Source organism: Rhipicephalus sanguineus, chromosome 3 (genome assembly GCF_013339695.2).
Source record: "Rhipicephalus sanguineus isolate Rsan-2018 chromosome 3, BIME_Rsan_1.4, whole genome shotgun sequence".
NCBI classification, from domain to species: Eukaryota; Metazoa; Arthropoda; class Arachnida; order Ixodida; family Ixodidae; genus Rhipicephalus; species Rhipicephalus sanguineus.
The window spans coordinates 72,609,046-72,897,403 of record NC_051178.1 but is presented as its reverse complement, the minus strand read 5'-3'; the positions used below and the strand labels follow the sequence as shown (position 1 = coordinate 72,897,403).

General features: G+C 45.8%; 3 protein-coding genes across 3 annotated transcripts; 1 reads left to right on the top strand and 2 right to left on the bottom strand.

The window, feature by feature from the left end:
• Nucleotides 1–74,736: 74,736 nt before the first annotated feature.
• Nucleotides 74,737–136,085, bottom strand: LOC119386734 (cullin-2). The gene is made up of 17 exons (XM_049413231.1): nucleotides 135,929–136,085; nucleotides 132,850–132,979; nucleotides 130,850–130,953; nucleotides 126,577–126,668; nucleotides 125,173–125,419; nucleotides 118,407–118,619; nucleotides 117,148–117,504; nucleotides 98,139–98,195; nucleotides 97,567–97,629; nucleotides 94,853–94,981; nucleotides 92,446–92,532; nucleotides 88,215–88,361; nucleotides 87,365–87,442; nucleotides 86,029–86,292; nucleotides 82,146–82,250; nucleotides 78,646–78,765; nucleotides 74,737–74,955 (listed from the first exon to the last, which is right to left on the bottom strand). The coding sequence occupies exons 2-17, from the start codon at nucleotides 132,965–132,967 to the stop codon at nucleotides 74,824–74,826; spliced, it is 2,313 nt and encodes a 770-aa protein (XP_049269188.1). The 5' UTR covers nucleotides 132,968–132,979; nucleotides 135,929–136,085; the 3' UTR covers nucleotides 74,737–74,823.
• A 28-nt stretch (nucleotides 136,086–136,113) lies between these two features.
• Nucleotides 136,114–207,675, top strand: LOC119386733 (ATP-binding cassette sub-family B member 6-like). The gene is given in 22 exon segments (XM_049413230.1): nucleotides 136,114–136,283; nucleotides 139,785–140,028; nucleotides 146,584–146,743; nucleotides 146,746–146,872; nucleotides 152,178–152,322; nucleotides 153,235–153,424; nucleotides 155,511–155,597; nucleotides 157,999–158,101; nucleotides 165,104–165,193; nucleotides 167,288–167,409; nucleotides 169,177–169,286; nucleotides 172,373–172,438; nucleotides 174,769–174,977; nucleotides 177,669–177,732; nucleotides 178,441–178,526; nucleotides 182,445–182,502; nucleotides 187,217–187,321; nucleotides 189,336–189,409; nucleotides 189,866–190,079; nucleotides 191,926–192,020; nucleotides 197,440–197,508; nucleotides 202,176–207,675. Coding segments are annotated over 21 exon segments (2,496 nt in total). The 5' UTR covers nucleotides 136,114–136,283; nucleotides 139,785–139,824; the 3' UTR covers nucleotides 202,294–207,675.
• Nucleotides 207,676–226,040: 18,365 nt separating this feature from the next.
• LOC119386732 (uncharacterized) lies at nucleotides 226,041–270,732 on the bottom strand. The gene is made up of 4 exons (XM_037654016.2): nucleotides 270,669–270,732; nucleotides 265,743–265,980; nucleotides 234,005–234,178; nucleotides 226,041–226,942 (listed from the first exon to the last, which is right to left on the bottom strand). The coding sequence occupies exons 1-4, from the start codon at nucleotides 270,721–270,723 to the stop codon at nucleotides 226,702–226,704; spliced, it is 708 nt and encodes a 235-aa protein (XP_037509944.1). The 5' UTR covers nucleotides 270,724–270,732; the 3' UTR covers nucleotides 226,041–226,701.
• Nucleotides 270,733–288,358: the final 17,626 nt, after the last annotated feature.

The window sequence follows — 288,358 nt, the reverse complement described above, 5'->3', positions numbered from 1 at the left end:
ATTTAATACACCGTATTCAATACACCGTTATTTAATACATCGTATGACACTAGCTCCCGCTACGCACTTTTTCATTGTAGCAGCCTGCTATACCGGATGTTTCAAGAAATGTGTCCGAAATCCTCAAAAATCAGGAAAATGCGATATTTGCTCACTGCCTTCACGAATGCTTTTTCTGTAGCGGCAGGCATCCCAAGACGGTTAAAGACATCATTTAGAACAGTAATTGAGAAAGTTAAATTAATTTATTTTTATTAATGGAGTTAGGTGGTTATGTCAAATGGTAGAACTGAAGTTTTTCATGCGAATAACACATCGCGGCTACAGAAGCAACTGTGTAGGCGTTGAACAAGTATCACTTCTCCCTGATTTTTGAGGATTTTGGACACATTTCTTGAAGCACCCTGTATACAAACCATAGGGGAAAAAAGTATCTGTTGATGAATTAGCGTCTCGAATTGGGCTGCTTGGTACATACTGAACTTGAACGATTAAACAGAGCTAGAAATAAGACGAAGTGAAGTGTTTGTGTCATCTCGTCCTCGTCTTGTTCCAACGCTGTTTCATCGTTCAGATTCAGTGTCTGATAATATTGTCGTCGAGTCCTGGTTTGCCACGTCAACTCTCTTTCCAGTGCTACGACTCTCGGACGAGAGAATAATGACCTCCAAAAAGAGTTCACGCGTCTCTCTAAAGAGATTCATATACGTGGCAATTCAGGGCTCACAAAAAGGAGTACTTTTTTTTTTCGAGAGGGCACAACGACAAGCATCGTGCCTTCGTCACCATGCGGTGTCGCTTCCCATTATAACACAATTGCTGTGGACATAATGATAATCATAATTGTTGGGGTTTAACGCCCCAAAACCACGACATGATTATGAGGGACGCCGTAGTGGAGGGCTCCGAAAATTTCGACCACCTGGGGTTCTTTATCGTGCACCTAAAACCAAGTATACGGGCTTCAAGCACTTTCGCCTCCATCGAAAATGCGGCCGCCGCGACCGGGATTCGATTCCACGACCTGCGGGTTAGCAGTCGAGCACCGTAAGCACTAGATCACCCTTCCGGCTAGTAGACATAATGAAACGCGCACACGAATCCGTCATATGTCATTACTCGAATGTAATCATGCGCCCTCTGCTAATATTACCAAGCATCATCTGCTCTAAACTCTTATCAATGACCAAACAATGACTTCTTTGAATGACGCTACTGGTACTAGAAAAAAGAGGGGCGTACGGCAGGGAGACACGATCTCTCCAATGCTATTCACCGCGTGTTTACAGGTGGTTTTCAGGGCCCTAGATTGGGAAGAATTAGGGATAAGAGTTAATCGAGAGTATCTCAGTAACCTGCTATTCGCTGATGACATTGCATTGATGAGTAACGCGGGAGACCAATTACAGCTCATGATTACTGAACTGGATACGGAAAGTAGAAGAGTAGGTCTGAAAATTAATATGCATAAAACTAAAGTAATGTGGAACAATCATGGCAGAGAACAGCGCTTTGCGATAGGTGGCGAGACGCTGAAAGTTGTAAAGGAGTACGTCTACTTAGGACAGGTAGTAACCGCGGAGCCAAACCATGAGAGTGAAATAACTAGAAAAATAAGGATGGGATGGGGCTCATTCGGCAAGCATTATCAAATCATGAATGGTAATCTACCACTATCCCTCAAGAGGAAGGTATATAACAGCTGCATCTTACTGGTACTTACCTACGGAGCAGAAACCTGGAGACTTACAAAGAGGGTTCAACTTAAATTGAGGACGACGCAGCGAGCGATGGAAAGGAAAATGATAGGTGTAACCTTAAGAGACAGGAAGAGAGCAGAGTGGGTCAGGGAACAAACGGGGGTTAAGGACATCATAGTTGAAATCAAGAAGAAGAAATGGATATGGGCCGGGCACGTAGCACGTCGGCAGGATAACCGGCGGTCATTAAGAGTAACTGACTGGACTCCAAGAGATGGCAAACGCGTGAGGGGGAGACAGAAAATTAGGTGGGTAGATGAGATTAAGAAGTTTGTAGGTATAACGCGGCAGCAGAAAGCACAGGACCGGGTTGATTGGCGGAACATGCGAGAGGCCGTTGCTCTAGTGGGCGTAGACAGGCTGATGATGATGACTGGTACGAGGTACCAGTAGCGTAGCTAGAAAGGTATACTATAATTTATTTATTTTTATTTATTTGTTTGTTTATTTTAGCCTCAGGAATTTACAGCATTGTAGAGGGGAGGGGCAAAAAAATACAGTAGAAGATAACATCATTCCAATTAAAGCACTTGCAATACAATCAATACGGCAAACCAGGAAAATAAAAAATACAAGGCATATTTAACAGAAAAGCGCAGTACATACACAAAAACCAAAACCATACAAATGAAAAGTCGCTGCATCACGTAAGCATGAAACGAAACCAAGGTGACGTGTTAATACATTGCGGAATGAGTAAGGTTTAGTAATGTAGTGACGACTGATGTAGACCGGCGATTCCAGTAACGGCATGTTTTCGGAAGGAACAATTGATGCGAGTGGCATATGTTCTGAAGACTTGTGAACGAATACACGATGGGCAAGAAAGGTGATGGACGTCTGTCGTGTCAGCGATGTAGTTATTTTTAAGTTTCAGTGTAGCGTAAAATGCTTGCGTCAAATGTGGGCCACTTAAAGGTAGCGCTATCGCATGCTGCAGAGCATTTTGCCATCTGAACGGCGTCGCACGGGGACCAGTTAAACCAGCGGTCTGAAAAAGGCGGCCCGCAAACCTTTCGCTAGCGGCCCGGCCCGCTCATGACTGATTCGTACGATATATATATATATATATATATATATATATATATATATATATATATATATATATATATATATATATATATATATATATATATATATATATATATATATATACACACACTGTTCAAAAAGCTAGAAAACTGAAGCGTGATGGCCTTCTTATGAAGCAGCCACCACAACACAATCTGCAACAGACAAACCTGTGTTTAACTTGCAGCACGACCTTCCCCAATGTAAACAGAATCCTTAAACGACATTACAACATACTGGAACAGAGTGTACGTCTGAAACGCGCATTTCCATCCACCCCTGGCGTCGTTTATCGACGATCGCGCAACCTCGAAGACACGCTTGTAAACTCCCAAATCAATACATCAACTCCCAATAATCCATGCCGACCCTGCCTAAAGCCTCGATGTCTTGTATGTAAGGCGATGCGAGAGACAAGCAAGGTAACCAGCACACAATCCAAGTTTTCAATTAACATAGGAGGAAATCTAACATGCGGCTCATCTAATGTGGTATATCTACTCGAATGCAACGTGTGCAGCATGCAATACATCGGACAAACAGAAACACCATTTAGGAGTCGTTTTAATAATCACAGAGCCCACGCAAAATCAGCCCCAAATCTACCTCTATCGAAACATCTTAACCTTCCCGGCCATTCATTCGACAAATTAGCAGTTGCACTCTTAGAAACAGGATTTAAATCAAACCGGGAACGTGAACAACGCGAGTCATACCTCATACACCGGTTTAACAGCCTCGAAAGAGGCATAACTGAGAATCCGGGTACACTTGCAGCAATTAAAGCACTGCAAAATAATAATAAACATAACAATTGAAGATTTCGCGGCACTGTAACTGCGACGGTGACTGGATAGTGTGAAGTATCTTTTAATATCTTTTATTGTCACTATTTTCTCTGAAGCACTATACTGTCGTCTATTTCCATCTCTGTCTTACTAACCGACCAATGGTTTTAAACTTGACATGTCTAACAGCCACCGCGTACACAACCAAGAGCCCCCGAACGCAGAATTCCTGAACAAACTAGTATTTACATTAAACGCCCGTTTGCTTCTCCTCGCGGCAATGCGCGGTGGCCCCCTCGAAGGGAGACGTCGCTGTAGTAATGAGTTAAAGGGGTCATGAAACGTCCTCCAAAAATTTTCAACTACGTGTGTATTCAGAATCCTGGCCGTCCATTTAGTACTAACATCGACTCGTTTGATGTCTGGGTTCTCTGAATTACTAAAAAAGCGCAATTTCGATTTCCCCGCTCACGTTCCAGTCAACTGTGTAGCTGACGTCATTTTAAGACAGCCAATGAAAAGTCTCTGTCGTTGACAAAACATGGCGACGCAGCGATGTTTTTGAGTTTTAGTTGACCGTGGTTCGTAGCACCATACTGTTTAGATTGTGGTGCCGGCCAACGTTTGCGGTGAACAAGCCTGCGCCGTGGAGGCACCTGTATCGAGACCACGTGGAAAAACCTGCGCTAGCGGAAGCCCCGACCATCACCCTCCTGAACCCGATCGGCTCGGAAATACGCGCTGGTACGGTCAAGTCTTGAAACCTATATTGAGCAGTATGCCAGTGTGTGCGATCGCTTATCTAACTATTCTAATAGGTGTACCACTCTCTGAGCCCAGACCATCGGGGTCATCGCGGTTGATAGCTCGAAGCCACACTGCTCTGCGCTGTGGCTCGCTGGGCAGCTTGTGAAAGCGAACGTTGTTTGCACTTTCATAAGTTGTGCGGCACTGTCTGACGACGCACACAGTTGGCATAGCGAGGACTAAGCCACCGAGAACACACAGTAGAACACAACTTGCGACGCTGCACTGACTGCACCGACCGAGCCCAGCAAACCGACGGGAAGGCATGGACAACGTTTATAGATACTTTTTCAGTTCCGTAACTCTTCCGCCGAAGGCGGCCGCCGCTTTTACCCAGGCAGTGAGAGGGCGCCACAGTCGTGAATAGCGCTGTCGCGCGCGCGGGCGCACGTGTTCTTTTCCGTAGTTGCTTCGCCGCGTGTGGGGATGTCTTGGAATGTTTTTCCTGGGTGTGTTGGCCGTGCGTGCGCGAGGTTATTCTCGATGACTCCGGTGAATTCAGACAACCGAGCATTCCTTGCCACAAGAAGTCAAGCAGTTTTCAAGCTTTGCGATGCCAGCTTGTTTCGTGCCCGGCTGTGCCAGAGGGTAGAAAAGCATAACCCAGAAAAGCGGCACTTTTTTGCGCCGCCGCCTGATCTGCAGCATCTTGAAAGCTGGGTGCGAGCTATTTCTCGCGCCGATAAACCGCTGAGCGCTACATGCAAGACCATATACCATAGCGACCAAGTTTAGCCACTACACGCCTAGTGCATTTGAAGGCCGCTGTGCAAAAAAAAAAAAAAAAAAGCGTCGTGAGGCCCTTGTCCAAAGAATGCGATGAAAGAGAAAGTGTGCCAACAGCTTATGTCCATGCCATTCCGTGACCTCTCAGGTGCTTCTGACGACCATGGGTACTGTGCACCATCACCAGAAGTAACAGCCTTTTGTTACCTGGCAGGCTACGTGGCTTTCAAATTGAAGAAAACAACGCGCTGTGAAGTCTGCAAATAAGATGCCCTTGGTAGGCGGGATTCCCTGCCGCATGAGTCTATGCTGGTCACTGTGCGCGAATGTGACAGTGGTAGCCTTCCAGAGAAAATGCTTGCACGTAAGCACGTATGGTAGAGCGTGCTATAAAGCATGCTACCAAGGGCACATTTCTTGGTGACCAGTTTTGGGGTGTGCTGAATGCTCTTATAACGAGAGGCATCAACACTGTTGGCTTCACGTTTATTTATCCCATGCACTTCTTTGCACAAGCCAAATGCTTGGAAAACAGCTTAGTTGGCAGCAAACCTGCCAACACAAGCGTAGCCAGGAAGGGGGTTGTGTCAAACTTCCTCGTCCGATATTTTTCAATTTTACATGTGTATATATCCGCGCACTGATACAAACACATAGAAAATGAGATTACACCCCCCCCCAGGCCCGTAGCCTGGAATTTTTGTCGGGGCGGGCACTTGCTGAAAACCTTGACTATTTGAGAAAATCACCTATTTTCATTATTGATTCTTGGTAAACACATACTTCACCAAAATTTCGGGGGGGGGAGTCCGGGCCCCTAGCCCCCCTCAGCTCCTGGCCTCCCCCCCCTCCCCGAATATAATACCCGGTCATGCTACTGCCTGCCAACAATGCTGTGCAGTATGTACGCGTGTAAAAAAGTTTTCTCGTTCATTTTGCGTACCAAGGATCTCGGTTTGCTTTCACAATGTAATATTTTTTGCGATGCCACCATGTTCGATTTCATTGACCAAATTGCACGTTGCTTGGCGTTTTGAAACAATACAAATGCGCATTATCATTTCGTACAATGCAAGGTTTTCGAAAACGTCACATAACGCGAAGTTGCAAAATTATTACGCACGGAATATGCTGTGCTCTTGGCTAGACCACATTTTTTCGTGTTAATGAACGTGCTAGAATTACTGAAATGATATGTGTGCGTCAGTTTTCACGAAATCTGTGATACGCTTGCCAACCGCGAAAGATTATTGGCGAATAATTCGAGTATATTGATACAGAAATGTTTGAATAGTACAACAAAATATTGGACCCGTAAATTTCTCCGCGTTTGAGAGAGGTTATGTAACTCCGAGTTTTCTACGTTTGAAATTCGCATTTTTGGAGCATTCTCAATAGCCAAACTAGTGTGGTCTTAATGAAACGGACATGGAAAGGCGCAGGGCGAAGCGAGCGCGTTGTCATTGCCCAAAACTGACGCCTGCGAAGCGTGTCTGTACAGGTCTTTCCAAGTTCGTGAGCAATATAACGCGCACAAATAAAAGTAATTGTCCAATTAACGTTAAGTAACTGGAGTAAAGACCAAGTACAGTGTTCGCGCAATTCTCATTCGGCCGTATGCAAAGGCTCATGCGAAGCCCTTCGCGCTAGCAGACGACCCTCGTCTCCTAGCGCAAAGCGCGACTGCAGCGCTGTGGTGGCGGGTGCGGCGACAGGCCGCCTCCTCCCTACGCGCGCTGCAAGGAGATACGGAACTGAAAAAGTATCTATAAACGTAGGCCATGGATACACACGTGAAAGAGCCCGGATGTACTTGAAAGCGGAACCGAGCAGATCACTCACTGTGATTGTACAGCTTAGAACTCAGAGCGCCAAAATAGCTCTGCTGCTTTTTCTTTTTTTAGTATCCTATAATTATATTACTTCAGAGCAAAATAAAGCGAACGCTCTCTTTGTAACTTCTCTTAACATGACGTATCACTGACGTCACATTTTAGTGCTTTTAGCGGCCGACGGTCGCGCATGGTCGCTAGCGATCTCCAAAGAACTGTGATTTCAAATGGGTGTCATTAATTACAGAATGGGTATTGTGCCGAAATATTTCGGAATTGGTATGTCTAATCCGTATTAAATCAGGGAAAATTGCAACCGGGAAGTTTCATTTTCGTTTCATGACCCCTTTAATATCCCAACTCCTTAAAGAACCTCTTCTGCCCGCGCCGCTCCGCCGGAGCCGCGGGGCACCGCCCTGTTGAGGAACAATATGCGAAGGGAGGGAAGGATAGACGAAAGTCCCCAACCGATTGCCGCACCACTGCCGTCCAGTCAAGGCCGCCGACACCTGAATGGTAACTGTCGGTAAAAAAAGGAGGGGGCGAGACGAACACTCGGTAAGCGAGTAAGTCGTTAGACGTGCACCAACCCTTCCCGTTGCCGGCCACTCGTACACGTCGTCTACATAAAAGGTACCGCCACCCGACGACGCCACTTGCACAGCGCAGTGACCCCTGGAAATTTCTCCGCCTCATGTTTTTTTTTTTCTTTTTCCTGTTTCTTCCTCTCTCGTTTTTTGTACAAGACTGTATAAATGTGAACGCAAGCAACATGTACCCTTATTCCTGATGAAGGCCAGACTCTGGCCGAAACTGTCGAAATAAACACTTCCGTTGTCCGTTGTTACTGTTCTCACGGAGGATCCACCTCACTGTGTGCAACGCTACGGCCACTTTCGCCACCATGCCTGACGGCACTCGGCGACAATGCACTATGGCGACAGTCAAGGCAAGAGCACGGGCTCCGAGAGCGCGAGCGGCGTTTAGAAGAGGACGACCCACTAGGAGCCGCTGGAGAGCGCAACCGTTAAGCAGTACTAATTGCTTCGCCACAATTACCCCGGGTACGAAAAGGGAGCCGTCCGGCGACCTAACAGCTCGTTACTATGAGTGGGTCATAGTAGGCCTTGAGGCGCTCCACGTTGACTATGTCGCGCCCTCGACGGCGCATGTCCGAAGCTGGTTCGATGGGTTCGATCAGGTAGTTGACCGGGGACGTGCGCTCGACGACCCGGTAAGGGCCTTCGTATTTCGGCAGTAGTTTTGAAGAGAGGCCGGTTGCAGTGGTAGGGACCGAGAGCCATACGAGCGCTCCGGGGAGGAACGTGGACTCAGAAGTGGTGGTGCCACCGCGAAGGCTCTTCTGCCGCTCTTGTTCGTGCGTTGTAAAGGCCTTTGCAAGCTCGCGACACTCTTCAGCAAGCCTGGCTGTGTCAGAAATAGGCGCACAATCAGATGGATCCGGCTTGTAGGGTAGTATCGTGTCAATGGTGTGCAACGGGTGCCTTCCGTACAACAGGAAGAAGGGTGAAAAACCAGTAGTGCTCTGAGGGGCGGTATTATAGGCGTAGGTGACAAAGGGCAGAATGGCATCCCAATTTGTGTGATCGGCGGCGACGTACATTGAGAGCATGTCGCCGAGCGTGCGGTTGAAGCGTTCGGTTAGGCCATTCGTCTGCGGGTGGTAAGCAGTAGTTTTGCGATGAACAGCATGGCACTCTTTGAGAATGGCTTCGACGACTTCCGACAAGAAGACACGGCCTCGATCGCTGAGAAGCTCCTGGGGTGGACCGTGACGCAGCATGAATCGGTGTAGCAGGAAGGAGGCAACATCACGCGCTGTAGCCGCTGGGAGGGCAGCGGTTTCGGCGTATCGCGTAAGATGGTCAACGGCGACGATGGCCCAACGGTTACCAGCCGACGTCAGAGGAAGTGGTCCATACAAATCGATGCCCACGCGCCCGAACGGACGGTTAGGGCAAGGTAATGGTTGTAGACCGACTGGTGACACGTGCGTTGAAGGTTTTCGGCGTTGGCAATCGAGGCAGGAGCGGACGAACTTCTGCACGTAGCGGTACATCCCTCGCCAGAAGTATCGTTGTCGAATGCGGTGGTAAGTTTTGGATACCCCAGAGTGCGCGCATTGCGGATCAGAGTGGAAGGACTCGCATATTTCAGCACGCAGACTTCGGGGTATCACAAGTAGCCACTGGCGGCCGTCGGCGTTGTAATTGCGCCGGTGCAGTAGGTCGTCACGAATGGCGAAATGGTGGACTTGACGACGCAACGCGCGAGTGGTTGGTGTTGTCGACGGATCAGTGAGCAAGTCTATTAGCGAAGCGATCCATTTATCCTTGCGCTGCTCGGTAGCGATGGTGTGAACATCGATAGAAGAAACAGCAGTGTGAGACACTGAGCAGGAGGCATTGTCGTCAGGCAAGGGGGAGCGCGAGAGGGCGTCGGCGTCAGCATGCTGACGTCCGTTGCGGTACAGCACGCGGATGTCGTAGTCTTGCAGGCGAAGTGCCCAACGGGCGAGACGGCCCGAGGGATCCTTCAATGACGACAGCCAGCATAGTGCGTGGTGATCGGTGACGACATCAAATGGGCGACCATACAAATAAGGTCGAAATTTTGTAAGGGCCCAGATGATCGCCAGGCACTCTTTTTCCGTGACAGTGTAATTGGTCTCGGCTCTAGTAAGCGTACGACTTGCGTAGGCGACGACATATTCGGGGAACCCTGGTTTGCGTTGCGCAAGAACAGCACCGAGGCCTACACCGCTGGCGTCCGTGTGTACCTCCGTCGGGGCCGTAGGGTCGTAGTGGCGTAGTATGGGAGGAGACGTCAACAAACGACGGAGCTTTGCGAACGCGTCTTCGCATTCGGACGACCACGAATGTAGGGGCCCGTTACTTCCAAGGAGCTTCGTCAGCGGCGGTATGATGGTGGCAAAGTTGCGTATGAAACGTCGAAAATAGGAGCACAGTCCTACGAAACTGCGCAGTTCTTTGACGGACGTAGGTTTGGGAAATTCGGCCACGGCCCGAAGCTTGGCCGGATCGGGAAGGATTCCGTCCTTGGACACGACGTAGCCTAGGATTGTCAGCTGCCGTGCTGCAAATCGGCACTTCTTCAGGTTCAGTTGGAGGCCGGCGTTGGTCAAACGCGTCAAAACATGCCGCAGACGTTGAAGATGCGTGGAGAAGTCCGGAGCGAAAACGACGACGTCGTCCAGGTAACACAAGCACGTGTGCCATTTCAAGTTGCGCAGAACGGTGTCCATCATGCGCTCGAAGGTCGCGGGCGCATTGCACAGACCAAACGGCATGACGTTGAACTCGTACAAGCCGTCGGGCGTGACAAAGGCTGTCTTCGGTCGAGCGTCATCAGCCATGGGTACTTGCCAGTACCCCGAGCGCAAATCGAGAGATGAAAAGTATTCTGCTCCTTGGAGGCTGTCACTCGCGTCGTCGATTCGCGGCAGTGGATAAACATCCTTCCGAGTGATCTTGTTGAGCCTTCGGTAGTCCACACAGAAGCGCACAGAACCGTCCTTCTTGGCAACGAGAACAACAGGAGACGCCCACGGGCTGTCCGAGGGTCGAATAACGTCGCGTCGAAGCATATCGTCCACTTGCTCATTAATTACCCGACGTTCTGTGGGAGACACGCGATATGGACGTTGCCGCAGTGGTGGTTGGGCGCCAGTGTCGATGCGATGCGTAACAGCGGACGTGCGGCCGAGAGAAGTTTGCCCGACATCGAAAGAAGAACGAAATTCTTCCAACAGGCACAGAAGCTGGGAACGCTGGACCGACGTAAGGTTGTCAGCAATGGAGGGACCAAATACATCCGCGGGTGAGGAATCAGACGTGGAAACGGCACTGATGGTACGGGAACTGGTGCAGTGCGAGTCATCGGGTGCGTCCAGAACTTGTGCGGCTTCGAGGGGCTCCACTCTGCCGAGACATTCCCCTCGCACCAACGTAACAATGTGCGGGGATGGGTTGGTAACAAAAATAGCGGTGCTACCCTGAGTGACTTGCACGGTCGCGAAAGGTACCAGCAACCCTTTCCTAGTGCAAACGCGGTCAGATGGCGAAAGGAGTGCAACTGTGTCGCAGAGACCGGCGCAATAAACTGGCACAGCCGTCGACGAGTGTGGAGGAACTTTGGTATCGTCTTTGACGAGGGTCTTGGTGAATGCCGATGGACTGTCTGCTGGCGTCAAATGTGAGAACGGTGAGAGTTCGAGGGCGGCTGGTGCGCAGTGAATTATGGCGTCGTGGCGGGAGAGAAAATCCCATCCCAGGATGACGTCGTGGGAGCATGCAGCAATTATGATGAACTCGACGTCGTACAGAACGTCCTGAATGACGACGCGAGAAGTGCATACTGCTGTAGGCCTAATACTCTGGGAGCTGGCGGTACGGAGGGACATCCCAGAAAATGGCGTCGTCACTTTTCGAAGTAAGCGGCTAAGTTTTGCGTCCATAACGTATACGGCGGCTCCAGTGTCGACAAGGGCAGATGCGCGAACACCGTCCACAAACACGTCTATGACATTCGATGGACTTCGCTGAGGGCTTTTACAGTTCGATAGCGTCGCAGTCCTTGCCTCGTGGACTGCGACGACTAGTTTTCCTGCTCTCGTGCGACAGAACGTGGCCACATTGGTGACAGGGAGCGACGGCGTGGAGACGGAGAGCGGCGGGTGGATGGAGCTGGGCGTGACGTCGGCGACATAGGCGGGTCGTAGAATGCACGGCTGGACTGGCTGGTGGTGGTTGACGCGACTCGAGGCGGCTGCACGCGATGGCAGTAACGGGCCACGTGACCGGCATAACCGCATGCAAAGCAGATGGGCCGATTGTCGGGTGTGCGCCATCGGTTCGCCGGGGCAGGTCCCGCCCACGTCGCAGGATGCGATTGACGGGGCGGCTGCTGAAATGACTGCAAGGTGGGTTGCAGTCGGGGCCTAGGGATGACGGCAGCATACGTAGCCGGCACGCCCGCTTCGAAGGACGGAGGTCTAGCGGCGGCTTCGGCGTAACTCAACGGTGCAGCCGCAGGGATTGCCTGGTGCGTCCTGGCGACAACCTGAGAGTAACTCTGTGGCGCAGGAGCCGGAGGTTGCTGGTGGTACGCAGGCATCACCTCCGCGATTTCCTGCTCAATCGCTCGGCGGATGGGAGGAAGAAGGGTCGTCGACGACTGTTGAACGTGCGGCGGGTGGGCGAAGGCCAGGAGAGAGAACTGGCGTGCGATTTCCTCGCGCACGAATGCCTTCATTTCTGCCAGCAGCGTGGCCTGGTCAGGTATGGCCGCCAAGCCAGCAAGCTCTTCGTCGCGTGATGGAGAGCGACGGGTCATCGAACGTTGCCGGCGGAGCTCCTCGTAGCTCTGGCACAGTGTTATGACCTCGGCCACGGTGGAAGGGTTTTTAGCGAGCAACATGGTGAAGGCATCGTCGTCAATGCCCTTCATAATGTTCCGGATCTTGTCAGACTCGGACATGGTGCCATTGGCTTTCTTACACAAGTCCAGGACGTCTTCGATATAACTGGTGAAAGATTCACCGGCCTGCTGAGCTCGTTCGCGTAAGCGCTGTTCTGCTTGCAGCTTACGAACTGCAGGGCGGCCAAAAACGTTGATGACGGCGGTCTTGAAATCCGACCAAGTAGCAAAATCGGACGCGTGGTTGTTGTACCACAAGCTTGCTACACCCGCGAGGTAGAAGACCAAGTTGCTCAACTTGCCTGCTTCGTCCCATTTGTTGGGTACGCTCACGCGCTCGTAAATTGCGAGCCAGTCCTCCACGTCGGTGCCATCGGCGCCAGTGAAGATAGGTGGATCGCGGATGCGTGGGACACCGGGACATGTGGTCGGTGTGGGAGGCGGCGTTTGCTGAGCGGCGTCTTGAGGCATGGCAGATGGCAGAGTACGGGAACGAAGCTCCAGGGGCATTGAATGGGAGCACAGCACTCTCCACCAATTTGTTAAGCTGTTTATTGGACGGCACTCGGCGACAATGCACTATGGCGACAGTCAAGGCAAGAGCACGGGCTCCGAGAGCGCGAGCGGCGTTTAGAAGAGGACGACCCACTAGGAGCCGCTGGAGAGCGCAACCGTTAAGCAGTACTAATTGCTTCGCCACAATATATATATATTGTCACTGTTGTTACTTATTTCTGTTTGAGCAGCGCGCTCCTTTCGCAAACGCGGCCGCTCGAGCGAGCGAAGTGACCTTCGTACCCCCCGCTCCACCTCACCGGCCGCGCCTTCTTTCCTCGAGATAATATATATATATATATATATATATATATATATATATATATATATATATATATATATATATATATATAAGCATTTTTTTGTGAGGCACCCCATGCGGTTATGTGTTGAAACATAACCGTGGACAAAGAACTCTACATTTAAGAATCGGAGGCTATATTTCAGTCACTCAGTATCGATATCTTTCTCGAATCATGACGTCAAATCCCCTTCAGAAATGACCCATATATGAGGTATGGAAAAAGCCTTCTTCGAAACGGCAACGTTACCTGACATTTTGTGACGAAAGCTAACAAACGCAGACAATGCGTCTGTCTGCGTTTCTACGCGTTTGTCTGCAGCTGGCCTGCTACAGGCGTAAACGGAAAAATTACGAATGACTGACCTTCATTCCGGTTTCCAGCTCTTGCGTTATGCCGGATACTCGGCGCAGAAACGCGATGCTGAAGACCATCACCGTGATGACAGACACGCCTTGTCGAAAAGTTCCTTGCTCTACGAATGGCGGTGAATCGGGCAGTCGCCGAAGAAACACCTTCGGAACCTGAAATAAGTGACTGTGTAACCGGGCTGTGCAATCTCTTCCATCGTGCGTTTGGCAGTACCTACGTCGAAATATAGGCGTGCGCAGGGTGCCCCTTCAGGGGGGGGGGGTCATCGTAGCGCGCCCCACGCTATTAAGTCAAAGTATGGGGCAGACTTCGATCATGTGGAAAACTGTCACATTCCAAATCACGTGCTCAGACTGGTTGTGCACACTTCGGTGACGCAGTGTAAAACAATACCATTCTACGCACAATTTTAGGGTTGGGTTTCGGTGCCACCACAGTGGGCTGCTCACCTTGCCGTTTTGTTTCTTTAACCCTGTAAAACCCAGTGTATCATATATGATACATTAAAAATAATGCCTAAAAAGAGGTAATAAGCCCGTCAAAGCTTCACGGAAAAGCCATTATTGCATATTTAACATGTTATAATGAAGTTACACTGAGTTATTCATTTAATCAAATTAATTAATTAATTTTAATTAAGAGTAATTAAGTTATGATCGAAATAAAATTTCACCCTTTTTTTCTTAAAATGAACTCTACAAGAAGAGTATTTATGGTGAATGTTTTTTCACAATTTTTCTGAAGGCAGAACACCTTTTGGGCATTACAGGGTTAACAACAAACGGAACAGTGCTACGGCTAAGGTTGACGAATATACGCATGAAAACTGTTGGCTTGGTGCATTGGACGTTTCGTGACCTTGTTAATTCAATGTCACGACATAGAAAAATAATAAAACGTTCGTTTAACTGCCCAACATGGCGGCGCTTATGCGTTGAAAGTAAAATAGTCTATCAGGACGTATTGAGGGGCTAGTTGGTTCATTCTATGCAGGAAAAAAAATTCGCGCGAAACTTTAAAGGGACACCCCAAAGAAGGCACACGAACAGATCGAGTGCAAACAACCAACTGTTTTATTGACCGCAGAACGTCACTCAAATAGGACATTCAAACAGAACTGCGCAGGCGCGCGCAAACATATGTGCTAACGCACCTCATCCACCAAAAAAATACATTTCTGCACCGAAAAACGTTATCGGGGCATCACTTACACAGCTATTACCCTTCATCTCGATGATGAAAGCTTCCAAAACTTCCCCAGCACAAGTGTTCTTGATACAGCCCAGTATCTTAACCCTCATGATGAAATCGTACCTCACATCCACAGGCTGCACAGTGAGCAGGAAGATTAGCCATTTCATTAGTTTTGATAGACAGCTGGTGTTCACGTGCGCGGTCGTTTACACGGCAGCCTGTCTGTCCCACATAAGATTTCCCGCAGGAAAGCGGAATCACGTAAACCACTCCCACATCGCATGGCACCACCGGCTTGGAACGTTTCTTGCCACAAAGGCTAGCGCGCTCCGCGCCGCACGAAAATTCGTGAGCACAACCGCGACAGCTTCTGGGGTGCATAAAACACCATGCCGACTCCGTGGCGGTTTGCAACCTTCTTCAGATTGTGTGTCACCCGGTGTAAATAGTGTAACACTAGCGGCTTCTTCCTCTCACACCCAACGGATGGGTATTCCTGCCGCAGCTTCCGCGAGCGCACTTTAAGCGTTTTAGATGTGAAGCATCTTATAGCGGAGTTCAATCCGGTGGTGGTGGTGTGCGGCGTGACCACCCTTACTGCGCAGGCGCAAACCCTCTCCACTTCCCCTCTCCCTCTCCACTTCCCCTCTCTCTCATCCTATCCCCTCCTCATTACTCCTCCCCCTCTCCACTTCCCCCCTCCCCTTTCCCCTCCCTCCTCCCCTCCCACTACCCTTTCCCGCCCCCTTTCCCCTCCCTTCTTATCCTCCCCCTCTCCCCTCCACCTCTCCACTTCCCCTCTGCCCTTTCCCCCCACACCACTCCCCCTCTGAAACGCCTGCTCTACATGCCGAAACACTGCTTCGCATCGCCTCATGGTCCCCTTTAGCGGGAGATGGTGCGATTTTTCCAGGATGGTTTCAGACACAGCCGCAAGCACAGACTGCGCGAACCCAGCTGCCTTTAGTCTTCCAATTTGAGCAAGGAAAGTGGCCTGCCTCTCACGCGAGCACGATTTCACAAGCGCCGACTCCAAACAGCGACGCGATTGCCCTCTTTACTACTATGGAGCGTGAGGACGCGTACCCAGGTTGAGCGTCAAGAAAGTGAGACTAAACAACGGCGGGAATGCATGTTACGCGCTTCTCATGCTGACGTGACATCGTGCGCGCCTCTCACGTAACTTCGAGGTCTCATGCATCTTGCTCGGTTAAATAAAATAATTTCGTGGATTTTCTATGTTCACTTCCTACACTGAACGCTTCCTCGTTACGACAGCCGACTATATAGCAGCACACGCGAAACATCGAGGCACCCTGAATATAATCAGCAAAGCCGCATGTCTCAAACATTTCGCATTTAAAATGAAAAATAACCCTTTCAAATACTGCCTATACAGTGTAGACGCCCGCACAAATTGCTACGTATTGTTCTCTACGGCAGTGAATGATGACGATGACCGATGACAGAAGAAAAAGTGCTGTCGCCTTACTTCTTGCGAACCCTTGGCCTTCTCCAGGAAGTTAGAGTCGATCCTCGCCTGCTCCGCCAGCATAAAGTCTGCGGACAGAAGTTTAAAGGTTAAATATCATCCCGAGCGACTAAGAATTCATTGAATCACGACACAGCGAATGAAATGTATCTTGGTTCGTTTGCCATGCAAGTTCTGGTAAAGCGCTAAATGTCACTTAGTCTTTCATTAACGAAATAAAAGTGTTATAAAGTTTGATTATATGTACGAACATTGTTTGGTACTAGCTCTTCTAAGTGAAAATTACCAAAATAAATGACCAACTTATAAGGAACGCCTACAGCGTACTGCCTAAAGTCTCGATCCGCTGGTCACACCGAGTACTTTCCCCAGTGCCGAGTAAACGATGGCTTCCAACTGTTACATTGGAAAATTGATTTTACATAAGGGTGGCGGCCCTTTTTTCTCGCGAACTAACATGCTTCGTCTGTTCTATCACTATTATACTTCCATGCGCGTTTCTTTTCCAGTACCAACTCGCCCAACTTTCAAGGCTAGTTACGCTTTTTCTATTGTCATGTAACCGGCCCGTTACACGTGTAACCACTGGGGCTCTTCGATTTTCCACTTCTGGCTACCCGCGGGCTGCCAGAGCCAGCCAGAGCGCGCTCGTTTTTCTCGGGTTGCTCCGACCCCCTCGCGGCGCACTTCCGGTTGGCGTTCGTTTTTCTCGGGTTGGACGGTTCTGGCGACCCGCGGGGAGCCCGAGGGTCGCCAGAAGCTTCCAGGACAATTTAGTCGTGGAAGCTCTATGGAAGGTTTCGGGCTAGCAGACGCCGAGACGATACGCGCTCGCCGCCATCTTTGTGAGGACTCGACAGATTGCAATGCGGGCGCGCCATCTCGCACGGCGGAACGGGCGGAACGGGCGCTTGCGGCGCCGTTCCGCCCGTTCCGCCCGTTCGGCCGTGCGAGATGGCGCGATTACGAGTGGCGGCGAGCATTTGGAGCTAATGTTTATTGCTTTTCTTATGTGTCCCGTGAAGTTTCCTTCCGTGAACAACGCGGCGAACTTTCGCGTTCTAACCATTCTAACTGCGTCGTGCACATGTCCCAAAAGTTATGTACACGTTCGTACGAACGCATGGAGACCCCTTTCGAGTTTATTTTTTCGTAGTAGTATTCGATTGTGGTGTCATGTGTGCTTTATGTGCATTTAGCTGAGACGATTGTGATCGAACTAGCTATTTCGCTCCGTCGTATGTTTGCGTGCGTGAACCCTGTCAGAACTTAACTATTTCAACTAGGTCTTCGATGTTGATAAAATGCACTGATCGAATAAATGCGATCGCGACATTGTTTTTTGTGTGATCCTCGTTGGTCGCGAACGGCGTGCGAGCGTACTTCGATCTACGGGCCAGTATATGAGGTATGGTATTATGTTATGCTACGACGCATCGATGTGAAAAAACGAAGATGAATTCAGAAATGTATACATCCTTTTGTTGCTTATTTCATCGTCGGCTTTGTCTTTTTCCACTTCTTAGTAATAATTCCATGCAGTATGTACGCGGTTATCACCTAGTAGCTCAAATAAAAGCTGAGCTAGTACATGAGATTTTTGGAGTACCACTTAGGACTGGAAAAGAGGCTCAGGCAACATCTGCCAAAACGAGTCGAAGACGCGTCACATGGTCGTTTATTTTAGATATAACGCGCACTCGTGGTACCCATACCGCCGCATGTCTCAAGTTATGACAAAACGCAAGCTGGTCAACGCTGTGTGCGACGTAGTACGCGATAGATCCTCGAGCTCTTTTGGGGACACGATCACTTTCGTGAGATTTTCGCATCGTGTTGTGCAGCGACTGTTACACGTACTAAGCAGACGTGAGCTGGTTAAGCCGTTAGCGGCGCGGCAGCTCACCTTGCATCGCTTTCGTGGCGCCGTGCGCCAGCTGGCTGTTTTGTTCGCGGACGGGGCGAGTTGCGCACTATTTTGCGAACGTACGTGATCGTATCCCAAATCCGTATGCTCGAGAATATCACTTCAGCTCTTCAGCAAAGCTAGCCACATATTTTCAAGCGGGCAATGCAGAAAAACCAACGCGCACGCGGAAGTTTCGTTTGCTGCCACGGCGGTAGCGTTTGTTTACGTTTACGCTGGCTGTCCCAGCGTTTGATTTTGTAATCTTGAGGCAGCTTCGGGTTGTCTCGGGCTTCCCACACACGTGACCAAGACGCTGTTTCCTGTGCAGGCCGGAACTAGCTGGCTGACCCTCTGGCTATCTCGGGCTGCCAGAGAACTGCCAGAAGTCCGAAAATCGAAGAGCCCCACTGCCTTACGCGCGCTATGCCGGTATGTCGAACATCCCCGATTATATTTGACTGTTCTGATAAGCTCGAGCGCGCAACGCGAACAGTACAGTTTATTATGGCACTGATGCGACTACCAACTTTAAGACTGGAATCTTCGATGCCGCATGTATAAATGCCGACGCGCATTACCGCAGGTCAGATTACCGACGTCTGTGCTTGCCGCTTTTGATGCACTCTGAGTGCTACTTTTTCTAGTCGGCACAATTTCGCCCGATAAAAAATTTCATCTTTACTGGCTGCGTTTGGTTTCTCCACAGTTACCACCACGTGAGAGTATATACACTTCCCGTATCGGTATCTATACCAGCTAAATGCTGAAAAAGCGTACTTTTGAATTTCCGGTACCTTTTTTTTAACTTGTCTTCAAAATTAATATGGTAAGATTTCATTGGATGGAGAAAAATGAAATACTTCTAGAGTCGAAGATGTGACTATAAAGCCACGCCAATGTATTCAGAATATTTGCTGAAATATGTGCGTAATTCTATACCATATTGTTACCGGTTAGAGATGACGTTTCTAGATTTAAAGAACTTACGACAACGTACACAAAACTGTTATTATTTTCTTTTGAATTTATACGTTTGTCTGGACAAATTCGTGACTTATTGAATCCTGGCACTTTTCTGTCTTGTTATGCTGAGACATGAGGTCGGCCAAGCTGCGTTTATAACGCGCTTTTTTTTTTTTTTCAGTGCCACATTGTTTCTTCTTTTAGGTAAGTGTATCTGCAGAGTGCAAACAACTACGATGAAAAACTCAAGCACCGCGTTTCGACGTCATGCGAAGAATTGTTTCGGCATTGTTCAAATTGTCAGCAGAATGGCCAACGTGCTCGTAAAAGCAAGTAACTGTGTATGTAAATCAAGCGTCTGCATTTTTTGTATGACGACAGCAGAGTGGCTATGACTAAAGTATGATGTGACGGCGCGAGTGTCTCTTCCATATTATAAATAAGGAAGAAAACTCAAAGCGCCATAATAACATTAATAATAGCTGTGGATTTACGTGCCAAATTAACGATATGATTATGACGCACGCCGTTGTGAAGGGCTCCGGAAATTTCAAGCACCTGAGGTTCTTTAACGTGCATCTAAATCTAAGTACACGAGCCTCTAGCATTTTCGCCTCCATCGAAAATGTGACCGCCGCGGCCGGGATCGATCACCGTAACCACTGTACTACCGTGGCGGCTAGCTCACAGCACAAAACGATCTTTCGATGTTTGTCAACGTCAGGGATGTTTTAAAAATTACATCTTATTAAAAAAACTAAACTTCATCGTGATAGTACATAGTTATATAGCGTTTAAGCACACTAAAAGTATAGTAATTGACACGAATGAGGGTTAATGACCTGACACCCCAAGATCGTCGTTGATGAAGTGCTTCTTCTGGTACACACCTGTATTCCTCGTTTGATTGAACCAGGACGCGATTAGATGTCGTTAGAGTTGTGAAGACGCGCTAAGTATCTTAACGCACTGCTTGAAATTCTTATCATTACACATTCATACAAGCGTGTAGTATGTGTTGCCAATGTATCAGCCAAATGCCGTTCGCATTGACAATGATTACTGGCGGCATTGGATTTCTGTCTTAAGTTTTGTTTATGATTAACGTTATTACGCTGATATCACTTGCGCGCACGCGCAAGTGATAAGTGATATCGGCGTGATGGCTGTTCTGATATGCCTTCCATCGCGTCGCGACAAGCATGGCAGAACCGCCACAATGACAGTCACTGATCATTTACATACAGTTGAAATTCGATCTAACGAAACCCGATTTTACTAATTTCCCGATCTAGCGAAGAAATTTCCATTCTCCAGCAGTACACACTTTAAAAGAAACGTTAGTAAACCGTTAGTAAACACATGTATCTCTATTTCGAGCGTATTTTACTGCCTTCGCAGTATCCCTTTACTAGCCAGCAGCTAGCAAAGCTAGTTAATTTTGCCGTTACTAACCAGGCAGGCTTTCTTAGTGATTTTAACTAGGCAACTACTAAGCCATTTATGTTGTCAGATAGCTCATATAGGTGCGGCAGTATATCATGCCGTACTCGTGACAGTCTTTTGCAAAATTTAGACAAACTTTAATTTTATTGATCACGTTGGAATAACAGTTTCGTGCTCCCGATTTAACGAAATAATTCGATCGATCACCTCGCTAGATCAAGTTTCAGCTTATATCACTCTGTATAGTTATTCGGTTATGTTGCAATTCAGGTATCATTATTACTCAATTCTTCCTGTTACACTGACAAGTTCATTATTTGCTTCCTTTTTGAAAGACCGCAGTTTCCGCTTGCAACTTGAGATCGAGAATGTTCATTTCTACAATGTATACGCATCCGCCATTGGTCTGCAAATACCCTGCATCGCACACAAGTTGATCGACGTGATTACAAGGACAGAAACCTACTGTTGCGCAGCCGGGAAGAAATAGCTTTCTATTTTCATATCCCATTTTCATTCGTTAACGGATAGCGTAAATTGCAAAAAAGCTAGAGTACTCTTGAAAGGTAAATTCGTATGCGCAGATTTCACTCAAGAACACGGTAAAAAAAAAGCATGGACAAACACAATAGAGGACACACTCAGTGATTTCCTAGCATCTTTGTGTTCCTTTGCACTAGTCATTCCACCCTGTTGCCACAATGTTTACCCTAAGAAGCTCTACGAAATACTCCTGCCTCATGTGCACCTGCTCGAGAATAACGTTTACCAAGTCCCTGCGTAGGTCGTCGCTAAGTTCCGTAAGTATCTAACTGCGCCGCCATCAGTTGTCAACACTGGCTACAATATTAAGCATGCACTTATTTCAGCAAACAGTCTCTCGAATACATGGGCCCGACTTTAGAGTCAGCTGAAACCTGCTACTCCAGCAGCATATTAATTTTTTCACCATCCCATAAAAAGTCATTACAAAAGCCCAATCAGCGAAGCTTTCCGAAGTATTTGCCTCAAAAAGGGGAACTTGCAATGCAAGTGTTTCTTTTTTTAAGGCGAAAGCCTTAGATTCCTCATCATAATGCGTAAATTGACCGCCGTCCCACGTTGGCGACGTCAACACGAGTGATACAAAAAAATTATCACGTGATGACGTCACAATATGTCGTCATCATGACGTCAGAGATTGCCAAAATCTGTGACGCTACATGATGACATCATCCCATGAAGTCGCTCGGTCAAAGGGGGGCCGATCAAGGAGGCAGTGCGAAACCAGGTGAGGTGCAAAAAGCTTGCAATGTCTCCGATCCTAGACGTATTGGCCGCGAGATCGAGCAGAGTCGGCACCTAGCGGCGAGCGGACGAAACCCATTGGTGTGGATGGCTCCTTGCGCAGTCTGCTAGCCACACCGGGTTCGCATGTGGGCGTACGTCATGCACGTCCTCAGATTACAGCTTATTCCGTTGCGCTAGCAAAGTATCAAATGCTTGTACTCATGCCTACAATATATACTACAAGCATTCCGCCTTACGAGACTTGTGCACTCTGATAAGTGAGTACACGCCCGTGTCGGTATGGCGCTAGGTCTAACCATCGTACCGTCCATTCGCCAAAATCATTTCAGTTTGGGTACCACTTTGTCGTTCAAGCGCATCACATAGCACATTTGGCGTCGTCCTAAACGAAACAAAAAGTACTAAATGTCGAGGTGTGAATGCAGAATTTTAGCGACACCATCTCGTGAAGTGTTGGCGATTTGTAAATGCTTGTGATACCGCAAAGCATGAACTAGCGTCTGCAGAGGCCGGTTAGCGGTAAAAAAGACCTGAAGCCGCGCATTTCTATAGCAGTACGCGTGTTCATGCAGAAAGAAAAGCAGAGTGCACAAAGTTCTACTTCTTCTAATTATGCAGAATCTTTTTTTTTTATATAGCCGCTAGAGCAAGAAGTAAATACCTAATTGGCTCAGTCGCGCAACACCATATTTTGGTATAGGCAAAATACAATTTAAACACGTGTAAATAAAGCAGAAAAAAACAACGAGCACAGTGCAAAACACGAATGTGACCGAAGGTCACTACCCCATTGATTGGCAGATTGCGCTTCTTTCAGACGCAATAGGAATGTTAGGCCGGTTTCTTGCATTAATGTGGCAATGGAGGGCGTATACGTCGCCATTAGGCTGCAGTCAACGCGCTTTATTCGCCGACAATCGACTCAAACCGCCCACGGCGAAGCGCCGCTGCGTATGCATTTCTATACGCGCCGCCGACCGCCTATCCACACAAACGAGGAGACGGTGCTTCCACCTATAGACGCGATCTCTCGGCGAATAGCGTAAAACCACGTTATAGGTGCAGACGGATTTCGAAAGAGGGCGGGGGAGGATCAATACATCGATTGAAAAAAAAAGGAAGATGGCTTTCGCCTTCGAGTCGTCTTAGGTGAATGCATAAGGGACCCTGTGAGCTTTTGTTGCGACAGAACCGAGCCGCTTACCGAAGTAATCCTGGAAGAGGTCACCTGACTCCAGCGTGAAGCTTTTCGGACCGGTCAACGGGAGCCTCTCGGGCACTTCAAGTCGGGACGCTTGCAGCAACTGGTACTCGAGGCTGCCGCCACCGGTGGCGCCGAACACCTCCGAGAACTCGACGCACGCGACCTTGCCGTGCGTGCCGTACTTGGTCCACTCCGCTCGGCACTTGGACTCCACCTCGGGCCCCTTCATCAAGGCCGTCACCTTTGGTTCCCATCCACGATTATCTGCATGATCCAATGGCATGCGCTACAGCGAGGAATATTGCTGCCGAAATTATTCGCTATCTTGTTGCTTGAAGCACGCGTATCCTAATAATATTATTGATAATTGTTGGGGTTTTACGTCCCAAAACCACGTTATAATCATAAGGGACGCCGTCTGGTCCCTCGTAATCATAATTTGACCATGTGGTTTTCTTTATTGTGCACTTAATTCTAGGTACACGAGCCTCTAGCATTTGCCCTCCTTCGAAATGCGGCTTGGATTCGATGCCGCGACCTTCGGGTCAGCAGTCGAGCACCGTAACCACTAGACCACTATGGCGGGTCACGTACCCCTTGCTCCTTCCTGAAAGGTCTCCTCTTTGTGCTTTCACGCCTACGCATGATTGCTCCCTCACACCTGTCCCAAAAGCACGAACAAAAGGAGACCACGTGATACGGGAGGTAGCAGCCCCCCCCCCCCTACTGTGTTTAACCAACACCCTCTAGAAGGCCGAAGCGCTCTCCGCATTCGAAGTGCTGACGTCACCAAGTGGAGGCGGCTACGACAGCGGGAATCCGGTTTCCCCCGTTCCCGGTGGCCCGCTCAAACGCGGATGGATACAACTCGAAACACGTGTCACTGGTCGTCATTAAAAATGTCGCAACATTTTTCTGAATAAAGAAATACAATCGGTGGAAGAAACCTGCAATAACCCTATGAAAGTTATCTTTAAATGGCATATTAGCACCTAGCGAGATAACTTTCTACTCAAAAGCGCGCTATATTTAATGACGGAGGGCAAGTAGTGCGGCGGCACACCGGCACGTCAGTTTGTTTCTTGCTGCCACACGCGGTACGTCGGTCCTGTCAGTGCAGTGTGCCGTTTTTTCGAAATTGTGAGAACGTGCGTGCTGCAGCGTGTGTGGGGCATTGAATTCGTCCTACCGAACAAGTGCTGTGTCCTTCAGTGCAGTAGCAATTATGGCTTGAAGTGCAAGGTGTGCGTTTTTCGATTTTCCTAGACGCGGAGCTGCGCTGAAAATGGCTGCGCGTGATTTCGTGTGACAACTTCACTCCTTCACAGAACCTTAGGGTGAGTTTTCCTGCAGAATATTGTACGTATACTTCCGAGCGTGATTAGAAGTACGACAGTCGCCACTTCTAGAAACGCCAGTGACGAGGATGAGGAATGGCATAACCTTCAGAGTGAAGCAAACCATTCAGGGCCTGGCCGCAACGTAGTTGTCACTGAGGAAACGCTATAAAAGATGACGGACATTATCCCGGTGTTGGTGTATATGGCAGGGTATGCTGTCTACGCCGCCTTGAAGAAACTCAAGAGTGAGAAATGTAGAGAAGCAATGACAGTAAATAAAGAAATTTCAGTTTGTGTTGCAGAGAAGCACCGACCTCGTCAGAGCAATGGACCGAGGAAGTCTCCTGCTTTTAGCGCTGTTTGTCGTAAATGCTGTCGCATATAATTATGCAGTCCTGCAGCAATCGTCAAAACAAGAAGTGCTTTAAAGTTCTCGAACCAGCACCAAGTGGTTACGGACCTCACCGTGGAGCTCCTAACAAACGACGAGTCGTCAGATTTTTATACCTGCGACGATGGACATGCTTGACAGCTGGTTCTGAAGCAAGTGTTGCAGTGCAGCACGGATCCTCTGATAGAAGTCTTTAGCCGCAAGAAATGGTTTTAGAAGCTAAATCGAAATCAAAGAAGGGAAAGCTGGAAACGCTCAGCTAGAAATAGCTCTCGAAGTGTCTTTGGCTCCGCTGTAAATAAAGTTGTTCAGACAAAATGCCATCAGTCTCCCGTTCTCGCTTACAAAGCACGCTTGCGACTTGGTGTCATTTCCTCTGTTTCATTTATTGCCTGCCCATAAGTTTCCCTATCACTGGCAAGCGCAACTCGAGAAGGCAAGTGTATGGAGCCTACGTCTTTTCGCACGAACAGTTAACCTTGCAGTTTTACTTAAGGTCGAAGGGTAGCTTGTTCCTATGAATCTTTTTGTTTCATTCGAACTTCCCTGAATGCTTTACGCGAAGATAATTTTCTTCGAGGTGTGACTACGTGTTTGGACTTTTTTGTGGTCGATGTATCAATCAGTCGCAAATTTGTGCTACCTGCCGGATGTATACACCTATTCCACCGGACATACGTCACGAAAGTGCGGTGGCGCTGTCGTCGGGCGTTTAGTTTCGCGCGGTAGGCAAAAGCCGCTGTGCCTACCGCAGTTGCTGCCGTGTTTTCGCTGGTGCGTGTGCTATGTGCCGTCGTGCAACGAAGAAAAAACGGTCTACCGACGAGATACGTTGCAGTTACTTACGCAGAAAAGCACAAAAGAGGCGGAATAAGCTTCTGACCGCTTTTTTTTTTACGAACACCGTCGCAAGAAATTGGCCGCAGCTGCTAAACGTGAGAACTCGTCTGCGACGCCGGCTCATCGGTTATGTGATAAAAATTGAGCGGTTTGCGCGGCTCGTTTTACCTAACGAAAATGATTAGCTCAAAAGTGTGTCATTATTACGTCCCGCACCACATTTTTTGGCATTTAGCCTTGTGTGGAGCCATTGGAAGCATGTCTACCCACATAAGCGGTGGTAGCTTTGTAATATGCGGAGAATTCATCACGATTGAAAAATGTCGAAATCAGAAGGGTCAAAAGGATTTTGTAGTATTCGCGTGAACTAAAGTCGTGGCTCGGTTCATTAACGCAGCAGCGATCGAAAGCACGACTTCGGCTACACTTTTCCAAATTCTATGCGGCTGCGATGACACACGCAACACAAGTGCATTGGACACGGCTGTTCTGGCTGCGATTCACATTAACACATTTCCAAGTCTGTCACACTCCACAGGCGAACTGCAAGCGTGAAATGTTCCGAGTCTGTTTACGGGCTGTAGGCCTTCGCGGTCTCGACTTCAGCGTACGGGCAGAGCCGCGACCCGCGATTGGTGAACCTGACAGATGTGTAGCAGCCTTGTCCATGACATGCAGTAATTGTTTAATACGTTATCGCAGCTGTATCGCCGATTAAAGTGTCACCGAGATCGCCTTTCACTTTTGAATGAGTAACTTACCCGGCAAATTTGTTTATGTGCGAGGATTTACCGTAACGATTATGGACCTGTTCGTAATGTTACTCCGCGCATTTTCATACGGTAGCAAAGAGCGTCTTGCGGGGCTAAGAGGCCCGTTCTTGCATCAGTTACCAAATTAACACGCACGTACAAGTGTACTACAGCAGTGTCGATGGCATTTCGCGAATCAGTCACATTCGTGGCGTCAAGATACCTGATGTTATCGTGAGGTCATCATAGGGAGAGTTGCATGTCAACATAGTTTTTATATATTTATTTCAGAGTCCTTGTTGGGGCCACGAAAACTTCCTCTGTCGCGGCCGCCCTGCCGTCCCTTGTAAACACGCCGGAGGCGCCCCGACGCGCGGTGCTCGGAGGCAGCTTTGCAGCTGCTGTGCCAGTTGTCACGTGATCATAGAGGGCGGTGGCGAGCTTTGGGCTGGGCGGAACCTACGCGCCGCGACGACGCTATAAGCGCCTCACTATGTCGACGGCGCCTACCGCTGTTTACAAACATGGAGCAGGTCTATAGACCAGAACACAGAGAATTCCATGCGCATCGCCATATTTGCGTCGCGCGTCGCGCCATCTATCGCACACGCGACGAAAAACATGCGCGGGCTGCCACGCCAGCAGACGCTACGCAGAGCAAACGTGAAACTCCCGAAACTCAGCCCGTCGGAGAGCGTGTTTCGCGTCTTTTCTAGCCTGGACATTTTCGCTGATTTTATTGGAACATCAAGAACATCTTGCTCATGCAAGTCCAGAATGTATACAGTACCTGCTGAGTGAGCTGCGGAAGCAACCTCGTCAGATACGTACGCTGTTACATTTGTAAAAAAACGTTCTCGTTGTGGTACGCGTGAATCGTAATTGCAGTGCAGCTCGCGAAAGAGTGAAACGATGTTTTGTTGCGCCATATTACAAGTTGTGCACAAAGTTTTGTGGAATGTGATCATTTCAGCGTGCATCGCGTAATAATTAGAGTACGCTTTACGGGTAGTTTCGCGGAACGTAATTTTTGTTTCACGAGCGCTCTTACAATAATGCGTCTTGCTCACAAAAGCGTGCTATCAGAGAGTATAACCTGCAGTATCGTTCAGCGATCCCATTTGGAAGCTACCTGCGCGATTTTATTCTTGTAACGATGATGCTTTACAAGCGAAACTGTGCTACTCTTAGTTAAGCCGGTTAGCTACGCCTGCGACGTAAATGACACTGGCGCGAGTACTGTTTACTTACGTGCCAATATATGTATTATGTGCAGCTGGATGCCTCGTGTCCAAATAAATTTGGGGACATCAAACACTGCAATGAAAGCACGAAATTCTGACCAGCTGTTGAGGAGCACCGTGCCATTTATTACATTTTGAAGACGAAATCTCGAAGGCGTGGATGCCATCAAATCACTAAAGCTTAATACTACGTTGAAAGTGGCAAAGCATGCTGATTGCTTGGGCTTGAAAGCACTACCTTGCACGAGATTTTCGTCAAAGGAAACGCTCAAAGGTATGAAGTGCAGCCCACACAAAGCTCGCGCCTGCCTTCAACCCAGCTGCGTGTCACGCAAATTAGGTTCGCAAAATGAAATAGGTGGGCATCACACTGCAGAATATACGCAATTAGTGTACTTACTCGCGCATTTTCACTCGGCTCCTAGTTTTTTTGCTTGAATCACAGTTATCCACTCGCGGCGAAGCTGAAAACACCGCACCGGCACTATTTCCGTGGCGCGTCGTAATCGTCGCAGACAACGCTAATATCATCTTGTTGCGCTGCTTGTTTTCGCATCCAAAGACGACGCAGTAGTGCCCAGACGAGCTCTTATACGCTGAAGCGGCGTGAACGGGTACTTTTTCGCACTTTAAAGCCTCAGAACTGCAGCTTGCCCTGTTTACTTGGTGCAGCCCGCGCGCGCCTCGGCAGCCCGGTCAGCCCGGCGTCTGGGTGCGAGAGTATCCGCTCGGCTCGCCAGCAGCCTGGGTGCGAGACAGGCGTGCTCTGGTGTATAGGGAGCTTGCACGAACGGCGGCGACGCTATGCACTCTGGGTAGGCAGCCATTTTTTTGTCAGAGCCGACCGCGGAGTGCGTGGCGCAGTCGTGTTTGCGAGCGTTGGCGTAGCTTGCAGGTGTGATCAAGAGCGAGCGCGACGCTAATTCAACTCCAAGGAGCGTCGTGCACGATGCCAGCTACACTGGAAGACTACACCGCAACGTTGTGCCAAAAAGACCGCGAGCGGTAGGAAGAAAAGACGAGACTCTGCGGGCTGCACTCTACACGCTCCGTCGGACGACTGTGTAAGCGATGTGAACTTGTGGCCGCGCGTCGACATCTCCGATGTTCACGAATTTCTCGTTTTGAGGACGAGGTTTATTACTGGGGAACAGCTGAAGTCGAGAAAGGCCCTCGAGGGCCACTTTACGAGTCGCTGGGAGCCGTGGGCGAAGAAAGTCGCCGCCGACACCGTGATCGTCGTCACTCAAGTAAGACGTGTTAATTATTTGACTTTTTCGTAGGTGCTAATGCTGTGATTCGACCAGTTCAATAAGCGTATTTTACACACATGTTTTGCTTCCTTGTTCTTGCCTCGATGCTCCTCTGAGCTTTCTCATTTACGCCAAGTGTAGCGTAAATTTTACGGCACCTTCCCGTAAGCTCTTGGTGAGTAGGGGTTAATGCGGATCTGTCGTAAAGCCGACGCAAGTCAGCGCAGAGAAATAAACATCAGCACCTACGAAAAAGTCAAATAATTAACACGTCTTACTTGAGTGACGACGATCATGGTGTCGGCGGCGACTTTCTTCGCCCACGGCTCCCAGCCACTCGTAACTGCATGTGGCCCTCGAGGGCCTTTCCCGACTTCAGCTGTTCCCCGGTAATAAAACTCGTCCTCAAAACGAGAAATTCGTGAATATCGGCGATGTCGACGCGCGGCCACAAGTCCACATCGCTTACACAGTCGTCCGACGGAGCGTGAATGGGTGCAACCCGTAGGGTCTCGTCTTTTCTTCGTAACGGTCGCGGTCTTTTCGGCACAGCGTTGGGGTGTAGTCTTCCAGTGTAGCTGACATCGTGCACGACGCTTCTTGGAGTTGAATTTGCGTCGCGCTCGCTCTTGATCACACCTGCTAGCTACGCCAACGCTCGCAAACACGACTGCGCCACTGCACTCCGCGGTCGGCTCTGACAAAAAAATGGCTGCCTACCCAGAGTGCATAGCGTCGCCGCCGTTCGTAACCGATGAACAAAATTATGCGAAGTTCCTGCACATTTGATATATCTATTCCTGTTTACTACCGAGGTGAAATACAGGGCATAAGCTCAGCAAAACTCTGTTTAAGTACTTGATATTCCTCAGAGCAAACACACGTCTTTTACTTATTCACAAAAGAAAAAAAATATGTCAAAATTTGTGAGGCTTATTTGACCGTAAATATTTGCACGCAATTTCTTTACTCCTGAGGAGGGAATTCCTAAGCGCCAAACAGGAACACTGACGAAAGAAAAGGCACAGACAATGGCACAGCAGACGTTACTACGCAAGCCTTCACTGCTCGGTGGCGAGCAACCGCCGCCGCCGCTTCGTGACGTCACGGTGGCAGCCTTCAGGCCTTAAAGTCTAGAGGGTGTTGGTTTAACACACCAGGTGCGACGCTGTGGATGGAAACAACTTTGGAGGCTCGCGAGACTTCTTGCAGTAAATGCATCGTTCGCATTAAAAAATAGTTCAATGTTTTTGCCATCCAGAATAGATTCTTGTTTTCTTTCTCAGGCTTAGTATTAAATAAAGATATTTTGTGCCTTAAAAATAAACAAACCATGCTATACGGCTGATATCATACGGCTGGGTCGCTTAGCGTCTTGTTGTTTTCGTTATTTTCGTGCTTCATTTGCCTGGAGTCGCGACGCTAGTCACCATGGCGACGCGTCGCGCGGAGCAGCGTTTCTCGAAAAACGTTGTTCCCTCGTGGGGCAGGTTCAATCATTTCTCGCCCAACATCGAACCGCATTGTCCGGACTGCGGAGAGGCGTATTGCTCATTACCTCATAATGCTCTGGCAATGTCCTGCGTTATGTGGCGCAGAGTTCAAGAAAGAAGAGGACTGGGAGGAAGCCTTTAACAGCGGCGACCTCTTGGTTCAACTTGGGCTGTCCAGAGGGCCTGCGAGAGGGCGGAGGACCACGGTCTTCCGGTCGTTACGTGGGAGCGGCCAGCGACTGCTACAGATTCCCCCTAAAAGGGGGCGTTACAACGCAATTCCTCAGGACCTGAATAATGTTCCCTCCCTCCCTGCCTGCCTGCCTGCCTGCCTGCCTGCCTGCCTGCCTGCCTGCCTGCCTGCCTGCCTGTCTGTCTGTCTGTCTGTCTGTCTGTCTGTCTGTCTGTCTGGCGCGGAGGCACGTGCGAGCGTTTACAACGACGCAAACCGACCACGAGACGCACGGAGTTATACATTCTGCTGACCGAACTTTTTGCACAGCTTCCACGGCGTTGCATCCAGTGGCGTAGCCGGGCACGGACCCGGTGTGCCCCCCCTCCCCGAAAATTTTTTTCCCATGGGATACAAAGCACGAAATGACACTCGACCTCACTTATCCGCCCAGACCCAATGTCGGATCAAGGAGGTGCACTCTAAGCCAAAAGAGAGCAACGGGGGTATAGGGGTTCCTCCTTTGAGGGAGCAAGTGCTTTGCCACTCCCATTACTCTCCTAAAAGGAGCAACGGCAAGGGGACGAACCGTTGCTCTCCTTGAGGACCAACTGTTACTCCTTTCTGATGCTCCTCAAGGGAGCAACGGATGCTCCTTCCCGTTACTCCTTAGTTCCTTCTTGGGCCGAAAAAAAATTCGTTTTTGATTGACTTCTAGAGCACATTGAGGTTTATACACATATTTGTTTGGATGTACAAATGATACACAGACATCTCGTTCAGAAAGAAATTTCAGAAAATTTGCAACAAACACACAGGATTCGAACTCGCGAGCACTTAATCACCATGCGCGCACGCTAACCACTGCGCCACCAAACGCTACGGCGCCCTTTGAAAGGAAACGGGGTTATGTAGGTACCGACGGATCGTTGCGCGTTCTGACATGTTAGTGAAATGAGTATAGGCGTGCAGAACCAGTGGTGATGTTCGAAAGAGAATAGAAGGTGACAATGTATACATCTGAAAACGTCAAGGCAATGAGTCTCTCGCGAAAACACAGGCTTTGCCGTGCTCCCTTTGCGCTAGCTAAAAGGCCAGTTTTTTTTCTTTTTTGCCCGGAGGTGTGTTTTCTTCTTCTTTATTATCATTGTTATTATTAATATCAATATTAATAATATTAATTTTTGCGGAATAGTCGCCTCTTCTTTGAAAAGACAACACCGCCCGAGCTGATAACGTCCGTTTGCTCTGAGATTAAACACAAATTCAAACTACCGGACCCGATTGCGATAACTGTCCTCCCGCCAAAATCACCCAGTGACAAGGTAGAGATGAGGGGGTAGGGGAAGCAGCGGCGTTAGCTCGCTGTCAGTCTCGTTGTCAGCATAAAACCGCAAATGTAAAGTCTATCAACTGTGTACTTCTCTCAACCGCTCGTTTGTCGCGAAGTATACACGGAGTCTCGCGAAGCTTCGCATTTTATTGCCACACTCTCAGGCTACATATTTATGCCAAATGTTATACGCAAACACGCCATTTGACTTGCGACGACAACAGCTTCAGGTGCTGGCGTTCTAGTGCAACCATGCCTTTTATTAGGCGCTTTCAGCTTGTATTAGGGGCTTTTAGCTTTACGTTACCGTGTTACGAGTTGCCGGAACGAATCTGCGCATACGCGGGCCTTTACGGAACGTGAACTACTCTCCGGATTGGCTTTACGTTTACGGACCTATCTTGAAAATCCACATTCGTTCGCGGCTACTCGCGATACCCGCTTTGCCGAGGCTCCAGCCGCCGAGTAAAAATAAGCCGAAGTGCGAGTGGTAATTGCGATCACTTTGTTTCAGCGGCTAGAGTCACTAGAGTGACCTAGAATTAGAATACCGAAGCGGTAAAAACGTGAGAGACTTTGACATAAATACCCCGACAGGCTGGATAGGTGACGCCATCTAGCGGGAACAAGATGAAGCAGGCAAGCAAAAAATTGTTATTTCAGAAACGTCGTGCGTTCCACTTCTGGTATAAATGCCTTGCCGCGGCATTATTACGAATGAGTTACCTTTTCAATCATTTTTTCCTCTAAAACACTAGGTGAAAACAAACGTGTCCACGGCTATGGTTGCACGAAGCGTCACAAGATGGCGACACCATCGTCGCATAACCCGGTATTCTTCGCTAGAAACCCCTCGAGATATTTCTGCAGCGGTTATACAATCTTATATAAATTAAATATAATTTAAATGCCGTTATCATCAACGTTTCATGGTTTATTCAAACGTAAAGGTATCCGTTTACGTACGGGGAGGTAAAACCTTTCTAAAACATGTGTTGCGGTAACACGGTAACATTAAAAAGTTTACGTACAAGCCAAATGTCCCTATTAGCGTGCGTATCTCTTTGTTCAGTTTACAAAAACTAGTTTCCTTATGCCAGCCCGCAAGAAAATGGGGCCCATGCCTCGACCGATACAGGGTGCGTCCTGCAGGAGAGCAGCGGTTGCGCGCCGAGAGAAACTGTTGCCCAGGGGCGTAGCCAAGGGGGGGGGGGTTGGGGGGGTTCAAACCCCCCCCGAAATTTTTCAGTTTCGCTTACGTATATAGGCACGCACACATACAAACGCACGCACGAACATACATAAAGTATGGTTGAACCCCCCCCGAAAAAAATTTCTGGCTACGCCCCTGCTGTTGCCGTTCGTCCTTCTGTTGCTCCCTTCCAACCTAACCCTAAACGCTTACTCCCCCAACTTGAGCCATGTCAGCCATCTTGTTCCAGTTGGTCTTTTTGGGGAGTAACAGTTGGTCTTTAGGACTAAAACCGGCAGTTACTCTCGCTTTTTCCATTTTTGGCTTAGAGTGTGCCCCCCCATCCCCCCCCCCCAAAAAAAAAATATATATATATATATATAAATATATATATATATATATATATATATATATATATATATATATATATATATATATATATATATATATATATATATATATATATATATATATATATATATATATATATATATATTTCTGCCTACGCCACTGGTTGCACCTGATGTATCAAACAGAGTACATAGGCTGGCTGCAGTGGACCGCTTTTATCTGAGACACAACTGACGCAGGCATCAAGTGACAAACCCATAAGTTCATCGCGAACTACTTGCGCTTTTGTGTGAAAAGGTTCTGCAAGTGATGTAACCTGGCACTCTAGCAAAGACATGTCCATGTGCAAAGGTACATTGAACTATAGTAAAGGTAGGTTTCGTACGTTGTGTCGACTTCGATTTCATATTCCACCGGCCAGGATCATTCCTGCATCGCGGCATCGTGCAGCGCTTCACGCTTTTTGACGGTCGCGACATGAAAACTCGACGCTGACGCATTGATAAGCGTGGCGAAGTCATTGGACAGTGAAAGGGTGGCGGAGGTTGTGATTTATGAGCAGTAAAAGCGAGCGCGCTTGCGACCATCATTTCGCGCGCCCCTCTCATTTTGGGGTCATTCCAAGTGAAATGTCCCAGCCCGAAATTCGACCACCAGCTATTCTATTGAAGAAAATAGAGCTAGAATGTAACTGTGTGAGAGTGATTTTAGTAAAGTATTTTCGTTCAGAAAAAATATCTGGTCACGTGACGGCCCTTTGAATATTCCGGCGAGAAGGGAAAAGCTGGGTGGGAATATATTATGCGTGTTCACCCTTGAAACTGGGTACATTGGCAAATTGTGTTTTCAGCCATTCTATTGTCATTGTTCTTTCACGTGACGTCGCAAGTAAAACCATATATTAATTTTCCGGCTTAAATAGGCTGAGCAAACAAGCAAGAAAACGTGCAAATTCAGACAATTTTCGTAAGACCGGCGGCAATGTTTCAGCCGCAAAAGTTTTTGAGCTATTTTACCAGTCAACGTAGTATCTGCTAAAAATATTTTTAACCTTTGTAAGCAAGCGTTTATTGAGAAAAATGCTCGCAAAATTGACAAAAGATGACTTTTTGGGGAGATTCACTCGTAAATTAAGCATTGAGGCCCTCGCGATAAAAATATGTGAGAGGGTTCTTTATATGCTCCAACGTCTTTTCTTGTGATGTGGAAATTTTTATTCCACATAGAAGGAGGGGAGGGGGCAGGATGTCCCCCCCCCCCCCCCCCGTCCCATAAACTCTTTCACAGGAAGTTCTTGATAAAAATATCCCGTATGAGTCACCACTTTCAATAAAAATTTGCTTACTGGATCGCATCCACTGATAACTCATATTTGAAGGTTCGTGATCAAGAGGCGCCAAGTAGAGCACCAAGAATACAAGATATTGTTGTTAAAGAGCATTGACACCAGGGCCAAAAAAGCCAATTTTACGCTAACGGACTCGCGAGTCTACTCACAGTCTGAGTGAGTGCGAGCGAGTAATATTTTGGTGAGTCTGAGTCCGAGCGAGTCCAGCTGAAAAAAAATTTCAGTTAGTCTGAGTCCGAGCGAGTCCAGTTGAGGAAATATTTGGTGAGTCCGAGTCCGAGTGAGCTTAAGGGCAAACTATATTTCATGAGTGAGTCTGAGTGAGCTCCATATTATTTGCCGACCTATGGTTGTAAGTGCACGCGACTACCGCTAATACTTAGTTGGTTCAATTTTTCAACAGCAATAGTTTTTTTATTCTTTGTCCAAGTTAGCCGTCCCGCAGCCCCGCGACCTATGTATATGTTCACCCTGTATATGTTCCTCAGCATGGGGAACCGAAAAGGCAGGCAGCGAAAAGAGCAAAATTGTTGCACCTCATTAATTGATTCCGCGAATATAAACTGGCCTGACATTTGTTTTTTTTTTAATTTCTGCTGCCTTACGCTTTTATTTTCTTGAAGTTGGCATACGGGTTATGACATTAGATGCATGCTGCATAACTTTTGTATTAATTGCGATCCTGGGCAAAGTAGTTCGTGCGCCCGTCATCCTCACAGATATCTTTTTTTTGTCATTTCTTCATGAACACTTTTCCATGTGACCACTCCTTTCACCTATAGTCTGTTTCATACATCAGGTGCAACGCTGTGTGGAAGCTAGCGAGACTTCTTGCACTAGACGCGTTCGTACCTAGAAATAGTTCAGCGATTTAGCACCTCCCCCACCCCGTAATGTGATTTTTTTTCAGTTTTAAAGCTGAGTAATAAATGAAGATTTATGCGTTGGCAATAAACGAACTCCGTTATTTATACGGTCGCCAATAGGTTTTTCTGGATCGCTTATCGTCTCTATTTTCGTATCGTGGCCTCCGCGATCGGTTCTGGCAGCACGCAGCCGGAGCCAGTCACGGAGGCCACGTTTACAACGACGAAATTCAAGCGCGATACGCGCGGACTTATACGTTTTGCTGACCGAACTTCGTGCATAGCTTCCGCAGCGTTGCACGTAATGTATGAAGCGCAGTATAATTATTTTTCATGACCCTTTCTGCGCCGCGAAGCTCCAATAATTGACGCGCATGCGTACTCCGAACTACGCGAGTAAATCACAGTTGAGGAAAACTGCGAACTATCGACAGCTTACGTACCTTGGGCGAAGGATTTCTTAATAAGGTCGTCCGCCTCAGAATTCTGAGGCTTGTACACCACAGCGCGAACGTCCACAATCTGCTTCTTGGTTTCGAAGGCGCCGTAAACTATGGCTTCTGGCCGCGCACTCAGTGCTTGCCCGTTCGTGTCAGGTTTGTAAGGGGGAAGTAACAACCTGGACATTGCGGCCACGCACAGAAACTCGAGTACTATGGCAACGTAGTGGCGCCGCACCGTCTGCAGCCACAGCCGACGCTTGACCACGTGAAGCGCTCTCATCAAACTCATGTCCGGTGCAGAGACCAGGACCGTTCTCGATGCTCGAAGCTCTTCAAGTATCGCCGGGCGGGTAGAGCGCCGATCACTGCCAACAGCGTTCGGCAAAGAAGCGAGGGATCATGCGTTGATCTGCAAAGGCAACGCAATGAAGTGCATCAGCACTGAAAAGAGTACAAGTTGGAAGCTACTCACGTTAAGGTGAAGGCCTTAGATACATCATCAAACGCGAAATTTGACCATCGGCGTCAACGCGAGTGATGCAAAAAATCACCACGTTCGGACGTCACCATACGACGTCATCATGACGTCACAGGTCCCCAGAATTTGCGACGTCATCGTGACGTCACTTAACGTGGCGTCGCGTGATCACGCCATGACATGACGCCGTCTTTCGGTCAAAGGCGTGACAATCACGGAGGCAGTGCAAAACCGGGTGACGTGCACAAAACCACTTTAAGGGGTATTCACACGAGGGAGAAATAGGCGGGGGACACGGGGGGATTGCGGATCACGTGACCACGTCGTCACGGATTAGTGAGTAGGCGCGACCCCCCCCCCCCCCCCCCCCCATCACGACTCCTCGGAGGAGACGGGGACCTTTTCCCCGACAGGACAAACGATCCCCCAGCGGTGGGGGATATGGCGGAATTTCTGGCTCTTGTTTGGCCACATTGTTGCACTTGCTCCTGCAGAGAGCGGCAGTGGGCGTCCAGTCTGCAGCTCGTCGTAAGCAGCTCGTCAAACGGGTGGTACAAGCCACCAGAGCAGTCTAGTAACACTGGTCTCCCCCTCCGTTCGCCTCGTCCGTGTGAGTGGGGGACATTTGTGGAGACTTCTCCTCGCGAGCTGACGTCACTACGCTCCGCCTTTATCCCCTGAGCATTTGTCCCCCGTCTGAATACCCCATAAGGTGCAGAAAGCTTTCGGAGAGGGGCGGGGTAGCATCAATATATCGACTGAGAAGAAACGCCAGGCCTGCGCGGAAAGCGCAGCACAGTCACAGCGAAAGCTGGAGGAGCGGCATTTCTAGATCCCGTTATAAACTCTCTTAGGGCTATTAATACAAGTACACTAGCAACGTAGCCGCTACGCCATAAATCATAATTTTGTGAACTTGGGAAGCACCCACTACGCCATTATTCGTGATTCTGCGGAGAAGCGAGGTACCAACTACCAGGCTCGTAGCCAGGAATTTTTTTCGGGGGGGGGGGGGGGGGGGGGGGGGGCACTTGCTGAAAACCTTGACTTTTTGAAAAAAACACCTATTATTATTATTTATTTTTGGTAAAAACACATACTTCACCAAAATTTCTGGGTGGCCCGGGCCCCTTAGCCTCCCCCCCCCCCTGGCTACAGGCCTGGCCCCTGGCTACGGGTTACGGGCTTTCCGCCAAACCAACTCCCACCAGACATCATCATGAGTTGAACATGTCACTTTTCAATCACCAAGCAAACTCGTATAAATACAGTTCTTTTGTCCGCACTAATGAAATATGGAATGCGTTGCACGGCCATGTTAAATCTTTATCACGTGATGAATTTATTTTGTACATTAATAACCACTGATCTTCATGCTCTGTACATTTTGCGTTGTATTGTTGTATTGCAATTTTTCTTGTATTCTGTACCCACTCCTGCAATAGCCTATCAAGGCCGCAGTATGTTAAAATAAATAAATAAATAAATAAATCTGTAAGGCATTATGTGCACTTTGTTGTTGCGACGGCTGATGACGATCAATAATTATGGCTCAGCCCTTTGTAATGGGTTGGAAGCTTCAAACGGCCCACTAGTTACGTAATTCGCATTGTGTGATGCCCGGTCGAAGTTCACTCTTCCACCACGCTTTATAACATGCGCTAACGTGAGAAAGAGAGAGAAAGAGAAAGAACTTTATGGATACCCTGAGAAAATGTATCATGGGGGCCTTATGGGCTTTCTTGGCAACCAACAGAAGTGCACTAGCGAGGAACCCATTACGCTGTAAATCAATTTTTGTGAAGTAGGGAAGCAGCCACTGTGCCATTTTTCATAATTCTGCGGAGAACCGTGGTACCCGCTGAACACCTGTAAGGCATTATGTGCACTTTGTTGATGCCGATGAAGAATTATGGCAGAGCCCTTTGTAATGGGTTGGAAGCATTCAACAACCCACTCGTTGCGCAAATCGCATTGTGTGACGCCTGGCTACAGAAGTCGCGTTCTGTGACGCCTGGTTGTTATTTTACTCTTCTACCACGCTATATTACATATGTTAATATGGTTCCTTCCCGACATGAAGCCTGTATAGGGTCTTTTTGCAACGCAGTTTTAAGCACCGGCATGGCTCTGAGGTAGAATACTGGGCCTCTCACGCAGAGGGCCCAAGTTCGAACCTCGTTCCATCATGGATCTTTTCATTTTGCACGATTGTGGTTACGGACACCACCGGCAGCGGCGGCGGCGGCGGACAACTACGGCGCCAAAAATGGCCGTTGTTGTGATCTCATAGCAGCTTTCGCTGTAAAAGAAGAACATGGCTTTAGCCTTCGAGTCGTCTTATACGAATGTATATGGGACCCTGTTAAGTTTTTTTTTTTTTAACACGAAAGTGTTTTATGCCGGGGTACAACAAGACTTCAGAGACGTATTTCCGTCACGAATATGACGTTGATAAAATGGACGCTAACGGATCAGAATTAAGAAAACTATAAGAAATAGAAGTTCCGGCGCCGGGAATCAAACCTACGACCTCTCGGTACGCGATGATGAGCGCCCGGCGATTTACCGACTAGGCCACCGTGGCATTTTTTTTTCTTTATTTAACTAAGCCACCGAGGCATATGCACAACACTTTACAAACGCGCCTTATATCCATGGTGTAAGAATATTGAGGTGTTGACACTGCGCGCGCCTAAGCGGCCAAAGTATGTTCGCCTTCTCCCGAGCGCACCTAATAGCTCTTCTGCGAGCCAACAGATGGCCCTGCGTTCAGCGGGCCCAGCAATGCGGGGCTGGCGAGTTGAAATTTCTCTGCTTCGATCCCAACGTTTTCGTTCGTAATGGTGTGAGTAATACTCAAAGCGCGAAGGAAATTCATTATTTCAGATTAAAAGGACAAGTGTACCAGGTAAGGACAAGTGTACCAGGTTTAAGTACCAGGACAAGTGTACGCTAACATGAAAAGACCTCGTGCCGGGTGTGAATGTCCTGAAAACGGATCGACCAGTCTGCACTCAAAAGCACACGCAAGTTCCGCTCGCGCGCACGAGTAGTTTCGTCTGTTCACGGCATTCATCCATGCAAAGAAAAATATAAATAGAAATACGTTAACCAGCGTGCTATTCCTCCATCAAAATGTTTCCTGGCCACGGCGGCAGCATTTCTATGGGGGCGAAACGCAAAGAATACCCGTGTACTTATATGTTAAAGAACCCCGGGTGGCGGAAATTAGTCAGGAGCCTTCCACTAAGGCGTCCCTAACAATCATATTGTGGCTTTGGCATTTAAAACCCCAACAATCATTATTTCCATCCAATAAAGGAAAATAGTGACTGCACCAGAAATGTATTTTACGTGTATCGCTCCTTCTATACACACAGGAAACCGTTGAAGCATAGTCGCGCGAATTCAGTGTGACCGCCATATAAATAAACATTTGAACTGCGCACGTATTCCATATATAGCGAACTACAGCAATGCGGTTATTCATGGTTAGATATTACGACGGTTTTTATGGCTAGATGGGTACGATGGGTTGCATATGTTTATGTAAAAAGTATTTCATGTGAAAATTTATGAGGTGGTTTGAAGGCCGGCCTCCTATCTTGGATCGCAGCACCACTAACAGTTCACTGATGAAAACCTGGGCAAATAGATTTTTTTATTTTACTTCCGATTATACTACACATTATACAAAAATTTCAGTGCGCTTTTATTTTACAAAGACACAAGAGGGGGGAAGTGTACTTGAAGCAGTTTGAAAAGTTTTAATAGGACGTAACCATCCCAGAGACTTGTGCTCTCGTACACTTCCACGATGCAAAAACGTAGAATGAGAACATGCAAGACTGTAATAAACCCCATACTTGTGGCTTACAAAAATGCAGGAACTAACGGCAGTGTTATGTCTTATCCGTGTAGCAAAACTTGCACGAACTACTGTGGCACACAGGCATATATTCTCCGTAGAACCTGCGGCTAAGATGAGCAAAACTTAGCCATTTCCTTTTTTTTTTTTTTTTTTCGTGCCTCCTCTTTCATGCTCCTGTTCTTACATTTCAACTGCAGTTCGGTATAGGAAGCACTTCCCAGCCATTTCAAACACCTCTCTGCTGCCACCTTCGTCGAGACAACGCGATGAAACGCACGCGAATAAACATAACATGGTTGGTCCCTCCGTCATAGGAATCGGTAAAACACGAAAGTGAAACGCGTCTTCGCAGAGGTAGTTGAGCGTTTATTGTGCATTGTTTCGCAGCAAGGGCGAAGCAATGAATGCGATAGAAACAAATTCGAATGTCACGCGAAGAACGGCAAGCAGCTCGTAACTTGCAGCGTGATGCTCGAGCCCAAGGGACGCACTAAAACACACACAGGACGAACGCGAACTAACAACTGTCACAGTTGTTACTTCTTTGTGTCTCAGCAGCGCGCTCCTTAGTAAACGCGGCCGCTGAAGCGAGCGAAGTGATCTTCGTGCACTCCGTAACTCCAACGTAAATTTGCGGTGAAAGCTCAAGACTTACAAACCGCCCCCATCACGGGATAAGCGCGCGTGCACGGGCGACCGCGCCCGGTAGGGCAAAGTACAGGTGGGGGCGCGCGCACATCGCAACGAGCGGGGGCGCGCCCCTTCGCGGCCTTCGCGCCATCTCAATAATGATAACTAAAACAAATACCTCCAAGCTCTGCGTACCGCAAGTGGTAAATGGTGTATATAAACAGCTCGCCGTTGGTATGCTGGAGAACGTAGGCTTTGTGGCCTAGTCGTTTCGCGCTGCGGAGCGGCGCGTCGTGGTTTCGATTCCCGGCGACGGAACTTTTCCTTCTGGTTTTTTCTTTGTCATCTGTTAGTGTATATTTTACAACGTCGTATCTGTGACGGAAATACGTCGGTGAAGTGTTGGTGGACCACGGCAGAATACACTGCCTTCAAAACAGCGCGGCCGCACAGGCTTTCAGAAAGACGCGGAATCAGCAGCGCGCGCGTTGCTCTCGAGACTACTGGCCCCGCTTTTCGCAGCGCCCTCGCCGACAGAGCTGCATGCCCCCTGAAAAGGCTACGAACATAATCTGGCCGCGCGGAAACTGGGCGTTCCCATGCATTGGGGGGCGGGAGAGTGTCAGCACCTGTGTATATATTTTACAGCGAAAGCTGTTATGAGATCACAACAAGGGCCGTTTTTGGCGCCGTAGTTGTCCGCCGCCGCCGGTGTCCGTAACCACTATCGCTCGAAATAAGAAAAAAAAAACGAAATGAAAAAAATGATGGCTGATCTCTCCGTCATAGAAATCGGTATAACACGAAAGTGAAACATGTCGTCACAGAAGTAGTTTATTGTTTATAGTGCATTGGTATATTAGAGCTTCTACAATGTCGACTGTTGTTTGGCAGATATAGCACCGCTTGATGTGGACACATCTCACTCACGTTGACGCCTAGTGGCAAATCTCCGTACCGACGACTAGCGCCCGTGATCATCATTTAACCCTTTCGGTAGCTGAATAAGTTCTTAACATATACATATGGGCACCGCATATGGTGAATCCCGCGCCAAGATGGCATCAACAAGCGCATAATAAACACTGATTATAGTGTACTAGAATAATTATTCTAGTACACTATAACACTGATACTCGATATGCACTCTTTCAAAGCGTCGTGAAATGCGAAAAGAAACGCTACGCGCGTCGTGTATTTCCTCTAGCCTGGCCGTTACTTCTCACAGGGCGAGCGGGGAACGCGGTGCGACAGCCAGGCGAGCGTCGGAGAGCTATTGTTCGATATGGATGGATGCTATGAGCGAGGCCTGGGTTAAAGCTGCCACCTCACGGTGTGTTAAAGCGTTGACGAAATTAAACTTGTATCGGAAACGCGCCGAATGGGACAGTCGTAGCAACGGCGCGTTTTTTAAATTTTCTTCGAGCCTGGTGGCACAGATGTCTCCACCCCGTTATAAAGGGGACGCTCATAGCATCCATCCATCATCCAAGAGCACTGTGAGAGGAAAGCGTGAAATATAAAAGGCGCGTTCATGTAGCCTCCATAACGTGTTTGGCGGTAGCTCAGTGGGCTAAACGCCCGCCAGCCATTGCCGCGGACCGAGAGGCCATGGGTTCGACTCCCGTCAACGGAACTATTTCTTATAGTTCTTTTTTCTTTGCCATCTGATGGCGTTCATTTTGCTGACGTACTTCCGTGACGGAATCTCCGTCACGGAAATACGTGACGGAAATACGTCATGAAAGTCTTGGTGGACCCCGGCATAAAACACTTTCTTGTTAAATTGCCAGGATGGAACGAGGTTCGAACCTGGGTCCTCTGCGTGGGAGACCAGTATTCTACCTCAGAGCCATGCCAGTGCTTGAAACTGCGTTGCAAAAAGACCCTATACGGGCTTCATGTCGGGGAGGAACCACATTAACATATGTAATGTAGCGTGGTAGAAGAGTAAACGAACAACCAAGCGTCTCACAACGCGAATTTTGTAACCAGGCGTCACACAATGCGAATTGCGCAACGAGTGGGTTGTTGAATGCTTCCAACCCATTTCAAAGGGCTCTGCCATAATTCTTCATCTTCATCAGCCACAGCATCAACAAATTGCACATAATGCCTTACAGGTGTTAAGCAGGTACCACGGTTCTCCGCAGAATGACGAAAAATTGCATAGTGGCTGCTTCCCTACTTCACAAAAATTATGATGATTTATAGCGTAGTGGGTTCCTCGCAAGTGCACTTCTATTGGTTACCAAGGAAGCCCATAAGGCTCCCATGATGTATTTCCTCAGGGTCTCAATAAAGTTGTTTCCCTCTCTCTCTGTCTTTCTCACGTTAGCGTATGCTTAAAGCGTGGTGGGAGAGTGAAATAACGACCGGGCGTCACACAATTCGAATTACGTAACTAGTGAGTCCTTTAAAGCTTCCAGCCCATAACAAAAGGCTCAGCCCTAATTCTTCATCGTCATCAGCTGTCGCATAAAGAAATTGCACATAATGCCGTACAGATGGTACCTCGCTTCTCCGCAGAATGACGAGTAATACCGTGGTGGGTGCTTCCCAACTTCACAAAAATTATGATTTGTGGCGTAGTGGGTACTTTGCTGTGTACTTTTATTAGTAGACATAAAAGAGTTTTAACGGGCTCTAGAAATGCCGCTTTTCGAGCTTTCGCTGTGTCTGTGCTGCGCTTTCCGCGCAGGCCTGGCGTTTTTTTTTTACACCGTGCCTAAATCTCTGCACATTCCCTCTCGCACGTACGGTGCTCTCAGTTCGCGGGGGCTAGGTGGGGGCACCGTCTGAGGGCGAAGTGAAGTATAACGCGTCATGACACTTACTCAGTGCCGATAGGGAACGATTCGTTGACGACGCAGCTAAAGCATGGCCTCTGATATTGTGCGCAATCTTGGAGGTCATGGTTAAAGCGCCTCGATACCAGCGAAGAGCACTGGCCGGGCTGGCATCGGGAGGTCACCCTAGACGCAGTTACGTTATTTGCCTTTCGCTTCGTGTTAGCGTGTGACGGCTCGTTGTCGCAGTAGTGCAGCTTCCACATGCACCAACGGTGTTTATCCGCCGCAAACTGCTCCGAGTGCGATAGCACCGACTAATTACTGCTGCAATAAGAGCTGCAGAAAGGCAACGATGTCGACAAGTGAATGTCGCGCCTTAGTGGAGAGAGAAAGAGGCCAACCGGACGTGGAACGTCTGCGCGCGTTCGTGGCTCAAGCTACGAACCTCTACATCTTGTGTTGCTGAAGCGTAGTGTGGTAGTGTATCCATGAGTACGTTACCCTATTACTCGGGAGCGCACACCATGCCGTTTCACTCTTTAATTGACGACGCTTTGAAGAAGTGCATATAGAGTACCAGTGTTTATTATGTGCTTGTTGATGCCATTTTTGTACAGGATTCACGGTGCCCTGTGTCCAGGTATACGTTAACAACTTGTATACGTTAACGACTTAAGCTACCACAATGGTTAAATCATAATCATGGGCGTTAGTCGTCGCAATGAAGATGTGCCACTAAGTGTCAACGTGGGTGCATCGACGTCAAATGGTGCTATAGCTGCCAAACACCAACAGACATTTTACAAGCCCTCATATATGACTACACAATAGGCGCTACTTCTGTAAAGACACGTTTCACTTTCGTGTTATACCGAATCCTATGACGAAGGGATCAGCCATGTCGTTTTAAGCAGCACACGGAGAAACAAAAGAAAGAAACAAATCAACAGAAATAGACGGAACATTCCCTGTCTACTTTCTCCCTACTTCCTTCTGGCAAATGTTTGCACCTCAGAAGAATACTCATTACATGCGAAAAGTTTCGAGACCTCTGAACCAATGTTTTTCAATGAGTCTACAGCTTTTTCTAAGCAATAACTGGCTATGAAAGTTATACAAATACAGGTATTTCATTTATTAGCAAGACAGCTTGGAGGACCATACGCACACTGAGGCATCAGCTTGTAGGTGAAGGCGCCGAACGTATAGAAAACGTGCCCTCCTAGAGTTTCGATATTTTCAACAACAAAGAATTCATTCAGCTGAGCAAAGCTCCCTCAATTACGGCAGACTTGATTCCCGTAACCACACGAGCGAAGAGACATGCGGACGAGGTTAATTCATTTCTGGCGCACCGTGTAATATGGTACTCATTAACTTTGACCACCTGGGGCACCAAACGTTAAGTACACGGATTTTCCTGTATTTCGCTTCAATCGGAATGTGCCTGCCATGGCAGGGAATCGTAAGTCCCTCCTCGAATTCAGCTGCGCGACACTTAACCTTCTAAGCTTCCACGGCGCAAGATTATAGTGCGGACAACATGGTGGCATAATTACAGAATCCGGCGTATTTTGTCATTAACATGTTCATTCAGCCGACCCACAAGTTTTCTATGATTAGAGAGTGCTCTAAACTCTAAAAGGGGATAACCGTGGCTTCTAATACTTGTTTATGCGACTAAACATACAAGTAACAAGTACAGGCGTGTGCTGCTCACCCATCTTCTTTAAAGGGGTCATGAACCACTTTTCCAAGTAATGATCTAATGGCCTCAGTATCGGAGTGTACTGCCTCCCGAATCGATTGCCGCAAAAATTTCTCGAATCCGTCAAGAATCAGTGGAGTTACGGGGGTTTGGCGCACGCTCCCAGCGCTTTCTCTCTTTTCTCGTGCCGGCGAGCGCACTGGAAGCTAGACAGGGAGGGATGGCATGGGGGAAAGAAGTTACGCCAGCGCGCGTCATGAAACGCGATCGCTCTCCCGCTGTGATTCGCTTGCGCGAGTGCGGCTACCGTGTACTGAGGAGTGCGGCGCCGGCAAGTGGTGGCACCCCGCGGCAAGAAGCGCATCTGATCCGAACGCCGCTCTCGATTTACGTCGGCTATCGGCCAATAAGCATGCTATGTCTCTTGCTACGTACAGCGGACAGACGCCCCGCCCACCGACGAGAGTGAGAACCGGCCTCTGTTTGAAAAGAGGGTGCCTGGGGAAACGGCAACTTCGCGCTCCGCTTGTGGCCATTACGCGGCGCGCACGACTGTAATATTTGGCAGAGCAGTTCATAGCCGTGTCAGCTTTCCGCGGGATGTGTTTTTTCAATCAGCCCAAGGGGTGCTTCATGACCCCTTTAAAGGGGCTATGACGCGGCCACCCAGCAATTTGCGCTTTTCAGCGAAGGTCTATTATAGTAGAGGATCTATTGTGCCTATATATATATATATATATATATATATATATATATATATATATATATATAGGCACAAGTGGGCACAATCGGCAGTGGGCACGGCGGCGTCGTAAAGATGCAGCCTTCAAACCCGTTCCTGTTTATCCCGCAGGTGAGCAGACGCTATGACAAGTCATTTCGCAGTAACGATGTCTGCCTAATTCTGCTGCCGTGCCCACGGTCGCTTCGTGAAGCCTTTTGTAAACTGATTGTTTCCTTGCGCTTGTTGCTACTGTTGAGCGGAGATGTTGAGTTGAACCCAGGCCCTGCACTAGACGCCATAGCCGAACAGCTAAAGCAAATTGCAGGAGACATTCAAGATATTAAGAAAGAAAAATCCGTAACAAACACCAGACTTGACGCGATCGACAAAAAACTTGAAAAGATAACTGGCCTTGAAAAACAGGTCACTGAGTGCAATAAACGAATATCTAACTTAGAAAAAAACCTAAAGGCTATGCAAATGAAAGTGGAAGATCTAGAAAACCGGAGCCGTCGGTCCAACCTTGTCATTTACGGTGCTGAAGAACAACAAAATGAATCGCCAGACATGCTTGTCGAGTTGGTCGAAAAGAAGATTTTAGATGGTGTGCTACAGATAAAAACCAAGGGAATCGAAATAATCCACCGTCTAGGAAAAAAGAAGCCAGCTGATATATCTAGACCCAGACCCATTATTCTAAGACTACTCGATCATCGAGACAAAGTTTCAATCCTCAGACAGTGTTCGAAGCTGAAGGGCTCAGGTTTCTCTATCAGTGAAGACTTTTCTCGTAATACTCGGGACATTAGAAAGAAACTGTGGGATCGAACGAAAGAACACCGAGACAGGCAAGAAAGGGTGTCACTGGTGCACGATAAAGTGCGAATCAACGGTCAACTTTTTGTTTGGGATAGTGAACGAGAAGATATAATTGCAGTGAAAAAAAACGAAGTTGGCATAGAAAAAAGAGTCACTCGAAGTCGACAGAAGTAACCCTGTTGAATGTGAACGCACGTAGTCTTGTAAATAAAGTAGATCAATTCGAAGCTCTCCTTCTAGAAATTAAACCTGACATAGTTGCTGTCACGGAAACATGGCTGTACTCGGACATCCTAGACCATGAGGTCACGCCGCCAGGTTATGTGATTGTGCGCAAAGATAGAGAGACTAGAGGAGGGGGCGTGGCACTTTTTTTCAAGAAGGAATTGCGCTACTCTGTCTTACCGGGCAACCCTAGCATTGAAGCGGTGTGGTGCAAAGTGCAGCTGCAAAAGGGCTGTGTATTTGTTGGAGTTATTTACCGCCCACCTAATGCTGAGGCAAGTTATCTGGAACTTCTTCTGGATTATATGCACGATCACGTGACGGGTGGTATGATCATCATGGCTGGAGATCTCAATCTGCCTGAAATAGAATGGTCATCAAAAAAAGTGCGAAGTGCTGCAAATGACGTCATATTAGATATGTTGTTCAATTTTAACCTCGAACAGCTGGTGCGCGTCCCCACACGTGTACAGGGCGTATCCAGCTCTATTCTAGATGTTGTGCTCGTTAGTGACCATTTTCCAGAAGACCAGGCGCGCATCGAAATCTTAGACGGAATATCTGATCACAGCTCAGTCCTATGCACACTGCCTTTATCTGGTCTTTCTAGAATCCATAGCCCCGATAGACACGTTCTTGCCTTCAACAGAGCAGACGACGCAGCAATAATAACATATCTTAATCACGAATTTCTTGCCTTCTATGATCTTTGCATGGACAAAAATTTATCAATGGATCACATATGGTTACAATTCAAGGCACGTGTCATTCATTGCATTGAGAACTTTGTCCCCACACAGCGAAAAATTACAAGAAAGCATAATGCCTGGATCACACGCGACATAATTCATATAAAACGTAAAATCAGTAGGCTGAGGAAAGCTAGGAGGTCTAGCTCACGAGCTGGCTACACCGCTCAGATCGCCACTTTATCAAGAACACTGAAAAGCAAAGTACGCTCTTCAAAAATTCACTATTTTGGTACCACGCTAGCAAAATTCATCAAAACCTCGCCAGAAAAATTTTGGCGCTATGTATGTGGCAAACACAGTGGCCAAAACGCCTCCCCCTCGATAGACACAAAAGATAAGACAGACAATTTCAACCGCTACTTTCAGTCCGTCTTTACGATCGATAATGGGCTAGTGCATCATCCCGAGATTAGGCCACCCACCGACAAGAAGTTAACTGAAACTCCGGAAATAACTGAAAGCGGTATACTGAATCTGCTGTTAAACCTCGATGATAAAAAGAGTTGTGGTCCAGATGGGATACCGAACGCTTTTCTCAAACGGTATGCGGAACCGGTTAGTATGTACCTGCGCTTACTATTTACAAAATCTATTCAAGATTCGCAGATTCCCTCTGAATGGAAACTTGCAAAAATAATCCCAGTGCATAAATCTGGGGACAAATCGACTCCATCAAACTACAGGCCCATTTCCTTAACTTGCACTAGCTGTAAGCTACTCGAGCACATTATCCTTAAATTCATTACAAAGTTTGTCGAAGAAAATAACCTATTACACCCCAACCAGCACGGTTTTCGGAGAGGCCTATCGACCGTAACGCAACTAGCTGAAACAATTCACGATCTGGCCGAAGCCATCAATCAACACTCCCAAATTGATATAATCTTCATGGATTTCTCAAAAGCGTTCGACCGGGTTTCCCATGAAAAGCTAGTTTTCCAGCTGGTTTGCAAACTCGGGGATGGGCCAGTGACCCGTTGGATATCCAACTATTTGTCCGGTCGCCAACAATTTGTACACTGCAGTGATCACGTCTCTGACACATTAAACGTTACGTCCGGTGTTCCTCAGGGATCCGTCTTGGCACCGATATTATTTCTTCTATTCATAAACGATCTAACAGTCAACATTAACGCAAACATTAGGCTTTTTGCAGATGACTGCATATTGTACAAACAGGTTAAAAGCTCCAGTGACCAAACTGAACTGAACGATGCCCTGAATGACGTTGTGCGATGGTGTTCTAACTGGCAAATGGTGATTAATTCTGACAAAACAGTCGCCATGCAAGTAACAAAAAAGAAATCACGCCTACCCTTCCATTACGGTTACAACAACATCGTGCTACGAAATGTAAGCCAGTATAAATATCTTGGTGTGACTATAACTTCCGATCTCAGTTGGACAGTGCACCTAGAAAACATAGCCGAGAAAGCCTTAAAAAAATTATTCTTCCTTAAGCGGACGCTGCGCCACGCTGACCGCGACACTAAGCTTCTAGCATACGTCACACTTGTCAGACCAATCTTGGAGTATGCGAGCATAATCTGGTTTCCATTCACGGATAGTGGTATCAGCACGCTTGAAAGAGTGCAGCGCAAAGCGATTAGATTTATTTTTAACCGGTATCGTCGCCTCGACTCCCCAACACAATTACTACGCCACGCAGATTTGCCGACACTCGAAAGTCGAGCAAAAATTCATCGCCTAAAGTTCTTATACCTGTTATTGCACAACTGTTTTAAAATAGACCACGCTAAATACGTGAAAACCAAGACAACAAGGCAAACACGTCACACACATGATCACACACTCCAAGAGTACTCTTGCAACAATAACACATTCTATTATTCTTTTTTTCCTAGATGCATTCGAGAATGGAATGCTCTTGACCGACTTATAGCCGAACAGCGTACAGTTGATGACTTTCTAGCAATGTTGCAAAATACACATAGCACTTAATCATAACGCTGATAACATAGTATGTACTGTATTTTCATTTCCTTGTTTACTTCCTTGAATTGACTTGCTTGCCAACATTTGTATTTGCACCAACTTTTACAGCTGTGATTTATTATCCTTCTTTTCTTTTCTACGGGTGTAAAATATGTATAATGCGCCCACTACCACTTTATTTCGTGCATGTAGCCTCCTTAAATTGAACTTGTTGAGAAAGGCTGCTCGGTCCAAAATTGATTGTTACTATTGATGTGAATGTTTTCTGTTTTTCTTTTTGTTCCCCTTCGCTCCCACTCCTGTAAAAACCCTGCAAAGGGTTAACAGTATGTGAAAATAAATAAAAAATATATATATATATATATATATATATATATATATATATATATATATATATATATATATATATATATATATATATATATATATATATATATATATATGTCATCACGGCATGAAATCGTTCGCCGGAACGCAGACGGTCGCACAGCAAGCAGCTCGTTACGTCACGGTTCGCGAGTGCGCCAGAGTTGCCCGACTCTCTCGCGTGCTTACAAAGTATGCGATTGTAAATTATCGTGCTCGACTAAATGCGCTAAAATTTCGCCAGCTTGTTTGTGAATGCATAAGAGTTAACCCACACAATACATATTGTGATCGAAAATTGGGTGTCATGGCCCCTTGAAGTGCGTGTGGTCTGTTTCATTTATTCTTATTTAAAAAGTACGAAGAAGGTCTCTGCACCAACTACGAACCGCAAAGTTAATTTTTCCTCTACTAACCTATTCATTCATTCATTCATTCATTCATTCATTCATTCATTCGTTCATACTGCAGCCCAGTCTGGGCAATTGCTAGAGTTAGAGTAATTGCGTAAGAACAAAATACCAAGACGCTGCACCACGGCAAACAGATCAGACATGTAAATAATCTTATATAAATAAAAAGATCTCTTAAACTGAATGGCTTGCGTAAAATAGAAATGAACTTTGGGGCTTTAAGTCCCAAACGCACAATATGATTATGAGGGATGACGTAGTGGAAGGATCCAGAAATTTTGACAATCTGGTGTTCTTTATCGTGCGCCCAAATATAAGAACACGGGCCTCTATAGCATTTCACCTCCATCGAAATGCAGCCGCCGCGGTCGGAATTCGATCCCGCGACCTTGACAGCAGCCGAGGATCACAACCACTAGACCACCGCGGCGGGAACAATGGCTTGTGTAGTTAAATGTACACAAAAACTGCTTAATCGGGCAGTATAGTACACAGCGAGTACTACATAGTAAATAGTTTGAAGGCTCCGTCGTCCGGGAACACGAAAAATGAATCGCTAGACCTGCATCAGAAGTAAAGCTAATGACCATCTTAGCCATAACCGCTGCTTCTAACCAAGCGATTCTGCAAGATGCTGTTTTAAGATATTACTGAGGGTACTCACCAAAACTCGAAGAAGATCAGCAGGAGGATGCTTTTCTGGCGACGCACGGTGTCCTGTTTTTAGGCTGATGGCAAGTTGCGTATACTGAAGAAAAAGAAACACCAAAATTACGCGATAATGTACTTATAAACTCGTTCAATAATCCACCCGTTACGCATCAACATTTGAGACCCCAGGAACTGTCGGCATTATTAGCGAATTGTATACATCAAATTCGGAAACATTAGGTTGCATTTTAGCCATCGAAGCCCCCTGCCTCATTTTAATGGTAATTGCCAGACAACGGTACAGCCGTGTAATTTAGGTTCGCTCTGCTACTGAGACTATACTCATATGGCAGGTAAGCTTGACGATAGGTATTGCGCCGTTGAAAGCTATCAATCATCATAGTGATGAAATAAGTTTTCCAGAGCTTTCTCTTTGAATAACCGGAATAATGAGAAACGCCTCATCGCTCTTATAATCCATTATTTCTACACACAACTCGTTTTTACTTGGACCGCTACATTGCGAAAATGAAGCCGGAATATGGGTCAAAATGCTATTTTTCGCAACTTCGTCACAACATTGTGGCAATGTTTCTCGTTCATCCGCTCCCGCAGTATTTTCATCACTTATTATAGGAACATACAGTTCCCACATTGTGAATATATTACTCGCGAAAAATTCTGTGCTTTTTCTAAAAAACGCTAAACATGCAGCTTTTTGCGATTTTACGTCAAGGCCGATAGTACTGAAGGTTAAAACAAAAATGAATAAACTATCATAGTCTTGAAAGATCAGCACCTTGAAATTAAGAGCACATATTTTCCTTGGCAGTTGCTAAATCCAGTAAATAAATAAATAAATAAATAAATATATATATATATATATATATATATATATATATATATATATATATATATATATATATATATATATATATATATATATATATATATATATAACCCGCAAAGGAAAATAAGAAAATGTTTTCGTAGCGCACGACAGGGGATCCGAGCTTGCGAACCCTCGCTGCGCGGTGCGAACGTTAAACCACTCCGCCACACATCATACGTTCTCCATCATACTAACGGCGAACCGCTTGCGGTAGACAAAGCTCTGAGGTGCTTCAGCGTGTTGTGTGCCAACACCCGCGGGATGGTGAAAGGGCACGCTTTAAAGTTATCGCCCCCTTCGTCTTTCGCCGGAGTTGGGCTGCGCGCCTCCGGCCCTGTACTTCAACCTACAGGGCATGGTAGGTTGAACAGATGGGTCATAGCTTCGTACGTGTTGCGCTTTCATCGCAATAATTGCGTAAAAACCATTGACCGCCCGAAGGTCACTTCGCTCGCTGCAGCGGTGTGAGCTGCTGGCATTTCTTCGTATGCCGTTCCAATTTGTTGCTATCGCATTCATTGCTTTGCCCTTGCGGCGAAACTGACTTTTTTTCAACATCCATATCACTTGACATTATGACAATGTCATAGTGACGTCTTTACGTCATCACTGGGTTATGTGATGACGTCAACATTACATCACATTGTATCATCATTTGGTCACGTGACGTTTCTTTTTTTTTTTGATCGAGTGGTAACTCCGCTGGTCGGACGGACGCCCTGGATTTCTCGCTTCACGGGGCATACACTGCTTCCCATTAATACATTCGTTCACGCACTGCGAACTGTCACTCATACCTAGGATATACCCGATACCGACAGCAAAATTTACTCACTTATACGACTGCTTTCGCTTCAGTATGGTTACATACCAAAAGCTAGCTTTCTGGAGCATATTTAAAGCTCCAGAAGTCTTTCTTCGTTAAATATAAGATACGTGAATGAATACAAAAAGAACTGATGTTTCACCCAATGATAAAGTTGCGTATACTGCCGTTGCAATTAATAATAGCCACTTGGCATGCAGAAAGTTTCTTCTGGAAATGAATGTCAACTTTAGCTATGCATGATAGGTCGGCAAGAGAAAAACGCCAGGCCTGCGCTGAAACCGCATCGCAGTCACAGCGAAAGCTGGAAGAGCGGCGTTTCTAAAGCACCGTTGTAAGCTCTCTTGGGGCTACTAATACAAGTACATAGCAAGGTACCCACTACGCCATAAATCACAATTTTTGTGAAGTTCGGAAGCACCTACTAAGCCATTATCCGTCATTCTGCGGAGAAGCGAGGCACCAGCTACACGTCTGTAAGCATTATGTGCACTTTGTCGACGCGACGACTGGTGACGATGAAGAATTATGGCTCAACACTTTGTAATGGGTTGGAAGCTTTAAACGGCCCACCAGTTATGTAATTTGCATTCGGTGACGCCCGGTCGCTATGTCCCTCTCTCGCCATGCTGTATAACATACGTTGACGTGGGAGAGAGAGGTGGGGGGGCGGGCGAAGAACTTTGTATTAGTTGCCAAGGAAGCCCATAAGCGCATGATGAGAAAATGAATCATGCGCTTATGGGCTTCCTTGGCAACTAATACAAGTGCACTTGCGAGGAACCCACTATGCTATAAATCATTGTAATTTTTGAGAAGTAGGAAAGCAGGCATTATGCCATTTTTCGTCATTCCACGGAGAGCCGTGGTACCTGCTAAACGCATGTAAGGCATTATGCGCACTTTGTTGATGCTGTGCCTGATGACGACGAAGAAGTATGGCAGAGCCCTTTGTAATGGGTTGGAAGCATTCAACAACCTACTCGTTGCGCAATTCGCATTGTGTGACGCCTGGTTACAGAATTCGCGTTGTGTGACGCTTGGTGCTTATTTTACTCTTCTACCACGCTATATTGCATATGCTAATGTGGTTCCTTCCTGACATGAAGCCTGTATAGGACCTTTTTGCAAAGCAGTTTCAAGCACCGGCATGGCTCGGAGGTTGAATACTGGGCTCCCACGCAGAGGGGCCCAGGTTCGAACCTCGTTCCATCCTGGAATTTTTTTCTTATTTCGTTTTTTTTTTTTATTTCGAGCGATAGTGGTTACGGAAACCGACGGCGGCGGCGGCGGACAACTACGGCGCCAAAAACGGCCGGTGAAATGATCTCATAACAGCTTTCTCTGTAAAACAAAACGTGCCAAGAAAGCCAACCCAAAAAGTTCAGTAATGTTGAAGCTTGCGTGAGTCGGTAGTGCTTGCCAGCGCATAGTGCTCAAACCACAAAACAAAACGCAAAGGCATAAAAACATGGCTCACTAACTTATAGTTAAAGATACGTTATCGGCCGTGGAAGGTACTCCAACTGTGGTAATCATTTTCCTTTGAGTGCTTTTTGCCTATATTTATTACTTATGATTTAGTAGTAAAATGAGCGTGAGCACTCGTGCTACACTTGCTATATCATCGACAGGACACACCTTTCTGCAATTAGAAGCGCTATGCGTCCACAAAGCAGCGCGAAAAGGAATCCTTGAGTTTAACGAGCCACGCTCACCGTTGCCTCATAGTATTCAATACGTTTGTGCGCATGGGCATAGGCAGGGGGGTGCAAAAGGGGCACTTGCCCCCCTCAAGCCACACCGGCACTTGCCCCCCACCCAAGCTATGGCAGCTCTCCCCCCGTGCCCCAGCCACGATTTAACGCGGGTTTGCACCCCCCAAGGCAAAATCCTGCCGACGCCCATGTTTGTGTGGTAAATAAGACGCTCCCGAAGACCATCGATAACCCATTGCAAGGGGATTACCTTGGTTTGACCTCGCTTTGACCAATCCCTTACCGGCTACAGCGATCCGCCTTTGACGCTTTATGTTAGTTTTAGGAATTTGAAAAAAAAAGCACATTGTGTCACAATGTGGGAGCTCACCAAAAGGACCAGGCATCAGCGTCCACAGAACGTTCTTCTTCCAGTGCGCGCGCAGAAAGGGGCTCGTGGGGAAAAGCGGCAAATCCTCTTCTTTCTTTGCTCATACTGTATGCGTTTATTTATATAGTCATGGACGACTAGGCGGCATCGTGCAACTGTGACAGTATTTGTAACGAAATCAGAACCCGAGAAGACACAAGTACTGATCATTCTCTATTTATTGAGGTGGTATACCCCGTGACTTCATCCACTAGGCACTCGATTTCTCATGTACATATCAGCACTACACAAAACGCACGGCTTCATCTAATCAGGCAGATGAAAATTAATGAACAAGCTCAAGCCTATGTTCTGTTATAAAAGAACCAATAAATAAGTCTAAATTCACCGCGCGAAAGCGGTGCGGGAAAAAAAATGAAGACTAGAAAGGAAAGATAAAGTCGTTGGCAGAGTATTATTGTAGTCTGCCTTTTCTTTTTTTTTTTTTTTTGGCACTGCCTTTGCGCTCTCTTTTGCAAGATGTCAAGCACAACAATATGGTATAATCATAATGTATTGCGCTATGGAAACACTGGGAACGTCCGCCATTTTTTGTTGGGCGCCTCAAAAGAGGCCACGGATAGGCTGAGCGATAGTCGTTGCCGGAGCTTTCGGGCCAAGAAAATGCAGCAGTTTCCTTCAGTTTCTGTCGAAGTCAAATTACAAGAGTACCACCGCTAATAAATGTCTTCCCATGATTTTATCCGTGTTTTATATGCGACAAATAAAACAAGAACAACATAAAATTACTTCATTTTCCGCAGGACGTTATGTGAAAAAGACGCAGCACACAAGTGAGATATTTACATTTGTTTAACTTCGTACGTTGTCAATTTGCGCTTTTGCAGGTGTAAGAATGTCGTAGTTTTTGCGTTTACATTGCGAAGACAAAATGGCGCTTTCATCTTCAGGTGAGCGTCGTCACCTTGTAGCTCTTCAGCCTACTCGCCTCAGAAACTTATTACGAACATCACCCACAACTAACTGTCCAAGCAGACAAAGGAAATGGTTTGCGATGTTCATGCTGTGGAACCGTCACTTTCCACGGCGGTACGAAACGCTCGCCAAGCCGGACAACATTGCATAGGAGTATATACAGCTGCAGACGCTCCGCCCCTGTAGCTTTCTTTTCATTGCCAAGAAAAGTTGTACGCGAGTATAGTCCGCGAGGTGAGAACGAGGAAAATACTATTGCTTAAATAAAATACTCGCACAGAGGCACGGATGATTATCCATTTAAAAAACCAATGCAAGAGACATAATTGAAGAAAAGCACATCGCAAAACAGTCTTCATCAAACCCCTTTGCAGTTCTGCTCAAATCGGAGTCACCTTCCTGATATCATTTACGGCATTTCGAAACCCATTTAGAGAAAACGCAATACATTTTCTATTTCATACAAGGCGTAATTCCATTATCCGAGAATACCTGTATAGCTGAAAGGGCCTCAAAAATTCGTAGGGGTCTCTTTATTCGGCTTCTTAAGGAGACGTAAAGGCGAAAGCCGTGGGCAGCTTGTACGCCGGTATTCGAATTAAGTTTATGCGCTACTGAGGCGTTCCCATGCAGCTTAGATTTGCTGCATGACTCGAAATCACTTCTAATATCCACTTGGAGAAGCACACGCACACATAGTCCACTTCCGCCTAGCGTAACACGGAATCGAGGCAGAGAGGTTGGTATCCTCTCTCAACGCACGCTAGCCGCCATCCATGCCATAGTCACGCGCTGGACGGCCCCTAAGGGAAATGGACGCCGCCCCCTATTATTATCTGCATGCAGCCTACCTTTGCGGTATACTCTGAATTTTTTCCAGGTATTCGACATAACGTACGTCACCTAACGTGCAAGCATGACTGTTCTGTGGCGGTTTTGCGAGTCCTGCTGTATCGGCGCTCCACACTTATGCATGCGCTGGCTTTTTATTATTATGACGATGACATGCCGAACATATGGTTAATGCACGTCACGTTAATCGCAAAACTTTCCGTGTATGAAAGATAGAGAGAGAGAGAGAGAGATAACTTTATTTAGCAAAATGAAATCTTTCAAGGAGAGGTAACATCGAGGCGGTGTCTTAAGAGGACACGCGTCTCCGGCTCTTTTCCACTGCTCGGTTGAGTCTCCAGTCAGGCGTTTGGAGGATCTCGCTTTCCCGGGCGCCTCGATCGTGATAAAGGGATCAGAACTTTTGGTGGGGGGTCGTGGTTACAGTCCCGGAGAATATGTACGAAGTCTGCGGTTGAGCTGAATCTCGTGCAGTGTTTGACGAAAACTTCGGAGTGCACGCGGCTATAGAGTAGTGGAATTGGGAAGGAATGTGTCTGGATACATAGGCGTGCGCGCGGGCGAGGCAGGGGGGTGCCCCACCCCCCTAGTCACCTAAGAGGTGGGGCCCAAAGTTTGCCCCGTACTTTGACCTAAAAGGGTGCCCCCCCCCCCTGAAGCGGAGCCCTGCGCACGCCTAGGTCTGTATAGGCGTCTCTACGTGATACGACAGCATTTGTTTATCTTCAGGTGTATGGAGCAAACATGCATGATTGCGCCGTACACTTCCCAGGCAGCACACAACGTCGGGCCAATATTGATTTTACGGCGGCTATGCGAGGCCCAATCTAGGCCCAATGTTGCCGGCAGTGAGCCATTATACGGCTGAGCCGTTGAATTTGGCCGGCAATACTGGGCCGGTTATGCCGCCCTTCATCTGATATTGGGTTTTCATCGGCAATATTGGGCCTGGTTTGCCGCCATCCAGTCGATATCGGCTGAGCCAATGGATTTCATCGGCAAATATTGGGCCGGTTTCCGTTCTTCAGCCTACATCGACTGAGCCGTTGGCTTTCACCGGCTAATACTGGGCCACCTTTGCCGTTCTTCAGTCGACGTTGGCTGAGCCGGTGGCTTTCAGCGGCTAATATTGGGCCCACTTTGCCGTCCCCAGGACAGCGTAGAGCTCAGTCACAGTCTTTTGTCGGGAATATTCGGCCCTTTCTGCCGCCCCGCTGCGTTCGACCTGATAATTGATCCGATCGAGATCAGTGTTACCGAAATTCCATTAATTTATTCTATGTATCAATCAGACGTCGAGCGTCCTACGTACGCGTTTCATTGCCGGAACATCACGCGTGCGTTCTTCTGAGTGTTTTTGTTCATGTGCTTTTTTTTCTGAAACACGGGGTACACTTGCAATGCAAGAGAGTATTAAGCGCTTGAATGTCTGTCGCCTAAGCAGCAGAAAGCCACTACATGGATTGGTGTACTAGCACAAACAAGAAAGTGCATGTATTGTATCATGCTAATGCCGCACGTACGATTCGGGGCGCGAAATATCGCCGACTGAATAGCTTCCATTCTCCTGTTAGTTTCTGCTGTGAAAATGACTTAACAGTTATCACTAGCACAATCACTTTTCTACCCACAAAGGTGGCCTTCAAAAGAACGACTGACTCACATCAGATGGCCACTTCGTTGACCACTTGTTCAATGCTATCAAAATGCTGAAACATTGTAACACATACCATTGACTTCATGGGCCAAATTCAAAGTACTTCTCTTTCGTAATTGTTTTGCCATTTGTCGGCTGGCTTCACTAATATATCCAGTATCAGTATTCGCCCAAACATTCCCGCGTGAATGCTTTTAGCGGAAGAAGTTTTGTGTGAGCACTACTTCTCTGCATAAACCGAACCCGAGATGATATTTATAGCGCTATATGCTCTGCACCCTTTCAGCCGCTGGTTGTGTGGCGCGAGTGCTCAAACTACAAGGACAGTTTCCTATCTGTGTGTGTACACGTATTTACACACGCGCCTGTTGTGGTCAAGCCTAACAAGTGCATTTGCTTCAGTGATGTAAGGTGGCAAATTGGGCTAGTTGGAACATACTCGCCATGTTCAGCGCAAAAAAAGGAACACGAGAACACAAGGAAGTGCACGACACAAGCGCTAACAACTGAAATTTTAATGGAAGAAACGTGTCATATATAAGCACAAAAAAAACAAACAAAGACAGAAAACAAAAAAACCACAAAAACCAACAGAAAATCTTATCCCCCACCAGGCATGTACTCACGTATGCTGTAGATAGGTAATCTCAGCCTCCGTGAGAGCGATTGAAGGCTGGCTCACGCATCTGTCTCTTGCTTTTATAATTTCAAACGCTTCAGCTATTTCACGCGTGCGCTGGTCCCTGTGCCTCATCATCACGGTGGTTTTGTTTAGCTCGGCTGCGCATCCGCACTGCCGGCAATGGAGGGAAAGATGCGTAAAGGCACACCATCTACGCATCTTTCCCTCCATTGCCGGCAGTGCGGATGCGCAGCCGAGCTAAACAAAACCACCGTGATGATGAGGCACAGGGACCAGCGCACGCGTGAAATAGCTGAAGCGTTTGAAATTATAAAAGCAAGAGACAGATGCGTGAGCCAGCCTTCAATCGCTCTCACGGAGGCTGAGATTACCTATCTACAGCATACGTGAGTACATGCCTGGTGGGGGATAAGATTTTCTGTTTGGTTTTTGTGTTTTTTTTTTGTTTTCTGTTTTTGTTTTTGTTTTGTGCTTATATATGACACGTTTCTTCCATTAAAATTTCTGTTGTTAGACAGCGCTTGTGTCGTGCACTTCCTTGTGTTTTCGTGTTTCTTTTTTTGCGCTGAACATGGCGAGTGCTTCAGTGATGTCACATAATTTTACCTTGTAAAAGTAGTAAAAAGCTCAACAGGGCGTGTTGCTGAGCTAGTTGGTTCATTACATGAGAAAAAATAGGTATGGCGCAAAAAAGACCAGGACGAAGTGAGCACAGGTTTTTTGGTTAGAATACTTCCAAACGAACTAGCCCACCAACAATTTTTAACGATCTGACAAACACGTGTTTGCCACGTGTTTGTCAGTTCGTGTTTTCACTTCGTCACCATCCTTTTTGTGCCATACCTATCTTTCTGAAGCAGGACCGTAACTAAGGGTGGGTTGAAGGGGTTCTGACACCACCCGAAATTTTTTCATTGTTTAACTTTTCGGGTGATAGTCAAATATTTGCATGCCTGCACACAGCGACCACGAGTTGCCAAAGTTGGCCGTCCTACACAAAAACACCCCCTGAAAAAAATTCCTCGGTACGGCCCTGTTCTGAAGTAAAACTCTGGTTCAACTATTGCTTCCGACGTGCCTTTAGAAGCAGTCGCATTAAAATTAATATTATTGCACGTGAAATACGATAAAAAATGCGGCTTCAACGTGGTGTACGCCAAGTTTTCATGTACCGCGTTGCAACAACCGATGCATTGAAAATTCGACGAACGCCTTTCTCAAACAGCATGCCGGGGGCAACGCCGTGCTGCGAAAAAGGGAGAAATAACAGCATTTATTCGTCTTCTTTAACCTCTGCTCCCCCCCCCTCCCCCTTTCTCCGTCGTTCAACGTCATTGTCGCGAGACTCGCTTGACCAGGCAGGGTAGGGTGGCCGTCTCGACAGAGGCATAATCGTTGTTGCGGGAGCAGGTTTTTTCGCTCCAAGTGTCAGTGTGGGGACATGTGTGGGGGAAAGTCAAAATCAATGGGGGGAGGGGGGGCTCCTCTCCTAGTAATTAGCCCACGCGTATACCTACTCTTCTAGTCTGCTTGCCAGTCTTGATCTCGCTTTTTCGCTCGCCGGGCCGCCTAACATTATCTTTGGTTTCTTCGGGTCCATTTTTAACCATACTTTAACGCTTATTTCGTTTACATCTCCAGTTTTTCGTGATTTGTCACCGCCACTGCTGAAAAGCGCGATATCGTCCGCAAAACGCAAGTACCTAAGATATGCTCTCTTAATCCTTATTCCTATTTTTCCCCAACCTAGTTCTTTAAATATTTATTGCGAATTTGCCGTGAATAACATTAAATAGATTGCAACTCAGCAGCTGACCCCATTCTCGATCACCATTTTTCTTACTTTCTTGAGGAATATGGAGGCTGTGGGATCGTTTTATTGCGATAGCAATTATATGGACAGTCTCGGCCGGTTTTTGTCCGTCCCCGTCGCCGTCATGCACCGTATATGTATAAGTATATATATATATATATATATATATATATATATATATATATATATATATATATATATATATATATATATAAAAGCCCCAAAGAAAAATAATTCAGAAAAATGCTTCCGAAGCGTGGAATCGAACCAGGGACCTCTCGCTCTGCAGCGCGTGCCGCTAACCATTACGACGAAACGCCGAACCTCCAGGTCACTAACGGCGAGCGTTATATACACACCCTTTATCGCTGGCCGGACTCAGAGACGGCAGGCGCTTATAAGTGTTTCTTCATTACCAGCAAGTTGGCGCGAGGAGCGCAACGGGCGCATTTAAAAGTCGTCGGCCAGCTCGCTCGCTTCTAATATTTGCGCAGGGAGAACCTTACCCTTCCGCTGTCTGCTCGCGCGGTAGTTGCTGCCGGGGGGCCGCTTTTCTTGCTATCGCATTCATTGCTTCGCCCTTGCGGCGAAACTGTCTTTTTTATGTTCGCTATGGTATCTACAGATGTTTAGGTATTCCTTTATGGTATAATTACTCCGGAACTGCTGGCGTATGTTCATATGTGTGAATATATTTGTATTTATCCCCTTGCCAATGTTTTGCTCCTTGATTACTCAGACGCATGCGTAGTTGGTGCAGCAGGCCATCTTTTTTTTTCATCTTTTTAGTTCTGTTGGAGACAATATTGACTTTCCTTCTCGGCCTTGCACGGTTCCTCAGAATTCTGGGTCTCAATGGCACACTAAAGCTGTCATTGTAATTACGAAGTATTTCGTAACTACAGTAATGCCGAAATAACGTGGTCGGCACGGAGCCGTTTTACTTGATAACACGTGTATCAGCCTTTCTAATCAAGTTACTATACGCATCGAGCAACTACCACCGATGTCCCCATCTAAACTAGCTACGTGCAGACCACGACGGTAGTGTCACCGTACTTACCGCGCGGTAAACCAACACTGCTAAAACACCATAATAACGCGCGCAAACGGTCACACTGGCGGCTTCCTGACACCACGCCAGCATCGGCTAGAATACCTTGCCGTCATCGGCTGAATAACGGCAGGCCCGTCTCGGACAGACGCTGGCTAGCCCAACGTTTATAGAACCAGGTTGGCTTTATAGAACCAGACGCTGGCTAGCCCAACGTTTATGGAACCAACTATAAACGTTGGGCTAGCCCACATCGCGCCGATGTGGGTGAAAGTAGCGCGAGCGTGATTTGCCGACGTGGGACCAATACTGCTGCCGACATTTGCCGACGTTGGGCCGAGATCGGTCCAATGCCGGCGTGCTGAGATTTTTACTTGAGAAAGATGGATATGGGCAAACAAAATCACATCATATCCACGCAGTGAATGATGACGAGTGGGCGAAGCTCCGGGGGATCATCAACCGTGAATCCCCCCGTACATTGCCCACTCGATCAAGCAATGACGTGACAACACGTGTATACAGTATATACAAAGTTGTTTATTAATCCCACTGCGTATATGGCGTTGAGATGTAGGCTGCGGTTTCCTTTCATTATGACCACCTTATGATCGGTGAAATGTAAAGCCAAAGGTTCTTGTGTGGAATCCAATCCGAAATTTGAGAAGACGAGGTCAATGCAAGTCCCTAGCTCTGATCGTGCCTGAAGAAAGCGGCAGAGCTGGGCAGCCTTCTTTGTTTCTCTTCCGTTTTCTCTTTCTTTCCTCCTCGCTTTTTCTCTTTTCGTTTTTTTCTCTTTATTTATCTTTATTTATATTTTTCTTCCTATTTTTTTCTTTCTTTCTCTCTTTCTCGCTTGCTTCCTCTTTTGCAATCCTTATATGTGGTTTTGCCTGCACCCACTCGTCATCATTCACTTCGTCGATATGCTGTGATTCTGAAATTCTCATCATTGGCATCATCATCAAGGCGCTCGAAGAACAAGAGGAAGAAGACTTCTCATTGGCGCGAGCGCGAGAGCGAGCGCTTCCGGTATTAGCGTGGCAACAACGGCGCGACAACGGACAAGCCTCGACCCTAAGGAGCTTCGCCCCTAAAAGGACGGCGACGAAGTGAAAAGACGAACTGACAAACACGTGGCAAACACGTGTTTGTCAGTTCGTTAAAGTGGTCATGAAGCACCCTTTGGGCTTATTGAAAAAAAAAAAACACATCCTGCGGAAAGCGCGGCTATGAACTGCTCAGCCAAATATTGCAGTCGTGCGCGCCGCGTAAAGGCTACAAGCGGAGCGCGAAGTTGCTGTTTTCTCAGGCGCCCTCTTTTCAAACAGACGCCCGTTCTCACTCTCGTCGGTGGGCGGGGCGTCTACCGGCTGATGTGGCGTATCTGCTTCGCCGCGTCGCAAAAGTCATGGCATCCTCATTGGCCGATAGCCGACATAAATCGAGAGCGGCGTTCGGATCAGATGCGCTTCTTGCCACGGGGTGCCGCCACTTACCCGCCCCGCACTCCTCAGTCTGCTAACGTTACACGGTAGCCGCACTCGTGCATGCGAATCACAGCGGGAGAGCGATCGCGTTTCATGACGCGCGCTGACGTAACTTCTTTCCCCCGTGCCACCCCTCCCTGTGTAGCTTCCAGTGCGCTCGTCGGCACGAGAAAAGAGAGAAAGCGCTGAGAGCGTGCGTCAAACCCCCGTAACTCCGCTCATTATTGACGGATTCGAGCAATTTTTGCGGCAGTCGATTCGAGAGGCAGTAAACTCCGATACTGCAGCTCATTAGATCATTACTTGAAAAAGTGGTTCGTTACCCCTTTAAAGATTGTCGGTGGGCTAATTGGTTTGAAAGCATTCTAACGAAAAAACGTGTAATCACTTAGTTCCGGTCTTTTTTGCGCCATACCTATTTTTTCTCAAGTAATGAACCAACTAGCTCAGCAACACGCCTTGTTGAGCTTTTCACTACTTCTATAAAGTAAAATTATGTGACATCACTGAAGCAAATGCGCTTGTTAGGCTTGACCACAACAGGCGCGTGTATAAATACGTGTACACACACAGATAGGAAACTATCCTTGTAGTTTATGAGCACTCGCGCCACACAACCAGCGGCTGAAAGGATGCAGGACATTTAGCGCTATAAATATGATGTCAGGTTCGGTTTATGCAGAGAAGTAGTGCTCACATAAAACTTCTTCCGCTAAAGCATTCGTGCGCGGATGTTTGGGCGAATCCTGATACTGGATATATTAGTGAAGTCAGCTGACCAATGGCAAAACAATTACGAAAGAGAAGTACTTTGAATTTGGCCCATGAAGTTAATGGTATGTGTTACAAAGTGTCAACATTTTGATAGCGTTGAACAACTGTCAACGAAGTGAGCCAGTCATTCTTTTGAAGGCCACCTTTGTGGGTAGAAAAGTGATTGTGCTAGCGATAACTGTTAGCCATTGTCACAGCAGAAACTAACAGGAGAATGCAAGCTATTCAGTCGGCGATACTTCGCGCCCCGAATCGTACGTGCGGCATTAGCACGATACAATCCATGCACTTTCTTATTTGTGCTAGTACACCAATCCATGTAGTGGCTTTCTGCAAGGGTTGACGCTTGGGCAAGTTGGTGTGGATTCATTTCAAAAAGGTTTACAGCGCAAGAACGATTAGGAAGGGACGAGACAACAGAGGTAAAGAGCGCTGACTTCCAACTAGTCTTTATTTCGATAAGAAGTGCATATATACATGGCAAGGGAGAGGGCGCTAGACAAGAAAAGAAAGAAAGGATGTACAGGTGCTGCCATCGTTGCCTCATCATCTCCAATACAGCGCGCATATCACCACGTGTGCCCTAAAACCCAGCCAGGTAATCAATTTCTTGATTTAGAAGCGCAATAGAGGGAGCACTAACGCACTTATCTCCTAGCTTATGTATGAAATCAGCTTCAATAACTTCGCGAGTTAGCTGATCCCTATGCCTCGCCATCACTTTGCTCTGATTGAAGCCGGGTGTACACCCGCAGTCACGGCAATGAATGCCGATGTGACCCTGGACCGTATTGAAGACGTTATTGTGGTGTTCGCGCAAGCGGTCATTTAGGCATCTGCCCGTTTGACCGATATAGCTTTTCCCACACGTCAGTGGGATTGAATAAACAACCCCTACTGCGCAGGAGACGAAACGTGTCCTGTGGTTCACAGAACACACAGGAACCCGTGAGGGCTGAGCGTTCACCATTTTGCACAACTTCTGAAGCTTCTTGGGAGCCGAGAAAGCCACCTGCAAGTTGGCACGCGCTCCAATCTTCTTCAGCCTATGTGACACATTGTGCACGTACGGCAACACAACGAGGCGCTTTTTGTTGGTGTTTTCACGCTCTTTGCGTTTGTCTCCTTGCCGAACCTGCTTCAGTAGCTTTTCAGCGACAGCAGTAAGCAAAACCTTAGGGTACCCGGCGTCTTCGAGCCGGCGTACTTGCGCTTGAAAACTACGTTGCAAGGCGTCAGGGCAAGACTTTTTCAGAGCACTGGCAAGGCATAGGTTTGCAATGCTGCGCTTGATTAGTTTCGAATGCGCTGAGCTGTAGGGCAAAAGTGGTTTACCATTTCTTGGCCGATACATCCAGCACATATGAGAAGACAAACATGAAAGTTCCAAATCAAGAAATCTCAATGAATTGTTTACAGGGAACTCGGAAGTCAACTGCAACGGTTGCAGAGAGCTCTGGAAAGTGGCTACAGTTTTTTGCCCTATTTCATGAAAATGTACATCTGCACAGTCAACAAGAATTAAGAAATCATCCACAAATCGGCACACTTTGACAACAACGGAATCATCTAGTTTGGATGCTATGACGCGGTCATGACGTGCAAGGTAAATATCGCTCAGGATCGGTGCCAAACATGACCCAATGCAAATCCCGCTCTTTTGGATGAATTTTTGATCATTCCAAGTGACGAAAGTTGATTTCATGTAAAAGTGCAAGAGTTCTAATAATCTGCTATTGTTGATCCCTGAGCAAGTTTGAAACGCCGACGACCCAAACATGTCGATGCATTCTTCAACGTATAAAAGCAGTTTGTCATGCGGGAGCGAGTAGTATAAGTGTCACATGTAAGAGGTGACAGCAAAGACGCGGGAAAAGAAGAGGAAGATCCCAAGGGTAGCGTGACGTAAAACCAATAGGATGGGAGAAGATGAAAACGAAGTAGGACATATAAAAACGAAGGTGACGTGGCCATAGGGGGCCTGGAGTGTTCGAACGGCAGCGCGTGAGCTTGGAAAGCTGGGGACGAGCGTCGCCGGCCTGTGTTCCGGGCGCTCCGGCTCTTCCTCGGGCTACGGCATCGCACCGTAGCCACTGCCTGTTCGAGGACACGTCCACGGACCTGGGACTACCAGCAACGCCCAGGACGCGCCATCGGCTCGTGCACCGAGCGCAACGACCTACGGCACCGCTCCGTAGGCTTAGACCGAGCCAGATTCTCCTCCCGGGAGACGCTGGCCATCTCAAGGACCTGCGACGCCCAGGTCACTGAACCCGGTGCTGCCCACCCTCGTCTACAACGCCAGTCCGCATTCGGCCACGGTTAAAGCCTGGGGCGTCGACTGGGACGCCTACTTCAACGCTTGTGCCCTTCGCAACGCCTCGACTCTTCCAACGGGACAGAGCGCCGTGAGTGGTATAAGCGATGAACGCCTCGTACTTTTAGCTGTTTGTTTCTCTCACTCAGTTGTTCTTTGAGCGATAACTGTGTTTAGCGTTAGTTTTATTTTTGTGTGTTCCTTTCTAATGTTTGCAGTGGTTTGAGTTAACAATGTGTTTTTCTTGTGTGTAATTAAAATAGGTTTGTGTAACGCTCTCGCCTCGTCCGTTCATTCTAGCCGACTGTTGTCCGGAGATCCGTGACAAAAATTCAATCACAGTCTGGGAGCTCTTCACCAAAAAAGGGTCGTCTACAATTAGCAAGTTTAGTTTTTCTTGTAAAAACAAGCCGACCGACTTCTGCCAGGTGCCGCGCTCGGTGACAATAACTCGTAAAGGACAATCAGTTTTATGGGTCTTGGCGGTGAAAAACATCTCTAAGCAGAGCTTATTGCTTTTGTCAATAGCTTTTGAAAGCTTGTTAAAACCTAGAGCACTGCATAACTTTTTTGCTTGTGATTTGACTTTGTCAACACGCGTAGCATCGTCACGATTAAAAACAGAATGCTCTGCCTCTAACGCCTTAGCATTAAACAACGAGTTAGGCATGACAGCAAAACCACCTTCTTTATCAGCTGGCAAAAGCGCAAGAGCATGACTTTTCAAGTAGGTTACAACCTTTTGTGCTGTTCGCACTGCTCGGTTTGAAGGCCTACATCGAGACAAAACTTTCACACCTTCTACGACACATCTGTCACACTCGGCCTCGGGGGCCTGACGGGCGACTTGCCTGACCATTGTGAGAAGTTCATGTGGCGTGTTCGAAGGCTCCACAGCAAACTTGGGTCCCAGGTTCAGAATACCAGTCGTTTTCTCGGAGAGGACGACGTCACCAAATGTGTGCACCTTGTTGCTCACAGTCGGACACTTCTTCATCCCGAAGGCACGCAAATTGGCCAGAGTTATCTGCCACAAGAACTCAGTAGACCTATCCACCAGGGTCGTCAGTTCACGCCATTTCCTGTTGGCTGAGGGTGCATTGGTATCGCTGTTCATCAGCTGTAGGTACATTGCTTCGCGGTAAAAGCGTGCTTGGCGCAGCCACTCCGACCGCAAGATTTTACACACCCTGATGCCATGTCCGATGGATGGTTTGAAGCCGCCGAACAAGCACTTCACTTCCACCGGTAGAACCTTGGTCCGGATGCAGTAGGCCAGAGAACGCGCACGGCAAACGGCGAGCACAACGTGAGGGAGTAAGAAAGAAGGATGTGAAGAGGAACAAATAAAAGGGCCCGATGTACTAGAAGAAATGTAGTTTGCAAGGTTTGACGCTTGGGCAAGTTGGTGTCGATTCATTCATTTCAAGGTTCTACCGGTGGAAGTGAAGTGCTTGTTCGGCGGCTTCACACCATCCATCGGACATGGCATCAGGGTGTGTAAAATCTTGCGGTCGGAGTGGCTGCGCCAAGCACGCTTTTACCGCGAAGCAATGTACCTACAGCTGATGAACAGCGATACCAATGCACCCTCAGCCAACAGGAAATGGCGTGAACTGACGACCCTGGTGGATAGGTCTACTGAGTTCTTGTGGCAGATAACTCTGGCCAATTTGCGTGCCTTCGGGATGAAGAAGTGTCCGACTGTGAGCAACAAGGTGCACACATTTGGTGACGTCGTCCTCTCCGAGAAAACGACTGGTATTCTGAACCTGGGACCCAAGTTTGCTGTGGAGCCTTCGAACACGCCACATGAACTTCTCACAATGGTCAGGCAAGTCGCCCGTCAGGCGCCCGAGGCCGAGTGTGACAGATGTGTCGTAGAAGGTGTGAAAGTTTTGTCTCGATGTAGGCCTTCAAACCGAGCAGTGCGAACAGCACAAAAGGTTGTAACCTACTTGAAAAGTCATGCTCTTGCGCTTTTGCCAGCTGATAAAGAAGGTGGTTTTGCTGTCATGCCTAACTCGTTGTTTAATGCTAAGGCCTTAGAGGCAGAGCATTCTGTTTTTAATCGTGACGATGCTACGCGTGTTGACAAAGTCAAATCACAAGCAAAAAAGTTATGCAGTGCTCTAGGTTTTAACAAGCTTTCAAAAGCTATTGACAAAAGCAATAAGCTCTGCTTAGAGATGTTTTTCACCGCCAAGACCCATAAAACTGATTGTCCTTTACGAGTTATTGTCACCGAACGCGGCACCTGGCAGAAGTCGGTCGGCTTGTTTTTACAAGAAAAACTAAACTTGCTAATTGTAGACGACCCTTTTTTGGTGAAGAGCTCCCAGACTGTGATTGAATCTTTAAAGACTAATGATAGACGGCTTCAAGCACTATCAATTGACATTAAAGACTTATACTACTCGCTCCCGCATGACAAACTACTTTTATACGTTGAAGAATGCATCGACATGTTTGGGTCGTCGGCGTTTCAAACTTGCTCAGGGATCAACAATAGCAGATTATTAGAACTCTTGCACTTTTACATGAAATCAACTTTCGTCACTTGGAATGATCAAAAATTCACCCAAAAGAGCGGGATTTGCATTGGGTCATGTTTGGCACCGATCCTGAGCGATATTTACCTTGCACGTCATGACCGCGTCATAGCATCCAAACTAGATGATTCCGTTGTTGTCAAAGTGTGCCGATTTGTGGATGATTTCTTAATTCTTGTTGACTGTGCAGATGTACATTTTCATGAAATAGGGCAAAAAACCGTAGCCACTTTCCAGAGCTCTCTGCAACCGTTGCAGTTGACTTCCGAGTTCCCTGTAAACAATTCATTGAGATTTCTTGATTTGGAACTTTCATGTTTGTCTTCTCATATGTGCTGGATGTATCGGCCAAGAAATGGTAAACCACTTTTGCCCTACAGCTCAGCGCATTCGAAACTAATCAAGCGCAGCATTGCAAACCTATGCCTTGCCAGTGCTCTGAAAAAGTCTTGCCCTGACGCCTTGCAACGTAGTTTTCAAGCGCAAGTACGCCGGCTCGAAGACGCCGGGTACCCTAAGGTTTTGCTTACTGCTGTCGCTGAAAAGCTACTGAAGCAGGTTCGGCAAGGAGACAAACGCAAAGAGCGTGAAAACACCAACAAAAAGCGCCTCGTTGTGTTGCCGTACGTGCACAATGTGTCACATAGGCTGAAGAAGATTGGAGCGCGTGCCAACTTGCAGGTGGCTTTCTCGGCTCCCGAAAAGCTTCAGAAGTTGTGCAAAATGGTGAACGCTCAGCCCTCACGGGTTCCTGTGTGTTCTGTGAACCACAGGACACGTTTCGTCTCCTGCGCAGTAGGGGTTGTTTATTCAATCCCACTGACGTGTGGGAAAAGCTATATCGGTCAAACGGGCAGATGCCTAAATGACCGCTTGCGCGAACACCACAATAACGTCTTCAATACGGTCCAGGGTCACATCGGCATTCATTGCCGTGACTGCGGGTGTACACCCGGCTTCAATCAGAGCAAAGTGATGGCGAGGCATAGGGATCAGCTAACTCGCGAAGTTATTGAAGCTGATTTCATACATAAGCTAGGAGATAAGTGCGTTAGTGCTCCCTCTATTGCGCTTCTAAATCAAGAAATTGATTACCTGGCTGGGTTTTAGGGCACACGTGGTGATATGCGCGCTGTATTGGAGATGATGAGGCAACGATGGCAGCACCTGTACATCCTTTCTTTCTTTTCTTGTCTAGCGCCCTCTCCCTTGCCATGTATATATGCACTTCTTATCGAAATAAAGACTAGTTGGAAGTCAGCGCTCTTTATCTCTGTTGTCTCGTCCCTTCCTAATCGTTCTTGCGCCGTTAACCTTTTTGAAATGGCTTTCTGCAGCTTAGGCGACAAGTATTCGAGGGCTTAATGCTCTGTTGCATTGCAAGTGTACGCCATCCCTAAGAAAAAAAAGCACACGAACAAAAATACTCAGAAGCGTGCACGCGTGATGTTCCGGCAATGAAACGCGTACGTAGGACGCTCGACGTCTGATTGATACATAGAATAAATTAACGGAATTTCGGTAACACTGATCTTGATCGGATCAATTATCAGGTCGAACGCAGCGGGGCGGCAGAAAGGGCCGAATATTCCCGACAAGACTGTGACTGAGCTCTACGCTGTCCTGGGGACAGCAAAGTGGGCCCAATATTAGCCGCTGAAAGCCAACGTCGGCTGAACAACGGCAAAAGTGCCCCAGTATTAGCCGCTGAAAGCCAACCTCGACTGAAGAACGGGAACCGGCCGATATTTGCCGAGGAAAACCATTGGCTCAGCCGATATCGGCGGGATGGCGGCAAACCAGGCCCAATATTGCGATGAAAACACAATATCAGATGAAGGGCGGCAAAACAGGCCCAGTATTGCCGTCCAAATTCAACGGCTCAGCCAGTAATGGGTCACTGCCAGCAACATTGGGCCGAGATTTGGACTCGCATAGCCGCCATAAAACTAATATCGGCCCGACGTTGTGTGCTGCCTGGGATTACTATGGTTTTGGCTTGTAGGGCTTAGGTAAATATTAACTTTAAAATGATGAAATTGTTCAAAATTAAAAAAATAAAATTGACAAAAATCAATGTGCCAAAATATGCATGTTGCGCCAATAGTCATAACTACAAAATGGTTGGTGCGGTTGAAGCGCGACTTGGCAGGTACTTACATAAAAAGTGATAAATCTGATATTTGGCAGGTTTGTTTTGCCATAAAACAAAAAAAGTTAGTGCTCGTTTTCAATCATTCTGCTTGAATGCACAGTTGTAGCTATTAAGAAATAGCACGCAATTTTTTATGTTGAAATATTTATTAGAAGGGAAGTTATCATTGTTATGTAACTGTTGGATGCAAAAAATCACGTCTTGAGAAAAAAATTCGGCAAATCCCACGTACCGTGGGAATCGATGTTATGCGAAACATGCACAAAAAGGCGACTGTGTCGCAATTTATGCAAAGCATGCGCAGGAAGGTGACTCTGTCACATGCACACGGGCTCGTGAAACGTGCGTTCGTTCTGTCATAACGGATAAGTGTAGGCATAACAACTGTAACACAACTCTAACAACTGCAAGTGCACGTGCAGTGCACATGCGCGTGCCACTCGGCTGTGTATGTCTAGCGAAACTTGCCTGAATTAAGCTTAGTTGCAAGCAGCGCCTGTCCTGCGCATCTGTGTTCCTTCATTGTCCTATTCCAATTCGCGCAAGCCAGTATTGAAGAATATAAGCACTACAATCAGCTTACTGCGTCTCGTGTTGGTAACACCTATGTTGCCGTTGGCATCGTTAAGCGACTGTAAAGAACTGGTTATATAACACATGTACGACTCTTCAAAATATGTGTGTGCGTATACCATTCACAGATTTCTCTAGCGTCATTCCGTAACGTGCCGTTTAACACATTTTACACAAAAACAAAATATACTTCTTTATTCTGGCGACCATTGCCTCCAATCCAACTGCTTTTTGCACAGCAGTTTCCTTGCCCTCCGTTTGTCTAATTCTTAAGGGAACAGTGATGCCACTTTAAACCGAACAAGTGCATTACTACTAATTTGAGGCAAAATCTGTTAGACCAGCAGAGTTAGTCTCAAAGGATGAATATATTTTGTCAATAGTATAAGAGGTACTGTGACATCCAATATTATTGATGAAAACCAACAGACAACGAAGCCTGACAATGAAGGTACTATAGGGGACGATTTTTGTAGTCTTTTAACTGTAGTGTAGTAATTATATGATGTAAATGTAAACAAATTAAGGTGGACGAAAAGACACCTTGCTGCCGGCAGGGACCGAACCTGCAACCTTTGGATAACGCATCCGATGCTCTACCGATTGAGCTATGGCGGCGGTCATCCTCTCGCACACATTATTGGGTATTTGTGCGCATGTAAACCTGGGAGTTTTAGTCACCACCACTCGTAGCCATGACGGCGAGTGTGGAACACTTTATTTTGCCAGCTGCCATCACGCAGCACGTGATATTTTTACAAGCTGGAAGCTGACAATACGCCCTCGCATGCTATGCTACCTGAAGGCATCAAGTCTGCTGGAACGAGACCCTCGATATGAGTGAATTAATGAAAGTAAGGGCATTTTAAGGGTTCATTATTCTTCGTTAGACACAACCTTAATGAAAACCGACAGAAAATGAAGCCAAGGAAAATATAGGGGGCATTATAACATCCCCTATGCCTTCTTGGCTTCACAGCCTGTTGGTTTTCATTAAGGTTTGCCTAACAAAGAAAACCGAGCCCTTCAAATTCCCCTTCTTTCGTTCATCCAATATGATCGGTAACACATGTTCCACAAGTAGAGCACTCTTCTGATCAGGCTGGTGAAATTAACATGCGACACGCTCAAGAAAAGAAGTCCAAGAGGCTATGGCTATGGTTGTGGTTACAACCATAGCTTAAAGGGACCCTGAAACGGTTTTGACGATTATGTACGAACACATTGAGCCGGTAGAACAAGTCCTAAGGATCATTTACAGACCGATTTAAGCTCTGTGCGAAAACTGTGTAATTTATTACAAGGCTTTAAAGCTGCGAATCGCCACCGATCACAGCGGCTCAGCCAAACGCATTTTCAAACCGCCCACTTCCAGTGCGCGTCGTATTGGAAGCGCGACGTCACGCAGGCGGCTGATCTGATTGGATATGTCCAGTACACGTCACTGAACCTCCTGTGGGCAGCGAGCGTCGTCTGCCTGTGTTACAACGTACTCCGTGTTGACGTGAGCTGAGCGAGAGCGTTTATCTTGAGGTTTCTTTTCTTGGACATAATTAATTGCCCCAGCCTTGTTGTGCACCACGTATCTAGCAATTTCTAGCAATTGGTGACTTGTAAAGCTGCGACATCGTGCAATGTTCGTGAGGCATCTGGCGAGCGGAATCCCTTCAGCTCGTCGCTGCAATGAGCGTCGCGCTCTCGCTATCCGTTCAACGCCACGATCCACGCTTTTGTGGCTGTAACTTCACCCCTGAAGACACAACCACATTGCCCGAGTTTACGCTTATCGATGACCGTTCTCGAATTATTTTTGTTTGTCCGCATGCTGTTGCAGATTGTCGCCGTACAGGAGAATAAAATAAGATCTGCTGGTAGTGTGGCGGCACCTGTCGGAGCAGATATCAACCACTCCGCGAGCTTCGTCTTTGTTGGGCCTCCGAGATTACGCGCAACCCGTCGCGAAGCTCAAACCGTCGAGTGCGCTCATGAGAGCGCTGCGATCGCCGGCGATGTCAGGGTGTCTGTGAGTTGAGGGTGCAAGGCAGTGGTGAGGAGGAGGGTATAGCTATAAATTCCGTAGCGGCCTTGGTACACAGTGCGGCGCTTAATTTCTGGTGCGAATGATTTGGGGATGCTCCTGCCTAAACGCTGACAAAACTTCAAAAAACCGTTTCAGGGTCCCTTTAACAACCCCTGCACTTCCCTCATTTGTTTTCTTTGAATGCGGAGTGGCTTTATGAAGAAGTGATAATACAATGGCCCATTAGGGAACAGAGGCAAGCTAAGCATGAGAAGCCATGCCCCTGTGCGGCGAAGCAGGTTTTCATACTGTTCTGTTCTTGAGCGTGGCAGACATTACAACTCTTGAATCAACTCGAATCAGTTCTCCAACTGCAGTTCACACACTGCAAGACACACTGAACAAGCATCCCAATGTTTCCATACACAGAAGACTCAAACCAAAATGCAGATCTTCTAGGCATAAAACAACAAAGAAATGTGGCTGAGAACACTTTTATTAAGCGGGGCGTGGTGGATTCTGTACAGGTTATCATCTTCAAAAACAATGATTGAGACTGTGTCCGTCAGGCGACATAGCAATACTCATCGGTGGAGTTTGGCGTCCTCTCAAGATACTGCTTGTCGATCAAAGCCTCGATGCACTTCTTGATCATGGCAATGCTGGGCACGAACCGGTTCTTAGCTTGACTGATCACCTGTGGTGAGCAAAGAGAGGAAGCAATGTTGTAGCAAAACGTCAATGCGAGATTGTTGTGCAGTCTCACAAATCTAAATTGAAAATTATTTTATAAGTAAATCCAAAGCAAATGAGGGCTTTTCTCTAAAAAATAGTGGCTTAATACAGGCACTGCAACCATGTTACTGTATCGCACATTCTCCTATTATAATTTCATTTTTAGTGGCAAAAATGTCCCTGGAATGTCCATATACTAGTTGCTATCACAAGAGAAGCTGTTTGCAAATAGTGTAAGCGTATATTTACTGCAAAAGGTAAGCTATCTCATGCGTTTTTATTGCATTACCGCATTTCTTGCTCACCCTTAAAAAGTTTGCATAAAATTTACCCAGCATAATAAACGCACTCCCAACTTCGGTTTTTCGGAAGGAAAAAAAAGTGCGTGCATTACGCGAGTTAATACAATAACAGCATGCTTACTCAGCAACGCCAAAATCCTCCTACCTACATTAAATCAAGACTGCAACTTCCCATATTATGGACTTCAGATAAAGCAAACTTTCTTTGTTAGATTATCATTCTCCATCATAAGGAGACCGGACTACCATGGGTCATATCTAAGTGCACTTGTTAAATGATGCACTTATCCATTATGCATAATGATTCTGCGCATGACTCTACAATATACCGTTGTTTGTCAACCAAGCTTACCCTATATTTGCCAAAATTACATCACTTAACTTAATTTCTCGCCATTCTAGGTCGTTTCTTTAGCATACCGCTGAGTTAGAACTACAGGCTACGTGCCCACATTCACTTGTTCCCTGAGACTCAAATGAACTACAGTCTAGGCCCGTTACAACGGACCCTCATAATCCGGGAAAAAACGTCTGCTGTATTCATAGTATGCAGTATCCAAACGGGGAGGAGAAATGTTACCGGAACGCAATTATTTTTTTTGAATCGCATTCTTGCCAGTAGAACAGCTGATACGAAATAATCATACGAATTACGGCTATGAATCAAAGATTAGACCAGTTTGACGCCGCACGCCAGCGGCAGTTTGTACACAAGGGTCTGGTACCATCACCCCGCTTGAGGCAATTCTTACCTTTTTCATCGTATGGGAAAAGTGCATGCGAGGAAATAAACTTCACTGAACATGACTTATTTTTATTTCACAAAATACTGAGTGATGAAGGCCTGCTTAGCTCCTACAAGAGAAGCCACTGTCACCTTGTGCTGCATTTCTGTGAGCTGCAGAACTTCAGCGGAGCAGTCACCTTGCTGCTGCTGCAGAAAATATCCTTTCAGGGCCTAAATATAATCCATGGCCTGGGACGAAGAAAGCTCAACAGGAGCTTCAGCCTCTTCGCTACTGTCGTCTTCTGATAGCGAGTCAGAAGAGTTCTTCAGAAGTGCCACAATCTCGTCGTCCGTCAGTTGTTCGCTGTCGACGACGCCATCATCAAAACTGACGAAGTCGGCCAAGTCTTTGGCCTCGAAAGCTTCTTGAATTTGGGGCCACACACTTGGCACACATGGATCTTATGGTGCAGTGCTGGGTTCGTTATTCACTCGGCAAAAGCCTGCCTTCCGGAAGCGGTTACGAATGACATCGCTTTTTAGCTGTGCCCAAACTGCCCGGAAGAACTTCCACAGGAAACTTCACGTCAATTTTAGTTTCCCGCTTCTCCTGCATATCAAAAAGCAGTCGCTCTGTAAGGCGGGTCCGGTATGCAACCTTAACGGAATGGACCACACCTTGGTCGATTGGTTGCAGTACCGACGTCGCATTAGGTGGAAAGTATGCCACGGGGGTTGCATGTGTGCCGAACAGTTATCTAGGAAGAGAAGTACTTTCCTTTTGTTTCGCCATTCTCTATCAAACTTGAGCAGCCAAGCGTTAAACAAAGCCTTCGTCATCCATGCTTTTTTGTTAGCCTCCCAGCCGATCGAGAGGCTTTGCATGTGACGTAAGGCACGAGGCCGTTTTGACTTTCCAATCAGCAGACGTCTCACCTTTTCTGACCCGTCCATATTACAGCAAAAAAGGACAGATAAGCGTTCTTTCGAGCACTTCCCACCGTGACACTTTTCGCCGGAGAAAGTGTACGCCTTGCTCGGCCTGGCTTTGTACACAAGTCCACTCTCGTCTGCATTAAAGATGTTTCTGTCCTCATATTTCACGAGAAGGGCAGGCAGCCGATATGTCTGCCAATCCGAGACAACACTCTCATTGACGCTATCACGCTCTCCACACATGGCACTGAAAACAACACCATGCCGTGCCTTAGAACGGCTAAGCCAGCCCTCGCTGAAGGTGACGTCGTCGTGTCCCAAAATCACAGCAAGTTGCTCAGCTCTGCTCGTGAGCAAAAGTCCATTAACTGGAATCCCACGAGCACGCGCGTCCCGTAGCCACATCAGGAAAGCAGACTCGACGTCCGGGTGCGCTGCTTTGCGCATTCGAAAGCGTTTTTCCTGGACCTCGCCGGAGTCGCGTTTTTCGGCGACGTCCTTGTTTTTCACGATAGAGTTAACTGTCTGCTTGGACAGGCCCATTCTTCTGGCGATGTCCGCCGGTTTTTCGCCTTTATCGACAGCGTTAATTATACTTAGTTTTTCTGACAGTGAAATCTGCTTCCTCTTGCGTCTAGCCATTTCACTCAAGCGCAGCCGCCGCACGAACACAAAGAAGAAAATAGACGTAGCGAGCCACTTCACCGGATTGGCTCGGCCGCACCAGCGACCCGTTCGATGCCAACAATGTTGCCAGACATACTAGTTGTTTCCCGGCTAAGTGGGGGAAAAAAACGCACATAGGGTGTCGGCCCCGCGTAACTCCACTATAGAGGCTCCGTCCAAACAATTTTCGCCTTAAATTTAGTCTGTTCTAGCCGATAGTCCGCTATAGCAGGGTCCGTTGTGAGCGGAGTGGGCACCATTTAAAATGCGTGGTGACCAAACAAACCTACGGATATGGTCCGTTGTAACCGGAAGTCCGTTGTTCCCGGATCCGTTATAACGAGCGTAGACTGTACCACCTATGTGGTAGCAGCAGTGTTACTACCTTATTCGCATTCCTGCCTGCCCAGCAGTGCTCATCCCATTTCCCTATTTCTTTAGACCACGAGGGTTGGCACTTGAAATTGTTTGTATGGCATGCTTTACTTGTGCGGCATTGGAAAGGAGGCACAGTGGATGATGCATAATGCTGTGTGTCAAAAAGTGTGCAGAGAAGGCGGTCACAAGAAGGTGATGAGATGAGAGGTGATTAACAGTAAGTGGCCAACCAAAACACTACGACAACGTGAGACTGACAAGTCCCCTTGTCAAAACTTGACTCCAGCATGAGACTTCTTTGTTTAATTAACCAGTGTAGAACACATTGTGCCACACACCAACTCTGACTCCTTACCTAGATCATGACCCTTGTTCACAGCACAGAGAAATGAGAGGAAATTATGTGCTGCCAGAGAGTGAAAGAGCCCACCCCTATTTTACTCTCTGCTTGTCTTATATTTTCTCAAGTCCGAATGCTATAAGCTTGCTCAATCTACCATTCCTCTCCTGAGCTTCCTGCAATTCATTTAATCTGTCTTCTGTAGCCCGCTACACTCTCAAAACACCCATTAAGTTCAGCCTAAGAACAGTCGGAGCTTAGGCATGAAGTGGGACATTCTGGAGCAAGAAAAGGGAGACGTACCTCCTGAATGAGTGTGTTATGCCTGAGCACCTTTCGGGCTTTCATGATGCGCACGACGGCAGCCTGCAGGTACAGCTTGCGGTCTTCATCCACAGAGCTGTGCGTCTGCTCCAGTTCTTGCTGTGGGTACAAGGCAAGCAGGATTATCGCTTTTTGCACAATGAGCAGCGCACATCTAAAGCTTTAAAAAAAATCACTCTAAAATTTATTTTAATCATTCACGGGCTATATGTCTTCAGGAAAAATGTGTGTGCAACGGCATAACAAAAAACAAGGAGACCCTAACACAGGTCCCACGAAGCATTTCATTCGGTTTAACTTAGTGAAGCATATAGGAAGCATACCGTATAAACGCGTGTAAGGGCCGCACCCCGTTTTTTTGAAGTGCATATTCTAAAAAAAAAATCCGCGTAAGGGCCTGCACCCACACTTTCCTCAACCAATACGTACAGTCAAACCTTGTTAATATGTACCCGCTTTAAGCGTACTAATGGTTAAAACGTAGTTGTGACGAATCCCCGACCGAGTCTCATAGCGCATAATGCATTCGCTGACCGCTTAAGCCGTAGTGGTTCGTCCTACGCCTACCGGTTAGTGCGTACTCTGCGTACCGCGGTAACTTTTTGTGGCATAAAATTTTGCTGCGCCGCTGAACTTCCGGACGCCATAATGTGCCGCCAAAGGTTTTCCCTCTTTTCGAGAAGTGCGTAGATTGGTCGATCACTGATTCCGACTTCCGCGCAATTGCGGCAACGCCTTTGCAGGTAACGCATCGGGAAAGAACGAAGGTGAGGTGGCGGCCATCGACGAACGCGCCAGCATGACTTATCGCCGGCAACCTTATCACAATAGGTATCTTCAGATATCTGCTCGGGCACGCGTGCGGCGCAGCACTTACTTTAAGCATACTGCACGCGTTTAATAGGCGACAACCTGCACGCGCTGGGCCGCCGATCCCTGCCGCATCGTTGTGCGGGGCCGTGTTCAAGCGCGCACCGCTTTGTAAAAACGAAAGCAGCTCGCTGTTGCGGAGTTGAGTGTTGCTGGTCGCGGGCGACGAGAAACCTCTTTGCATTGACGCTATCAAGCTAAACGCAAGCGTACGGCACAGCAAGCGTAGCGCTGTTGTAACCACACTGCACGCTTTTATTGGGCGACCACCCAAACGCGCTTCCGTCCACTGCCAGGACTGCTAGAGCGTCGTGAAGTGCGCATCGCTTGCAGGAAGTTCGTCATCACCGCGTTAACCGAACGAGCAACTCGCCGCATCTGTGCACGGTCTGGAGCGAAGTGGGTACGAAGAACACTCCCACGACAAATGCGCTCGTGCGGTACAGCAAGCGGCCCGGCAGTGACGGCGTGAGCCGAGAAGGCGACGCGCTGAACGCAACTAGCCAGCTGTACCGCGCAGCCGTACCGCGTTTCGCTGGAACTGCGTCAGTTTTCGTTTAGGAGCAGATCGCGGTATAGACGCACGCACATATATCGCGGAAAGCCGACACTGTCCGTACTGTCGCTACGTCGGTCACTGCGTATACCGGACCCTGTAATAGTTCCGAAATGCTCCTTGGCGTCGCCACCACGCGCTATCGGCACTACCGGACGGTTGTGCGAGAGTGCCAGAATCTTTTCTCCACTTTCGCAAAGAGAAAGAAAAGGCTTTGCAATGGGTACTTTAGGTAATATTTGCTGTGGCACTGTATTTATCTCTTTGCTGGCGACGATGGCGTGCGTGAGGAGATGCAAATTTACTTGTTGGTTAATGCGTACTACCGTTTAGCGCGTAGTTATGCGGCGTTCCCGGCAGGTACGCATTAACGAGGTTCCACTGTATTCACAATGCACGCGCACGTAAGCTTCTAGGCGTAGTCAATAAATGGCGCAAGGAAACGCAACCACATCATCGTCACCAGAGTATATATATATATATTTTTGGATTTTATTCGTGTTAAGATGTTCGTGAAGTGGGCTAAAAATTTTAAATTTTTTATTAGTATTCATAGACCCGCCAACTAAAGGTTAAAGCAGGATTTTATCTTTAGCTTCTCACATCTCTATACAAACGCGCTATCGGCGCTATCCATATCGGCATTAGCATCACCAAGTTTGGCATGGCGTTCGCGTTGTTCGGTTTGTGCAGTTCAGCCAGCCATTTGCTGTAGTTTTCTGCACTGTTCGATGACCTTCGTGCTAGCTTGTTTTCTACACAGCGTTCACGTTTTGGCAAGATGGGCAAGTACCTGAATAGCTACACTGCTGGCTATAAGTTGAAGGTGATCGAGTATGCTCTCGAGCATGGGAAACGTGCCGCCGGCAGAAAATTCTACGTTGACGAGAAGTGTGTTCGACGTTGGTGTGCTCAAAAAGAAGCCTTGCGAAACACCAACAGCACTAAGCGCGCTTTCCGAGGAGAGCAGTGCAAGTTTCCTGATTTGGAAGAAGACTTGCTCCGCTATGTGACTGACGTGCGGAATGATGGTCTTGCACTCACAGCGGACATGCTGCGTGTGAAGGGACTAGCCTTGGCGACTGTACTTGGGTGGATCCTATCTGCGTGGAGCTCGGTGTCGACGGACATTGTGTCCCGAAGTTTTAAAGTCGCCGGGATATCTAACAGCTTGGTTGGCACGGAAGATGACTGCTTGTGGGGTGACGGCGCTTCGCAGCACACCATCTCATCTCGGACTCCAAGTCTGAGGACTCGCCGAGTAACGACGATTGAGCACGTATGTCGCAAGAAATGTCGTATACTGCAATAAACGCTCTTCGTTCTCTAACTGGTGCGTTTTTACTTTAAAAAAAAAATGTCGCGTGTATGGGCCGCACCCTGAAAATTGGCCCTCATTTCTTGAAAAAAAAGTGCGGCCCTTACACGCGTTTATACGGTATATATATAAGCGGTTGCTGTGACAACTGGAACAAGAAAAAAAGGCAGAACACAGATACCACAGCAAATAACTCTACCGTGCATAAGAAGCGAAGGTTGCTACGCTTTTGCAAGTCACAATTCTAAATAATGCTTGCACACTATCTACAATTTGGCAGTAGGAAGTACAAGCCAATATTTTTTTATTATGTCAGTTGACTCTGTGTTACAAGAAGAAGAGGCTATTCAAGGATGATGTATTTCTGTTAAGGAAAATATCATGCTGAAGTTTTTATAAAACAGTAGGAATCATAGGTAGTGTGTGTAAATCTTTCCATGATTTGCACTGAGAAATCATACTGCTAGTGCTTTAAGTGAATTCTGTAGTAAACTTCAACTACATATTAGCCTGGCAACATTGTTTTAGAAAAAGCTAAAGCATTGTACATTTGTACCACACACCAAACTTGCCACGGCGTGCAACCATATCTTTTACCTGACGCATAAAGTTTCTCATAAAAGTTAATCGCACAGTACTCCAGCCTTAAGTGTTACCACGAAAAAAACTGCACACCATGAAACAAACTTCAGGGTCAAAGTGCATCTGATACTGTAAGTAGCCAATAGTTCTCACCTGAGCTGCTTCCTTCTGGATAACTGCGGAGATCTTAAACTTCGTCCGCTTGTTGGAGTAAGACTTGTTCAAGTGTAGTACTGTGGATGGCGTCAGGGGACCCTCCTGAAAATCACATTATGTCATAAGTGAATGCAAGGCTGCCACTGCAAATGCTTGCCTTTCTTTCATTTATACAGATTTCTCTTTCACTGCTCATTCCTGCAGTCCACATTCAAAGAATAAATAATATAAACAAAATGAAACCAAGAAGCAAGAACTCTTCCCTCAAACAAGCAACTTGATGGGCACTGCACCGAGAACCTATCATCAATTAAAATAAAAAAAATTTTGTACACAAAATAACCAATGTAGATGCGCATTTCGGCCAGGGGCCTGGCCAGTTGGGCCGTGCTTGGCAAGCCAACAGACTGATCCCACATGACAACAGCAAATGCACAGTTGTGTATTCCTCGTGATGCAGAGCATGCACATGTACCTGCACAGCTAATCTGCCTAGAATATTTTAAAAACTTAAAGGAGTGAAGATGCAAACTACAGTGAAACCTCGTTTATGTGACCCTTGTTAACTTGAAAATCGAATAATAAGGACTCATCAGCTAGTCTCAGTGAGCATAGGCATTGTTTACTGGCATCAAACTCTCCTTAGTTTGGGTGTACATATTTGGCCGCACCTCTATTCATTCAGATCACGCCAGGAGCGTGCCAGGTACTAAGTAGCCACAAATGTGCAATGCAAACCAGCCCTAGCACCTAACTGACATGGAGTGGCACATTTCTCATCACCTTAAGTCATCAACACAAATCATGCTGTAGTGACAGGAAAGGCAGAACTTTTCCTGCCTATGCGTTTTTACCAATACGTGTGAAATTTTGTGGGCCATACGACTTGAGAACAGCACGGTCACTATTCATACGATTGCTTTGTTAGCAATGCAAGTAACATCAGCATCACTTGCAGCAAAGAGTAGCTTCATTTTAGCGTCATGCATGCAGGTCCCATGTATGCCTTCCGAGACGCATGAGCACTACTTATGACCTTAGCGATGAGTGTCCATAGCAACCTAGTTATGAGCAGCAGACATTGAAATAGATTTTGAAGATGCTCTAGACTATACAGTAGAACCTCGTTGATACGTTCCCGCTTAGTACGATTTCCCGGCTCGTACGGTCGAAATTGCGAAAATTAAAAATAACCCAAAACAGCTGTGTGTAATACGTTCCGGTTAATACGTTCATGGAAAATATGATTATTCGGCAGCAACGTTCAGCACCGCAGAAAACTGCGGTCGTATGATACGTTTTGTACTCAGAAACTCCTATTCAGGCGCGCAAAAAGGGCCCTCTCATGTAGTAAAGCTCTCATTTGGGCTAGTTGGTGCACAGATGAACACATAGTGTAGGGTTGCGCGAAAGAACACGGACAAAGGGAAGTGGACAGGACGGGCGCAAAACTTCAACTGAATAAACGGAAGGCCAAAGCCGTTAAAAAGTTTGAATCAACATCTGCCTGACACGTGCCTAAAAAACCGAATAAATATAAGAACCAAGAAAAGCGGAAAACTAAGAGCAACAAAAATTTGAAACCTTATCTAAGGTCCACCGCGCAGACGCCAACCTGCAAACATGTGGTGATAGTGATATGTGGGTAGAGTATGATCAGTAACATGCGCTGAAGTATCAAACAAGAAAATAAAAAAAAAGGAACGTCTGATTACATAAAACCATCTAAAAATTGCTGCTCCTTCGGGAGCAATGTCAGTGAAGGCATGCTAACGCAATTGTCACTTCGCGCAATGAAGAAGGCCTCTATTAATTCCCTTTCCATCTTGTCCGTGTTTTTCCGCGCAACCCTACACTATGTGTTCACCCTCTCATGTACTTGTGAAGCGCGAAGTGGCTGCCGCGCGGCGACGACAGCTTCTCTGCAGTGCCTTTCCCCCCCTCCGCACTTTCTCTGCTTTGCACAGTTGTCCCCTCCGCGTCTCTTCCGAATTGCTCGATCGTCCCCTCCGTGTCTTCCCCGAATTGCTCGATCGCCGCTCTCTGTCAACCACACACCGACCCGAAGGCAGGCGGCGACGCTGTCCGCCAAAATCTTCAAACGGCTTGCCGCGGAAACGCACATGCCGCCGCCGCATCGCCACCGCTGCACAACACGCCGCGACCCGTAACCATAGCAACGCCGCCATTGTGCTCAGTGAATATGGCCGATAATTTCCCCCACACTTTTCTCCCGGAGCGCATTCGTTTTTGGGTTGCTGCTCCCGGCGCAATTCCAGTTGGCGTATTTCTCTGGCTGGGCAATTCTGCCTACCAGCGGGTCGTCAGAAGCTGCCAGAAAAGATTTGTTCTGGAAGATATCTGGAAAGTTTTAGATGCGAAGTATCTTAAGGCGGAGCTCAATCCGGTGGTGGTGGTGGTGGTGGTGTGCAGCGTGACCACCCTTACTGCGCATGCGCATACCCTCTCCACACACCTCCTCTCAACTCACCCTCTCCCATCCCCTCTCCACTTTCCCTCTCCCCTCCCCCTTTCCACTCTTCTTCTGAAACGGAGGCTAGACATGCCGAAATTCTCTCCTGCGCAACGCCGTGATGAGCTCAAGCGCATGCGCGTCCCCTCCGCTTCTCTCTCCTCTCCCACGCTGCCCCCCTCTCGCCCGCCTGTCGACCGCGTTCCCCGCTCGCCCTGCGAGAATTAACGGCCAGGCTAGATGGAAGATACGACGCGCGTAGCGTCTCTCTTCGCGTTCCACGACGCGAGGTCGGTAGCATGCCCAACGAACGCCAACGGAACGCGATCGTGCAAGTGCTCCAGCTTCGCATCGCCTCATGGTCCCCTTTAGCGGGAGATGGTGTAATTTTTGGTTATCACACGCCAAATCGAGACGGTGCGCGCTCGCCGCAATCTTTTTGAGGACTCGACAGATCAAAGTGCGGGTGCATGGGGACTTCACCTTCGGTTGCCATTACGCTGGGCGTTATCTTTTAAAGCCCGTTCCGCAGTGCGAGATGGTGCGATTACGAGTGGCGGAGAACATAGCACAGGTCTGAAGTTAAGACAGAACGCAAACTGATCAGCGCGAGGATGTGACGTAGTATGCGATTGCCGCGAACAGCTGTCGCTTTCGGGGACGCTTATCACTTTCGCGAGATTTCGCATATCGTGTTGTACCACGATTGTTACGTGTACTGCGAAGAGTTGAGCTTGTTAAGCGTTTAGTGGGGCGGACTTTTCTTCACGGATGGGGCAAGTCACGCGTGATCTTGCGAACGTACGTTATCGTATCTCAAATGCGTATGCTCGAGAATATCACTTCTGCTCTTCGGCAAACCTAGCCCCATATTTCCAAGCGGCAATGCAGAAAGAACCGACGCTCATGCGGCGCAAAGTTTCGTCTGCTGACACGGCGGTAGCGTTTCCTTACGTTTACGCTGGTTGTCACAGAGTTCGATTCTGCAATATTCGGGTTGTCTCGGGATTTCAATACACGTGACCACGACGTTATTTTCGGTCACGACCGGAACTAGCTGCCTGACCTCTGGCTGCCAACGAGATGCCAGGAGTTCGAAAATCGAAGAGTCCCTTCATGTCTTTTGAGAAATAAACGTTTTTTGCCCTTGCACCCCAATATGGCCTTGTCAGTCTCTATTTTTACTGGATTCGGATCGTACGTTTTCCCGGATCATACGTTTATTTTCCGCGTTTTTTCGGAAACGTATCAACGAGGTTCTACTGTATTCGCTACTGATCTTTTGTAGATAATGTGTGTGCACACAGAGTCATCTCACAAGTTATCTCACCTTCAGAATTTTGTGTCAGTACTCCTTTAAAGGGGTTTGGACAGAGCAGAGGCAGATGCCTGGAGGGGCACACCCACCTCGTTGCAGAGCAGGAGCCGTGCATCCAGCAGGCCCTGCAGCTGTCGCAGCAGCTGGTCCTGTGCTAGGCGGGTGGCCTCCTGCAGGTCACGCACGGCCAAGGAGTCGACGGACTCGAAGGGCAGCAGCAGTGCCATCTGGTAGGTGCCCAGGCTGACCAGGTACGAGCGGCGCAGGTAGCACAGCCGAACCTCAGCTTGACACAGGTGCTGCAGCCAGCTCAGCTTACGCCCAGAGAACTTGCTCTGGTAGAAGTGCTCAAACTGAACACGCCGTACCATAAGGGGAACAGAGAGAGGGAAAGGTTAGAAAGGGCTTGTTGCTGAGCTAGTTGGTTCATCACTTGAGAAAAAACTGGCGCCCACGTTTGTCAGTTCGTGTCTTTTCTTCGTCCTCGTCTTTTTTGCACACTACCAGTTTTTTTCTCAGATTAGAAAGGCTGTCAACAGGGAACAAACGTACAGCTGCATATATTTCACTTCTTAATAGAGGGATAAGATCAGAATGGCCTAATGTGCAAAGTCACTCAAAGTTCTAAATCTACATGAATGACAGAAGTTCAGCGGAAGACAGAGGCTTGAAGTGACGAGAAATCGCTGCACAGGGAATGTTGCTGGAGTCAATGTTTCAACAAGACAACTTGTCTTTGTCAGGGCAGCAAATGCCGTTCTTAGCAGCGTGTTTCAGTACACGTTGCTCACTCTTCCCCAACCTCAAAAGTGGAGGAGGAAAAGAAAGAGAGCAAAAAAGGAAGAGGGGGCTATTGCAGATAGAGGGGTTGGCATAAAAAACAGATGGAAGGCATGACAGTCACAGTGACCCCTCCATCAATCAAGCTTTTCCTTCGCCCCCCCCCCCTTTTCTTACAGCTTGCAGGTCTCAGCACAAGTTAACCCTTTTCCTACCGTGAAAAATGAAGAAAATTGTACCAAATTTACTAGAAATCTTTTTGCTCAATTTGTAAAGCTTTCTTTTTTCTGAATAAAACGGTACCATTATTTCAATTCAATGGGGTTCCTTTATTTCACTAATTTGAGTTAAAGAGATAACTCTAAGATGGTTTCACCGCATTGGAATACGATGAAAGATGGAAATAGAATGAAAGCCAAGACACAAATGGCACAACATGGACAAGTGTAGTGTCAAGAAACACAATTACAATGAGTATAGTTGTGATTGGTTCTACGTGGAACCAATTTTTGTTGATGACAAATATATTCATCACCGGTCATTTTGGTACAAAATCTCGTGACGACTATACTCATCAATGGGAGGGAAAGCGTTAAAACTCCAGTGACAGAAGAGAGGACGGCAAAATGAACACGCAGCACTCACCTTCTGAACACTTCGTTCTAATTCGAGGGGAATAGCGAAGGGAGACACTGCACTTTGGCCCAGAGGCCACGCTCCAGCCTGCAATCGTGAAAAAGCAGAACAAAGACAAATTATCCTGAACCAACAAAAAGAGAAAAACGCTCATAAATGGCAACCAAAGCAAATAATTAAGGTACTGTTGAACATCCCTGTTAAGTATTAGATCAGCCAAAGCTGGTATTCCCAAATCCCTGTTCAACAGCTTCACTTGGCAGAAAATAGCTGGGTTATTCACGACGAAAATGAAGTCAGAGTTACCAGCTGTTGAACTAAACATTGAAGTATTAATGCCAGTAAACCAGTATTGCATGATTTCAATATGCAGAGTGACACATTGTTGATACAATCCTTCTTACTACACTTAGCTGTTTATGTAATAAATTCAGCTATAGCTACATCTGTTTCATGCACAGCAACAAACATATGTAGCTACATTTGTTTTCGGTAGCTGTCTTATGCGACAAACATCACATAAACAAGAATCATAGACATGATCATTACATCTGATATATGAAAGCCAGGACACAACTCTTCCAGCTAAGCCACAGCTACTTTTACACACATATCATGGGCAGTAAGTGAGAATTTTCTATAGTACAGTACCATGCAGATGAGCAATATTCCCTCTTCTAACGACATAACTCACATGAAACTGTGGTGATGCCAAACTGAGAATTATTGAATGTTGTTAAGAAACTGTTGACAATGTTTGCTGCATAGACCACCTGGTCGTACCATTCTGCACATGACTGCATAAGCACTGACATGTAGCATGCATCATTTCTTTGTATTCTCAGCCCTTTTTTCTCACCTGTAGTACATAAATGGAGAAGTTGATGCCCAAATCGATGCTCTCGGCTTTCAGATAAGCGTTGAACTTGTTGTTCAGGTCCGCACTCACACTCATGTCTGTGAACATCCGGTGTAGCTTGCTCGTAAACTCGTAGCCACACGCTTGCTGCAGAAACAGAGAGAGAATGTATTTGAAGATTTGCGCCAACTTTACTGCCAACACTTTTATAGATTGGCTGACAGTGTCTTAATGTGGTCAGCAAAGATGTCTTCTGCATCAGACATTCGCGTGAAAATATTAGAGCCGCTCATCAGAAGATGCAAATTTGTACTTGGCTGTTGCTGTTAGGTAACTTAACTTAAGCATAACACTCCTCTGAATCTGCCATAGCTAGACATGAAGAGGAGCATGCCAGAGAGTTCTTCTATAACCTAACAAATAATGCACAGGAACAGCAGCACATGTAGCAGGGTGGTTCCTCCCTTGCAGATAGACCACAAGCGAAGATAGCCTTGCCATTCTTTCTGTTGCACATGAAGGCACAAATCCCAAGGTAATGGGTACCTTGGAATCATTTCTTTTGGACCCCAGTGCTTAGTTTGCATGGACATACTCGTGTAATGGCCGCACGTTTTTTTTTTTCAGAAATTTGGAGTGAAAATCACAGGTGTGGCCATTATATGAAAATCACGCGTGTGGCCATTACACAGAGAGAGAGCCACAACCATTTTTTTTTCTTAAATATTTTTGCCAGTAGTACTTGGTTTATTGGACAGCAGTACTCACTTGTACTTGAAGAAGCGAAAAAAAGGAAAAAAGAACAGTCGTTTTTGTTCTGTTTTTTTTTTCGCTTTGATGCAGACGTAGGGCACGTCGTTGTGTGATGGCAGAGAGCAAGGCTCTTTCGCTTCATGAAGTGCCATGTCCATCCACTGCTGGCTTTAAACGCTCAAACCAAAATGCCTTTGTCCCATGTGACGATGAGCACATTCACAGGCCAGCATCTCCTTCAATACAGCGTAACCATCACTCCGTGTCTTTGTTCCATATTGTAGAAGTGAGTCTTCTATCACCAGGAACATGCTGTGCTAGCTAGCTTCGGAAAGTGCACCTCTGTGCATTTCTTCTTCTAAGTGCACCTTCTTGGGAACACCATCAACGCACACATTTTTAATCGATTTCGAACCTCCAACCAGCCAATCAAGTGTTTCGGAAAAGAAAGGAAAAAACTCCGAGTTCTCGTGCCACTACAGATATCACTGCTAACCTTCTTAAGAATCAAGAGGAGGCAATTACACGGGTAATTTTTAAACATATTTTTTGGGGGACTTTATTCACAAAGTTCTGGGTGTGGCTTTTACATGAGTGTTGCCATTGCACGAGTATATACGATAATAGATTGTGACAGAAGCGTTTGATTAGCCACTTTGCTTTGTAGGCACAAAGCAACTCTAATGTGGCGACGACAGCATCAAACACGATAAAGTAGGGGTGTGCGAATAGTGAAATTTCATCTCGAATCGAATTCGAATCAAATAATGCCGAATAGTGGCCAAAAATATCGAATATCGAATAGTATAGAAGCGTGCGCCGGCAGTTACGACAAGACAAAAAAAAATTTTAAAAATCATGAAGCTACAGAAGCTACGCTTGTTCGGGAGTTTTTTTTTTCAGCTTATATGGGCGTGCATCCATGTTGATGGAAGAGCCGCCATTATAGTCAACAGTGCCACTTTTAACCTGCTATACGTGTAGCAGAGGGTGGTGCGGTAGATAGCTTTTTTTTTTCCTATGGCCGTGCAACAGCTCATCTGACAGCGGTCATGTTATTGTGCTCCATCGCCATGGGTGCTCTGGGCCTGAAAATCTTCGGGCACCCGATCACAGCAGCGTTTTGATTGCGCGCCGAAACGATGGGAGTTTCTGATAGCACGGAGTTTCTGAACGAGTGGTCAGTGCAGCAGTGGCAACTGCGCAGCGTGAACAAATTTTCACATCTGAAACCAATCATCAAGAGTTTCATGGGCCAGAGTCGGGACGTTTTACGGCCCTTGCGGCATATGGGACCGAACTATGCAAGAAGTCCGGAAGCGAAGTTAAGAAGGGCTTGCCACTTTTCTCGTGTTGCTTTAGTTTTTTTTTATGTGCTGAAATGACATAATCTCCTTTAAAGTAAACATGTGCTCGCTTTTGAACCAGGAAATCGGGGAAAGTTTTAACGAAAGGCCTAATGTAACGACGTTAACATTAGTTTTAGCCACCCCGGCTTCACCAAGTTGTACCATTGGCCTTTGTCGCGTTTTAGATATTCGTCCTATCGAATTATTCGAAAGTTCGAATACTAGCTATTCAAAAGTCGAATCGAATTATTCGATTAGGTAGTATTCGATTCGAATTCAAAACTCAAATATTCGCACACCCCTACGATAAAGTCAGAAGTGAAGTGGCACTTACACAGCTGCTACTTATGCGTGGTGCTAGAAAGTTCTAGATAAGCACTGCAATGTGGTAATGCAAGTCTGCAAATGAGTTGGAAACATGTTGAATGCACATGCAGGCAGCACAATAATATTAATATGGCAAAGTGCGCCAGTTGGGAATCATTGTAGAGCATAAAACAGTGCCAAAAAAGGAATAGCAGACACGGGCAAAAGGCAGAAACAACAAGGCACTGAGTACTGAAATATATTGAAGCAAGGCAGCAAATTGGCCAGCTGGTTATGGTTCATTGTCGGTTACAAAGTAAATAGTAGACTCTCAGTAAACAGAAATCTCTTAAATGGAACTACTGCTTGAATGAAACAACTGCCTCTAACATGATTGGTTTCAGAGTGGATTCTGCACCCCTCTTCATCTCTCAGTAAACAGAACTCCTATTAAACGGAACACACTTTCCTGGTCTTTTCCGGTTTAACGAGAGTCTGTTGTAGCTTTGTTGTCATGTTTGTTCCTATTGTCGGTGTTGGCTTTTTTAATGACTTATACTCTACAATGAAATTGAAGAGCAAGAAATTTGGAGGACACTTAAGCTTCACCTTCAAAAGTAGAATGTGATAGTGTAATCGGGCCCTGTGCAAATCGCCTTCTCAAATGCTAGCCTGACTTCGGTTTTCGGTGCATGCCTCAACCGTGTCGCAAGGAAATGAACACCTGTGCGCGTAACATTGGCCGTTTCAAACTATCCTAGATTGCCTTCTACAAGTACACTTGCGCAGTGCCCACTACGCCGTAATTCTTTCTTTTGCGAATCAGCGAAGGGCCCACTACGTGTCCGTAAGGCAACACGCGAACCTATGCAGCTGCTCACTTTGTTGATGCTTTTGCAGCTGATGATGATTAAATATGTCTGAAAGCTTTGTAATGGGTGGATCTTTAAAACACCCACTCGTTGCACAATTCACAGGTTTTGACGCCTGGCACAATTCTACAGTTCTGCCATGCAACATTACATGTGTTAAGGAGACTCCTCCTACTACATGGCATTCATATAGTGTTTTTTTTCCCCGAGGCAGTTTCAAGCAATAGCGTGGCTCTGTGGTAGAACACCTGCTTGCCGCGCAGAAAGCCTGGGTTCAATTCTCACTCGAACTGAAGATTTGTATTATTTATTTTATGTGTTTTTCTCGATTTTCTTGGTCACGGACAACGCTGATTTTATGCTCACAACCAATGACGCCGACACCGACGTCAACACCAGAATTTCTGCGAAACAAGCTCTTTTACGCTATCCTCTTAAACATTAAAAGCAAGTTCAGGAGCAGTCTCAAATGATTAGCACATGCAGGCAACAAGACAGCTTGCGCCTCGCCACATTAACGGACAAGGCTGCAGGCCTGTGATTGGCTGTCACCAAACTTTAGATGCTTGGAGTGAGCAGAAACAAGTGCAGCTGCACCCTTACGCAGATAACGGTGCAGCTGTACCAAATCTTCCACACACAGATGCACTCAGTGATTTGCAGCTGGTCACACAGTTTCCTTTTACAACAGAGTCTGAAGAGAACCTGAAGGGACTATGAAAATATCTTCCAATTAATCAGAGTTTCGTTTACCAAGAGATATAAGGGCACGAATCCAAACACAGAACCAGCCAAAGCAAAAGAATTTGTTTCGTTAAAGCAGCGACTTCTGTCTACAGAGATGCTATTGTATTTGAATACAACAGTATCTTCAATGATGTAACTATATGGCACGATAATTACAGCATTCACTGCAATCTGTTCTCTGCTAGAGACTGCATGCTCACCCACCTTGAGCTTGTTGATCATGGCCTCTTCGACATCCATGGACATAGACTGGCTGTGGATTAACCGTTTCGCAAGCATCTTTGCGTAAAACTGAAATGAAGCGAACAGAAAGCACCAACATTACAGGAGCATGCAGACAAAATTTTACCTCACAGCAGTCCCGTCATCTTGCAAAGATTATCACATTTACTAGAATGTGACACGATCACAATTGCAATGCAAGGGGCTACATTCTATTCATGCAATGTTCAACACTAAATCCACGAATGTAATGCGACATTAACCCTTTGCGGTCCAAAACCTTTACCCACTTTCCGGCTCTAGCGGTCCGAAACTATTTCGCCAGTTTCTGGCGCCGCGAATAAAAACACAAGCTGTGGAAGAGAAACGCACAGGATATTTATTTTTGCTCCTGCATTCTGCAGGCAACTCTTTTAGTGATATTTGGGCAACGTATGATACCGCTCAAAGCATTCCCCTGTGTGCAGGCCAGGGTTATTACTGCAGGTTTCCACCGCCGCCGTCGTCGTCTTCGTCACTCACTTCTGTCGAATCACTGTCATCACTGTCTGGTGGAGGCACGTAATTCTCTTCCTCACTAAAGTCATCCTCGCTTTCGCTAAAAGCACCGCCGTAAAACGCACGCGGTGAAAACGTGGCCATGCTTCTCAGCGAACCGCGCGCGCGAGTGGGTACGCTCTAGGCCCCGTGCTGATCATAGTGCTGCACCCTAGTGTCAAAAAAGTAAAACCTCAACAAACAAAGCTCACTTATTCCTCAAGAGATGGCCCTTCATGTATACAAAAAATGCGCGCGACTCGCGGTGAGAAAACAGCAAAATTTAAACCACGAACACCCTTGTCGGGCGGGGCCCAACAGCGGACCGCTACGGCCGTGTTGCGTTGTCGGGCGCTGCCCGACAACGGACCGCAAAGGGTTAATGAAAAAAAGAATGAAGTGGTACCTTCATTTACGAAATCACAATTCAGAATCAACTTCACAAATCATCATCTGAGGAGAAGTGTTCCTTGGATAGTATTGTTGGATATTCATTTGTGGAGGTGGTTCCACTACATGACTCCGCACCGAGCATGTTAACGACAATGTTTCTAGCACTGTGCCATGCTCGCCACCCTCGTGCAGTTCCAAGAGCGCTGTTGGACGTAAACTTTGAGGGATTCAATGTTGAGCAGACAACTGAAAATGCTCATCACGATCATCAGCGAAAGTGACTGGAGATGTGCAACCTGATCAACTCAAAGCAACTGGTGCCATCTTGCGGCATTCTACTCCAACTCATGATGCTCTTGCTCTCTGTGGCTTTTGTAAGTGGCATGCGCATGAAAAATGGTGGCAGGCATTATTACTGCATTATTATAAGGCATTATTACTGCATCTGTTATGTAGTCATTGACATATGACATGATTTTTTTATGACATTAACTTAACTTATGACATTAACTTATGACCTTTTTTTACTCATAGCTTCAATGCAATATTTGATAATCTTGTGGTTATCAGCTTATTGCTATAATCAATATATTGTTATATGTGGCACCATTCAAAGTGAACTGTACTGTAAGGCACCACTGCACTAGCACCGAACTAGGAATCTCTAGTTGATAGGTTCTACTCTTATTGAAAACACGGCAGATCACTCGTAACACAGTGGCATCAGCCACACACTAAGTTCAGAGGTGCAGTAACACGACAAAAAATGATTGCAAGATGCACTAACAAATAGGCTGATGACACGGTAAGCATATACATCCAACTCTATGGTGAGTAGGTCAGGAATTTGTCGCAACTACATTTAAAACATTTGCACATTTAAATTTGGTAGGTATTAATGATGTTTCACCAGCAGTGCTTTTGATCACAGACACAGATGTGCACCACGCCAAGTCACGCAAAATCTAGAGGACGTGATATGTACTATCCTGGAAGTGAATCAGGAACATCATTGCATGCAAGTGTCCTGATCCCAGACTGATGCATGAGGTGCATCTGGTGAATCTCGAGCAACGCTCACCAAAGCAAACAGAGTTTTCACGGTGCTAGTGTTTCATTTTTCGGTGCATTTCCTGTCTGTACCATTTCATTTCCCTACCACGAAGTTCTTGCAAATGTGATTTTTTTTTTCCCCAATTCCTCGTAGACTTCATTATTGAGAAGTTCAACTGTATTGAAGTTTAGAAGACACTGTGTCCTATTAGCTGGTGTACTTCCTTACATGGAGGTTTAAATGCACCCTCTAGCCTCTCCCCACACCTCACATAACTCATTCAGCACTCTGCACTGAAGAGCCATAGCTGTCTGCTGTACTTAAATTCTCAATGACTCAGGCATGGAAAAGAGCCAGGGAATAAAGCTTTGATTTGATAGATTGACTGACTGAAGTGCTACCAACCTTCTGGAAGACGTCCTTGTCATCAATGTACTTGAACACGGTGATGGACTGAGTGAGCTTGTCCTCCACTTCGGACTCTGAGATGCCCTTGGCACTCTTCTTCAGCAGGGCGTCGCAGTACTTCGCCAGCTGTTGTGAACGGAGGAACAAAAACAAGGGACGACACCATGGCCCACTTCATTTCTTAAGCCTGTGGCTGGTCATGTATTCTATGACGTAATCAATGGGATGTGTGCCATTGCTTTCAGTGAATAAAATATTGGGAGTTACTACTGTGTGTGTATGTGTGTGTCTGTTTTCTGTTCTTCCCATGTGTCCATGCACTAGACTATTTGTCTTGATATACAAACAAGCCAATATCACAAGCCTATTCAAAATCCATTGACTGGCTTTCACACATGACAAATTTCAAGTTTGGCAGGACATGCTGGGTGTTTAAAAATTGCCAATGTGTATGGCAATATGAATTCATGGAACGAACGTAAAGAATCACCTGCCATTGCACTAAAAAGCAGCTAGAAACTTAAAACTAGCAAGTAATGTAGAATCTCATTAAACAGAACCTGATAATGAAGATACTCTCCAACCTCATTGTAATGTAATCGCCTCTGACATGACGATAGCTTCGTTAAAGACAATTCTCTTTACTCTTTATAAAAGTACATTTTTAGCACTATTAGTGGCAAGACATGTTTCATTTTGTGGGTTATATTTGACATCTCTCACTGCAAAAACTCTTGACGTGTTATCGCTAGGCGCACTGCGTTCATGCCACATCTGATTGCAATGAAACCTCCTTGAATGTTTTCGAGTTGTTCGTTGCATGTCATGGAATTAATCCTAGGACTAACGCCAACAACAGCGATAACAGTGTAACGTATGATTGCACATGTACAAAAGCCGAAGCGTTTCCCTGATGATCAGACTATCAATGGCTGACGACTGTCCTTGCTGCTATCATTACACTGCGATTGCTACTTACTGTACTGCAACGAATGAAGGAAGGGAATTTTTCGAAGGCTGATTTCTTTGTTTGACACAACCTCAATGAAAACCAGCAGATAACGAAGTCAAGGAAGGTGTAGGGGACGTTAATTGTTGTTTTTAAGTGTAGTGCAATAATTGTGACATATAGATGTGAAGAAAGTAAAGTGGACAAAAAGACAACCTGCCACCAGCAAAGATCGGACCTGTGACTGTACTGCAAGTGTTATTTAGGCATGTGTGAATATTCAAGCACTCCGAATATTCGAATGAATATTACAGAATATGAAATTTCAAAGTATTCGAAATGATCGAATAGGCATATATTAGACTGCATGTAACCCCCCCCTGTAAAGGAGGTTTCACTGCAGCGTAGGAGTGCTATGCCAAGAAAACACCTGTCCAGAAAAATTCCACACTGCCGTTAACGCCCCACTTGAAGGTTAAACGAACATATTACCCCCACACCGATTAATTATATTTGAAGTTTAAAAGCTTGTTATACCAGGCTAATATGCGCTAAGTATAGTAAATTTTAAAACGTAATGTATTTTATCGTTTATCACTAGCATCCTACTGAAATTCAAGTTTTATTACTATTCAAAGTTTCTTCCACTTCACTATAAACCAAAGAAGTGACATTCGCACATGCCTTGTTCCAATCTTTAAAAATATTGTGCAGTTTAGTTGGGTCATGACAAATATGCTAATTTTCCTTTATAGTATGCGATATATACTATAAGAATTATTCTATTCGAAATTATTCAACCAAATGACTATTCGCTTCGAACCAAAAATTCGCTATTGACACACCCCTAGTGTTAATGCATTGCGACTGCTACTTGCTGTACTTCCCTGGGCCAAAATTCGCTCCAGTAAATAACGTGATCTCTGCCAGTTTGACTGCTTGCTTCTTCATAGTACCAATCATGTGACAATATGCACATTTCTCATATTGAGGTTTAATTACAAAAACAACAATAAGTGACTAACAAAGAAAACTAATTGCCAGACAACATAACACATAAGGCACTGTAGCTTACTATTAGCGTGTGTGGGTACAGAAAACATAACAGAATACAGAAACATAACATAGTACAGAAAACATAAATCATAACAAAAAAAAAAAAACCTCCAAGTCATAATACACGAACCCTTTGCAACAGTGACAGCTTACACTCTAAGAAAAAGTCGAGTATTTGGGGAGTATTTCTGCTACACAACAATAATCGTCATCCGGCTTGGTCGCGTTTCCTTTCTTGAAAACCCGGCTCTCGTCACTTTCCTATCAAGAAGCTATGTCACGCTGATAACGCGTGCGCCGTTCGTGACCGGGAAGTGCCGCGGTGATAACGCGAGGAAAGTACGCGCGGTGGATGACGATTATTGTTGTGTAGCAGAAATACTCCCCAAACACTCGACTTTTTCTCAGAGTGTAGAATCAGCTGAGCATAGCTTCAGAGGCAAACAGACGTGCAAAATTCAGCAGCAACAAATGCATGCGAGATGCGTACTTCCTACTCCGGTGTAATTCTAAGCTCACCAGTGCATTCTGCAACACACGGACCTTGCAGTCATCGTAAGCGATAACATTACATATTGTCACCACGTGGCAATGTCGGGCTGCACTGCGTGTCAATCAAGCACGGCAGCTTTTCCACTGTTTGAACCCTGGCCAAGGAAATTCCCAGCATCTTTCAAAATGAAAAGGAAATGAAGGTGTCACTAACCAACTCTGGAGACCGACAGGGCTGCTTTGTTGTTCCACGGTTGTTGATGATGGTGGCGCATGCCTGTGATTGAAAAAAAATTATAGATATAATATTCATTTACAAAATATCAGAAAGGTTGGGCTGAGTTTGAGCATCCTAACCTGCTGCTTTTAACTGAGAAAGATGAAAAGGAGAGTGAAACAGTAATGGAGAAGAACGATGATGAAATGAACAGTGATGCGCATAAGTTGCTGGTCAAGAGACCAGCATTATCTTAAAGCCCAAAGTCCATACCAATATCGTATCAAGTTGTGTTACGCTGTTTCCATCATCCGTCATCTCCTAATCATAATTATGTCAAGCATCATGTGTTATAGACGTTATAGATCAGCACATCAGAAGTAATGCCAAAGACTCATAACTCCCCGAGAATAATTCACTACCGATGCTAGCAAAGAAGAAAAGATCGAACATCTGACACTCCCCTGATGTACAAAACTTGGTGCACTAGCATTCTGTGGTGCATAAGAGACATAACACACTGACGCGATGAACAAGACAATGGCTGTTTTGCACACCATACAGCTCACCTTGTCAAGTGCCCCCACAAACTGCTGGTCCCCTTGAAATACTTCTTTGACCATGTCCTACAAGAACATAAAAGAACTTTAGTGCCACAATGGATATAGGACTTGACTCTTAACTGCTGAAATATGAAGTGCAGTGTGACGAAAGGGGCACGCATAGCATTGCACATTCTATCAATGTTGTGGCAGAGCCCCATGGAGCTTTTATTTTTTCTTTAGGCAGTGCAAATATTTGAGTGCTTTGAATATTCGAATGAGTATCGCAGTATATGAATTCGCTTAGACACGAATTTAAGATTTCCAAAATGTCATATTCGAAATGAATGAACAGACACATTTTACCACATGTAGCCTGCCTGAAAAGGTGGTTTCACAGCAGCTTAGGCCTGCTATACTGTGAAACTCCTTATTCAGGGGATATCCGCAAAGCCCCAAAACCACAGTTTATGGCTAAGCGTGCATCTTACCTGCACCCCGATTAATTTTGATTTAAATGTAAAAGTGTGTTAATATGGGCTAAGCATGGCACACTTTAGAGCGTAACATATTTAAACACCTGTAATTTGCACCCTGCTACTATTCGAATTCACTTCGAAACTTTTACCATTTGCTTCAGCATTGCTTCGAATAAAAAAAAAATGATATTCACACAAGCCTACATTTTTCTTTTTACAGCCCCAAAACATTTCGTGAAAGAAAATTTTTCCGCTTTGTGCTGGTGATTAAGATAACGAAGAAGCAAATGACAGCATTTGCAAGCAAGTTGTGAAGGCAGAGGAGCAAGCGAGCATGACAGCTCCTATTGGCTGTGTGAGCAAGTGCTTTAACTAGGCCTGCGCGGTGCCAGCGGCTCGTTTGGCTGCCGTGCTGCCATAGCTGCCAGGCTGAACCAGTTTTTTTTTTTTTTTTCAAGTGTGCTAACAGTTTGCCGCACTGCCATGAGAAAAAGGCCAACTTCTGGGGCACTTTGGCAATACAGTGAACTCCCGTTAAGACGAACTCGGTTAAGACGAATTCTCGCTTATGCCGAACAACAGAGAACCGTTTGTTTGGTTCCCATAGACTCGATGCAAAAAAACCGCCCAACTGTACTCTTCTGTTAAGACGAACTTTTGTGGTGATCGACAACGCTGGCGATTCTGCGAAACGAACACTGCAGTCTTGGTGGCACATTCAGGCGACCAAGAAAAAGCAAAAAAGAAAAAAAAAAGCGCTTCCCGGAGCAAAGACGCGAGGCAAATCACGACATGGAGGGCGCAAGATAAACGAAAAAGAACCTTCAGCGGATAAAGCTGGTATCCTCCTCACCCCCAGACTGTGGGTGGGGGAGGTGCGCACTTTGACAGCAAAGAAAGCAACAAAAAGAGTAGGGGGATTTACAAGTGGGACCCCCAAGCCGTTGTGTCTTTTTGCATTCCCCCTCCAGTCTTTGGTCTTCGGTTTCCCAGCTGCAGTACAAAGGGGAACAGAACACAAGAGCTTGGGGCCCCTCCACTGTGGTCAGAGGGACAAACGCAAGGGGAGTGAAGGAAAAAAAAATAAAGAAAAAGGAAACAAAAATTTTCTGTGCACTGAATATAGCTGCGTGGTGTCTTTATCGTGTGCACGAGGCTTGTGACCGTGAGTAGCGCAATGGGATATCTTCAGCTGCACATCGATCAAGAAAAGTTACTACGGGCCGAAAACGAGAAAATATCCGGACCTCAAAGAAAACCATGCAGACTTTCTTAAGCAACTCAGCGTATCATGACTTTGTCAAGGCAACATCACGTGACCGAGGCGTATCCAGAAGTGATCTTAGAGCTAGCAAAAGAGGCTCACAGAACAAAAGGAACTGCCAGGTCAATAAATATACATTATTTGAAGGAAAATTGCGCTTCTCTCCCTCTCTCTCTTTTTTTGTAATCGTCAACATAGGAGCGTGCTACAGTTTTATCATTAAAATGTGATAGCAGTATCTTAATGAAATTTTTTATTTCTGAACCCGCGAAATTAGGTGCTCGTATGATTCGTGTAAATACTCTGCTTGAAGGCATAGTTTTTATCTAGATGAGCCAAATAAATGCTTTTTCTTGTCTTTTTTCCCTCATTGTAAGTCTACTCCAGTCAGTGTTTTCGAAGTAACATATTTGGATGCACTTGGCATGTTAGCATGTCTCTTTTTGGGGGCACTTCTGATAAGCGGAACACCTGAAAAGACGATCAGATGACCGCGGTCCCTTCGAGTTCGTCCTTAACGGGAGTCTACTGTACTTAAACTTCAAGACATTGAAAATTGCTACTACAGTGGACTCCTCTTAAACGGAACTCGAAGGGGCAAGAAAATTTGTTCCATTTATGAGAAGTTACATTTAAGCAATGCCAACAAAATTAATGAAATATGACTTTATCTCAAAAGCTCCAACTGTACACAATATGGCTGACTAAACAAAAACATTTTGAAGTATACGATACTACTGTTCACTAGAAAGAAAAATGTTGCTAATATTACTGACCAGAAAACGCAATGATGCTTATTGCTGACTAGTAAAAAAAGGAGCTGACGACAGTTTGCTTGGCCTTGTTCGAGCACTTTTTCACAAAGTAGGAGTGCATTGCTGAAAGGCTTGGCGAGAACTCTGTGCCACCACCGTAATCAAAGTAGTGCTGCAACAGGAGGACGGCATCTCTTGCTGCACTGTCCGGCACTGAAATGGGCCCGGGATCACACACCATGTCATCACCACTTGAGCACGGGTCCTCATCTTGAACTTCAGCTATCAGTTCCTCAAGGCTGTCTGTGCGGCATGTGGCGACGTTTGCATCCAGTGTTTCGTAGTCCTCTCGCGTGAAAGAAGTAGGCTGTGTCACCTGACTAAAAATAATGTCAGCCTCCTCAGCCTCAGCAATGTTGTATTCCTCGTCCGGAAGGTCTTCTTGCCTTGAGAATCCTGCATGGTGGAAGCATCTTTGCACAGTTGACACTTTCACACATACCCAGGCATAGGTTAGAATGTGAAGAGCTGAGAGCAAGTCCAGGTTGTAGTTATTTTTGTTGTCTGCACATTGAAGTATTCACCGAAAGACTTGGCGGCGGTAGAGAACCTTAAAGTTTTGAATTACGCCCTGGTCCATCGGTTGAAAGATTGCGGTCGCATTTGCTGGCAGGAAATCTAAGCTGATCGATTTGAGTCGACCCACTTGAGAGCAGGGCAATGATCCACAATAAAAACAACCTTCCTGTTCTGCTAGGTAAATCTTCTATCCTCTTCGCACAGCCATGTCTCGGAGATAGCTTGTGTCATCCAAGCTTTCCCGCTCACGTGGTATGTGACAGGCAGCATACGCATGCCTTTGAAGCAGCATGGGTGCTGTGATTTTCCCACAACCACCATCTTCAACTTTTCACTACCGTCCATGTTGGCACCTACTACAGTCAAATCTCGTTGTAGCAAACCTCAGATTAAAGTGACTTTTCAGATTAACGACTATTTCAAAAATCCCCCTCCAAACGTCCATTGGTTTAATGTAAAAATATTTCACTACTACGAATGTCAGAATACCGAATTTTTCCGAACAACGTATCGAATTTTATCGCCCTTGTATCTCCACAACACTTCAAAATAACGAATAGTGAATTTAAAAAGTTACTTGCGTCAGTGGAAACAATGCCCAGCTCTGTACATGCCACTACCTTCATCATCAAAACGCCCGCGTATTCTTCTATGCGCCTGCCCTATTCAAATGTGTGACAGCCCTATCGGCATCACTATTGCCAGTATTTGTTTACCGCATCAAGCTTCAACTCACTGCCTTTGTTTCATCAGGCAGCTCTGGCTGCATGCTTGTTACACGGCTGATTTCTTGCCTTTAGCTTGGTGGTTGTATGCTCACAATGAGCTTTGGAAGCAGCACAAAAGGAACGTGGTGACAGTGAAAAATGCAACGCGAGTGACCTATGGGATGAGGTCGCTGAAGATTACCCGTGCATGCTTCACTAACATTTGAACACTACGCACAGTGCGACGACGAAGTATGCACATCGGCTGAACTGACGACCGATAAGATCCAAACCATTTGTCATGATAAGGAAACAGCGACGAGGACAACGAGAGTGAAGACGACCTTGAAAGAGCACATGCGAACCAACGCGAAGAATCGGTATCTAACGATGACGCTTCATAGCGCATAAGAAGGATACGCACTCTGAAGAGTTCGTGTTGCAGCAGTTTCAGCTGCAATATCAGGCAAACGCTCTTCCTCAAATAAACGTGCACGTGTACCGTAATATTTCGTGCTTGTTTTTTGGCGTTTATTAGAGAATAACGCGATCGCAGATCTGTACCCGGCACAGGAAGGCGACTCACTTGGTTGCATTTACAAATTTTACGTGAAGTTTTTATTTTTTCACAACTTTTCAAAATAACGAATTATTTTCAGCGGTCCCTTGACATTTCTATCGAGATCTGCAGCACTGTAAGACGATCTTGCTTCGCTTTCGCCCCGCACAGGTTTCCCCTTGTAAGCGAGAGTCTTAGTAGGGAGTACCTTGTAAAACAACCTAATTTCATCAATGTTAAACACGTCCCATTGTTCGTAGGCTTCCAAAATTTCTTGCAAGGTTGCCAGTGGCTACAGACATCTCTGTTTACAGCCGCACTTTCTCCGGAAACTGTCTTAAAGACAAGACGATGCCGCTTTTAAAAACGGCTCAGCAAGCCATCGCTCACCCGGAAGTCCTCGATCCGCATCCGAGAAACAATCTCTTTGACCTTCTCTTCCAAAATGGGCCGCTGATCGGGAAGTTCGCACTGTGCACACGCTTGAACCAGAGGAAAAGCACATCTTCAATTTCTTTGTACGTCGCCGTTCTCATCCGCATTCTGCCCGTGGGAAAGTTCCCAAGCTTGACAGCTTCATCAATCTTCCCTTTGCTTTTGAGTATCCTTGACAGCGTGGACTTAGGAATATAGAAATTCTGCGCAATTTCTGTCTTCGATAGGTTGTTGCGGTCAATTTCTTGGATGATCCTTACTTTCGCTGCGAGCGAAAGTGCATTGTGCTGCCGCTTTTTTTTTTTGTTTCCATCTCAAATATACGATGAGACGTATATAGATGAGAGCTGGGACAAAGGGTATGGCACGCGGTGCGGTGTGTAAATGTGTACTGCAGTGGCTGCGATGGCATGGCAAGTAGAGAACATTCCGGAAAAGCGAGCTGTATGTGTTGCAGCTGGACTCAACTCCCCTCAACCCCTTTAGGGGAGACGCTCCTCGAAACAAATTTTTTTTTTTATTTTTTGTAATAGAGACTTGAAAATTCTGTTATATGTATAGTTTTTCATGCAGATTTCAAATACGTCATTACTTTCCATGTAGCTGCTACAGTTGTTGAGTTATGTCATACACAATGGCAAAATGTTACACTTTTTGCGGGAACTCTTTTATGTACTAAACTTTCAGTAAAATCATTGTGTTGAATCTTATTCGACTCTTTGTAGACTGTAGAGTGCCAATATCTATCCAGATATTCCACAGAGATAATGGAACTAATAAAAAAAAATTGTACTCTGTAACTGATTATTTTCAGTCTCCTCTGAAACAGTAACCGAATATTTTCACAAGTAATGCTGACAGATAATGCAATTTCAAGTAGATATTTGCATTCTACATGTCTTGAAGAATACGTGTGCCAAGTTTTGTTACTATACAATAAATATAAGTTTATAAAGGGCTGCCCGCAAAACGTGAAATTGTCGAAAAAAATGAAAATGAGAAAAACGAGTTTGAAAGTTCGAAACGTTGGCATTTATCAAAAAAAGCACTATTTACATCAAATTGGGCCACAATCCGCCTCCACGTGTGCGTGGACGAAAGTGTAGACTTGGGGCAATCGAAATTTTCACAACACAGTTCGAGGAATGCCGAAAGTCCTTTGCACTTTCCAGCCGCCTCTTGGACGCCGAGCTTCCGTTCGCGGCAAGTTGGGCATGCCGAACCTGCCACAAGTGCCGTGAGCGCGCCGATTTCGCAAAGCATTGTGTTGACAGTAGGAGCACCTACCGGTCTAGGCTCACTCTCAAAGAATCCAATCTTCTTTTGGGATGCAGTGATAAATTCCACAGCAGCGTCAATTTCACAACCACTGTCGCGGGGTTCGGTGTCGGCGTTAGGCCTATCCGATATCGGAGCGTCGGGGGCATCGTCCATCGCTGTTGCTTTGGGAAGCGTCCGACGCCGTTTCCCTCGATACAGTGCAGACCACTTATAACATAACCGCATATAGTGCAGGACCGGTTATAATGCGGTCTTTTTCGACTCTCGTTTACCCTCCCATAGAACCGCATGTATACGCATACCGCTTATTCTGCAGTCCCCCAAGATGAGATACCGTTTATAATGCGGTTGCGGGAAAATATTTCTGACAAACGCGGTAGCGAGTGCGGTTCTCAAAGGAGGTACGCCGCTGGGGAGGGAGCGACGAGGTCGTTACAAAGGGCGAGGGTACGCACAGTGAATGAACGAGGGGCGGAGGGAGGGAAAAGACCGCGGCAGCGCTGTGCGGGCTTGCCGAGTGGGGAAGGATGGTGGTTGCCTAGGCGACGGAGTAGCCTTTGCACCGGCGGCGGCAACGCTCCGCGGCCGCTTGCCGGCAGCGCGTTCCGCGTGGAACGTACGATCGCGTCCTCATCAAGTGCGCTTTAAAGTAAGTTTCCTGCCGGGAAAAGCGTCGTCGTTATCACACTTGCTACAGATACAGTAAAAGCTCGTTAATTCGACTCTCGTTAATTCGGAAAATCGGTTAATTCGGACACGTCATCTGGTCCCTGTAAATATACGCATCACTCTATGAGACTGGGCGCTCGTTATTTCGGACAGATTTGACCGCAAATCGGATAATTCGGCGACTTTCGGGCCACTGGCGAGGCTCAAAAACGAAAAAAGAACAATTCGGAACAAAAGCGAAGCTCAAACGCAGCATCGCCATGGACATCAATTATTGACTTGGCTTGGATTGAGACTGGTTGAACGCCTTTTTTTCGCGTGTGGGTTTTGTTGCTTTGCTCCCGTTGGCGTGCTGCATCGTTGATCGCCGATTTATCGAGGAACGTTTCAGTACGGCTCCTTTAGCTTGATCGTTGCTGGTGCTTTTGTGCTGACTTCTCGTGCGACCGCACTCCGCCGATGGCAACGCCGGCGAAGCGGCCCAAGTACGAGGCCTAGGACTTCACCACCAAAGTAGAACTTTTGCGTACTCTGAATAACGGGCTCTCCCGACAAGAAGTGATGAAGAGTGATGAAAGAGGATCCTTCAATCGGCGGCAAGAAGCAAGGAACGAGTAACCGTACTTTTATCCCCCAACGTGACGGGAACAGAGCGCTTGCCGCTTCTCGTTATCGGAACGGTTCAAAAGCCACGCTGCTTTAAGAACATCAACAATCTTCCCGTGGATTACCGTGCCAACCGAAAAGCGTGGATGACGGGTGAAACTTTTGCGGTACTGCAGACATCATGCGAGCTGCTGAGCACCTTGAAGGGCTCAGAAAAATTGTGTCCGCGCGAATTTCTCCTCGAAAACAGACAAGCATCTGCGATTACCTTATAAAGTAAAAGTACGTTGAAAAAACTCTTGCATTTATTGTGTTTATTTCAGCCATTCGATAATTCGGACATTCGGTTAATTCGGACATTTTTTTCGTTCCCTAGAAATCCGAATTAATGAGCTTTTACTGTATCGCGTTTGCTACCGCGTCCGCAAAGTGAAAAGTTTTGCGGCTTCATGACGCGAGCTTTCGCCTTTTCTGCCAGTGCGCGAACTTAAACGAGCTTGGCGGGCTTTTGTCGCCGTTGATCTCCCGGCCGCGAACACAAACTTCGTATCACGCGCGCTGTTCTTGGGTTAGTGCTTGAGTGCGATCTTTTCGACGTCCGATCTGCATGTTGTCTTGGACAAACTTCCCGCGACAACGTGCTGAACCGCACGCTAGGCCTAATCAACGTTGGTTGCTTTTCGGTAGCGGTCGCGGGCGATAAAAGTTTCCGTTTGGTGCGGAATCAACGAAACTTTTTGCAATGGCTGCACTTGAAGGGAAGAGAATCATATCGTTAACGAAAACGAGGGCGTGGTTGGCACATGCAACTCTCGAATGGTGGTTCCCGATCCGATTGCAATGTCTTGGACATCGCATGCACGCCCGTGAAGTCGAACGATCACTACCGCTCAGCACGTGAAATTTCGGTCGCGATTCGACATGGTTTCTGTGTAATGCGCATACCTCGAGGAGTCGAGGTGGCCCGAAACGTAGTCCGCGAATTTCCGCGATGGCACTTTGTTTTGTTTGCTTTTTTCCCCCGTGTTCATTTCGTTAACAATGCGGGTCTTTCGCAGTTAATTTTTGAACATTCGGTTGTAAGCGCCCCAAATCGCATATGTCGATTATCGGACACGCGAGGCTACATGCTCAACACATTTTGCGCAAGTGCAGCCTTTGAAGAAGGTTGTTTTGGTTATAGTGCGGTACCGCTTATAGTGCGGATATTCGCGACTCCGGCGACTTACGTTATAAGCGGTCTATGCTGTACTTGTGGCGAGTCCTGAACTTTCGAACATCAGAACTGCGCTTTTTAGGGCTTGCCATGGCACGAAAATACAGAAGAAACGCGAAACAACTCGGTCACGGCGTTTGAGGCTTCGTTCTTTTGCCGGGGAGATGGGAGGGACGAGAGGGTGGAGCGCGCCACCGTCCAATGGCGGCCTCGCGCTGCGTGCCGCGATATTCAAAACGCTCGACGTACGCGTTGTTTTTCTAGTTTTTTCTTTATTCTGCGTGAAGATACGAGACTAACCCCTGGTGTATTGTGGAGAAGACAGCTTTACGCTGCATGCGGGCAGGATTGCAAATGGCGGGCACCGCGTCATTTTCGCAACAGAAGGACGCAAACTACACCATTTTTCGCGACTTTTGCGCATTTCTCGCGTCACCGCTTCTCACTTGGAAGCCTTTTTAGATAATTTCTCGTGCGAATTTGAGCTTGATATTTTCAGAAATAAAAGATTATAGTCCAAGGATGCCAATACAGCCGAAAAAAAAAAACCAAAATTTTTTCGGAAAACCGCGACTTTTCGACCCGCGTCTCCCCTTAAGTGCTTTGGACGAGCAGAGCTCGTCCTGCCCAAACTGTCCCCAGAGTGCTTTGGACGAGCACAGCTCGTCCTAGCGGAATAGGTACTCCCCTCTAGCGTTCAGGACGAGAAGCGCTCGCCTACAGCTTAGATTGCGTGTAATCCAGCAGATGGCAGCATTTACTTGACAATTCATTTTTCTTTTGCGGAAAGAGCGCGGCTTTTGTATGAAAAGATGGCTTGCCGTGGCGGCGACCCATGCATAGCTGGCTTGTCAATACGAAAAAGAGGCTTTTCATTTTCGTCACCTCCTTCGAGTGATGATTATTCGGATACAGAGGTTTATCTTGTGTCCGGAAGTGAAGACAGCGATGGCGGTGAATTGAGCAGCTCTTCCCGTGATGATGAAGACAGCTTGGAAGCGAACATCGCGAGTGCTCGCCAGTGGATCCTGCTTGATGCGGCAACAAGCCGCTTTGTGTTATTCCGTGTTTTGAAATTTTCCGCACAGTCCCGAAGCTTCCCATGTGAAATAGCCAAGGGTACTTAGCTTACACAAGTGAAGAAAGATGTGGCGTCTGCAACTGTTTTCTTTATAAGGTTTTTATTAGACCTGTGCGAATAGCAAAATTTTGGGTGCGAAGCGAATTCGAATATTGAAGTGTGAGTGCGAATCGAATCGAATATTTTTCGAATATTTCTCGAATATTTCTAGAATATTTCTCTAATACTTCGAAGCGAAATTGCAGAAAAAAAAAGTTAGAGAGGATTCCTAAGCATATTCTTATGACATAGCAACATGAAAGTGTTTCTTTTCGCTAGACTGATGAAGCACTGGCGGGGTGGTGTTTCATAGTTGTCTTATCAAGAATGAGGCAATGTAGAGGCCGAATTCTATTTATGTACATGATTTGGTGCAACCAAAGTGTTGCCCACAACACTTTACACGTGATAGGCAAAGATGCCATTTCCCCAGCCTCTCCTCCTCTTTCAACTTCTGTGGAAGCCCAACTCATATGGTGGACAAGGGTGTGCTCCCTTCAAGTCCGGAGTTTCAAATCCGCCTCATAGACGTCAATATATAAGAACATCTGAAGTTTTGGATGCTAAAATGCTTCGGCTTCCAATTTTTCGGACTTCCTGCCCAAATTTCAGGTCCAAAACAGAATTATTGAGCCCCCACCTCTGCCACATCTTTCATCTCCATGTTGGACCCAGCGTTTTCTTGAGTTAGTAAATTTGCGACCGTAGCAGAGCTTGAAAGGCAGCTTTGCCGCAATACCGGAATGTGATGAGGTGAAGCATATTGAAAATCTAGGCACCACTTCTACTTGGACGTTGACTGTCTCTTGGCAAAGTTCGACCGTAACGGAGCATGAAAGGCAGCTTTGCCGCAGTACGAGACTGTAATGAGGTGAAGCATATTGAAAATCTCAAGGGGTCACTTTCAATCGGACGTTGACTGTGTCTTGGCAAAGTTCGACCGTAACGCTTGAAAGTCAGCTTTGCCGCAATACCGGGATGTGATGAGGTGAAGCATATTAAAAATCTAGGGACCACTTCCAATCGGACTGTGTGTCTTGGCAAAGTTCGACCGTAACGGAGCTTGAAAGGCAGCTTTGCCGCAACACCGAGGTGTGATGAGGTGAAGCATATTAAAAATCTGAAGGGGTCACTTTCAATGGGATGTTGACTGTATTTGTTTTTGGGAAGTTTGAATAGTTCGAATAGTAAAATTCCAGTGCGAATCGAATCGAATAGCAAACACTATTCGAAAAATATTCGAAATTTCGAATATTCGCAAACCCCTAGTTTTTATTTTTATTAGCAGCAGGCAGCTGGTTTCCTATGTATTGTCCAGAAATAAACTTACTCCAACCTACTCCAACCGCTTGTCCCGGTGTCCCCCGTATCCGCGACCCTCCTGTCTTCACCGGCGCGGATGGCACCGACGTGGAGGACTGGCTCACGATATACGAACGGGTGAGCGTCCCCAATAAATGGGACGAAGCCGGCAAGCTGAGCAACTTGGTTTTCTACCTCGCGGGTGTGGCAGGCATGTGGTACAACAACCATGCATCCGATTTCCCGACGTGGTCCGCTTTCAAGACCGCCATCGTCGACGTGTTTGGCCGCCCTGCCGTTCGTAAGCTGCAGGCCGAACAGCGTTTGCGAGAACGAGCTCAGCAGGCCGGCGAAACCTTTACTAGCTACATTGAAGACGTCCTCGATTTGTGTAAGAAAGCCGAGGCCACCATGTCCGAATCTGACAAGATGAGGCACATTATGAAAGGCATCGACGACGATGCCTTCACGATGCTGCTCGCCAAAAACCCCAGCACAGTGGCCGAGGTCATCACGCTCTGCCAGAGCTACGAGGAGCTGCGCCGGCAGCGGTCGATGACCCGTCGCTCCCCATCCCGCGACGCCGAGCTCGCTGGCTTGTCGACCATATCCGACCACTCCGCCTTGCTCGCAGAGGTGAAGTCATTCGTGCGCGAGGAAATCGCGCGCCAGTTCTCACTGCTGGACTTTGCTCAACCTCAGTACGTTCACCAGCCGTCAACCACCCTTCCCCCTCCCCTCCGTCGAGCGATTGAGCAGGAAATCGCGGAGGTCATGCCTGAGTACCACCAGCACCGTCCGGCTCCTGCACCACTGAGTTACGCCCAAGTCGTCGCAAGGACGTCCCCAGTAATACCGACGGCAGCCCCACACAGTTACGCCGAAGCCGCCGCTAGCCATCAGTCCTTCGAAGCGGCTGTGCCGGCCACCTACGCCGACGTAATGCAGAGGCCACGACCGCAGCCCACGATGCAGTCATATCAGTCGCTGCCCCGTCAATCACGTCCTGCGCCATGGGCGGGCCTTGCTCCAGCAAACCGATGGCGCACACCTGACAACCGCCCCATATGCTTCGCATGCGGTTACGCCGGCCACGTGGCGCGTTACTGCAATCGCGTCCAGCCGCCTCAAGTCGTCTCGCCCGCCACCAGCCAGTCAAACCGCACATTTTACGCCCCACCTACGCCTCTGTCACCGACGTCACGCCAAGGTCCATCTACTCGGCGCTCTCCGTCTCCCCGACGTCGCTCACTGTCGCCGATGCGCCCACGTCCGGTCGCACGCGACCAGGAAAACTAGCCGTCGCAGTCCACGAGGCAAGGGCTGCGACGCTATCGAACTGCGAAAGCCCTCAGCGAAGCCCATCGAACGTGATAGACGTTTTTGTGGACGGGGTTCGCGCATCTGCCCTTATCGACACTGGAGCCGCCGTATCCGTTATGGACGCTAAACTAAGCCGCCTGCTACGAAAAGTGACGACGCCACTTTCCGGTCTTTCCCTCCGTACAGCCAGCGCCCAATGTATTCAACCGACGGCGGTATGCACAGCCCGTGTCATCATTCAGGACGCTCTGTACGCCGTCGAATTCATCATAATTCCCGCTTGCTCTCACGACGTCATCCTCGGATGGGATTTTCTCTCCCGCCACGACGCCGTAATTCATTGCGCACCCGCCGAAATAGAGCTCTCGCCACTCTCTAATTTGACGCCGGCAGACAGTCCATCGGCTGCGAGCAAGGTACTCGTCAAAGACGACGTCAAAGTGCCTGCAAACTCGTCAACGGCGGTGTCAGTCTACTGCGCCAGTCTATCCGACACCGTTGCACTCCTGTCGCCATATGACCGTGTTTGCACGAGGAAAGGCTTGCTGGTGCCTTTCGCGACCGTTCAAATCACTCAGGGCAGCACCTCTATTTTTGTAATAAACCCCTCTTCGTACAGTGTTACGTTGGTGCGAGGGGAATGTCTCGGCAGCGTGGAACCCCTCGAAGACGCACAAGTTATAGACGAGCCCGATGACTCGCACGGCCGAAGTTCCAGTATGCTCAGTGCTGTTTCGACGTCTGGGTCATCACCCGCTGACGTATTTGGTTCCTCCATAGCTGACAGTCTTACGCAGGTCCAGCGTTCTCAGCTTCTGGACCTGTTGGAAGAATTTCGCCCGTCTTTCGATGTCGCTCAAACTTCTCTCGGCCGCACGTCGGCCGTTACGCATGGCATCGACACTGGCGACCACCTGCCACTGCGGCAACGTCCATATCGCGTATCTCCCGCAGAACGCCGTGTAATCACCGAGCAAGTCGACGACATGCTTCGACGCGATGTCATTCGACCCTCTAACAGCCCCTGGGCGTCTCCTGTCGTTCTTGTTGCGAAGAAGGATGGTTCTGTGCGGTTCTGTGTGGACTACAGACGACTCAACAAGATCACTCGTAAGGACGTGTATCCACTGCCGCGAATAGACGACGCGATTGACAGCCTGCAAGGCGCCGAATTCTTTTCATCTCTCGATTTGCGCTCAGGGTACTGGCAAGTACCTATGGCTGATGACGCTCGACCGAAGACCGCCTTTGTCACGCCCGACGGCCTGTACGAATTCAACGTCATGCCGTTTGGGCTGTGTAATGCGCCCGCCACCTTTGAGCGCATGATGGATACCGTTCTGCGCAACCTGAAATGGCACACGTGCTTGTGCTACCTCGACGACGTCGTCGTGTTTGCTCCGGACTTCTCCACGCATCTTCAACGCCTCCGGCATGTTTTGACGCGTTTGAGCGACGCCGGTCTACAACTCAATCTAAAGAAGTGCCGATTCGCAGCACGACAGCTGACAATTCTCGGCTACGTCGTGTCGAAGGACGGAATTCTTCCCGATCCAGCCAAGCTTCGGGCCGTGACCGAGTTCCCCAAACCTACGTCCGTCAAAGAACTGCGCAGTTTCGTAGGACTGTGTTCCTACTTTCGGCGCTTCATTCGAAATTTCGCGACTATCATATCGCCACTGACGAAGCTCCTCGGAAGTAACGGGCCCCTCCATTCGTGGTCGTCAGAGTGCGACGACGCTTTCGCAAAGCTCCGTCGTTTGTTGACGTCGCCTCCCATACTACGCCACTACGATCCTACGGCCCCAACGGAGGTACACACGGACGCCAGTGGTGTAGGCCTCGGCGCTGTCCTTGCGCAGCGCAAACCAGGGTTCCCCGAATATGTCGTGGCATACGCAAGCCGTACGCTTACCAGAGCCGAGACCAATTACACAGTCACGGAAAAAGAGTGCCTGGCGATCATCTGGGCCCTTACAAAGTTTCGACCTTATTTGTATGGTCGCCCATTTGATGTCGTCACCGACCATCATGCACTATGCTGGCTGTCGTCATTGAAGGATCCCTCAGGGCGTCTCGCCCGCTGGGCACTTCGCCTGCAAGACTACGACATCCGCGTGCTGTACCGCAACGGACGCCAGCATGCTGACGCCGACGCCCTCTCGCGCTCCCCCTTGCCTGACGACAATGCGCCCTGCTCAGTATCTCACATAGCTGTTGCTTCAATCGACGTTCACACCATCGCTACCGAGCAGCGCAAGGATAAATGGATCACCTCGCTGATCGACTTGCTGGCGGATCCGTCGGCAACACCATCCACTCGCGCGTTGCGTCGTCAAGCCCACCATTTCGCCATTCGTGACGACCTACTCCACCGACGCAATTACAACGCCGACGGCCGCCAGTGGCTACTAGTGATACCCCGCAGTCTGCGTTCTGAAATATGCGAGGCCTTCCACTCTGACCCGCAATGCGCGCACTCAGGGGTAACCAAAACTTACCACCGCATTCGACAACGATACTTCTGGCGAGGGATGTACCGCTACGTGCAGAAGTTTGTTCGCTCCTGCCTCGATTGCCAACGCCGAAAACCTGGAACGCACGTGTCGCCAGCAGGTCTACAACCATTACCTTGCCCTAACCGTCCGTTTGGGCGCGTGGGCATCGATTTGTATGGACCACTTCCTCTGACTTCGGCTGGTAACCGCTGGGCCATCGTCGCTGTTGACCATCTAACACGATACGCCGAAACCGCCGCCCTCCCAGCGGCTACAGCGCGCGATGTGGCCTCCTTCCTGCTCCACCGATTCATGCTGCGTCACGGTCCGCCCCAGGAGCTGCTCAGTGATCGAGGCCGTGTCTTCTTGTCGGAAGTCGTCGAAGCCATTCTCAAAGAGTGCAACGTCGTTCACCACAAAACTACTGCTTACCACCCGCAGACGAATGGCCTCACCGAACGCTTTAACCGCACGCTCGGCGACATGCTCTCAATGTACGTCGCAGCCGACCACACAAATTGGGATGCCATTCTGCCCTTCGTCACGTACGCCTACAATACCGCCTCTCAGAGCACTACTGGTTTCTCGCCATTTTTCTTATTGTACGGCAGGCACCCGTCGCACACCATCGACACCATCCTTCCCTACAGGCCGGATCGATCTGAATGTGCGCCTATTTCGGACACAGCCAGGCTTGCTGAGGAATGTCGCGAGCTTGCGAAGACATTTACAACGCACGAACAAGAGAGGCAGAAGAGCATTCGCGGTGGCACCACCACTTCTGAGTGCACGTTCCTCCCTGGAGCGCTCGTGTGGCTCTCGGTCCCGACCGCTGCAACTAGCCTCTCTTCCAAACTACTGCCCAAATACGAAGGCCCCTACCGTGTCGTCGAACGCACGTCCCCGGTCAACTACATGATTGAACCCATTGAGCCATCTTCGGACATGCGCCGTCGAGGGCGCGACATTGTGAACGTGGAGCGCCTCAAGCCCTACCATGACCCGCTCATAGTGACCAGCTGTTAGGTCGCCGGGCGGCTCCCTTTGCGTACCCGGGGTAATTGTACAGAAGCATTAGAACGCTGTAATGGGCCGCCTCTTGAGCGCCTTCTAGTGGGTCGCCCTCTTCGCTTCTTGTCGGAGAGCACGCCCCTCGTGCGCTTGCTCGTGAGAGTCTGCGAGTCTGCGCTCTGTCGTTACTGTCGTCGCTGCGCATCGTCGCCATCGATCCCGCCGTCAATAAACGCCTTTACACTGTGTTGATTTGACTAACTTTGTGGTACAAATATTTTCTCAACATCGACTACCGTATTTACTTGCATAATGATCGCATTCGCGTAATGATCCCAACCCTAAATTTTGTCGTCAAAATTCGATTTTTTTTTCCCCACGTAATGATCGCACCCCGAACTTGCCGCAGCGATATGTCGTGTGCCAAGTCTAGCTGATGATCATCATGTTTACCATCTGTCGAACGTTACGTAAATACTAACTCTTCAAGACTCACCAAGTGAACTGCACGCACCAAAGAGATTCCTAATTTTTGCCCATCCTAGGCGGAAACGTGCCGTATTAGGATAGCAGTAAAGACAAATGCCGTAGCTTTCACCACATGCCCGCCATGTGTTTCTACGTCTGTGGCAGCTGAACGCGCCCATCTCTGTTTCTGTCCTCTAAAAGCGGACATGGCTATGCTGTTGCCGCAAATTTACCGATTTAAACGAAAGAATTCATTATTTCGACGGAAGAAACTGTTTTGACGCGCGTGACGCACTCACGACCTCCATGACTCATGAGAAAAAACGCCGCAAAAACGCGTTCGCTTAGCTCCGTCAGCCGCCATGTTTGTTTTGATCACGTGGTTTTGATATCCCGCAGTGCTACAGCGGCAGCCGCTTGTTGGTTGACTTGTCATCCCGCAGCAACAAGCTGCCGACGAATTCCCATAATTCCTAAAAAAGCCGCCTCGCCGCCATCGCTGCGTTTTTATAGGGACCGTAGTTTTTATCACCGTTTATCAACATGTTGGCGTGCTTTGTGGTTGCTTGTTTGAGTGCCTGTTCACGATGGGGCGATACGCGAGTTTCACTGCCGTGTTTAAGCTGAAGGTGGTTGATTACGTGCTCGAGCACGGCGACCGTGCTGCCGGCAGGCATTTCGGCGTCGACGAAATCAGAATACAGGCATATCTAACGCGCTCGACGGAACAGAAGATAACCTTCTGTGGGACTGCGATGACACTGCCGGTTCCGACAGGGAATCGAGTGGCGACGACACTGACGCCAGTGACGCTTCAGAGCCTGAATGAAAGTTAGGGGGTCAGTGAATGAAAAAATTAAAGGGCAATATGCAATGCATGTAGTTCCTGCATAATGTGTGCGTTTATTACAAAGGTAAGCCTTACTCTACTTTTATTTTTGGTTATGTTCATGATAGCTATCATAAGAATTCCGATATGCGACTTGTTTGCGTTTCCGGTGCTCGAAATATTATTTCGTGGAAAATTTATCCTGCGTAATGATCGCACCCCGAAGTTGGCGCCAATTTTTTTGAAAAAAAGGTGCGAGCATTATGCGAGTATGTACGGTAGCTACTTTTTAGTAGAATCAGATTCGAAATCAGCAGTAAAAAGAATAAGCACTTTTGGTTGGAAAATTTTCAAAAAAATTAAAGCACTTAGGGGTTAAGGAGTCCGCCGCTGTACGTGTAAGCAACTTAATGACTGTGCCAGCTGGACTAAACAGGCTTAACAGTTCAATCAACTCAAAACAAGAAAAAATCACAGCATATCCACGGAGTGAATGATGATGAGTGGGCGAAGCTGCGGAGGTTCATAGGTAAACCGTGAATCTTCCGTGAATTCTGCCCACTACATCATCACCGACGTGAGATCGGGCACGTTTATACTAAAGGTTCGATGAGTTATGACGACTTGCAGCTCACTTTAATTTTACATGTACGCTGTGAATTTTCATTGTTTAGAAAACCATTGCTTTAGAAAACATCTGGCGTCTTTCGTTAAGCAGCTGGCGTCTTTTCGTTTTGCTTTAGAAACATCTGGCGTTCTTTCGTTTTGCTTTTAGAAAACATGTGGCGTCTTTCGTTGGTTTATTTCATCAATCAACGGCATTTTGAACAAAATTTTTATTGTTTAATCACGCACAGGAGAAATCTCACCAGACACTACCTTGGAGGTAAATAATGGCTGCTAATGGGAATGAGAGACAGAAGAAGTCGGCTTTTAGCTAACACTTACACTTCTACTTCTACTAACGTTTCCTACTGGAACATACCAATGGCTGCTAATGGGGAATGAGAGACAGAAGAATTCGGCTTTTAGTTAACGCGCACACTGCGAATTTTTTATTGTTCAACAACGCACAGGAAAAATCTCCCACCGGCACCACCTTGGAGATCAAGATCTGGTACTAGCGTTACGACTGGTTACGCACTACTACGACTACAAGGGACGAACGGGTGCCGCCTTAAGGGGGGACGTGGCACTTAGGGAGTGAAAATCAACCAAAAAATCTAGTTTTTGCTGGCCATCTCTGCACGTTCCTGACATCATTGTGCACCTAGTTACAAATTTTCATTGCTGCATACCGTCTTCTTCTATCCAGATCTTACTATAAAAAAGCAGAACCGTGCATCCTGCCCTTTAAATTGAGGGCAAACGGCAAACAATTTTCATGCTCTTCCTGTAATGGAGGAGCAATATCTTTTGTTCTGTCTGGGTTATCATTATGATTTCTTTTTCGGTGCTAAGATAAATAGATGCGATGTGTCGTAAGGTAAATTTTGTTATAGTACTTTCTTAAGAAAATGTTCTAAATCAAGGTTTTGTTTCGAGTATTAATTGGGGCGTTTTTTAAATTGGGTGCAACAGCCCACAACTCTGCTTGGAAATATACTAAAACAATAATTTATACTTTACGACACACTACAAACATTCTCAATGTATTCTGTGGATTGTACATGGGTGTGCAGGTTGTGGTTAATTAGCTTATTAGGCCTTAAACAAAGAAGTAGGTGTTTGTGATATTCTGGAAACTACTTATCATAGGAAAAAAAACAGTTGCATATTTGAAATCAGCACACCAACATTCTTAAACTCTGAAATTTCGATCAAAATCGATCAAGAATTAAAAAAAAAGTTTTAAAGTGCCACGTCTCCCCTTAAGGAGCTTGGCCCCTAAAAGAAGAAGTCGCGATAATGCATTTGGAAAGTAGGTAGGCTCACCTGGTAAGTGGCGTGCACTTGCAGCACCGCTTCGACAAAGTGCTGCGGGGAGATGGCGTTGGCCTGGGCCGGGCTCTGGCCTCCACTGTCGATCGAGGTGGTGGACGACGAGGCCGTTACCGGTGCAGCGCCACCTCCTCCGTTGCCTCCCTGCTGCAGCCGGCCGAGGCCTACGCGCTCGACGTGCCGCTGCAGCTGTGACACCAGCACCTCGAGGGCGCGGGGCCCCAAGGGCCGCAGGAGGGTGTACATGCGAGACAGGTCGGTGCGCCGCTCGGCCTCCATCATGGGGCCACACTCCTGCTGCAGGAAGCCCAGGTGGGCACCCACCATCTGCTGCTCGCACTCGCGTGTCACCTATCAACGAACACGAAGGGAGTCAGAAAAATGGGCTGCTACAGTCATTTAAACTTTGGAGCGTCAAATTTAGCATAATTTGCCGTATGATTTGCCATATTCTTCGGTGATCATACTGCACCACATAAACTAGAGAGAGGAAGATAAATGAAAGACAGGGAGGTTAATCAAAGGAACTCTCTGGTTGGTCACCCTGTACACGGGAAGGAGAAAGGGGGTGTAAAAGAATGAAAGAGAAGTGTCTGTGATGACACTACAAGGTCATGATGATAGCACCGTCCAAGTACGACACACCAGCATTGTCTGTGGATGATTTGTCATTCACTCAAGATTCTCGAAGATACTACAGCAATGCCCTGACAGCGGCTCACATTGAAGACCAGGTAGGCCAATGCCCGAAGATTTTGTTTTCTGTGAGAGGGCAGTTGTCTAGCTGGCCTAGTGCCACATACACAAACGCTATCTTCATAATAGGCTTATTCATTCTTTCATGCATGCTGTGCAACTAACTGCAAGTCTTGACTACCACTGCCAATGCCACTGCTGTTTAGGCTCGATTGGCCAGCACATTCGCTGATTAAGAAACATACACCTCACTACTTACGTGTCTAGTGGCGTGGGTGTCAGAATTGATGAGAGAAGAAATCTACTGCTGGCCTGTTGAAGGCATCACAATCGCATTTCAAGTTTCTTTCACGTAACCCCGACCAGAAATTTATCTGATGTTGTAGGCATGTACTCTAATGACAAATATTGCACCTAACAATCTTGGATGCAATTCTGTTGAATAAGACCTGACTATACGTGTAGCTTGTAGCTTAAGCTTCCGAGGCCTATGTGAACCAACATTTGGCCATGATGAAAATAACCCAAAGCAGCGCCTTCTGGCACATGCAACAGACCTTCGGGTAAGAACTGGGATGTAGAAACCGATGTGCACGCAGGTTCTCCTGAGCAAGCACATGGAGCACTCGCTCCATGTATGCTGAGCAGTCGCACTCTTCAAGCAGTCGGTGAGCCTCGCGTTGTAGGTGTTTGCCAGTCTCTGCCAGGAAGGGTGTCTCGAAGAGCTCCTGGTACAGAGCCAGGGGCTGCTTGCGCTTATACTCCTCCACCTGCGACACAGGCAGTTGAATCAAGAAAAGAACCTCCACCACTCAAGCAGCGAACTGTTGCAGATATTGTTGAAATGATACCCTCGACATCCCAGCTGTACGCTTGAAACAGAGTATGGAACAAGTTCATTACGCCAGTAATGACATATGGATGTGGAACACATAGGCATACCTGCCAAGTTTGGAGAAACGGAATCCGGGAGATCTACTCAACGGGGGGGGATGAAGTATGCCGACCGCGGGGGGGGGGGGGGGGGGGGGTACTGCGATAGCAATTATATGGACACTGTCAGCGGGATTTTACGGTCGCCGCTGATCTGTACAGAGTCCAAACCGATAACATCGCTTACGCATCGTCTGTTTCACGTGCAAGTAAATGCGCGCTAGCGCTAGGGACGAACGCGGTTGAAGCAGAGATGAAACGACCCGGCCGTCACCGTCGCGCGAAGGGCACATGCGATAACATCGCTCCGCGTGCGAGGCCTGTCGTCGCTTGCTTACCAGTTATTTCGTCGGGCAAGGGACCATAAGGGGCGCCGCTGAGACGGGGACGGTCGCGAGCTCTGGCGAACACGCTATCTCGACAGACATCGGTAACGGCTACCCTTTTAAGTGCTGGGCTCTCCACTTAAAGCAGTAGTGACACAAAATTTTGAAGGCGAGATAACTTGTGGGATACGCATCATCTACGAAATGTTAACGGCTGATATAACCTATAACACATTTAGGATCAATTTTTAAATTGCGTGTAGCGCATCTGTACGCGAAACGTCCCACCTTGCGTCACCGTGACGCACAGGGCGCGCAATGCACTGGACGCACGGGGCAAAACTGGATTTCCGGGAGATTTTCCTATGACCCGTACAACCGGGAGAAACGTTCAAAATCCGGGAGTCTCCCGGATTACCCGGGAGACTTGGCAGGTATGCATAGGATATCAAAGAAATCTGGGAATAAACGAACCACTGCACAATGAATGATCAAATAAAATGTGACAGGTGCACTGAGTGTCATGACAACCACAGTGTTCAGAAGGCACGCGCAAATTTGACACGCGCAGAGTCCTAGCAAAGCTACATTCTGCCACAACTGCTGCGGTGCAAAGCCATGGTCATATGGATGCGATCATAGATGGGAACCACCAAACTCCGAAAGTATGCACACAGCCAACGCGCACCGAGTCAGAGTGACACTGCTGGCCGCAGCCACTGCAAACAAAACTGCGGTCGGGCAATGCGATCGTTGATGGCAATGATGCAATTGAAGTATGCACGTAACCAAAGCACACAGAGTAAAAATGAAGTTTAATGTTGGCCACTACCACTTCAGGCAAAATTGGGATCGCTATTGATGCTGTCATGTGTGGCAACTACCAAGCTCCGAGAGTAAGTGCACGGCTAATGTGTGCTGTGTCAAAGCAATATTGCTTACTGCAACCACAGCAGACAAAAACATGGTTGATGCTATCATGGATCGCAATGGCACAGTTCTGAAGGCACACACAAGGCCAACAAACATGGAGTCAGAACGAAACTACTGTTTGCCTCAGCTGTTGCGGACAAAACCATGGTCACTATCCTTGAGATTATTCATAGCAACTAGACAGCTCTGAAGACAAAGACACATGGCCAACGCAGCAGTAAATTGAAGGGACACTAAAGTGAAACAGCGAATCTTTTTAGATTGATAAATTGTACTCCAACAACTATAATGTCGTTAATTTCACCATCACAAATTTATTAATAGAGAAGAAAATCAAGGTTAAAGTATCATTTTCAAGTCTCATGCCAAAATCTGCGTGCATGACATCACAAATTTCGTATTTTGGCGATATTGGCTCCATGGAATTTCCTGAAATTTAGTATGTAAGTCTATGGGCCCCTCAGAGAACAACGTACTTCAATTTTACCGACAAGGAACTACGTATGAACTAGTAGACGCCATCAAAATCTATGACGTCGCGTCATTTAGTGTGGGAATTTCAAGTTGGCGTTACCACGCACATTTTCTTTTCGCGCATTTTCTCGCTTACCAGGCATTTTCTAGCAGTAAGAGTGGTGTTATTGTTGTTGTGACATTGTTATAGGGATGGGCGAATATTCGGGCGTTTCAAATATTCAAACGAATATTACAGTATTCAAATTCGCTTCGATACGAATTTAGATTATTCGAAATTTCGAAGTATTCGAAATGAACGAATGTATGTATACATTTGACCGCACATAGCCCCCCTGTAAAGGTGGTTTCACTGCAGCGTCTGGTTGCTGTGCCGTGAAACAACCCATCCAGGAGAAATCTGCACTGTTGCGAATCCACACCTCAAGGTTAAATGTACATTTTATTTTAAAGGGGTACTGACACCTTTTTTCGAAGGCGAGTGTACTCCGCCATACTAATATCCTGTATGCAGAGACAGCTCTGAGCAAGTGTGAAGCTCGGCAAATGCTGATAAGATATTTAATTTTGATATTAAAGTCAATTTTTCCATGGCGCACCTACCGAGATCGACACTAGCTTGACGTCAGGCTACAGTACTAATTCTGGTGACTTCACGCAGCAGTCTGGCTAGTTGTGATGATGTCAGGTACCAAAACTTCCAAGATGGCCGCTTGTGCATCACCAAAACATTCAAAATGGCCGCTTCTACGTCACCAACGGAGCCACGTTGCGGAGCGGCCGGGGAAACGTCATTGTATATTGTGCGAGCACGTGACGAGAAGCTCATACCGTGTTGTGACGTCAGGGTACAGTAGGAAGCGAAACTAGCTTTTAAAAACACACTGTAATTACTTCTTCAGGGTGCACTTGCGCTTTGCACTACCTTTTCTAGGGTCTTGAGGGCTTGGCCTTTCGTTCGCCGCAAAATAACGACAAGTGAAAATTTTCGTGTCTGTACCCCTTTAAGTTTAAAAGCGTGTTGTATGGGCTTATATGCGCTAAGTATCGTAATTTTTAAAATGTGACGTATAACTTGCACCCTATTCAAATCTTGATACTATTCAAGGCTGCTTCATTTCAAACCAAAAAAGGTGATTCATACCTAGTTCGAATCCTTAAAAATATTGTGCAAGGGTCATGACAAAAATGCTCCTTTTTCTTAATAATATGCGGTAATTAATATTTGAACTATTTGATTCGAAATTATTCGACCAAATCACTATTCGCTTTGGATTTGCTTTGAACCTCAAATTACAACTCACCCATCCCTACATTGTTATTTACTAATGCATGAAAAATCGCTTTTCTCTTTAGTGTCCCTTTAAATGCAATGAAGTAAAGAGAGAATGAATGAAGGGCTTTGGTTTTCCTGCCATTCGCTGATGACTATTGCAACACAGGCTCCGGCACATAGTCTTCAGGTTGGTCTCTATATTGCAGCCGTTGAGTCGCAGAATTATCCTTTAGACTTCGTTGTTAAGGAATTCGACTGTAGTGGAAGGGTAAAAAAATGTGTACACACCAGTGTTTCCAGGTGACATGGGTGGGCGAGTACTGTGAGGAAGCTGTAACGTTAGGCAGCAATATGCTTCACGGACTAGTGTAAGGGTTTCAGTTTCCTTTCACAATTTCGACATGATTCTGCCCTTACACGGCACTGAACCTTCTTGGTCTAGTTGTTTCCTTGACTCAGTATGAAATCCGTCGTAACACTCTCTGCCCGCTCACCAGTACAAAGGTTAATGCTATTCTTTCAATAATAGTGTTATTAATTCATTCATCATTTGGCTACTGATCTTCTCTGTCACTGCCACTGCTGCCTATATTTGTTTTTCAAGCATGTCTGTAGACCATATCTTCTACGGTGCCACGCATGTCGTTGGGAATTCCCCGTAACTTTAAAATTTTGACAAGCACTTCAGACAACAATCCATGCCACATATGAAGGATCGACAAACAATCAAATGATGCCCTCCAAATTTGTCCAGAGGGTGTCATCTTGTGACTGCCCTCTGCCATCCACTCAGCACAGAAGCACTTGAATTCTGCTTCAAACACTCAAACATTTTATCTCTTAGTAGTAAATTACCCTTTAACAATACCAAAAAAAAAAACACTACGTTTGCCCTGAGAAGACGTTTGGTAAGACGGAGAATACGTAAAAAGCAAATACAGGTGGAGACGCCGCCTTGAGGTTCCAGCACCAATTCATCGGGACGCAGGATTTTGCTGGGGTAAAACAGCACAAAAAAGGACGAGGACACAGGAACACAGTACACTGGATGTCCTCGTCCTTTTTTGCGCTGTTTTTCTCCAGCTAAGCATGTAGTAACAACTCGTCCAAATCAAAGTCTTACTGCAGGATTTTGACAATGTCTACTGGAGGCTACATAATTCATTGGTAAATATGAATTACATTGTGTTCTCAGAGATCCAGAGACTTAACGTAGCAGGCATAGGTAATTCTGTTGTGCCAATATGGCCAAAAATGCGAAAGAAAGACTGAAATCCCTACTGCGCCCATAGGGCATCGATAGCCTGCTATGGATGGTTTCAATTGCCGCTTTCGAGATATTGCGCGCCGTTCACGAACACACTGCGCCACCCGTCATAGAGAAGAAAAACTATAGTTTTCTTCACATAGTACTTTGTTTTTTTCCCGCGTGGCCTTGATTTTTTAACGTGCTCCAATGTTGCACGATTGTCTAAGTGGAAAGCGAAAATGGCCACCACCAAATGCGGCGCACACACACTTTGAAAGATCGCAGATATCGGCATTCCGGTGCGTTTGCGGCCGATTTTATCAATTTAACAAGCAGCAGTGAGTCTGAAGATGCTGCTTTTTGGCTGGACTTTGACTCTGAGAGCAACAACAACGCAAACCCGCTGGAACAGCAGTCCGCTTCACTTCCTGATTCGGGCCATCTCGATTTACGTTTCAGCACCAGCCCACCAGGATGGAAGCTTATACGAACTGTAAGGAATGCAAGTGCGACTAGGAAACCAAGCAGAAAACAAGAGTTTACAGCAAAAAATACGTTATGCTATACTTTACATAGAGAAACTGCTTTGCTGCATGACACGCTCAACTGTAGCGCTTACAGTAAGAGTTTTGTCGGAGAAGTCCTGTTCAATGAAAAAGTTTGAATTTTTCAGAGATGGTGCCTATTCGACAGCAGTACATTTTCTATATCTCATAATTCATAATTTGTTACACTTTTTTTTTTAGTAGATGCGAATGTGTCTTTACAAACTTTGTTCAATTTTTTTCCCTAAAGCTTGAATCTGGCAACTTATATTGACACATAACATACATCTCATTAATGAAACTTGTATGCGTGAAAAGTTCATTTATTCTGCTTTTCATTTATGTATTACCTAAAATATTTGGTGCAGTAGTTCCTTCAGCAGAAAAGATCTAGTGTAACCTTCAAAAAACACCTACACTGAAACCTCGATATAGTAACGAACACGGATATAACGAAATATTGGTTGTAACAAAGTAAATGAAAAATAGTCTTGCAATACATAAAGTATTATAGATATACATTTATATTGATTTTCTGGATATAACAAAGTTATTTAAGTGCAAGATGTAACTTCATTATAATGAGGCTTGAGTGTACTTTCCCCGCGGTAGGGAAACAGTTAAGGTGATGAATTTTAGTGAAAAATTAGAAGATTTATTTTTACCTTTCTCTCATCTATTAAAGAACCTATAGTGTTACCAAGAACAGCGTTCTCAAACAATAATTTATCAGTCTAAATTCAGTGTCACTTCAAATGGCCTGTAAAGAAGTGGAAGTACACAGTGTAAACAGCGCACAAAATTTTCTGATGTGCATTCGGGGCATGAAACGCAATTGCTTCTTTATGGAAAATATTTTTTTTTCAAGATATTGGGCTGCCAAGTTGAGGGTTCCCTAACACAGTTCCTTAATGTTGGTGCCAAAAGATGTGCTTTTCAGGAAACTATGTGGTGGTAAAAAGGAACAATGGTAACTGTAGTGGGTAATTTTTCTGTGTCCTCAATCATGAATCCTGGTGCATAGAAATCGTACGAAGTAGGAACACATCAACGAGGTTCTACAACAGTCAGTCTTCAAGAGACTGAAATACAGTTGGGCTTGTCCAATTCTGCATGAAGAAGACAACTGGTGGACAATTAAAAAATAAAACAAATGCCAAGGTAGAGAAGAGCAATCAAGGCTACTATAATAAAAAATAAAAGGCTTCTCAATACAGTTATGACAGATGGCGCCACCTTTTCATCGCAGCAAAATCTACATTTTATGAGCGGCATCACCTCAGACAGCATGCGCTTTGGACTTACTGTGGATAAAGACAGGCACTTAAATGTGACATTAAACCAAACCATCTGCAAATGCTACCCTGTGCTCGAAACGTCAGTGCTAACGGGCCACTGCTTTATCCATAAGAGTTGTACGAACCTTACACTCTACGTTTACGCAGCACATGTAACTTGGGTGCTGTTGCAAACTCCTTGACGCTACTATCCCACAGAACATCAAGCAGTTAGCTCACTGGTGTTTGGGTAGAAATAGTGGCCACAGAGCATGTGAGTGAGAAGCAAAGGCGTGAGCGATATGCCCACCTGCACGAAGGAGAGGATGACCCCCTGGACGACGCGCTGCTGTGGGCAGCGGCCCTCGCGGTCCTGTGCGAGTGCCTGGAGCAGAAGCGTGAGCAGAGATGCTCGCAGGGGCTGCACCATGTTCCTCCGCCACAGGTCGAGGCCCAGTTCGCCCACCTCGAGGAGCTGCTCCGTGGGCTCCACCGAGCCATAACTCAGGTCTGCCTCACTCAACTTGTGCTTCTTGATGTGTTGCGTGTTCAGGTACCTGCATGAAGCCGAACAAGTCTGTGGATCTAACGGCTGCCGTCCTGAGAAGCAGTGTCGCATTGTTGACCCCCATGATGTCAATTTCTCCGCTCACACGGGTCTTCTGTAAGCAGAGAAATCACACCAGCGGCATAAGCTCAAGTCACGTTATTTATCCCGGGTGTTATTAGCCACCTGCTGGTCTTTTCTTGAACTTTGTTTCCAAGGTGCTAACAGCCTCAAAATGGGAAAACCAGACGTCATGTTCACTAAAAATGTGAGGTGGTTCACTGTATAGAATAAATTAAAAAAGCATAAAAAATTTCGCCATTCGACCCTGTGAAGGCGGAAGAAGAGAAAAGCGGAACCTTGTTACACAAGAACATACAAGAAATGCCAAACGCATGAGACGAGCCAGGCTGAACGATGAAGACACGAAGGCCAGGCACAAGAGAAAAACAAGGTGATGCTTCACTGGTCATCAAACTTCACAGTGCAGAATTCAAATCTCATAATCAGCCTGTATGGCTGATTGTCTGTCTGGATCTTCAATGTGCACATTATTATCTCGAACTGATATCCCCAAGCCCAACTGTTTCAAATCGTTAATGTTGTTCATCTTTTTGTTACACTGTCCATCTCCAGGCATGCATCGTCTTCTTAGGGTTTCCGCTACTCAGAAGTCTCGGGTACACCGCACCCAAGACACCGTGTACCCGAGATGCCCGAGTAGAAAGCTATTGCTGTAGTAGCATTGTAGAACTGTTCTGAAAAAAAGTTACGTAGAACAAGACAAACAAGAGGTGCTAATGTCTAAAATATGAAGCCTGTTTATGAGCTTACATGCCCCGAGCTGCGAAGTTGCCAGCAAATCTGTTAATACATTTTTTCTTACATCCTATAAGCTACTTTATCATGAGACACAGGAAGCCATTAATTATTAGGAGAAAAAAAAGCAAAGAAAAAAAACACATGAAAAGACAATTGCACATTTATATAGAATTTGTGATTCTCGTATGTTACTGTACTTATCTGAGTAACTTTCACAGCGTTAGATAAGTTTATGAAAACACCAAATGGAAATATACTGGCATATGACATGCACTAGACAGAAAGGAGTGCCCAGTGTCAAAAGGAAGAACAGAAATAAAAGCCTGCGACCAGAAACAAACTTACATGTACAACTTGTTGAGATAGTCGATGCCCTGGCTGTACTGGAGCCAGTGCTTGTAGTAAGCTGCCAACAGGTCATCGCCCGACACCACCAGCTGCACAGTGACACACACATGAATCGTTTCAGTGCTGATGCACCAAGAGCAATTTATAAGAGTGGAATATATCTACTGCGTAATTAGGTGGGTAAGTGCGCTTGCTTGGCCTCTCTTTTGTGACGTTGACAGCTATAGCGTGATATGCCCAAACTGATTAGGGACAGTGTTCTTCAGCACTTTGATTGACCTTTGGTAATAACAGAATAACAAAATCCCTTTGGTGATATTGATAGTATTTCACATATCTCTGCACTAGATGTATTAAAAGATATGTGGCCGACAGCTTTCCAGGCCCCTTATGAGGCTTGGTACCACGTGTTCGGCACTGAGTACTGCAAGGTATTGCAATAGCGATGTTATCATAGAAAGCGGTCATTCCGGTACCCCACCCCAGCAGGTGACCTGTGTACTACTTCTGAAGTGCTTCTTCATACTGTCACCACATGTTTCTTTTGAATTTCGATTTTAAACATTGTACCTATGCATAAGTAGAGTGCGATATTTGCTTTCATACAAGCTTTTTTTTAAAGAAAAAACCTCCCCAGGTGAATGGAAGCAGTTGTGACATTCTTGGGCACAGACATTTCACGGACCTTTATCTTGCCGAGACTTTGCACAACCCAAACATTACGAATGTTTGTGCACACAATGCCATGTGAAAGCTGATAATTAGAGACACACAGTTATTCCAAAACAGTGCACAAACAGGACACGAAAGATACCACACTACACAGGCGCTAACAGCCCACTTAGCTACTGTATTGAAATTACAGACACCTTATTTGATAGTTATTTGTGACGAGACTTTCAAGTTGGGCTTAATGACCAAGAACTACAGAATTGGTGACCTCTCTTGACTTTAGGTTGTCTTGACACATGCACATGAACACGTATATAGTGGGGTTAGAGCTCCTACTCCTCTAAAAGCAAAATACCGACTGCAAACTTGCCCTTAAAGGTTCGTTTTTCCAAACTTGTGGTACCATAACAGCTAAATTTCTTTGCCAAGAAATGTTTCAGTAACTTGTTTAAAATGCAAAACTGACTCTTGAAAGACTGTATGGCAAAATTTAAATGTTTATTTACACATATATTTATCTACCAAATTGGAAAACACTAGGCTTGTGCGAACAGTAAATTTTAGGTCTGAAGCGAATTTGAAGCGAATAGTGATTTGGTCGAAGCGAATTCGAATAGTTTATATCACACATTATAAAGAAAAATTAGCATATTTTTCATGACCCAACTAATCAGCGCAATATTTTTAAAGTTGAAACAAGGCATACGCATACGTCATTCTTTTTGGTTCAAAGGGAAGTGGAAGCAACTTTGAGTAATAGGAGGATTTGACTTTTGGTAGAATGCAAGTGATAACCTGTAAAATATGTTAGGTTTTAAAATTTACTATACTTAGAGCATATAAGCAGGTATAACAAGCTTTTAAACTTAAAAAATGATGAATCGATGTGAGGGTAATACAGTAAAAACTCATTACAGTGAAACCTCGGTGATACGGTCACAGCTCATACGAATTTCGGGGTGATACGAATTTTTCGTTGGTCCCGGCCAAGGCCCATTAGCCTGCAATGCAATGAAGTACGGTTGTTGCGAACGAATTTTCACCCAGTGACGTTTGATACGAACGTATGCTACCGAACAGGTACGAAGAGGTGCTGTCCGCACTGTCCCGGAAGGTGCGCCAAGCATGTGCGAGCGCGGGAACGCAAGTGTGGGCATGCACGCTGCACCGCCAAATTGTCAGAATCCCGGTGTCAGAAAAACACTTTTCTTACGGTCAGAATAAACCTTCAGAGACGCGTCACGGCCTCCGAGACTGTGTGCGCGAATCTTTGAAACTCTTAAGTGCCTCCGTGTGCCTTCACGTTTAGATTACAGAGGATATTAGCGTCATGCTTCTTTTTCTAACGCGTCGACGCGGGCTCCTGTCGTTGTACTGTGTTTACACGTGCATGCCTCGTGCATCAGACATCCTATGAAAGGTGGACGGGGACCGAAAGAAGACCAGGACGGTCTTTGCGAAGGTGTCACGCCTCACAATGTCAACATGCGCGACCGTTGAGGTCGCACTTGTGCGGGCATGGCCGTAAATATCCCCAAAACATCACCAACACTTCCGCGATAACAAAATCATAACACAAGACCGTGGTTCTGTAATTTTGTGGCCTTGATCCATCGCGTCAAAGCGCTTCTCTCGTTACTTTTGCTGCAGTACTCCGATGTCATGCAAAAAAAAACATACTAAAATTTTAAAGGGGCTACTACTGTCGCGGGTCACAACACACCAGGTTCATTAAATAAATACGCGCGTACGGGCCATATATTTATGAGTGCTGGTATGATTGCCGACATCTAAGAACTTAACTGACAATCATTCAGGGTTCTTGCGGACGTTGCTGCGGCCCTGAAAAACAATAAATGAAAATGTACGCCAGCTTTCTTTTGTCGCATGCTAATTTTCCATGCTCTCTGCTGATACGAACATTTTTGGTGGTCCCGTGAGATTCCCTCGTATCACCGAGGTTTCACTGTATTTCGAACTTTGTTATTTCGAAATCCCGCATAATCAGAAGGATTTCTTTGGCCCCGTATTTCGCAATGTAAATTTGAGTGGATAATTTGAAGTGGCGGTCAGTACCAGCCCGGTTAATTCGAAAACTTTGGGTGCTATGCGCCAATTCCCCGATCCCGATTTAGCCACAAATCCGCAGAAACGATGGCCCTTAGAAGCCACAAGGCAATGCAATGTGGCGATACTAATGAGTGACAAGTGAAGCATTCCAGCCTCGCTGCTGCCAGCGCAAGAGGAAACTAAACAAAAGGCGGTCTCATAATCAGCTAAAATGCGCGCCTGCGGAAAACACATCCTTCACTGCAACACAGCGGTGACATGCGGGCAGCATGACGCATGGTCCTCTCAACGTCAGCGCGTCATGATTTACCCATTCTTTCTGGGAAAATAGAGAAATTAATAAAGGGCGGTCTGACGGAATTCGCGATGTATGCGAACCTCCGAATGGCGGTTGTTCCGGCAATTTGCGTACTTGCACTGCTGGCAGAATACTTGCCTGCAACGCCCCCCCCCTACTTCGAAAACCCAGTTAGAAAACTTCAATGATCATCTTTTCCACCCAGAACATATAGCGAATTCCGTCACACTGGTCATGATTAAATTCTTTATTTTACCTGAAAGAATGGGCGAATGGTCGCATCATGACGCGCTGAGACTGCGAGGAGCAGGTGACTTGCTGCCCGCGTGTCACGACTGTGTTGCAGAGAAGCACGTCTTTTCTGCAGGCGCGCATTTCAGTTGACCACGAGATCATTTCTTTTTCCTGTTTCTTTCTTTTTTTTCAGCAGCGAGGCCTGCCGTTTGCCCGGTTTAGCGGCAAAATTGGGGCCATGTATTGCTGGAAGGCATAACCCTTGTAGCCACAAAGTAGCAGGAACAGCAAACGGCCACCTCTGATTACTTCCAGTAGTTCAAAGTTCAGTGCATCCCGCTTTTTGTATGTTTGGTTAATGTGAAAACCCGCTTAATTAGATTTTTTACAGTCCCAGTAACTTCGAATTAACGAGGTTTTACTGTATGTTCATTTAAACTTGAAGTGGGGTTTCTCGGCAGTGCGGATTTCTCCTGGAAAGGTGTATTCACAGTGTAGCACACCTCCACTGCAGTGAAACCACCTTTACACGGGGTTATATGCGATTCATATATGTTTATTCGTTCAGTTCGAATACTTCGAAATTTCCTAGAATTTAAATTCGTTTCGAAGCGAATTCGAATACTGTAATATTCGTTCGAATATTCGAAGTGCTCAAATATTCGCACGAGCCTAGAAAACACCCTTTAATGAATTCAATTTGTCATAAGCCAAAAAGTGGCAATTGTGTGTGAAAAGCCGAGGTTGTCAGGAACCGTTAAGCAGTCAACTGACTAATAAGAAACAACAGTGCAGCCAGACGACTTGGTAATGTCATGTGAACATGTTTGGCTGATTGGGTAAGCTGGCCAAGAAATATAAAAAGACTTTGATCAGTTCTCAAAAACTTTTTGATTGCCCTGACAATCATGGCATGTGTCCAATGGTCCCAAGAGCATGCGGCTTCGAGCAATGCCACTTTCACGAAATGACAAAACAATCACACATACAACTCACCTCGTACAGGTGCTGGACATGGGCGTTCAGAAACTTCTTGGTCTCCAGATAAAGACGGTCTCCCAAAGGTTCGGGGAAGGCGACGCACAGTGCATACACGTCCGTGCATCAGTCTGTCAAGGACCACAACAGGTGGTGGTGGCATGCAGACGTGTCAGTTACAGGAGGTTCCCCCACAGCCCCCCCCCCCCGCCCCCCGAGAATCTTAACATCACTAATTACCAACCGTATGGATTGTAGACACGCAGCATGCTGCTGGAATGAACCATGTGCAAATGAACTCCATGTTTTTATCAGAACATGGATTTATTACGTGTGCTTCACTCAACACACAGCTACTGTGGCTCCATGTGCACCAAGCATTGCTTAGTGGGTCACCCCTTCCAGGGAAATGGAAAAGCTAAGCCTCTGGTGGTATGTATTAAAGAAACACTAAGGAGATGGCTGGTGTGCTCACTTTGCACTCAAAGAAGTTAGGGCATTTTTGGTTGGATATACCAGCCATGCTGGCATATCCAAGAGGGTGCGAAGCATATACATACATGCGCTAAGGAAAGCAGTTGCAGCCTTGAAGAAGACAAGTCCACTTATGGAAACGTCGGTTCGAGTGACGTCCCGTGTTCACAAATTTTTCATCTCTTTTAGAATGAACCATGTGCTTCAGAGACTTCAAAACAACTACCACTGCTCCACGTTTTAGAATTCAGCCACCAATAAGCTACACCACAACAAACATGACCGATTACAGTACAAAAAAGCTGTCTAGTGGGTGCAGCAAGTTTTAATGCCACCATAGCTTTTAGGCACAATAATAGTAATAATAATATCTGGGGTTTAACGTCCCAAAACCACCATATGATTATGAGAGACGCTGTAGTGGAGGGCTCCGGAAATTTCGACCACCTGGGGTTCTTTAACGTGCACCTAAATCTAAGTACACGGGCCTCAAACATTTTCGCTTCCGTCGAAAATGCAGCCGGGATTCGATCCCGCGACCTTCGGGTCAGCAGTCGAGCGCCATAACCACTAGACCACCGTGGCGGGGCAAGGCACAATAAGTTCAATGGATATAAGTAGGCCCTGGCAACTGGCCATTGTGAAACATCGTAGTCAGGCACATCTCAACATAGGATTATGACAACATAGAAGTACTGCTCACTTAAAGGGGCCCTGATTGACCACAGTATTGGAGTTTATTGCCTCACACCGCAAAACCTTTTCTAATTTTTCGACAGGAATTTGTCGCATGCTTTAAGTGCTTTCTCTTTTATTTCATCCTGACAGGCAAGCTGGGACACAGGGGTGAATGACAAGAGGGAAAGAAGCTACATCACACGCTTTCGTGGCCTTGAACGTGCATCATGAAACTCTATCACGCTCTCCCAATGTTACTCTTTGTGCGCACAAGTGCTGCTACTGATTAATTTTAGTACACTATAGAGCATAGAACCTAGGACGTAGCAGGCCCCCGTGGCAAGAAGCACACCTTATCCAAATGCTGCTTTTGGTTTATGTCAGCTATCGACCAACTGCAGCAACCTGTTGTATGACGGCCCTCCAAAGAGTGTACGGGCCTCTGTGTGAAGAGAGGACGCTCGAGAAAGTGGAAACTTTGCGTTCCACTTGTGAACTCTCCTTGCCACGCACGAATGCAAAATTTGGCTAAGCTGTTCACAGCAGCACCTTCTTTTCTTCGTACGTGTTTTTTCACCAACCACGAGGGGTGGTCCTGGATGCCTTTAAGTATCGCGAGTTTGGGCTTGTTTGTTGGTGCAGCATTACAAATCAAACAGCGCACGTAAACAACCAGGACACAGAACGGCGCTGCCGTGTGTTCCCGTTCAGTGTCCTAGTCGTTTGTGTGCACTGTTTGATTCATAACCCCTTTAAGGTAGCCTTTATCTAAATAACAGCAGCCTTTTATCACAAATCTGTGATTAGACATGCAATCACGTAGCACTTTGCCTGTCTTCTCACTAGTACAGCCGTGAAAGGATATGAGAAGCGGTCGTTCCACACCGGCCTCGGAACCTTGCCCAGGGTGATGACGCCCGCGACAGTGTCTCTCAATTGCTCCCAGGTGCACTCAAAGTCAATGCGCTTGGGCTTGAGAGACATGCTGCTGGCCACCTGCCATAACAAAGCACAACAAACAGATCAACCGGACAGTTCTAGCAGCAGGCAGGAGAGTTAAACGTGACTTCACAGTGTAGAATGTTTGCAACACTTAGAGACAAAGTAATTTTCATTCACCGACTCCAACGTGCATAAACAGATGTGCTCGGGACAACAACAATGGATTTATACTACGAGTGTCAGCCAACATAATGGAGCTGTATTCCACAATATGCTATTTATAGTGGATGGCGTTTTCTTCTTTTTTAATTATTCATGTGTGAGTGCATGTGAGATTGAAATCAGTTGGACCTTGGCACAAATGCAGCTCTCATAACTACGTCCTGTCACTTCTTTGACATGAAGTCAAATCCATCATGTGATAAGCCGTGTAAACTCGTGATGATTAAACTACTTATCTACACCAGAACGTCTTTCTGTGAGGAGGGGAACAAAGTGACTGTATCGCTTCCTCCTGTGCACATGCTTTACGAATCAGTGTCACAGGTGTGACCGGAAAAAAAAAAGACAATCATGGCGGGTGCGTTTAGTCTGGCTGTCATTCTGTCAAAATGTCATCAACCCTGTTCTGCATGAATATTATCTGGTGATTGAATGATAGTTTCTTTACACTCAGGTACAACCTAGTTTGAGCTCCTGACATGGGGACAAGACTACTCGCCAGTTCCACTACGACATGCTCGCATCACACACTGCAAAGCTAGTCAGTATACACGTGACTCTCCCTTCCTTCTAGCGAGAAAGCTGCCAACAATAGTGTATTAAGATACACATTGAAGAATGTTGTCACCATTTAATCTTAAGCGCTTTGCTAAGACTTTAAGCTCAATTTGCTTACTTACGTAACCAGCATGAATAGCATGCTACAGTGAGTATGTCTTCAAGTACGTAGGTGTCCTCTGGGATCATGAAAGAACAAGATTTGTAAAGGTTATTTTGCAATTTTTAACTGCAAGTGCCCATTCCCATGACCGAAAAGTGTTCTCACAACTCAGAAGTGCATATCATCCAGTCATTGGGGCATTTTGGACATTGCTTTGTCGAACTTTGTGCCATTTGTGATATTCAAATAAACTGTGATTGTACCAAGGTAAACCTGCAATTGAACACGGCTGCTCTTTCCAGTAGTATTTGTAAGCTGCTGTTTGTGACCTGGAAATGTCTGCTAAATGGGAAACGGCTGCTGAACAGGAACCCCTATGGCGTTTGCAGCTTATGAGTTGTGTATAACTGAAACTGCCACTGAAAGTGAGTATCCTGGAATTCAATTTGGAAAGCCCAGATTGTGAGAACTAATGTGTTGCCAAGTTGTGGCATTCCCACATTTAAACAGGCATGTTCGTGATTTCGTGTCTGGATAGTTTAGAAATAAAAAGCGCACTTTACATTCCTGAAAGGACGCCTGTAAAGAGCATGCAACTTTCTACTATTTCGAGAGAATATGAATTACAGTATGCGAAGGCAAAACACGTACATGTTCACGACAAGCCGAATTTCAGTGATGTATCTGGAATTTCACGAGCCTTTTAAACAGCGACAAGAGGGTAAGAATATTGCTGCATTACAAAGAGAAACCATTTTTATTTGATCTACTGATTTCCACTTACACAGACACACATACAAAAGAGTGGTAAACGGAGGTGGATGAAGGCAAAAAAGACGCACAAATGCGGCTAGAAACCTCACGCCCTTTAAGAACAGTATGGCTGCATAGTAAAGCACACGAGACACGTATACTATACTGATACAGTTACCGTAAAGCATCACAGCTATACAATATATGAAAAAGAAAGAAAACATTTGCACAAGTGATTAACATTACTCTGATAACGTGGCATTTTAGAGGTAGCACTTGCTATATTTTTAATGATTTCCTTCCAGTGATAATCTTTATAAGCCGATCATTCCTATACTGAATGAATGGTCTAATGATCTAATACACACGATAATGATCTAATACACACGATGCACAGCTCATCAGCACATCATTGCATTATTGCAGACTTGACTCTTCTGCTAAATATAAGAGCCAGAAAAATGAAATCAGATAGGGTTAAAATAATATCTGACCTGGTAAGCTGGGGCCCAAATGGAGGTTTCCCTGCTCAAGCCAATAAAACCGGTCTACAACCGGTGGCCCGTAGACCAAATGTCACGACTCGTTAATGTAGCGAATCGGACTGCCCTTGCATGATAAACATGTTGCAGTAGAGCACTGCAGTGAAGCTATAGCGGTGGGACATGTGCACAAGGCGTGGGTCAGCTGAGAGAATGGTTACCGAGCGTTGAAAAAAAAAAAGCAAGAACTGCGGTGCTTTCAGTTACGCATGCAAGTCGATATTATGCGGCCGGAGTGCACCGTAGGCGGCTGTTGGTGAAACAAATCTCTACCCCCATGCCTTGGAAAAAGTCGAGCGCACTGCCGATGACTTGCAATGTCTTGTCGAAGCAGCAGAGGTATCAGAGCGTGTATTCGAAGAAATGGAGAAAGACCGCGGGCTGGATGCGGACTAGTCGGGAATCGCATTGTCACAGGGTAGATGGTTAGCCGAGAGGATATCGACTCGAGGAGTACGTCCGGTGTGTCACGCTAACGAAAAGAATCGCCGCATAACTCTATTTTTACAACGTCACGCCCGTTTCTCAACGTACTGCTGCGCACGGGGTTGGCTCGGTACACGGTGGGTAGACTCGTACGATGGTCCCTGCTAGTGGGCCCGAACACCCAACGAAGCTTCGAATCAATCACATTTCACTTCCGCGGAATGAAGCGCACTATTCCCGCAAGAGAAACCTTTGTAACACACCGCCGCACCACCCAGGTGATCGAGCACGTTCACATCACGCTACGATGCAAAGGATGCGATTCGATTCTTGGCCGGACACTGTGCCTTCGCTTTTCCCTCCGAGGCGACAGGGATCGCGGCAAAACACGCTGCTTACCTGACTAAAAGCACCCGACGCTCCAGGGCACGCGAAGACGGCGATCCGTGACCGGCAGTGGAGATTTAATTTGCCAGCGACTCTCGACTACCAAAATCAGCGGTTGCCTTCATTTTGAGACGGTAGAATAGGGCTGGCCTTAGGGCAATAAAAGAAACCCGCCGTTATTTTACCGGGCGTGTGTCGCTGGCGTCGACTGTCGATCAGCTGGGACCGCCGGAGCGAGCCGCAATCACGATTTGGCGATGCGCGCGTGTTTGTCGGTAAACAATACATGATCCTATGACAACGCTCAGTTAACAAACTAGAGAGGCTACTCGGTAAAGCTCTTTTGCGGGAGTCACGTGAATCGCCGGTAAGTAGTGATCGTTCCGAAACTTGTTGCATCTCGCGCTGGGCATGCGGCGCCTCGTGATCAAAAACGTGCTTTGTACGCCTTCACGAAATGCGAGTTGGGTCCAGCAATGTTTCATTTCCACTTTCATGCGTTCTTTTGTAGGATCGTATCGGAAAGCGTGGCTGTCGTTTTGTTTCTCTTAGTTCTAGCCACTAAGAATTGCTCGCTGAGTGATTTAACTCGCGTCTCGTGCACATATATATTATTGTGCTGTGTGTCACGTGCATCCTTTTATGCAAAATAAACAAGCCTGTAGTCTCAGTGCAATGTACTATTTCTGTTTACTATGCCCCTACCTCGATGGGACAGCGGTGGTTCGCCACGCCGTGTGCGCATCCGGCCGCAGATAACACCTGCATGTCTGCGCAGTGGAGCTCAACGGAGTGCCGCCGAGAAAAAAAAAATACAAATGTTGTGTATGTCTCCTATATATGTAGTACATCCGCAGCGAACAATCTAACATATGCAGACTTCTGCAGAATAAAATCTTGCATCGCCGTGATGAAACTCTACTGAGTCATCATCGCACCCACTCCCCCTTTCGTTAGTTTCTCTTCTGTGTGTGCGTGCGTGCCGGTATTTACACGTGCGTATGGGTTGAAAAAATTCGTTTTCGTTGCCACATTTATTATATGTACTCGATTCTTGACCTGCATGTTGATTTCGAACGGAAGCACCAATGAAGTCGCGAACGAAAATGCGCTTGTAGTGCACGATTTGATCATTGATGGTGCGTAATTGATCATAGTTAGCACGTTTATAATTTCTACGCTCCGTGTCCAGAAAGTGTACTATATACTCAGCATATGGAGGCATTAACAGGCCTGTAACCGAAAAGATGTACATGCGTTAATTGTGCTGTGTTTACAATTCAGGAGGTGTGACCCGCGTGTTAATCTTCTCATTGATTTGATCATGACGAGATTCGCCCTTTTTATTTTGGCGTTGAGCATTTGGTAACAGTAGAGATTTTTACAAGCAGCAGGTCCACTGGGCCAAAGACAGCTTAGAGTACAGCTAAGAAATGAGCAAAACCTGCTAATTCTTTGCATTATAACCTACATGAAATCCATGTGATAAGCTTGTACCTTTCAGAGCTAGTTCAAACACTCTGTGGTTTGTTTAGCTGCTGTCCGTGTCCCACCAGGAAAATGGTAAATCTATGCCTGATGAAGAGTTCGCCATTGACAATCAACCTTTGGAGTCTGTACAATATTATGTGTGCCCTAGGTCAGTCACTAACAGGGGAAGCCTGCTTGTGAAAAGGAAATTCACTGAATAGGGATGCGCTGTAGCGCATATGGTAGGCATTTCAGATAATGCATACTGCCAGTTTTCACATCTGAGGATGAAACTTGGGAGGATTGCAAAGAAACTCGCCACCCCACGTTCAAAGATAAGGGTGTGGTTTCCTCCTCGCCTTTACTACCCTTCCTACAGGCCATATCTCCCCCCTCGCCACTTATTTCTTAAAAGCACGTGTACCATGTGAGCACTAAGTGTAGAGCTTATCAAGATTTTGCGCTTGTCAGCTACACGCTGTTATCTCCGTTTGCGCAGTCGTAAACACAGAAAATGAAGTAAGATCAGTTGACTGCGCACGATGGTAATGCACGGCAAGGAAGAACGGATAGGCAGCTGCATGGCAAAGCAGTGCAGGAGACAGTTCACATCTGATATTTCGCGTACATGGACCAATCGAGAGTACGTACTGTATAGACGTCACGGGAATCACTGTTCTGCGTCACGAAGTGTGCCAGAAAAACGACAAACGCCCAGGAGAGAATATTGCGCTCGTTTTTTGTATTTTCAGAGGCTGGTGAGGGGTCCTTTAAGGATCACACAGCGTGCAATGGAATGGAAAATGACAGACATAACATAAAGAGATCGAAAGACAGCAGTATGGATCAGACAGCAAACAGGGGTAGCTGATATTATAGTTTGACAATAAGGGAAAGAAAGGGACTTCGGCCGGCCGCATAATGAGCGAGAAAGGGATACCAAGGGAAGGGGAAAGAAGGCGAGGTCGGCACCGAGTTGGACTGAGTGACAAAATTGAAAAGTTTGCGGGCATAAAATGGAATCTGCTTGCGCAAGATAGGGAGATAATTGGGTGAGGCCTTCATAATGCAGTGACCATAGAATGGCGTGGTGATGATCCTGCACATGACCATATTTGTAATTACTAGCAATGGTACTGAAAAATGTAAATGTTAATACTTGTCTATGAGTGTGAAATCACTACCATCCATGGCCCTTTAATCATGCCAAAATGAAAAAAACTGACAATCACTACGATCTACGTCATCTGTAGTATCCTCTACACAACACACCATGACCAACTACAAACTTGTACGTTGCTGTAAAACTTAAAATAGGTGGCTGCAGAGTGTTGTCATCTACGTCATTCCATGGACCCTGCATATCTGCAGGATTCAAATCGTCTTGTGTATTCACAAATAGAAAACCTATGCAGATTTGATTCCTGGGCTGGTATTCTATAGTGATGCTAGATTCTTTGCTAGTTTTATCATCTACTGTTCACGGTCTGTTGTATTGATATTGTGAACAAACCATCACGCTGACCAAACCAAGTATCAAAAGCACAAAAAGGCATTAGCATCACAGAAGCCATTGCTATACAAAGTACAAGCCCTGACTGCATTTCGATAGGGGTGAAATGCAAAATACCTAACACCTCTGTACTTAGGTTGAGGTACAAGTAAAAAAAACTTCAGTTGATCAAAATGAACCTGGAGCGCCTCATAATTGTACTGTGGTTTTGGTACGTAAAACTCGAATTGTTTTTCTCTTGAACATAAAATTATGCATATATGTGCTATAGATTGACTGTCAAATCTAATTTCCTTGTTCAAGCCTCTGACCATGGCTGGAACCTTGCACAGATTCTAAAAATGAATGAACATTCTTGCCACACATGATGGGTCAAGACACGGCCATGCATGTGTCCCCCACTCATTAGCAAGCTCTAGCATAGACCACCCACGTGCGGTAATAATGTTTGTTCATTCTTAAAACTGGTGCAAGATCCTGGTCAATATTCACCATATTAATTTCCATCTAAATATCACCCAGCTTCCTTAGGCTGCAGCTTCATCTACTGAACACCTCCACTCTTATCAGTCAGTTTCCTGCCCAGTTGCCGATGGTTAAATTATTTTATTATTATTTAATATGTAAACCTGCCCAAATATACAAAGAGAACATAGAGAGGGGGAAGGTTGACAACCGCCACTGAGTGGGGCATAACGCCTGCCAACTCTTTCGCGAAGAAGGACTACAAATAGGAGATGAAGACAGGAAGAAACAAATAGAAAAAAATAAACATGAAACACAGACAGAAAGTAAATTGGTTCATAGAAATTTAATGCAAGTGGTGTGTGTTTTGCATCTACCGTTTGCACTACAGCAAATATCTTGTATTATGCTTCCATGCAGGACGCGCCCTTTTGAAGCGGCAGGCAACAAGGCCGACGAGATGCGTTACTGTCCTCCAAACGTGACCCTGAGCGATGTGTGGACCCGCGAGGGTCTCTCCCAGTGCTTCCTCGACACTGTGGGTCCACCCATCCTTCTATTCATCATACTCCTGGGTGGGGGCATCCAGTGGGCAGTGTACCACAAGTATGCGACGCGCCTCGACACTAGGCTACTACATCGCAGAGGCTGCTACAAGTTCCACGTGAGTGTTCCTCGAGGAACCACATTGGAACAAGCGTAGAGAATGCAGGAGACATACTGTGTTGTGTTGTGTCATCTTCGTTCGGCCATGTTCGAAGTGGGGCTGTTGCAGTGGGGATCATCAGCGCACAGGGCTTAAAATTGGGAGTGGGGCTCGTGGGGGCTCCTCCACCAGAACTTAGGAAGAGACCTGGCCCGCCTTGCCTTGTTAGCCATACATGCACATGTACAGCCGCCCATTTTTTTAACCTGAACATGCAAGCACCGACCACCCAGTCAATAAGTGCCGTTCAACGGAGCGCAGCAGCAAAATGAACGAGAATACACGCATGCGCACGATGAACCTGTGCAGCTGTCCTCTGCTAGGCTGTTCCAAGAACCGGACATTGGGACGCCGGGAACCGGTGCTTGTCGACTCTGCGGTCTACACTCGCGCGTTCAGATTTAAAAAAATATGCGGCTGTACGTTATCTTCTCTCATGCATGCATACATACATGCATCGGTTGCCCCCCCTTTGCCCCGTAATCAAGGAAAGTCTGGCAACCCCGTGACCAAAGAGAGACTAAGCACCTTTCCAAACAAAGGACTTCGGTGACATATTTTTAAAAGCTTTCTTGTGCCTGCATATGCTGCTTGCAAAACAAATAAAGTTTACCCAACGTCCTTACCCTGGCCTACTGGGGAGGCCATGGCCACCGCCCCCCCCCCTGGTACACATGCGTATGTCTGCTGTTCTATTCTAAAGATAGGCTGTGGCAGCAGTTGAACTCTATGCAAGCCTGCATGATAGTGCACAGCAAAACGAAAAATTCAGTCGCATAAAATACAGACAACTCAAGCGGCACTGTTGTCTGGAAAGGCATTTGGAAATAAAAGATTTGTAATAATGAATAATGAGTAAAACTGAAGTGACAAATTAAACAGGGAGGAAAGGTCTGAGAAATATAGCAAGCAATACAAGTGTCAGAATTGCTGAACTTACCGTAATATCCCGAGCAAGCGCCCCTACTCGAGTAAGTGCCCCCTGGCCATTTTCAGGAGATTTGAAATATGCGCCAATGACCGAGCAAGTACCCCTCCCCTCCCCTACCGCCATTTTTTTCCCAAGCTGTTTCCCACTACAGAATCCTGCAGCAGACGTTCCTAGAAACCCAATGGTGAGAGTCTTTAGATAGTGCACAATTTCTTAGTACTTTTACGAATGTAATGCCTCGGGGTTGCATTCTGAATTGCCACAAATTGTCGGAACAGTTGAAGGACGTCTTTTCCTCTTGTCATGACACATGAAATTTCACACAAGGATTCTCTTCGGTTCAGTAAAAGCAGTAAACCCGTCAGTATTCAATAAAGTATTTGATTAGAAGCACAGGTGTGCATTCTTCCTAGAGGCTATTCCGCCGCCATCTTGAATTTTTGTTCGCGACCGAGTAAGGGCTCCCCCCTCTAAATCTTGTCCGGTTTTCTTTTACTGCAGGGGGGCGCTTACTTAGGATTTTACGGTACTGCGCTATAACACCATCACTGACAATGTAGAGGACCTCATGAAATCCAAATTAAGGCAAGCTGAGAAAAAATGTATCTTATTTTGTTCCCAGATAAATTATAGCAATTGAACAGTTTTTCATATTACTTTAAGTGGTGTGTATAACTGACATATAATTGGTTGGGACACAACAAATATTTTAAAGGAAAGGCTAGAAACAGTACAGTTAAAAAGCATATTTCACTTTCAAATGTCACAGAAAAAAATATTTCAATATCATTCATTCCTCAACAGAATGTGTTGGCGGGCTAGTTGGTGAGAATCCATAGTGCTTTTTTAGCGCAAAAAACGACACTGAAAGTTCTGTCTTCTTTCTTGTGGTGTCGTTTTTTGCACTAAAAAAGCTCTCTCATTCATTCCTATTTCAATATCATATATCAGTATTCAACCGTATTTCGATATGCAGCCAACAATATAAAAAAAAATTTCAATATCAATATCCAACCGTTCCTTAACTAAACATCTACTTTAGTTATACAGTTCTAACGTTGTTGTCTGAAATAAGTTTTGAAAGAATGGTGTGTGTTAGATTTGAATATGAAACAGTAATAAGGTATCCTTGCCGACATTAAATATTGCTGTAGTCCAATCCAATCTATGTCTGACTGCATCTGTAGCAGATGAATGAGCTTTGTGGCCTCTTCGTAAGTTTGTTAGGCTAGCATGTAATATTCATCAAACTGGTGAAACTTTAATCTTGTCAAACACATATGAATTTTTTTGACACCATTCTGGTTAGTCCTGCAGCTGACACAAAATTTGTTCCTTTTTATGCATTTGGAATTCTTAGTGAAAAGTCATCACGAACAAAAGTGGTAGAAAGTTTAAGTTTGTAGCAATTTTTATTACATTTAGGTTTATCGCTCTCCAGCCCTTTGAATGGCCTTGATTTTTAAACTCCTCTTGATTCAAGACAAACTAGTATTTCAAATCTCCAACCTCTGATACTAAGTGTATCTTTTATTAGTTGGCATGACCCTTCCGTTCCTAGACTTGTCTAGCAACTAGCCTGCTTTAGTTGAGATATGTCATATATGATCAAATTTGATTTCCTGCTTCTTTTGTCAACGCTATTCACTTGTTGCTAAAAGGAGCTTCATGCTGTGTTCAATCTGACGAAGATGTTCTTCAGCTGTTTTCACCCTGAATTCTAGCTTCATTAATGTGCGGAGACGTAGTTGCGTGCATCTCATTAGCTGCATTGTTTTGTGTTTTATTTTAACTCATAGCATGTGGGATCTCTTAGTTGTGCTCAAGCAAAACAGTACACAGTTGTGCAAAGCAACTACCCAGCACCTCCACCATTTGATAGTATGCATTTAACGGTGTATGTATGGTAAGCTTTTATGGAATCAAGAGCAAGGAGCAGAGCAGTCAGCGGACAAATGGAGCGAGCGGGAGCTCTAACCACAATAACTATCTTTTTTGTTTTTTTTGCTGGCATCCATGTTTGTCACTCTACAGGACATTTCTTGCACTTTTTATGCAGTGCTATGCCAGCTAGCCAAATTGTGTGAGCGTTGTTGCAGGTTTGAAGTGATACCTGAAATGGGCAAGCATAGCCAGTAGAGCTACACCAGTGCTAAGTAGGAAGGCTCACTGTGCTGCATGGACACACTCCCTCACCAGAATAGGAATTGGCCTCCCTGGTGCAGTATTTGGCAGCCATGACATGCGTGATGCTTACAGTTAAACCCTGGCCCTCAGTCCCCAGTGGCTGTGAAGCATCCGACCATGGCTGTGGTCAGTCTTGTGTAATGCTATAGCAGAGAGTGCTAAGAATCACTGGATCCGGACAGGCCACCACTTGAAACTGCGTCTGGCAGTGTTCTACACATGAACCCTCCCAAGTGCAGCTAGAATAACTGAGCTCTTTAGAGAATTACCATGTACTGGGATATCATTGGCCTTAGGAAGATTAGTAAAATAGGGGAGCCGTGTACACACAGTGCTGACTGATGGCCATGTTCTGTGTGTAGCTGACGGCTCCCCGAGAGGAGAGAGTATGTGTGGTATTTTTAATTCAGGAATATGTAACCGGCGACATTAATTAATTCTACAGAATCGGTGAAAGGGTAGCCTGCATCGCGATTGAGCTGAATGGGAGATATATAATCTGAAAGTAGTACCAGGGTACGTTCCAGCATCCAGTCATGATGACGAGGGAGTGCAACAACGCCATGAGGATGTAGAATCGCGGCAATGCGATAGTAAAAAAAATGGCATAACTCTACTAGCTGATGCAGACAGCTTTTGAAGGACATCCGGAAAAAGGGAGACTGAGGTAGTGGCTGTAGAGACAGGAATTACAGCTAAGATGAAAGAGATTTGAGGATTCATAAAAATTCCTATAAAATGCATGAATAATGTTTATTTTTCCTCTCCTTCAATTTTGGCCTTCAGGGTGCTTTAAGCCCCTGAATTGTTTTTCAATATTTAGTCCGATGTTCTGTACAAACCCTGCGTAAGCTTCAAGTTCCAAAGAAGAGCAAGAAGCACCAGTTCTCCCAGATTTTCAAAACTGGCATGACAATGTATTTCATTCGATACTTCAAAAAACTGATATATTGAAAACGGTGTCAACCTGAAAATTCCGTGTATTCCCCTTGCGGATTCATTGCTGCAATTCATCAGTTGCAATATGTGCCATGAGGTGATTAACCCATTGAGAGTCGATTTCTTTTTTTTTGTCAAATGCGACCCCTCCAGGGTGAGTTATTTTTATTGCATATTTAAAATCTTCAAAATGACCTATTTAGGAAAAAAATATTTTTATTGGCCAATTGACGATGGACTGCTTATTCATGAATAGTATAAATAAAAATGAGAAAGAAACTTATGTTATTAATAAAATATATGTTCAGTATACTCTAAGTAAATGAAAATTCCTTCAGCGAAATTGCTGCTTAAATGGGCCAACTACCTCTAATATGATTGTTTTCGTACTTGAATTGTGGACCCCTATTTATACGTCAGGAAATGAACTCCTGTTTAACGGAACATATTTTCTTGGTTCCTTTAGGTTCCGTTTAACGAGAGTCTACTGTATGATCACTTCAACAAAATATATTTCACAGGTTTAGAAAAGAAAGGACATACCAAGAAAGAAGATGTGCAGGCACGGTAGCGTCGTTTGTGTGGAGAAGCATTGTTTGTATATACCAGTACCCACCTGCAAACAGCCGAAATAGCATTTATGTCATTAGTAAGCGACGTAGCATCTACCCTTTGTGAGATTAGAAACTACATCAACACCAGCTTTTGCAAGCGCATCAAACGTAAACATTGGAATGTAAACCGAAGGTCAATGGCACTAGTAAAAAATTTCCTACTTCCCCACAGGGTGACAGCAATTGCTCGACAAAAAAGAGTTGAAAAAGTGGCATGTTTTGTAAGCATACAGACGGCACCATAAGCTTACGTCATTGGACATTTGGGACTTGTTCATGGCTCTTTATTGATCCTCGAAGGGTTAACTGAAAATGTAATTAGAGAATTTTAGTTAATCAGAGATAAATTAGCATGGTTAGAGCATTTACAGGTGCCTGTCACACCTTATTAACTTGCTTTCGATGAAGAGAGTTTCTTGTATTATATTTGTGGGATATATTTCAATGCACTTAGCTATTATATTTTCTTTATATCTGGCTGTTGTAGTGGGTTATATTGCTTCTATCCACATTACTTGCATCTATTAGAAAATAATGCCTTGTTTTTCACTGCTGTGTAATGTAAGAATGCTTTTCTTATGTAGCATGTTTTGTTGCCGATTCTTGAGTGCATTCTTGCCCCTCCTGCTAAGTTCCACATTTGGCCAGCAGTGTTTTGTAATTAAAGGGACACTAAAAAGCAAAACAATTTTTCTAATATTAGTAAAGTACTCTTTCACAATACCAAAAACACCACGCTTGCTCTGAGAATACGCTTAGTATGCGAGAAAACGCGCAAAAACAAAATATGGATGGCGACGCCACCTTGAAGTTTCCACACCATTCGCCATGACATCGCATGTTTTGACGGCGCCTACTAGGGTCTACGTAGTTCCTAATTGGTAAAAATGAAGTGCATTGTCCTTTGAGGGGGCCATAGAGCTAACATACCAAGTTTGGGGTAATTTTGTTGAGCCAATGGTACCAAAATACGATAAATACACTTTGAAATCCGTGACGTCACGAACGGAGATTTCGACGCAAAATTTTAAAATGAAACTTTGAACTTGATTTTCTCTATTGATAAACCTATGATGGCTAAATTAATGACATTAGAGTTCTCAGAGCACAATTTATTGATCTAAACCGATTCATTGATTCTCTTTAGTGTTCCTTTAAAGTGAAAATTTCTTTTTTCCTCATAAACCCTGCATTTATGAATTTTTGAAAGCATTACCTGAAAACCATGTGTATTAGGCCTTGTGTGTCATCCAAGGCCACTCCCAGGGATAATCTTCTTTTGGGGGAGGGCGGCGGGAGTCTTTATGACGACAAGAGTGGCCATTTTGAAATATTCATACTCAACATATTTTTGTGCATGAATCAATTGCACATTGCTGACAATATTACTGTATAAAGGTACATTACACTCACATGTACTATTGCGGTGGAAAGAAATGCTAACGGTGCGGCATCTATGCGCTTTGCTGTTCACATTTCTTTTCAAGTGGTTGTAGCCTGGCTGGCAATAGACAGACACTAGAGTCATCCATGATACATTCAAGGGCGACTCTGGCATACTGTTATCGCCACCAAGGTGAGACACAATGAAAACAAATGCAAACAGTAGAACACTTACGCACCGCCCTGTTACGCATTTCTCTCCATCGCCCCTGTACAGCATGTAGTACTGTGACATGCACTGAACAGTATGCTGCCGCCACGATAATTGAGGTGTGTCAGATCCCCCTAATCCCCCCTGCGTATGGCCCTGGCATCAGCATCGACACATGTGAGACATGCTGGCCAAAGAGGGTGGGCATTTCATGCAATCATTGTGAAGAACGGCTGTTCACACTGCAGACGTCGCTCATGATGGCGCTGGCTACATCGTGCCTGGTGCGTCTGGCCGTGGTTTCGGGCATTGGGGGTGCTCCAGTCGAGGGCCACCAGCTGGTCTGGGCCCTGTGCATGACACCGGCCTGGCTGCTGTCAGTGCTGGTGACGCGACTGGAGCGCCACTGGGCCTGCCCAGCACACCCACGCATGGGCATGGCTTGCCGCTGCTCCTCTTTTGGGCCATGAGTGTCATCCATGAGGCCCTGGCTTTCCTTGGGCTGCACAACACCACCTGGTGGTTCCAGGTCCACACGTCAGTGCCAGCTTTGTTCTTTCCTTCGTTCAGTTTCCTGTGTGTGTGTATAGCAGAGTGGGTGGATAACACGCACACTTATGTAGTTATAACACTTGCCACGATGGCTTAGTGGCTCCGATTTTGTGCTTGCCACTCTCCATGGTGGCATGGTGGCCAAAGTGTTCAATTCGGGGCATGGCAGATGTATTTTGCTAGGGACAAAGCACAAAAAATGCTCGTACACTTAGATTTAGATGCACAATAAGGTAATCCAGCTGACCAAATTAACCTGGAGTCCCTTAATTACCACAGTTTGCCCCATGAACATCCCATAGTTGTGATGCATGAAACCCTAGGACTAAAACATATTTTAATGTGACAGATGGTTTAGCAAAGGTTATTGACTGTCAGTGTTGCTATCGTTCCTGCTATTGAACTATCTAACATGGTGGACAGGCACAAAAATTTTGCACACCCTTTGAACAATGAAGAAATTTAGGAAAATTGAATGAGGCAAAAATAGTAGAGCTGTGCGAATAGCACAATTTTGGGTGCGAAGCGAATTCGAATATTGAAGTGCGAGTGCGAATCGAATAGAATATTTTTCAAATATTTCTCGAATATTTCTAGAATGTTTCTCGAAAACTTCGAAGCGAAATTGCAGAAAACAAAGTTCGAGAGGATTCCTAAGCATATTCTTATGAGATAGCAACATGAATGTTTCTTTTCACTAGGTTGATCAAGCACTGGCGGGGTGGTGTTTCATAGTTGTCTTATCAAGAATGAGGCAATGTAGAGGCCGAATTGTATTTATGTACATGATTTGGTGCAACCAAAGTTGCCGACAACACTTTACACATGATAGGCAATGATGCCATTTCCTCAGCCTCTCCTCCTCTTTCAACTTTTGCGGAAGCCCAACTGATGTGGCGGACGCAGGTGTGCTCCCTTCAAGTCCGGAGTTCCAAATCTGCCTCGTAGGTGTCTATATAGTATAAGAACATCTGAAATTTTGGATGCTAAAAAGCTACGGCGTCCGGTTTTTTCGAACTTCCTGCCCAAATTTCAGGTCCAAAACAGCATTAATTGAGCCCCCACCTCTGCCGCATCTTTCATCTCCATGTTGGAACCAGCGTTTTCTTGAGTTAGTACATTTGCGACCGTAGCGAAGCTTGAAAGGCAGCTTTGCCGCAATAAGGGATGTGATGAGGTGAAGCATATTGAAAATCTAGGGACCCCTTCCAATTGGACGTTGACTGTGTCTTGGCTAAGTTCCACTGTAACGGAGCTTGAAAGGCAGCTTTGCCGAAATACGGGGGTGTGATGAGGTGAAGCATACTGAAAATCTAGGGACCACTTTCAATCGGACGTTGACTGTGTATTGGCCAAGTTCGACCGTAACGGAGCTTGAAAGGCAGCTTTGCCGCAATAAGAGAGTGTAATGAGGTGAAGCGTATCAAAAATCTGAAGGGGTCACTTTCAATCAGACGTTGACTGTTTTTGCTTTTGAGAAGTTCGAATAGTTCGAATAGTGAAATTTGAGTGCGAATCGAATCGAATAGAAAATGTTATGCGAAAAATATTCGAAATTTCGAATATTCGCACACCCCTAAAAAATAGTTTTTCGAAACTCTGACTTGAAGGTGTCTTCAAAGAACAGTGACAGCGAGGAAGTGGCCATGGTGCCAGAGGAGCACAAATTATCCCAGATAAAGCAAATAATTAGCTCGAGTGTTCATTCTTGTTCTGGTTTTCAGAGGAAAATTTTTTGGAAAATATTCAGCAACATATTGCCAATAAATGGCATTTTAATTTAAAGGATTACCGACACATAATTTTGAAGCCAAGGTAACTTTAGAGAGAGATTTGTGTATACACTTAAACATCATCTACAAGATATCAGCATTAAATGTAGACTAGAACATATTAACGCGATAGCGTTAGAGAGCTCGTTTCACGGAAATTTCGCCGTCACCGACGGCGTCGCTTGTGAGCGAAAAATCGTCCGTGACCGAAAAATCGAGAAAGATGCAAATAAAATAAACAATGAAAACCTTGCAAATAAAATAAACAATAAAAATCTTCTGTCCTATTGAATATCGAACACAGGCCGTTTGCGTGGCAAGCAGATGTCCTACAACAAATCCACAATGTTACTTGCAACTGCTTCGGAAAAAAACACTACATAAATGCCATGTAGGGGAAGCAGTCTCAACACATTTTGTTCGGCAGGTGTCACGACGAAAATGAGCCTATTCGGCGATTTGTAGGTGCGCATTGGCAAGGCCATCAAACTACGTTTCTTGCGTGACGCCATGCTTCCAAAAAAGCCGGGATAGTGCAGCCATCGCTGCTGAAAACACACACAAACTTCCAAACAGCTCCAAAAATGGACAACTGTGTCCACCTAGTGGAAAACATATCAAGCCAACGCTTCCTTTCTAGAGGAGGCGTTGATCAAGCAAACAGCAAACATTAGATAATGTTCTGCCATCTATGAGGCATTGTGAGCAATGTCTCAACTCTAGCACAGGGAAGTCCTTTAGATCAAAAACCTGTACCATTACTATAGATTAGGGGTGTGCGAATATTTGAAATTTCGAATATTTTTCGAATAGTGTTTGCTATTCGATTCGATTCGCACTGAAAATTTTACTATTCGAACTATTCGAACTTCCCAAAGACAAATGCAGTCAACGTCTGGTTGAAAGTGACCCCTTCAGATTTTCAATATGCTTCACCTAATTACACTCTCGTATTCCGGCAAAGCTGCCTTTCAAGCTCTGTTACGGTCGAACTGAGGCAAGAGACAGTCAACGTCTGATTGGAAGTGATCCCTAGATTTTCAATATGCTTCACCTCCTCACACCCCCGTATTGCGGCAAAGCTGCCTTTCAAGGTCCGTTACGGTTGAACTTAGCCGAGAGACAGTCAACGTCCGTTTGGAAGTGGTCCCTAGATTTTCAATATGCTTCACCTCATCACACCCCCGTATTGCGGCAAAGCTGCCTTTCAAGCTCCGCTACGGTCGCAAATGTATCAACTCAAGAAAACGCTGCTTCCAATATGGAGATGAAAGATGTGGCAGAGTTGGGAGCTCAATTAATGCTGTTTTGGACCTGAAATTTGGGCAGGAAGTCCGAAAAATCGGACGCCGAAGCTTTTTAGCATACAAAATTTCAGACGTTCTTATCGACGTCTACGAGGCAGCTTTGGAACTCCGGACTTGAAGGGAGGACACCCTTGTCCGCCACATCAGTTGGCCTTCCACAGCAGTTGAAAGAGAAGGAGAGGCTGAGGAAATGGCATCTCTGCCTATCACATGTAAAATGTTGTCGGCAACACTTTGGTTGCACCAAATCATGTACATAAATACAATTCGGCCTCTACATTGCCTCATTCTTGATAAGAAAGACAACTATGAAATATGACCCCACCAGTGCTTCATCAACCTAGAGAAAAGAAACACTTTCATGTTGCTATCTCACAGGAACATACTTAGGGATTCTCTGCAACTTTTTCTGTAATTTCACTTCGAATTATTCGAAAAATGTTTGAGAAATATTCGAAAATTATTCGAAATTATTTGATTCGATTCGCACTCAATCTTTATTATTCGAATTCGCTTCGCACCCAAAATTTTGCTATACGCGCACCTCTACTATAGATACATCGCGCGCTCGCGCATGTGTGTCTGTGTGCGTGCGCGTGTGTGTAACAACACACATTAATAAGTATGCACTTAGTGGTTGATGTGCACACTAGGGGCCGGATTTCGTTATCGCATTCAACTCTTGAAGGCAAAGCTTAAGGGTCCCCTAATTTTTTCAAAACAATTTTAAAATGTATGATACACTATTGTGCATGAAACAGAGCATTTAATTACAGCGACATCAACTCGGTTTTGATGTAAATGACCAACAACCACCTACATCACGAATCTGTGTTGGGTGCCATGCTCTTTGCGTGTGCTCTTTGCCACAATTGTCGATGTGCCACTCATGTGCACATGTTCCCACGTGCAGCGCATCTTTGTTTTGTGTGGTCATGTAACCAACTGTGTTTACCAAAAAAAAAAAAAACAATGTGGTTCCACCTGTCTCGATACTCCCTCAAATAGAAACTGTGATTGAGCATTATAAAAATGTCTCAATAAAATTAACCATCGCACGCTAAAGTAAAGGCGGTTCCTAGCCATGATAAATGGGTAATTAGCTACTTTTTGCAACAAAAAAAGAAACAAGATGCAAAATTTGGTGTAAGCATCCGCTTCTACTGTATTACCTAAACAAATAGAATTGGTTGAGCATGTTTACCTTTGTACATCACACATGCCTTTGTGGGGGTGTTTGCTGATATATTATGCGATAATCAACTCTAAGCTCAGTAATTCAGTTGCTCATAGGGATAAACAGTGTGCATTTGTCTCAGTGGCATGCCACAGGGGCAGGAAATATCCATATAAACTTTATGCTGCATGCCAACTCAACATGGGGAGTCAACAGTTGCCAGGAGGCACTAGGGAATTTCGAGTGTGCTGATAAAATATGCTGAAAATGTGTTGTGGGGAAGCTACAAGAATGGTGCTAGATTTTTAATGATGACAGGTGCATGTCTTTGTCAACATTCACTTAGGCATCTTGCTCATGACCTTTCCGTATGGAACCAAAGCACCTGATTACAGAGCCTAGAGAGCGGAAAGAGCAAAATTAGGCGGACTTGATAAGCACTTGCAATGACAACTTAAATTTTTTTATATTGAGGCAAGAGTGTCCGTAATCAGAAAGTGTCCAACAGCACATGTGATCCATACTATGAAAAATGGAATGAAATGTTGTGCATGTAGTTTTTAACGTCTTTTTTTCGTACCACCGGTGGACTATGTCGGAGACACTGGGGTAATGAATGAGCTCTGGCAAGTGCATGGTGCTTATAGAGCACTGTGTCCAGCCAAGCTTTGTCCGTTGTCACAAGTGTTGTGACGACGGACACAGGACGCAGACGAGTAAACGGAAGAAGGCGCTAAACGGGACACCCGTCTGCGTCCTGTGTTCTTTTGTGCTATACGCAAAAAATATTCACCAACTCGACCAAGTTGATACCTTAGTACTGGGTACCTATCTGTAAAATATCTACCAAGTGTCTGGCTTCTAGCCAGACGCTTGTTAGAACGAAGCTTGAAGTCACTTGGGAGTACATCCACCCTGTGGGAAATGGGTGGCCTGGGACTGCCACACCTAAAAATTACGTCTCTTCTCTCTCTCTGCTTCGTCCTTTTTAATGTAAACAGCAATCTCATTGTGATACAACTGCTCTGTCTCAGGCGCAAGGACATAGCTGACGTGGCCTTCTTTGCGGCACGCTTCGTCCTCTCCCTGTTGGTGTTTGGCATTGGCCTCAAGGGTCCCTCAGTGCCAAGTGCCCAAGACTACTTCCTCTACTCGAGGGGCCACATTCAGGAGACGCAGGTATCATACTGTCACGACATCATGCACTGTACCTGCTTACTTTTTGATGACCTGAGAAGTGTTTGGTGACAGCAGCACTTTGGTTATAAGTAGGCACAAATTGCCACAAAAACAAAAAACAATTGTACTAGTTCATATGCAGTGGGAACATTGGCTAAAAAGCTCTGGCTTTCTCTTTTTCCTCCCTTCTTTATTTATTTCCCCTTTGCTAGTAGTATGGGTTGTTTCTTTACACCCTAGCCATGATAATGCACTGCCTATACCTGGATCATCACTGCAGAACTACCTACCATATGAATAAGAACGTCAGTGGATTCAACGTATGGGTCAACCCCTTTTACTTGAAGTGAAGAAAAATGCAGGTGTCTTGAATATTAAGCTTACTTAACTTGTGAGTAGTACTTAGCGGAATTATTAGCATCGCTGTTGCTGCTGAAAACTGTTTCATCCATGTCGTAAACATACTTTGCATTGTAAAGCTTGCATCCCTTCGAAAGCACCCGTACAAGTACACGACGAGTACTTTAAAGCCCTTAACGCAGAATAATCAATGGCATCCCTGCTCGCCCACTACACCACACTGTGGTAGAGTGTCCCTATTTTCATTTGTCTTGGGCACTGTAGTGTACGTCCGGCACTTCAAAATTTGTAGAAAACAATGCACAAAGAGTAAAAGCAGAGACTGCCGTCGTCGTGTCTCGCAACAATCGGCAGGCGCAACAGCCCTGTGTTACTGAGAGTTTCTTAGCCAGCTCATCAGGTGACGCAAAGAGTAAATTCGGGTGTGCCATCTGGCCAGCACTGGTTCCCCATAAAACTTTGATGCATTTGGCCTTTGATAGAATAGCGGTGATGATGACAGTGGGGGTGCCAGGGCTTTGTCTGCCATCTTTTTTGCCTTCCCTGGTGCAGCCGCTCCTGGACGAAGAAGGCGGCAGCCGTAGCCCATTCCGGGGCTTCAAGAACAAAGTGCGTCTGCTGCTGCCCTTCCTGTGGCCCCAGCGCAGCCGTTGGCTGCAGTTTGTGGTACTCTTCTGTGTTTTGCTGCTTGTGTCGGGCCGAGTCGTCAACCTCTTCATCCCCATGCTCAACCGCCAAGTTGGTCTGTACCTTATTTCTTGCTTTACGCTTTTGCAGAATTGCGCTAGTTGTACAACAACCTTTCTTTTTTTATTATTCTGAAAGCTTTCTTTAGAGGAGACTTCATGTTTATAGTTTTTCATATTTATTCACATTTCTTAACCAAATTGAACCTCTTGGTCTGCATAATTCATTAGAGCACCTGACAAAGATCTTTGGCCACCACAGTGGCGCAGTGGCTGCAGTGCTCATCTACTGACCCAAAAGACACGACTTCAATCTGAACCGTGAAGGTCACATTGTGATGGAGACAGAATGCTATAGGCCGGTGTACTGCGCAATGTCAGTGCACGTTAGAGAACACCAGGTGGTTGAAATTATCTGGATCCCTCCTCTATGGCGCCTCTCATAGCCTGAGCCACTTTGGGATGTTTAATCCGATACGCCAACCTGACATCTTTGCTTTCTCTGTTCATTCATATATATTACTGACCATTTTCACTGGCTCGTTCACTCAATGTAAACAGATTGTGCTTGCACTGTGAAAAGTTTCGTTTTTCAAAGACTCAACACATCAACCGTGTGACTGTTTGATTTCCAGGCACAGCCTATGCAATAGAAGTGGGGAAAAAAAACATTCTGATGCTTACATTTTGGTGCATATGAAACACCAGCTGGTCAATGTCAATGTGGAATCTCAGTGCTGACTCCTCTCATGTAATTCATTGTGCAGTTTGAGGACACTAAGTTCCACACTGGCTTCTGTGGTTTAATGAGTGGGCCTTATGCCTGATAACCACAAAAAATGAATTGTACATCTCTCATGTAACACATAATTATTGCTGGCATTGTTAACTTTGATTAATATTGCCATTGCCTCAAAATGGTCCCCCAAATCCTAAAAAACTAGCTTCCAGTCATGATGGAGTATCATAATATCACACGCACTCGAGTTCTTGTGGCATTGAAAATGTACTTTTTGAATCAGGGCTTGCTCCTACTGGAATTAATGAAATTGGGTGTGTGTTGCAGTATCAACCAGGGTTTGGTACACAAGGCACATTCTCTTGCCAAAATGTCTGTCTACTTTTGGGTGCCTCCAATAAAATGATGCGTGACACACGCGCCTGCCCAGCACACATTTCAAGGTCAAGAAAAGAAATACCTGGCTACAACACTTAAAACACCACTGGTGTAAGCAGCCAGAACCACATAAAGAGCAGCCCAACAAAGAGCGAAGAGGTGAAAGGGACGATAGCACCCACCGTGCATCCACTCTAGGTGGTATGGGTGCACCACTCAAACTTGTCTATCAGTGACGTCAGCAATGCTCGTGGAACGGGCGAAATGTCGCGGGAGTCCAAGCAGCCACTAAACACATCATACCGATGACGATGTCACAAGGTGCTGCCATCGGATATAGGCAGTCACGATTAATTTAAAGCCATATTAAAATGTGTTGAAGGCTACATCTTTCACTAATACGCTATCCAAGGTACCTATGTATGCAGGATAATTAATCAACACAAACATTTTGAGTTTGCAGTTCTGGTGTCAGGGATCCTTTAACGCTGTGGAGGGCTGAACTCTTCTGAGGGCCAAGTGACAATATTTTGAGTGTACAGTATTTGTTTGCTTTAAAAGCAAGTCACCAGTTTCTAATTACTGGTCGGGTCCTATAGAAGCGGGGACATTGTTCATTTATTTTCTGTACACGCAGTACACACCGCTACGCTTGATAAAGAGATATGGAAGAACATCAGATTTTATTGTCTCGCTTGAAGAACAGTTGAATCAAAATTAACAAAAAGAGAAAGCACTCCTGCTTAAAATTAACAGCTACAAATGGCCAAAATTTTACATTCAACAATGAAGTATGATGCCTCATCACAAATGAATCAGGCGCTCCACGCGTGATCCAGCATTACATGTCACTTGAATGGTGGTGGTAGCGGGTAATTGTGCCCGAACACTAAATAAACATGACCCTATGTTTCTGTATGTGTGTATGTGTTTCTCATTGTTTTTGTTCTTAATCTTGCAGTTGGCTTAATTAAGAGTATTTAATCAGCACATTGTATGTTTTCTTTTATTTTACTTGTGTGCAGTTAACGCCCTGGCAGCACAAGGCACAATCATCTTCCCATGGCAGGACATCCTGCTCTATGTGTTCCTGTGGTGCCTACAAGGGCAGGGTGAGTGTATATCTTTTACATTTGTTAAAACACGTTCCATAGGATCTTACCGGCCAAAGCGGCATAACTTCTCACAGTGCATCCAAAGGCAAGGCCTTTGATGGAGGCCTTTGGAGTGCAATAAATATAGGTTTTTTTAGGCTTGTGCGAATATTCGAGCAGCTCGAATATTCCAACGAATATTACAGTATTCGAATGCGCTTCGAAACGAATTTAAATTATTCAGGGAAAATCCGCACTGCCGCGAAGCCCCACTTCAAGGTTAAATTATCAAAGTACCCTCACATCGATTAATCATTTTAGGGGTGAAGCTCCGTAGGATGTGGGTCTGTCCCTCCTCTGTAGTATGTAGTAGTAGTAGTAGTAGGTAGCCTCCTCTTGTTCTTGGAGTGTTCACTGTCGTAGCCACCTCTAGTTCTCAGAAAGACCCCTAGATGGCGCGGAGGCGCTCGCTGCGTTGCAGATGCGTGCTCTAGTCCCCCCCCCCCCTTTTCTCGCCTCGTGAGGCCAACGCAGGCAGCGTTGCTAGCGAGTTCCTTGATTGAAAAAAACCGACTGCTCGCGCTGCACAACCGTTCACTGACCACCCCGTATATATAGAGGGTTTCGCTGTTTACTAACACAGGCCCTGGACCGCTTCCGGTTTCCTGCGCTGGCGTTGGCTAGCAGAATTGGCGGGGAACAAAAGCCTTGGCGAGTAGCCCGTAGAGTTTCAACACTTTTCTCCCTGTGTCTAGCAAAATAGCTAATATTCTTCTAAGCTACACACAACACTAAAAGAGTTAGTCCTTAACTATAAGCGCCTTTCTTTTATGTGAAAGTGGAAAAAGAGTATTCCCTTACTCTGACAAATCTTAAAAAAACACTTTACGCTTCGGTGTTGCAGAATAATAAATGAGGTGACCGGAAGTTTCTTGGGGTACACCACGTGCTCCTGCTATCGCAATCTTGAAACCGTCTATAGACACTGGATTTTGACCTCCAAGGTAGTGCCTGTGTGAGATTTCTCCTGTGCGTGAATAAACAATAAAAATTCACAGCGTACATGTAAAATTAAAGTGAGCTGCAAGTCGTCATGACTCTCATCGACCCTTTAGTATAAACACGCCCGATCTCACGTCGTTGATGATGTACTGGGCAGAATTCACGGAAGATTTACATATGGCGCGTGTCATTGGTGGAAGGCAATCGTTCAATTTAGTGCGGCGACGTATGCTAGGGGGATCGTTGTAATGAAGGGACCACGTAAACCAGCAGTACAATAAAAGTTTGATGTTTAATATATACACGGTGTTTCTCACGTGTTTACACTTGATCGCGAATTACTCGGAGTATTCACGGTTTACCGATGATTCCCTCCAGAGCTTCGCCCCACTCATCATCATTCACCCCGTGGATATGCTGTGGATTTTTTTTAAGTTTAAAGGCTTCTTATACTGGCTTATATGCTTGAAGTAAATTTTTAAGTATAACGTATTTTACAGGTTATCACTTGCATCCTACCGAAAGTCAAATCCTGCTACTACTCAAAGTTGCTTCCACTACCCTTCGAACCAAGAACAATGACATTTGCACATGCCTTGTTTCAGTTTTAAAAAATATTGTGCAGGTCATCAGTCGTCGCGTCAACAAAGTGCACATAATGCCTTACAGACGTGTAGCTGGTGCCTCGCTTCTTCGCAGAATGACGAATAATGGCTTAGTAGGGGCTTCCCAACTTCACAAAAATTGTGATTTATGGCGTAGTGGGTACCTTTCTAGTGTACTTGTATTGTAGCCCCAAGAGATCTTACAGCGGGCTCTAGAAACGCCGCTCTTCCAGCTTTCGCTGTGACTGTGCTGCGGTTTCAGCGCAGGCCTGGCGTTTTTTTTTTTACACATCGCAAAATTGCTAGTGCCAAGTTTTATGCTGCTAGATTTTGCAGCTTGTAAGGGTTGTGTTTTCTGGAAATGCAGTGCCATTTATGAGTGCGACATTTCACGGTGAATGTACAAGCATATGTAATTGTGTCTCATTGTGCTTACTATGTCTTATACACAGGTATGTATTAGATGGCAATTTGTTCCATGGAAGCTGTAAAATGTAGGGGGTACGTCATACAGAGGTGCTAATTAGGCACCGAAAATGCGGCATACTTCTTTGCATTACTTCGTTTCACTGTTTCCAGGTGACACCATCATCTCACTAAACGTTTTTGGTGTTAGGTGCCAGCTGTAGCAAATGATAAGTAAAAAAAAACAGAAAAACAAGACTCTGAATTCCAAAAAGTATTGCTTTGAAAATTCATGTCAATAGCAGGCATTCTGTCAAAATTAATCATGTGGCTACGCTGTTTTTTGCTGCACGCTATCAATTGCGCATGTGGAAGCCAGTTAAGATCATGCTAACTCATGCCTTCAGGTGGCAGCAGCATCCTGTCAAACCTGCGCTCCTATCTGTGGATCTCGGTGCAGCAGTTCACGGTGAAGGAGATCGAAGTTGAACTTTACTCCCATCTTCACCAGTGAGTACCCTGCTTTCTCACTTTCAAATGATGGAGCAAAAATGTGCCTGATTTGCAAGGGGCCAAATTTCCTTTTTTATAGACTCAAACTGTTCTTTAGTTGCCTATGTATTCCGTCACCTAGTATGTCACCTATGTATTCATTTTATTGTGGCGCCCAGAATATTGCAGCTGTATCCGTTCTGGCTTCTCCAGCCTCTTCACAGATCCATGTAACAGGCAGTAAAACCCCCAGACGAAGCACCCTGCTCCCTGTGTTCAAATACTTTCACAGCCTTTAGCCATGAAACTAGTCAGTGTAAGAACACTGCAATACCACATTTTTCTATGTACGACCTGCACCCTTGAAAAGATAACCAGAGGAAACAACTGCATACATCGATGCTCAAACCAGTCACAAATGCACGAGCCATCCACAGTTGTAGCTCCCTTCCCCACCTATTTAGAAATGCTGGTAATCTTCAGTTTCTGTTGTACTGTAAAGGACTACTGTTAAGCACAGATCATCATGATCCTAGCTCCAGTTTGCCAGAAATGCATGCACTATTTGATGACAAATGACAGAGCTGGTGGGATGTCCGATTTTTCTGGGCTACTACTACTTCTTACGTTATCGTCCTGGTTGTCCCGGCTACTGTGCAGATCTCTGTGAAACTTCTCGGCTACTCTAGTTATCCTATTCATACTGGTAGTGATGTTGCCTTCCTTGTCCCTTAGTGCATACATCTGGTTTTTGCCTGTGCCCACTTTTCTCTTCACCGCTTTGAGGCTTAGTCCGTTCTTTAGAGCATGTTCGATTCTCTCCATATCATACCAACTTATGTCGGCTACCTTAAAGGGGTGGTGCCACCAAATTTGTGGCTTGCGCGTTCTTTGCTGTAGGCGTTTCCTATAGCTCCAGGAAGCATGATGCACGCATCAAGATTCATGTATTCTCACTAAATAATTTAATATCACCTTTTAATGTGGACAACTTTCGGTTTCGGTTTCTGGGCGCCGAGGTTGGGCAGTGACGTAGAAGTGTAGGAGGCGTGGTCACGTGACCACATAAGGCTGTGACGCACTTAGCCAGGAAGCGATCGAAACTCGGCGAGTGATGTAGCAACCGATGCTTTGCCGGTACTATAGTGAACTAGAATATATTCTAGTTCACTACAGCTGGTACGCACGTTGCGGAAGTGGCGGAGGTCCGGAGGTCACTCACGTTACTACAGCAGATTTGGTGTGACGTCACTACAACTTTCGTTGCCCATCCTACAGATCTACGTCAGTGTTGGCGCGCTAGCGATGGGTTTCGATCGGGAGAATGGGCATTTAGGTACACTTTGGAAGTGAATTAAAATATATTCTAAACGTTTGCTGTGTCCGACCTTTCGTGTGGAATGTCCTTGCATACGGAGGAAACCCACAACAGGCTTCTTATAGCCTCGGAATTTGATGGCACCACCCCTTTAAGTCATTTATCCTTGAAGTGGGGCTTCGCGGCAGTGCGGATTTTCTCTGGAAAGGTGTATTTATGGTATAGTATCCCTCCACTGCAGTGAAACCACCTTTACAGGGGGTTACATGCGGACTAATATACACCTACTTGTTCATTTTGAATACTTCAAAATTTCCAATAATTTAAATTTGGATCAAAGTGAATTCAAATGCCATAATATTCGTTCAAGTATTCCAAGTGCGCGAATATTCGCGCAAGACTAGCTGTAACCTTTCATGATGCAGTACCAACTTGCCCACCAAGCCATCCTCGTAATGATGCTCATCAGATTATTACTCATTGCACAATGCTAGGGTCGGTTTCCTTGGTTATAGCCGAGTATCTGTTCTGAGTGAGATCCTGAATTCCTTTTCTTTCCCTCTCAGCGCTAACTCATTAATTGGCTTCTTGTATATCAGTTTCTGCCATTCCTTCCTCAAGTCTAGGCAAATTCAAGATAGTACTATGCTATGGTCACTGCATTGTACCTTGCCAACTATTTCCACATCCTGAATCATGCCAGGGCGTGTGCACAGTATGAAGTCTATTTCATTCTTAGTTTCGCCATTAGGGCTCCTGCACGTCAACTTGCGGTTCGCCTGTTCCACATGCTCTACAGCCACCATAGTCCTCCATAAAAAAAGCAACAAAATTCCACGGCAGGGAGACACAATCTCCCCAACGCTATTCACCGCGTGCTTACAGGATGTTTTCAGGACCCTTGATTAGGAAGAGTTAGGGATAAGAGTTAATGGAGAGTACCTTAGTAACCCACAATTCGCTGATGACGTTGCATTGATGAGTAACTCCGGGGACAAATTGCGACTCATGATTACTGAATTGGACAAGGAGAGCAGAACGGTAGATCTGAAAATTAATATGCAGAAAACTGAATTACTGTGCAACAGTCACGGAAAAGAACAACGCTTTACAATAGGTAGCAAGGCAATGGAAGTTGTAGAGAAACAGGTCTACTTGGGACAGACAGTAACCGTGGAGACGTACCATGAGGCTGAAGTAACTGGAAGAATAAGAATGGGGTGAAGCACATTCAGCAAGCATTCCCAAATCATGAATGGTAGTTTACCAATGTTACTCAAGAGGAAGGTATATGACAGCTGCACCTTACCGGTACTCACGTATGCAGCGGAAACCTGGAGGCTTACCAAGAGGGTTCAACTTAAACTGAGGACGACGCAGTGAGCAATGGAAAGGAAAATGATAGGTGTAACCTTAAGGGACAAGAAGAAAGCCGAGTGGGTCAGGAAACAAACGGGTGTTAAAGGGCCCCTAAACCACCTCCGATATTTTTTCAAACATTTCAAGTAAACACATGCATCGTGTGCAGAATGCCATCAAGATCAACGATGCCACACGTGGCAGTGCTACAAGCCGCAGGCGCGCCACAAATTCTCCGGGCCCTTCTGGTCTACTAGTGACGTGTGTGACGTCAGCATGTTGAATCTGTGATGCGGTATGCAGGCGATGCTGTGATTAGTCGAACAAGAACCTCTTCCAGTTAGTCTGCAAGCAGCTGCCCGCACTCCTTGCTGTTTGTCGTGTTGCCCGCATGTGCGCGCTTGCAAATCGGCAACTGCGGCCCATAACACAACTACCAAATTGCTAGCGTACCAGCACAGTCATGCCTAGCACTCTGATAAGCTGCGTGGACTCAATCCAACAGTGTCTTGCGACAGCTTTCACGCATCAGTGTGCAGCTGCAAAAGTGCAGACTGGAAAAAGGAAAAGAAACAACACGTTTCACCGTATGGGTCCATCATGTTGGTGATCCTTTGAAGGCGTGCACGCAACACAGGATCCATACCGGCACAATTCGTGCGAGCATGGGCCAGCACGGCAACAACGGCGCTTAGCCGAGAAGCACGGAGTTCACAGAGTCGCAGCAACCTGAAGTGCCCGCTGTTTCGAAGAACGCGTCAGCGATGACGGTATGTCACGTGAGATTAGGAGGGGCACTCGGCGAGGAGGGCAAAGCGGCTTCGGGAGAGGAGACCAGCAGACGAGTGGAGGGTAGCGAAGGAAAGAGTGAAACGAGCGATCTCCGAGTTTCGATCATCAAACTCGTGTAACTCTGCTATTACAGCACCGTTTCGCAAAATTCTCACGGCTACGTGTTCATTGTAGACTCGTGCACAACTGTCACACCACAACTAAATTTCGACCTCCGGGTGGTTTAGGGGCCCTTTAAGGACATCTTAGTCGAGATCAAGAAGAAGGAATGGGCCAGGTCATGTAGCTCGTGAGCAAGATAACCGCTGGTCATTAAGAGTAATAGACTGGATTCCAAGAGAAGGCAAATGCGTGAGGGGAGACAGAAAGTTAGGTGGGCAGATGGGATTAAGAAGTTCGCGGGTATAACGTGGCAGAAGCGAGCACAGGATCGAGTTGATTGGCGGTACATGGGAGAGGCCTTTGCTCTGCAGTGGGCGCATTCAGGCTGATGATGATGATGATGACAGAGCTGAAATGTAAATAAAACCAGTCACCTGGAAAAGAGGTGAAAGGGTGACCATGAGGAAGGGCAGAAGGGAGCTGAAACATGCCATGCCAGGGAGAGGATGGTGTTCCCTTTAGATGGATGGATGGATGAAAGAACTATATTGAGGTTCAATAGCTTGTAATAAATAGATACAGTAAACTCTCAGTAACCAGAAATCTCTTAAAAGTGAATTGCTGCTTAAATGGAACAACTGCCTCTAATATGATTGGTTTCGTACTTGAATTCAGCGTCCTTGTTCTTCTCTCAGTAAATGCAGCTCCTGTCTAATGGAACATATACAGGGTGTTTCAAGAAATGTGTCCAACCTTCTCAAAAAATCAGGAAAATGCGATATTTGATTACTGCCTTCAGAATTGGTTTTTCTGTAGTGGCAGGGATTTTAAGATGGTTAAAGAAATAGTTTGGGACTGTAATTAAAAAAGTTACATTAATTAACTTTTTAATTAGTGCAGTTAGGTGGTTGTGTCAAATGGCAGAATTGAAGTTCTTCATGCCAGAAACCCAACCCAACTTTGAGATTTCGAAAAAGTGGCATCCAGTAATAATTACGAAGTAATGAAATTCAACCAAATTCAATGGCGAAACCTAAACAGAAAGATGGAAGAACGCAACTGCCATATTCTTCTGAGACGTCCAAAATGAATGAATGACTTTTTCTGTAGCGCTAGGCATCTTAAGATGGTTAGAGACATGACTTGAGACAGTAATTAAAAAAGTTAAATTAATTAACTTTTTAATTAGTGAAGTTATGTGACTGTGTCAAATTGGGCAATTGAAGTTCTTCGTGCCAGAAACCCATCCCAACATTGAGATTTCGAAAAAGCAGCCTCCAGTAATAATTACGAAGTAATGAAATTCAACCGAATTCGATGGCTTTCGCTATTGAAAGCCGTTGCATTTCGTTGAATTTCATTACACCACAACAATTACTAGAGGACGCTTTTTCGAAATCTCAAAGCTCGGATGGGTTCCTCGCATGAAGAACTTCAACTCTCCCATTAGACACAATCACCTAACTCCACTAATTAAAAAGTTAATTAATGTAACTTTCTTAATTACTGTCAGAAATGATGTCCTTAACTACCTTAAGATTCCTGCCGCTACAGAAAAAGCAATTCTGAAAGGCCCGAGCAAATATCGCATTTTCCTGATTTTTTGAGAAGGTTGGACAAATTTCTTGAAACACCCTGTATTCCTAGTCCCTTGCCTTAAGGTTCCATTTAACGAGAGTCTACTATATCCCCTTCAGGCGTGAATTCTGATGCACTGTCTGCAAATGCATCAAATTTGCATGGCATGATGCCAAGGCACTCAGTATTACATTCCAAGAAAGAAAATGAAGGAATGTGTGGTTTTGTGTGTTTCAGTAATTAATGTTAATTAGTGTGTAAATAAATATCTAATTATTCTGTAACCAGTCATCTTTGCATAAAAGGAATCAAATATGAGGCCCAAAATGCATGCACAGTTTGTTTTTTGGTTGCATTCGCTTCGAGCAAAGAAAAAGAATACTCTGGACGTTGGTCCTGGAAAGCGGCATGTCGACATGTTAATGTCTCCAGCAAAGTGATCCTCTGCAGCAATACGCAGCACAATGAAGTTAAATGACCGCTAGTTGTCCCCTCAGGAAGCCTGCATGAATGTGCACACTGCGTTTCAAGCCATTTAGATGCACACTCACATAGGCACATAGATAGGTACATAAGTACATAGGTATACACTCACAGAGGTATATAGATGCACACTTGCCCATGGCTACAACGACAGCCAGGGGAACTAACAATGCGGCCCAAATAATGGAGGCTGTCGTTCCTCCAGTCCGCCACAGTTCGATACAAGACCTACAGAAAGGCACATGCCGCCGCTGCACAACACACCGCGACACGTAGCAACACCGCCATTGTGCCCAGTGGATGTGGCCGATAATTTCCCCTACTTTTCTCCCGGAGCGCGTTCGTTTTCGGGCTGCTCTGCCTACCAGTGGGTTGTCAGAACCTGCCAGAAAATATTTGTTCTGGAAGATATCTGGAAGATATCTGGAAGGTTTCTGGCTATCAGACTCCAAAACGAGACAATGTGCGCTCGCCGCCATTTTTGCGAGAACTCGACGGATCGCAATGCAGGCGCTTGGGGACTTCAGCTTCGGTCGCCATTACGCTGGGTGTTATTCTTTAAAGCCCGTTCCGCCGTGCGAGATGGTGCGATTACGAGTTGCGGCGAACATACCACCGCATGTCTCAAGTTAAGACAGAATGCAAATTGATCAGGACGAGTGTGCAACATCGTATGCTATAGCCGCGAGCAGCTGTCGCTTTCAGGTACACTTATCACTTTCGCAAGATTTTGCATATCGCGTTGTACCACGATTGTTATGTGCACTGCGCAGAGTTGAGCTTGTTAAGCCTTTAGCGGGGTGGCAGTTTTCTTCATGGATGGGGCGAGTCGCGCGTGATCTTGCGAACATACGTGATCGTATCCCAAATGCGTATGCTCACGAATATCACTTTCGCTGTTTGGCAAACCTAGTTCCATATGTCCAAACGGCAATGCAGAAAGAATTGACGCTCATGCGGCACAAAGTTTCGTCTGCTGACACGGCGGTAGAGTTTCTTTACGTTCGCACTGTTTGTCCCAGAGTTCGATTTTGCAATATTCGGGTTGTCATGGGATTTCAACACACATGACCACTACGTGATTACCGGTTGGCTGACCTCTGGCTGCCAGCAAGGTGCCAGGTGTTCGAAAATCGAAGCATTCCTCAATGTTTTTTGAGAAAAAGATAATTTTTTGCCCATGTACCTCAATATGGGCTTGTCAGCCTCAATTTTTACAAGATTCAGATTGTACGTTTTCCCAGATCGTACGTTTGTTTTCTGCATTTTTTTTAGAAATGTATCAACGAGGTTCTACTGTATTTCTGTGTTCCCGTAATTCCCTGGCTATTTTAAACATTTGGCTATTATATTACTTCACAGTTTTCACTGTGTGTGCTTTTCTGCAGCCTGTCCATGAACTGGCACCTGAGCCGCAAAACTGGTGAAGTGCTCAAGATTCTCGACAGAGGGACCAGCAGCGTCACGTCTCTCCTCAGGTTTGTGCTAGATACTGACGAGAATTCTGTTGTGGATTAGTTGGTTGAACTTCATCGAAGTGCAAAATGACAATAGACCTCGTAAGGTATCTTGCACTAGAGGAACAAAGGACACAATTGAGAAAACATACAAAAATGCATTTATTGCACCTTCTCAAATTGCATGATCAGTTAGCATGCTGATGAAACACGTTGCAGAATTCAGAAAGTTTGATTCGCCATGGCGGGATATCAAGCAAGTAAGGATATTTGCCCCTGCCAGAAACAAGCTTGTTATCGTCCATGGGGTATGTCTCGCGAATGAAGGCCCCTATGAGCGATTGGGAAGGAATCCTCAGGACAGTATGGCAGCGCTCTTCATAATGTGTGCAATGTCGACCACTTGCGACGGCGATCCTACATAATTTTTATGAGTGTATAAATTCTAGTTCAAGTTGTTTATGTAACTGTTCTTATGACACTCCTGCTTAGGCTACCACCTTGGCCTGCAGTGTCTTGAAATAAATAAATAAATTAATTAATTAATAGAGGGAAGGCACTTTTAATGTGCCTGAGTAACCAAGTTGTAAGATGGCACCGCCGTTAGAAAACTCGCACGTTCTCTCACGTTATCGCATATTATGAAGTCACATTTCTCCCACATTCGGGAGCAGCAGAATTTTTCTTTCAGTGTACTGAAATCAGCAGACTCCCATGCCTGTTCATGCCTATTCCATACCATGCCTGTTCAGATCAGTCACCAGTAACTGATGATATCAATCATCAGTTTCGACAGGCTGACTACATTGCTCCAGCATCTAATGATGCCTCGGCAGTTTGTTCAGGAATGCACCTTTTACGATGCATTGTGGTGCCGTCGCGCAGTTGCCTCGTGAAACTATTTGGCAGGTGCCACTGTGCATTGTGACTGCATTGCTGTCGTATGTGAGACTGGTCAGCTGACAAGATATGAAGGTTGCAACCAGTGGTGGATACAGCAACTCATTTTAGGGGGCTGTTGCTGAAAGTAAAACCAGACAGGGTGGAAGTGACCTGACTTTTTTTTGTGTGTGTTGTAAGAAGTTACTGTTCTCACAACACTCCCATTGTCATATTAATTGTACTGTTAATTTGTAGGGATGGGCGAATAGTGAACTTGAGGTTCGGAGCGAATCCGAAGCGAATAGTGATTTGGTCGAACAATTTCGAATCGAATAGTTCGAATAGTATATACCGCATATTATTAAGAAAAATGAGCATTTTTGTCATGACTCTTGCACATTATTTTTTAGGATTGGAACTAGATATGAGTGAATGTCACTTTTTTTGGTTTGAAATGAAGTGGAAGCAGCCTTGAATAGTATCAAGATTTGAATAGCAGTAGGGTGCAATACATGCTTTTAAACTTTAAAAAATATGTACGTTTAACCTTGAAGTGTGGCTTCGCAACAGTGCAGATTTTTTCTGGATGGGTTGTTTCACGGCACAGCAACTAGACGTTGCAGTGAAACCACTTTTAAAGGGGGGGGGTTATGTGCAGTCAAATGTATACATATATTCGTTCATTTCGAATACTTCGAAATTTGGAATACTGTAATATACGTTCGAATATTCGAAATGCCCGAATATTTGCCCATCTCTATTAATTTGTGCTCACAATGGTGCCACTTATTTGTTATGTCACTTCTCTCACTAGTAAAAGATTCTGAGAATTAAAACATCACGGGCCACCATGCTTCAAATATAGGCATAGTTTACAGCGGCAGTTCTATAAATCACTAATATAGGTTCTTGATACATTATGGAGAAAACAGACAACTCTTTTGTTAGAATGAGTGATTACACATCATGGTAGTTTAATAGATGAGAGATTTTAAACTAATAATTGCACTGTGTGAAGTGCGAAGTTATTCCATTACACACATAGAGCATTATAGTTATGAAGATTATTTTCTTTTTGCACAATAAACTCAAATAGCATGACCACGCACTCTCTGAGATCGTCTCGGCATGAGAGCAAACTGCTATTCAATTTGTATTTTATACTACGTCAAAAGTTATTCCCACACCACAGTTCTAGTTGAAAGGTACTAAGAAACTGACTCTTGTTTCCAGCTATATTCTGTTCAACATCCTCCCTGCCGTGGCTGACATTGTGGTCGCCGTCGTCTACTTCACCGTTTCTTTCAACGCCTGGTTTGGTCTGATTGTCTTCATCACGATGGCCTTATATCTAGGTAAGGTGCTGGTTGTGCACATTCACAGGCAAAGCACTGAAGTGATCAAAATCTCTGTTGCTTGATAGGGCCCCTCACCAGGCCTCACCTCAAAAGTGTACCCCAATATTTTTTTATTTTGATTTTTTATCCTCTTCGCTACCTGCATCCACGTTTGTGGGCATGTCTTCTTAAACAAATTACACAACAGCAAACTTCTCAGTGTCATTGAAAACTCACACCTGCGTGATTCACAGCCACATGTGAAGCAGCTGTGAAGACATGCCAGTGCACTTGCTGCAGCAGTGACTTCAAGAAGAACAAAAATTGACCCGAGCATCAGCTTCTCCACAATGCATGGTTGCTAGTGGCGTTTGGAAAACAGATGCGCAACTCTGCCTCCTAAAGGTAGCATATACAGTAACTCCAGAGTGGCTAGGCTTGGGTCATCATCTGGTGACACAAAGCTCCAACAGACACACACGGAGCATGGGCGATTGCAAAGGCTATGCACTCTGTTATTATTGCAGTGGTGAACTGTATTCTACAGTGCTGCTGGTGTAAATTTTCAGCAGTGGCACAACTGCCAAAACTCTTGCCATTGTCAGAGCTATCTGACAAATCCGATGGTGGCAAATTGATACTGTGGTTATCAACTTGGAGCGCAGGATTGCAAAAATTCATCTCTCATCTTGTGTCATCATTCATAGTTATCTTTTGCTACGAATAGTCGAAAGTATGGTCAACGCTCCTGCCAGGTCACCACCCCCTTGCCAACTCACAAAGTCAATGACTGTCGTGCGATGAATGGTCATGTGATCCTTCGCAAAAGTTTTTGTCTGCTGCTCTTCGCTTATCACCACTCTCACCTGTGTAGACATTGAGGTTGTAGTTGGTGGTAGTATTTGAATCGCCTTTATGGTTCTGGGTGACGAAAATTTTCAGTAATAGCACAATCAAAGAAGTCACTCGTGACCACATTGCTGTTTTGACATAAAGGGAAAAAAAATCCAGGTCGCGCAGAACTCGCATGAAAAATTGAAAATGCAGCCTCTGTGTCTGATCAATTTGGCTTGTCTTGTGGTTCAGGCATGGTTAGTGACTGCTCAGTCGTCTAGCTTACTTCGCTAGTTCTAATTGGAGGCACTTTCAAATATACTGCCAATGTATTGCAACAAGAATAATTGCTTTTTGTGCTCAACTCAATGGATATTAGCTGGCATATATTAAAACGTGCAAGTGTTCTAACTCTGTGCCATTTAAGTAATCCTTTACATGCTGAGTTTGTGGGGTCACTGGCTGTGTTGTGATGCTGTCAGGCTTATCCAGATTATGGATCACTGATTGTATGAGCGTGCAACATATGTGTTTGTTGCCATTTCTGCTTAGTGGTTCACGAAGCCGTTAGCCACAAGCTTTGCTATTTCTGATCAAATACAAAAGACTCCCGTTGAAAAATGTAACGTGACTATGGAAAGCTGCTCGTCTTGCTAGAAATATTGCTCAGCAGAAGTCTGTTGAATGAAGTTGTGCATTTATTGCAAAGTTGATCTCAACAGAATTCATCTCGAAGGAAGTTTTCTGTATAACTAGAACAGTCTTGTTGAAGGGGCAACTAGAGACTCTACACTGCAAGCCGCCGGAGTTAGAAATTAAAGAAAGGATGATAGCATCATTTTTGTAAATATTTTTACAGTCATTTAAATTTATACTCAGTGACCTGCTGTGTGAGCACAGTACTTATAAGTTTCAGATTAAGGCGTATTTCTCTTGTCATTATCCTTGTAGCAATGACCATTGGCATTACTGAGTGGAGAACCAAGTTTCGGCGCGAGATGAATCAGCTTGACAACGCAGCCCAAGCCAGAGGAGTGGATGCACTGCTGAATTTTGAAACAGTAAGTATCCACAGCAGTGCTTAGTCTCTACATTAGATTAAGCTCGTGGCTTGCTTTTACAACTTTCTTGCAGACTCGTTGGTTCATGTTGAACTCGTAACGTCCTGCGCAGCCATAATAGAGAGACATGATGGAGTTGGTAGCCTGTGCTCTGTCCTGTCTCTCTTTATTTTAGAGGCGAAGTGCCTTAGGGTCTCGGTGCGTCGGCATGCATGGTCGTCCGCTGTCGTGACAGTTCATTTGCTTGAGCTCAAGAGAGGGCGCCACCACCTCAGCGCTCGCCGTGTGACGAGAGAGAGTGAACGGCGCGCATTGACTATGGAAACGCTCTTTCTGCGATGAACGCTAAACTACCAGCTCGCAAGGAACGAGAACGCGCCCTCGCCAGTGAGAGAGAACACCGACGCAGGCAGCATCTGCTAGCGATTTTCTTGATTGAAAAAAACGACTGCTTGCGCTGCACAACTGTTCACTGGCCACCCCGTATACAGTAGAACCTCGTTGATACGTTTCCGAAAAAAACGCGGAAAATAAACGTATGATCCGGGAAAACGTACGATCCGAATCCAGTAAAAATTGAGGCTGACAAGCCCATATTGAGGTGCAAGGGCAAAAAACATTTATTTCTCAAAAAACATGGACTCTTCGATTTTCGAACTCCTGGCATCTCGCTGGCCGCCAGAGGTCAGCCAGCTAGTTCCGATCCTGACCGAAAATAACGTCGTGGTCACGTGTATTGAAATCCCGAGACAACCCGAATATTGCAAAATCGAACTCTGAGACAACCAGCGTAAACGTAAAGAAACGCTACCGCCATGTCAGCAGACGAAACTTTGCGCCGCATGAGCGTCGGTTCTTTCTGCATTGTCGCTTGGAAATATGGGGCTAGGTTTGCCGAAGAGCAGAAGTGATATACTCGAACATACGCATTTGGGATACGATCACGTACGTTCGAAAGATCACGCGTGACTCGCCCCGTCCGTGAAGAAAACTGCCGCCCCTCTAAAGGCTTAACAAGCTCAACTCTTCGCAGTGCACGTAACAATCGCGGTACAACACGATATGCGATATCTCGCGAGAGTGATAAGCGTCCCCGAAAGCGACAGCTGTTCGCGGAAATCGCATACTACGTCGCACACTCGCGCTGATCAGTTTGCGTTCTGTCTTAACTTGAGACATGCGCTGGTATGTTCGCACGGCGAAACGGGCTTTAAAAGATAACGCCCGGCGTAATGGCAACCGAAGGTGAAGTCCTCAAGCGCCCGCACTGCGATCTGTCGAGTCCTCACAAAAATGGCGGCGAGCGCACATCGTCTCGTTTTTGGCGTCTGATAACCAGAAACCTCCTAGATATCTTCCAGAACAAATCTTTTCTGTCAGCTTCTGACGACCCGCTGGTAGGCAGAACTGCCCAGCCAGATAAATACGAACGCCGACTGGAATTGCGCCGGGCGGAGCAACCCAAAAACGATTGCGCTCCGGGAGAAAAGTGTGCGGGAAATTATCGGCCATATTGACTAGGCACAATGGCGGCGTTGCTATGGTTACGGGTCGCGGCGTGTTGTGCAGCGGTGGCGATGCGGCAGCGGCATGTGCGTTTCCGCGGCAAGCCGTTCGAAGATTGTGACGGCCCGCGTCGCCGCGTGGTTAACAGAGAGCGGCGATCGAGCAATTCGGAAGAGACGCGGAGGGGACAATTGAGCAAATCAGAGAAAGCACGGAGGGGGGAAAGGCACTGCGGAGAAGCTGCCGTCGCTGAGAGGGCCTTTTTTTGCACACCTGAATGAGAGTTTCTGAGTAGAAAACGTATCATACGACCCCAGTTTTCCGCGGTGCTGAACGTTGCTGCCGAATAATCGTATCTTCCGGGAACGTATTAACCGGAACATATTACACACAGCTGTATTGGGTTATTTTTAATTTTCGCGATTTCGAGCGTAGGAGCCGGGAAATCGTATCAAGCGGGAACGTATCAACGAGGTTCTACTGTATATAGGCACTGGATCTCGACCTGCAATGTAGTGACGATGGGAGATTTCACTTGTGCGTAATTGAATAATAAAAATTCGCAGTGTGCACGTTAACTAAAAGCGGCCTGTGGGTCTCAGTGCCTAATCTTTCTTGTGTCTCTCATTGCCCATTAGCAGTGATTTTGCTGTGGGAAACGCCGACGCACGCTGCATGCTTCGCCCCTCCACAGGTTTCCCGTTAGTGGAGCAGAAACACCCTTCCCAACATGCTTCACTCTTCCCCAAATTTAGCTTCCACTTAGGCAATAAACTATAAAATAATAAAAAAAAAGTCTCACTTTTTTTATAGTATGGCACGTCACTTGTTGCTTTTATGATTGCTACAGTGCGGCCTGCTGTAGGTCTTGCATTCCTTCTTTGGCATTACTATCGTAACTGCACCCCACTCTTGATCTTATCACTTGAGATAAAGTGACACAGGACCAAACGACTGTCGAGTTAAGGAGCATCAATGTGCAAGTTTGGAAGACCGAAGACAATGTCAATTGGACAGTTAATTCGATAAACAAGTGGTTCTCTAGCCAACTAGTAGTCTACCATTGCAGTTGGCAACATGATCACAGTATTATTCCACTGTGTTATGCTTGTTAATAAAGCCATCTTGATATCATTATTCAGTATTGAAATTTATGTGCCTGAATCTTTGGGCTTTAATATTTTACCATTTGTACACTCCTTACTTGTTTGTGTCAAAATGCACAAGGCAAAAGCAGTCACTCAGCGAGTGAATGCTGGATGATGCCGTGACATTCAGCGACAGCAAAAGGGCTTTAATAAAGCCCGCAGTGCTGGCACCATGCTAATTTCACGTTTGTCAACGAGCACCTGTTGTAGCAAATTATGAGAAAGCGTGTCAGTTGGCGTCAATGTGTACAAGCAAAACATTATATGAGCTTGTCACCGCAGCCCTTCCTAATTGTAGTTTTATGTGCACAGCAATTAGCTTTCTTTTTATTCACATTTAATTTCCCATATTAGTACCTTATCAAGCTGCTATTCGTGTAATGCTTTGGTGCTGAAGTTATTACTTTAACCTTACTCCTTAATTGATTTCAGGTTAAATACTACAATGCTGAGGAGTATGAAGTAGCTGGCTACAAAGAATGCATCGAAAGGTATCAGGTAAGTTCGTGTGTACCCTATCTTTCTCTCTTCTGGCATAATAATTATGCCTCTGCATCAACCTAAAAAATATTAATAATAATAATAAAATTTTTATGTTATGCAAAGTTGAATTAGTACAATAAGTGGGCAGAATGAAAGCAGGAAAATGCTTTAAACATCATTATGTTTAGTGAACGAGTTGTCATTTGTACAGTAAAACCTTGTAATCTCAAACCTCGACAGAACTGTGATTTAACGTCAACATCCAACTTTGCAGACATCCTAGGGGTGTGAAATCATTAAAAAAAAAATTTAATTCATACCTACTTACATCTGTGATGTGGTCTGTTAGCAGTAGCCACATCATGCATCGATGGAGGCACTTCAGTGGGCGGTGCCTTGCGGCACGGAGCCACAACCGCAATTCAGGGGAGAGGGGCGGGGGGGGGGGACAAAAAGATGTGACCGGTTGCGTGAGCCTAACACGCCCGCGCACACTTTCTGGCAACATTTGCGAGCTGATGACAGCCGTGTTTCCGTCAGTGGACGCGTAATTACTTTCTTTCTTGTTTTCGTTTTTTTCTTTCTCTTTGTTGCGTCAATTTCTGCAAGTTTACACAAGGAGCCTGCGGGGATGGAGTATGAAACAAACACAGCCGAACGTGCTCCGCATCCACACCCCATGGGACTGCGGCGGAACGAGAGCAGACACATGCTGCCAGTTCCCTTGGCAACTGAAACGGCGGCAATTTCCTTGTCTGCTGCCAGATGCTGCTAGCATGGATGGCTCTCCAGGAGCGTGACGTTATCTCAGCGCATGAAAAAGCAAAGTTGCACCTCCTAGATGTTTCTTGCTCCGTGGCCACTGCGACCAGCAAAGAAGCCAGTGTGATGTAATGGCAAATTGTGTCTTAAGTACACACTACATGGCTGTTTCCTTCTTTTCACCAAAGTGCAGAAAAAATTCTGCTCTCCCGCACGACTGTGCAATCACACGCAAGGGCATTACCATTACAATGTAGCATTTCGATACTGTGACTGCGAAAACAGTGGCTGACATGGTGGCAGAGCAGATGACTCAGTCGTCTTTCCCCGAGACATGTGATCTCCTACTGGGCAAAAAGCAGCACTGGCTTTATTTAAACACACCTGTTACTGCCAGGAGCCGATCGTCCTAAGTCATTTGTGTGCAGGGCATCTCCTACTGTGCTTACGTGATCACTGTGTTGTTGCACTGGATGTACAGTACACCTACCTACATTAGCCATGGTAGTGTTCGAGATCAGGGGCACCCGCGCCATTCCTGATCATGCACAGATGCAGCAAGTATTTTGTTGGGCCAAAGCAGTAGTTGTGAGCTCCCTTTGGGTTTCGCGAGCGACATGCATGCAAGAAGGCGGCAGTCAGTGGCAGATCAGAGCGTCTGGGTTGTCACACCTATTAAATGAGTACAGTTCACCTACACAAACTGACACTACACGTGCTGCCGAGCAGATAGTTGACTACGTTTATCACAATAGTGTTGTTGGTGATAAGCCATACTGGCCCATTCGTCTTCAGCACAATAGTCTGATGATATTAAACTTGTGCAGCAATATTGTTCTGCTTCTAGTTGATTAGTTAAAGTGACATTACCTTAATCCCATGAAGCATGTTAAAAAAAGCAGGTAAATCTATGTGTATGGTAGCTTTTTTGACAGAAGAGGTGCCATATACGTTGCATATTAAAATTTGCCATATGTAGAGCATATAAGCCCGTATAGCATGCTTGAAACTTAAAAAAAAATTTAATCCTGGTTCAGGTAATATACAGACTTAACCTTAAAGTGTGCCTTCGCGGCAGTGCTTTTCTTGTCTAGGGGGTTTCACTGCATGGCGAGTCTACATTGCAGTGAAACCACATTTTCAGGCAGTTTACATGGGTAATATCATACGCACACGTCTTGGTTCGTTCCGACTACGTCGAAGTTTCGAAAACTTCAAATTCGTCTGAAAGAGAATGCGAATACTGTATTATTTATTCAAATATTCACACAGACCTAAACTTTATAAATAAATTATCATTGCCCGGCAACGCCAAGGAAATTACTATGTGGCCACATGCAAAAATGCTGTTGCACTGAATATCGTGTGCATATTTATGAAACGTGCTCCAGGCAATGAAAGTTAATCCACTGCTCTCTCTTGTGGTGTCTCTCCCGTATCTCCCTGTTGTTTTCGTGTTATCTTAAAGCTCAGTAATTTTATTTTTGTTTATCACTACATTTTTTTTTCTAATGCATCCATATTGTTGCAAGTCATACTGCACATTCTGTTTTTGCGAGTGTGGAATTTGCTTGATAATTCAGGTTGCTGAGTGGCGGAGCAATGCGTCCCTGAACCTGCTCAACATCTGCCAGACGGTCACCATTGCGCTGGGTGTAGCCGCAGGTGCATTGCTCTGCGCGCACATGGTTGCCGACCACGAGTCGAACTTAAAGGTGGGCGACTATGTGCTCTTCCTCACGTACATCATGCAGCTGTACACGCCACTCAACTTCCTGGGCACCTACTACAGGTGCGTACAAATTGCATGTCCGTGCTCTTGCATACAGTAGGCTCTCGACAATTCAAACTTTAAGCTTTGTAGGCAGGGAATCGGCTTTATTTGCAACTGTTAGTCACATAAAAGCCCAGATGTCCAGCTTGAAGCAACAAGGACAGCAGATATCTTCGGGCATGAACAACCAAAAAGTTCAAATTAACCAAACTCGTGCAGTGGAGCACTTTTTGGAATGGATAGCTGGCCATGCTCTTTTGCTTCTGTGTTTTGTTTTGTTTCTTTTTTTTCTCTACATAGTACAGCTATTATAATTAGAGCTGTGCAAATAGCAAAATTTTGCGTGCGAAGCGAATTCGAATCGAATCGAATATTTTTCGAATATTTCTTGAATATTTCTAGAATATTTTTCGAATACTTCAAAGCAAAATTGCAGAAAAAAAGTTCGAGAGGATTCCTAAGCATATTCTTATGAGATAGTAACATGAAAGTGTTTCTTTTCGCTAGGTTGATGAAGGTCTGCCCATAGTTGTCTTATCAAGAATGAGGCAATGTAGAGGCCGAATTCTATTTATGTACATGATTTGGTGCAACCAAAGTGTTGCCCACAACACTTTACACGTGATAGGCAAAGATGCCATTTCCCCAGCCTCTGCTCCTCTTTCAGCTTCTGTGGAAGCCCAACTGATGTGGCGGACAAGGGTGTGCTCCCTTCAAGTCCGGAGTTCCAAATCTGTCTCATAGACGTCGATATATATGAACATCTGAAGTTTTGGATGCTAAAAAGCTTCGGCGTCCAATTTTTAGGGGCGAAGCTCCTTATAGCGGCACCCGTTCGTCCCTCGTAGCGTAGTATGTAACCAGTCTTACGCTTTGACCTGCAAGGTGGTGCCGGTGGGAGATTTTTCCTGTGCGTTGTTGAACAATAAAAAATTCGCAGCGTTAGCTAAAAGCCGACTTCTTCTGTCTCTCATTCCCATTAGCAGCCATTCTTTACCTCCAAGGTAGTGCCTGGTGAGATTTCTCCTGTGCGTGATTAAACAATAAAAATTTGTTCAAAACGCCGTTGATTGATGAAATAAACCAACAAAAGACGCCAGATGTTTTGTAAAAGCAAAACGAAAGAACGCCAGATGTTTCTAAAGCAAAACGAAAAGACGCCAGCTGCTTAACGAAAGACGTCAGATGTTTTCTAAGCAATGGTTTTCTAAACAATGAAAATTCACAGCGTACATGTAAAATTAAAGTGCGCTGCAAGTCGTCATAACTCATCGAACCTTTAGTATAAACGCGCCCGATCACACGTCGGTGATGATGTACTGGGCAGAATTCACGGAAGATTCACGGTTTACCGATGAACCTCCGCAGCTTCGCCCACTCATCATCATTCACTCCATGGATATGCTGTGGTTTTTCGGCCTTCCTGCCCAAATTTCAGGCCCAAAACAGCATTTATTGAGCCCCCAACTCTGCCACGTCTTTCATCTCCATGTTGGAACCAGCGTTTTCTTGAGTTAATACATTTGCGACCGTAGCGGAGCTTGAAAGGCAGCATTGCCGCACTACCGGGGTGTGATGAGGTGAAGCATATTGAAAATCTAGGGACCACTTTGAATCGGACGGTGATTGAGTCTTGGCAAAGTTCGACCGTAACGGGGCTTGAAAGGCAACTTTGCCGCAATACCGGGGTGTGATGAGGTCAAGCATATTGAAAATCTGGGGACCACTTCCAATCGGACGTTGACTGTGACTTGGCAAAGTTCGACGGTACCGGAGCTTGAAAGGCAGCTTTGCCGCAATACGAGAATGTAATGAGGTGAAGCATATTAAAAATCTGAAGGGGTCACATTTCATTGGACGTTGACTGTATTTGTTTTTGGGAAGTTCGAATAGTTCGAATAGTAAAATTCCAGTGCGAATCGAATCGAATAACAAACACTATTCGAAAAATATTCGAAATTTCAAATACTCGCACACCCCTAATTATAATGCTTCTGTTGACATCTCAGAGTTATTTCTCAATACAAGTATTTTTAGTGCTCCTGTGCTTTTACACTGGTGTTTTGAATTCCACTCGGCACAAGTGGACGCTTGTGTCGCTGCACTTGCATAGTAGAAAGCTGCACAAGATGTACAAAAACATGACGCCATTGACATACTTCTTGCTTTTGCAGTCATGGAAAAGCTGGAAGATTTGCACCTTCTGAAGCCCAGTTTTCTCATGATTTTGATGACAGCGCACTAGTAAAGTGCTTTTTTGCTCAACTTGTACTGTTGATTTTGTTATGTTGGTTCACCATGACATAAAAGATGGTCTGAGGATTGCAAAAAGTAGAAATAAATAAATAATTAATGGAAAAATAGAAAATTTTGACCACATTTACCTTTCCGTTGCCACATCCCCACTTAAGATGCAGTGCATACTTCAAGGTCAACAATTTGGTGTCATATATCCTTGAGCAAGACTTTGGTGTCATTAAACAATGCATACGATTGCCACTATGCTGAATTCAGTTCAGTATCAAAAATTACTACTTGCACAATTCTAGTACTAGTTTTGCATTGGATGTGACTTTATTATAATGAGCTTTGAGTGTGCTGCTTTACTCCAGTTCTTTTAAATCCTTCTCATGTCATCATTAAAAAGTTATCATAATCCAAATGCCCATCAAAGGGTCTGACCTCTTTGTTTTTTATGTATACTTTCAGAATGATTCAGCGTTCTTTCATTGACATGGAGAACATGTTTGAGCTTCTTGACACTAAGCCGGAAGTGAGTGTGCATTTCCTTTTCTTCTTTCAGTGTCTGAAAATTGTTTCTGTTCCATAATCAACTAAGTCTGCTCAAACACATTTGCACTAGAAATGCAGTTTTGTAGTACTACAAGGCGTGAAAGTTTGCTGTTGGAGGTGGAACCTACAGTTTACTTTGGAAACTGCATAAATAGTAGCATAGGTGTTTTTTGAAGGCTGTTGAAAAGACAGCAGCTTGCTGACCTAATATTTGCGACATTAAGAAGCTATCAATAGCAGTGCACCTTTGTGATTATCTAGGTACTGAAGTCTAAACGCTGTGGGTGTAAACAAATCTCTTTGACCTTGCCACTGTACTGTTGTGTATTAATTGAGTCAATGCTGTTTCGTTCATAGCGGTGCAGTGTCATTGTCCACAGCTAGTGCTTTATTTGTGATGGTGTAGCGCACACAAAAGATTCGCATGTTATAAATATTTGCACCCATTACTCTTTTTATATTTTTCTTTTGCTTCATGGTTGCTCTCCCAATACAAAGTCTGTGGACATATTTCTTGAATTCAAGACTTCACGAGTGTGTCATTATGTCAGAAATCATGTCACCACGTCCGGATTTTCGCTAAGTGGATGGTAAGGTTTCGTGGTCTCAGAGGTGTTATTTCTTGCTGTGTTTGTCACTGCCGAGTAAACACTTTCATTTGAGACATTTGTTCTATTGTTCTCTCCAGGTGATAGATGCTGTGAACGCACCAAGTTTGAAGCTGAAGGAGGGCGAGATTCGGTTCAACAATGTCTTCTTTTCGTACAACCCCGAGTGAGTCACGCATTCTCTGCTTATTCGTGATGCAACCTCTGTTTCTGAGCACTCATAGCTTACAACAAATGAAACGCTGCTACTCTACCGGACCTTGACAAGTCCCGTGAAACTTATCAAAGTTATTATGAAGAGACAGAAAAGTGTCATTTTTCTCTTTAAGTGAGACACTGCATTTACAGCAGTCCAATGCTTGCTCAAATGTTGCAGTATGGTCCCATTTTATAGTCATGGCCCTCTGATGTAACTTGTGGCATTGTTACTTGCCTAGTTTATCAAGAAAAAACTGCAAATTTGTCTTTGTCTGTGCCACGTAAACATCCCCAACCAGTTTCTAGGTGCCAATCTTGAAGTCAATCCTTTGCCTCAGTGCAGTGCACAGATGTGTGAAACAAAATGTAAACATTTGCATCAGGTTTGCCTGTTATGGCTCAAATAATTCAATCTTACCCTTAGTATAGCAATTTGGTTTGTGTGTAAACGAAAGGGGTGTTAGTGTGCCTTTATATGCGATCCTTACACAGAGTTATCATAAGAAAATGACGGTTTGCCCATTTTGGCATTTGCTTGGCAATAAAGCACAACTTTTGAAATCAGTTTTATTCATTGGCTGAGGTTGCTCAGAAGGCAAATAACAGCACAAACACACAGCTTTTTTGCTTGACAGACTATGCAAGTAAGAATGCGTCCTCCTGCACATTGACAGTTGATGTGGTGAAAGATGCGCAGCTATCTTCTAATGTATTGTTGCTTCAGGCAAGTTACACAGCATGTTTGCCCGACATCTTTCTTCCTTTTCTGTGCCATGCTGAAGGCCGCAATATTTTTAAGAAACACTTGCTAAGGTTCAGCAGCATGTGCACTAGCAGCTCCTGACTGACGACCGCAAAATACAATTGAAAAGTTAGCAAAAAAAACCCGAAAATTTTGCCCAGTGCCTTAGCATTCCCATTAATGGCAGCTCCCCAGCACACCCTCTTGACAAACGGCACCACTGGGAGAAAGTACAGCTCTGCATGATTTTGAGAAGGCCCATTGTTGAATAATGCATTGCATTCAGGAGTTTTACTCATTGGGTTTATGCTGCCCTAGTCATAAGCAGTGTCAGTGATACGACACTGATGTCGTAAAAAGACACTATGACCACCTCAATGAATACCACGTACACAATGACTATCCCTAATTGAGCACATTTTACCACAAATAGTTCTTGATTACATTAGATGCAATGCACGGTACATTTATGCACGCTGCATATTTTATTTGGTTTCCGCACTTAAATCGAACTCTGGCTCTGTAGGCACTCTTCTCCTGTTGAAGCACCTTTTTTTCTTTGCTCATAGGTGTAGCAAAACCTATGTAGGAGCTGTATGCCAGCTGCTGTAGCACTTATGTATTTGTGAATTATGTGCTCGTGCAAGGTCCTGACTGTGTTACATTTCTAACCGGCTTACAATGTGGCATAGATCCCCCCATCACCCCAATGTCGTGAGTGCTGGACACATACGTGTAAAAAGAAGCTGGGCCATTTGGGCAAGTTGATAGGCTTTCATAGTTTTGAAAAGGTGACATGAAAACAACATATATGAGAGGAGGATACAGACCACACTATTGCTTGTGTTGTCATTCTCTAACTTAGTAGTATTTGTAATTTCCGCACTACTATTTCAACACCTGTGCCCTGTGCACTCACAAATAGCTGACTGTAAGCACCAACCATTGACACCTACACCTGTGAAAGATGTAAATACAGTCACGAAGCAGCAAGTCAGTGATTGCCTCGCGTCGCTAACATATGGTTTGTCACTGCAAGAGTTGCCTTTGGCACTCTTACTATTTTTTTTAAGCATCACTACTGCCGGTTCCAGGATTACTGCAAAAGCCACTAGCACACCTGCCGCCAACACGCTCTGGTTTTTAACTATTGATGCATTTTGATTCCATATAGGTGAAATGTGGCCCACAGCAATTTATTCTGGCTGGACCGAACTCTTGTGATAGTCATTATTTTGTCACGATATAACATTAATTGCAACTTATTGCCACTCTGTGCCATTTTTCCTTCAGCACGAAATTTTCAGTTGCAGTGAACTTAGAAAGGATATTTTACATTACTGAGTATATTTTTACAAAATTTTCACTAATTTGCATAACTTTTTGGGGGTCCTTAACGTAAGGGAGAATGTGTGCAAGTTATGGAGGTAAATACAGTAGACTCTCAGTAAATGGAACTCCTGCTAGATGGAACATATTTTCCTGGTCCCTTCAGGTTCCACATAATGAAAGTCTACTGTATGCTGTTTTCATTTGTTCTTTAGAGTGAGCCTGCTTGCGGCTGCGGTGTTCTCGTGTTTTTTGTGCAAGTTGGAACCACAGCAGCATTACCATTTTTTTTCTCGGGCACTGCTGAGTTTTTTTAGCTCTTTTCACTCACAGCTATTAGTAATCTTTTCATTGTCTCAATGCAAGTGAATTCACTGGCGGTCAAAAAAATGCAAATGCAGAGCACACAATGTTTTGCGAAGAAGGAGCATTTCATTGAAGCGTAACTGTTATATGTACAGCATATGTCTCTGTTGTTGTAATACACAACTTATTACTTGCCAAATTATTTTTGCGAGAGCTCCTGAAGTGGGAGTGAAGCTCACAAAAGGAAGAAATGTGTCATCTATCTATTTGCAACATGATGCTTCAAACTAGTGGGTCACCACTCTGTTAGTACTTGTAAAAAGATCTGCTCACAGGGAAATAGGGTTCAGCTGTGCCAGTTAGCACAAAAAGGGGATGGTGGAAAATATGAGTGACTGATACAGCTGCTATTGCCCAATATTAGGGATGGGCGAACAGTGAATTTGAGGTTCAAAACGAATCTGAACTGAATAGTGATTTGGTTGAATAATTTCGAATCGAATAGTTTGAATAGTATTTACCACATATTATTAAGAAAAAGAGCATTTTTGTCATGACCCTTGCACAATATTTTTAAGGATTGGAACTAGGTATGAGTGAATGTCACTTTTTTGGTTTGAAATGAAGTGGGAGCAGCCTTGAATAGTATCAAGATTGGAATAGCAGGAGGGTGCAAGTTATAAGTGGTGCAATACGTTTCAATTTAAAAATTACTATACTTAGCGCATTTAACCTCATATAACACGCCTTTAAACTTTAAAAAATATGCACATTTAACCTTGAAGTGTGGCTTTGCGGCAGTGCAGATTTCCCTTGATGGGTTGTTTCACAGCACAGCAACCAAATGCTGCAGTGAAACCACCTTTACAGAGGCTTATGTGTGCTCAAATGTATACATATATTTGTTCATTTCGAATACTTCGAAATTTCGAATAATCTGAATTCGTATCGAAGCGAATTCGAATACTGTAATATTCGTTCGAATATTCGAAACGCCCGAATATTCGCCCATCCCTACCCAATATTGCTTCTTCATAGTCCTGTTTCTGCACCTATTACCATGGGTGTCGGCAAGGGGGTGCAAAAGGAGCACTTGCTCCCCCCCCCCCTCCCCCAAGCCACACCAACGCTTCCCCCTCCCTCCTCGTTCCATCACTGCAATGCAACTCGGGTTTGCACCCCACAAGACAAAATCCTGTCGACGCCCATGCCTATTACTATTCTATTACTATTACTATTACTATTACTATTACTATTCACTCGGTAATAAAGTGGGCTCCCTTTGAGACAGAATCTCTGAAGCCCACTTTATCGATTTGCTAAGCTACTAAGCTGTGCTTTGTTTGGCTTATCTTTGACCCAGTGTACTAATCCTCGTCAATCAGACATCTTTCTGGATGAACTCATTTTTAAGGAGCCTTCGAATTGAATCAGAAAGTGTTCTTTTTGAATCCGTACCTTTGGATTGACGCTGTTGAACTCTGAAGTTGTTAATGTTTTGCTTTACAGGCGGCCCATACTTAAGAATGTCAGCTTTGTGGTTCCGGCAGGTCGTACCGTTGCCCTTGTAAGGACACTTTCTTTTTTTCTTTTGCTGAGCAAGTAATGCCAATGCCGCATGCATGAAAATTACAGTAACTGCCCAGTGCCTTCAATTAAAACTTTGTATAATAGACCTTTTTCAAGCACACGAGCGCCACCAACGGGCGCGCAAGCGCTCATGGGAAATGTATGTACGCCGCAGCAGCCGCCGCGACGAGCACGCGGGTCTCGCGCTGTAGCTTTCCGCTTGCATCGTGCCAGTACTTCTTAGACACAGTGAATTTGGCAAGGTGCAACATGTTACTGCGCAATTCAGTCACGAACTTCAGTGTTTAGCTGTGACGACCTCTCGACGATTTCCATCTGTCCCAGTGTTGGACCAGTTGAGCGACTGAGAAGCGTCACCTTATATTATTTTTTTGGGGCGTAAGTGCGCCTTACGGCATAAATGAAAAAAAAAAACACCTCGGTTGCCTATGAAGTGCAGGAGCGGTCTATGATTCGCAGATGCATTTGGAATCAGCGTCCATCGACACTGTCGACGAGTAGTGAGGTTCTGATATTTAAAGACTACACTAGAAAGTGTAGTCGGCATTTGGGGAAATGAGATACATTCATTGCGTCGCTTGCACCATATATGTAACGAACGATAAGTGCCTACTAACCTTCGTTGGTGCTATAACTACAGGTTGGAATAATAACTTAGAGTGAAAAAAGAAAAGAGCAGTACAAGGAAGGAAATGCACAAACGAGCGCTCACACACAACTGAAAGGTTATTGCACACGTTAAAAAAACATATACAGTCGCCGACCGTTTATTCGGACGCCGAAAATTCGGACATGCTCGTTTATTCTGACACCTTCGCGGCACCGCCACTCGTCCCATTGAAGTAATGTAAACTCACGACCGAAAATTCGGACGCCCCACAGCCCGCCGTTCGATTTTTCGGACTCCGGCTGGCTGATAGAGTGCGACGTTGAACGCCATAACAAGCTGTCAGCAATGTTTTTACAATATTTTTACTAGGTTGCCAACACTGAAATGTTGCACTCGCTATAACTGGAGATCGTGCCAGTGTCAAAAATCCACGCAGAAGTTACCGATCTCGAAGGCTATGTTTGTTGGCTACACGTAACGGTTGCCTTTTGGCTTTAGCCAGTCATGTATCCATTGAACGGCTACCACGGCCACACAGCAGGCCAAGCCAAGCCAAGCTTGGAATCGGCACTGTGCGGCGTTTGAGGTGAATGACAGCGCGTACGAGTACGACGCGGATCCAAATTCGGACAAAGAGAGTACAACAACAGATTACAGAAGCGCTGCAACATCAACTAGACCAACGTCATTTCCTTTTGGCGTGTGAGGGTTTGCGTTCTCAGATGTTTCTGTGGCTAGGCCTGATCTGCATCCCAAGCTTTGTGTCCTGCTCGTGCGAGGCCTGATCTGCTGAAATGGCTCCGACGCTGCCCGTTCCATGTGCGCCGTCAGAACTAAAGTAACGTGGCAACTACAAGGCCCTGACGATGGCGAAAAAAGCGGCGATTATTCACCAGGTGGAAGTTGCTTGGGAGTTTTCGCCGAGTTGGGCGATGAGATCATCCGTCAGCTACTCGAACCAGCGCATGTGGACAGTGACTGCCTCACGACGCACCTCCCACACCACAGCCATCAAATGCGGATTTAGCGTAGGCCATTGCAGTTCTATTGCCGACCATCAGGGGTGACCAAACATTGGCTGAAATACAGGCCGACTTGCTCGCGCTTAAGCGTGCATGTGTACAGACGCGCACTAACAAGTTCTTTCCAGCCGGTGGGCCAATAAAAGTGCTTTTTTCTGGTGAATCCTTTTTTTTGGACTCCCGATTATTCGGACTTTTCAGCGGTTCCCGCCGAGTCCGAGTAAACAGTCGGCGACTGTATACAAAAATGGGAGTGCGTCACACGTGTCATAAAGAGGCACGAAAAGTCAAACAACCAAGGCGCGTGCTTACAGTCGATTAATAAAGTTGAATTTCTTGTCTTGTAACGACTGAGAAGGTTGACTGACACAAAGTGTGGCGTTATTTGTGACATGATATGCCTCCGAAATTTCTCGCGTTGTCTGATTAGGTTGATGGTACAAAATTACTGTGATTTCGAAGATGGATTACATTTTCATGGCTGCCATAGCGATGCGAGATGAGACGGCTCCATTCAATGAATTTTGATGCTCACTGAGGCGCGTATTAATACATCGACCAGTCTGGCTGATGTACATGTGGACACAAGAAAGAGAAATTGCCGGTTAACTCCTACACAATTTACAATACAATTGGCATGCCTCTGACCACATTTTTCTTTGCCCACCGAAGACCCCTGCGACCTTAATGCGACTAAGCTTATTTGGGGCGGCAAACACAACCTTCACACCCACATCGTTTCCCTACGTTCTTCAGGCCATGCGACTTCTTATACATATGTGAAATAACTTCAATATTTCTAGTTTCTTCGTTATTTAGGGATGGAGGACGTCCGTGTTAATATTTCTTTGCCATGCGAACAGATTTTCGCAAACCGATACAACGATACGCAGGATATCCCGCCTCTTTTATCACTTTGCCGTTGGAACCTACTGCTCACTTTATGTGCGCAAGCTTTTTTTCAATGCCGTGCGTAATCATGACATCACAATTTTTCGTTTAACAATATTCGAATGCGCCGAAGCGAAATTAAGCACTGATTTCGCTGAACACGGGCTATACTGCCCGCAAACGTGCTCCGCAGTGAAACTTAAAAGCATGTATCAAGAAACTGCAAATTATCAGAGCAAGGCATCTCGCAAGTGAATTCTAATCCCATCTCTTTTTTCTTTAAACACGTTTAGAATGTGCTCACTTCTTTGTACAGCGCGTGACTTGTCAATTAAAATCAAATAATCTGTATACCTGAACACTGTAACGCCTCTCTACAGTTTGGTTAAACCCGATCACGAGCCACTATGGCATTAAATGCCATAGCGGCTGGTGGACAAGTAGTCATTGAATAAATACGAATTCGGTGTTCCGGCTCACATTGCTCACGATAGCACGTTTTGACTGCATGTATCGGCACGTGATAACTCGCATGCCGCTTAACTGCTACATCCGGTGTACATCTGCTCGGTAATACCTACACTGACTGCATCATTCCTTTCGCATTTCATGCGTAGAGATACATGCAGGTGCGTTCATACATGTGTAGTATTTCGGATTTAATAATAGTCAACCAGCGGCGACGCGTTTTTTTTCTTTTTCGTTTGGTGCTCCTACAGCGCCAACGAGCAGCGAGCGACGGAACAGCTGGCGGGCTCGCCGTACACACTTTTCCCATAGTGCTTCGCGCGGCCGCGGGGGTTCTGGGATTGCTTGAAAAAGGTCTATTAGGTTGGGACAGCTTGTACAGACTTCAATGACCTTTGCCGCAACAGTTTCCTATTCATGCCTGTCCCAATCGATAGAACCCCTATAGAGGGTTTCAAATTCTTATTCTACCGAAGCATGCCTGAGCAACTAGCATCATTCAGCAATTAAAACAAACAATAATAATTCCATTTCACTTCTTTGTTTAGTTTTCGTGCCGCACGGTGGAATTTAAACCTCCACCAGAACATGGTGATCGTGATGGCATGCTTGTGCTGCTGTGAGGTGATGCCATAGAGGTAGAATCCAGCCTTCATCTTGAGAAGCCAAATAATAGGGCCAAGCCAGATTTCAGGAAACTGCAGCGATTCCAGGAAGCTGTGCCCCATTGTTTTCTCCGGTTGGAGTGCCATGGTAATAGGCGGGCCATAGTTTCCTTGACTCAGTATGTGTGCCCAGTGGAAGCTTCTGGAATGGATTGTTCTATGGTGCGCAGTGTCACCACTGCGGCCAAGAGGAATAACATGCCGCCACATTCAAGTGCAAAAACTTATTAGTTTATTACCCTGGCTCATGTGCTCGATTCACTTGCACTGCTTTGCTTAGTAGCGTTTGCTACACTTTATCATTATCTCCACAACCTCACCACCATGCACCTTGAAACTTCACTGACTTTAGGCAACTGTCATTTTGTGAGTAACGTAGCTTTGTGGGTGAGTTGGTTCATAGTAATCGGAAGATGAAACCATCGAAAAAGCACACAAAGACAGCGAAGAAGTGTCCTGTCTGGTTGTTCTTCTTCGCTGTCTTTGTGTGGTTTTTCGCTGGTTCCATCTTCCAATCATTTTGGGAAATGCATGCCTTCTCAAGTAGATACCTGTTAAGCATGTGTTGACTGTGTCACACAGTCAAAATCAGAAAAGTGCAAGTGACCATGTTTCTCTGAGAGATGCTCACACAAACTTTTTGAGCAGGAATTTGTATTTTTACAACTTGCCACGTTATGCTATGAGACCTCCTTCTGTGTAGTCAACTATTTACACATCTTTACAGATTGAATGAATAAGCAACAGAAACAGCTGCAAGATGTTCAAACAGCATTAAATCTCAGTACAAGCCTACTCATGTTGCTTGTTACATTCATTGTGTTGTGTGAGATTTGTATAATCAGGAACAACTAGAGTTCTCATGTTGGAGTAGCATTCATGCCGACTCGTTCACAGCTCTGTGGGTCATGTGTAATCGCTGCCCAGTGCTCTAATGGTGTTCACATGATAAATGATCGGGATGTGTGAATGGGGCAGGGAGGGCTACCAGGGCCAGTGTACAAAGGGTCTCTTTCCTCTTTCTGTATTTTGCAGGTAGGTCCATCGGGAGCGGGTAAAAGCACCATCGTGCGGCTGCTGTTCCGGCTGTATGACATCCAGAGTGGTAGCATCACCATTGATGACCAGGACATCAGCAGGGTCAGTGTGGATGCATTTGTTGGTCCGACAATAAGATCTGGATGCTCAAATGCATGCTGAAATCACTACAACTGTGCTTACCAATACCTACTGTCATCTCCAAAACCATCGGCATGCTTTCCAGCGCATGCTAGCTGCATGTCTTGGTGGGCAATCCCAGAGCAGTTTTTATGGCCTTTTGCATCAAGTTGATGTTTCTTATTTTCGCTGTTTATAGCAAGACATAGAAGGTGCCACAGATGATATGGCCTACTAGGAGTGCCTCAGCTTGAGGAATTCACAAGCGAGCATGGTTTAAGTTATGGTTAAAATATCACCCAAGAATATTTGTGTTTGCATTCAGTCACACTTCAGAAGATGCATGCTTTGAATTGGTACCTTTGAGGAGCATCAACGTAAAGTGCTTTTACTGGCATGAAATAATGCATTAAGTTAGCTCCAACTACTAATGGGACATATTTTCAGGTCTGTTGGGCAAAGAAGTGAATCATTGTGTTCGCTATGTTTAAAAGGGACACCTGTCTTTGATGGTAAGGTGTGTTGGAGTGACACTGGCTGGCTAGGCAACACTGGTTTTCTACAAGGAGGTGAAGGTGAGGGGTCAGGTCTGCCGGAATGACATTTGGAGGGCAGTATTTCCTTGAGGGCTTTAAAAATTGACTGTAAATGTTCCAGCAGTTCTCTGCCTGCCCAGGGCCAAGTTGGTTCAGCAGTAGTGCATCCTCCGTGTTTTCGTACTTCAATGTTCATAAGAGCGGCCTTCTTGGTTGCCGGATTCAAGTTCACTCAACTTTTCTGTGTTTGTGCAAAGAGCAAGGTCTGCGCTACTACCCATAAGAATGCTAATGCGCTGTCTGCAGTGTGCACGTTCGAATGCATGGGGCTGAATTGGTGGCCACTAGTGCTTCTGTGGTGGATTTATTCCCAGAGCATCTAAAAGGGCCCTTGCCAGGGTGAAGGTATCGCTTTTCAAGCTCTGACCTCTTTCTTATTGTTCTTAGCATTTAAACAGATTGTTGGTTACTTTTCACATCCATTTCTTAGTTGTGTCAGTCTGATGGTGAAAATGCCAGGTGCGAAAACACCTTATACCCTTGTTACAAGGGCATGCTAACCTCAGTTATGACAAACTTCACCTCGCACAAACCGTAGTTAAACCCAGTTAGATGGAACGCCTAACTGCAGGTATCCCACTAGCTGTCGTTGCTCCAAGCTGGGGTTGACCATCTCAATTAAGCTAACTAGCAAAATGGTGGCATCCATATCGGCTGTCGAAGAAAGCGTGGATCCAACAAAGGCTTCCCAAAAGCTTGTCAGCTGCTCTCGCTCCACAAGAGAGCTGGTGATATGCAGAACAGTTTGGTAAGACAAACCATGCATGTCTGAATACCAAACAAGGTGGTGCCAAACGTATCAAGCAATGGATTGCCTTGGCTTTCGCACCAACTGCAAGATGATTTCGCCCATAGTTGTGTGACCAGCCTTGACTTATGCCAAATATTGTCAAAGTACTTAAAGCAATACACTTGGGGACCACAGGTGCAAACAGGAAAAAGTTATTTTGAAGGAAATGCACTTTATTTGCCAGTATACTTGTGGAAAGAAGTTGAACCTTTGTTTTTATTCATGAAGCTGAGTATCACGTGACCTGCTTCACAACCCAAAACTGAGTACAGCTTACGAGTGAAAAACAGTGCTAAAAAGACGGGACAAGAAAGGACACGGGACCACGGTGCTGTGGTCCCGTGTCCTTTCTTGTCCCGTCTTTTTAGCGCTGTTTTTCACTCGTAATTATGAACCAACCAGCCCAAATGCGTACCCTACGGAGTACAGCTTCTTCCGCATAACAGGTGTCAACTACGGTAACTGTAGTTCACTCCGGTCAACTGAGGTTCATCGTAACTGAGGTTAGCGTGCCCGTGTAACTAGGGTATGAGACACCCAGTAATTTTGTGTTTTTGTGTTGGTCTTTTGAATAAACACACTCAAGAAAGCATCACTCTCCTACACACAGGTGAAGCAGAAGTCCTTGCGCCAGGTGATTGGTGTTGTTCCTCAGGACACTGTACTGTTCAACAATGACATCAGGTGAGCCAATTTACATGTACTACACGAGGCCAAAGAATTAACGACAAGGGATTTTTGCAATGAAAACACATTATGTACTAGTATTTAGTGCACATATCATAGTAATCACCGCCCACAGCCCTTCTTCATTATCTGTTTTCCTTTGCTTTTTTTTTTGTTTGCTTAATATTGGGGTATAAGCTGTTTGACTGCATGCATGTGTGTATGCAGTCAAACTGCATGCAGTGTATAGTGGATAAAATCATTTTATCAAGCAATACTGCTGAAAAGTGTTTATTTTTGTTTCTTTCGTGGTCTTTTGTATTGCGTTTTTTGCCCTTCTTGTGAATGATATGTTTCCTACATTTGTGCAGTGCCAACTTGCATGCAAACAAATGCAGTGAAATTAAGTGCGACCATCCTTCCTCCATTGAGAATTTTCTGTCTGTGTTGAACGCGTCTGTTCTCCTTGTCTAGGTACAACATCAGGTATGGGAGAGTTGATGCCACCGACGAGGAAGTTGAAGATGCCGCCCGTGCTGCCGAGCTTCATGAGCAGATCCTGGGCTTCCCCAATGGCTACGACACGGTTGTTGGCGAGAGGGGGCTCAAGCTGTCGGGTGGAGAGAAGCAGCGTGTGGCGATTGCCAGGTCCATCCTCAAGGGGCCAGCCATTATGCTACTGGATGAGGTAATTGACTGGAAAGCAGCACGTCTGCCATGTTTTGCCTCAACTGCTTTTGAACCCTTGTGCTCTCCGGATCTCTGTGTTTGGCTTGTTTATTTTGTGTGTCTATTTTGGAAGGCTGTCTAAGTCTAACATGTGTCCTCATCATCATACTAGTAGTCACACAGCTCACGTGACCAGAGGAGAGAGTGAATTAAGAAATAAATAAAACAAAATGAGGATGATGATGATACTCGAAATGAGACTAAGCTGTAGCTCTCAGCAGTTTTTTAAGGAGTTTTTGGTTTCTGCGAATTTTCGGCGTTCTTTTAATCGAGTATTGGGATATTCAGTATAATTTTCTAGTCAGTTTTGATATTCGAACATTTTGGAGTACCTGAAATGAAAAATGTCGGCATTTTCAGTGTATAAAATGACTGTAAATGTAGTTTCACTGCAGTGCGACGTACACTCGTGTGAAACCGCACTTCAGGCAGATGGTTTACTGGCGTGAAGCCACACCTCAAGGCAAAGTTTGCATATTCCACCCAGCCTGATTTAAACTGTTTGCATGTTTTAAAACAGGTTTACGTGGAGACTGTAGTAAATTTTAAAGCATATTCAATCTTATCGCATGTAATCTTCACCACAAGTAAAACTGGCCAGAACCGAAAATTCGCACGAAAATAACGACGCAATTCTGATGTTGTGTCTGGCTCAATTTCTCAGACATAACTGCATGCACTATCATTCAGTATGCCAGCCGTGAAGATAGCGCCATTTAGCATGGGTGCACCCTATACTTTGTTTTTCATTGGTGAGACGGTTTTATTATTATTTTTTTGGAGCTGTACAGCTGCTGGAAATAGATTTGCGTATATGCAGCACTAAAGGTGTATCGACACATATTTTCGAAGCTGAGTTTACACCGCCATATCAATCTCCTGTACACAGAGATGGCTCTGAGCAAATATGAAGCTCAATAAATGCTGATAAGATACCTTATTTTGGCAATAAAGTCCATTTTTAGATGGTACACCTACTGACATCGACACTAGTGTGATTTTGGGCTACTGTATCCATTCTGGCGACCCCATGCACCAGTATGGCTAGTTGTGATGACATCTGGTCTCATGCCAGACATACATAATGGCCGCTTGCGTGTTGCCAATGGAGCCACGGAGTCAAGCAGCTGTGGAGATGTCACGATACCAGCACATGACGAGAAGCTCATACTGTGTAGTGGCATCGGGGTACAGCAGGAATTGAAACTACCTCTTAAAAACATGTTGTAATTAATTTTTGAGGGTGCACTCACACTTACTAATATATTTTCTGGGCTCTTGAGAGCTTGGCCTTTGATTTGAAGCAAGAAAATGAAAACTTAAAATTTCGTATCAGTATTCCTTTAATTCGTATCAGTATTCCTTTAAACCTTGGCAGCAGACAGGCACCTAAGCAGCACTGTGAAGTTTTATTAGGAACCAAAGCAAAAAAAAAAAAAGAACACTTCACCAACTCTTAGCTCATTAAAACTATGGCAGAAGTATAGGCATGCGCACAAGGGAGGCAGGGGGGGGGGGTGGCCGCCCCCCCTAATCACCTATGAGGGGGGGTGCAAAATCTGCCCTGTACATTGACCCTTCTATCACCTAAGAAGGGGGGGGGGGCGCAAAATCTTCTCCATACATTGACTTAGTAGGATGGGGGGTGCTGCTATGAACCTTTGCCCCCCTGATGGGGAACCCTGCGCATGCCTATGGGCAGAAGCTTCTAATTTCAATGCCCTCTCATTGTATATGTAGTCTCTATGGAGTGTAAAAAGGAGACACAGCTAGTCAATTATAACTGCACGCTTGTTTCCCAACAGGCAACGTCAGCGCTGGACACGCGGACTGAGCGCAACATCCAGGCATCACTGGATCTGGTCTGCAGAAATAGGACGACACTCATTGTGGCACACAGGTTTGTTCACTGCCTATGCACGAGCTGCATCTCCATTAAGGGAAATAGCGATCATTAAAGTGAATCTTTTTCTTTTAATTGTTCCCACCAGTGTTTATAAAATAAGGCATATTTCTTCAGCTTTATTGCCGACTTCAAATATTACTACATATGCCTGTGTGAAGATTTGAACGCTTTGAATATTCAAACAAATATTACAGCATTCGAATTTGCTTTGACACAAAATTAAAATTCTTTAATTTTAGAAGTATTCGAAATGAATGAATACACCCAAACCTCGATATAACGAACACGGATATAATGAATTGTCAGTTATAACGAAGTAAACGAAGGATAGTGTTGTCATAGATACAGTGTTGCAAATAAACGTGTATAACGAATTTTTGGATATAACGAAGTTATTTTCGTGGCAGATGTGACTTTGTTATAATGAGGTTTGAGCGTAGATGTATTTTATAACATCTAACCCTCATGAAAAGGTGGTTTCACTGCAGCGGGGGCAGCTATGCCATGAAACCGCATATTCAGGGAAAATCTGCATTTCTGCACAGCCACACTTCATAGTTTGGTTTGCATGTTACCTGCAAACAGATGTTGTTTTTTGTTTTTGGTTTTGTTTTTTTCAAGTTTAAACACGGGTTATACGGGCTTCTACAGGCTAATTATGGCAAATTTTAGGATGTAATCTTCTTTACCACTTATAACTTGTGCACCACTTATAACTTGTACTGCTGTTCGAATTCGCCTCAAAATTTTTTATGCTAATTACCATTCACTTCCTATAATTAGTACTGATAATTAGCAACTCATACTAATTACCATTTGTATCATATGACAATATCGTATGGTAATAGTTACCATTTTGCTTTGAAGCAAATAAGCAGTGTTAGCACAAGCCTGTTATATTATTTCATGAGCTAATTAAAGAAGCTTAATGGGAACACACAATTCTTTCATGCCTCTTTTGAGAAAGAGCTGCCCAGTGAAAAATTTTTAATGCATGGACCAATAGCCAAAAAATGGGAAATGCAACAATGTAAGATATTTTTTCTAAGAAATGGTCCGTACAAGTGCCATTATAATATGTTGAATTCACTTTTTACATGGTGAAAACAGTGTGAAAGGAAATAGAGCAATATAACCATCAAAATTTGAAGCCACTATCTTAACATTTGCCTGCATTATTGCCATTATCTTGTATGCGGATATCCACTGCAAAAAAAATTATTGAACCTACCCCAAGTGCGGAGATATTAACACTTGGGGATTGCATGGAGTCATCCGCATGTTGTTGAAAACGCACTACTTTAGTGGGAATTTTGGCTCCATTTCACTTCAGGGGCGTGCTGCAAATTGATTTTGTCGCTGTATGTTGCTTCACGAGACAAAAAATTTTGCAGGTTAGTGCGAAAAAAGAGTAGGATATTTTGAGAAAGGAAGTTTTAAAAATTCGACATTTTCGTCATTTTCGATCTCCTAAGACTAGGCTTCCCCCTTGAGGCAAATGTGATCTCTCATTGAAGAGGGCAGGTCAGGGAAGTGTGTTCAAGGGCATTGTAAAGATTTTATTGTTCAAGACTACTGACTGCTGAACCCATTACTTATGAATGGTGAACATTATAGGTGTGCGAATATTCGAAATTTCGAATATTTTTCGAATAGTGTTTGCTATTCGATTCGATTCGCACTGAAATTTTACTATTCGAACTATTCGAACTTCCCAAAGACAAATGCAGTCAATGTCCGGTTGAAAGTGACCCCTTCAGATTTTCAATATGCTTCACCTCATTACACTCTCGTATTGCGGCAAAGCTGCCTTTCAAGCTCCGTTACGGTCGAACTTAGCCAAGAGACAAAGTCCGGTTGGAAGTGGTCCCTAGATTTTCAATATGCTTCACCTCCTCACACCCCCGTATTGCGGCAAGGCTGCCTTTCAAGGTCCGTTACGGTCGAACTTAGCCAAGAGACAGTCAACGTTCGTTTGGAAGTGGTCCCTAGATTTTCAATATGCTTCACCTCATCACACCCTCGTATTGCGGCAAAGCTGCCTTTCAAGCTCCGCTACGGTCGCAATGTATTAACTCAAGAAAGAGCTGGTTCCATATGGAGATGAAAGATGTGGCAGAGTTGGGGGCTCAATTAATGCTGTTTTGGACCTGAAATTTGGGCAGGAAGTCTGAAAAATCGGACGCCGAAGCTTTTTAAACATCCAAAATTTCAGATGTTCTTATATATCGACGTCTACGAGGCAGATTTGGAACTCCGGACTTGAAGGGAGCACACCCTTGTCTGCCACATCAGTTGGGCTTCCACAGAAGTTGAAAGAGAAGGAGAGGCTGAGGAAATGGCATCTCTGCCTATCACGTGTAAAGTGTTGTCGGCAACACTTTGGTTGCACCAAATCATGTACATAAATACAATTCGGCCTCTACATTGCCTCATTCTTGATAAGAAAGACAACTATGAAATATGACCCCACCAGCGCTTCATCAACCTCGCAAAAAGAAACACTTTCATGTTGCTATCTCACAAGAACATGCTTAGGGATTCTCTGCAACTTTTTCTGTAATTTCACTTCGAATTATTCGAAAAATGTTTGAGAAATATTCGAAAATTATTCGAAATTATTCGATTCGATTCGCACTCAATCTTTATTATTCGAATTCGCTTCGCACCCAAAATTTTGCTATTCGCACAGCTCTAGTGAACATGGTTTATTTAATCTTTACATTTCAGGAAGCATGAGTTATGAGCCCAGCTTGTGCTAAAAATTGGTTTGCGCTAGCAACATGCTCTCTAGGAAGCCTTACATTTTTAGCTGAAAACATCGTCAACTGACTCCACGAGGCAGCAGGTGCAAAAATCTTGCAACTGGTGCTTCTAGCGATAGCATTGCCCATGGTAATAATGTGGCAGTCCTATGGGATCTGTCTATATGTTTTGGGTGGCTTGGCTGCAGTTGAGAAAGGCTGTGCTTTTTTTTTCTTCTTGTTGTTCTAAGAAAGTTTGTACACACTACGTTGGTTAGTTTGACCCTAAAGGTACCAACAAAATTGGTTAAATGATCTGGTGGGTCAAGTTAAGCGGTAGGCAGAAAGTGCATTACCACTGTCTCATATGTTAGTGCTTGCCTCCAGTCGTGACATGTCCCCAAATCAAACCTGCTCCTACGATTTGCGAACATAAAGTGGAAAACTGACATAACGATGGCATTGGACTGCCTGCACTAACATGTAAATTGAATGCGCACATGATTTATTTTTTTTATTTTTTGCAAGGAAAACGATGCAGATAAGATTCGACAACAAGAAAAGGGCGAAGCCAGCTAACTTGTGCTACTTGGAATATTTGCTTAACGTCCATCATCATCAGTCTTAGACAGCACTTTGTTGAATACGTACCTGCCAACTCTCCCTATCTGCCCAGGAGACCCAGTTTCTGACCTGTCCTCCTGATTGTATGAGCAGGCCCATGAATCTCCCAATAAACTGCCACAACACAATTTCAAATAAAAAAAAACTAAACCAATTAAAGTATGCAGCACAGTCGCATCACGATGGCCATCACGAGCTAGGTAGATAGCTGAAGTCGGATATTACATTTTGCCGAGCCACGGACAGCTGCAAAGAGTTGTGTGCGACGGCTATTTCCAGACACGAGGCTGCTATCAGACGCGCATATGTTTCGGTTGGCAGGGATATCATCTAGTGCTCCTACTTTTCAAGATGAGTTTTTCAAACACAATTTTGATTTGTATCTCATTGCTTGTAGCCGAATAATTTTAGAATGAGTTTTCTAAAAGGAAAGCCATGTGTTAGAATCTGACAAGTGCTCCAATAACCACATAAGCCATTTTCACATTGACATCTTTTTGCAGAATGTTGAAAATACGTAGGTAGTTTTGATGAGATAATGCTGCAGGTGGTTTTGATGAGATAATGGGTGTTTTATGCATTCACTGTACTATTCTAAGCACCTTAAGGTTGAACACAGCTGCTGTTGAATACTGCGGATCACCGTTGGGGTTGGGCATATGTAAGGGAATCAACCAAGTTCGAATTATTCGGGGTAGGTTAATGCTGGAATGGAAATTACGAAAGTTTGGTCCTATAGAAATGCACAAGGTACTAGCCGGGACATTCAATTAAGATCAAATTAAACAAAAAAACGGACTTATTCAGAGTTAAATTAAGAGATGTATACTGCATTGACTGAACTTCCATTACTGTGACTACTTGACAGTGTTCGTAGCCACCATTTTGAAATGGGTACTTGTATTTTGCCTCGGCAGAAGCCGATTTTCTTAGACTTGCGTTTATGTCGGTAAAGAAAGTGTAAAGAACATAAATACCAGCTATAGTAGGCATTGCTTTCCTGACATAGTCAAGTCAATGTTGAAACAGTGGCTAGAGAGACAATCTTTGTTCAATTAGTGTTGATAATGTCAAGTTTCTGTCTTCCCATGTACTTGTCTAGTTTGAACTATTACCATGGCTGCTGATGTAAGCTTGCACACTGATTCATGTCTCCTTGTATACCATATGCTGTCATCAACCCGATGAAGAAGAGGGGATAATAAATGCGAAAAAACATTAGTCATCAAAAGGAAAAGAAATGGTCTAGCCATACGTGACAGGATTAAGATTTAGCAGTTAACCGTTGTAGCATAAAGAGAATGACAATAGCTTTGTAGAGTGTCATTGTGAAATAGCTATCGCTTTCAGCAGCAACGTGTGCACTTGTACAAATCAACAATAGAGGTGTGTCACGTGCCACGTGCTACTTAAACCAGCTTCAAATGCAATGTGCACATTTGTACATGCTTCCTGATTGGACAAGTGCTCATTTAACTTCATTGTGCTCCCTGTTACTGCACTTCACTTTGCCGAAGACACTACCATGTTCAAAGAGTCATTTGATATGTCACGTTCTGGGAACCACACCAAAATAATAATTTTTGTTTGCTCAATATCCATTAGCTGATAACAAATTTTCCACATATTTTAAGCCTGATATTTGATTGTTCTTATACAAGAATAGAGCATGCGTCACTTATAAATCAACCTGTTCATTAATTACTAAAAAAATATGCAAACAACATAGTATTACCATCTTATCATTCTTGCAATAGAATATCGAGTGCCTTAAAATAAAGAGTTCAATTTTACATATTTGCAGACGGTTTATCATAGTTCGCACCTGAAAGAGTTATGCTAAAATGTTAGTGTGTAGGGAAAGCAAGCAAAGCAGTTCATGCTCGCATTTACTGTAAAAATGCAGGACTGATTTCTTACCTATGCTGTGTGCTGAAGTTATTACATCTGACATTGTGTGACAATGTGTTTTGATGTTCAACTTCATTTCTTTCTTTTTCTGCATCAAACTTTTCATTACTTACATCAAACAATTTGCTTTGCAGGCTCTCAACTGTGGTTCATGCCGACCAGATTCTTGTGATCCAGGAAGGGGAGATTGTCGAAAGTGGCCAGTGAGTATTGATGTCTGTGTGTAGAATAATGTATTGATTCCTGATATTTTAATTCCATTCCACATCAATATGTTATCAGTGTTTCCAAGCTCTCACTTATGCGTTCATATATTTACTGTATCAGATAAGTTCAAATGTCGCATAATAAGGGTTACAGTTAGTGTGACAAGCCTTGTCATTATCACGCAGCATATATTAGCAGATCTTAGAATAGCTGTAGCAACTGCCTGTTGATTTGCAACCTATATGGACAGCCTATAAATAAGAGAGAGATTGCTAGCAGCAATGGCTGAAAATTCTGCCCATGCTGTCTTCATTACAGCTATTGCAGGAAAGTGATGGGCTGCAATTGATTAATCATGTCTCTAATATTTAAGTTATTAACTTCAGTATTGCAACAGAATTTGAACAGCACTTCAGACAGAATGGCATGAAAATGACATACGCAGCACTGATTAACAATCACTGTTTATTAGAGGCGTGCGAATATTCGAAATTTCGAATATTTTTCGAATAGTGTTTGTTATTCGATTCGATTCGCACTGAAATTTTACTATTCGAACTATTCGAACTTCCCAAAAACAAATGCAGTCAACGTCCGGTTGAAAGTGACCCCTTCAGATTTTCAATATGCTTCACCTCATTACACTCTCGTATTGCGGCAAAGCTGCCTTTCAAGCTCCGTTACGGTCGAACTTGGCCAAGAGACAAAGTCCGGTTGAAAGTGGTCCCTAGATTTTCAATATGCTTCACCTCATCACATCCCCGTATTGCGGCAAAGCTGCCTTTCAAGCTCCGTTACGATCGACCTTAGGCAAGAGACAGTCAACGTCTGATTGGAAGTGGTCTTTAGATTTTCAGTATGCTTCACCTCCTCACACCTCCGTATTGCGGCAAAGCTGCCTTTCAAGGTCCGTTACGGTCGAACTTAGCCAAGAGACAGTCAACGTCTGATTGAAAGTGGTCCCAAAAAATTCTATATGCTTCACCTCATCACACCCCCGTATTGCAGCAAAGCTGCCTTTCAAGCTCCGCTACGGTCGCAAATGTATTAACTCAAGAAAACGCTGGTTCCAATATGGAGATGAAAGATGTGGCAGAGTTGGGGGCTCATTTAATGCTGTTTCGGACCTGAAATTTGGGCAGGAAGTCAGAAAAATCGGACGCCGAAGCTTTTTAGCATCCAAAATTTCAGATGTTCTTATATATCGACGTCTACGAGGCAGATTTGGAACTCCGGACTTGAAGGGAGCATGCCTTTGTCCGCCACATCAGTTGGGTTTCCACAGAAGTTGAAAGAGGAGGAGAGGCTGAGGAAATGGCATCTCTGCCTATCACGTGTAAAGTGTTGTTGGCAGCACTTTGGTTGCACCAAATCATGTACATAAATACAATTTGGCCTCTACATTGCCTCACTCTTGATAAGAAAGACAACTATGAAATATGACCCCACCAGCGCTTCATCAACCTAGCGAAAAGAAACACTTTCATGTTGCTATCTCACAAGAACATACTTAGGGATTCTCTGCAACTTTTTCTGTAATTTCACTTCGAATTATTCGAAAAATGTTTGAGAAATATTCGAAAATTATTCGAAATTATTCGATTCGATTCGCACTCAATCTTTATTATTCGAATTCGCTTCGCACTCAAAATTTTGCTATTCGCACAGCTCTACTGTTTATTGCAACGCAACGACAACTACATCATCATCAACATTAGCCTATATCATGTCCACTGCAGCACGAAAACCTCTCTATGTAAACTCCAATTTTCCCTGTCCTGCACAAGCTGATTCCATTTTATTCCTGCGAATTTCTTAATTTCATCACCACGTCTAACTTTCTGCCGTCCTCGACTACATTTCGCATCTCTCGGTATTCATTCCATTGCTCTAACTGACCACCGTTTATCTGTTGTTTACATTATGTGACCTTCTCAGGTCCACCTTTTCTTCTTAATGTCGGTGACGTTTGTTTTCTAATCCACTCTGCTCTTTTCCTGTCACTTAACGTTATGCCTATCATTTTCTGTTACCTCACACGTTGCGTGGTTCTTAACATCTCGAGATTCTTTGTTATCCTCCAAGTTTCCGCCCAAGTGTTAGTGTTGGTAAAACACAATGGCTGTACAATTTACTTTAGGGGCAGTGGTAAATTGCCTCTCATGAGCTGACATTCATGGGAATGTCAGCTGTAAGTGCTCATGCCCATGCTTATTTGCAAGTGAATTTCCTTTTCATGGGTAAGCTTCCCTGTTAATATACAACCTAGACATACATATTCTTGTATGGATTCTAGGGTCCTGTCACCAACCTTGAACTCTCATTCATTCACCAGGCCTGCTAACATTATCTTTGTCTTTCATGCATTTAACTTCAACCCTATGCTAGCAGTTTCTGGGCTCAGGTCTTCAATCACATTTTGTAGTTTGTCGCCGTCATTGCTGAAAAGCCCGTCTGCAAACCATAAGTTACTGAGATATTCTCTGTTAATTTTTATTCCTATTTCTTCTCAACTCTGGTAAGGCCAATGATTTCCCAATTAACCACCTTCTAATTCCTCAAGTGGCTCTGCTAGTCTAGCTTCACTTGAGAAAGTCCTCGTGTTTAAAGGGACTGTCTACCGTCCTTCATCGCTTTTCTGTTTTGTACCGCATTTGAAAGCATACCGTCTGAAGTGTCCAACCTTGCAGCGGTTTCTTTGGAAAGCGAGTAGAAAATTTTAAAACAGAATTTTTCGATCTGCGTTCGGTCTTCTTCCATTGGTGTGAATACGCCCCACAACACTGGTTGGTGGACGCGATGACGATTGTAGTGCCGGTAAAACTTAAAACCGAAAGCACATGTCATTTCTGTTGGATTTCTTTTTTTTTTCTCTGAACACTAATGCAATGAATGTAACAGTCGTTTTAAGCGCACCATCGGTTAAATGAAGCCTTATTATACGATTACAGAACACTCGTTTTGCTATGATTGCAGTCTATGAGTTTATTTTAGCACTGCTGCCGCAATCTTCCCACAGACGTTTCTGTAACGATCTTGCAGGCAAACGATGTAACAAAACTTCTGTACTGATGTAGCGATTATAAATGCATGCCTTCACAGCGCAGCACGTGCGAGACATCCTAACGACAGTGCAGCGTAACGGTACAACCAGCGCACCAGCGCGGGGTGTTGAAGCAGACGAACTCGAAAGCGGCGGCGTCGGCAGCACCGCCAGGCGTCTTTCTTGGCGCGTGAGATAAAAAAATACAGCAAAAATTAGTTTTTGACGCAATCGAAAGCTATTTCAAGAGCGGAAAATACACTCTCAAGTTCTACATGTTTGTTTTTAAGCAAAATAAGTCCACCTGCGTGGATAGTCTGTCACACCTACAGATTGCGGGAATTGCGACCACTTTGCTGTTGGGTGACGCTAGCGGTCATTCTTTGACGGTTTTCAACATCAGATTAAAATTATAATTCTTTTTTTATGGGACGAAAGCGCGCTCGTTGCCGCCGATGTGACGAACGATCTTCTCATTTTCACCACAATCAAAAAATTTTTTCCGAGTGGTAGACAGTCCCTTTAATGTTGCCAGGTTTAGCTTCCAGAGGCAACCTGTCTGGGTCCAGTCATTTTTGCACCCTCTACTGTGAAGTATTACTGACTGCTGCTGAGGTCATGTGTTCCACAGCAGCTGGACATTGAGGACCTGGACATAATTGTAAGAGTCATTTCGGAGGTGGTGGCCAAGTAGTCCACCAGGGAGTCTAGCTGCTGTTCTGGTGAGGGGGTGAGTCACAAATGCAGAAAAGGTGCATCACCTGTCCAAATTTAACCTCCAGTGGGAAGTATATTGAGAGGATGTTGTGCACATGTAGTGCAAAAAAAAAAAAGAGAAAACAAGAAGAAATCAGAAAAAAGGGAAGAAGTGTGAAGAAAACGTAATTAGTTCTGGAGAATCGAACCTGCTACCATTGGAACTTGGTGGAAACATGGCTTAGCAGGTTGGATGACCGTGCCTCAGAGGTTTTTGAGATGGGATACTTCCTGGCTGCCGTTTACGTGTGGCTGCTGTTATAGTGACCAAACAGGCCAACATATAAGTGATCGTCTGAGCAAGCGCGCGTACTCACTCAAGGGCTCACTTCCCCGTTATACATGTATGGCTGACTATTTCAGAAGGCATAGCTGTTAGCCAAATCGTAAAAAGTATATGTTTTAGGATGCTATACAGAGTAATGTGCATGTGAGATACAGTAAGTGAATGTTTTACATTGAACAACATGGTGATTCTTCTGCTCTCTATGCCTCTATACAGCTTCGAAATCAGATATGTCTCGAAAATGTGACAGCTTGCCAAGATGCGTCTGGAGATGATTTTGTCTTTATTGCTCTTGGTTCATTTTTATCATCTGCACAGGTTCTGCTTCCTGTGTGTTGCAGCTGTATTGAAATAAACGTTGCTTGTTAGTCAGCGCCACGTCAGTCGTTCTCATATCATCTTGTCTTAAATTGCTGTTTGATTATGTTCCAATAATGTACCAACCAGCCCAGTGCCACACACTTCTGCTGCAAATTCGTTTTCTGTGTTTTAACCTCTATTTCCTACCCAAGTAACGGTGTTGTGCAGCCCTAGGGTGCTTGATGCCCAGTGAAATGTTTTTCCTCTTCCATTTGCAGTCATGACGAGCTTCTCGAATATGGCGGTATATATGCCTCCATGTGGGAGCAGCAACAGAAGGGCACTGGCAACACTGGCCCTTCTGAAACATCAGACGAGGGCGTTCCTGAACTGTAGTCACCGCTCCTTCGGCTCTGTGACGGCGTGCCAGCCAACCTCCAGGCTCGCCCAACTAAGTCGCTTGTGTTTGCCCACTTCGTTTGTCGACCTCTAGGGTTGGAACATTCGGTGATTTTGTTTTCCCATTGAACCTACAGTGCTGGCTGTAAGCCCATAAGAAGCAGAGATTTTTGATTCTGCGCTGAAGTTTCTGTGGAGAATGTAGTTGCAATGCTATGTGTGACATTCACGTATCTGCGCCATCTATTCCAAAAGGGCATACGCCATTTTAATTTCCTTCAGTTTTTTTATGCTGTTAGTTCCTCTTTTTGCTTGTTTCATCATTAGTTCCAATGTCCAAATGGAATCTTTGCGTGCAGTCAGGCTGACGTTGCTGGAGCCATTATTATTGAAAGTCTATGTTAGTTAACCCTGAAATTATCCTTGGGGTGAGGCTAAAAGCAGACGACTGCTCCAGCACTCTGTCACTAAAATGTGCTGCACTCATCTGCATCATGCTTGTTTACTAGCATACAAAAATGCAAATATTTCCTCCATTCTTGTTTCCTTCATTTAATTTCTAGAACAAAGTTTTATTTGTAGTATACGTAATAACTACGCTTCAACGTGTTGTCACTTTTGATGTGGCTGGGGCAGCTTCAGGATGCATATCTTTGTTAACGTAACGTTAACTGAGATCAGCAAACAGTCAAAAGCCCCCTTTTTATTTTATTATTAGTTTTTTATGTATGTTAGCTTTTTTAGGGTGAACCTGAGTGTAGAGTGAATGCGTGCACTTTGTGGGTGAACTGAATAGTTGTGATTTCACAGCACATATGGCTCAGTTAAAAGTTAATGCACCATACGTTTCACTTCACTTACTACTCCTTCGTCAGTGCTGATGTTTTTTTGGGAAGGGACTTGTGTTGGCGGAATTGGCGGTACTGTGCTCCACTTGTGCTTTTCACTGAGCACTTTTTAGGTGCAGGTTGGCAAAGGGTTAGTGTCCATTATAACCTCATGTCTGTTTTCCTTTTTCTTTTTTTTTATTTGAAAACAGTTGGGTATGTTGGCTGCCTGCAAATAGCAAGCATGAATAATTGTAAAAAAAACATTAAAACATTGTCTTCTTCAACCTTTTGCCTTTCTATGTCTATGTATGTCTGCCTCGCCAGTTTCCTTGGGGTGATGTTGTGTATACATTGTCAGGCTTGTTTTCAAGCAGCGTCGAATAATTGCGAGTCGAAAAGCAATTGCACTGAGTTGTTATGTGTCGCTGACTTATGTGTGAGATTACGGGTTACGAGGTGCTCCATGCAGAGTCCTCAGCAGTTGCGCACACATGATCGCTTTTAATGTTACATGGAGTTGCAGTAAAGTTTACTACTTCAATCACATTTGACAGTGTGACACTCGTACGTAGTGTGTAGGTAACCTTGTGATAGCTGGAAACATGATCAGTGCCTTATAGGCATGTCTAAGCGCTCTTGTGAGAGCAGTGTGTCATGGCCGAGCGTAGAAGACCAATCTACTTTGTCTACTTGCCCCGTTACAGTCCACTTTTCAATATTCATGTCCGTTAAACACGTTCAGTTATCAATTTTAGGTTCGCTTTAGTTTGAATAGGCATTTCAAAGGGTGTAGGTCCTTTCTGATGGTCTTCTGAGGAACAACACCTATTTGAATGTAAGATTGAATAGTATGTATTAGAAAAGAAACATGGTGGTATGTGCAGGTTTCAGGCATCTAGTCGTTAAATGTGCTCATGAAGTTTGCTCTTTGTAAACATAACAACTATCTGCTTGAGAATGCTAGATGTAACGAAGCTGAACTGGAGCCATACTTTCGCTTAAAAGTCTCCATGGCAGCCCGCGCCAAGGAACGCTTGACGCATTGTACAATGCAGTTTGGCCGCACGCATTTTCCTTTAGTTGAAGGAGTTTCCAAGCAGCATGGAATGGCACTACTTTAAAAGCGTTTGTAAAAAGAGTTTACTTACTGAGATTTAAAGGATCTTTTTTTACCGAGACTTCTGCCAATCGAGCAAGCTGAATGAGCAACAAGGCACACCATGTATGCCACGCTGCACTTATCACTTTCTGGTCTACTCTGAGAGCAGATGAAACTCTCGCATTGCTTGTGAATTGGTCATTCACTTTTCCTGTGTGTTATCCATGATGTCCTAGACTAGCAAACGAGCCCATGAGTGTCTTCACAACAAGCACACAGCAAATGAATATGCCGGGCTGACCATTGTACAGATGTTAGAAATGGCTTCATTTCTTTATACTCTCACTTTAGTTTTTTTCTTGCAATGCACAATATGCAGAATAGTCAATTGGGCATCTCCACACATCTTGCTTGACCTAAGACAGCAAACATCAGACTAGAATAGTAATTAGTGTCTCAATGTGCAGCCTGGTGACATCATTCAAGTTATAGTTATCAAGTTATAGATTGCATTGAAAGCCCACTTACTGAATTTTGCGTACGGCCCATTGCCACCCTTAAGCACACATCTGGCTTTACTTTCGGAATCGTGCTTTAAATGTTACACAAGAATTTGTGTTTTCCTTTATTATTTTGCGTTTCAGTATGCAGGATGCTTAACCAAAAACAAGTGATTTTTGCCGAAAGTCAGTCTCTGTGTTTCACGGAGAAGGCAGATGAGTATGCTTGTAAGAGGCCGCAGGTCTGCAAGAAAGCAGGAGCATGTCGAACTTGAAAGGAGGCTGAGTGCAGTGCAGCTTATGAGCCCAAGCCGCTACAGCAGCTTGTGCACACATGCGGTCTTTTAGTTAAAGGGGTACTGACAAAAATTTCGCGGCCGAGATAGCCTGCTGGATCGATTCCCGTGTACGTGCGTGTACCATCTGCAAAATATTGACAGCGAATAAAGCTTGGAAGGTATTTTATATGAATTTCGAAGTTCGCGAGCGCGGTCCAGCATTATAGGCCGCACCTGGTGCATTGACACCCTCGGAGGTGACTCGAGGTGACCCGAGGTGACCCCCCTACTTCCCCTACGTAACCGTTGCAGCTGGTACAAGTTATGATGACGTCATAGTCGCCACTTCTGTTTTGACGCGCTTGCCGACGAATCGCTGCTTGCCAGCGGGTCAAACCTGAAGTGATTCGCCGCGTCGAAAATTCCTTCCATCCCCGCCGCAAGAAAATCGTCGCCATCAGACGACGATGAGCCCGGTGACGACAGACCGCGCGGAAATGCGTCACTGTTCTGTGTGCTCACGTGACCGAGCGTTTCAATCGCTAGGTGGTGATAGTTGCACCCGGCGGCTTGTCGTTTTTGGAGCTCTGTCAAAACGAAACTCAGGCTGTGTCGGTAATGAGGAGCTTGTAATTAATTATCTGTCACGCGCTGCGGCAAATGATGTGCCGTGTTATGACTAACAGGCCCCCAGCAACACATTGCAGCAAAAAAACACGGCGCGAAAATTTTTGTGTCAGGACTCCTTTAAGAGCATCCTTCTTTTACTGTAGCTTGATGGGCGATTGATCATTTTGTTCCTGTCTCGAAGCTAACCACATATGCCAGGCTAGGCTGAAGGGTTCTATAATAATCCCATGTATGTGGCTGCATTGTCCATATTCAATTTGCAATGCAATTGTATAACTTATAATTGAGAGTGTCATTTTGTTACTGTGGTGCAATGGGCGATTGACGCCTTTGTTTTGAGATATGACCAAACGAAGTATTCATCACATTGTGCTGGACCGTTCTTCAGAAGGCCATGACTGCTGTTGTGTTGGTCATCTTTAGGTGGCAAAGCAGTTGATGTATTCCTTTAGTTTCCCATTCAATTTCTAAGCAATGAAAAGTTGCCACTACGTCATGTTTGTGGTCATGTTATGTTTGTTCAAGGGCTGTGTTAGCTGTCCTGTATACACACTGCATATTTTACATTTCCCTCTGATTGTGGTATTATTACCTTTACAGGGCTGAAGCTTCACTCTTTACTGGAATATATAGTTACATCCTTTTGTTTCTCAGGTGGACTATTGCTATTGATTGTGAGTTGGGAAATATCTTACATTTGAAGGAGCATTTGAAACAATGCCAATGCTGATCTATCATTGTGTGGAGAGTGCTCGGACTTGCAGATACAGTTTTATTTGGAAGAACAAGGGATGGTGTTCAACATTATAACTGCTAATGTATTCCACTTTCCTAAAGTACAGTAGAGGCTTGTTGCATCGCTCTGTGCTGACACATGGTAGCTTGGTCCTTAATTAATTTCAGTGATAGGAAACGCATTATCTTCCTGATTGTGTTCTTAATTTCTATGGTGTAAAGGTGAGCATAGAGATTATAACCTTTTTCTTCCCCTTATCTAAAGTTAGGTTACTTTAGAACTGCTGTGTCATAACTTATGGTGTCCCAAGCAAGCTTTAATTAACATGCCTGTTCCGGCATGCCTAGGTTAATTAGCTTTCATTTCCTCGCTTATTGAAATGTGATTGTGACACCTCAGTGCCTAGGAAATGGAATCATAAACATCTTTTTTTTTTTTGGCAGACATGATGTTATTGCATGTGATGTTGTTACTTTTTCTTTTCTTCTTATTCTTGAACATCCACTATTGTAACTGTCGATACAGTGGTCTATGTTAGGCTACTCATGTGCTACTTGTGTAGGTCCAAGCAGTTTTGCTTGATGAACCTTTCTTTCTTTTTTTCATCCATGGAGCAAGCAAAGAAGTTGCTTGTCTTATGACCCGCTCTAGTATGAGATTGTGTATGTATGCATCTGTGAAATTTAGACATTCGTGTTTTTGTTTTTTTCTTTTAGGTGGAAAACAGCACTATGGATGCAGACAAAGGTTTAGGCCCCAAGAAAAGGCAACACACTGTCAATGTTGTTTTTCCTTTGTGCCTAAACCGTTGTCTGCATCCATGGCACAGTTTCCCACTAAAAAGTAACAATGCAAAACTAACTAACCTTTGTTTACACCTTAAATGACGTTCACTTGCATGTGTGTGATACAATCTTTTTAGCAAGCGGGAAGCTCTGTAACCGTGTTGCACTGTTCTGTGAACACACTGACCTTGCAATAGTGGCTTTTTTATTACTATTGTTGCTAGCAGTGCTTAGCAGAGTGTGTTAACAAATGTCATGGATGTATTAGTGCCACATGCTCTACTGCACAGGGCGCATTGTTATTGCTGGTCATTCCTAAAGGACTGAGTTCGAACATAATATGGTGCCCATGATGAACCCATACAGTTTTGCGTAAAGGCAAGAAGGAAGGACACGCATGTTATTGCACCCAACCACGAAGGAAGCACGGAAAAGAAAGTGGCACTTTGTAGGTGTGACTAGTGCACAATTTGTTCTTCACATTGGGGCTCCTCAGAGTGTTCTGGTAATAAACATGGATTCCTTTTCTTTCTACGCTGTGAGCATTAATTCAGGTGTCAACATGACCATCATTGCCTCTATGCTTGAAACGTTAGACGGTTCCCCTCGCAGAAATTCGCCACAGTATTTTTTCGCAAGATTCAAGCAAACTTAATTTATGTACATTACGATGGCGGTGCCATTGCAACTATCAGGAGACGCGGCTGCGAGAAGTTTTCTCAACCATGTGCCTTGCTCTCAGACCTCTCAAGTCCTGGTGTGCAATGGCCACTTATATTTCAAACACTGCTCCTGTGCAAGCTTGCTTACACCTCATAGCTTCCACCCTACTGCAGCCAGCTTGTGAGAAAGAGTATGGTAGCCCACAAGGAATGAAGAACTCATTTCCAAAAGTATTTTGCGACTACAGCCTTCATTTTCTCACTTTCTTCTGTTTGGGCTGGTGTGTTGTGAGAAGGCTGCACATAGAGAATGGAAGGTTGTGCTTCCTGCTCCCATGGCTGCTCAAGACTGTCCCAGAAATCCTTGCAGGTCCTGTGCAAAATTCAAGCAGCCCTTATGGCTCGCTTTGAGTTTGGCACGCGACATTCCATTCTTCTTGCTTCATACCTGGAAACAGGCGTTCTTCCTTCCAAAAGCGTTTTCTGCTTTACTCCTTGTTCTAGAAAGGTTGTAGTCGAAGACTTGTTCAGGTGTTCCATCTTGAGGATTTGCATATGGCTTCATAAGGTTTTACGTCAAGGGAAAAGCCTGAACACGTTATATGACGGGTGCAACACGAGGGCCCTCAAATCATTGCCTGAGGCGACTTGAAGTGTGCACCCTCTACTAGACCTTTCAGTCCATCTCCCCTGCCTTTCAACAGCAGATGTCACTGAACTGATATCTGTAGTCACTAATGCTAGAAGCATAATGTTGTGCCTGTGTGGGAGAAGAAGGTATATGATAATACGAACATCTATATTTTCAGTAATTCTAAACATTTACTGAACAGAACCGTTGGGTCGCCGTGTTCTTTTCTGCTCCGCCCGCTTCTGTTCGCCAGCTGCACCCAAGGAGAGTACAACAGAACACAAGAGCTTGCGTACTCGAGCCCCTTAGGCGGCCCCGGGACAAGAGAGCTTTAGTGCCGGCCGGGGACACCTAAAGACCCTCCATGCATTTTCCGCCGGCTAGGTTTAACGGAGCACTGACATCAAATTTACGCATGTCAAGATTTTTGCATCCACGACTAGTTATCGACCCCCTAGTAGCGATTCACTACCCAAAATGCCAGTTAGGGATGAATAACTATCTGTTTTATTGATTTAGATCACCGGTATCTAGAACGATTCAAAACGGCCGGCAAGCCCGCCATTTTTTAGTGCCGGCAGCGCCACCTCCAGACCGACCCCATCTGACCACTTGTCTACAGAAAGGAGAGACGTGAGGCTCAGCTGCTCATGCAGCTAACATTTCGTCTGCTAGGCGTACACGTTCAGTCATGCCTTGTCACCAGCATCGCCGTCAAAACTGTCGACTAGTGTTGAAGACGACATTCTGGAACTTGGAATCGCCGCGATTCGCGACATCGCGAATCATTTTCGCTTCGACGCTTTGCAAAACAGCAATTAAAAATGAACGCCGTTCCAAGCAGCAACGAGGAGGTGGCCAGGGACGCACGCTTGGGCCATGCTCGCTGGTGTGTCTCAATTAGCTATATTAGGGAATGTTAGCGTGCACGGCATATTCCGGTATACGCAAAGGGGTCTATGGAATATCGGTATAGCGAATGCACACCAGCGGAGAAACAGAATACGTTAGGCTTCCACAATAGCAACTCTGTGTCCTCTGTGTTACTTGTTAGCGATGGTATTTATCTATACGCTACTCCGCTTTGATAGCTTGTCGGCGTGTCGGCGTGTACCTCACGTGTAATGAAACGACACACTCATTCCGCTTTTTCCACGCTTCCAACAACACAATTCCCCGACATGCTGACTGACGAACACACGTCGAATTATGCTCTTTCTTTTCGCCTGTCTTTTCTTGGTGGCTTGCGTCTTGTAATTTCATAAAATCATTCAAAGCGGCGCGACGAAGATCAGGCATGAAGAGTGAGAGCGTTTCCAGGCGTCGGCGCCACAATAAAAACACTCGAATCGTCGACGTCATCGCTACTATTGTGCATCGTCACTCAGGATGGTATGCACCACACCGAACACGTCACAGTAGTGTCGATGTCGCAGGATGATGAAAGCCCCTTTGAGCTTTCGTACACTATTTGCCCTCGAAATAAAATAACCTCCAGATGACGGACGCCATTCAAACTTCAAAAATACCTACCTATGCATACCGGACAATCGAATGAAGAACAAATCTCGAGCTTGAAATTTTATGTCATGCTCTGGGAATGCAAGGCTAAAGCCAAACGTATTAATCCCGATGCTCCAAGCTCGCCGACCAACTCTGGGCAGTCCAGCAGGCCCATGAAGCGGCGGAGAGGCAAGGCCTTGACGTCCCGACATGGGAAACCTGAGCCCGGGCCATTAATCGGCCGGACAATCAATAAAGTCTTTCCATCCAGTCCATTGAAAGTTGGCCTTGTCTACTTCAATTAAATCTATTTTATTATAGAAAGAAAAGACCATAAATTCACAGCCTAACTTTCTGCCTCTTACGTCAGAGTGACCTTATTTTGTCATTTCTCTCTATTTTTCCATCACCAATCCTCAAGCTGTCACTTATTCCTTCCGCGGACGTGTTTATCTTTCCATTGTTGTCCCTAAAACCCAAGGCTTCATGGAGTCTCGTCCAAACATACACCCGGGTGGATATCTCCACATTCAATTAAACCATGCTCCATCGTTTCCTTAGCTTCCCACAGCATGTACATTTACTGAATCTCGCTTTTAACTACTAATATTCTAAGGCAACCCGATTTCGCTTCAAACATTAAAGCGCTTTCCCTTGAATTATCATAAAATGCCTCGACCCTAGTAGCACACTGTGTTGCTGTTGGCTGAACATTGGCTCAGTGTTGTTAATGTCCTCCAGAAAGAAATAGTAATAATGTTGCCAGTCGACATTGTTAGAACGTTAAGAAGACGTTGAGCCACATCTTTTCGTCAATCGGGCAATATTGACTACATTATGTGTGAATGTTGCCTACGGGTGCGCAGGAATTCGAAGACACCTGTGAATGCGCGACAGCGTTTTAACCTGGTTGTTAGCTTTAGTGGGCAACCATCAGGCTCTGTCTTGCATATTTCGCTAGGAGTAGCAAACGCTTTTCATTCGCCTTATTAGGAATAGAGGTATTGTGTCAGCCAGGGGCGTATGCAGAATTTTCTCGGGGGGTGCACCTCCTTGATCTGAAGTGGGGTCCGGGCAGGCAGATGCGGTCGAGTGTCATTTGGGCTCTGTATCCATGGCAAAAAAAAAAAAAAGAAATCGGGGGGAGGGGGGGAGGTACGGGCCCTGCTGTGGGACACCCCCTGCCTACGCCACTGGTGTCAGCAAGTCACACGGATTCCTCCGTACTTTTACAGAGCTGGTGGTCACACATGCAAATGTATGTGTGGTGCACGCTATCAGCGCGCCACTCGCTGCCGCTCTGGATGTGTTAGGGTAGAGTGTACACTCTAGTTACCAGATTACGTGGCCGCGCCGCGTAATTTTGTTTCCTCGAGGGATCGTGCACGCGAGAAAGAAAACGAAGGAGTGCGAGGAGGAAACCGCGACGAGCGGACGGCTGTTCTACCGCCGGCCTGCACCACCGGGAGGACGTCCCGAGCAGGGAGACGTTGTTTTCACAACTCGCCCGTCTAGGGCGGGGCTTCTGCTCCGCGACGTCATTTGTCACGTGCGAGGCAGTTTATTTCTCTCTCTCTCTCTCTCTCTTCTTTTTTTCTGTTTGGTTTGATGCGCGCATTGCACGGACGCGGGTAGTACAGTTGGTACAGTTGTCCAATGTAGCGCGGGCAGTGCTGGTTTGGCCACACTTCGTGTCTGCGTTGTCGGCGTACCCGCGCGTGTAGAGTTTGGTGTTCAGCTACTAACTACGGACATATCTACTAACGCGAAAAACACACAAAGGACGAGGTAACCACGGCAGACAGGACGCAGCGCTAATCTGCCGTCTTTACCTCGTCCTTTGTGTTTTTCGCGCTAGTAGATATGTCCGCAGTTAATACGCACCAACTAGTCCAACTCGCTTCTCTAATTCAGCTACTACTTCGCGTACGCGGCTGCGAGAAACGGGGCAAATAAGGAATTAATGAATATAAGTGTGTTTGAAGCGGCTCTTCGTCCCGGGTCAGACGTTGCAACCACGTACTACCTGGTACTGCGTCTTTTCTGTGTGTGTGTTTGACACACCATCAGAAGGGGGAAGGCTCGTTCCTAGGAGAAGCTATCGCATTGTGTGCGTGTGTGCGCGCATGTGCGTGCGCGGCTGAAGGACTACTGTTACGACCGTCCCCAGCATTGGGGTTCTTTCAACGTTTGCGAATCCGTCAAGGAGATCGTCGACGCATTCCAGGGGTAGCATGCACTTGAGACGACCTCGCAGGCAAGCGAGAACAAGGGTCAACGGACCGGTCTTGCGTGCAGAGGACCGAGTAGTCGTCAACCCCTCCCCATCTCCCCATTCAGGCTCTTCCCCCTCGCCGGGAGAATTCTGGAATCTGCCGTGTGCAAGCTCTTGGTGCCGTGAGTTCGTGACCATATTTGGGCATCGTTTGAGGTTTTGTGACCATATTTGGGCATCGTGTTAGTTTGTGCCCTCTCCATGTGTGGTGTCTTTCCCCTCCATCGTGGGCAAGGCGCCGAGACGACCGTATTGGCTGAAGACGCGGACAATGCGCCCAGGGTTGGCAACGCGGCGCTATAAAAGGCCGAAGACGTTCTGTATGTGTCCCTTGTATCTTGTAACTTGTCACTGGTCACTTGTCGCTTGGTCACTTGATCATTTTTAACATGTAAATAAATCTCTTTCGTTCGTACGAGCGCCTCTTCTCTCGGATTTGGCGAGACGAAGGGTCCGATGACGGGGGCCAGCTACCAATGATGAGACCCGCAGGACCCGGAGTCCCAACAACTGGTGGCAGCGGTGGGATATCGTTAACCCAGAGATGGAAGCGGTTGGATATCGTTAACCCAGAGATGGAAGCGGTTGGATGGAGTTGACCCTGAGATCAACCACTGGACGGAAGCGGTTGGATGGAGTTGACCCGAGCCCGACCACTAGACGGAAGCGGTTGGTTGGAGTTGACCCCGAGTACCAACCACTGGACGGAAATGGTTGGACGGAGCTGACCCCGAGTTCTGACCACTGGACGGAAGCGGTTGGACGGAGTTAGCCCGAGTTCCAACAACTGGACGAAAGCAGAAGGATGACACGAGGTCATCAACTTCGAGAGGCAACGGAACGGCACGTCTGAGATGCACGACGCTGGAGGCATGACTGCGAGCTGGGTGAGTGCCGGCTTTCTCTGTTAAACTTTACCAGCCATTTACTCTGTGTGTCACGTAAAAGCTGGTAGAGAGTGTCTGTCTTGGTCATTGCAGGTAACTTGCGTCAGGCAGAAAATTGTGTGATAGCTTGGTTAAGCTCTTTCTGTCGGTGACGTCAAGGTTAACAGTGACAGGACAGGATCCCGTGTAAGAGCTTTTGAAGCTTTATTTGTAGACTGAGTTAACTTGCGACAAGACAGAAATCTGTGTGGTAGCTTTGTAAAGCTTAGCTGTCGTTGCCGTCAAGGTTAATTAGTTACAAAGCGGGAATCTTTGTGGAACAGAGAAAACGGTGCGGGAAGCAGCCAGCATTTACTCTTCGTGATAAGTAAAGGCTGGTGGAGTCGTTGTAGACTAGGTAAAAGGGTAACTTGCAACAAGACAGAAATCTGTGTGGTAGCTTTGTAAAGCTTAGCTGTCGTTGTCGTAGGGATTATCTAGTTACAAGACTGGAATCTTTGTGGAACAGAGAAAGCAGTAATCGAAGCAGCCATGTATTTGAAATCCCTGCGAAAGCCAATGTTGTTGCTACTTGCAAGGAAGTTGAATCTAGACGTGTCGGACTTCCTAAGAAAGCCAGAACTCATAGAGGTGATTCTCGCGTTGGGAGCGGAGGATGACGAGCTTTCAGAGTGTGTCGAGGAAATTGAGGAGAGAAAAGCGGCAGAAGCCAAAAGAAAGGCAGAGGCCGAAAGAAAGGCGGCAGAAGCCGAAAGAAATGCAGAGGCCGAAAGAAAGGCGGCAGAAATCAGGGCAGAAGAAATACGTAGACACGAGGCTGAAATGTGAGCATTAGACGAAGAGATAGAGAGGATTCGTAAACGTAATGCAATACAGCAGAGAGGTCAGACACCTGCAGAGGTTGCGCACGAAAGGTGCGAAGAAGTGGCGAGTGCGGTGCACTTTAAAACCACAGAGAAAGCCATTCCTTGTGAGATACCACCAGGGAAATGTACGCGTGTCTACGAGTGCGACAGTGTCATGGACATTCAGGAGAGGGAAGCGGCAGAAGCCGAAAGAAAGGCAGAGGCCGAGAGAGAGGAGGCTAAAATGCGAGCATCAGACGAGGCGATGGAAAGGATTCGTAAGCGTTTAGCCAACGTGGTCGAAAGGATTCTTAAACGTAGTGCAATGCGGGCGAGTGGTCAGACACCTGCAAAGGTTGCGCACGAAAGGTGCGAAGAAGTGGCGAGTGCGGTGCACATTAAAACCACAGAGAAAGCCGCTCCTTGTGAGATACCACCAGGGAAATGTACGCGTCTCTACGAGTGCGACATGCGCACGGAGCCTTCTGCGGAGAAAAACGAGAGACAGAGACAGGTCGCGGATAGTGAAATCGCGCCTGATAAATGTATGCGTTTCTCCGATTGTGCGAAGGCAGAGCAAATAGAAGACGAGACCGCGCCTGGTAGGGAGACGCAAAGGATTCCGAAAGGCATTCCGTGTGAGACCGAGGCTAGTTCTAGTCGCCCTAATAGGGTCATTGAGGAGCTGAAGACTTCCCTCGCACCCCAACAAGTGAATGGCCTTCCGGAAGTCGAGGGAGAAGAGGAAAAAGTTAGTCCTAAAATTAGCGATGATTCGACGCTCCTGAAAGAGGACAGTACTATCGGAGAGGGTCTCTCTAAAAAGGTTCCTGTTGATAGCGGAGGAGATGCCCCAGAGTATGAGAGGGTAGAGAGCCATACTGTCGAGAAGGGCCCAGCTGTAGTTTTTGCAAATGAGGGCACAAATCAATTGGCCCGACAGTGCAACGGAGCGGAGAAGTCCAATGACTTGGGCAAGAGAGAAAGTGGCGCACAAGCACCCTTGAGCTGTGAAAATGCCGATGTCGCAACTGAAGTCCACCGTAATCGGGGAAAAGTTGCTCGCAAACGTCGCCGCAAAAGAAAGAAGCGGACTTGTGCGGCGCCGCGAAGGTTTAAGACAGGTGGCACATCGCAGCGCGAAAGACAGAAGGGCAGGCGATCGGGCAGTTACAGAAAACGTCCGTTGAGAGTCGGTTGCAAGCGACCGCCGCGGCGCAAAAGGGAAAAGAACAGGTCATCGGTCTGTTCGAGAAAACGTCCTTCGTGGCGTACAGTCAGGTGCAAGTGGCGAAAAGGGGGAAGTGGTGGAGAACAATGCGCATCTCCACGACTGAGCGTGCCTTCGACAGGCACAACTTTGCGGGGACAACCATGTCGAGGTGTTCCTAGACGGAGGGCGGCAGGAGCGGAGTGCGGAGTGAAAGCAAACAAAAAGAGAGAATTGCCACCCTTTTCCCCGCGTTTCTCGTGTCCCCTTCGCCTTTGTGAAAGGAACCGTCCGAATTCCCGAATAAAGCGTGACGGCGAAGTTCAGCTTAAAGTGCGCGCTCATTGTGGTCTCTTGCGATCTGAAATGTCGCCAAGACCGCGACCGCCACGAGTACGACTAAAAGGGGGAAGAAAGCTGTAAGGTTGTCGGAGAATGTGACAGTTTGTCGAAAGGATTTTTTCGTAAAGTTATTCTAGTTTGATGTAGTGTTCTTTTGTTATCTCCGCGACTAGTTTGTTTAGCTAAGCTGTTTCTTACTTTTGGTATTTTTAAGCGATGTATGTGTTTATTTTATTGAGCCTATAAGCATTGGTGCGAAATAGTTGTGGGCGCAATATTATGAGTAACTTGTGCGGAAGCAGTGACCCGCACGGGAGTGAGCTGACTGCGTAAGGTGTGTCACGGTAGTCATGAGTGAATATTGGTACGACCGCTAATTGTGAAGCAGTGGTAGCGTTTCTCGAGCGGAACCGAATTTCACTTGTTGGTGTTTTATGTATAGCGCGAAGTAGGTTTAGTGTCTGCTGCTGCGCTAGAACCTAGTTTTGCCAGAACGTACGTTGAGGTACGATACTAAAAGGGGAACTTCATGGCAACGCTGATGGCTTGAGTCGATGCCCCTGACGCGGGAGGCCGTCTCGAGAGTTCTGGCATATTCTTTTTTCCTGACCTAGACAAGGGCTAGTGATTATGTTCTTTTTTTTTTTTTTGTTCTTTTCGGGTTCGATTGAACTTGTTTGAAAACATTGAAGACACTGCTATCCACGGTTTCAGGCTTGGTGTGCTTCTAGTGTTGTAGTTAGTTTCACCTTAACGCAGGAGTAAAATTTTGAATAAATTGTGTACTCTTAAATGTCAGTTAAAAGGGAAAATTGCCTGGTGGAGTTTGGCGAAATTGTCCGGCGCTCACCGGCTGAGTAGTTGTGTTTTCATGTGCGTATGTGATGTCTGTTGAGCCCACAGTGAAGCAGGTGGTCATCAAGGAAAATCTTCACCAAACCGGATGGCGGCGCTGATCTCTCCGGACTGTGGCTGCAAACCTCAGCCCATCGAGATCTTTACCCCCCCGCGCGTCCCCAGCATTGGGGTTCTTTCAACGTTTGCGAATCCGTCAAGGAGATCGTCGACGCATTCCAGGGGTAGCATGCACTTGAGACGACCTCGCAAGCAAGCGAGAACAAAGGTCAACGGACCGGTCTTGCGCGCAGAGGACCGAGTAGTCGTCAACCCCTCCCCATCTCCCCATTCAGGCTCTTCCCCCTCGCCGGGAGAATTCTGGAATCTGCCGTGTGCAAGCTCTTGGTGCCGTGAGTTCGTGACCATATTTGGGCATCGTTTGAGGTTTTGTGACCATATTTGGGCATCGTGTTAGTTTGCCCTCTCCATGTGTGGTGTCTTTCCCCTCCCTCGTGGGCAAGGCGCCGAGACGACCGTATTGGCTGAAGACGCGGACAATGCGCCCAGGGTTGGCAACGCGGCGCTATAAAAGGCCGAAGACGTTCTGTATGTGTCCAGTGATGGAAGTGCTGCTCCAATTGCTCCAAACTGCCCCAAAAGAGAAATGCTGCTCCATGCTGCTCCAAACTGCAATTTTTGTTAGTAACTGCTCCGGACCTGCTCCGAAATGGCACAGGTAAACTGAAAACAATGAACTTTTAAGCACATGATCATCCAGCAAGCCTAAATGAAACAAAAAACAAGCTGTCTACTATCATTCTATACTCACGAACAACTTTTCTTGGCAGTGAAGAGAAGGCTGCAGAGCCAAACTGTGCGTGTGCTACCGCTGAAGAATATAGTCCCACGATTGTGTCTGTGTTTTCTGCGTGAGAATAAAAAACAATAATGCTCTATTTTCTACTGGACACTGTTTGAAAAGAGGCGCAGCATGCACCAAGGAAATATAAAATTTATATTTGTTTTACTTTACGCAGTGTCATTTCATGTTTTTGCACGTGTGAAAACGTCGCACCTTTTACATGCACCTCACAGTCAAAATAGCGTCTTTGTCTTCAGGTGAGCGCTCATCACCCTCCAGCTTTTCCGATGACTCACCTAAGGAGCTTGTGAATAATTTCACTAACAAATGGCTGTCTATGCAGACGAAGCAAATAGTATGCAATGTTATTATTCAACCATCGCCACTCGAATAATCAAACAGCCGTCACAGGAGATATGGAAGGTTCACAAACTGAAACTAAATTTGAAACGCGCGCCAAACCGGACTACTTCGCAGAGCAGTACATGTGCAGTAGCTCCGCCCCCGCAGTCTTTCCTTCATTGCCAAAAAAAGTTGTCCACGAGTATAGTATGTTTAGTATGCTAGTATGGAGTTTCTATACTAGCTCCATACTAACATATCGACAATGCCACAAGTAGTGGCATTGTCGAAATAAGAAAATAACAGATTGCTTTGCTCTATTACTGATTATAAACTGTTGTACGTGATTGTGGTTTCTTTTATAATTTGGGGCTCAGCTTTATCAGTTTCATATCATTTCTGCCATAAGTCCCTGAAAACTTAAGTATATAGCTCATCTTATTTAGTGTTCAGTGACCACCCATCTGCTTAAAGGGACCGACAACTGGCCAGAACGGGTGATTAGATCCTCGTGGAAATGAAAAGGCCGTGAATTATAGTGACAGATTCCAGAATACTTTTCGCGATCTGAGTAGGATTTATATTTTTAAATCGCGTTTAAAAGTAACAAAAACCGGTATGTCGCGCAGCCTAGCGCGAGCGCCATGAACTAGACGTATGCTAGTCTTAAGCACTTTGTTGTACGTAGTCCAATGCTTTTACACGCACCAGAACGAGGGCTGAAATTTTGAATATGTATGTTATTGTCAATTTCCGTTTGTTCCTAAGGTAAAAGAAGTAAAGCATGAGATGCGGCGCTGCTTTCGTGGCTTCCAGTGAAACGGAGGCTGCGGCGCATGCGCGCGGCGTCCGGCGGCGTTTCCCGCGTACTCGACTCTCTTCTGCTCTCGTCGTATCGGACTTTTGAAGAGTAGCACGCGAGTTTGCGCTGCTGCTCGCAAAATGCCATCGACTTACTGTTCTGTGGAGGATTGCTATCACTTCATGAACAACACTGCTGGTGTATCCTACCACTTGTTTCGCTTTCGAAGGCTTAGCTTGGCTTGGCTTAACTAAAATGTGATAAAGCGACCTGTGTACGGCCAAAGTACTTCTTTAAGAAGCCCCAGAAAAACGCTATAACTATTGTAAAATAATTTAATAGGCTAGAAAGCAGTAGTCGCGGCACGTCCGCAGGCTTTCCAAACGTAACATCCTTTTTATACTTAGGGCATAACTTGTCACCGCTGCTGGCGTATAATCGCTATCGCACTCACCTCTCACAGTTTGCAGCATGTGATATTAAGACTGCATAATCGCTGCAGATCGAAAAACTCTGATTACAAATGTTTTACGGTGTTCTCCGCGTTACCACTCCGTGATTAGAAGCTATGACCGGTAAGCTTCCCGTTGCACTCAAGAAAACGGGTACCACAAAAGTTGGTTGTCGGTCCCTTTAATTATTTGTTTTTGCGCAATTCGCAGTGAAAATTGTACGTGCAATATGTTTAATAATAAGTATTAATACTTGCGAGACACTGCTCTTAAAATTTTTTCTAATTTCTTGATCGATTTTGATGATACTTTGTGAGTTTATGTATATTCGAGCGCCGATTTCAATTATGCAACTATTTTTCTAGTAACCCGTAGTTCTTAAAATACAAAATATTTCATGTGCCTTTTGGGGAGGAAGATCTTTTTTTTTAAAGGGACCCTAAAGGCAAATAACAATTTATGTCAGAGTGAAAGCTCAATGTATGACAACTTCTAAAACGGCAACATTATCAACAGCAGTGAACTACTTACCGAGAAATTAAGCTAAATGTATCACATGATGAGCGCCACGAGTGGGACATTTTCGAAGTGATCCCGATGAAGTATGAAAGTCTGCCTACAATAAATCACTAGTAATCAAACTAGCAGCTATAAAAAAAGAACCTTCCATGCATCAAAAGACGTAATAAAATGCTGTTTTTTCGTTTCCGTTTGATTCGTTGAAAAAAGAACCTCTCTGGCGTTGCCAGGGAGACGGCGCGCGTGGTTCAAAGGTTCCATTTTCGCCGAACTGCGCTTCGCCCGGCGCCCTGCTTCGCTCACGCGGTCGCGTCTCAGTGGTAGTTTCGGGATCGCGTACTGCCGCGTGTGTTTTGCGCGCTCGTGAAAGTCGCTCTGACAGAAAGTTCGACAAAATGCCGCATGCAACGGCGCCGGCACTACGAGCCCTCAGCATCATACCGCGTTCATCGGGGCTCAAGTCGCTGAATTGGAGCCCAGCGTTGCGAGCCAATGTCTCGTTGTCAAGTTCTCCGTCCACATCCATTGCGGCGATTGCGGCAAGCTTCGATGGCTTTGATGGCCGTTGTTGCTGCTGTGGGTCCCGCTACTTTCGCTCTGCTGCTACTAGTGTCGGCGGCCGCGCAGTAAAGGCGGGCAACGTTGGGCACGGCAGCAGTGACGTATGAAAGTCGGATTTCAGGCGGGTGATTTGAAGTGCGCTAACGCGATGCGGACCACTAAAACGTGATGTCATTTCAAAATAAGCACTTCCTTGGCATAAAAGTAGCACTACGAGGTTTCTGGACCGCTATTTCAACAATCAACGTCGACTTAATATTTGCCTTTAGTGTCCCTTTAACAGAGAGAGTTACAAAGTAAATCAGCATATCACAATAACCTGTAATCAGAACTGAGTGCAATGCAACAAAAATGGATGTTCTAAGCCCAATAGAACAAAAGTTACAGCATGTTGAACATTCGCAAAGGAAATCCCAGCTTGAAATTGACGCACTCGTGAATGTTCAACATATTGTAACTTTTGTTCTAATGGGCTTAGAACATCCATTTTTGTTGCATTGCACTCAGTACTGATTACAGGTTATTTTGATATGCTGATTTACCTTGTAACTATCTCTGTTAAAAAAAAAACCTTCCTCCCCAAAAGGCACAAAATATTTTGTATTTTAAGAACTACTGGTTATACTATAAAAATAATTGCTTATTTGAAATCAGTCCACAATTATACATAAACTCACTAAGTATCATCAAAATCGATCAAGAAATGAGAAAAAAATTTTAAGAGCAGTGTCCCGCCTTAAATAATGCTTTAGACTCCAGGTGTCGTTTGGAATATTTTGCCATCTGCTCCGGAAATGCCAATAACTGCTCCAAACTAGCGTTTTTTCTGCTCCAGGATGTGCTCCAAAAAGCAAAATGTTGCTTCCATCACTGTGTGTCCCTTGTATCTTGTAACTTGTCACTGGTCACTTGTCGCTTGGTCACTTGATCATTTTTAACATGTAAATAAATCTCTTTCGTTCGTACGAGCGCCTCTTCTCTCGGATTTGGCGAGACGAAGGGTCCGATGACGGGGGCCAGCTACCAATGATGAGACCCGCAGGACCCGGAGTCCCAACACTACACTCTTGACGTTTCTCCGGCGTACTAATGAGCGGCAATGGTGACCTACGAGCGCCCATTCTGGAAGTCATACAAGCATACACAAGAACATATGTAAAGAGGAGGCAGACAACATTCCCACCCGGAATGAACTTCTGGAACTACGCCCCTTACGGCTAGGCTTTTTTGTATTTTCTTTTGGCATGGCCGACTCAGGATCTAGAGGTTATGTATCCATCCTGTTGAGGGCCGATTATATGATCCCTGTACTTCTCACAACTATATTCTGTGCTTGATAATGTGAGATCGTGTACAATATGCAACCGCTGGTGTTCATCGTAGCAGTGTTTGTAGATTTCGCAATTATTGATAATTTCCAAAGCGAACCAACCAGCTGAAATGCTGAACAGGAAATAAGTCTCAATTTATCAGCATTACGTGCATTTCATATACACTCGGATTTGTATCTGTAGACTGCAGCCTAATGAATTTGAAGGCTATCAGCCATTAACGTATGAGAAGTAAGCATGTCATTTGAGATTAGGTTGTTGGGCCTGCCTCCTCTAGCTTGATATCTACCAGTGTTGCGGAGTTGCCACTCCGGAATTGGAATGAATCCGGAATCATTCCGCATTTTCGCGACCCTGTAATGGAATGAGAATGGCATGGGGACAACGCTTGGAGGAATGGAATGGGAATGGAATTAAGCGCCTTTTGTACGGAATAGAATGGGAATGGAATTGCGTCTTTTTCCGTAAATAGAGCACGTTTTTGTCTATGCGCTGTTTTTCAAACTTCAAACATTAGTAAGTTAGAGCCTCGAATTTAGCAATAAAGCCGTATTTTTAAAATGGCTTGGCTGATTACAAGCACGGTACATTCATAAGCAACGCGCCTAGTACAAACCGAGGCATAAGCTAGTGTACAAACAAATGTATTATCCCAGCAGATACTGAAGGGAGAAACAAATTATCCCTGCGAGTTGGTTCCCATTGATACCCCCACACGAAAGTAACACATACTCTTAAGCACAGCCTGATCTTTATCTCACGAGCACTTTAGTACCTGACACACGTGAATAACCTTTCCGATTTTAGGTATCCAGACCAAATGCCATCTTCATGCTTTAAGTCCTGCAAGTGCCTTCTGAGAATAGGCTCCTGAACATCAACAGTACTGCTCATCGTCGACACGCAGATTCGCATTACGCGCTGAAAAGTTAACAGGACTCACGCAGCCGCATGAGTGCTTTCTTGGTGGTTCGGGAGGAAAAGGAAAAAGGCAGAATCACTCGTGCCAAACCAGTCAAACTTGGTCGGACAGGGAGCGGGCGGCGAGCGCCAGCGCCTCCTCTCCCCCTCATAAAAAAAAGAAACAAAAAAGAGAAAGAAATAAACTGCCACACACGTCTCCCTTCCGAGAAGCGGAACAGGCGTCCATCAGAGCGGTTTCCTCCTTGCAAACGGAGGAGTGCGAGGAGGAAACCGGTCTCCTGGGGGTGAAGTCCGGCGGTGGAACAGCCATCGGCCGGTGCCGGTTTCTTCCTCGCACTCCTTCGTTTTCTTTGTCGCGTGCGCGGTCCCTCGAGGAAACAAAATTACGCGGCCGCGCCCCGTCAGGCGCCGCGGTAACCGGGGCCTGCCCGCTGTTAGGAAGTGGGTTTTCGTGTCGATGAAAGCCGGGAGGCTGGCGAGCCGATGATGCCGAAGATCGGACTTATCGTTGAGGAGCAGAGCAAGGAGGCCAAAACGTTTAGAAAACGTAGTAACAACGTTTATAGCAGGTATAGCAGGTAATAGCAGGTAATAGCAGGTTATAGCAGGTTATAGCAGGACAGAGCCTGCCAGCACGACCAAGTCGGCTGGGGCGTCTCTCTAACAACGGACCAGGCCGGTCTTAAATAGGGGACCAGTCCATTGTTGACAGGGTGGCTCTTTGGTCCCAGGTGTTGACGTTCTTCTAGTCTCCTGACCATCCGCCGGCCGCAGGTGTTGACGTTCTTCTAGTCTCCTGACCATCCGCCGGCCGCAGGTGTTGACGGTCTTCTAACCTCCTGACCATCCGCCGGCCGCAGGTGTTGACGGTCTTCTAACCTCCTGACCATCCGCCGGCCGCAGGTGTTGACGTTCCTCTAGTCCCCTGACCATCCGCCGGCCGCAGGTGTGGAGCAGCCTTTCCATCGTCCTCAAGAATGCTGCTTTCCGTAGCAGGGTAGCTTCGAAGAACGACTGGCGTCAATCGACGTGGCTGGCTGAAACGACTGGATTTCAGACAATGCACGCAGGGCTAAGTCCCTGCCTCCAGGTGGCAGGTGCGGGCCCCTTAGCTTGGTCGCAGGGTAGACGCTGACCGCGATGCCTTGGACTTCCAACGAAGTGCAGGTGTTTATTCGCTTCCCCATTCGGTCAGGTGCTCTGGCACAACACCGCGCGCAGGCATCTTTCTCCTCTGGCCCATCGGCGCTCCGGCATCCTTCTCTCTCCGAGACAAGAGGAAATAAAAGCCAGTTATCGTTTGGGATGCACGGCTTTCGGGTGAATCAATCCTCGCCTGCGCTAGCGTCCCACAGATGCAACAAAGAACAAGCGTTCAACTTTATGACAGAAAACATTTTCAATATAGCCACAAAGAAACACATCAATGGGGCAGAGGTTAAACTGTTCTGACTGAGCGCGAAGATCGTGTTTAGGTGTACGTGTAAGAACCTTACAGCCTGCTGCTACTTCTATGACTTAGTCTTACTTTCAGACGTCCTCTGACTACAGCATGGTCCGTGCAGAGCAATCCATATACTGCAAGAGACATGTGGCAGCAGTAAATTATACTGACGTGGATACAGCTTGGAACTGTTTACTCTGATGTGAAAACAAAAAGGCAAAATTTCTAGCGTGAACTAGTGATGAACTTTTGCTCTCTGATTTAGCCATTCATTTGAAAAGGATGCATCGCCTCTTAGACACCTTTGAAACTTCCTTTGTACTCTGTCTCATCGCAACCTTTGTCAAATATCTAACAGCATGTGGCATAAGAAAGGTACCGCAGATCAACGTGCCCATCGGATTGTTTGCTTCATGTGAACCTAGGCTAAATGAGCCATTATATCAACACTTGGGCCCACATATTAGGCTTTATGATTCTCGGGCTCACAATTTATGAAGAAAATCGAGAAAATTTAAACCAACCTGTGCACTTGTTCAGCGAGTTGCTTTTGTATGGCGTTCAGTCAAAGCACTGAGCGCACCCTTCAGTCTTGATCGTTTCATTTTCAACACCTATCAAAACAACGCAAGCGCTCAGCACACTATATGTATACAACTCAAGCACTCAGCACACTACATGTATACAACACGATCACTCGAACTGCGGGCGACTTTCCCGCTTATTTAATCGCTTGCGTGGCTTCAGTTGCCGATTAGCGTTTAACTATAGAAGTACCGTGCATGAAAGTACTCTACCCCCCGGTGCCCCAGCGATGCTGGACCAATGACAGGCGAAAACACAGCCCTAAAGAAGCACCGCCGGCAACTTCCAGCGCCAAGGAGAAAACTGAACTGTTGGTATTGTGCCGAGAGCCCAAACGCAGCCATGAGCTCCGCGAATCAACGTAGTTCGTGATTAAAAACTGAAAACGTTTGCCCTGGCGTACTATTTGCGCCACGTGGAAACAAGACTGGTGAAGCTTGGTTCACTTCATATGTACGCTTCGAGAAAAAGCGTGCGCGCAACCAACCGAAGCTGACATACTTGGCGTAGTGATACATCTGCTCAGGAAGCATCGGCGCTCCGGCTGACTCTGGCCACACAAAGCAGCCCCTGCTCCACAGCTAGAAAATTCTCCGGCAGTTATGCGATGAGTGGTGCGTGCCATCAGTCATTTGCGGATATGAACATGCTGAAGTGACGCTTTTCACTTTTTATTGCGATAGCAATTATACGGACACTCTCGGCTGATTTTTGCCGTCGGCGTCGCCGTAATGTCCCGTATGTGTATATATGTATATATAGTATATATAAAAGGCACAAAGAAAAATAATTCAGAAATACGTTCCGACGCGCGGAGTCGAACGGGCGACCTCTCGCTCTGTAGCGCGCGGCGTTAGACGGCTAGGCCACGAAAAGTACCGTCTTACAGCATGCTAACGGTTAGCAATTTATATACACCATTTATTTCAGCGTGCTTTCTTGCTCACCAGCGAGATGGCGCGAAGTGCGCCAGGGGCGCGCTTTGAAGGTCATCGCCCCGCTCGTAGTTGCGCGCGCGCCTCCGTGCACTTCGCCCTACAGGGCGTGGTCGCTGCGTGCGCGCTTACCTCGTGGTGGGAGAAGGGGGGTTGTATGTCTTGTGCTTTCACCGCGATGTCCGCGCTGAAGTTGCAGAGCGTACGAAGGTCACTTCGCTCGCTGCAGCGGCCGCGCTTGCGAAACGAGCGCGCTGTTCAAACAGAAATAAGTAACAACTGTGACACTTCATAGTTCGCGCTCGTCCTGTGTGTATTCTTTTCGCGCGTCCTTCGTGCTTGAGCGATGCGCTGGACATTTTGAGCTGCTTTCCGTTCTTCGATTTACATTCCAATTTGTTGCTATCGCAATCACTGCTTGCCGATGCAGCGAAATTGTGACTTTTTTCTCCGCACGTGTTTGCTGCAACAATTCTTTTGAATTACAACCTGTTTACGAAAGTCTGTGATAATTTCGTAATTTCTACTCATGAAAAAGTGATGAGACCTAAGACATTGCCGATAACTACATACTCTTTACACAAAACCCCATCACAATCATGCAACGTTGGTTCATTATTTGGTTCTCACATTCCAGCAACATCACTACTTTTAACGCTCCGTCAACATTGCCTGAAGGTGCCCAATGTTAACATAGGACAACATTATCAACGCCGCTCCACTATTACAGCAACGATATGTGCTCTACGGAAGGTAAGAACGATTGAAACCAGTTGCCATTTTCTTGATATATATAAGGGCTTAATATTATCGTTGCTTCACTGCCACTTTACAAATACCAATTCGTATGCATTGGCGCAACGGTCACGCGACACGAGAATACTACTCAACCGATGAAATAAAGACGGTGGCGTCTAACATCGACGAAAAAGAGGGAGACAAATGCATTGGATGAAAGCATGTGTTTTAATGGCTCATGAAGTATATTCTATTTTTGCACAGATCTTAAACCCGACCGACAACAAAACGTTTCTTATTATTCATAAAAGTTCTATCGGGTGTGAACTGATGTTTCAAAAGAAGCTTTGAAGTCAGCACAAAATAGTTTTCTGAGGAAGAATTCGGTAGGACACACAAGCTGTGATCCATAACTATCATTATAGAGAAATTCACAATAAACATAGAAGAGTTATTGAATGAGAGTACACACTTTGTGTGAAGCCCATCAGATCCATTCGCATAATTTCAGCACTGTCAACTCTTGGATAGCGCAGAGGCCTTATGTTGACTAAGTTTGGCTGCTTTTGGCAAAGTTTTGGCTAATGTTGAAAGTCTCATAGCAATGCAACTAATGTATGGATGTCTGCACTTAGGCCTCTGCATCTCTTCTGTAAATGCTTGGCACACAACGACAGCTTTGTCTGATGAAATTCGCGGAATTTTCGCATTCATTACTTCGAAAAAAATGTTACTTTCCAGTTCATATTTAGGAGTATCACCGCTATAGGTGCAGCTTGAGCTTGCAGATTCTCACGCAAGCGCTCGAAACGTTGAAGAAGTGTTGGATTTCAGCGTTGCTGGTGAGTGAGTGATTGAGGCTATCCCAGTGCGACGAGCGCAGAGGGGATGGTGCCTCCCAGTTCGGCCAGCTTCTCGGAGAAGAGGTTCCGTACGCTGTCTTCCACGGCGCGCCGGATTTCCTCCTCGAAGACAGTGGTGAGCACAACGGAGAGCGCGTTGGCCACGCCGCTCAGCGCCCCGAGGCCGTGGATCGCCACGCGCACCCCTTGCAGCTTCTGCACCGAGAACTTTTTCAACTCGGGCTTGGCGTTGGGTGCCCTGCGAACAAGTCGCGCTTTTTCAGACGGGCAGACACGACACAAGTAATTTTCAGCAACAAGAGCTTGAGTTGAGCGAGTTGGTTCATGCTAGATATCGTAGTACAGCGCGGAATACCTTCAATAAATTCAGTTGAAAGTCAGCGCTCTTTCCTGTCTCTGTTTTTCCTTCCTGCATTTCTTGCGCTGTACCTGCGATATTTAGACACGATACGGCAGGGTACACACACAACTACCTCGACCACACTACCGCTCACTCACAAAGATCGGCGACATAAAAAGATATAAGCCGAAACCGTATATTCCGACATAAAGCGCAGCAATTTACGCATTCTTGCTTTTAATTTTCGCTTTGAACCTTCATCTGTAGCGCTGTGGACCCTGTTATGCCTACATTAACTCTGTGTAAGCTACTTCTTTCCTAAGAATACCGATGCAAACAGTGAGTTGAAGAACAATCACTTGTTTACCTCTGCAATAACTTTCCGAGGAGTTAAACAATTCATGGAAGTCTACTGCGCCTAAAGTGGGTCGAGGGAGCGCCTTGTACGGTCAGTGAAGCTTCCCTTGGAAAAAAAATATCGGAAAAGGTCGTCTAGACGTCGAGGAAATATCGACAGTGCTGTCTCAGATCGAAGGAGTCATAAGCTCTATTCTCCTGACTTTCATAGAGACATATGCAGGAGAATCTTGCACGTTCACACTGTAGCCGAACGTTAACGGACGTTGCATATTAACTAGCCTGCTTGTACGAAGGTTGAAATCAATTCCGTATGAGACCGCCGATGAAGTCACCGTTAATTCCAAGAGAGAAGGCACCATGCGCCGGCAAGCCACTGATAGAAACGTTTTGGAAGCTATGACAAAAGGAATACCCACTGATGCGGCGATCTGCGCACTTTGCTGATAAAAGATTAACCGCATCAGGGAAACAAGTACACGTTGTATTAGTGCGCGCTGACAACACACCACGCCACCTATGGAAGTTTGCGAGGGTTGTGGAAGTATACCACAGCGCTGATGGTGTCATTCGTTCCTGGAAGGTCAAGGTGCAAGGATGTCTTCTAATGGTCAGACCCATACAAACTCTACTCGCTTGAACTGTGTGTCGAACTTAACCACGTGGACGGTAACGTTTTATTGCAGCTTTCGGGCTGGGTAAAGGGACGAAGAACAGCACGAGAGCACGTACGAGACGCGGCGACGCTCGGAACTGCAGGGTAGGGTGGTTCAAGCTCAGCTTAGTAAAAGTATCTTTTATCTCGTGCCTGTCTAATGGAGTTGAGTCTGCTAGCTGAACAAATAAACTGGCAGAGAAGCGGGTCAAAGCATTTATTATACATATAATCGATGGCGGGATAACCGACAAATCAGAGCTTGGCTAGGCTACATTGTGCGATATGGGCTTAACGAAAATGCTGCGAAGGTGGGTGCGAGACCGTACCCTAACTCGGATTGTTTCTTTAATCAAACACAACCACTTGCGAAATTCAGACTTCACGTTTAAAATGTGAACTAAAGAAAACCTCGGCGTACAGGTTTCACACGTGCTTACATATAGGGGACCATTCATAGAGAAATCATTCTAAGGTGGCCTTCTAAAGTTTGCCAGATATTCGACCATGTAAGCTCTCCTTGGACAGTTACTCGCGGGAATTAGAACACTGAGTAGGTCAGCCAATAATTTTCACCGCCGAGTTATCGGCGACATCTTCTATCGAAAAGAGTATTAATGTTATTTTTCGATATTTCTCCGGTTTCTTCTGCATACCGAGAGAAAAATTGGTTCTGAATGTCAGGGACTTTGGAGCCACGAACGTTAAATGGGTTCTACATGGCACGCTTTACTACTTGCACAGATTTTTATATAGGTGAACGTACCAACGCGTTATTGAGCGAACTACCAAGATTTAGCAGTGACAGTAAGAATTAACATGTGACTGCCCTTTTCGTTAAAACAAGGCGCTACGGGAAGGCGTTTCTCAGTCGTCATAGCAGATACACCGGGTGTCCTAACTCAGGGGTCTCAAACTTGCGATCCGCCTACCTCTCGCTATAGCGGTCCGCGGCCCGAGCATAACTCGCTTCGTCCAATATTTCTTTTTTAAATAATTGTGTTCATATGAGCTACACAGGCATGACTGGTCTAAAGCATTTTTTTATGAGGGGCCCCCTGCGGTCACCATGTGTTGATACATAACCGTGAAAGTATGCCAGATATTCAACCATGTAAGCTCTCCTTGGAGAGCTTACATGGCTCAAATTCGGCGTCAAGATTTTGAGTCATTTCGGAGATAAAGATAGGTATCGATATGCTGTTGGAATGCTGGCACCAAATACTCTCCAGAAATGACCCATATAATGTAATATTTGAGAAGGGTCTTCCAATGGCAATGTCAGCTGACATTTTGTACAAGCCTTTAGTCATTTTTAGTCAGGTTTTTAGTCATGGTGGAAGTCATCGATATGCTTTTCGACACCTGAGGACAAACTCGTTTCAGAAATGACCCAAATGTGACATATGGGAAAAGCGTTCTTTGAAATCACAACGTTGGGTAACATTTTGTTCGAACTGAACCTCCCCTCCTCATCCCGCTGCGACCATCTTCAATGTCCCGGTCCTTGTGGGGCAAATTTCATGACTGCGGCCCGCTGGCCGAGGTGTGCTTTAGGCCCCTGCTTTAGACGTTGCTGACTTTTCTTTTTTCGAAAATAGGCCAGAGCCCGCGAAACTAGCGAAATATGAAACAAACGCGCGCTCGCACGTTCTATACCTACTCAAGCGCTTCTAAGAAAACGTTGGAGGATAGACGGCTGCATTCGTTTATCCCTGTGTTGTAGGTCGCTAGAGCGCGTTCAGTTGCTGCAAAAAGCGGCAAGCCATAACGTATAATCGCGCAGGTGCGTCAAATGGGAAGGCTCGTAACGCGCTTACAGTATCAGAGTAAATGCACGGCCTCCGAGATTCGCACGGCCAAGAGTGACCTCAGGAGGCTGCGTTTGCCGCATTGAAGCGCATTCCTTAACTGATCCACAATAATAGCGAACACATACTACAGACTGCACAGAACGACACAGGACAACTGCTAGTCGTTCTGTGTAATCTATAGTTTGTGTTCGCTAGCATTATGGATTCACTAAGTCAGTACCACTTAGCTAGCCCAGCTAAACGCATTAAGCGTATTCCGTCCTTCTTATTTGTATCGACAGTTCTGTAAGCTTCGTCACGCCAAAATGACGCTACGGAAGAAGAATCGGAAACAGGGGGCACGCTGCTAATCAAGCTCCGACCAATCAACGGTGGCCGAAATGAACAGTCCACTAAGTGAAAAAATGGAGGATAGCTGCGCTACACAGCTTTTTCGGCACTACACAGCTAAAAATGCACTATAGAATTATACCAGTGCGCTCGCGATCACACTCAAAGTGAGCCGCGCATCAAAAGAAAACAAGGAAAGAAAGTGCTCAAGGTCATGACGCGCGCTGACGTACGGACGTAGCTTAATTGCCCTCTTGTCATCCAAAGAAGCTCGTTCCAAAGGAGGGAGATTGTACGGAAGCACACCAGCATATCTTATTCAACGTGGTCGTATTGTCGGCTCACGTTGAATGGGTTCGAGCAACGCTCCCACGACCTAAGCTTCCGCCCCAGTTTTCTACTAAAGTTGAGCCTCATTATAACGAACACTGATATAGCGAATTAATGGCTATAGCGAACTAAATAAGAACTTTGGCTGGTCACGCTTGATTTCATTGACATTTGTTCTTTTTATAGGAAAACCGGAAAGGTCACAACAGCCCTGATATCGGCTGTAACGAAGAAATACTTGGCTTGTGCGAGGCTTAAAACTCGCAAGGTAGCATAACAAGCAAAATGAATGTTGGAATACAATTCACAAACATATTAAATGCGAGGCATTTCTTAGCGAACTTCTGCGACTATCTATCTATCTATCTATCTATCTATCTATCTATCTATCTATCTATCTATCTATCTATCTATCTATCTATCTATCTATCTATCTATCTATCTATCTATCTATCTATCTATCTATCTATCTATCTATCTATCTATCTATCTATCTATCTATCTATCTATCTATCTATCTATCTATCTATCTATCTATCTATCTATCTATCTATCTATCTATCCGCCTATGACTTTGTGCTCTCGTGGCTGTTTCGTTAATGGGATGTATACCAAAATTGCCATGGCATGGCATCAAGCACTGTATGACAACATAAATGACAGGTCATAACATGAAAATCATGAGATGCATGTCACGAACGGCATGATTTACATGCCACGGTCTTGGTGCTCGTGCGGCCGTTTCGTTTTATATATACCAAAATCAGTACGGCGTGACAATAATGTGTGACGAACATAAATGACAGGTCTTAATGTGCAAATCGTGACATGCATGTCGTGTACGGCATGATTTACATGACCTGGTCTTGGGCGCTCGCGGCCGTTTAATTTAATGGATATATACCACAACTGCTATGTCGTGACCTGACTCTATGACGAACATAAACGACAGGTGGCAACATGAAAGCGTGACAGGCATGTCATGTACAGCATGACTTACATGTCATACTATCACGTGCTCGCGGCGGTTTCGCTAGCTTGCCATATACCAGAAGTGGTGTGGCTTGACATGACTCTGTGATGAGCATAAGCGACAGGTTTTAGCGTGAAAATCATGACATGCTTGTGATGTACAGCATTATTTACATGCCACGCTCATGACGTGCTCGCGTGACTCTATGACAACATAAACGACAGCTGGAACCATGAAAATCATGACATGCATGTGATGTACAGCATGATTTATATGACACGCTCATGACGTGCTCGCGGGCGTTTCGGTACCTTGCCATATACCAAAAGTGGTATGGTGTGACATGACTCTATGACGAAGATATACGACAGGTGGCAACATGAAAATAATGATATGTATGTCATATGTCATGTACGGCATGATTTACATGCCACGCTCATGGTGCGCTCGCGGTCGTTTTGTTAATGTGATATCTATCAAAATTGGTATGGTGTGACCTAAGTGTAAACAGAACATAAATTACAGGTGGTAACATGAAAGTCGTGACACGCATATCATGTACGGTATGATTTACATGACACGGTCTTGGGCCGCTCGCGGCCATTTCGTTAAATGGATATATAAAAATGGATATATGTATGGCGTGGCATGACTGTGACAAACATAAATATCATGGCATGTGTTAGGTTTTGGCCGCTCATAGGTCGATTGTGCAGACGGGATGGCGCGGCACTGTACGTTGTACAAAGCTTCTTTCTCGGCTCTCTCGGCATGGTCTTTGACTGTGCAATTATCAACGAAAGCAAACTGCAGGGAGCAGCTCGCTCCCACGATGCCCACAGGGGTTCCGGGTACGCGACCGTCCTCGGAGGTCGGCTCTTCGGGATTACAGCCCGAACGTGTGGGAAAATGTGGAGGGCAAAGATCTCCCGCCCTGTGCCGTCGCTCGAAGCAACAGTATGCTGACCACAACAAAGGCGCGCCGACGGCAAGGAAGGGTTGTCGCAACAATGCACGGTCCGAACGCGGGAAAGACGAGGACACGCAAATTGTTTCCCGGAACCGTCCTGACGACTGTCACCGGGGGCTCGACTCGATGCGCGTGGGAAATGGCGCGAATGCCACAGGGCTGCTGCGATACCGATATATTCGACCGTGAGAACCCCTGAAAACGTGGGATAAGGAGAAAGAGAGCCAGGATGGGAAAGAGTGCCAAAACGCCTGTCTGCACCGTAAAAACACTGCTGTCGAGATTAAGGACAGCCCAGTAGGGAGTGGCTTAATCTGAGGATAAACAGATTGGATAACAGAAGGTTGAGGCGGACCAGCAGTGGCCACCTCCCCTTTTCTTTGTTACCGCAAGGTACTTAAGACTGGACGGAATTCGTTTCCCTTCAGTCTAGACTGTAATCACTCAACTGATCGATCAGTAAGACTCCGTACGATGCAACTTTCGTCTGGGCCGTAACCACTCGGTGGTCGAACAGTGAGACTCGGTTCTTCGTATGTAGTAACAGTGTTCTAGGCTCTAACTTAAGAAAAGTTAAGTAGAATAGTAAGATGCTGTTGATGTCTATGTTATCATCAGTGTGCTTCGGCAAGATGTACATATGACTGTAAATATTTCGCTGCAATATACCTTCAAGTTTTTATTACCTCCAACCTGCCTCCTGCTTCATCGACGTCGATCATCTCCTTGACGGGACTTCAATCCACATCAAGGAGAAAACGAACAAGAAAAAACATAACTGCATGCATGAAAATCATGGCATGCATGTCATATATGGCATGATTTACGTGTCACGCTCATGGTACGCTCGTGTCATGAGTGCCTTGATTTGCCTCGAAAACAAACAATCCGATCTATGCAGCTCCTCGCTGACTGCTTCGCATTACATCGATTCCCAAAATGCGTGGGATCTGCCTAGCTTTTTTTTTCTTTTTAAGCGTTCGAAAAGGTTGCGGAAATTCTGGTCAACCAGTGAAAAAGAAAGAGCATTTGACCGTTTGCGCCACGCAGGCCTGTTTTGTCAAAAGAACTTTGTCCTGTTGTAATTTCACCTTATCATGTTTCGGTCTATTTAGTTTGAAATGCCAGAAAGAGACAGGTAACGATTACGTCGTTTATACTTTGTTTGAAGCCTAGAACAATGCGTTCTTATATCTAGGGATTGCGCGCAAGCCAGACTGCCGGCTTACTAGGCCGGTTTTTATCTCTACACTTAAAATGAATATCGGATATAACGAATTAACTTATTGTCCTTATGCTACTTTGTTATAACGAGGTTAGACTGCAGATAGCTAATGCGTATTTTCATATACCGAATAGACCTACATGAGTAATCCTGAATAAACTTCGCTCATTTGGTATTCCCATTATATATGTAACTTTTTTTCGAGTTCCTTACTTTGCGGTTCGGTTTGGGATAACGATATTTGCGAGTATGCATGAAATTAATCACCTCGGCTGGCCTAAGTGTGGACAGAGTGTTTTTACTCACTGCACGGCTTCTACGATGATCTGCATGCTGTTGACGTCGCAATCGATGGTGACGTCCTGGCTGAATGCCATGAGCTTCACTTCTCCCCGGTAGGTGGCTCGCACGGGCCCGGCGCCGAGGTCCACGCGCATTTCGACGCCACCGCTTCCCACTTTCACGTGACAGTCGCCGGTCCTGCAAAATGATGCGGAAACATCGTGCCAGTTTGCTATTGAAAGATATCACTGTACCAGGACGTACCAAAGGTTTCAGAGGTCGCGAAAACTACCGGCTAAGTTCTTCGCTGGGCCATGAAGGTAATCAACCGCTATATTTTCCAGTTTACTCACTACCAACTTGGTGGAAAAGCATACAACATTTACTACATTACATTTGCCAATTGAGGTAGCGAATACTGAGGTATAGTCGTCGTACTCTAGTGCACGCCAATGCCGAATAAAATATTGTTGTAGCGCGATAACGCTTCATACCATTCCAAACCACCCAGCAGGGCATGACCCAACCTCCGATGGTCATCGTGCCCACTGCGCTACGCCTGCGCGATCCACCTTTCTTTAACGGTACCGATGAACAAGACGTCGAAGATTGGCTGTCGACATTTGAAAAGGTGGGCGCGAGCAACCAGTGGGACGAGCCTTCGAAACTTCGTCATGTTTCCTTCTACCTGAAAGAGATCGCAAGTCTCTGGTTTCAAGACCACCAGTCAGAATTCCCCACCTGGAGTGATGTTAACAGTGGCGTACCAACTCGTTTGCGAGTGGGTGGGCTGGCGTCATATATATATATATATATATATATATATATATATATATATATATATATATATATATATATATATATATATATGCATGTATAATTCGAAAGGAAGTTCGGAAGTTATGACGAAGGCCGTGCCACGGCCGAAACGTAAATGAGTAAAAAGTATGCAATTTTCGTAAGTGTGCTCCTTCATTTCTTCGATTATATATATATATATATAAATATATATATATATATATATATATATATATATATATATATATATATATATATATATATATATATATATATATATATATATATAGACAGAAGAAACTACGTTTTCTCTGAATTTCACGTGATTTTTTATATATTCATAGAGATTATTAGATGATTTGCTTTTCAAAACTGTTTTCAATCAAGGAAGAATCTGCACAAACAAATTGTGCAGGCGGGGCCGACCTATTGGCCGCGAGATCAACCTATAGGAGGCAGCACCGTCGCCGCGTTAGTGAGGAGAGGCGGTCGGCGGCGCGTATACAAATGCACACAGCGGCGCTTCGTTGTGAGCTGTTTGAGCCGATTGTTGGCGAATAAAATGCGTTGATTGCAGCCAGGACTGGGCAGTATCGCGATACACGAGTATCGCGATAGTATTTTAGAGATACTTTTGAGTATCTGTATTTCTGTATCGAGATACAATTGAAAAATGTATTTGTATCTCAGTAGTGCAATACTTTTATGATGTATCGCTTGTATCGCGATACAATGCAGGACAAGGGTATCTCGTTACATTTTCTTTTTGTCGGAAATGAGTTGACGCGTGTTTCCAAGGGGGTATGACGGTTCTTTTTTATTTGTTTTTGTGCCAAGACAAGCAAAGGCGCGCCGCCTGTCGCCGATAGAAAGGGCGGCGATGGTTTCCCCTCAAGCACAGAATGGTCCTTGTCGTAAAGCGCGCGACGCCGCAGAGGGCAGAATCGCGGAGGCAGTGTTGTCGGCCTCTGCCGACGAAAGTCGATGTCTTTTAAGGCCAGTGCAGCTCGCCTAGTTTTTTTTGGGTGGTAAACCATTACTTCGTGACCCCCGCGCGGATACCGCCTTGGAACAGAGGCTTTGCGATGCTTAATTCGCGTGCGTTCAGTTCTCAAAGCGGCGGCACTTCTAAAAGCAGTTCCCATAGTCGCGGTGGAAGTGACTAGAAGATGGCTATCTTTGTCGCGCTTTCAGCCACCTCTCCAGCGTGTCACGGTGCGTTCCTAATTGATCACAAGCGTGAAACGGTCTTTTGTGGTACCAGGCTCCCCGACCGCCGGAGGTGACTTCGCCTGTTGCGGCTTGCTGAAATGGGTGCTGGTAGCGTCGGTGGTGGTGACACCTTTATTGAAGAGTGACCCTTTCAGCCCAGGCGATGAGTGCTTGCTGTAGTTTCTGATGGGGCGCTCTGAGCAGCTGTCCCTGATTCCACGTCTGTTTAGAGAGCTTGCAGGAGCGACTTGGGAGGGCTTACACCCTCTCAACCCAAAGAACGTGATTTTAGGAAGCCAATTTTTGGATTGTGCCGTTTCGACATATTGGGCTCCATTGCGCGTATGTATTTATGACCGGCATATATGGGCAGCGGAATCCTCAGTCGTCTTTGTACTTTGTAAGCCGCCCCCCTTCCCCCTCTGTGATGTCTTAATGGCGCTGAGGGTACTGTAATAAACAATTAAACTAAAAGTTTCAATACACTGCAACTTTATTTACACCATTATGCTACACTTATAAGTTTCTTTGCGGAGTACGAGCAACTTTGAAATAAAACAAGTATTCTAGTATCTGTATTGCAGTATCTGTATTCCGGAATACTTTTTTCGTCATATTGCAAAAGTATCTCAGAAATATGCCGTTACGCTAAAGGAAATGTATCTCAGTATCTGTATTTTAGGCTTCCAGTCCATGTATTTCGATATCTGTATTCCGGAATACTTTTGCGAGTATCTGCCCAGCCATGATCTGAAGTGGAGGTCGGGCAGGCAAATATGACCGAGTGCCACTTTGAGCTCTGTATGCCATGGTAAAACAAAATTTCGGGGGGGGGGGGGAGGGCAGGGGCCCGGTGTGCCCCCCCCCCCTGGCTACGCCACTGCATGGGGCAGCCTGCCCAGCCTTGTGCACGCATTCATTGCGACACTGTAAATGATTGTCGGTTGTTTCGCCGGTAGCGCATGTGGTGTCCATGGGCTCCGATTCTTCAGCTTCAGGACCTAATGGCAGCGCTGCACATGGCGGCGATCGCGGCAGTGTTGCTACTGGCATAGAGTTTCCTAAAATTAACTAGAGGGGACTCTGGCGCTGCGATCGTTCAGCTACCATGGGAATGATGGGTAGTACACAAATTTGCCTAGTCTTCGCGCTTGCGGCTTCAAATGTACTTGTGGCTTTGTTTATTGCTGTGTCTTGGCGTTCATTTCGGATAAAAGAATAGACCGTTGTGAACTTCGTGACCAGGTTTGAATTGGTGAGCCTAAAAAGGTTAAATTGGTGAAGTGGAACTGCTCACTTTTGCTGAACTTCGTTTTGCGACAAAGCGGGTGTAGCCGACGCGGAGCCAAACGGAGCCGAAAGTACGAAGTTTAGACAAATTTGTGTACTACCCATCATTCCCATGCTGGCTGAAGCGTCGTGCGTTGCAGCTCCCATAGACACTAGCGCCAGAGTTCCCTCTAGTAAGTATTGTAGGAAACTCTATGGCTACTGGTACATACATTCGTTGACTGTTCGGATGCAGCACGGTCACGTTTAGTGATACTTGTGATACTTGCCATGCTTGGTTCAGTTAATTGTTACCTTCGGCTGCAAACGTGAAGAGTAGTCTGTAAGGACTGACGCTACTGCGTCCTTCTTGAGCCGCCGCTTCTTATATTCCATGAAATCTTCGGGTCGTAAATGATGGCTGCATATTCTAGTGTAGTTTGAAGGCGTATTAGGAGACCAATTATCCCGCCTAATTACTGCAAGCCACCTCTCCCGAACACCAGTCATGGAGGGACAGCCGAACGAGGTCGACATTAAGCCTTATAGTCGGATACAACTTTAGAAGCTGAGGCAAAAACCAGTCAAAAAGACGCCGGACAAGGGAAGAAGTGACCCACACAACGACCAGTCGTTGTGTGTCACTTAATTCTCTTGTCCAGCGTCTTTCTGACTGGTTTTTGCCTCAGCGTCAGGTACCAACTGACCCAGACTTCGCCGTTACAAGTTACAACTTTAGAAGTCAGCGGCATTTCCTCCTCAAAGGCGGATGAACACAAGCCTGCACCAATAGGCGCGCACTCGGCATGATGATGCCTCATCAAACGCGAAAATAGACTTTCGGCGGCGCCAACACGAGTGATGCAAGAAATCATCACATGATGACGTCGTCATACGACGCCCCAGATAATAAAATTTTGTGACATCGTCGTGACGTCACATCGTGCGTTATCGTCATATCGTGCTTGGTCAAAATGGGCCGATGACGGAGGCAGTGCATAACCATCTGAGGTGCAGAAAGCTCAGTGCCTCAGATCCTTGAGGCTATAAGAAAATCACATTAGGTGCAGAAAAATCTCGAAGGGAGGCAGCGGATGTGCAATACATTGACTGGGAAGAAAAAAAAAAAGCTTTCGCCTTTTAGTCGTCTTAGGTGAATGCATAAAGAACACTGTGAGTGTTTTTTTCTTTATCAATAAAGGGGAAAAAAGACAATCGTGATTTCTTTATGTTCCATTTGCAGAGTGGAACACAACAGTATACGACTACGACATACTAAGGCATGCGAATGACGTGGCTGCAATAGCCTGAAATAGAAAATAAAACGCGAATGCTGTTAAACTCGAATGCAAGCATCGAACGGGCAGCACGGCCTGACAGACTGTCTGCGGAATACATACAGTGGGGATGGAAAGAAACGCAAACATGCGGCACCTGCATCCTTTGCTGTTTCGCATTTATTTTCAAGTGGTTGTAGCCTGGATGATTGATGAAAAGACGGATACAATCAAAGACCATCTAGCGTCTTTTTATTGTCACCACGGTCAGAGCGTGATGAAGACAGCGCGCCGCTATGTTCGCGTTTCTTTCCATCACCCCTGTATCCGTGAAAGCCTGCGAGAAGCACGAATGCAATTAAACTCGGATGCAAACACGAATTTGTGAGCTTCGTAATACGCGCGGCCGGTCAGCGCCAGCTTCCCGTAGTCTTAGGGAGCCTATATGACCGGCCCTGTCGTGGATGGATGGATGGATGCTATGAGCGCCCCCTTTAAAACGGGGCGGTGACATGTCTGCCACCAGGCTCGAAGAGAAAAAAAAAAAAGAACAAGCTTCCTTGTTTCATGTTCGCCTAATACCTTATCTACATTGATTAAATCTATGTTATTATACCAAAAACAATATAAATTCACGGTCCATCTCTCTGCCTCTTAAGGCAGAATGACCTTATTTTTCCCCCATTATTTATTTTTGTTCTTTATCTCTACTTTTCTGCCACCAATACTCTAACCGTCTCTTACTTATTTCTATCGCGGACGTGTGCAGCTTTCCATTGTTGTCCTTAAAACCCAAGGCTTCATGTAGACTTGTGCCCACACGTATACCTGGATGAATATCGCCACATTCAATCAGTACATGTTCCATCGTTTCCTTAGTTCCCCCGCAGCATGTACATTATTCTTCTTCGTTACTGAATCTCGCTTTATAACTACGCGTTCTAAGGCAGCCCGACCTTGCTTCAAACAGTAAAGCGCTTCCCCTTGAATTATCATAAAACCTTTCCCTCCTTATTTCGTTTTTTCCCTTTCGGTAGTTACTCAGAGCCGGCTTCTTTTCCATCGCTGCCATCCAATGAGTCCTCTCCGCCTTTCTGACCTTCCGCTTAATGCTCCTTGTTGCCATATCGCCCGCACTGCCAGCCGTATATTTACTGGTGAGCCTCCTAGTTCTTTTTCTCCACTGCGTGTCAACGCTTTTTCTATACAAATACCTGAAAACCTTCTCTGCCCATCTACTGTTCTTCATTTTTCTCAGCCTCTCTTCGAATCTCATTTTGCTCTGAGTTTCCCTCACTTCAAAGCCTGTCCATCCCATGTCACCCTTTACAGCCTCATTTGTCGTCTTCCTGTGAGCGCCCAACGCGAGGCGGCCCACCGTCCTTTGATTTACATCCATTCCTGATTGTACCTCTGACTTCATGCACACTACTGAGTTCCCAAATGTAAGCCCCGGGACCATCACACCCTTCCACAGCCCTCGAAGCACCTCGTACCTATTGTATCCCCATAAAGCTCTGTGCTTCATAATTGCAGCATTCCTCTTTCCCTTTGCTACCGATGCTTTCTCTTGTACCTCCATATATCTATCCCCCTCATTTACCCATACTCCGAGGTACTTGTACTCGCTTACCCTCGGTATTTTTTTGGCCCTGTATAAAGACCACATGGTCTTCGTGATCATTGAATACCATCAATCCACATTTTGTTGTGGACTCGCACAGCGCCACCACTCGGCGAGCGGAGGCGGAGCGCGCGCTCGACTGCCAGGAGAGCGTTCCAGGCACTGAAAAAATATAGGAGGCGCTGCTTATGCACATTTTGCAGCACAGATGTCAGCGCTGTCTTTTATGATGCAATAAACCTCCCTATAAGGAAATCGAGGGGCCAGCAAAAGCTGTATTATAACTAGCGCCATCCCTCAAGGCAAACGTCCGCTGATGGGGTGGGTGGCTTATAAGAACACCACCTAGAATTAGTTCTAGGTGGCGTCGCTCATACCCACTGTGGTAGACTGTGGTATCAGCCGAGGATTGGGTGAAGTTATATGAATATACAGATTTAACAAGCAAATTACTTATAACTGGCAAGTTCAATCTGCTAGATCTATGAAATTAAAATGTACCAAAATGGTAATGACAAAGGAAGGAGATTGAACTGAGCAACCACTTATAATTGATAATTTCTTCAACAGGAACATAAACGTCCATATGACCATATCTGTGAAAGTCGCAGGGATAATCATTCATCATTGGGTGTTTGCTGGGTGAACTTACTAAATCTTGTGAAATGTATTTAAATGTTCCACTCAGCATAGTAATCAGGTGACGCGTCTACTGGTGGTTGTCCAACTTGCATAAAAGTGCAAAGGCTCTGTCAACTTAAAAAAAGTGTGAAGATTCTGTCATAGAAGTTACTCCTTTCCTCGATATGCGGGACATGTGGAATGTGAACTACAAGACTACGTGAGAGTATATCATGTATATATACGTTATACTATCGTATTTGCACGATTCTAGGGCGCCCTCACCTGTAACGTACAGGTAATTTTACGTAAAGAAAATAAAAAAAATAACGTGATGCCCGTTCTGTTTCTGAGCCCGATTTTAAAGTGCACACGTATTTGAGGGTTACATTTAGTAAAAAAATTCGGCAGATCCCACGTACCGTGGGAGTCGATGTGATGCGAAGCATGCGGTGGGAAGGTGACTGTGGTGTCATTTTTTTTACTGAGCGAAACGTTACAAAATGACGCTAAAGATTTGTATAAATTTTATGCGCACACATATATGTTGTAGAGCCGCATATGTGTTATATAACCAGTTGTTTACAGTTGGGTAACGCTGGCAACGGCAACGTGGGTATTATACCAACACCAGAAGCCCTAAGCTGGTATGTAGTGCTTATACTTGTCCCTTGTGATAGAGAACGCACGCACGTTTCACGAACCCGTGTGCTTGTGTGGAAGAAGTTCCTGGCAGTTCTTGAACAAGGTCATCATCCCCGTGATCAGTGAGCACCAGCAGCTGGTCATGACTTGTTATCGGATGAGGTCGTGATCGCGGCGACGAGGGTCGTTGTGTAGTGCAGCATGAGGTATAGTACAGCCGTTTGAAATCGTGGATGCCTCGGTCAAATCGTCGACAAATTGTCTATAGATAGAGCCGGCGACATGTTGTAATCTGAAGTCACCCTTCGCGTTGGCGAGGTATGGGCCGTCGAGGCTGGTAGGCCTGGATAGTGCTACGTAGACCAACATCAGTGGATGGCGCTTGTCGTATTCGTAGACTACCTGGGCGTATGTGGCCTACGTAGCCTAGTCTACAAAGCGGCTGTCAATCAATCTGACATCATCCTCGGTCAGCATGAGGCCATCGCCCAGCCTCGTAAGAATTTAAGAGGACACTGCGTCGTTCTGGCGGACTAAGTGCACTTTACGGTGCGATGATGTGAATATCATACGTAACTTTCGTTACTGTATTCCTACAGAGTCGAGCAATGCATGAATATAGCTCGCTGAATCATAGGGATACAAATGGAATGTTTATTAGACTGCTATAAAAGCGGAGCTAACATTGGAACCACAGACGTGGTTCCATCTGATATGACGTTAAACCACAGGCGTGGTTAATCTGATATGACGTCTGTATCGTAGGAGTATACGCATCGTATGAGTATCATATATAGTGTTTATTGCTTTCTTGTAAAATCAGATAGCAAGCACCACAACCACAACTGACGTTGCACCGACATTACGCCTGCAGAGGCCGTTTTCCAAACCAGTTTATAGACCTGGCGTGGCTCTGTGGTAGAATACCTGATTGCCACGCAGAATGCTTGGGTTCAATTCCTGCTGGGATCCTAATTTTCATTCTTTCCATTCGTCGGGTCCACGCTAGCGATGTCGGTTTTTCTTAACGCTCTCGCATTTAATGTCTGTTCTCGCCGTTCCTGGGTAGATATAAACTGTCAATCACCTGTGGCGCATACCCATGCACCACTGCCCGTGGTAAGCGGGTATGTGCCACACGTGTCTGGAGGAAAGGGTTTGACGACGTACGCGATAGGATTTTCACTTTATTCATGTCATGACCCGACAGTCGTATTCGTGAAATCATGTTACCCTCCCATGCAAATTTTGGTCGGCACTAAGTTAAGGAGGCGATCATGAGAGCCCCCAGACGTAGGCGGCTAGATAGATAGATAGATAGATAGATAGATAGATAGATACGTAGATAGAAACGCTCAAAGTGCCAGAGGTTCGCTAAGAAATGCTTCGCATTTAAAAGTGCGCGTTAGAATCGGGCAAATACAGTAATACCATGCGCATATAAGCCAAGCACCACTTTTCCCACATCCCATCCGCAAAACAGTCGCAAAAGCAGCACGAATATCATATATGCTATGCATGCCTTGGATAATTCCCGCTCATTGAACTTCTGCTTAATTTTACAGCGAAAGCTGTTATGAGATCATTTCAACAGCCGTTTTTGGTGGCGTAGTTGTCCGCCGCCGCCGCCGCCGCCGCCGGTGTCCGTAACCACTATCGCTCGAAATAAGAAAAAAAACGAAATAAGAAAAAATTTCCAGGATGGAACGGGGTTCGAACCTGGGTCCTCTGCGTGGGAGCCCAGTGTTGTACCTCAGAGCCATGCCGGTGCTTGGAACTGCCTTGCAAAACGACGCTATACAGGTCTCATGTCCAGAAGAACCACATTAACATATGTAATTTACTGTGGTAGAAGAGTGAAATAACAACCACGCACCACGCAACGCGAATTCTGTAACAGGCGTCACACAATGCGAATTGCGCAACGAGTGGGCTGTTGGACGCTTCCAACCCACTACAAGGGGCTCGGCAATAATTCTTCATCGTCATCAGGCACAACACCAACAAAGTGCGCATAATGCCTTACATGTTTTTAGCGGGTACCACGGCTCTCCGTTGAATGACGAAAATGGCATAGTGGCTGCTGCCCTACTTCACAGAAATTATGATTTATAGCGTAGTGGGTTCCTCGCAAGTGCACTTGCATTGGTTGCCAAGGAAGCCCATGAGCCCATCATCCATTTCCTCAGGGTCTCAACAAAGTCTTCCCCCCTCTCTCTGTCTCTCTTTCTCACGTCAATATATGTTATATTGCATGGTGGGAGAGTTAAATAGCGACCGGGCGTCACACAATGCGAATTACGTAACTGGTGAGCCGTTTAAAGCTTCCAGCCCATTACGAAGGGCTGAGCCACAGTTCTTCATCGACATCAGTCGTCACGTAAACAAGGTGCACATAATGCCTTACATATGTGTAGCTGGAACCTCGCTTCTGCGCACAATGACGAATAATCGCGTTGTAGGTGCTTCCCAATTTCACAAATATTGTGATTTATGACGTAGTGGGGACCTTGCTAGTGTACTTGTATTAGTAGCCCCAAGAGAGTTTAGAACGGGCTCTAAAAATGCCGCTCTTCCAGCTTTCGCTGTGACTGTGCTGCGCTTTCCGCGCAGGCCTGGCATTTTTAAATGCGAAGCATTTCTTAGCGAACTCTGCGACTTTGACCGTATCTATCTATCTATCTATCTATCTATCTATCTAGCCGCCTACGACTTCGTGCTCTCCTGGTCGCTTGGTTAATCGAATGTGCACCAAAATTGGTATGGCGTAACATGACTGTATGACGAACATAAATGACAAGTCATAACATGAAAATCATGAAACGAATGTCATGTACAGCATGATTTACATGCAACGCTCATGGTGCGCTGGCGGCCGTTTCGCTAGCTTGATATACACCAAAATTGGTATCTTGTGACGTGACTGTGTGACGAACATAAATACCACGAGTTAACATGAAAATCATGACACGCATGTCATGTACAGCATGACTTACGTGCCACGCTCATGGTGCGCTGGCGGCCGTTTCGCTAGCTTTATATACACCAAAATTGGCATCTTGCGATGTGACCGTGTGACGTACATAAATAACACGAGTTATCATGAAAATCATGACACGCATGTCATGTACAGCATGACATACGTGCCACGCTCATGGGGCGCTGGCGGCCGTTTCGCTAGCTTGATATACACCAATATTGGTCTCTTCCGACGTGACCGTGTGACGAACATAAATAACACGAGTTATCATGAAAATCATGGACACGCATGTCATGTACAGCATGACTTACGTGCCACGCTCATGGTGCGCTGGCGGCCGTTTCGCTAGCTTGATATACACCAATATTGGTCTCTTCCGACGTGACCGTGTGACGAACATAAATAACATGAGTTATCATGAAAATCATGACACGCATGTCATGTACAGCATGACTTACGTGCCACGCTCATGGGGCGCTGGCGGCCGTTTCGCTAGATTGATATACACCAAAATTGGTATCTTGTGACGTGACCGTGTGACGAACATAAATAACACGAGTTATCATGAAAATCATGACACGCATGTCATGTACAGCGTGACTTACGTGCCACGCTCATGGGGTGCTGGCGGCCGTTTCGCTAGATTGATATACACCAATATGGGTCTCTTCCGACGTGACCGTGTGACGAACATAAATAACACGAGTTATCATGAAAATCATGACACGCATGTCATGTACAGCATGACTTACGTGCCACGCTCACGGGGGCGCTGGCGGCCGTTTCGCTAGCTTGATATACACCAATATTGGTCTCTTCCGACGTGACCGTGTGACGAACATAAATAACACCAGTTATCATGAAATCATGACACGCATGTCATGTACAGCATGACTTACGTGCCACGCTCATGGGGTGCTGGCGGCCGTTCGCTAGATTGATATACACCCAAATTGGTATTTTGCGACGTGACCGTGTGACGAACATAAATAACACGAGTTATCATGAAAATCATGACACGCATGTCATGTACAGCATGACTTACGTGCCACGCTCATGGGGCGCTGGCGGCGTTTCGCTAGATTGATATACACCAAAATTGGTATCTTGCGACGTGACCGTGTGACGAACATAAATAACACGAATTATCATGAAAATCATGACACGCATGTCATGTACAGCGTGACTTACGTGCCACGCTCATGGGGTGCTGGCGGCCGTTTCGCTAGATTGATATACACCAATATGGGTCTCTTCCGACGTGACCGTGTGACGAACATAAATAACACGAGTTATCATCAAAATCATGACACGCATGTCATGTACAGCATGACTTACGTGCCACGCTCATGGGGCGCTGGCGGCCGTTTCGCTAGATTGATATGCACCGAAATTGGTATCTTGCGACGTGACCGTGTGGCGAACATAAATAACACGAGTTATCATGAAAATCATGAGACGCGTGTCATGTACAGCATGACTTACGTACCACGCTCATGGGGCGCTGGCGGCCGTTTCGCTAGATTGATATACACCAAAATTGGTATCTTGCGACGTGACCGTGTGACGAACATAAATAACACGAGTTATCATGAAAATCATGACACGCATGTCATGTACAGCATGACTTACGTGCCACGCTCACGGGGCGCTGGCGGCCGTTTCGCTAGCTTGATATACACCAATATTGGTCTCTTCCGACGTGACCGTGTGACGAACATAAATAACACCAGTTATCATGAAAATCATGACACGCATGTCATGTACAGCATGACTTACGTGCCACGCTCATGGGGCGCTGGCGGCCGTTTCGCTAGATTGTTATACACCAAAATTGGTATTTTGCGACGTGACCGTGTGACGGAACATAAATAACACGAGTTATCATGAAAATCATGACACGCATGTCATGTACAGCATGACTTACGTGCCACGCTCATGGGGCGCTGGCGGCCGTTTCGCTAGATTGATATACACCAAAATTGGTATCTTGCGACGTGGCCGTGTTGACGAACATAAATAACACGAGTTATCATGAAAATCATGACACGCATGTCATGTACAGCATGACTTACGTGCCACGCTCATGGGGCGCTGGCGGCCGTTTCGCTAGCTTGATCTACCCCGGAATTGGTCTTGCGCGACGTGACTGTGTGACGAACATAAATAACACGAGTTAACATGAAATTCATGACATACATGTCATGTACAGCATGACTTACGTGCCACCGTCATGGTGCCCTGGCGGCCGTTTCTCTAGGTTTATCGACCCCCAACTGGTATTGCGCGACGTTACTGCGTGACGAACATAAATAATCGGAGTTAACATGAAAACCATGACACGCATTTTCCTCAATGACATAGAAGGCGATGTATGCAGCTCTTTGCTGGCTGCTTCGCATTACATCGATTCCCACAATGCGTGGGATCTGCCGGCTTTTTTTTTTGAAATTGCGATAACAATTATATGGACACTCTCGGCTGATTTTGCCGTCGCCGTCACGTTCCGTATGAAGTCCAAATCGATAACATCGCTCCACGGGCACCGTATGTTCTATGTGCGAGGGAAAGCGCGCGAGCGCTGCCGACGAACGCGGCTGAAGCACAGATGAAACGAGCCGGCTATCTCCGTCACGCGCAGGGCGCATGCGAAAATGCCCCGCGCGTCGTATGTTCTATGCGCGAGTGAAAGCGCGCGAGCGCGGCCGTCTATCGCTGCTCAAGCATAGAGGTCCGCCTTTGGTCGCTTGAAAGGCGCATGGAGATAGGAGCTGGAGGGGGGGGGGAGGGGGGAAGTGCGTGCTTGCGATAGGAGAGCGTACTTTAACTTTCAGGGCTTGGTCGCGCGCGTATCTTTAGAGGCGAGAGGGGGATACTGTTTATTAGAAAAACAAATTTTTGCTGGCGCGTATATAACCACTGGCATACTAGGAGGTATTCACGGGGCTCCTACCGCCAGGCGGCGCCAGCGAGTGCGCCGTCATGGCCGTGGTCCTTCAGCGATCCGGCGTATGACAGTCTGATGTTTGGCGACGCTGCACCTCACTACGCCGTTTTCTTTGAAAAAATATAAAAACAACATGCGCTGCCGAGAACTTTGGTTGTAGCCCAACGGTCATGTCTGTTGACACTCCATGACGGCTTATTATTGCATCAGAAATGCAGTAATTAGTCCCGGACGGCGGGAACGGAGCAACAACGTTTTATTCACGGATTCGTTACACACAGTTGCCAGACCACAAACATAGTTCGGCCGACAGCCCCCCCCCCCCCCCCCCCCCACACACACACACTTGGCTTTGAACATCACCTTCACACCACACATACAAGCACGGCGTTCTCACAAGTCCATACTAGTCCAAACGGGTTGGAGGTCGCCGCGCACGACCTGGTCGCCGAGGTAAGGCTTGTAAGGCACGCCATCGGGATTAATTCTGAACATGCCGTGTCGCCCAATTTGAAGAAGATTGGTCGCAAGCATGGGGTTGACGTCGTGCTCAAAGCCCGCTGCAAACTGGCCAAGCTGTGCTCCATGGTTAAAGATCATGGGAAGGGAAAAGTGAACCAGAAAGGTTGCACAAAACACGTGCCATGCACTTTGTTCCCTGTACCAATGCGGTCGTGTACAGAGTTCCGTTGAGCTCCAGAAAAGTGTACATCAGCCAGACTGGTCGATGTCTAAATGACAGACTCAGAGAACATGCATCGTCATGGAAGGTTCTCGCATGTGGCACGCACCTGTCTCTGCACTGCAGAGATTGCGGGTGCAATCGGCAGTTTACGAGCACTAATGTTCTTAGCAAATTAAAACACAGACTGACCACCGAGATCACGGAAGCTGTGCAGATTAAAGCGAACTCAACCACGTGCATCAGTGTTCCTTCGGTAGCGCTGAATGATAAAGAAATAGGCTTTCTAAATAGTTAAAGGGCGGCAGTTCGGATAAGTAACTTTCCTGTTGGCCTTGTCTTTCTTGTGGTAAGGTGGCTGCACTTGTGAGAAAATTTTTCAATAAACTGCAGTTGGAAGTTGAGCGTCTGTCCTGTCAAGTACTTTCCTTCTATTCCTGCTGTTTTCCGCTCAAACAATCTACAATATGTTGCACCAACTGGCCCAGCATACCACCTTACTGAACATTTTCATCCTTCGTGCAGAGGTGAACACACTTGTCTAGAACACTCGAACGGCGAGCTTTTGACTGTACTGACGACGTTTGCATGCATGACTGCTTAGGGTGAGTGCCCTAGCGTGGGCTATCTCAAACTGATTGTTCTGGAGCGTGCTGTTACAGCATTTTAGACAACTGTGTTAACCTCTGTACTACAGCCATGTAGCTCATTTTCCTCACAGTCTTGTCATATTTTTCTTTCACGCAGCATGTCTCATTGCTGACGCAACGCGGAACAAAGAACCCTAAGCAACGAGGATATATCTGCAACCTCGTTTCCTGAAGCTGAAGCAGAACGGGCAACAGTTTGACAACGAATACCTTGGTAGCAGGAATTGTAGAGCTGTACTATGAAGCCCCCTCTGTATGAGATGTTTTCACGGAACGACTGTTTTGTAATAAAGACTCTTCGTGTTGAACACCACCTAGTTTCAATTGGGTGACCATTTACGATTAACTGGATTGCCAGTTGGACACCAGTTAGCTTCAATTGGATTACCACATCTATTCAATTGGTTAACCAATTGAATAGATGTGGTAATCCAATTAGGTGGTTGAAGGTAGGTGGTGTTCAATTGGTTAACCAATTGAACACCACCTACCTTCAACTGGCTGACCAGTTGGACACCAGTTCTCTTCAACTGGTTACCCATTCGTGCACCAGCTGGCTTCAAATGGTTAACCAATTGAACACCATCTACCTTCAAATGGCTGACCAGTTGGACACCAGTTCTCTTCAACTGGTTACCCATTTGTGCACCAGCAAGCTTCAATTTGATGACCACATCTATTCAATTGGTTAACCAATTAAACACCACCTAGTTTCAATTGGGTGACCATTTACGATTAACTGGATTACCAGTTGAACACCAGTTCACTTCAACTGGTTACCCATTTGGGCACCAGTTAGCTTCATTTGGATGACCATGCGTGTTCAAGTGGTTGACCAATTGGACCCCAGTCTATATCAACTGGTCAACCAATTACCACTAGCTCTACCCAAATGGTTTACCAATTGGATGTAATTGGTACGTTCTAATGGGTGGCGAAATTCCAATTGGTCGAAAACCAGTTGGTGCAAATTGGTATTTTTCCAATTGGACCACTTGAATTTTTTTGACTGGGTGGTAGAAAACATCAAGACGCCGACACTTTCGCTGACTGCATCGGTCTACGCATGCGCAGATGCACTTGAGCCATGAGCTTAACACGCTCACCAGTAGAAGCCAAAAAAGATACCAATTTCGGTGTATATCAAGCTAGCGAAACGGCCGCCAGCGCCCCATGAGCGTGGCACTTAAGTCATGCTGTACATGACATGCGTGTCATGATTTTCATGTTAACTCGTGCTATTTATGTTCGTCCCACAGTCACGTCGCGCAATACCAATTTCAGGATAGGTCAAGCTAACGAAACGGCCGCCAGCGCCCCATGAGCGTGGCACGTAAGTCATGCTGTACATGACATGCGTGTCATGATTTTCATGTTAACTCGTGTTATTTATGTTCGTCCCACAGCCACGTCGCGCAATACCAATTTCAGGATAGGTCAGGCTAACGAAACGGCCGCCAGCGCCCCATGAGCGTGGCACGTAAGTCATGCTGTACATGATATGCTTGTCATGATTTTCATGTTAACTCGTGTTATTTATGTTCGTTACACAGTCACGTCTCAAGATGCCAATTTTGGTGTATATAAAGCTAGCGAAACGGCCGCCAGCGCACCATGAGCGTGGCACGTAAGTCATGCTGTACATGATATGCTTGTCATGATTTTCATGTTAACTCGTGTTATTTATGTTCGTTACACAGTCACGTCTCAAGATGCCAATTTTGGTGTATATAAAGCTAGCGAAACGGCCGCCAGCGCACCATGAGCATGGCATGTAAATCATGCCGTACATGACATGCGTGTCATGATTTTCATGTTATGACTTGTCATTTATGTTCGTCATACCGTCATGTTACGCCATACCAATTTTGGTGTACATATTCGATTAACCAAGCGACCAGGAGAGCACAAAGTCGTAGGCGGCTAGATAGATAGATAGATAGATAGATAGATAGATAGATAGATAGATAGATAGATAGATAGATAGATAGATAGATAGATAGATAGATAGATAGATAGATAGATAGATAGATAGATAGATAGATAGATAGATAGATACGCTCAAAGTCGCAGAAGTTCGCTAAGAAATGCTTCGCATTTAATACAACGTGCAGTGCCGACGACGGCCACATACCTCAATAGCCGATGACTACAGCTGTCACGGACAGCTCGGCTAGGCCTGGCTATACAAGTGAAAGCTTGTTTACTTGGTTATACTTGTTTACCCTCGTAGCCGAAGCACAGTTTGCCAACCAAACGACATGGCTAGTCGAACGCTCCCTACTGCGTGCACTCACTACCATCGTTTCGTCAGTTTCCGAAGCCGTCGCCGCAGTCGACGCGAGAAACAGGCCCCTAACGCCCGCGCTCGCGTGCTCCTCTGCTAGATGCGCGCGCTCCTTGCGTTGTCACCTCGGACGCTGAGGACGGGCGTTCGCAGAGGTAGACAGACGAGCCGACGAACGCGTTCTCTGTGGGCTCATGCACAACTGCAACGCCACAACTAAATTTCACGCGGCTTGTCACGGGATATGCGTTCCTCGCTTCAAGGCCACGCGGAGATACACAGCGAAACTCACTTGACTAGGCAAGTAAATATTTCGCTTTGAAAACTGCCACCATAACATTTACTGAAAGTCCTGCTACCATGTTGTGACTTATGCGAAGATCATATTTAACAGCGACGCTGTAAATCGGTTTTGGCGGATCGCGTCCGCGGACGAAATACGCGCAGAACAGCAATTTTCGGCTAACCGATTAACTTCTTGAAACACCATGTGTAGGCGACGCTCATACCATCCATCCATCCGTCCAAAGTAGATAACAGAGAGATAGAGGAGAGATACACAGAGCAGTGAGAGATGTGCATAAGAGAGGGGCCCACGCGTTATATACATCACCTTAGTTTCATCGGTGGCAGCCGACATTATTGCAGTGCTGATTATCTAATAACGGCTACAGTCATCATGTGATGGTTTCCCTGGTACTTCTTTAACCGGTCAGTCATATTCAGATAAAAAAAAGGTCACTCGAAGCACCTTACCGAACAATTTAGTTTGAATGAAACCTTCCGCCATTATCATGATTTGAGGCCTCGTCGGTTGGTACGGGACTTAAAAGAGCTTGAACGGGAGCTTGTTGGTATGAATCTATCGATGAAAAGATTGTTAAAAACGCAGACGAGACAGAAAAAGCAGGGCGGGCGCTGAATGCCAACAATTTCGAACATGAGCAATGTTCGAAAAATGTGATTGGCTGGTTGTGAATAAGCTATTCATTTGAAATAAAAATCAACTGGTAGTTAGCGCTTGTCTGCGTTTGTTACGGTCTCTTGCCTAGAAAATTCTTGCACTTAGTATTGTTGAGTTGGAGTACTTTTCCTTTTTAGGGTCATTTGTCCCTGCTTAATTATACATTTCTTCATTATCTTCTTCCAATTGGTTCCAATTGCGCACTAGCGCTGTTTTTTTTTTACTCATCGTTTTCATTTTTTTGTCTACGGTCTAAAGGCATTAAATATCGTTATGAGTTAGTGCAATCCATTGTGGGATGAGACTGCCAGTTTTTTATTCTATTCGAATAAAAATCTCTCTTAGCTTCCTCTTTAGCTCGATACGCGCCATCATCATCACCATAATAGCCTCCCGGTGTGCTACCCAGGCGCGAGTTGCGCGTGCTGCTCGTGGCCAAATCGTTCCACGGCAACCGTCAGAACGTGCCTGCCAGAACCAGTGCTGTCGAAGCTCCATCTTCTCCACCAGTGCCTGACCAGTGACTGGAGATGCCAACCTACGCCGCTCTCAAACGCGCCGAAAGGAGGAAGTTCAAGGCCAAGGCGAGGCTGTCTTTCGGTTCGACAAGCAGGGGTCCCAGCAACCTGCCGTCTCGCAGGAAGGCGGACCGGCCGGGCACGTTCACCCGTCTCGAGATGCAGCAGAAAGGCGAGGAAGGTGTTCTTCGTTGCGACGATTCTGAAGATCGGACCAAAGGTGCAGCTTCCAATCGCTGCTCCAATGATGAGATGTTACCGACCACAGAGAAAGCGGTGAGCGAAATGCACGCAGCGGAATTGTCCCCTCACAGCATCAAGCCTACGGACGGGAATGAATGGGAAGACAGCCCAAAGAAATGTTCCACAGACGCAAGCAGTTCTAACTTCGAGGGTAATCTCATCACGAGTGAGGAAGCAGAGTCGGACGCTCTCGCAGACTCGGATGCGGCTGATATTGCGAGACTGCTGCGAAAAGCTCTGAAGAAGAACGGACCATCCCTTGAAGAAGACCTGCTGAGCGCACTGAGCCCATCGCAGGTTCAGTATGTGATCCATGCGTACGGGACCTTGGCTGCCTTTATGGACCATCGCGCAGAATTCGAACAAACCCAAGAAGGTCGTTACGTATTCGTGTACTACGAAGACATAGACGGCGAAGAATGTGACTGCAGCGTGTCATCACATACCCATGACGAACCTAGCCGCGCACGTTATTCAAGTGGTTCGAGCGATGGCGGCCGCCAGCACGCGGACGACAGCGAACCGGAGCGCGAGCGTTGCAGCTCGTCGAGCAGCAGCTGCTATGAGTCAGCCGTCGATGAGCAATCTGAAAAAGAAAAACATGGACTCAAGGACGCCTCTTGTCAAGTACATCTATGTGCCCCTTGCTGCTCACGAGGTCTACAAGCGGTGCAAGAAACATCAGATGCCGACGCACAGACAAATGAGTTGGACACTTCTCGGTTCGTGGAGTTACAGTCGACATTGCAAAGTCGAGACGAAGACGCCACGCAGCTAAAGGAGCGGCTGGAAAATGTCCGACAGAACCAGGTCAGCGAAGTACAGCAGCTGCGTTTGAAGACCGAGCCTCAAGCAGCAACACCGCAGTATGTGGTCAGGCTGAGGAACCGCACGGCCACGAAAGAGCAGAAGCCGGTCGATAAGAACAGGACAGATGACGAGGTTCGCCTGCCACAGCCACGGCCACCGCTGCGCCAGAGGAATCTACCACCCCGTCTCGGACCGGAAAACAAGCTGCCGACGCATCCAGTGGAAACAAAACCCCGGCCACTGACACAGGCTGACAAGCAGTACTCGGGGTCGGAAACGCCGCTGCCTGCGCAAGCGGTGCACGAACTGCCCGGCTGCGAGAAATCTGCTAAAGCGCCCGCAGACGTCGTATCCATGGTGTCGAGCCAGGGAAAAACAGCGAGGAGCAGTACAGAGAAGCAAATATCTCAAATAGTCCGTATGGCAAAGAAGCAACAGCCGGACCTCACTGAGGTTGAAATCCGAGAGACTCTACGCCATTTGCGCCTCACAAAAGGGGGATTATCAGGCATGACCTTTAGCGCCATCGTGGAACTTCTGCTCGGACAACTGAAAGCTGGCCCTGAAGACAAAGAAACGTGAAGGCTACGCGTACCACGGAAGAAAAACTCGCCATGTTGCAGCTACGTGGGGAAGTGCGAGGCTCACGCGTTTTCTTCCTTCTTTTACATTTTCATGTATATTTTATGAATGTATATTTTGATGTAGCGCTGTTGATTTTTACCAATTTTCTTTTTATATGCAACGTTCGTGACATAAATCGTTTCAGCCCTCTGATATTTGGCGTAACTTTTTCCTTTGAAGTATACTCTGCGCAAACGCTGAATCCGATGCGGCGTATATGCTTGTACAAATAATTCCAGCTTTAACTGCGGAGCTGTCCGCAGTTAAAGCTGGAATTATTTGTAGGACCGTATCCGGGATCGCACAAAACTTTGCCTAGCTATGCAAAGCGAAGTGGGAGCATAGCACAGCCATGTATAGTATAGTATAAAGAGGGGTGGGAAAGGGAAGTGAGGGCGAAGAGGAAGGAAAGGACGAGGCGGAGAGGGTAAAACTTATAGCTATGTGTAGCATAGTATAGAAAAAGGGTGGGCAAGGCAAGTAAGGGTGAGGAGGTGGGAAAGGGAGGGATAGGCTAGAGCATAGTATAGCCTTGTGTAGCATGGTATGGCAAGGACGTGGGGAAGGGAAGTGAGGGTGAGGTGCCTTATTACGCGCGCTTCACATTCCGACAGGTTGGGACTTGCGTGCTCTCTGCAGCAGGTGGTTCATGGCTATCCACCCTTGATGTGCCAGGCTGTGATGGATGATTCACAGCTGTGCTGTTTGATTGATTGGATGCCAGCCAGTGACCAGTTCATGACAGCAGAGATGCCGGATTTCATGTCGCTGACAGACGCAGGGTGAACAGCAGCGAACTTAAACGCCTTCCGCACTCGCCCATCTTCATAGAGGTACGAGGCTGGTCCACGCATTGCAATGACCTTCTTGTGCGCGGAGGACTGTGGAGACAGCTTGCCATGAACTGCGGATAATGTAGTACCCGTATACGTAATAAACCACTAACGAAGTTGGGTTCCTTGGATGCACGTCTTAACGGCGAAGCTATTTAAGCTCGCCGTAATTTGTCTGTCGGAAACAGAAATGATCATCATCGTGAACCGGCACGCGCTCTCTTCATCCTCTTCTTCATCGTCATCGTCTTCTTCTTCTACTTCGCTCCCAAACACGTGCGCTGATTTCTCCGGCGTCGCCTGATGGGTGAGATAACGAGGACAGAGAGAGAGAAAGGAAGAGAAAAAGAGAAATAAAGAAAGAGATATAGAGAAAGAGGGAAACTCTTGGCAAAAAGATATCTTCACGAAGCCGGATTCAAACCCGCGTATCCTCGATCCGTAGGCGAGCGTCTTGAAGGGCCCCTCACCAGGCCACATTGCAAATTTTAGTTAGACGCTGGAAGTTGTTGCGTGCCGAACGAAGACACAGTTTTTCAAATCCGTTCATTACGAGCTGAGAGAAACAATAATTTGTAGCGGCGCGAAACCATGATGCGAGGAGGCGAGCTTCAAACCCTTGCCACTCGCCCCGTGTAGCCTGTTGGTAGCCTTCGCAAACTAAATTCCTTCCCTGCCCTCTTCGACATCGGATGAACGCCACCTAAAGAAGTTTTTTTGCGAGGCGTTGATCGGAGCCGTAGGATCACATGACGCATACGCATTAACACGTCACGCCCATGCCCGGTCCCGTGCGCATGACGTGCCCGAGCCATCTGAGCGCGCGAGCGGCGTTGCACGGCCGCTACCTTTTTTTTTCTTTCTTTTTCTTTTTTTTATGTAGTGGCCGTGGGCGTTGTGTCGGCGTTCTCTGTAGTGTACTGCCTGTTTCTGCGGGACGGGCATGAAAGCTGCGACATTTGTACGGGCACGAAACTACTGGTATCAAAAGCCAGTGCCGCATGAACATTTAGGTAGACGCAGGAGGATAAATGAGCCTAATTAGCGGTGGAACGGCGTAGATTTCGCTGTCAGGGCTGTCGTCTGCTCGACGCACAAACCGCGAGAACAGGAACGCATGGAAAACGGAGGTAGATTAGTCCCGCTTCTCGCTGCGATTCGCAGTGAAAAAAGAAAAGAAGAAAAATACGCACACGTTCCGTTAGTGTGTCTTATTATACCTCTCAAATTTCATTCGCCTATTAAAGCAACAAATTACATAAGCTACACATCTTCGACATCGGATGAACGCCACCTAAAGAAGTTTTTTTGCGTGGCGTTGATCGGAGCCGTAGGATCACATGACGCATACGCATTAACACGTCACGCCCATGCCCGGTCCCGTGCGCATGACGTGCCCGAGCCATCTGAGCGCGCGAGCGGCGTTGCACGGCCGCTACCTTTTTTTTTTCTTTCTTTTTCTTTTTTTTTATGTAGTGGCCGTGGGCGTTGTGTCGGCGTTCTCTGTAGTGTACTGCCTGTTTCTGCGGGACGGGCATGAAAGCTGCGACATTTGTACGGGCACGAAACTACTGGTATCAAAAGCCAGTGCCGCATGAACATTTAGGTAGACGCAGGAGGATAAATGAGCCTAATTAGCGGTGGAACGGCGTAGATTTCGCTGTCAGGGCTGTCGTCTGCTCGACGCACAAACCGCGAGAACAGGAACGCATGGAAAACGGAGGTAGATTAGTCCCGCTTCTCGCTGCGATTCGCAGTGAAAAAAGAAAAGAAGAAAAACACGCACACGTTCCGTTTGTGTGTCTTACTATACCTCTCAAATTTCATTCGCCTATTAAAGCAACAAATTACATAAGCTACACATGTCGCGTAAAATAATTATCGCCGTGTCACGTGCTACTGTGAGCGACGTCAGAGAACAGATGTCTACGTAGAGGAGTGACGTCAAAGCACAGACAACTACGTAGGGCCCTTCCTTGTTGTACGTCATCCCCTCCTTGGGCCGCGCACCCGCGAGACGAAGGGCAAGCGGCGTTCAGCTTGAAATTTGGCCTATTTCCGCGATGCGTAGCGTTGCAAGTTTTGGCAGAAGGGATCGTGAACGCCCAGTGTACGCATTGCGCTCGTCAGCTCAAAATTGTCAGACTTGGTGAGGGGCCCCTTGACCACTCGGCTATCCAGGCACGCTAGCAAAGCATAGCAGCGTAGCATAGCCTTGCGTAGTATAGTGTAGCAAGGGGGTGGGAAAGGGAAATGAGCCTGAGGAGGAGAGATGTGATGGTGAGGAGGAGGGGAGAGAGTAAAGCGTAGCACAGCAAAAATGAGAGAGAGAGAAATAGAGAGAAAGAAACGCAGAAAGAGAAGGGAAGAGAGAGAGAAAAGGATAGAAAGAAGGAGGAAACAAGGGAGAACAAAAAAGAGAGAGAGATAAAGAAAGATGGAAACAGCAAGAAAGAGAAAGAAATAGACAGCGAGAAAGCGAGGGAAATAAATCAATAGAAATAAACAGAAAAAAGGACATAGGAAATACAGAGAGAAGAGAGAAATAGACGAAGGAAGAAGGAGAAAATTTGCAGGACTTAGCAAAACAGCAAACGCTAGGACTACATAGGTGCTCATCAGCTCCGCTGTCCCTTTAGCATTGCGCCTCCGGTGCAAGCTACGGTAATTTTTTTAATCGGTGCCATCTAATGGTATACCGTAGTCGGCAGCGACGCCTTATATAATAACAGTTACAGCGTAAACTGGGAGAGCTGCCTTCATAGAGCCCATCGTAAACTCTCTTAGGACGACTACTGCGAGCACAGTCATCATTTTGCGAAGTAGCGAGGTACACACTATACGTCTGTAAGGCTATACGCGCACCGACATTGCACGCTCTGTTGTGGCTGATGATGACGAAGAGTTATGGCTGAGTCCTTAGTGATCGGCGACGCAATGCCTTTAGACAGTGACTTTGTAGTATAGTTACCAACTCTCTCCTTCTCTTTCATCATTTCGTACCCCCTATCCCCTTCCCAGTGCAGGGTAGCCAACCGGAGCATATTCCTGGTTAAACTCCCTGTCTTTCCTCTACCTTTCTCTCTCTCTCTCTCTCTTTAAACTGATGAAGAAATGTGATGAAGAAAAAAATGGCGAAGAATTATGGCTGAGCCTTCTTTAATGGGTGGAAAGCTTCAAATCACCCGCTTGTTATGCATTTCACATTATGTGACGCCTTGTGTGATTCTTCTCCTCCACTACGCCACATTACATCTGTTAACGCGATTCGTCGCACGACATGATGCATATGTAGAGGGTCTTTTTTTAATGCAGTTCAGAGCACTGTCGCAGCTCTGTGGTATCCATTCAGAGGGCCCGCGTTCAAAGATGGCGCGAACCATGGGTTTTATTTTTATTTTATTTTTTGTGCGCGACAGCTGCCACGGACAAACAATAGCAAAATCGGCTGTTGTTCTGAGTTCGTAAGAGCTTACGCTGTAGAATACATTGTCACCTTGATGACGCTATAGCCAATCTTCACCAAAAGATTACCTCAGAATGCGCTGAGGCATGGCCTCTCTGTTCCGACATGGGACTAGCCAACGGCTGGGTAGGGGCCTACCTAGTTGGGCCGCTGCCTTGCCTCTCAGGACCACAATAAAGTTGCTTGTCTGTCTGTCTGTCAGAATGCGCTGTGCCAAACAACATATGTGCATCTTTACTGTTTGGGAACAACATGGTCGTCAACAAATGCAAACGTCTGTAGGGAGGACTAGAACTCCATTTAGAGCCGATTCTGTAGCCCTCGTCTTAAATCTGAGTTGCGTCGCGTTGGGGTGGCGCTTGCACCGGTAGTGACCGCCCACTACCGCTGCTAGAGAAAATGACTACGGATTCTAATATGTGCCTTCGGAAATACAGTTTTAAGAGTAATTCTATACACTAGTATAGTGTAGCCTACGTCTGGGTGCTCACGTGATCGCCTCCTTAGCTTGGTGTGACCAAAATTGGCACGGCAGGGTAGATGCTTTGACGAATATGACTGTCTGGTCGTGACATGAATAACGTGAAAATCCTGTCGCGTATGTCGTCAAACCCTTCCCTCCAGGCACATACCCGTAACCACGGGCCGTGGTATACAGGTATGTGCCACAGGTGATTGACAGTTTGTATCTTCCCAGGAACGGCGACAACAGACATTGATAATTTAGACGCGAGGGCGCTAACAAAAATTGACATCAGCAGCGTTGACCCCACGAATGCAAATAATGAAAATCAGGATCGCAGCAGGAATCGAACCCAAGCATTCTGCGTGGAATTCAGGTATTCTACCACAGAGCCACGCCACGCCTTGAAGCTGCTTTGGAAAAGACCCTATGCAGGCGTAATGTCGGTGCCACATCAATTGTGGTTGCAGTGTTGGCTATCCAATTATATTACAAAGCAGCAAACATTACATATGTACTCCTACGATACAGGCGTCATGCCGGCTTAACGTCAATTGTGGTTCCAGTGTTGGCTCTGCTTTTATAGAAGTCTAATAAACATTACGTTTGTATTCCTCTAATTCAGCAAGCTATACTGAAACATTGCTCGACCCCGGAGGAATACGATAACGAAAGTTAAGTATGATATTCACATCATCCCACCGTAAAGTGCACTTCATTTTCATAATAGCGACGTCTGTACACTAAAGTGAGTGCTGACGTTACGTCAGACAATACGTAACCCTTTAAACGCCAGTGTAGCCGACGTACCTGGTAAAGATACGATGTGAACACAACTACTGCGCTTACAAAAAACGCCAGGCCTGCGCGGAAAGCGCAGCACAGCCACAACGAAAGCTGGAAGAGCGGCATTTCTAGAGCCCGTTGTAAACTCTCTTGTGGCTACTAATACAAGTACACTAGCAACGTACCCACTACGCCACAAATCATAATTTTTGTGAAGTTGGGAAGCACCCACCACGACATTATTCGTCATTCTGCGGAGAAGCGAAGTACCATCTGTAAGGCAGTATGTGCACTTTGTTGATGCGACGGTTGATAACGGTGAAGAATTATGGCTGAACCCTTTGTAATGGGTTGGAAGCTTTAAACGACCCATTCGTTGTGCGATTCGCATTGCGTGACGCCTGATTACAGAATTCACTTTTTGTAATGCCTGGTTGTTATATTGCTCTTCTACCACAATACATTACATAGGTAAATGCGGTTCCTTCCCGACATGAAGCCTGTATAGGGTCTTTTTGCAAGGCAGTTTCAAGCACCGGCATGTCTCTAAGGTATAATACTCGGCTCCCACGCAGAGGGCCGAGGCTCGAACCTCGTTCCATCCCGAATATTTTTTCTTATTTATTTTTTTTAATTTCGCGCGATAGTGGTTACGGACACCGGCGGCGGCGGCGGACAACTACGGCACCAAAAACGGCCCTTGTTGTGATCTCATGACAGCTTTCGCTGTAAAACACGTCGATCCACCCCGTAACGCTTGGCTTACAGCCAAAAAATGCAGCATAGACAACTACTCGCTGATTGCTTCGCATGAAACCGATTCCCACCAGGTGTGAGATCTGCTGAATTTTATTGATGATGCAGTTGCACCCTTTCCTCTTCCTGTTCTTCCTCACATCTCTCCTCTTCACTCTCACTTCCTTTTACAGTGAAGGCTGTTATGAGATCACAACAAGGGCCGTTTGTGGCGCTGTAGTTGTCCGCCGCCGTAAATAAAAAAAAAACGAAATAAAGAAAGATATTCCAGGATGGAACGAGGTTCGAACCTGGGCCTTCTTCGTGGGAGCCCAGTATTCTACCTCAGAGCCATGCCGGTTTTTTTTTTCTTTATTACCGGTTTCACAACACGGCACAGGAATGCTTGAAAATACTTTGCAAAAATACCCTATACAGGCTTCATGTCAGGAAGGAACCACATTAACATATGTAATGTACTGTAGTAGAAGAGTAAAATAACAACCAGGCGTCGCACAACGCGAATTCTGTACCCAGGCGTCACACAATGCAAATTGCGCAACGAGTGAGTTGTTGAATGCTTCCAACCTATTACAAAGGCCTCTGCGATAATTCTTCATCGTCATCAGCCACAGCATCAACAAAGTTCACACAATGTCTTACAGGTGTTTAGCGAGTACCACGGTTCTCCGCAGAATGACGAAAAATTGCATTGTGGCTTCTTCCCTACTTGACAAAAATTATGAGATTTATAGCGTAGTGCCGTGGTACCGTTCGCATGTCGTTACGTTACTATTTTAGATTTCGAAGGGCTGAAAAATTTCTTTCTCGATTTTGCGACATTGCCGATTTAACGAAATGATTCGAGCGTTGTCCCGACTTCTGTTAAATTGAGTTTCAAGTGTATTTACATTTCACTTGAGTTTACTGTTATGTCAAGGCGATTCTGAGGAGAAATATACAATAATCTGTGCGCATATACAGTATCAGTGTACACTATGAGATAACAAAAACTCTGCCTTAGCAAAATAGCGAAATTGAGTTTGCATTATAATAATGGAAGTTATAAGGAAACATCTTAAAGATGTTAAGACGGGGATTCAAGAAACATATAGTAATACCAAATGCTCCGTTTTCCTGAAATGAGCGTTCCATCGAGCCGTTTTAGGCTATTTTCCATAGGCGCTGAATTTTCTATCGCCTTACCTTAATAGATAAGTTGACGATACTTGATGCTTAATTAGCATTACCTTATTTAGCGTGCCTAATTAATATATATTAGGGGTGCTGCCTGTATCGTGTTTTTATACTTATTCTCTGTGTTTGTTTGGTACGGAGCCGCCTTTATATTTTTCTTAAACATATTTGTTTTCCTTTTTTCGGCCTCCCAAAAATTTTTTTTAGTATTACTAATCAACATATAATCGGAGCTGTAAGTGGCGATAGTGCGAATAGTGGCAGTGTCCTGCGACGATTTGTGCAACTATACAATACGTCTGAGACGTCTCTGGGCTGTACGTGTCCTCTCACAGAAGAGAAATTGTTAAAAGACTGCACGTTAGTATGTCACTAACGAACGCTTTACGCCAGCAGATGAGTAGAATATGAAAAGTCATTGCAGTTTTATGTCCTCTACGTATACACGATGCATCACAAAAATGTCGCTGCCAGCGTTGTTGCTGCTGTACACCTTGACCGGTGATGCTATCTTGCGTCAACAGTAACACTTTGTCGACAAGGCAAAACTCCACGCCGGTATTTCTTGGTGGCTTCTTACTGAAGTTCTTGTAATTATATGGTAACCTGCTAGCTGGTCGGCAAGCAGAACAACGACTCCCAGCTACTCCCAATTTGCAGCTTACTTGTAATATAACGCTCTTCACTGTTGAATCGATGCGCGAAGGTCATCCAACGTTACTAATACTAGTGAGAGAAGCGCAATCTGCCGATGAAAGGTATGCTCGCCCTGGGTGACAGTTTGCGCTTACGCACTATACGACGTTTTTGTTGTTTTCTCTGTACGTGTTTAGCTTGTGTTCTGTGTACTACGCACTGCTGTAGCACGCCTGAACTACTTAAGTGTTTACTTCTTTCATTTGTATACCAGCCCATATTCCTGTGCAATGAGTTCAATAGCACTGTTCGCGCGAATACGCATACGCATGTAAGAGTGTTTAGCACAGAGTTTTCATCGATTGATTACGTGCACGACAGTGATGCAACAAAGGTCCGGTTATTTTATGGAATAAGGTGTTTTTTTCTCGAACTAATCATGTGCGCTGCCTTACATCAATTTATAACAACTCCACACAAGCACTCAAGATAACGTAAAAAAAAAGGATGAGGTTTTGCGTGACATTATACGACAAAGATGTAAGGCACGCCGTCGGAATAATTTTAAACATCTGGGTTCTTCAGAGCGTACCCAAATCTAAGCACACGGGTGTTTCTGCACAAATTTCGCCCAAAGTTAAAATTCCGCGCGGGAACTCAGTTTTATCACTGCCGTGTCATTCCATTATCTTTTTTTTTTTTTAGGGGACAGTTTGAGTACCGAAGTGTCAGACTTCACTTGATAGAAATATTTTGCTGTAGTGGCACCACGACCGTACAATAAGAGGACAGCTTAAGCACAACTAAAGCTTATTATGAACTACAGTGCCGCAGTTATACGCCTAACAACAACGCGAAAGTGCATGAGCCTCGCTTTTGTTTACCACAGAGTCGCTAAAACGCGGCATTCACACACTATTTAATGCTCCTTATGTTTGGGACTATGCCAAGCGAACATTTTGACGTACTTGAACCAGAAAGCGGCACCAACACTGAAATGATTCTGGCGAACGAAGGGTACGACACCAATACACAGCCCTCTCGAAAGTAGCACTCACTGATCTTATTACAATGCGCATGCAGCTGAGCAAGCCCATTTCCTTCTGTACACCATGTTAGGTTTACGTACGAGCAGTTAAAATCGCGCTAACATAACAGAACAAACCGCCCTTTGAAAACGTGCAGGACGTACGCGCACATGCAAACACGGCGTGGCTAGCAGACGACGCAGGGAGCAATCCACACTACGCGCGCTTCAGCCAGTAGCCGCCAGGCGGCGACTCTGCTCGATCTCGCGGCCAATACTGCGAAACACAGCACTGTTTAATGGCATTTTGGAAATATTACCGTGAAGTTTAAAGAGTACAGCCACATTTAACCAGTACTTCATCTGAGCATTCCATGGCGCTCTTTGGCCTCCCATGGCCCTTGCGGGCTCCACTAATCATCATCATCATCTCCAAGCTTCGCAGTCTTAGTATGGCGTTGTAGATACGATGAGTATGAAGAACCTGCTATGACTCTAGTATCTTAAATTCTCACTTAGTAAACAAAACATGTGGCTGATAAAGCAAGGTACTTCGCAGAAGTCTTCAAGATAAGCCGGGTGCCACTTTCTTTACTGTTAGAGCCCTCTAGCGTATAGTCTTAATTAAGAAGAAGACCAAGTTCAGTCGATTAATATTTATAGAAATCACATTGAGCTCGTTGCGTATAGTTATGAGATTATAAATGACCACGAATTTACATACTAGGTGTCGTTCCTTGCCCTCCTATTTTTCCTAGCTCGGATGGGGGGTGGACGGGAAAACGTTGAAGTGGCCCCTTTACCCCTCCGGCCCCTCCAAGTAGATAGCCTACGCAAACTGTGTAAGCTCAAATTTTTTTTGAAAAGAAAATGTGGGTGATTATAACGTTAAACCGCATTGTCTCCTTCCGTAGTTAGCTGTTAATGATTGGTCGAAATTTTCTGGGTCACGCTCACAGCGCCTGCTCGTAACACGACGCAACAAATGACGCGCAAGTGATCCACCGCGTAGTTATCACTTACGCATGACTGCGTAAAGCAAAAATAATAATAAGCTATTTTCGATTCAGTGTATTATTGGTCATTGGTTCTTTGCTATTCGCGAAAAATTTTCGGTGTGCCATAAAATCGCCTCCCTGTTAGGCGACGTCACGAGTATGCGAAAACTCGCGGCGTTAAAATGAAGTCTGCACAATAGGCAGCGCATTACTGTTCTGAACAGTATTTTTATTTTTAGGAATAACCACAGTGTCTCTTTCTGAACGTAATTCAAGGAGCCATCCGCCAATCACATTGGCAGCGGCTACTTATAACAGCGGGCGAGATGGATTAATATGTGTATAATAGATACTTTCAGTAGCAGTATAACGATGTTGAGCTGTTCTGCGCGTATACAACTTTCTGTGAACTCATCTTTGCTGACAGAGAGGTAGAGAGAGAAATAAACATTATCAGGAACAAACACAATTCTGTGCAGGTGGGCAGCCTTCTTAGTCCAGAAAACCGTGGACGCTGATCATCTACCAGGTGAGGTAGACCAAGTTACGGGGCAAACTTGAAAGCCGGGCTTCTCAATGTGCTCGACTCCACAGCCTTGTTAAAAGCCACCGCGACCACTTCAGGCTACCATATGATAAGCAAGGTGAGGCAGGTTAATCGGAGACTAAAGTGGGAATCTTTTTTTAGCTCTCCTGCCTACGCACAACTAAAATACTTGACACTTCTGCACACTCATCAACCCACAGCAGCTTGGATATGGAGCAGTGGCGATGCTAATCCTTTTCAAAAGAAACTAAATTTCCTGAAAAAAAGAGAGCGTTTGGTCGATCTATAAAACGTTCACTGGTTCCCGCCCATATACGCGTCGCCGATTACGTAAATTTTAGAACAGGCAGAACAAAATAAAGTCATGACAGATTGCCGTAATGTTATAGAGTCCCAGCTAAGCGATAGCCTCCTCTGCAATGCTCGAACGCAAGACGCGCAAGCGTGGAATAGGCAGCCCGCACCGCGGAGAGCCTACAGTGCGTGGTCATGACACACGGAGGACAGTCGTCACAGCTGAATCGGAGGGCAAATTTTATAACATATTTACGTTATTGCTGCGTTCGTTTAAAATTTTGCCTGACTTGTTAGTTTCCCAGTCTGCAGCCTACAATGACCATTGTCAAAAGTGGGGGGCTCCGCCCCCCTAACATTTCTCAGTGAGGGGGCTAGCGCCCCGCTTGCCCCCCCCCCCCCCCCCCCGGTAGATACGCCTATGAACGCATTGCCGATGTGTGCGGTCGCCCCGAGGTACGCAAGCTCCGTGCTGAACAGCGCCTAAGGGGGCGTGCACAGCTGCAGGGAGTAATACTACTTATTATTATTATTATTATTATTATTATTATTATTATTATTATTATTATTATTATTATTATTATTATTATTATTATTATTATTATTATATTATTATTATTACAACGCACCTGTGCATTGTAGATAAGCCAGTGAGGCGTCCCGAGTAGAGTCCCGCCTCTGCCTGCACCTTGACGATGAACTTAGTCTCAAAGCGCCGTGTGGTGTTGGGCACCGTCAGCGGGTCGATAGCGCCCGACTGGCTCACCGCCTTGAGCACTTGATCGAATAAGTAGTTGACCACTGCGGCGTACAGTCCTGGCGCAGGCGTCGCCTCGGTCACGCCTTCCAAGGATGGGTAGATGCTGCCTGAAATGTCAGCCGCATATCAGCCGCAGATACCGAAGTGTGTTGAGAACATAATGACCAATTCAGCATTAGCAAATATATCCAAGGTTAACAGTTTAGCATCGAAAAAAGATCAAAACTGACTTAAAGGGACTCCCGAAAGCAGACATCGTCATATGACAAATTTAGGCAAAAAGTTATCCAAAGCTATGTTCATTTTAGCAGAGCTACGAAAATTTATTTAGCTAAGAATGATACGTCATTGTTTTCTTGGTGCCTTGGTCTCAGTAATCACTCATGTCGCGTAGCTGGTCTAACTTCGGTGACATCTGTGGCCACAGGGAGCTCTGCAACCATTTTAGCATGCTCAATCTTATATGCAAAGCGTCATTATAGGATGTTTTCGTGAAATGTTGCTGATGTATTCGCGTTCTTATTTTGTACAATACAGGACATCTTGAGTACAATTCCGAATGGGTCATATTGAAAACCAGGCGTTTTTTTGCCATTGTGCCCGATATAGAGGTCTTGTCAAAACCAGTTTCATATTTAACGATTAAATATTTAAGTGCATTTTGTCTTCTAAATACACTAGTTCAGGAGCTTGAGCTCGTACTGTCTCTACTACGAACTTTTCTTGTGTTGCGCATCCAATATGGACGTGACTGTCACTGGTTGTCGCGGCAGATAATGTAGCTTGGATGGCTCCAGCAATTCTATACGTGACAGCAGCCACCCTGGCTAAACACGCGGTATGGACCTTGTAAGAAGTAAGCCGTTCTTTCGCAAGGTGCATGCTTTAAAAGCCTCGACGTAACATTGGAAAAAAGTGTAACACCAGGCCAGAATAAGCGGCGGAGTACTTTATGATGCCGAGGAGTCCTGCGGCGGAGTGCCGTGAGGCTCCTTTTAGTCGTTCGTGTGAAGGTGCTTTGGTACGAAGAGATGATCAGGGTCTTCAGCATGAAAATTTAGTCGGTACAAAGTACCATCCCGGATGACAAGGTGGAGGGAAGCATCGCCACCCTGCCATTCTAGACAAGACAATCTGTGAAGTTTGGAGGTAAAATCAAGACGCTGCTCGTCTGCCACGGAAAAAAACGCAAGCAGCATTTTCGGTGTCACAGCAATAGCCACGAAATCTTGGACAAAGGGCCGGAAATAGGAACATAACCCAAAATACTGCGAAGGTCTTTCGATGACTTCGGGACCGGAAATTCTAGGACGGCACGAATTTCGTCGAGGTCAGGTCTTACTCCTAAAGCTATAGATGTGCGGCAATAATGTTACCGTGTCCATTAAGCCACTGGAAAACCGTTATGCCCTCTATTAACTGTCTAGTGGAAGTTTAGTCTAATCTCAGGGACAAATTGTACATGTGGGCCATGGCGCAATGCTGACGGAAGTGGTTGCAGAGTTGCCTTCAAATCGAGAAGAACGGCCAAGAAACTTGGTGGCCCTGGACGCACGTAAAGCACGTTGCTATGAAGGGCGATAACTTCAGAACCTGTATATGTTTCGAAGTGTCTGATATAGAAGTTCTCTCAGGTAGATAACGATGGAATGAGTACCATACCAGTGGAAGTGGTTACAATTTAAGAGGCATCTGTATAAATGTGATCTCGCTTGAAGCACATGTCATTTGGTAGATGGCGAGCGGCTTGTTTCATGGTGTATGTCGGCAAACTGTGCTTCTTTCAAACATTTTCACTGAAAAGGCGCACATTCGGCTGCTGCAGAACGCAAACGGACACAACGATCTTGCAGCAGTCGTAAATTCCGATTGACGAGAGGCACGGCTGGAGGCTACATTGTTCTAAAAACTTGCTTCGGTTCCAGTCTTCGCAAGGCGATACAATTAGTCTTCAGCCGGGAAATGCGTCCAGGATGAGTTCAATCGGTGTCATCGGCGAGATACGTTCTAATGGGGTGATACATGGTGATGACAATTGTTTCAGCTGTTGAGCCACGTCGCGGAATACCAAGGCAAGTTATAAGCATTTGGGTTGTGTCTATACTTTATGTTATTCGGCTTTCATCTCTTTTATAGCACACAGTGCTGTAGGCAATAAACCTTTAAAGAGCACCGTATATAGAGTAACCATAGAAACACCGACAGTCCCCATATTTTTCAGGAACACAAGGGGTACTGACACGAAAATTTTCACTTGTCGTTATTTTGCGGCGAACGAAAGGCCAAGCCCTCAAGACCCTAGAAAAGGTAGTGCTAAGCGCGAGTGCACCCTGAAGAAGTAATTACAGTGTGTTTTTAAAAGCTAGTTTCGGTTCCTACTGTACCCTGACGTCACAACACGGTATGAGCTTCTCGTCACGTGCTCGCACAATATACAATGACGGCCGCTCCGCAACGTGGCTCCGTTGGTGACGTAGAAGCGGCCATTTTGAATGTTTTGGTGACACACAAGCGGCCATCTTGGAAGTTTTGGTACCTGACGTCATCACAACTAGCCAGACTGCTGCGTGAAGTCACCAGAATTAGTACTGTAGCCTGACGTCAAGCTAGTGTCGATGTCGGTAGGTGCGCCATGGAAAAATTGACTTTAATATCAAAATTAAATATCTTATCAGCATTTGCCGAGCTTCACACTTGCTCAGAGCCGCCTCTGCATACAGGATATTAGTATGGCGGAGTACACTCGCCTTCGAAAAAAGGTGTCAGTACCCCTTTAAGAGGTGGCTGATCGAAAGTAGACTGTTCCTCAGATACGGCACTTGACGGCTCGAGCAGAGGTCGCTACCGGCAAGTTCCCTTAGTCGATGCGTTCCCTTGTACAAAATGGCCTTGCCATAATGATGATTGGGTGGACTGTAATCGATTTTCATGTGAAGGAAAATGACCCACACTTGAGGCCTTGCCTCTGAAGATAGACAGGTTTCTGCGTTCCTGCCTCTTGTAATCGGCCGCGTACTTGCGAGCGAGTTACTCCTGAAGCACAGTTACAGATGTCTTCTGCGAAAATTGAGATTGATGACCGTCTGTGGCGGGGATGCTTTATCCAGAACAAGCTGTATAAACCCCGCCTTAAAATTGGGCTGTACAAGTAATCTGCAGTTATATAGAGCATAGCATTAAAGCAGATCTCCTTGACGAACGTTGGTGAACTGTCTTGACCAGTTCGGAAGCCACAGACCAACTCCGGACTGTTCAGCGAGCCAGGACTATTGCCGACAGGCTACCCCCCTCGGCTATCGACCCCTGCTGGCTTCATCATCATCGTCATCATTATCATCATCATCATCAGCCTGACTACGCCCACTACAGGGCAAAGGCCTCTCCCATGTTCCGCCAATCAACCCGGTCCTGTGCTTGCTGCGGCCACGTTATACCCGCAAATTTCTTAATCTCCTCTGCCCACCTATTTTCTGTCTCCCCCTCGCGCGTTTGCCTTCTCTTGGAATCCAGTAAGTTACACTTAATGACCAGCGGTTATTGCTTGCTACGCGCTATATGCCCTGCCCATGTCCATTTCTTCTTCTTGATTTCGACTAAGATGTCCTTAACACCCGTTTGTACCCTGACCCACTCTGCTCCCTTAAGGTTACACCTTTCATTTTCATTTCCATTGCTTGCTGCGTCGTCCTCAGTTTAAGTTGAAACCTCTTTGTAAGCCTCCAGGTTTCTGCTCCGTAGGTGAGTACCGCTAAAATGCAGCTGTTATATATCTTCCTCATGAGTGACAGTGGTAAACTGTCATTCATGATTTGACATTGCTTGCCGAATATGCTCCATCCCATCCTTATTCTCCTAGTTACTTCAGTCTCATGGTTCGGCTCAGCGGTTACTACCTGTCCTAAGTAGATGTATTCCTTTACAAATTCCAGTTCCTCGCTGCATATCGTATAAAGCGCTGTTCTAAGGCCGTTGCACATTAGTTTTCTGCACATTAAATTTCATAGCTACCGTTCTGTTTTACTTGTCCAATTCAGTAGTCATGAGTTGCAATTCGTCCCCTGAGTTACTCATCAATACAATGTCATCAGCGAACCGCAGGTTACTAAGGCACTCTCCATTAACTCGTATGCCTAACTCTTCTTAATCTAGTGCCCTGAAAACCTCCTGTAAGCACGTGGTGAGTAGCGTTGGAGATCGTGTTTCCTTGCCTTACACCCTTCTTTTTTACACCCTGCTGGCTTAGCCCAGGTCAATAACCTCTGGATCCTTCAATAAAGTTTTACCATACCATACGTAAATGCCACCTTGTGGGACTCAACGACTGGTGTAGCAAGCTGTGCAAAGACTGGAGATCGAGGCACACCTAACACATCAAATCTGTGAGGGTTGCAGCAGGGAGGCCTTGTTGCTTGTAGTTGTGGTTATATTAAAGTGTTCCTGGGTCGGGACTAGGCAGGCACAGATGGGGTGTTCCAATGTCTCTGGGCCGCCGCATCTTCTGCAGGCCAGCGAGAGGATGCAGCCCTTGGCATGCAGCCTGGCAGCTATGCAGACGCAGCCAGTTCGAAGGCGAAGCAATGTTGAGCGGTTTCATCGACTGCGCTCTACCCTATTAATCTCTCCTACCTTACATCGTGCAATGTGGATCGATTTTTGCGCGATCACACCAAGTCTTTATGGCGTGTAACGCCTCAAATGAGGACTTCCCTGTTCCACGTCGAGTTCAAACGTTCCACAAGCTTGCCACATTTTGGCGTATATGGTATACTAGCGAGCATTGATTCGAGGGACTTACTTTGCGCAGTTGCAGCGGCGAAGACGCAGCAGAGACTGACCGAGAGGCTCCACATGTTCGATCCCTGCGATAAGTAATCAAATCAATAAAATGCGTCAGACAGTTACACGCAGCATCGACCCCCTGCATTCGAACCAGTATTTAAAAAAAAAATAACGTTAAATGTCGATCAAAACGTACGTCCCAACTTGTCATACGCTTATTGCCGATATTTTTTTTCTTTAGAATTCGTTTTCACGCGGCAAGTATTCCTTATGTGTGGTGATTGCTCTACCTAGCCAAGAAAATATAAATAAGGTTCTTTTATTTGTACAGTGTTTTTCAGCGTTAAATGCGTTTTAAAAAGTCGTAAAACTTGACCTATCATTCATTTTTCATCAACCCCTTCCTGCGAAATTCGAATATCGGAGCAGGAAGCACTTAGCGCCCTTGAAGCAACGTGGCGATACTCGTGCAGTCAACGAACGGCCACAAGTAGTACACTTCACAACTGACATTCAGTTTTCTTCGCGTTGCACTACTGTGTAGCGGTGAAGCTTACTAAAGCATATTCATCATTAGGAGCGCAACAAGATCTGTATTGCGCGCGCTGTCCATATATCGGCGTGCACTTTGCTTATGTATCTCTATGGCTTGCACTTCCACTCAGATTCAATGCACCGCACTGCTTATTTGCGTTATTTCCATGTGTAGCAAGATAAGCGATTTGCTATAGCATGGCCGCTGGATGAAAACCTTCAGCGGCCGTAGGTGTTCAGCTTTACCGCAGTGTAGCTGTGTTGTGCTGCGAAGCATTTGTAATGTATTGCGGTACTCTTTGTTGTGTAGTGAAGCTTACCAGCAGTGAAAATGAGCACGGTCACGTGCGGGGCCTGATAGTTAAGCACTTGATGTGTCCCTTATTAATCAAACAAGCGCACACGCAGTCTCTAGTCACGGTACGAGAGCGGTCAGTCCTCCAGATCAAACTGTTTTAGATGCGAACGCATTTCTTAGTCGGGCTATGTCAAGCATCGGTGTCCGCCACTGTGTCGCGCGCCTCTCCGCTCTCACTCCCTCTCCCATAGCAACAGCTGCGGCGCGCCCGCTTATCTCGCCCTAGCAACCGGAGCAGGTGTGCGGGCGGAGTCGGAGAGTGAGTGGAGAGGAGAAGCGCGCTCTGGCGTGTGAGGGCGCTCGCATCGCGGGAGCTCGGCGGAGCTCCAAGCGTGTGTGGAGAGAGATTGGCCTCGAGGCCACCACTGGAAACCCGCCGGCGCCACCGTCGGCGTGACGTGCTTGGCAGGATCACGTGGTCTCAGCGGCCGCGTCGGCTGCTTGTGGCGCACTGCCGCTGCTTTGAAACGAGTTTCAAGTCCCACATGCGCTGCGGTCTGTTCAAATTCGGAAGTTTTTCTCTCATTTTCTACTCAATTGAAACCATTGTAATAGAGTGGCTGCCTCCGAAGGCAACGAACATGGGGCTCTACCGCTCGGTGCCGCAGTGCCGCGCTTACCAAAGGAGCCCAGTGTCAACCAGCACCTGTAACCGCGGCAAGAAACTGCGTGAAGCATGGGTTGTAAAGCTAAGAACCGGCAAGTAGCCATCCGCTACGAGTCTTGTGTGCAACAAGCACTTCCCCGACGAAGACTTTTGTTACTGCGTCGGGCCTGCGACGTTCGGTGAGTAGCAGACAGCGCGCACTGAGGATGGCTCGCGCGCGCTTCCCGCCGGCAAATGATGCGTTATCTGCCACAGGATGGTAAAAGCGCTACCTTTTACCACGTGCGATGCCATCTCAGAACCCTCCAATGCGACCTCTTGATCGTCGGCCCCGTCTCAGCGTCCACAAAATCGGCTGCAGATGCGCAAGTCATTGTTTAGATACGTTGAATTAAAAAACGCACAGGGTCCCTTATGCATTCGTTAAGATACTAGAAGGAAGGCGAAAGCCATCTTCTTCTTGTCAGTCGATGTACTGATCCTCCCGCGCCTCCCTCCAAAAGCGTTCTGCACCTAATGCGGTTTTGCACGGCCTCCGTGACCGATCACGGAGGCAATGCAAAGCGACCATGACGTGTGAATACGTCATCATGTGACGTCACATTATGCGACGTCATAATGATGCTACATATTTGGCGATGTGACGTCATGAGACGTCATATGGTGACACCATCACGTGACGATTACTTTTTGCATCATAGTGTTGACGCCACCGACGCGGGACGCCGACGGGCAACCTTCCCATTTGATGAGGCATGCATTGCTTCATAAGCTACATACATTTTGCATTGCCTCCGTGATCGGCCCGCGAGATCGGCCCACCGGCCAACCCCATGTATTTTCTTGGAACCTCATTTTATTACGTGGGAAAGATGCCACCCTGTTGGCGTTAGAACACGACACATGCTGCCAAAATTGCTGGGGTACACGCCAAATAATTACTATCCTGTTTTGCGGCTGCTGGTTTCTGCAATACCTTCTATTTTATTCACCGCTATTTCAAGTTCATGTGGGTGCTAGTTCACAGCCGACGTTTGCAACAAGTCGGCAAACGTTACTGTATTTCTTTCTTTTCCTTGGTCGCAGCTACTACATGCCGCCAGCGATCTCGAAGTGGTGAAGCTTTGGTCTATGACTTTCTTGATGACAGAGAACGCAGGTTCACTGAATGCAACGGAACGATAATTAAGGAGCATTAAAAAAAAGCGTCGCATTTGCTCACGTTTTGTGTGAGCACCAAACGAAACGAATGCGCTGAATAAAGAAACAGAAGCAGCGGCATTTGCCCGCTGAGAAGACCGACGAATACCAGTGCGAGACACCTGTCAAATGACATTGAAACGTACCCGAATTTAGACCGAAAAAAAAAAAAAACACTGAATCGTCGGGACGCAGATCACAAGTTGCCATGCGCACGAAGCAGCAGTTGTAAGGAAATAGTTTTTGAACTGCTCTCATATCGTCCGCGCAACAGTAGTTGTGTTTGTTTTACTCACAATTCTCATATTTGCGGCCTAAAGTTCACAGCGCGTGCCAAACGCGCTCGTAGCAAGAGCGAAACCGTCCAGTACGAACATGCATGCGACGATCATACATGCATGCAGAGGCACCGTCAGTCGTCGCGACCCCTGCGATCGCTGGCTTGAGGCTTCTTTCTGTTATGCTCCGTTTAGTTATACAGGCAGTCTACTCCAACGAGATATTTCACTAGTTTGCACTCAGCGAGTGACTACCTTTCACGCAAGAAGCCGGTTCAGGGGCCTTCAACGCGGTGACAGCGTGAAGCGGGTGCTCGGTTTTCTGCAAAGAGCAGCGACTGTAGACCATCTTGTGCTTTCAGTTCATCGAAAATGATTTTTGACAGTAAAGACAGATTCATTACGAAAGTACTTGCAGAATGCCCTGGAGGTCTTCCGCGATGTGTTCTTGTAGAGCGCCGACAGCAAAACCTATGAAGAGCGCGCCGGCGGTATCCTCCTAGCACGCAATCGAGGCGCGTCCGATAGAGGGCGACTCCGTAACTCCTCGAGGCCAATAGAAGGGTAGTGCAGTGCTTCGCCGCTCCTTCTCTCTTCGTTCGCTCTCTCTCCTCCCTGCGCCACCGCCTCAATGCAGTGCGTTTGAAAAGCGTTTGTAGCGTTTGTGCTGCCTTGGCACAGCCTGAAAACAGCGCGTTCTAAACGCGTTTGTGCTGCATTGAGGCGGTGGCAACATCCTGAGGTGATTACGAACGCACATAGGAAGCGTTCGTGAAAGAGGCGCCCAAAAGGGAGACACTTGAGCGCGTCAATGTGTCCAGCTTTACGCATTAAAATTACTACGCCGTGTACTCTCGGCGCAAGCATTCGCTTTCTCATTCCCTTCGGGGAGGTGGGGGCACTTTTGACGTGGCTCAATTTATTATTAAGACATAGAAGTTCAATGACCGATGAATGATCATTGACAACCAACCACAAGTGCACTGCGAAGGTTGCTTTATTTCTTCAAAGTGCCACGCATACTCTTATCTGTAATCAGTAACATCCCAGTCGATCAGAGAGCAAACAAGAAAGTCCATATTTTTACCACCACTTCTAGGTATACTGTGATCATGAGGACATGAACACTATACCTAGACCCTAATCACACAGGCACAGATTAAGACAGGAGAGCAACGAATCAAGTGGCCTGAAGTTTGATCGCACAGTGCACGACTACAAGCCGCTACGGAAGTGTGCTTCGAAATCTAGCTCAATATTACATTCCACGTCTAATAAATGGACCGATAATGCATTCCTTCTCGCGCGCTTACAACGGCAGTTGAACACTGACGGTGAACGCGCGTTCACCCAAAGCGACCGCAGAGTCTACGATGTCGTCGAAGTCGAGGATTCCGATAGTCTTAACAATATCTCTCATTTCGAGCGAACACTCACGAAGCAACACAACAGAGCAGGACACACACACGAAATGTTTAGACTAGGCGCGCTGTCGAATTATACTATAAAGTCCAAACTGATAACATCGCCCCGCGCGTCATATTGCACAATTCATGTGCCAGTGAAAGCGTGCAACGGCTGCCGCCGGTCTAGGCTAAAGCATAAATGAAGCGCCCCGGCTCTCTCCTCCGCGCGAAGCCGCATCGAGGGTTGCCGGAAGGAGGGCTGCGTCACTTCAGCAAACGAACGTTGATGTTTAAATCCCCCCCCCCCCTCTTTATTTTTGAGTGCATACCCCCAAGGACAGGATCTATCAGGCAAAGCGTAAACGGACGTCCCCTACCCCTCGGAAACATCCTCTATATATCGGCCTCTGCGTACAATGCGACGATAGCGGTGAGCCACAGGCCTCGGTCGTCTGCATATGAATCGCCGGTGAAAGACGTCGGCTTATATATTGCGTGATCGACATTCTAGAGCTGGAGCTCGCGTTAACTCAAGATAAGCTCAGCTACTCGAGCCGTGCGCGCAATCTGAGCAGAACGATCTAAAACAAGCGCGAAGGTTTCCTAACATTCTGGCGTGAGCCTGTGCGCCGAACGATTGGTTCGGGGAGTTTCTGAGTGTGAAGCCCGGGGGTCGACGGGTGGGAAAAAGTAAGTGGGTTGCAGTTAAAAATCGATCTAAACGAAACCCCCTTTTACGAATTTCCCGATCTAACGAAGGAATTTACATTCTCCGGCAGGTACCCATAGGTTCAATGTTCGTCATCAACTGGAATTAACGAAGCTATCGTGCACTAAACCCGATTTAACAAAGTTTCCCGGAAACAAATGAGAATGAAAAATGCAGGATTCTTTCTAATTTTGCACAAGGCTATGGTTTTTCTCTTCTGGCCCGTGCGCCTGCCTAACGGTATTGCGCTGAAACAACCTAGCTGCCCTACATATAGCTTTAATTTGACGAGTCTGCACGCCCCGCCCATGCAAGGCACAACGGTTTTAACAGTCTGGTACGTGAGCGCTTGGGCGAATTGGTAATTCATCTTCAAGGAAAATTTTTAGCGCAGAAAAAAACACGAACGGACGAAGGGAGGCGACAGCGCTAGTCCGTGTCGCCTCCCTTCGTCTGTTCGTGTTCTTTTTTTTTTTTTTTCGCGCTGTAAAACTTTCCTTGAAGTCGGTAGCGCTTTTACGTAACAAATGGCGCAATAGGGGCGGTGGTGGTTTGTTGTCCCTGTAAATGCTCCCACAAGAACGCGGTGGTTGCATTCGTTATTTACGAATCTCTATTGGTCTACCTGCTCGCACAATCACTGTATTCGTTTTCCCCGTCTTTGCACATCGGCAGCTTGTCGCAGCTTCACGTCTACCTCGCCTGTATCGCATGGACCTGGGAGGCTCCATGTCCGGGATGCCCTCGCAGACTTTTCAGACGCGCAGGCGTGTGTTAGTGGCAAATAAAGTGCCATGGTAGCTTTTGGGGGCCGCTACGTCATAATCTTAGGTTTTGAAGGACCGATAAATTCCTTTATAAATTTAACGAACTTCCCGATTTAACGAATAAATTCGAGCGCGATCATCGCTTCGTTAAATCGAGTTTCCGAATTGCTCAGCGCTCAACTAAACCAGAAAACGTAGTGGACACATCTCTGGTAAAGCTCGAAATTAAACAAAAAGCTAACGCCATAGCATCAGTCCTTGGGGAGGTATGCAACGTTTAACATCAATTCGTGAAGAAATAAGTCGTGGCACGAACGGACTGGAGAGACGCACGGGGTTTCCTTCTATGCGAATGACAGAAGATGTACGTATACCGACGTCGTAATGTTCATTACTAATGTGGAACTGTATGCTGTAAACTTCTGCTCCTAACTGTATTAAATGCTAAGCATTTCTTAGCGAACCAAAGATACTTCGCCTATCTATCTATCTATCTATCTATCTATCTATCTATCTATCTATCTATCTATCTATCTATCTATCTATCTATCTATCTATCTATCTATCTATCTATCTATCTATCTATCTATCTATCTATCTATCTATCTATCTATCTATCTATCTATCTATCTATCTATCTATCTATCTATCTATCTATCTATCTATCTATCAGACCGCCTACGTGTTGGCGCTCGCGTGGTCTTCATAGCTTGGTACATACCAAGTTGGATATATGACGAACACGATTCGCAGCTCATGGCATGAATAACGTGACTTTCCTGTCACGTGCGTCATGAAATCCTTTCCACCAGCCACGTGCGGCACATACCCGCATACCGCTGCCTATGGTGTGCGGGTATATGCCGCAAGAGATACACATTCTATATAAACCCAGACTTTGAACCTTTTTAACCCGACAGTGTGAAGGAGCCCGTGCCACAGAAAATGCGGTGCCGGAATCGGCGGGGGTGCAGATGGGTTAAATTTCCCGATGGAAGCAAAGAATAAAAATGCCGGCTTGAGCCAGAATCGAACCCAGGCATTCTGCATGGCAGTCAAGTATTGTACGTCATAGCGATGCCAGTACTTCAAACTGTTTCGAAAATAGACCCTATATACAAGTGTCCTGTCAGGCCAACGGGTCAACGCTATATAAGTGGGGTGGCAGTGTCGGCTATCCGCTTTCATATCAACGTAATAGGGGTGTGCGAATAGTAAATTTTAGGACCGAATCGAATAGGAATCGAATAGCGATCATACCGAATCGAATACTATTCAGATAGATTTCTAATAGTAAAATAACTATTTTCAAAGTCGCCCTAGAACGGTAATGTAACCATGTTAGAGACAGCCGAAGAATTTCACAGTTTATTTCAAACAAATGTTCACAAGCTTTAACAAAGCATCATTACGATCACTTTTAACCGACAATACCACAATTATGTAAACTGAGGCAAGCTCGTATACAGCAGCACCCAGAGCCTTGAAATATTTTGTAACTCCGGGTTGAAATACAGCAGTGGCTACAGTATTCAAGGTGGCATTTTGTCAACAGCTTTAAAATAATAGTGATATATAGACGTTATAACAATACTCATGAGTCAACACCATCATGAACGTCATGATGAAGATAGTGGAGTGGTGACTCTGTCGCTTCGGCGACACTGGAGTTTCAAGGAACGACACCTTCATCCTGCAATCAATATAGCGTCGATAGTCCCGGTAAACCTTGGGCCGCATGCATCTAGGTATTTCGATGATTAAAACAAGAAACGTTACCCATTTTTGTTTCAACGTGTTGCTCCTTTGAAGTTCCTTCATCGGTGTTTATTATTCGCAAAATATTCGGTATTTCTAATATGCGCTATTCGATTCGAGTACCGAATCAAACTCACAGAGTCCCTTATGCATTCAGTTAAGACGACTCGAAGGCGAAAGCTATCTTTTTCTTGTTAGTCGATGTATTGATCCTGCCCCATCAGCCTTCGAAAGCTTTCTGCACCTAACTTCCACTACCTCCAAGATCGGAGGCACCTAACCTGGTTTTGCATTGCCTTCGTGATCAGGGCACCTTTGCACAAGTTACGATGTCATGTGACGACGTCATCCTGTTACGTTACATCACGTGACGTCATAGTGGCCTCATTATGACGTCATAATGACGCCACACGTTTTGGAGATTTTTGACGTCATCGTGAGGTCGTGTGGTGACGTCATCATGTGATGATTTTTTTTTTGCATTACTCGTCCCCGACGCCGCGGGACGCCGGCGACGACAGTCAAATTTCGCGTTTGATGAGACATCTAAGACTTTCGTCTTAATAGAACGCTGTTCGATTCGTTATTCGAAATTTTCGATTTCGCGTTTGATGAGACATCTAAGACTTTCGTCTTAATAGAACGCTGTTCGATTCGTTATTCGAAATTTTCGATTATTCGCACACCCCTACAATGTAACAAACATTACACATCTATGACTCCTCAAGCTATAGTTGGGCTCAGCGCGAATACGCCTTCGAGCGCTACGTATGATATGCTCATCATCGTCCCGTAGTGTGCACTTCGTGGAGATGAAACTGACTTCTCTGCTTCGATGTGAGTGCCGAGGAGCATGAGATATTTACCCATTAAATGCCACTGTACTCTGCGGGCGCGGTAAGCACATGATATGCGCAAAACTACTGGATTTACACGAAGATGCCGGACCACTTCGTAATTTCTGGCTCAAATTCGATGTAGGCTTCTACTGTATGACTGATTCGCAAGAATCTGGTTCCCATAATGCATGGGATCTGCCGGCTTTTTTCGCAGAAAAGTCCGTCAATAATTATTGTTGGGTGTTCAACGTCGCAAAACCACGATACGGTTACGAGGGACGCCGTAGTTTGAGGGCTCCGGAAATTTCGACCACCTGAGGTTCTTTAACGTGCACCTAAATCTGAGTACACGGGCCTCAACTATTTTCGCCTCCATCGAAAATGCGGCCGCCGCGGTCGGAATTCGATTCCGCGACCATCGGGTCAGTATTCGAGTACCACAACCACTAGACCACCGTGGTGAGTTGAAGCCTCCGTCATGGTGTGTGGCCTTTCAATTTTTCTTCAATTGCTGTCAATGTACAGAAATAAATAAATATATACTAGGCTGGGAAGCCTAGTCAAGCTCTGATGAGTTTTTTCTTCCCATGCCCTCTGCTCTCTGAAGTGGTAAATAAATAAATAAATAAATAAATAAATAAATAAATAAATAAATAAATAAATAAATAAATAAATAAATAAATAAATAAATAAATAAATAAATCGCCTAACCACAGTTAATTGAATGCAGTGAAGTAGGTTGTACATAACCAAGTGTATACAAGCGTAATCGACTTTCGCAGATGCGAGCTGCACTAAGTACAGATTCCAGAACGTACTGCTAACATTTATTAGTCGGTTTACAAGCCACCATAAGCTCGTCTTTCTGATGAGAACAGTGCTGTTCAATAATGTGATCTAATACACGGAGCGCAGTCCCACACGGCGTCAGATATTTGATGACAAAACCGCATTAGACGTGCATGATCGAAACAGCGAACTAAAACTTTCTTGACAACGTTTCTGGAACAACCCCGCGCCGCGCTAAACTAGAGAGAAAAAGCTTTTGTAATAAAGGCATGTGACCTGCGTTTCGCCTAATTAAAGAATTGCGCTCGATGACATCATTGACGTACAACAAGCATGAACACGTGGAAGTCCCTGCCATGACACAACCGCAGTCAGGGTAGTTACTTGGAACACTGGCAACCAACATATATAAGTGAACGGTAATTAATGACAGTGACACTGTAACCTATTTTAGTGTCAATGCCTTGCAATAAAAGTGTCGCCTCTTTTATTCGAGGGTAGTGCGAGGGTAGCTCGCGAGTAAATAAAAAGCTTCACAACTTTCATTGGTCGTGGACGTAATTCGAGTACCACTGTACAGAAGCTGTCACGCATAACCTGGAATGTGTCGTGAGCGGTGATGTAGACGGATGCAAGTTTTATGTTTCTTCATCTCGCGTCACACGTTATCCACTAACGTCCTGTACAAGTGTCCTAATACCAACGTTGTATTTGGTGCCGCGTTAAGTGGTACGAATTATTCCTGTAACCCAACTTTTTGGGTGGCTGTCGTTCCGAATAACGCGTGTTTTGTTTGCCCCGTAGTTCTGCCAATCAGCGTAGCGGACGTTAAATGGCCCCATAATTATGCTATCTGGTGTTCTGCGCGCGAAAACCGCGATATGGTTTATGAGGCACGTCGTAGTGGAGGGCTCCGGAAAGAAAGAACACCATCTGGTGTTCTTTAACGCGTTAAATGGGCCCCAGCGTAGTTGGCAAGCTCCGTACAATCGTACGCGAAGCAAGATAGGCGAAGCCATATACGCGAAGCAACCATTTGTGTACCCGGAAATCCCCGCCATGACAAGACTCACCGTCGTGGCGATTTGCAATCCTACGTGGAATCTGTCGGTAAGAATGGAACCTCCAGCTGTGTTGCCCTAACTCCAAGCGATACGCACGCTATAGTAGGCACCAGTTTGTACGTGACAAACGCGTATGGCCCGACCAAGCCAATGACGCACCGTCGCGAGTCCAGCTCGCTGTGCGAGGCACGCGCCACAAAAAGAACAAAAGGGCGTGTCGCAACGCGCCATAAGCGGATTCGCCATTACGTGAGCTCGCGACACGCACGTGCGAACGGAAAGAAAGTTGACGATGACGTTAAAGAGCTAGCCGAGCGAGAAGGCCGGGCTTTTGAGGTGTACGTACTACGCGTCCACCGGCACTCTTCCTCCTGCCGCCACGTACACGGCGAGCTAATTGGCGAAGCGATACCTTTATTCAAGGACCTCTCATCTGCATTTTTTTTTATTATTCCCCGTGTACGTGTAGTACTCGCCTACGGGCGGCTCATTATCTCTCGCACGTGATGTATAGAAATCACTTTTACTCCCAGCACTTTTGTGTTTGAGTAAATGTACTGCACATTTACGCTAAGGATCCGCCTCAACGGAGCGTCGCGGTGTATTGTTTTTCGTTTGCTTGCGTAATGTGACATTTCATTTCCGATTCAATCTGTGCTTCACGTTTGTGCGAGCGTGGAAAGTCCCGCTTGTTAGTGATACACGAGAACCGGCACAGCGCGAAGCAGAGAGGACGGTAAGTGCGTGCATTTGTCTCCTTCAATCCGTCCTGTCCGCTGCATGCTGTGCCAGCTGCCATTAGGAGCCTCATTGTATACGTCGTTCCAAGCAGAGCAATGACAACCAGACAGGAGAGACGCGAATGTAATCTGCATAGGTGGAGAGAGAAGCAGGAAAAGAGCTCCGCCATTGGCTTCTTGAATCCCGTTTTCACGTAAAACAGGCTACAGGCACGCGCTCTAGACTGCCTTCTTCGCCTTTCTCTCCATTAAATACTCTTCCTCCTTGTGAAATCTGCGCATATCCAAGTCTGTGGTTACTGTGGGTACATACAATACAGCGGGAAAACTCTGTTATGACACAGAGCTGCGGCCGCAAGAAATAAAGCGTGCGATAACGTAAATAAGCGATGTGGTATATAGACCGCTGACGACAAAGCAATATACCCGTGGGCCCGAATATTCTTTGTTCTATTTGACGGAAATTATATATTTGGTGGCCCCAGTGGGCCTCATCGATTCTCCCTCCTTGACAATCCGACACTGCAGGACATGGCGAGGTTAGCGAATGAGTGTTGCTCCTATAAGCGTACCCTGGACCGCCCGGAACGACAAATCGAAGAGACCCTGAGAATGTGGATATTAATGTGCGGTTTTATGGACTATGGGACAACCTTCTGTTGGTTGTTGGCAAGATCGATTCTGCTAGCGCATCTGTATATCCAGCCCGCTTGGCAGATGATTAACGGGGCAACTATCTGAGCAATGAACTATAAACACACACACACACACACACACACACACACACACACACACACACACACACACACACACACACACACACACACACACACACACACACACACACACACACACACACACACACACACACACACACACACACACACACACACACACACACACACACACACACACACACACACACACACACACATACACACTTGTTTAGTGATCACGCATGTTGATGCAATGATAATACCGAACGAGCCTTTTCTGTATGAGATATAACGCTTGCGCATTTTCAAAGATCCAGAAAACGATGCTGATTTACCGACGGCGGGGCAACTGAACGTCATATATTGCATATTTATGAGCTTGTCTTGTCAAAGTTAATGGAAAAATCAGTTCAAATTGTAAGCTTTGGCGGTTGATCCTTGGTATGGCCGATCCTTCATCTGTTTCAGCCATTGTGGTGCGCGTCTTCATAGAAAACAATATAACTATTTTTCCTGTAAGGACAGAATGTGCCACCGAGCATTAGCGTTTGTCGATGACGCAGCTGCATGCCAGGAGGTAAGCTTCAGACATTAACGTGAAGAATTCGTGCTCTCCGTGATGTTCTAAAGATCGAATTGCGCAGGTTAACATTAGGCTATCCGAATACCGGTTGCACGTGTTTCTTCGATATCTAAGCTTTATTCCTTACTATAACCGCTTTCACTCAGATGAATATTAGAGTAATCTTAGCGGCCCCTTGCTGAGTGAAGGTTTTCCGCTGAAACAGTGCGAAAGTCAAATGAAGGCCGCTCCGTTCGCGCTGAGAAGCCTTCGCTCAACCTCATTTTGTGTACATCTTCTAAATACTGGTTTTTCACCCATGTGCACATACGTGTCACTTGATACTAATCCAGCCTTGAAGAAGACAAGTCCACTTGTCGAAACGTCGGCTCGAGCACCCACCCCCTGTTTACGGATTTTTTCATTGCTACTGATAGTGACACTTGCTACGTGTCACATGCCTATTGTAGGAGGCGGTTCAACGCCGCGTTTTCTAGTCACAGTAAATTAGTTGAATCGTAGATTTGAACTAAATGAACTAGTGAGTCTACTGCTGCACCTACGTCGCTAATCGAGGCGGTGGTGAAGGTCATCCGGCCCGATTTAGCTTCTCCACGATGATTACGATACATGACGTAAACAGAAAAAGTTACACGTGAGCGTGAGAACCCCATGTGGGTGACGAGTACAACACAAGAAAAGAGCTTGTGCTAAAGGAATAGAACTTTATCGATTTCGTGTCCGCGAAAGTCGGCACCACCCGTTCAATTCGGCTACTAGCAGCCGGCGACGGAGCTGATCGTCGATATTGAAGCGAAGCGCTCACAATGACCAGTATGAGGCCAAGACAGAAGACGGCAACGTTCGCTTATAGTCTCGCGGACCTTGTACTCAGTGCCTTGGGGTGCGCTACAGAACAGTAAACAGCTCGTAAAACACGTTGCAAAGCCTGTTTTCTCCCCTTAGCAATACGTACAGAATCAAGGTTCCAAAACATAAAGTCGAATACGAATGTTGAATGGGGCTAAACGGGGGGAAGCGTGCGTCGCCACACACGTCTTCAAGGCCTGAACTTGGATTGGAGCCTTGTGTTCGTTGCCTTCGCGTTGATAGTTGTGACCTCGAAAGGTCGGTGCGCGGAAAGGGCGTGCCGTATACATGGAGCCCCCATTTGTCACTCCTCGGGCGCAGCGGTATGTACAACATCATCTAGCAACTGGGTCCCATCAAGAATGCAGGAGTAATTAGCGGCGCCCATCCACGAGCTTTTCTATATACCCCTTAACTCACCCTTTCTCCCACAAATGGCCGTTCAGTACGGTGCACCTCGCGACAACGGCGCCTTTCTGTGCCATTTAACTGCGCATTAGCGCGAAAGTCGAGGCGACGAAATGCGTTCCTCGAAAGAGCGAACGCCCGACGACGTTTTGGTGACTGCGACACTTTAGACGGCCTGGATATCGTATATCCGTTCCCATTGGTGCGAATGAAGTGTGTACAGACGCTGGGAAACTCACGTTCTCGATGTAGTCCAGCCGTATCGTCCGCGTCGAGTCGCTTTCGTACAACTGGGCAAGCCGGCGCTCGAGACTACCACCCGCATGCGAGTTCCTTCTCCCGCCGAGCCTTTCTCCGCGTGTGCGTCAGAGAATCTCGGAGGAGATTGCGCGACGCGTTCGCCTACGCGGTGACGATGGCTGCCATTCGTCCGCTTAGTTGCGTGCAATGTTACCGACACAAGCGTGTAAGGTTGGCAAGGGTTGTCGTTATGCTAACCTCGAAAGCAAACACAATTGAGGGAATGTTGGGATGATTACTTGCTCTCGGCACTGCGAAATGCAGAACTCAAGCTACCTCTGACCCCGAGATCAATACCAACCAACTAAGGCAATAACCGGACACTGAACCTAATTTTTTCAGATTCAGATTCCATATTCGGATACTTTATACTTCTTGAATTACACCAATAAAGGTACAGAAGCTAAAAGCAATACCGGACAAAATGCCTCTGTACCGGTTTTAAAAAAATATTAAGTATAAAGAGGTTTATTAGCGGCGACGATACTCAACAGCGACAGTTAAGGCGGGGCCGACTCTCAGCGCGAGTTGCGTTCTCTCCGAAAAGAGCCGAAGAGGGCGACCCACTAGGAGGTGTTCGAGAGGACGACCCATTACCAAGTTCGATTGCTTCGCTACATAAGCAACAAATACATGGTAAAGTGTTCGCACCATACCAATATTGTTTAAATGTAGGATGAAAGATAAACAAAAAGCTCGATAAGTTCACAGTTCACTAAAAATTTGAAACAATACCTAGTCATAGAACTATAAGAGGTTCCTTTGTGCAGAAGTAAGCAAACAATACGTAAAACGAGAGAATACATGCTAATACACTTCGTTTACCACAATGTTCGCGCCGAAAAATAAAAAACAATAAACGAAAATAAAAGCAGTAGTGTTCAAAACAAATGCACGGCAGGTATTTATAGACAAAGAAAACGCATACTTATACGCAACATAGGAAGTAACATGTATTTTAATCGGATAACCTGAAAGCGAATGCTTTATTTACCAACACCCTTTTTAGTTGTTTCTTAAAGAGGTTTGGACTAATATCGAATAATTGATTGAAGTATCTCTTATCAGACTCGGAATAAGAATGGTTATAATATTCAAGTGAGGAAAAAAGGCTGCCTGCAAGGTAATGTAAAAACATACTGATAATGGTCACATGCATAGAAGCATCAAAGAGCACAATGCATAAATTAATACATCACTCTGCGACTACATGAGAAATATAACAATATATTTCCACAAATATTAAAAGACAGTGAGAAAAAAAATAAAAGACTCATCTCTGCGATGGATATAGATAATATATCGTGCAATCATTGGAACGAAGAAAACAGTTGCGACAAACTCCAAGGTGAGATAATAAAAATATGCTTAAAAGGCAATACCAAATAAAAAAATTTGGAATAAACGTTTTAAGAAGTATTTTCTAAACATGAAAAGACGGTTTTGTTTTCGGTCTTTGCGGTCTTATAGGCAAGGTATTCCAAGACCTGATAGCTGCAAAGGTAGAAGTGATTTTCTCATAACTGCTTCTTCCTTTGGGCAAATGAAAGATTGTAGCGCCACTTGGGTGCAGTCGACGCTTATAGTGAACAGTAGTAAACTCACGACGTACGCATATGTTAGCAGTTTAAATAATAAAGTCGCACCACTGTGTTTGAATTGTTTGAAAACAGGTAATATTTTCTTGTTATGGAGAAGTGCACTGTATTTAAGAATGTTAGATTAAGCATGAATAACGCGAAATACAACACATCGATATGTATAGGACAATGTATGAATACAAAATTAAGGATGATGAGAGTGATTTGTGCGCCGTAATACCATGAGCTGTTTTTTTTATGTATGCAATATGAACACAATAGTCAAAGTGACCATCCAGTTGAAGACCAAGAAAACAACATTGTTGCAAGCAGCATAGGTTTACCCCTGTTAACTTTACTTCAGGAGGAAAAAATAACTCTGTCTCAGGCCCGATCTGAAAATCGTAAATATAGTTATCATAGGATTAATAAATAAGCAATTCACTGGCGTGAGAAAAGAGTGTTAACCAGAATTTCATTAATTTCGAAAACTAAGTAAGGTAGGTCGTTATTACATAGCGTTAGTGTGGCATTATTGGTATATAAAATACAATAATATGACTGAAAGCATTCGGTAATATCACTATAGCAAATGTAATGAAAAGCTAAGGGCACGAGATGAACCCCTTGGACATGTGTAAGATAACAAATTTGGAACACAAGCAGTTTTTATGGCAGAGATGTTATGCTCGATGTTTGCCGTGTGTCCTAGACGGAAATTGTCATCATCGTGCACCGGCATGCGCTCACTCACCGCTCAACCATTTTGTAGAGATGGTTAACAAGAGAAGCTGAAACGGGTGGCCCCTAATATCCATATATATAGTATAGTACCGCAATTGACGGTAAAGAGAGAGTTGAGAGGGTAATAGCCTAGCCAAGCCAGGACCAGCTAGGTGCCCTCCTGATCTGCTGCAACTCAGCCTTGCGCGACTTGGTGCAAGCTGCGCTAATTTTCTTTCCACGTGATATAGATAACTTCGTAAAATATTGAACATATGTCAGTTTTTGAATAACCATAAGGCTTTGGTAGCAACAAATAATGACTAGTGGTATCGAATGCGTACGATAAATCTAAGAAAGCTGAATCCACAGAATATCCGGCACCAACCCCATGATTATATGGTAAGGTAAAGAAACGAGTGCCCAATACGCCAGGAATTTGATTTTTATAACTTTTGAGATTTCATGTGGATATGACAGTGGGACTGGCCACTGTGAGGTCATAACTTCCTTACGCACTCAGAACGGACGCCTTCTGTGCTCTGACACTGTTCGCGACAATAGAAAGTGAGCTTCCACAACGTGTATAAATGCGTCTTACGGTGCGTTTGTTCGAAAGGAAGCAACAGGGAGGCAGTGAGTGCCTGTGGGGTATGAGCGAAATATGTGATTGTTCAGCAGGAGTGTCTACGCAATTGTGGAAGGAAGTCACTCGCTAATAGAAATGAGATGTTGTATGCCGCTAACTAAGTTCCACATCTGCTTCGAAGCGCAAGCTTTGTCCAGTAAAATGCTAGAGGAATCCAGCGTTCGGTCAGTTGGTGCATTTGCGGACACATCACGCAAACGTGCATTCGGGAGTTCATATTTCATGCTGAGATCGCGTGTAGCCGCCATCGGCTGTGCTGCAGACAACTTAACCGGGACAAATGCGTTAGCTCCGTTTCGAGAGAGCGATTCGCCCTTTCGTCGGAGATATCTTGACGGGCGCAACGCGCTGCTGCAATTGGAAACCTTCTCTAAGACCTCACGGCCGTTTCCCAGATAACTGGCTGTCACACCCGCGCGCAACACTGACAGGCGATCCTTCCAGTGAAACCATCTTGCATTCGGTCAGCAAATTGTGTCGCACCGACTGGTATGGCGGCGGCATGTCCATTTTAAACCTCGACCGACACGCACTCCTCAAACGGCGATACCTTCTCACACATTTGAGTGACTGCAGTTTCTGCTCTGCGAGCGGCAGAAGCTTCATCTCCATTTTTGTCAATGTGTCACGAGCCTATGTAAAACCTATCAAACTTATTCGGATATCGCGTATGTTCATTTTTTATAACGTACGAAACATTTCTTGGTGAACCAAAGGGGCTTTTGGTATCTATCTATCTATCTATCTATCTATCTATCTATCTATCTATCTATCTATCTATCTATCTATCTATCTATCTATCTATCTATCTATCTATCTATCTATCTATCTATCTATCTATCTATCTAT

Bases quoted from the DNA above. Each gene is read 5' to 3' on its own strand.
- LOC119386734 (XM_049413231.1), bottom strand. From the start codon at position 132,967: ATGTCTCTCAAGCCCAAGCGCATTGACTTTGAGTGCACCTGGGAGCAA. The intron at 125,420-126,576 runs GTAAGTTTGTTT...GGCTTCATGCAG, and splicing joins TATCTCAACAAGTTGTACAT to GTACCTGAACACGCAACACA. The intron at 118,620-125,172 runs GTGGGCATATCG...CCTGTGTCGCAG, and splicing joins TCATCCTCTCCTTCGTGCAG to GTGGAGGAGTATAAGCGCAA.
- LOC119386732 (XM_037654016.2), bottom strand. From the start codon at position 270,723: ATGTGGAGCCTCTCGGTCAGTCTCTGCTGCGTCTTCGCCGCTGCAACT. The intron at 265,981-270,668 runs GTAAGTCCCTCG...CTGACATTTCAG, and splicing joins CGCCGCTGCAACTGCGCAAA to GCAGCATCTACCCATCCTTG. The intron at 226,943-234,004 runs GTGAGTAAAAAC...ACTTGTTCGCAG, and splicing joins ATCATCGTAGAAGCCGTGCA to GGCACCCAACGCCAAGCCCG.